This window comes from Saimiri boliviensis, chromosome 2 (genome assembly GCF_048565385.1).
Source record: "Saimiri boliviensis isolate mSaiBol1 chromosome 2, mSaiBol1.pri, whole genome shotgun sequence".
Classification (NCBI taxonomy): Eukaryota; Metazoa; Chordata; class Mammalia; order Primates; family Cebidae; genus Saimiri; species Saimiri boliviensis.
The window spans coordinates 6,344,530-6,631,784 of record NC_133450.1 but is presented as its reverse complement, the minus strand read 5'-3'; the positions used below and the strand labels follow the sequence as shown (position 1 = coordinate 6,631,784).

At 45.3% G+C, this 287,255-nt stretch overlaps 6 protein-coding genes across 53 annotated transcripts in view; 1 reads left to right on the top strand and 5 right to left on the bottom strand.

Moving 5' to 3' along the window:
* MYO9A (myosin IXA) overlaps positions 1-58,360 on the bottom strand; it is a 291,275-nt gene extending 232,915 nt beyond the window's left edge. For 5 of the 9 annotated variants that reach the window (XM_074392724.1, XM_074392723.1, XM_074392725.1 and 2 more), the window contains exon 1: positions 57,933-58,359. The gene's annotated coding sequence lies outside the window, so the exon portion shown is untranslated. Of the gene's footprint in view, positions 1-7,347; positions 7,437-57,932 lie in introns of all 9 variants that reach the window. The other 4 variants (XM_074392721.1, XM_074392727.1, XM_074392726.1 and 1 more) reach the window with 2 other exon arrangements.
* A 205-nt stretch (positions 58,361-58,565) lies between these two features.
* SENP8 (SUMO peptidase family member, NEDD8 specific) lies at positions 58,566-98,865 on the top strand. Of its 5 annotated transcripts, none has more exons than XM_039468784.2 (3): positions 58,566-58,712; positions 76,733-76,789; positions 85,083-98,865. In XM_039468784.2, the coding sequence occupies exon 3, from the start codon at positions 85,119-85,121 to the stop codon at positions 85,755-85,757; it is 639 nt and encodes a 212-aa protein (XP_039324718.1). In that variant the 5' UTR covers positions 58,566-58,712; positions 76,733-76,789; positions 85,083-85,118; the 3' UTR covers positions 85,758-98,865. The 5 variants fall into 5 exon arrangements, with proteins under 5 accessions (XP_039324718.1, XP_074248821.1, XP_010338581.1 ...); XM_074392720.1 differs by lacking the exon at positions 76,733-76,789 and adding an exon at positions 59,423-59,505; XM_010340279.2 differs by lacking the exon at positions 76,733-76,789.
* An 11,528-nt stretch (positions 98,866-110,393) lies between these two features.
* On the bottom strand, positions 110,394-153,356 carry GRAMD2A (GRAM domain containing 2A). Of its 9 annotated transcripts, none has more exons than XM_074392711.1 (12): positions 153,264-153,356; positions 120,115-120,204; positions 119,213-119,270; positions 118,763-118,838; positions 118,020-118,123; positions 117,291-117,389; positions 116,959-117,030; positions 115,669-115,782; positions 114,000-114,144; positions 113,655-113,865; positions 112,719-112,823; positions 110,394-112,455 (listed from the first exon to the last, which is right to left on the bottom strand). In XM_074392711.1, the coding sequence occupies exons 1-12, from the start codon at positions 153,302-153,304 to the stop codon at positions 112,452-112,454; spliced, it is 1,119 nt and encodes a 372-aa protein (XP_074248812.1). In that variant the 5' UTR covers positions 153,305-153,356; the 3' UTR covers positions 110,394-112,451. The 9 variants fall into 9 exon arrangements, with proteins under 9 accessions (XP_074248812.1, XP_074248818.1, XP_039324714.1 ...); XM_074392717.1 differs by having other exon boundaries at positions 113,655-113,754; XM_039468780.2 differs by having other exon boundaries at positions 115,726-115,782.
* A 1,241-nt stretch (positions 153,357-154,597) lies between these two features.
* On the bottom strand, positions 154,598-186,965 carry PKM (pyruvate kinase M1/2). 6 transcript variants are annotated; one of them, XM_074392709.1, is made up of 11 exons: positions 186,941-186,965; positions 174,886-175,052; positions 173,388-173,479; positions 166,109-166,240; positions 165,411-165,597; positions 164,473-164,743; positions 163,017-163,167; positions 162,634-162,786; positions 158,541-158,707; positions 156,012-156,193; positions 154,598-155,313 (listed from the first exon to the last, which is right to left on the bottom strand). In XM_074392709.1, the coding sequence occupies exons 2-11, from the start codon at positions 175,037-175,039 to the stop codon at positions 155,207-155,209; spliced, it is 1,596 nt and encodes a 531-aa protein (XP_074248810.1). In that variant the 5' UTR covers positions 175,040-175,052; positions 186,941-186,965; the 3' UTR covers positions 154,598-155,206. The 6 variants fall into 6 exon arrangements, with proteins under 6 accessions (XP_074248810.1, XP_003929716.1, XP_003929715.1 ...); XM_003929667.4 differs by lacking the exon at positions 186,941-186,965 and adding an exon at positions 186,734-186,819; XM_003929666.4 differs by lacking the exons at positions 158,541-158,707; positions 186,941-186,965 and adding exons at positions 157,961-158,127; positions 186,734-186,819.
* Positions 186,966-197,186: 10,221 nt separating this feature from the next.
* Positions 197,187-231,752, bottom strand: PARP6 (poly(ADP-ribose) polymerase family member 6). Of its 16 annotated transcripts, none has more exons than XM_039468897.2 (24): positions 231,737-231,752; positions 230,147-230,409; positions 226,432-226,628; positions 225,710-225,787; positions 224,856-224,950; positions 224,313-224,373; positions 223,980-224,070; positions 223,460-223,526; positions 219,849-219,998; positions 218,565-218,775; positions 217,784-217,837; positions 215,727-215,822; positions 215,032-215,124; positions 213,997-214,122; positions 212,315-212,380; positions 211,044-211,111; positions 208,835-208,883; positions 208,479-208,591; positions 207,455-207,527; positions 206,787-206,856; positions 198,902-198,981; positions 198,147-198,210; positions 197,891-197,975; positions 197,187-197,549 (listed from the first exon to the last, which is right to left on the bottom strand). In XM_039468897.2, exons 3-24 carry the CDS (start codon positions 226,432-226,434, stop codon positions 197,447-197,449), a joined length of 1,896 nt encoding a protein of 631 aa, XP_039324831.1. In that variant the 5' UTR covers positions 226,435-226,628; positions 230,147-230,409; positions 231,737-231,752; the 3' UTR covers positions 197,187-197,446. The 16 variants fall into 16 exon arrangements, 14 of the variants coding, with proteins under 14 accessions (XP_039324831.1, XP_039324829.1, XP_039324830.1 ...); XM_039468895.2 differs by lacking the exon at positions 231,737-231,752 and adding an exon at positions 231,614-231,727; XM_039468896.2 differs by lacking the exon at positions 231,737-231,752 and adding an exon at positions 231,614-231,727 and having other exon boundaries at positions 230,147-230,406.
* Positions 231,753-246,255: 14,503 nt separating this feature from the next.
* CELF6 (CUGBP Elav-like family member 6) lies at positions 246,256-286,818 on the bottom strand. 8 transcript variants are annotated; one of them, XM_074392700.1, is made up of 14 exons: positions 283,269-286,818; positions 282,232-282,839; positions 278,466-278,548; positions 267,162-267,210; positions 251,642-251,770; positions 251,454-251,533; positions 251,146-251,289; positions 250,894-251,026; positions 250,653-250,802; positions 250,370-250,432; positions 250,043-250,123; positions 249,813-249,956; positions 248,755-248,910; positions 246,256-247,857 (listed from the first exon to the last, which is right to left on the bottom strand). In XM_074392700.1, the coding sequence occupies exons 2-13, from the start codon at positions 282,491-282,493 to the stop codon at positions 248,783-248,785; spliced, it is 1,446 nt and encodes a 481-aa protein (XP_074248801.1). In that variant the 5' UTR covers positions 282,494-282,839; positions 283,269-286,818; the 3' UTR covers positions 246,256-247,857; positions 248,755-248,782. The 8 variants fall into 8 exon arrangements, with proteins under 8 accessions (XP_074248801.1, XP_039325322.1, XP_074248802.1 ...); XM_039469388.2 differs by having other exon boundaries at positions 282,232-286,818; XM_074392701.1 differs by lacking the exon at positions 283,269-286,818 and having other exon boundaries at positions 250,043-250,120; positions 282,232-282,623.
* Between the last annotated feature and the right edge of the window lie 437 nt (positions 286,819-287,255).

The window sequence follows — 287,255 nt, the reverse complement described above, 5'->3', positions numbered from 1 at the left end:
TGAGATGACTTCATATGTTTGAGAAATTAGCTTTAGAAGTATACCTTTGGTGGAACTTTGTCTTTCATACAAACACTTACTCAGAACCTACTGTTTACTACATTTTTAAGACAACCACAGTATCATATATTTGTAAAAATTGAAAATTTTTTATATTAAATGATCAATTGATGTTCAAATTTCCTCAGTTACCTCATCAATGTTTTTCTTACAGATATTCTTGTTGGAGATTCTTCTCTGCAATAAAAGTGAAGATGTACTCTGAGCTACCAGGTTCCTAGTTTGTAGAGCTATGTTTGCTTTCATATAAGCTATAGCCTCTGGCAGCAGTCAGCAACAAATCTCATTACAGCCAGGGAGGCTAAGACGTGTACCACTCCAGGGGATGCACTAAGTCAAGGGGTCCCCAGTCTCTGGGCCGCAGACTAGTCCAGGACCTGTCAGGAATTGGGCTGCACAGCAGAATATGAGCATCAGGTGAATGAGCATTACTGCCTGAGCTCTGCCTCCTGTCAGATCAGCAGCAGCACTAGATTGTCATAGAAGCGTGAGCACTATTGTGAACTGCACATGCAAGGGATCTAAGTTGCATGCCCCTTATGAGACTTGATGATATGAGGTGGAACAGTTTTAATGCCAAAACCATCCCCTACCACCCTATCCATGGAAAAATTGTCATCTATGAAACCAGTCCCTGGTGCCAAAAAGGATGAAGACCACTGTACTGAGCAACTACAATCTGATCCCTCAAGTTGTATAACATGGGAGCCCTGGAAGTAAACTCAAAAACATCTTTTTCAACAGAGGAGTCCTATCTTGGTCCATTGTTTCCAACAATAAGCCCAACTCAGACAAAACCTCACCTGCTCCTTTCTGAAACATAGAAATGTTTATCTTTAGGCACCAGTTTTGTCAATTTGGTTTTATCTTTTTGTTGTTTTATCAATCACTGCTGTGTGTTTTTTAAAAAAGGAGGTTTGTCTCAAAATACCACTCAGGAATGCACCTTGATCATAACCCAGTCTTTGCTAAACAGCTTGAAAAATCTTTATTTGCAAATCAGAGACATGAGCTTTCATTCAAATCATCTGGGGAACTTTTTAAAAATGCACATTACCAGGCTCAACAATAGTTAAGAGTTGAAGAAATGTATGTAATTCTATTATTGCTGGTCCAGAAAATAGTATTTGAGAATCACTGTATTCCCAAGTATTTGGGAACTCACTTTCTACTACTCCCTTACCACTCTTCCTGCATAGCAAGCTACTTGACAATGCTCTGGAAAAGTCATGAAATTCCATGGAGTTGGTAATCCAAAGGTCTTTCCTCATTCTTCATCTTATACCACACTGTGGCATAACTAAAGAAGCCAATTTCTAGTTCTTGAAAGTGTCCTCACATAGTTATTTTTCTTGTAGTCTTCCTAATAGTCTTGCTCTTTTTCTGATTGACTCTTAAAGAGTTCCTTTTCCATTAACTCATTTTGTTCTATTGTTGTTTTGTTTTGTTTTTGTTTTATAGAGCCAGGGTCTGTCTCTGTCATGCAGGCTGGAATGCAGGGACACAATCACGGCTCACTGCAGCCTCAATCTTCTAGGCTCAAGTGAGGCTCCTGCCTCAGTCTCCTAAGAGGCCAGGACTATAAATGCATGTCACTGATGGCAGCAGTGGCCCATCTACAGTGGCCACTGCCACACCACCAGCTGCAGTGGCAGAGGCGCAACCAGGACTGCATGCTCCATGGAGGCAGCAGAAGCCAGGAACAGGTGGGAGCCCTGCCACCTTATGAGTTGGCAGGGCAGGAGTATCGTACTCCCTGGGCACAGCTGTGGCCACCCGCCCAGGTGGGCTGCAGACCTGGGCATCCCTGTGCTCTTGGGGGCCGGGAGCAGGCAGGAGCCCCCACCATAGGTGCAGCTGTAGCCACCGAAGCTGCAGGTGCAGACCCAGCATATCTGCATTCTCAGGGGCCCAGGAAGCACCCCCCACCACCATCCACTGCAGGCTCAGAGGTGTCTGCTCCTACTGCCTGGCTTCTCCTCACTCCCAGCACTCACTCCAATGTCAGAGTAAGACTGGGTTCAAGCCCAGGTACTGTCACAGTCTGGCCAGGTGTGGCACACCCCAGGTAGTACTGGCACACCAGCTCCCTGCCACCTCCGCCCCCTCCAGACTTTGGGCGCCTACAAACACTAGAGGGAGGCCAAAGTTGTACTGAGGGCAGCTCAGTGCTGACCTGCACATGACCCTGTCACAAACAACCTGGGCACCATGAACAGCAGCAGGAGGCAGACAGGCTCCTGGGCAGCAGGGAGCAGGTCCTTGGTGAAGCCCCACTTTCAAGCCAGGGACTGAAGCCTGGGGGCCACGCTGCTGATGACCGGAGTGGCAACTTGTGGTGCTTTCTACAGGCCAGCCCATGGCTGTCCATGGACCAATCAGTACATACTTCCTCCCCGCTGAGACCTATAAAAGCCCCAAACTCAGCCAGAGCCAGACTTGGGGAGACAACCACCTGCCAGCTGTAGAGAAAAGCTGCCCACCCCAAGGTCTCCTCTCTGCCAAGAGCTAAGAAGATGATGGGACAACCAGCTGCAGAGAGAAGCTACCCACCCAGGGTCTCCTCTGCTGAGAGCTAAAGATAATTGACAACCAGCTGCAGAGAGGAGCTATCCACTCCATGATCTCCTCACTGCTGAGAGCTGAACATTCATCAGTACAACCTGGCTGCGGAGAGGAGTTACCTACTGCAAGTATCCTCTGAGCTGTTCTACCATTTAATAAAGCTTCTCATTGCCTTGCTCACCTTCCACTTGTCTGTGTACTTGATTCTTCCCGGGTATAAAACAACAACTTGAGATCTACCAAGTGGCAGGGCTAAAAGAGCTATAACACAAACAGGGCTGAAATACGTCCCTTGCTTACTGCCTCGTAGGCAACAGAAGGAGAGAAGAGAGAAGGAGAAAAGAGCTGAGGCCCTTTGTGAAGCCCAGATCTAGGAGCTCCCCAGCCCAGGGCTGTGACACCTTCTTTGGGGCTCTGCGGTTCCTGGCATCTCCAAGCTTCCGAGCACCACTGTATTCCCCAGTGCCAACCATGGAAGCTGTTTGTGGTACACCTGGTCCAGCCACAGCCTTGCAGGATGCCAGCACCTATGCTGGCACCTGGAGCTGCCTGCCCACTGCAGCCAGCATGCCTGGTTGTGCTGAGTGGCCAGATCCCTCACTCACTCACACAGCCCTTGCTACTCCACGTCTGGTTCACCTTTGGTAGGTGTGGGATCCAGGCTAGTAGTACCAGCCAAGCACAGACTGCCACACCAAGTGAGCATAACAAGCCCAGCAGGCCAGAAAAAAACTCGGGCAGAGACACCACTGACCACAGAGGTTTCCAGCAGGAAAAGCATCATCCCAAGAATCCCATGCCACCACCATGCCCAGCTTTTTTTTTTTTTTTTTTGGCTTTGTGGACCAGCCTGGACAACTCAGCAAGATGGAATGTTGTCCAGGCTGGTGCTCTAAGGTAGCCACTAAAAAAGATTTTTTAGGCCAGGCATAGTGGCTTATGCCTGTAACCCCAACACTTTGGGAGGCTGAAGCAGGTGGATCACTTGAGGTCAGGAGTTCAAAACTAGCCTGGCCAACATGACAAAACCCTGTCCCTACTAAAAGCACAAAAAAAAATAGTCAGGCATAGTGGTGTGTGTGCACCTGTAATCCCAGCTACTTGGCAGGCTGAGGCAGGAGAATCACCTAAACTCAGGAGGCGGAAGTTGAAGTGAGCCAAGATCGCACTACTGCACTCTAGCCTGGGCAACAGAATGAGACTCTGTCTCAAAAAAAAAAAATATATATATATATATATATATATATATTTTAGGTATAATTTTCCATGTTGCACATGTACACCATGGAATACTATGCAGACATAAAAAACAATGAGATAATGCCCTTTGTAGCAACATGGATGGAGCTGAAGGCCATTATCCTAAGTAAACTAATGCAAGAACAGAAAACCAAACACTGCACTTATAAGTGGAAGCTAAAAACTGAGTACACATGGACACAAAGAGGGGATTAATAGACACCAGAGCCTTCTTGAGGGTAAAGGGCGGGAGGAGGGTGAGCATCAAAAAACTTCCTAGTGGGTACAGTGCTTATTACCTGGGTAACAAAATAATCTGTACACTAAACCCCTGCAACACACAATGTATATAAAGAACCAACCTGTACAAGTACTCTTGAAACTAAAAGTTAAAAATAAATAAGTATAATTTTCCAACTAGAAGAGTGAAAAAATAAAATGATGAGTTCAAAAGAAAGCAAGAAAAGAGAAGGGGGAAAAGTCAGAATAGGTGGAACAAATAGAAAACAAACAGTAAGTTTCAAAGCTAAATATAAGTTATTATATTACATGTAAATATTCCAGTTAAAAGACAAAGATATTCAGACCAAATTTTTTCATTCACTTATCTGTTGTTTTCAGTAGATACACATCTACAACACGAGGACAACGAATCTGAAAGTTTTTCTTTAAAGGAGAAGCAATACCACGCAAACACTAGCCAAAAGAAAGCTGGTCAAATCAAAATAACATCAAGCAAAACAGGAAAAGAAAATTGAATTAAATATCTCTTAAGGGTTTTTTTTAGCCCTTCCATACTATTATTTTAGGCTTAGGCCTGAGACAAATGTCTCTAGGTATCACTGGTTTCCTAAAAAGAAGTAGGAAACAGAAAAAGAATACAAGAAGTTAAGGAGGTAGCCAAAGAGTGGCAAGTAAGTAGCCAGCAGGTGTTGATCAAATCTGCTATAAAGAAAGCAGGAGTATTGTGAGTGAAATATTTATTAGTTAGGGGGCTTGGGTACACAACTATATGATTATAACAGCAGGTAAAAACTGAAGAAAAGGGCAGGCTAACTGGTAAGCCAAAGTTCCTTGGTAAGCAAGACTAAATGAGACTAAGGTCAAAGGTGGACAGATGTCTCTCAAAAAGGAAAAAAAAAAAAAAAGACACTTTTCTACTGAAAGAATCAAAACAAAACAAAAAAAAAGATGGACAGAGAAACAGAATTTGAGATAAGATGTTACAAGAGTGCATGTCAGCTAATCATTACTAGACAGAATACAGAAGCCCAAGTTTCACCTACAGCAGATCAATGTCAAGTAAAAGCAAAATTGGGTGCTGAAAGAAAACACATTCTGTAGTATTTCAGTAGAAGAAAATATAAAGAGGGAAATAAATTATCAGGCTGGGCACAGTGGTGCATGCCTATAGTCATAGCTATTTGAGAGACTATGGTGGGAGGATCACTTGAGTACAGGAGTTCAAGACCAGCCTGGGCAAAATAGCAAGATCCCATCTCTTAATAACTAAAATTTTAATAATTGGCAGGCCACACACAAAAGAATGAAACTGCATCCTCATCTCTAACCTTATACAAAAATCAACTAAAGATGGACGAAGGACTCAAATCTAAGACGTGAATAAAAATTCTACAAGATAATGTCAGAAAAACCCTTCCAGACTTCATGACCAAGAACCCAAAAGCAAACGCAACAAAAACAAAGATAAATAGATGGGACTTACTAAACTTAATTTAAAAAGCCTCTGCACAGAAAAAGAAACAATCAGCAAACAGATAAGCTACAAAGTGGAAGAAAATCTTCACAATATATACATCCAACAAAGGACTAATATCCAGAATCTACAAGGAACTCAAAACAAATTAGCAAGAAAAAAAAAATCCCATCAAAAAAGTAGGCTAAGGACATGAATAGACAATTGTATATCAAAAGAAAATATACAAAAGGTCAACAAACATGAAAAAATGCTCAACATCATTAATGATGACAGAAATCCAAATGTGATACCACCTTACTACTGCAAGAATGGCCATAATAAAAAAAAAATCAAAAAATAATAGATGTTGGTGGAGATGTAGTGAAAAGAGAACACACTTTTACACTGCTGGTGGGAATCTAAAATAGTACAACCACTATGAAAAACAGCATGAAGACTGCTTAAAGAACTGAAAGTAGGCCAGGTATGGTGGCTCACACTTATAATCACAGCACTTTGGAAGGCCAAGGCAAGTGGATCACCTGAAGTCAGGAGTTCGAGACCAGCCTGGCAAACATGGCGAAACCCGATCCCTAATAAAAATACAAAAATTAGCTGGGCACAGTGGCACGTGCCTATACCCCCAACTACTCAGGAGGCTGAGGAACAAGAATCACTTGAACCTGGGAGCTAGAGGCTGCAGTGAGCCCAAATCATACCACTGCACTCCAAGCAAGGCAACATGGTATTGCCCAGTCACCACTACTGAGTACCCAGAGAAAAAGAAGTCATTTATACAAAAAAAGATACTTGCACATACATGTTTATAGCAGCACAATTCACAACTGCAAAAATATAGAACCAGCCCAAATGTCCATTAGTCAATGAGTGGATAAAGAAATTGTGGTAAATATATTCCATGGAATACTACTTAGCCATAAAAAGAAACAAAATAATGGTATTGGCAGTAACCTGGAGGGAACGGGAGACCATTATTCTAAGTTAAGTAACTCAGAAATGGAAAACCAAACATCGTATGTTCTAACTCCTAAGTAGGAGCTAAGCTATGAGGATTCAAAAGCATAAGAATTACACAATGGACTTTAGGGACTTGGGGGAAAGGGTGGGAGGCACATGAGGAATAAAAGACTACAAATTGGGTATAGTGTATACTGCTCAGGCGATGGGTACACCAAAAACTCAGAATCACCACTAAGAACTTACTCAGCCAGGCACAGTGGCTCCTGCCTGTAATCCCAGTACTGTGGGAGACGGAGGCAAGTGGATCACTTGAGGACAGGAGTTCAAGACCAGCCTGACCAACATGTCGGAACCCCATCTCTACTAAAAATACAAAAATGGCTAGGCACAGTGGCTCACACATGTAATCCCAGGACTTTGGGAGGCCAAAGCAAGAGGATTACCTGAGGCCAGGAGATAGAGACCAGCCTGGCCAACATGGCGAAACCCCATCTCTACTAAAAGTACAAAAATTAGCCAAGCATGGTTGGGGTAATCTCAGCTATTCGGGAGGCTGAGGCAGGAGAATCACTTGAACCTGGGAGGAAGAGGTTGCAGTGAGCAGAGATCATGCCACTAAACTCCAGCCTTGACAACAGAATGAGACTCAAAAATTAAAATTAAAAATTAAAAAACGTAACCAAACATCACCTGTTCCCCAAAAACCTCTGAAAATAAAAAAATAAAACAAAAAGTGAATTACTGTATGACACACATACATGTTTATATATATCAGCTTAGCTTGACCAGTAAGTACTCAGTACCTTCTTCTGGTGAAATTACTGTTTTACTTTGAAAAACTATTTCTCCTCCTTGTCATCATCGAACACGGTCTGAGTGGACTGATTTCATTCTGCAGATGGGAGAAGAGAGACATTTGCTGTGACCCAGGCCCAGTCAATCAATTTATTTCATTACCTTTAGCCACAGTAGCTGATTAGTAGAATTCTGTACTGGAATTCTTGCTGCAACTATTGGGAAAGAAGTTTTTTCCCCCCACCAGAACTGCTAAGCTAGAAAGATCTAAACCTACAGCTGATGGCAGCCATCTTCCCCGAATGCATAAAAGAAGCTTCTGCAATAAAAGAAAATGAAACTAACTACACACAGCAAAATATTAACATATTTGGGCCACTGAATCCAGCTGTGCCTCAAATAAGCTCGACCACTGAATTTCCTTGTTAAGTGTGCCAATCAATTCCCTTTTATTCCCTGAGCCATTCTAAGGCAGGTTTCTGTTCTCTACAATCAAAAGAACCCATTATTATGGGTAGTATTTCAGTGCAATACCCTTTGAGAATACAGGCATCCCCTGTTATCCAAATTCCTGATTTCCAAAAATCTCACAACCTAAACTCAAGAACCAAATACAGTTGAGTAAACTTGCAGAATTTCCTTCATTATCTTGCTATTTGCTATCCAAACTTGAGGAAACAAATAAGGTAGTACCCCACATTCAAATTCACTAACCAAACTAAAGAATTAAGAAAACATGAATAGTGGGAGATATTTGTAAAGTCAACCATGCAGAAATACGGAAAAGAATTTATAACATAAAATTTTAAAATCTAGAAAATCGCACATAAAGGTATACACATATTTTTTAATGGGTTAAAACATTGGGCTTTTGGGAAATCTTCATATTATCCATCTATAGTTACGATCAAAAATAAGTTTGATATATATCACCTGATTTGAGTTAAACAGCAATTCGTAGACAAAAGTAAACTATTACTTTTCAAATCAGAAAATTAAGGCCTAAAGAGAAAAAAGGAAACCTATGAAAATGTATGATAAAGATGACATTTCAAGTCAGCAGAGAAAAAAGATTACTCAATAAATGATGTGGGGATAGCTGACCATGAGAATAAAACAATACATGTAAAGAACTAAGCACATTACTGCCAGTTATATAGCAGTCAAATGATGCTGTATCTTGGCCGGGCGCGGTGGCTCAAGCCTGTAATCCCAGCACTTTGGGAGGCCCAGGCGGGTGGATCACGAGGTTAAGAGATCGAGACCGTCCTGGTCAACATGGTGAAACTCCGTCTCTACTAAAAACACAAAAAATTAGCTGGGCATGGTGGCACATGCCTGTAATCCCAGCTACTCAGGAGGCTGAGGCAGGAGAACTGCCTGAACCCAGGAGGCGGAGGTTGTGGTGAGCCGAGATCGCGCCATTGCACTCCAGCCTGGGTAACAAGAGCGAAACTCCGTCTCAAAAAAAAAACAAAACAAAACAATGCTGTATCTTTTATACAGACAATTTTTAATATTCTTTTTATTCTCTATCTCAATGTAGACATTTTAAAAGTATATGCCAACAGAGGGAAACAATGTGGTGAGAAAGTTGCTGTGGTTCAGCAGGGTGTGGTTCAGAATAGGCCAGTTTTTGATGTTACTGACTGGACTGAGTTAGAAGGGAGTAATTACAGGGGAAAACTGTGGTGAAGAAAGAAAACAGGGAATACAGAGTTTCCTTTAAACTAGAAGTTCAGTTAAAGAGGTGAAAAAGAAGTACCTAAAGATTTTTTTTTTTTTTTTTTTTTTTTTTTTGAGACGGAGTTTCGCTCTTGTTACCCAGGCTGGAGTGCAATGGCGCGATCTCGGCTCACCGCAACCTCCGCCTCCTGGGTTCAGGCAATTCTCCTGCCTCAGCCTCCTAAGTAGCTGGGATTACAGGCACGTGCCACCATGCCCAGCTAATTTTTTGTGTTTTTAGTAGAGACGGGGTTTCACCATGTTGACCAGGATGGTCTCGATCTCTTGACCTCGTGATCCACCCACCTCGGCCTCCCAAAGTGCTGGGATTACAGGCTTGAGCCACCGCGCCCGGCCGTACCTAAAGATTTTTAATGCAGTGTTCTGTGCAGTGTTCTTCTGCAGTGTGCTAATGAAATTTACTTTTCAAAATATATACATTAATGTTGTTTTTGCTTTTTTATCAAATTCCCAAGGTTATTTTCTTATTTTAAAAAAAGGGTCATTTCGCTTGCTTTATCATAGGGATCTACTGATGATTGCTAGTATGAAAGATCATGAACTGTCAGACAGGCACAGTGACTCATGCCTGGAATCCCAGCACTGTGGGAAGCCACGGTGGGTGAGTGGATTGGTTGAGATCAGGAGTTTGAAACCAGCCAGGCCAACATGGTGAAACCTCATCTCTACTAAAAAAAAGGGTACAAAAATTAGCTAGGCATGATGGCACACGCCTACAGTCGCAGCTACTCAGGAGACTGAAGCACGAGAATCGCTTGAACCTGAAAGGCAGAGGTTGCAGTGAGCCAACATCCAGTCACTGCACTCCGCCCTGGGTAACAGAGCAAGTCTGAAAAAAAAAAAAAGAAGATCATACATTGTCATTCAGTAGCAAGAAAAGAAGAACTAAATCAAGCCAATGTATTATACATTTAAAAAGTAAAAAAAAATTTTTTTTGAACTTTAATATTGAAAAGAATAACTCAAAGCAAAGGCCTGTATATACAGAAAACACTGTAATATCTGTAATATCAAAGGCAAGCTCCATTTCAGAAAACAATACTTATTTGCTTACAGCTATAAAAATTATGGAGAACAGCTATGAAACATTTTGAATTTATTTTAGATAAATAACTACGGAGAAGTTGTGTTTATAACCTAATATTCGTTTCTTCATTCTTTAGTGCTTACAATTAGAACGTTCCACAAATAAATATAGTAACTACCATACAAATGCATAACCATATATATAAACATATATGTAACTTATTTAGGTATGTAAACATTTAGATATGTAAATTTTGCAAACTATGTATTTAGAAGTGAATTTTCTTTTTAAAAGCCCCCAAATACACTTTTTACAAACCCATTTCCTCCTCTTCCTAGGCACACAACTACACTTTATTTCCCAATCTTCCCTAGGGTTACATGTGGACATATGACCAAGTCCTAGGCAAATGGTATACGGGGCAGAGCCTATGTACATCCTCTCCAGGCTGAACCAATAAAAACCTCTCAAAGGATCTGCCTTTCCTAGTCTGCTGGAAGAATAGAGCTGACCTGGGATAAAGCTCTAAGGCCCTAAGGAACACAGAGCCACTAGAGGGAAGAAGTCTAGGGCCCAAATGACCACATAGAGAAGAGTACCTACTAGCATCACCCCACCTCCAACCACCGAACCTGGACTGTGATATAAATGAGAAAAAATAAACTTTACTTGTATAGAGCTGCTGAAATTTGGATGCTGTTTAGGCATAGTAGTTGGACTACCCTGACTAATGGACTACTGTAAAAAATTTCCAAACTCTCTTCTGTAAAGAATCCTGTCAGGAAATTCCTTTCATATTCAATCCATCTATAAGCACTATAGGTCTGCCTTTAAAATATATCCTGAACCTGACTACTTTATCTTTCCCAACTCTACCACCTACTTCAAGCCCTATCATTCTCTCACCTGAATTAGTGAAAAAGGGTGGTATCCTTCCCTCCATCATTGCTCTACTATAGTCTATTTTTCCACACAGCTGGCAGAGTCACCCTTTTTAAAGGAAAATTAAATCATACCACTCTACTTCAATGGCTCTCCTTAACACAAATAAAACTGAAAGATCTTGCTGTGGTCTAAAAGGGCCTACATCATTTCACCCCCTCAAATTTCATCTTTCTCTCACTCCACTCCACTGAAGACTCAGTAGTCTTTTTTTTTCTGTTTTTAAGTTTATTCCTAATTCAGAATCTTTACATTTCCTTCCTGGTCCCTCTACTTGGACCTTCTTTCATATCACTGACGTCTCTGTTCAAATTTCAAATCCTTGGATGGGTGCAGTCGCTCACGCCTGTAATCCCAGCACTTTGGGAGGTCAAGACAGGCGGATCACAAGGTCAGGAGTTCAAGACCAGCCTGACCAAAATGTTGAAACCTCATCTCTATTAAAAATCCAAAAAAATTAGCCGGGCAGGGTGGCGCACGCCTGTAGTCCCAGCTACTCGGGAGGCTGAAGTAGAATTGCCCAAACCCAGGAGGCAGAGGTTGCAGTGAACTGAGATCACACCACTGCACTCCAGCCTGGGCGACAGAGTGAGATTTCATCTCAAAAAAAAACAGAAAGAAGGAAAAATGTCAAATCCTCAGAGAGGGTTTTCCTTCGCATACTATCTAAACTAATCCCCTATCCCCCATCTTCCATTACTCTATTCCCCTTGTCCTGAAATATTTTTATCAGAGAACTTGATGCACTACCTAAAATTGTATTTTTATTTGGATTTTTTTTTTTTGGTTCATTGTCTTAACTTCATTAAAAGGCAAGTCGCTTCATGCTTCCCATCATCATGGGTATCCACAACTCAAAAATTTATTTGTTGAATAAATAAATTCACATACACATTAATCTATTTTAGCAATTATTTTTCTTGCTTAGTCATTTTATTAAAACTCACTACATAGCTTTTTTCCCCTTTTCTTTTCTCATCTATTTTCATGCATTATGTATATACACTGCTTTATTTGACTTCCTTTAAGAGCTCTTTTCAACATAATTTGATAATGCCTAACTTTAAAAATGAGCAAGTTATCAAAGTCCTTTCCTAAGGGGGTAATCAGTCAATGAAGCCGATTCAATAAGCATGCCTAGCAATATGGATGGAAGAAGAGTGGCCATTTCGTGCAGCTATCTTTAACCTCAAGAATACTGCTAAATGATAGAGTTTCCATCACCCTAGTAATGAAGCAAGAAATAAGAAAATGAGGCCTGGCACAATGGCTTATACCTGTAACCCCAACACTTTGGGAGGCCGAGGCGGGTGAATCACCAGAAGTCAAGAGTTCAAGATCAGCCTGGCCAACATGGCGAAACCCTGTCTCTATTAAAAATACAAAAATTATTAGGCATGGGGGCAGGTGCCTATAGTCCCAGCTACTCTGGAGGCTGAGGCAGAAGAATTACTTGAACCCGGGAGGCAGAGGTTGCTGTTAGCTGAGATTGCGCCACTGCATAGAGCGAAAACTTTGTCTCAAACAAACAAAAAAAAGAAAATTAAAAAAAAAATTAAACCTTGAATAATGGATAGGCAGTTATATTCACATATTAATATCCACATAGTAAAACATGACTCAACAAAAAAGAATGAACTACTGATATCACAACAGCTAAAACACTATGTTAAACGAAAGAAGTCAGACACAAAAAGCACATAGGTATGATTACCCCATGAACAGACAAAACCAACCCACAATGACAGAAATCAAAACTTACAGGTGGAGGAAAGACGGAAGAGGCAAGATGGCCAAATAGAACCCTCCAGCAATTACCCCCAACCCCCAAAAGGAACACCAACTTGCTCAACTATCCACACAAGAAAGTGCCTTCATAAGAATAAAAAATCATGCAAGTAATCACAGAATCTGATTTTAACATCGTATTAAGGACAGAGCCACTGATAAGGTTAGGAAAGACAGTCTTGAACTGCCAACACCACCCCTGTCCTATCCTCTAGCGGCAGCCATGTTGTGCAGAGAGAAAATCTGTGTACTTGTAGGAGAGATAATACAGAGATTGTGGAACCTTGCATTGAAACTCAGTGCTACCCTGTCACAGTGGAAAGCAACACAGGGCAGAATTCAGCCAGGGCCTAGGGAGGGAGCATTTAGACCAGCTCTAACCAGAGGGGAATTCTCCATCCCAGTAGTTGAAACCTGACTTCTGACTAGCTCTATCACAGCAAGCTAAAGTACCCTGGGGTCATAAAAAAACTCAGAAGGCAGTCTAGGCCACTAGGACTTCAATTCCTGGGCAAGTCTTGGTGTTGTGTACGCTTGGAACCAGTGGACCTGAGGTGTACATGACCCAGTAAGGCACCAGCTAGCGTGGCCAAAAGAGTGCTTCTATCACCCCTTCCCCAACACCAGGCAGCACAGCTCGCAGCTCCAGGAGAACCTCCTTCTGCTTAAGAAGAGGAAAGAGTCGGCTGGGCGTGGTGGCTCACACTTGTAATATCAGCACTTTGAGAGGCCAAGGAGGGGAGGAATCACGAGGTAAGGAGTTTGAGACCATCTTGGCCAACATGATGAAACCCTGTCTCTCCTAAAATCAAAAAAAAAAAAAAAAAAAAAATTAGCCGAGCATGGTGTTGCACACCTGCAGTCCCAGCTACTCGGGAGGCTAAGGCAGGAGAATCCCCTGAACCCGCGAGGTGGAGGTTGCAGTGAGCCAAGGTCGCGCCATTGCACTCCAGCCTGGCAACAGAGCAAGACTCCGTCTCAAAAAGAAAAAAAGAAGAGAGAAAAGTCACACTGTTTTACAACTTGGATACAAGCTCAGCCACAGTACAGTAAACCACTAAGCAGAGTCCTGACGCCCCCATTCCAGGCCCTACATCCCAGATGACATTCCTAGACACACCCTGAACCAGAAAGGAACCAGCTGCCATAAAAGGAAAGACCCAGTCCTAGCAGGATTTATCACCTGCTGCCTAAAGAGTCCTTGGGCCTTGAATAAACTTCAGTAGCCAGGAGTGGCCAGGCAGTACTTGCCATGGGCCTTGGGTGAGACCCAGCAGCATGCTAGTTCCAGATGTAACCCAATGCATTCCCAGCTGTGGAGTCACCGTGAGAGACTCATTTCGCTTAAGGAAAAGAGAGAGAAGAACAAAAAGGACTTTGTCTTGCAACTTGGGTATCAACTCAGCTACAGTAAAACAAAGTACCAAGCGGACTCTTAAAGTCCGTGATTTCAGGCCTTAGCTCATGGACAGACCCATCCAAGGCCAGAAGGGAACCCATTGCTCTAAAGAGAGACCCAAGGCTGGCAGGATTCACCACAAGCTGACTAAAGGGCCTTTGGACCTTGAAAAAAACATCAGTGGTAACCAGGCAGTACTCACCATGGGCCTGGGGTGGTGGTAGCCACAGAGAGAGACTCCTTCTACCTGAAGAAAGAAGGAAGACTAAAAAGGACTCTGTCCTACAACTTAGGCACCAGCTCAGCTACAGGAAAATAAAGCATCAAGGAGATTCCTCAAGTTTCCAACTCTAGGCCCTAGCTCCCAGACAGCATTTCCAGCCTCACAATAGGGCCAGAAGGGTACCTACCTTCCTGAAGAGATACACAAGAGCCTGTCTGGATTCACTACCTGCTGACTAAAGCACCCTAGGGCACTGAATAAAAACATCAGCAGTAGCCAAGCAATGGCTTTGGGCAAAACCTCCTACTGTGCTGACTTCAGGTCTGACCCAGCACTGTCCCAGAGGTGGTGGTCACAGCGGTGCTTGGGTCACCCTTCCCCCAATTCCAGGAAGTTCAGCAAGGAGATACAGACTCCATTAGTTTGGGGGAAAGTAAGGAAAGAGAACAAGAGACTCTGCCTGGTAATCCAGGGAATTCTGCCAGAACTAACACAAGACCACCAAGGCGGTACCTCTACGAGTCTGAAAAAGCCACAGCATTACTGGGAATTGGGGGGTACCCTAACGCAGAGAGAGCTACAATAACCAAAGACAAACCATAATACTTAATTCACTTTGAATACTTGGAAAGCCTTCTAAAGAAGGATAGGTACAAACAAGCCCAGACTGCAAAGATTACAACAAATACCTAATTCTTCAATGCCCAGACACCAAGGGACATCCACAAGCATCAAGACCATCAGGAAAACATGACCTCACCAAACAAACTAAATAAGGTAGCAGTGAGCAGACCTAGACAGAGATATGTGAACTTTTAGACAGAGAATTCAAGATAGTTTTCAGGAAACTCAACAAAACTCAAGAAAACACAGAAGGAATTCAGAATCTTATCAGATAAACTTAACAAAGATTTAAATAATTTTTAGAAAGCAGGCAGAAATTAGGGAGCTGAAAAATTCAACTGACAAACTGAAGAATGCATCAGAGTCTCTGAACAGCATAACTGGTCAAGCAGAAGAAACAACTAGTGAGCTTGAAGACAGGCTACCTAAGATATACAGAGGAAGACAAAAGAAAAAAGAATAATATTAAGGGCAAATCTAAGAGTTATCAAGGCTGGGTGCTCGATGACAGCTGTAATCCCAGCACTTTGGGAGGCCAAAGTGGAAGGATCACTTGGGCCCAGGAATTCAAGATAGTCGGGGCAACACAGGGAGACCCCATCTCTACAAGATATTATTTTTTAATTAGCTGGATGTGGTGGCACAAGCTTGTAGTCCCAGCTACTCAGGAGGCTGAGATGGGAGGATCACTTGAACCCAAGAGGTCAGGGCTGCAGTGAGCATTGATTGTGAAACCACACTTCACCCTGGATGACAGACCAAGATCCCATCTTATAGAGCTATAGTAACCAAAACAGCATGGTACTAGCATAAAAAAAGAGGAATGAAACAGAATGGAGAATCCAGAAATGAATCCATACATCTACAAAAATGAATCCATTCATTTTTGACAAAGGTGCTAAGAAGGCACACTGGGGAAAAGACAGTTTCTTCAATAAATGATGCTTGGAAAACTGAATATCCATATGCAGAAGGGAGAAATTGGACCCTCTCTCTCACCATATATAAAAATCAAATTTAAATGGATTAAAGATCTAAATCTACAACCTGAAACTATCAAACTACTAAAAGAAAACAATGGAGCTCTCTCTAGGACATTAGTCTGGGCAAAGATTTCTTGAGTAGTACCCCAAACGCACAGGAAATCAAAGCAAAAATGGACAAAAAGGATCACATCAAGTTAAAAAGCTTCTGCACCGTAAAGGAAACAATCACTAAAGTGAAGAGACAACTCACAGAATGGGAGAAAATATTTACAAAATTTGCAAACTGTCTATCTGACAAGAGATTAATAAGAATATATAAGGAATTCTAATAACTCAGTAAGATAAAAATCTGATTTTAAAATGGGCAGAAGAATGGGAATAGACATTTCTCAAAAGATATACAAATGGCAAACAGGTATAGGAAAAGGTGCTCCACATCACTGATCATCAGACAAATGCAAATCAAAACTCCAATAAGATATGTTACCACACGTAAAATGGCTTTTATCCAAAAGACAGAACAAATGCCGGCAAGGATGTGGAGAAAAGGGAACCCTTGTACACTGTTGGTGAGAATGTAAATTAGTACAGCCACTATGAAGAACAATTTGGAGGTTCCTCAAAAAACTAAACAGAACTACCATATGATCAAGCGATCTCACTGCTAGGTATATACCCAAAAGAATGGAAATCAGTGTATCGAAGCATTTGGAATCAACTGTCCATCAAGAGATGAATGGATAAAGAAAATGTGATGCATATAACACAATGAAGTGGTAATCAGCCATAAAAAAGAATGAGATCCCATTATTTGCAACAACATGGATGAAACTGAAGGATATTAAGTAAAATAAGCCAGGCACAAAAAGACGAACTTTGCATTATCTCATTCATTTTTGGGAGCTAAAAATTAAAATAATTGAACTCATGAAAATAGAGAGTAGAATGATGGGTATCAGAGGTTGGGAAGAGTAGTAGAGGGGTGAGAGTGAGTGAGGACGGTTAATGGGTACAAAACTATAGTTAGAATGAATAAGACCCAGTATTTGATAGCACAACAGGGTAACTACAGTCAACAATAATTTATTTTACCTTTAAAAATAACTAAAATAAATATAATTGGAATGTTTATAACACAAAGAAATGATAAATGCTTGGGGTATCAGATACCCCATTTGCCATGTGATTATTACACACTGTATGCTTGTATCAAAATATCTCAAGTATCCCATAAATATATACAAATACTATGCACCCATAAAAAATAAGTTTTAAAAAAACATTGGTGGGACAGAGAAGAAGGGATTCACTGAACAAGAGGGAACTCTCTGGAGTTAATGGAAATATTACGTAACTTATTTTTGGTGGTGGTTACACCAGTATATACCATTTTCAAAACTCATACTGAACATTTATGATTTATGCATTTTACAGTATGTTAATTGTTTCTAAGTCAAAATGAATTTTAAAAAGACACCGCTGATCTCAAGAAGACCTAAATACACAGAAAAATATACTATATCCAATAAACTGACTGCAGTATCATTAAGAAGCCAACTCTCCCTCAAAAGGATCTACAGATTCAGTACAATTCCAAACAAAATTCTAGTAGGTTCTGGACAAATTAAAAAGCTGATTCTCAATGTATATTTGAAATCCAGTGGACCTAGGATAGCCAAGACAATCTTAAAGAATGACAAAGTTGGAGGGCTTATACTACCAAATATCAAGACTTAGTACAAAGCCACAAGAAAGTATAGCACTTGGTACAAGCAGAGACAGAGAATCCAGAACAGGCTCCTATACAATGATGTTCTAACTTAAAACAAAGATGCCACTGCAATTCAGTGTGCAAAAAGGAAAGCTTTTTATGTCAATGGTGCTAAATCAATTGTATTATCTAGAAAAATTAACTCATGGACAAAAATTACTTTATGATGGATCACAGACCATGAAAGGTAATAAAATTAACATTTCTAGAATAGATCATATAACAATAGGTACATACACCTAGAGTGAGATCATGAACAAAAAACGAACACACTAGGTACTAATCATAAAAAAATGATAAATTGGGCCCGGCATGGTGGCTCACACCTGTAATCCCAACACTTTGGGAGGATGAGGCAGGCGGATCACAAGGTCAGGAGTTCGAGACCAACCTGGCCAATATGGTAAAATCCTGACTCTACAAAAATTAGCTAGGCATGCTGGCAGGCACCTGTAGTCCTAGCAATTCAGGAGGCTGCGGCAGGAGAATCACTTGAAACCAGGAGGCGGAGGCTGAAGTGAGCCAAGACTGCACCACTGCACTCCAGCCTCAGGAACAGAATGAGACTCCGTCTCAAAAAAAAAAAAAAATAATATATATATATATATATATATATATATAAACTTGCCTTTATTAAAATTAAGAACTTCTAGTCAACAAAAAAAAATCATTAAGAGAGTAAAAAGGCACAGAAAATACCTGCAAAATACATATCCAACAAAAGATTTATATCTAAATTTTTGTAAAAACAGCTTAAAAAATGAGGAAACAACTGCCCAATCTTTTTAATGAGCAAAAGACATACACAGGTTATTATGAGAATATATAAAAGGACAATATGGACATGAAAAACAAATTCAACATCTGTGGTAGATCGCTGTTCAAAAATATTCATTTCTTATCCTTACGTGCATTGAAGACATATACTTCTCCAACCATGAATTTGGGCTACACCACAACTTAGTTTAGGAGTGGAAGGTCAGCAGACATGACATAAAAAGGTCTCAAAATACGCTTCAACAACCAGATATGCCTTCTTGCACTTGTGTTACCACCATGAAAAGAACATGCCTCATTTGGCCTACTGATCCATGTAGGAAGATGAGATACACAGAGCAGAGTCAGCTGACCCATAAATCCATAACCAACAAGAAATAAATACTTGTATACCATTGGAGATTTTCAGGTTAAGCAGTAATAGTTGACTAATACAGTAACATCAGTCACCAAAAAAATGCAAACAAAATCTCAATAGGATATTACCAAACCTACATAAAAATGGCTTATGGCCACTGAAAGATATGTACAATAATGTTCAAGTTCATCCTAAACACCAAAAAAAAAGCAAAATGTACATCAACAATAGAACTGATAAACTGAATACACTATAGTAATAAAAAAGGAACTGCTGATACATACAATGTGAATCTCACAGACATGCTGTTTATTGAAAAAAGCCAGATAAAAGAGAACGTACTAAATTATCCCAATTATATTAAGTTCACAGACAACATATGAAAAAAGTGAGATAAAAGAGTACATACTAAATTATCCCACTTTTATGAAGTTCACAAACATACAACATAAATCTATGGATATAGACATGAGAAGCATGGTTTCCTTAGAGGAGAGGAAGTTATACACGCAAGGGACAAAAGGAAGGCCTTAACAAATTTTTATAAATATTCTGTATCTTAATTTGGGTGGTGGGTAAATGGTATACACATATGTAAAAATTTATAACTGTGAATAATGAAGATTTGTGCACTTTACATTTCAATTTTTTAAAAGAGAGCATAAGAAACTAGTTATCGGTGGTAAAAAGAAATTTGAGGGAAAAAAGAAATAAGAGATTGGTTATTTGACGATAAGTTGGTGGTATTCCATATAATAAATGTATTATACTACAATCATTACTATATATTACATATTACAGTATAAAATAATACTAATATATAATATATAGTAATTAACATTAATATTTATATAATTATATAATAAAATCACATATAATTAACTATATTAATTAAACAAATATTTGATTTGATATACTTAAATGTTATTGTTATATAAATTAAGACTGTCTCAAATTATATTTTACCATACTCACTAAATACCTGAGAAAAGTACAAATATTAGCATCTAGTTTAAATATTATTTCCAATATTTACTTTTAAAATACTACAATTTTTTTTTTTTTTTTTTTTTTTTTGAGACGGAGTTTCGCTCTTGTTACCCAGGCTGGAGTGCAATGGCGCGATCTCGGCTCACCGCAACCTCCGCCTCCTGGGTTCAAGCAATTCTCCCGCCTCAGCCTCCTGAGTAGCTGGGATTACAGCCATGCGCCACCATGCCCAGCTAATTTTTTGTATTTTTAGTAGAGACGGGGTTTCACCATGTTGACCAGGATGGTCTCGATCTCTCGACCTCGTGATCCACCCGCCTCGGCCTCCCAAAGTGCTGGGATTACAGGCTTGAGCCACCGTGCCCGGCCTAAAATACTACAATATTTTAACAGTTTCAAAATAAACTAACCTTTTGCCCTTCTACTGGGTTGCCCCGTGGAGACTACACTATAATCAAAACATGAATCTTAAATAACTTAAAATCTCTCCCTCCACAGGACATATTTCCATTGTTTGCAAAATGACATTTTATTTTCTTGATACAATAGTGTAATATAAAATACTTAGAAAGTTTCTGTGCTTTTATCCATTTAACAAACACAATTCCTGAAGCTTCAAATGTTTACTCATTCTATTAAAAATCTTTTAATAGAATCACAATCCCCACTATCAACAGAATCAATACAAGATCTCTAGATAAAAAAGAGATTCACGGGAATTAAATAATTTGTGGTAAACCACTTATTGGGTTATGGAAGCAGACAGGAGAATACAGAAATATAGTGATAGAAGGTAGAAACATATAGCCGGGCGCAGTGGCTCAAGCCTGTAATCCCAGCACTTTGGGAGGCTGAGGCGGGTGGATCACAAGGTCGAGAGATCGAGACCATCCTGGTCAACATGGTGAAACCCGGTCTCTACTAAAAATATAAAAAATTAGCTGGGCATGGTGGCACGTGCCTGTAATACCAGCTACTCAGGAGGCTGAGGCAGGAGAAATGCCTGACCCAGAAGGCGGAGGTTGCGGTGAGCCGAGATCGCGCCATTGCACTCCAGCCTGGGTAACAAGAGCGAAACTCCGTCTCAAAAAAAAAAAAAAAAAAAAAAAAAAAAAAAAAAGAAGGTAGAAACATATATTGCATATACCCAACAATAAATATGGGAGCAAAGCAAAATTAAACAGTGACTCTTTTTTCTTAAATTTGCATATTCACAAATTTTATCCCTTCATTTTCTTTCAGAATACTCTTCAGCTGAGTATCTCTTTTGACTTTCAATAAGAATGGGGGTAGGCCCTGCGAGGTAGCTCATGCCTGTAATCCCAGCACTTTGGGAAGCCAAAGGGGACCAATCACTTGAGAGCAGGAGTACAAGACCAGCCTGGCCAACGTGGTCAAACCCTGTCCCTACTAAAAGTACAAAAAAAATTAGCCAGATACGGCCGGGCACGGTGGCTCAAGCCTGTAATCCCAGCACTTTGGGAGGCCGAGGTGGGTGGATCACGAGGTCAAGAGATGGAGACCATCCTGGTCAACATGGTGAAACCCCGTCTCTACTAAAAATACAAAAAATTAGCTGTGCATGGTGGCGTGTGCCTGTAATCCCAGCTACTCAGGAGGCTGAGGCAGGAGAATTGCCTGAACCCAGGAGGCGGAGGTTGCGGTGAGCCGAGATCACGCCATTGCACTCCAGCCTGGGTAACAAGAGTGAAACTCCGTCTCAAAAAAAAAAAAAAAAAAAAAAATTAGCCAGATATGATGGCACATAACTGTAGTCCCAGCTACATGCGAGGCTGAGGGGGAGAATCACTTGAACCTGGAAGGTGGAGGTTGCAGTGATCAGAGATTGTACCACTATACTCCAGTCTGGCAACAGATTAAGACTCTATCTCAAAAAAAAAAAAAAAAAAAAAAAAAAAAGGCCGGGCGTGGTGGCTCAGGCCTGTAATCCAAGCACTTTTGAGGTCAGGGCGGGCGGAGGATCACTTGAGGTCAGGAGTTCAAGCCAGCCTGATCAACATGGTGAAACCCCATCTTAAAAAAAAAAAAAAAAAAAAAAAAATGAGGGGTTGGAGTCAATCTATGGGTTAATCCACATATGAGTACCACATTTTGGAGGCGTTGTTGACAAAACAGATATACACAATGACACATCAAAATACTGAGACTTGCCGGGCCCGGTGGCTCACGCCTGTAATCCCAGCACTTTGAGAGGCCAAGGCGAGTGGATCACGAGGTCAAGAGATCGAGACCATCCTGGTCAACATGGTGAAACCCCGTCTCTACTAAAAATACAAAAAATTAGCTGGGCATGGTGGCGCGTGCCTGTAATCCCAGCTACTCAGGAGGCTGAGGCAGGAGAATTGCCTGAACCCAGGAGGCGGAGGTTGCGGTGAGCCGAGATCGCGCCATTGCACTCCAGCCTGGGTAACAAGAGTGAAACTCCGTCTCAAAAAAAAAAAAAAAATACTGAGACTTAGGCAGGAGAACTGCTTGAACCCAGTAGGTGGAGGCTGCAGTGAGCCAAGACCGCACCACTGCACTCCAGCTGGGCGACAAAATAAGACTCCGTCTCAAAAAAAAAAACCCCACATTGATCAATGGAACAGAATAGAGAACCCAGAAACAAAGCTGCATGCACCTATAACCAACTGATCTTCAATAAAGCTGATAATAATAAACAATGGAGAGGTGACACCCTATTCAATAAATGCTGCTGGAAATACTGGCTACCCATATGCAGAAGAATAAAACTGGACCCCTACCTCTCACCATATACAAAAATTAACTCAGGATGAATTAAATACTTAAATGTAAGACCTCAAACTATAAAAATCCTAGGAGAAAACTAGAAAAAACTCATCTGAACAATGGCCTAGGCAAAGAATTTATAACTAAGACCTAAAAAACTAACAAAACCAAAAATTGACAATCAGGGCTTAAACTAAAGAACTTCTGCACGGCAAAAACAAAAATAAACTATCAACAGAGTAAACAGAGAAGCTACAAAATGGGAGAAAACATTTGCAAACTATGCATCTGACAAAAGACTAGCATCCAGGATCTACAAGGAACTTAAACAAATCAACAAGAAAAAACAAACCACCTCATTAAAAGGTGGGCAAAGGACATAACCAGCACTTCTCAAAAGAAGACATATAAACAGCCAACAAACATATGACAAAAATGCTCAGCATCACTAATCATCAGGGAAATGCAAATTAAAACCACAGAGATACCATCTCACACCAGTCAGAATGGCTATTATTAAAAAGTCAAAAAATAACAGATGTTGGCAAGGATGTGGAGAAAACGGAATGCTTACACATTTTGTAGAAATATAAATTAGGGCTGGGCGCAGTGGCTCATGCCTGTAATCCCAGCACTTTGGGAGGCCGAGGCGGGTGGATCACGAGGTCAAGAGATCGAGACCATCCTGGTCAACATGGTAAATAAAACCCCGTCTCTACTAAAAATACAAAAATTAGCTGGGCATGGTGGCACACGCCTGTAGTCCCAGCTACTAGGGAGGCTGAGGCAGGAGAATTGCTTGAACCCAGGAGGCGGAGGTTGTGGTGAGCCGAGATCGCGCCATTGCACTCCAGCCTGGGTAACAAGAGCGAAACCCTGTCTCAAAAAAAAAAAAAAAAAAGAAATATAAATTAGGGCCAGGCATGGGTGGCTCATGCCTGTAGCCCCAGTACTTTGGGAGGCCAAGGCAGGCGGATCACTTGAGGTCAGGAATTCAAGACCAGCCTGGCCAACATGGTGAAACCCCATCTCTACTAAAAATACAAAAATTAGCCAGGCATGGTAGCACACGCCTGTAATCCCAGCTACTCAAGAGGCTGAAGCAGGAGAATCGCTTGAGCCCAGGAGGCAGAGGCTGCAGTGAGCCATGATTCTACCACTGCACTCCAGCCTGGGCGACAGAGTAAGTCTCCATCTCAAAAATAAATAAATAAATAAATAAATATAAATAAATTAGTTCAACCCCTACGGTAAACAGTGTGGAGGTTTCTCAAAGAACTAAAAATAAAACTACCATTTGGCCCAGCAATCCCACTAATCTGCACCCACCCCCACCTCCGCCAACCCAAAAAAAAAAACTATTCTACTAAAAGGATACCTGCTTAGCCAGGCATGGCAGTATATGCCTATAGTCCCAGTTATTTGGGAGGCTGAGGAGGGAGGATCACTTGAGCTCAGGAGGTAGAGGTTGCAGTAAGCCAAAATTGTGCCATTGCACTCCAGCCTGAGGTGACAGAGTGAGACCCCATGTCAAAAAAAGAAAAAAAAAGTATATATAATATACATAAAAGAGAAAAAAGATACCTACACTATTGTGTTAATCACAGCACTATTCACAATAGCAAAGTTATAGAATCAATAATCATCAATCTAAGTGCCCATCAATGGCAGATTGAGTAAAGAAAATGTGATACATATACACCATAGAATGTTACAGTACCATAAAAAATAACGAAATCATGTCCTTTGCAGCAATATGAATGCAACTGGAGGCCATTATCCTAAGTGAATTAATGCAGAAAAAAAATGAAATACCAAATATTCTCACTTATAAGTGGGAGCTACACAGTCAGTATACATGGACATCAGGATGAAAACAACACTGGGGACTAAAAGGGTGGGGAAAAGGGAAGAGGGAAAAGGCTGAAAACTACCTATGTTCACTATTTGGGTTATGGGTTCAACAGAAACCCAAACTCCAGCGTTATACAATACACCCTTGTAAGGAATCTGCACATATACCCCCTGAATCTAAAATTTAAAAAAAGAAAAGATACGTGCACTCATATGTTTAATATAGTACTAGTCACAAATAGCACTGTTCACAAATCATGGACTCAACTTAAGTGTCTATCAATGGACATTATTATTCTCTTACCTCCCTTTAAGTAGACATATTTCCCTTTAAGGCCTGTCATGGTTAGTAATCAATTCTTACTGAGTCATCCTCTAATAATATGATTTAGGACAGTATGGAGGTATTAACAAACCATATGTTCCCACAAGCTGAAACTTAGCCATTATTTACCACCTTTCAAGTGTGACCATCCATTAAATTAACACAATCACCTCTAAATATCATTAAGACTAAGATCAGCAACTTAACATTTGCCTGAGATACTTAAAAATCATTCACTTGGTTCTTGTAACAAAAATGAATCAGAAGGGGTAATTATTTCAACCAACTACCACAATTGTCAGGGTCCACAGAACATCAAAAAATTACAACAAAACAATACATCTTGCAACAGCCATTATATCTAGGCATACACCTGCTCTTTGTTCCACAGAGCCAACATAAAACTTTTATTCACATCTCAAGGGAATTTAACTTATATTCCATGAATAGGCCGGGCACAGTGGCTCACACTTTTAATCCCAGCACTTTGGGAGGCCAAGGTGGGTGGCTCACCTGAGGTTAGAAGTTCGAGAACAGCCTAACCAACATAGAGAAATCCTGTCTCTATTAAAAATACAAAATCAGCCGGGCATGGTAGTGCATGCCTATATTTCCAGTTACTCAGGAGGCAGAGGCAGGAGAAATGTTTGAACCCAGGAGATGGAGGTTGCGGTGAGCCAAGATTACGCCATTGCATTCCAGCCTGGGCAATAAGAGTGAAACTCCACCTCTAAATAAATAAACAAATAAATAAATAAATTCCATGAACAACCTCCTAAGAACTGAAAGAAATTTAGATTCAAAAGAGCCACACTTAATCGATTGAAACAAATACATACCTATAGCTGAGATTAGCTGTTTAACAATGGTTAAACATGGCAATGATTTTATAGCAAAAGTCCCTGGGGAGTTATAAAAACAAAAATTAGCACTGATACAGTAATCTGATATAGTAGTCTAAGTAATTTGGACACCTCAGACAGAACTCAGGTATCTACTAACAGAAAGGAAACAACAGGAAAGGCCATCAATGATATGTAGTATGTAAATATGGTATCATAGCCTAACAAAATTAAAAGACTCCACAAATTTTTGAAAAACAATGGTTAACAGAAGTAGCTGTGTGACCTAGGACAAGTTACTTAACTTCAAATATTATTCATTGGGATTTAATCATGGTCTACTGCTGGGGTCCATAAACTTTTTCTATAGAGGGTCAGACTGTAAATATTTTAGGCTCTGCCGGTCATATGGTCTCTGTCCCAACTACTCAACTCTTCCTTGGTAGTATGAAAGAAGCTATAAACAAAAATTTATCCTCACATCACCTGCCTTTTACACATAAAAATTGAAGTCTAGAAAAAAACTGATGGAAATTTAGATTTGACTAGGGATTACTTTGAAATAATAATGATAAATTAACCATGCTCTCAGTGGAAATGGGAAGAAAAGCAAAGCTTAAGTCATCTCAGAATCCATCAAATTTGTTCATGTTATTAAAAACTTAGTAAAATACCACCTTTTCAACCTGTTCTAACCAAGAAACTAATAAAATGAAATACTGAAAGTTCTTCCAGTTAGAATATAAAAGGTCACAAGGGAGGGATCACTCTATAATATAAAAAAGAAAAAGCTAAATTATAAAATCCAAATTTTAAAACTCATCAGAGAGCTGAGAATACAAAGAAGTCTCAAAAAAACAATTCCAGAAAGCGAAAAGGCCTTTCTAGGTTAACAGACAAGTGACTACTTTCAACTCTGAGGTCATGGTGAACAGAGGGATGAACAATCCTATAGACTGAGACAATGGGCCCAATTCCAAAGAAGCCCCACAAGTAAAGTTAATCACAACAACCTAAAAATTCTTCCCCATGGAGCTTTAACAGTTTATACATCATGTACACTAACATGGGGGTAGACTAGGAGGGCAAAGTGAGATGATCTGCCAAGCAGAAAGTCAAGCGCAGTGCTATAAAACAGAGAGATCTCTGAAATTTAGCTATACTTAAATCTCAAGATCTGTTGTAGAGTGAAGACTGAATTCTCCCTTAAGACACTTAAAACCAAACATTAACTACAGCTGTAGCTCAGCCCAGACATAATTCAATTCCGTATCAGAATTAATATTTTAGACCCTAGTCTTTTTGATCCGAGGAATCAGCATGTCTTTTCTCAGGAAGAAGCAGTTAGAAATTTCATTTTCACTGCTTTTTTTTTTTTTTTTTTTTTTTTTCTTGAGACGGACTTTTGCTCTTGTTGCCCAGCTCACTGCAACCTTCACCTCCCAGGTTCAAGCAATTCTCTTCCCTCAGCCTACCAAGTAGCCAGGATTACAAGGGTGCACCACCACACCCAGCTACTTTTGTATGTTTTTAGTAGAGAAAGGGTTTCACCATGTTGGTCAGGTTGGTCTCAAACTCCTGACCTCAAGTGATCCACCTGCCTCAGCTTCCCAAAGTGCTGGGAGTACAGGCATGAGCCACCAAGCCCGGCCTTCACTGTTCTTTTTACATTTAATATTCATATATAATTTAAAAATTACAGGATAGTCAAAGAGACATGAAAATGTGATTTACAGGCAAGAGAAAAAGGTCAAAACTAACTTGCACATGATGCAGACTGAAATGAGCAAACACATTAAAATAAATCTTACAAAAATAATATTATTATAATATGTAAAATCTTGGAAACAGCCAAATGGAAATTGTCAAACTAAAAAATATGACATTTGAAAAGTTCACTAACTAGACTTCATAACAGATGAGACACAGAAAAGATCCATTAATTCAGACAGATCAATACAAACTACCCAAATCAAAACAAAGAAGGCCAGGCACAGTGCTTCACGTCTGTAATCACAGCACTTTAGGAGGCTAAGACAGGAGGATTGCTTGAGCCCAGGAGTTCAAGACCAGCCTGGGCAAAACAGCAAGACTTCACCTCTACAAAAAAATTTAATAGTAAAAATAATAAAATAAGAAATACTAAAGTAATTTCTTCAGACTGAAGGAAAATAATCTCAGATGGAAGTCTAGATCTGCAAAAAGGAATGAAGAGTACCAGAAAATACTGGGAACAAAACAGCTATATCTACTCTTACCGCTTTTATTCAACACTGTACCAGAGGTAACATCAAGTGCTATAAAGCAACAAAAAGAACTGAAGGCATGAAGACTGGAGGAAGAATTAAAACTATCTTTATGAGCCAGGCATGGTGGTTCACATCTGTAATCCCAGCACTTTAGGAGGCTAAGATGGGCGGATTACTTGAGATCAGAAGTTTGAGACCTGCCTAGCTGACAAACCCTATCTCTACTAAATCCCATCTCTACTAAAAATACCAAAAATAAGCCAGGCATGGTGGCATGTGCCTGTAACACCCGCTCCTAGGGAGGCTGAGGCAGAAGAATCACTTGAACCTCGGAGGCAGAGGTTGCAGTGAGCTGAGATCACACCACTGCACCCTAGCCTGGGCAACAGAGCGAGACTCTATCTCAAAAAAAAAAAAAAAAAAAAAAAAAACTTTATTATTCTCAGATAATGAGACTTTATAAACAGATGATCCAAAGGAATACACAAACCAGTAAAACTAATAATTGAATCTGGTAAGTTCAAAAGGTATAAGAACAATCAACACAAATCAAGTATATTTCTAAACACTCAATGAACCAATGGAAAATGACATTTTAAAAATAATACCATTTATAATAGAATCAAAAAACAAATACTTAGCAACAAAATTAACAAGAAGATGTGACAGACCTCTAATGCGAAAACTATGAAACTTTGCTAAAAGAAATGGAAGATCTCGGCTGGGCGCGGTGGCTCAAGCCTGTAATCCCAGCACTTTGGGAGGCCGAGGCGGGTGGATCACAAAGTCAAGAGATCGAGACCATCTTGGTCAACATGGTGAAACCCCGTCTCTACTAAAAATACAAAAAAAATAGCTGGGCATGGTGGTGCGTGCCTGTAATCCCAGCTACTCAGGAGGCTGAGGCAGGAGAATTGCCTGAACCCAGGAGGCGGAGGTTGCGGTGAGCCGAGATCGCGCCATTGCACTCCAGCCTGGGTAACAAGAGCGAAACTCCGTCTCAAAAAAAAAAAAAAAAAAGAAATGGAAGATCTCAATAAAGGTAGATATATCATGTTCAAGAGGAGGAAGATTCAGTATTACTAGGATGTGAATTTATAAACTCATCTATAAATTCAACACAATCCCAATCAAAACCCCAGCAAAGTTACTTTATGAATATTGACAAACTTGTATTATTTATATGAAAAAGTAAAAGACCCAGAATAGCCAACACAATATTGAAGGAGAAAAAGGTCAGACACTGCAAGATTTCAAATTAACTATAAAACTACAGTAAATCAAGACTGGCAAAACAATACACAAATAGATAAATGAAACAGAAAAGAGAGTCCAGAAATAGGCTGACAAAAATACAGTCAACTGACCTTTGACAATGAAATAAAGGCAAGTCAAAAGAAAAAGGATATTCTTTTCAACAAATGGTGCTGGAAAAACTACACAGCTACATGCAAAGAAAAAAAAAATTTAAACACCAAACTTAACATCTTTCACCAAAATTTAACTCACAATGGATCGCATAGCTGAGTGTATAGCACAAAACTATTAAACTCCTACAAGACAGCAATGGGGGAAAATCTTGGTAAACTTAGGCTTGGTGCTGATAGTATAGGAGAAAATCTTGGTAATCTTAGCCTTGGCAACGATGTTTCAAATACAGCACAAACTATAAGTGACTGATAAGTTGGACTTCATTAAAAACTTCCACTCTGCAAAAGGCACTATTAAGAGAATGAAAAGACAAGACACAGACTGACAGAAAATCTTTGCAAAACACATATATGATAAAGGACTAGAATTCAAAATATACCTTAAAGACGCTGGGTGCCGTGGTTCACGCCTATAATCCCAGCACTCTGGGAAGCGGAGGTCAGGAGTTCAAGACTAGCCTGGCCAACATGGTGAAACCCCATCTCTACTAAAAATACAAAAATTAGCCGGGTGTGGTGGTGCATGCCTGTAATTCCAGCTACTTGGGAGGCTGAGGCAGGAGAATCACTTGAACTGGGATGGTGAGGAGAAAGAAGTTGCAGTGAGCCAAGATCACGCCACTGCACTGCCACTTGGATAACAGAGTGAGACTCTGTCTCAATGGGAAAAAAAAAAAAAAATACACAGACACACACACACCCCTCTCCCTTAAATAACTCTTAGAACTCACTAATAAGGAAATGAATAATCCAATTAAAATGGACTAAGTGGGGAAAAAAAAAAATCTAAACAGACCTCCCACCAAAGAAGATATACAGGCCAGGAGTGGTGGTCATGCCTGTAATCCCAGCACTTTGGGAGGTTGAGGTAGGTGGATCACCTGAGGTCAGGAGTTAGAGACCAGCCTGACCAACATGGTAAAACCCTGACTCTACTAAAAATATAAAAATTAGCTGGGAGTGGTGTCATGCGCCTGTAATCCCAGCTACTCAGGAGACGGAGGCAGGAGAATCGCTTGAACCTGAAGGCAGAGGTTGCAGTGAGCCAAGATTATTCCACTACACTCCAGCCTGGGCAAGACAACAAATAAGTATATGTAGATACTCAGCACTACTGTGAAGAAAATAAAAGGAAAAGATGAGGGATGTGGGGTGTGTCCTAATCCATCCCTCATGTGGGGTGTGTCTTGATCTCTCTTAAGAGGATCTACATTAATGTTTTAAATTGGCTATTTTTAGGTATTATATACTACATTTAAAATGTAGGCTTCAGAATTTAAAGAGGAATTTCAAAGTTTTATAAACTTTTAACAATAAACAGCCTTGCCATTAACTAACATTAGAGACAGATTTTTACCTATAAATATTTCTGCACCTGTAAGGAATTTTAAATCACTCAATAGTGATTGATCAGACAAGAACAAGTACCATCTACTGATTCTAGTTTGTCTGTAATGCCATCCCTACAAAGAGCATATTTCCACTGGACCCTCCTTTCGTTAGCTGATTACTTGGCTCTAAAACATACACAAACTCCATGGTATAGATGCTGACACCTTAATTCACATTTCTAATAATAATAAAGTTGTAATATAGCATCCAACAGCATCCATTATATCAGAATATGCAAGAAAACTGATCTGAGATGTACTACTATGATATAAATCAACTAATGGAACAATCCATAAACCATGCTTTTTTTTTGGGGGGGGTAAATGTGGGTATTTTAATTTTCCTTAATAAGGACAAATATGGCCGGGCGCGGTGGCTCAAGCCTGTAATCCCAGCACTTTGGGAGGCCAAGGCGGGTGGATCACAAGGTCAAGAGATCGAGACCATCCTGGTCAACATGGTAAAACCCCGTCTCTACTAAAAATACAAAAAAGTAGCTGGGCATGGTGGCGCGTGCCTGTAATCCCAGCTACTCAGGAGGCTGAGGCAGGAGAATTGCCTGAACCCAGGAGGCGGAGGTTGTGGTTAGCTGAGATCACGTCATTGCACTCCAGGCTGGGTAACGAGCGAAACTCCGTCTCAAAAAAAAAAAAAAAAAGGACAAATACAATCATGAGAAGTTTCTTTGGGAGTTTTGTCATCTGCCATTTACAGAGAGAAAGAAGTTATGCAGCATTTAGCCTAGGAATTAAGTGTCCACCAACCTACAAAGACTCTCCACAGCTCAAGGAGATAATAAGGGCCAGAAAGCCTTAATACCAGTGACCCCAAAAATGCAAAGACCCTCCTAGGAAGCTACTTCAAAAATGTAAAAAGCGAGATCTAAATTGTGAGATTATACTTTTTCAAGTTTTTTTACTTTTAAGTTCAAGGGTACGTGTGCAGGTTTCTTATACAGGTTAACTCACATCACAGGGGTTTGTTTCACAGATTATTTCATCACCCAGGTATTAAGCTTAGTACCCATTAGTTATTTTTTCTGATTCTCTTCCATCCTCCCACCCTTCACCTTCCAACAGGCCTCAGTGTTTTAGCGTCCCTCTATGTGCCCATGTATTCTCATCACTTAGCTTCCACTTATGAGAACATGTGGTACTTGGTTTTCTGTTCCCACATTAGTTTACTATGAATAATGGCCTCCAGCTTCATCCATCCATATTCCTACAAAGAAAATGATCTTGTTCTTTTTGATGGCTGCATGGTATTCCATGGTGTATATATACACCACATTTTGTTTACCCAGTCTACCACTGATGGGCATTTAGGTTGATTCTACATCCTTGCTATCAGAAATAATGCTCTAGTGAGCATGTGCACATGTCTTTATGGTAGAAGGATTTATATTCCCTTGGGTATACACCCAATAATGAGATTGCTGGGTTGAATGGTAGTTCTCTTTTTAGGTCATTGAGGAATCACCACACTGCTCTCTACAATAGTTGGACTAATTTATACTCCCACCAACTCTGTATAAGTGTTCCTTTTTCTCTGCAACGTCTCCAGTATCTGTTATTTTTTGACTTTTTAATAATAGTCATTCTGACTGGTGTGAGATGGTATTTCATTGTGATCTGATTTACATTTCTCTAATTATCAGTGGTGTTGAGTGTTTTTCCATATGCTTGTTGGTCACTGTATATCTTCATTTAAAAAGTGTTGTATTCATGTCCTTTACTCACTTAACAGGTTTTGTTCTTGGAAATTTAAGTTCTTTATAGGTATTAGATATTAGATCTTTGTCAGATGCATAGTTTGCAACACTTTTCTTCCATTCTGCAGACTGTGTTTACTTTGTTAATAGTTTATTTCGCTGGGCAGAAGCTCTTTAATTAGATCCCATTTGTCAATTTTTGCTTTTGTTGTAATCACTTTTGGGGTCTTTGTCATAAAATCTTTGCTCATTCCTGAGTCCAGAATGGTATGCCTAGGTTGTCTTCCATATTTTTTATAGTTTTAGGTCTTAGAGACTTTAAACCATCTTAAGTTTTGTATATGGTGAAAGGAAGGCGTCCAGTTTCAATCTTCTGCATACAGCTAGCCAGTTACCTCAGCACCATTTATTGAGTAGGGAGTCCTTTGCCTATTGTTTGTTTTTGTCAGCTTTGTTAAAGATCAGATGGTTGTGGGTGTGCAGCCTTATTTCTGAGCTCTCTATTCCATTGGTCTATGTGTCTGTCTGTTTTTGCCCCAGTACCATGCAGTTTTGTTTCCTGTAGCCCCTCATAGTACAGTTTGAAGTCTGGTAGATGCCTCCATCTTTGTTTTTGCTTAGGAGTGCCTTGACTATTTGTGCTCTTTTTTAGTTCCATATCAATTTTTTAACATTTTTTTCTAGATCTATGAAGAATGTCATTGGTAGTTTGACAGGAATATCATTGAATCTATAAACTGTTTTGTGCAGTATGGCCGTTTTAATGATACTGATTCTTCCCATGAATGTGGAATGTTTTTCTATTTGTGTCATCTTTGATTTCTTTGAGCAGAGTTTTCTAGTTCTCCTTGTAGGTATCTTTCTCCTCCCTGGTTAGCTGTCTTTCTAGGTATTTTAATCTTTTTGTGACAATTGTGAATGAGATTTGTGTTCCTAATTTGGTTCTTTGCTTGACTATTGTTGGTGTACTGGAATGCTAGTGATTTCTGTACGTTGATTTTATATCCTGAGACTTTGCTGATGTTTCAGCTTAAGGAGCCCAAGATTATGAAGTTTTCTAAATATAGAATCATGCCATCTGCCAAGGACATAGACAGGGATAGTTTGACTTTCTTTCTTCCTATTTAAATATCCTTTATTTCTTTACCTTGCCTGATTCCTCTGGCCAGGGCTTCCAATACCATGTTGAATTAGGTGGTGATAGAGGACATACCTGTCTTGTGCCAGATTAAGACAAATGCTTCTAGTCTTGGCCCATCCAGTATGATGCTGGATATGGGTTTGTCTTAGTATTTTGAGGTATGTTCCTTAAGTACCTAGTTTATCAAGAGATTGTAAACATGAAAGGTTAAATTTTATCAAAAGCTTTTTCTGTATCTATTCATATAATCATGGTTTTATTTTATTTATTTATTTTTGAGACGGAGACTTGTTCTGTTGCCAGGCTGGAGAGCAGTGGCACAATCTCAGTTCACTGCAACCTCTGCATACCAGGTTCAAGCAATTCTGCCTCAGCCTCTCAAGTAGCTGGGACTACAGGCGCACACCCCCATGCCCAGCTAATTTTTATATATATATATATATTTTTTTTTTTTTTTTGAGACGGAGTTTTCGCTCTTGTTACCCAGGCTGGAGTGCAATGGCGCAATCTCGGCTCACCGCAACCTCCGCCTCCTGGGTTCAGGCAATTCTCCTGCCTCAGCCTCCTGAGTAAGCTGGGATTACAGGCACGTGCCACCATGACTAGCTAATTTTTTGTATTTTTAGTAGAGACGGGGTTTCACCATGTTGACCAGGATGGTCTCGATCTCTCGACCTCGTGATCCACCCGCCTCGGCCTCCCTAAGTGCTGGGATTACAAGCTTGAGCCACCGCGCCCAGCCTAATTTTTGTATTTTTAATAGAGACTGGGCTTCACCATGTTGGCCAGGATGTTCTCCATCTCTTGACCTCGTGATCCGCCCAAAGCACTTGGCCTCCCAAAGTGCTGGGATTATAGGTGTGAGCCACTGCGCCTGGCCCATGTAATTTTTTAGTTGTTTATGTGATGAATCACATTTACTGATTTGCATACTTTGAACCAACCGTGTATCCCAGTGACAAAAGTCTGCTTGATCATGGCAGATAAGTTTTTTGATGTGCTGCTGGATTTGGTTTGCCAGCATTCTGTTGAGGATTTTTGCATCTATGTTCATCAGGCAGGCCAGCCTAAAATTTTCTTTTTTTGTTGTGTCTCTGTTAGGTTTTGATATCAGGATAATGTTGGCCTCACAGAAAGAGTTAGGGAGGAGTCCCTCCTCTTCTTTGTACATCTGGTAGAATCTGACTACAAATCATCTGGTCCTGGGTTTTTCTGCTTGATTACTGATTCAGTTTCAGAACTCATTATTGATCTGTTCGGAGATCCAATTTCTTTTTGGTTGTCTCAAGAGGGTGTATGTACCTAGGAATTTTTACATTTCTTCTAGATTTTCTAGTTTGTATGCAGAGAGGTGTTCATAACAGTCAATGATTATTCATATTTCTGTGGAGTCAGTAGTAATATCCTCTTTGTTGTTGCTAATTGTGTTTATCTGGATCTTTTCTTTTCTTATTAGTCTAGTGAATAATTTTTTTTTTTTTTTGAAAAACCAAATCCTAAATTCACTGATCTTTTGAATGGTTTTTCATGTCTTTTTTTTTTTTTGAGACGGAGTTTCGTTCTTGTTACCCAGGCTGCAGTGCAATGGCGCGATCTCGGCTCACTGCAACCTCCGCCTCCTGGGTTCAGGCAATTCTCCTGCCTCAGCCTCCTGGGTAGCTTGGATTACAGGCACGCGCCACCATGCCCAGCTAATTTTTTGTATTTTTAGTAGAGATGGGGTTTCACCATGTTGACCAGGATGGTCTCGATCTCTCGACCTCGTGATCCACCCGCCTCGGCCTCCCAAAGTGCTGGGATTACAGGCGTGAGCCACTGTGCCCGGCCTGGTTTTTCATGTCTTAATCTCCTTCCATTCAACTTTGACTTTGGTCATTTCTTGTATTCTGCAAGTTTGGGGATTGGTTTGTTCTTGGTTTTCTAGTTACTCTTTATGTGATGTTAGGTTGTTAAATTGAGATCTTTTTAACTTTTTGATGTGAACACTTAGTGCTATAAATTTTCCTCTTTGCACTGCATTAGCCGTGTTCCTGAGATTCTGGTATACTGTATCTTTGGTCTCATTAGTTTCAAAGAACTTGGTTTCTGCCCTAATTTCATGATTTACCCAAAAGTCATTCAGAGGAAGGTGGTTTAATTTCCATGTAATTGTATAGTTTTGAGCAATTTTCTTAGACTTGATTTCTAATTTTATTGTGCTGTGGTCCAAGAGAGTGGCTGTTATGATTTCAGTTCTTTTGCATCTGCAGAGGATTGTTTTATGTCCCATTGTGTGGTCAGTTTTACAGTATGCGCCATGCGGTGATGAAAAGAATGTATGTTCTGTTGTTTTGAGGTACAGAGTTCTGCAGATGTCTATCAGGTCCATCTGATCCAGTGCAGAGTTCAGATCCTGAATATCTGTTAATTTTCTGCCTTGATGATCTTTCTAATATCGTCTGTGGGGTCTTAAACTCTCCTACTACTATGATATAGGAGTCTACGTCCCTTTGAAAGTCTCTAAGAACTTACTTTATGAATCTGGGTGCTCCTGTGTTGGGTGCATATATATTTAGGATAGTTAATTCCAAATTCATCCATGTCTCCCTGCAAAGGACATGAACCCATCGTTTTTTATGGCTGCATAGTATTCCATGGTATACCCAATATACTAGAAACTGGGAGGCAGAGGTTGCAGTGAGCCGAGATCGGGCCATTGCACTCCAGCCTGGGCAGTAAGAGTGAAACTCCTTCTCAAAAAAAAAAAAAAAGAAAGAAAGAAAGAAAGAAATTTAGAATTTCATAACAAATGTTAACTTTGATATGATACGGTGATATTCACTAGAAACTACTGATGTAAACAAAGTTGTCTGTCCTGATCAATATGCCCAGATTGCTTTACTTTAATACACAAGTGTTTCATCCTGTCAGCCTAACAACCTACAAGTGTCCCTGTTTTCATTTATTACTTCTATAACATATAACCTTAGAAACCAAATACTTATTTGAATTGTCTGAAATAAAACTAAACAGCCTCTAAATAAAAGCCTTGGGGGGGGGGCTCTAATATAAATATAGAAATGTTACACATATTTTCATAAAATTTCAATTAACCATTTAAAGACTTTGGAAATTTTTACAATGTTATCTGAAAATAAACATGGGTTTTATAGTCACACAGTGAGGGGTTCAGATCCTATTACTATACTTACTAGCTGTGTAAACTTGGAAAGATAATAAACCACCTTCCCTAACTGTTTATATTCTTTTAAAAAAAAAATCACCATCACCTAATTAATGGTTGCTGTGAGATTAAGTGTGACACTGTTTTTTAAGTAAACAATTAAATTTTGTTTAATTAAACAATGATTGAGTGCTGGGCACAGTGGCTCACACCTGTAATCCTAGCACTTTGGGAGGCCAAGGTGGAAAAAAAAATCACTTGAGTCCATGAGTTCAAGAACAGCTTCAGAAAAAAAAAAAAAAGGCAACATCTCATCTCTACAAAAAAAATTTAAAAATCTACTCAGGCGTGGTAGCTCATATTATAGTCCTAGCTACTTGGGAGGCTGAGGCAGGAGGATCACTTGACCCCTGGAGTTCAAGGCTGCGGTGAGCTTTGACTGCACCACTGCACCAAAGTCTGCATGACAGAGTAAGATCTATCTCAAAAATTTTTAAAAAGTGAACTTTCATACCTGTTTTAAGCACTGATACATAAAGTCAATATGGCAAATTTACTGAATTTTACAGTCAAACAAAATTTTCCAATTCTTTTTCAACATGTTTATTTCTTGAGTATCTATATAGAGTGTTAACTTTCTGTACCAAACAGCTTTTAAACACTTTATTCTTTTCTTGTCCTCTGTTACTGAGACATTTCCACATGGCTTAAGCAGTAGAAATCCTTAAGACTACAGTCACAAAAAAAAAAAGACTACAGTCACATATGGGAAAGAATAAGCAAGCCTAACTCCTCACACTCCTACATCATAAATAAGCTTCCAGAAATCAATGTCTCTGTCTGCTATTTACTAGTAATATAACTTTACCCGAGCTATTCTCTCTCTGGGCCTTAATTCTTCATACTCAAAAAAAAAAAAAAAAAAAAATGGAGATATCTATCTCCAATAACATGGCCAATTACATAGAACACAACTACCACTAAAATTATTAAAACTAAATACATTAGAAAATATACATTCTTAAAAGTCTCAAAGAGCTAATGTTAAAGAATTACAAGCCCAAAACATAAGAGAGAGTAGGAATTCATAAAGATAAACAGAACACTGAAGCCAGGTTAGCTCCTGACAGAAGGCAAACTCAGGCTTTGGTTTTCATAGTCTCATAATGATAGAAGCCAAGCTCATGACCACCCCCTTAGTGGTGAGTCTGATAAGAGACCCCTATACCATATGGCTGGAACCAGTAAAATGAACGAAAGAAAACCTGTCCCATTCTAACCTAATCCCCTAAGAACTTCAAAGAAAGCTGCTTTGGTACTGAGCAAAAAAGAAAGATGGGAGAAAGGAGAGTTACTGACAGTTATTAGCAGGAATCAGCAATATCTGCGTCTCTGGCCTTTTTCTGTAAAGGGCCAGAGACACAGATATTTTAGGCCTTAGCTGACTGTGGTGCCTGCTGTAGGCCCAGTAACTCCAGAGGCTGAGGCAGAAAGATCCATTAAGCCCCGCAGTTTAAGAATGCAGTAAGCTATGATTGTGCCACTGCAAGACCACTGCCCGACATCCTGGGAAACAGAGGGAGACTCTGTCTCTAAAAAATAAATATTTCAGGCTTTGAAGGCAATATGATCTCTGTTTTAACAACCAGTTCTGCTGTTGTAGCATGAAAACAGCCAGAGACAATACATAAACCAACGAGCACGGATGTATTCAATAAAGACTTACAGGCACTGAAGTTTGAATTTCATATAATTTCCATGTCACAAATTATTTTTTCCAACCATTTAAAAATGTAAAAAAAAAAAAAAAAAAAAAAAAAAAAACACAAAACACAAAACACTACTAGCTTGCAGCCCAAACAAAATAGGTGACACAAGCTACAGTTTCTCTTGACTTGTAACAAGGCACACACCACTTCAGCCACCACCTTACACACACACACACACACACACACACACGCACACAGATTTGAGGCTCTAATTCCCATTACCCAGGTGAAGCAAAAAACATCAGGCCATAAACATTTAGAAGATACATGTGCAAATCCCACAAATAATGTCCCAAGAAAAATTAACAAGCAGGAAAAAAACGAAGCACCACAAATGAAAGCAAGCAAGCAAAGAATAGAAACACACACACAAATTTCAGATATTAGAAAAGATCATATAGAGAATATAAAATAACTGTTTTCTAATGTTTAAAAGAACAAACAGGCCTGAAAGGGCCATATATATGAGAAGGGAAATAATCATTAAAAAATGACTTCACAAGCTGGGTGTGGTGGCTCATGCCTTTCACACTTTGGGAGGCTGAGGTGGGCTGATCAGTTGAGTCCCGGAGTTCAAGACCAGCCTGGGCAACAGAGTGAGACCCTGTCTCCACAAAAAATAAAATAAAGTAAAAAAATAGATGAGTGTGGTGGCTTGCACCCACAGTCCCAACTACTCAAGAGGCTGAGAGAGGAGGATCACTTGAGCCCAAGGGAAAGAGCCTGGAGTGAGCCGAGATCACACCACTGCCCTCCAGCCTGGGCAACAGAGAAAAAATGACTTAGCAAATGTAAAGAACTAAAAAGAATTTCTAAAATTGTAAAACACAAAGAACTGAAATTAAAAATCAAATCAGGCTTGGCACAGTAGTTCACACCTGTAATCCCAGCACTTTGGGAGGCCAAGGCGGGGGATCACTTGAGGTCAGGAGTTCGAGACCAGCATGGCCAACTTGGTGAAACGCTGTCTCTACTAAAAATACAAAAAATCAGCTGGGCATGATGGTAGGCGCCTGTAATCCCAGCTACCTGGGAGGCTGAGGCATAAAAATCACTTGAAAACAAGAGGTGGAGGTTGCAGTGAGCCAAGATCATGCCACTGCACTCCAGCCTGGGCAATAGAGCGAGAGACTCCATCTCAATAAAATAAATAAATAAATAAAAAAAAATAAAATAAAATCATTGAAAAGTAGTGAACTTAATACATACATCTGAAGAAACTATCCACAGTGAAAAAAGAAAAATACATATTTAAAAAAAAAGAAATAGAAAAAAAGGTTAAGAAAACATGTAAAAAAGTCAGGCACTTTCCTACAGTGGCTTGCACCTATAATTCCAGGAACTTGGGAGGCTAAGGTGGGAAGATCACTTCAATCCAGGAGTTCGAGGCTTCAGTGAGCTATGATCATATCCCTGCACTCCAGCTGGAAAACAAAGCAAGAGCCTGTCAGAAGAAAGAAAAAGGAGGAAGGAGGAAGAAGAACAGGAGGAGGAGAAAGAAAAAATATATAAGAAAGAGTGGCTGGGCTCACGCCTGTAATCCTAGCACTTTGGGAGGCCAAGGCAGGCAGATCACAAGGTTAAGCGACTGATACCATCTTGGCTAACGCGGTAAAACCCACCTCTACCAAATATACAAAAAATCAGCTGGGTTTGGTGGCACATGCCTGCAGTCCCAGCTACTCAGGTGGCTGAGGCAAGAGAATCGCTTCAACCTGGGAGGCAGAGGTTGCAGTGAGCCGAGATCATGCCACTGCACTCCAGCCTGGGCAACAGAGTGAGACTCTAGTCAAAAAAGAAAAAAGAAAAGAAAGAAAGAGTAAGAAAATCTAATATACAAGGACATACTTCATTTTATTGCACTTTGCTTTACTGTACTTCACAGACACAGCATTTTTTTTTTTAAACAAATTTAAAGTTTGTAGCAACCCTGGTCAAGCAAGTCGACAGGTGCCATCTTTCAACGGTATGTGCTCACTTCCTGTCTCTGTGTCAGATTTTGGCCATTCTTGCAATATTTCAATCTTGTTTTTACTTTTTTATGTATTTATTTATTTTTAGAGACAGCATCTCACTCTCACCCAGGCCGGAGTGCAGTAGTATGATCATCATAGCATACTGCCACCTCATACCCATGGGTTCAAGCAATCCTCCTGCCTCAGCCTCCCGAGTACCTAAGACTGCAAATGCATACCACCCTGCCCAGCTTATTTTTCAAGTTTTTGTACAGATGAGGTCTCATCACGTTGCCGAGGCTAGTCTCAAACTCCTGGCCTTAAAGCAAACCTCTCACCTCAGCCTTCTAAAGCACCAGCATTACAGGTGTAAGCCGTCACATTTAGCTTCAAACTTTTTCATTATTATATCTGTTATGGTGATATGTGATCAGTGATACTCGACATAACTATTATAATTGTTCTGAGGCACCAAAAACCATGTCCATATAAGACAGGGAATTTAATCAATAAATGTTGTGTAGGCCGGGCGCGGTGGCTCAAGCCTGTAATCCCAGCACTTTGGGAGGCCGAGACGGGTGGATCACGAGGTCAAGAGATCGAGACCATCCTGGTCAACATGGTGAAACCCCGCCTCTACTAAAAATACTAAAAATTAACTGGGCATGGTGGCGCGTGCCTGTAATCCCAGCTACTCAGGAGGCTGAGGCAGGAGAATTGCCTGAACCCAGGAGGCGGAAGTTGCGGTGAGCCAAGATCGCGCCATTGCACTCCAGCCTGGGTAACAAGAGCGAAACTCTGTCTCAAAAAAAAAAAAAAAAGAAAGTAGAAGGAAATAACAGAAGTGATCAAGTGTGTGTGGTGGCACACACCTATGGCCCCAGCCGGTTAGGAGACTGAGACAGGAGGATTACTTGAGCCCAGGAGTTTGAGACCAGACTGGGTGATAAAACAAGATCCTCCATCTCAAAAACCTGCTATGATGATACATTGGTTAGAAAATAAATGACAGGCCGGGCGCGGTGGCTCAAGCCTGTAATCCCAGCACTTTGGGAGGCCGAGGCGGGTGGATCACGAGGTCGAGAGATCAAGACCAACCTGGTCAACATGGTGAAACCCCGTCTCTACTAAAAATACAAAAAATTAGCTGGGCATGGTGGTGCGTGCCTATAATCCCAGCTACTCAGGAGGCTGAGGCAAGAGAATTGCCTGAACCCAGGAGGCGGAGGTTGCGGTGAGCCAAGATCGCGCCATTGCACTCCAGCCTGGGTGACAAGAGCGAAACTCCGTCTCAAAAAAAAAAAGAAAATAAATGACAAAAACACAGTGATAAGTAGAGAGAAAACCAAATAGTAAGGGCCATCAAAGCCAGAACTTGTATTAAAAAAAAAAACCAACAACTCCCGCTCAGTGGAGGCAGCTATTATTCTGATCTTTGTGACAGTTTTTTGCTTTGCTTCATAATTTTAAGTCCTACTTATACATAAACAACATAGTTTTTAGGTTTTGGGGTACATGTGTAGAACATGCAAGATTGTTGCCTAGGTACACACATGGCATTGTGGTTTTCTGCCTTCCGTCCCCTCGCCTGTATCTGTCATTTCTCCCCATGCCATCTCCTCCCACCTCCCCAGGAATGTCATTTTCATCCCCATCTTCTTCATCCTGTTTTCTCACTCCTTTATAGGTAACCATTTTTGTAAGTCTTTGATTAATAAATTGGCAAACCTCTGGCAAAAATAATTAAGGATAAAAAAAAAAAAGCAGCCAGACACAGTAGCTCACACCTGTTATTCCAATACTGGGAGGCTGAGGCAGAAGTATCACTTGAGCCCAGAAGTTCGAGATCTACCCTGGAATCACAGCCAAGACCTCATCTCCACAAAGAGTTTCAATAAGGGCAAGGGGATGGTGAAGTTGGAGGGAAGCACTTCTGGTTTGTTTGCCTGGGCAATTACAACACTAACATTCACTCGGTAATTTCCTTTAAACTGCACGTTTTATGCATTCTCATGTATATAGATGGTCCATAATGTATGATGGTTCAACTTACAACCTTCAGACTTTAGAACAGTGCAAAATCTATATGCATTCAGTAGAATACTTCAAATTTTGAATTTTTATCTTTTCCCAGGCTAGCAATATGCAGTACAATACTTTCTCATAATGCTGGGCAGCAGCAGAAAGCAGCAGCGCTTGCAAACAACTTATCCTCAGTAGTACATACTGTGTTGCCAGATGATTCTGTCCAAAACATGTAGGCTAACATGTTTTGAGCATATTTAAGGAAGGCTAGGCTAAACTATTACATTCAGTAGGTTAGGTGTATCAAATGCATTTTCAACTTAGTATTTCCTTCTCTTTTTTTTTTTTTTTTGAGACGGAGTTTTGCTCTTGTTGCCCAGGCTAGAGTGCAATGGCATGATTTGGCTCGCCGCAACCTCCACCTCCCAGGTTCAAGGGATTCTCCTGCCTCAGCCTCCACTACAGGCATGCGCCACTATGCCCAGCTATTTTTTTCTTCTTTTAGTAGAGACAGTGTTTCCCCATGTTGGTCAGGCTGGTCTCGAACTCCCAACCTCAGGTGATCCGCCCACCTTGACCTCCCTAAGTGCTGGAATTACAGGCGTGAGCCAAAGCGCCAGGCCAACTTGCGGTATTTTCAACAACTGTTTTCAACTTACGATGGGTTTATCAGGATGCAACCCCATTATAAGTCAGGGAGCATCAGTATATGAACGAAAAGGAAAAATAACAACCGCATATGACTACTATGGTAATTTAATATATGCCAATATAACCCTGGTCGCTAGAGTGCATTTTTTTAAAAAGCTACCATAATTATAAAATGTTTTGTATCCTCCACAGTGCCTACGCATAAGGAAGTTGGTCATGATAGGTGCTCAAATATTTTGATCAATAAATGAAACACATTCCATTCTGATTAAATGGAGTAAAAGACAAGTTAGATCTGAATGATACCCTAAACCAATCCCCATTCTACAAGCCCAGAGACTGAATTCTTTACATCCCAGTAGGCAATCTTCCCCGTCTTCAGCATTTTCCTGATCTCTTTCTCTTTTCATTCATAGCATACCTCTGTTCTGCCCTACTAAACTGTAAGAAGCTGTGCATTAAATGCTTAGAATCCTATATATAATCTGAAATTTAAGACCAAAAAAAGGAGAAAGAAGAGAGGTTAAAGTTAAGGGGAAATGGTACACAAGACGTACACAAGAAGGGAATTTGAGACAAAAACCAGTGAAGACAGAATGTAAGTATCCTTAAATGAAAACATCCGAGATAGCGGCTTTTTAATTCTAATGATTCAAGGAGCCAGGAAACAGTGAAATAAAGCAGACAAATCATCTACTGTCCCTTCAGACCCAGGTACCATACCAAAATGTATCTACTGTTTTTCTCCTAAAATCATCTCAGCAACAAAATAAAACAAATATACCTCTGAAAGCTACAAGACCCTTCTGGAAAAAAAATCAGCTCCTTCTCGTTACTTGGGAAAGAAACTTTTTCTTTTTTCTTTTTCCCTTTTTCTCTTTTAAAAGACAGGGTCTTGCTCTATTGCCCAGGTTGCTGGACTACTACCATGGCATGATCATTATGGCTCACTGTGACCTTGAACTCCTGGGCTCGAGTGATCCTCCCATGTCAGCCTCCCCAATAGCTAGGACCACAGGCACACACTACAATGCTTGGCCAGTTTTTATGTTTGTTTTGGTAGAGACAGGGTCTTATTATGTTGCCCAAGCAGATTTCAAACTGCTAGCCTCAAGCAATCTTACTGCCTTGACCTCCCGAAATGGTGGGAACGCTTTATTTTTTAATCAATTTATTCACTATGTATTACCTATATATAATTCAAAAGATTAAACGCAAATACCCTTCAGAACCAAACTCACTCAATAAAACTACAGTACATTCATATAATAAGATATTGTGTCTCCATAAAAAAGAATGAGAAACATCTTATATACCAATATGAAGTCCTCTCCAGAATATAAGTGGAAAAAAAAAAGTACAGAACAGTATATGCAGTATGCTACCTTTGATATATGAAATGAGAATACATATATTTTATTTTTGAGAGAAAAATATTAGATTTATTAATCAAAGACTTACAAAAATGGTTACCTATAAAGGAGTGAGAAAACAGGATGAAGAAGATGGGGATGAAAATGACATTCCTGGGGAGGTGGGAGGAGATGGCATGGGGAGAAATGACAGATACAGGCGAGGGGACGGAAGGCAGAAAACCACACTGCCACGTGTGTACCTAGGCAACAATCTTGCATGTTCTACACATGTACCCCAAAACCTAAAATGAAATAAAAATAAATAAATAAAAGAAAATGACATTCCTGGCTAGGCACAATGCCTCATGCCTGTAATCTCAGCACTTTGGGAAGCCGAGGAAGGAGGACTGTTTCAGGCCAGGAGTTCAGGCAACACAGAGAGACCCCATCCCTACTAAAATAAAATGCAATATAAAAAAAATAATTATCAAGGCACGGGGGCAGGTACCTATAGTATCAGCTACTCAGAAGGCTAAGGCAGGAGGATGGCTTGAACCCAAGAGTTCAAAGCTACAATGTATAATCATGCCACTGCACTCCAGTCTGGGTGACAGAGCAAGATCCAATCTCTAAAAACAAAGAAAATACGATTCTTAAGTATAACTTTCTCTTTCTGAATTATGTAAGTGCTTTACATATTCAAAGAATAAAATCAAGTTTATTTTTATTATTATTTTTTTGAAACAGGGTTTCACTCTGTCACCCTCGTTGGAGTGCAGTGCGCAATCACAGCTCACCGAGCCTCAACCTCCCAGGCTCAAGCAAACCTCCCATCTCAGACTCAAAAAGTGTTTGGATTGCCGGGTGTGGTGGCTCATGCCTGTAATACCAGCACTTTGGGAGGCTGAGGCGGGTGGATCAAGAGGTCAAGAGAGGGCCGGGCGCGGTGGCTCAAGCCTGTAATCCCAGCACTTTGAGAGGCCGAGGCGGGTGGATCACGAGGTCGAAAGATCGAGACCATCCTGGTCAACATAGTGAAACCCCGTCTCTACTAAAAATACAATAAAACTAGCTGGGCATGGTGGCGCATGCCTGTAATCCCAGCTACTTAGGAGGCTGAGGCAGGCGAATTGCCTGAGACCAGGAGGCGGAGGTTGCGGTGAGCCGAGATCGCGCCATTGCACTCCAGCCTGGGTAACAAGAGCGAAACTCCGTCTCAAAAAAAAAAAAAAAAAAAAAAAAAAAAAGAGGTCAAGAGAGTAAGATCATCCTGGCCAACATGGTGAAAAACCAAAGTATTTGGATTACAGGCGTGAGCCATAGCATCCAGCCAAATTAAGTCTAAAAACGGGAAAAGCAAAATCCTAAAATGAAATAAGTATATCAAATTGGTAACCATCAAACTGAGAAAATCATGATTTCAAATGACTTCTGAACACAGTACTGCTTACAGTGGGTACCTTCTTAGTAGGATACAGTCTAAGGACAAATAGAAATTCAAAGAAATTTTGAGTCTCATTGAGCAGTTTCATATTTTTGAAACTATTTTATAAATACTTAGAAAAAACAAATACAGCAATGTTAATAAAAACTATGATTTTCAATGTAAAAGAGATTAAAACAAAAATAATTTCACAAACCAACAGGAAGAGGAGGAAGAGGAATAGGGAGAAAAGGAAGAAATCCATAATGTTAAATGTGAATCAGAATTATCAAGATGATATCATCCTTTTTACTCTCTCCTGTCAGAGCCTCAATGATAGCACAATAACAAGCAGCATACTTAGCATCTAAATACTGGTTTCTAAATACAATCCTCGGCAGGGTGTGGTGACTCAAGTCTGTAATCCCAGCACTTTGGGAGGCTGAGGCAGGCGGATCACCTGAGGTCAGGAGCCTGAGACCAGCCTGGTCAACACAGTGAAACCCTGTCTCTATTAAAAATACAAAAAAAAAGCGCCGGGCGTGGTGGCTCAAGCCTGTAATCCCAGCACTTTGGGAGGCCGAGGCGGGTGGATCACGAGGTCAAGAGATCGAGACCATCCTGGTCAACATGGTGAAACCCCATCTCTACTAAAAGTGCAAAAAATTAGCTGGGCATGGTGGCACGTGCCTGTAATCCCAGCTACTCAGGAGGCTGAGGCAGGAGAATTGCCTGAGCCCAGGAGGTGGAGGTTGCGGTGAGCCGAGATCGCACCATTGCACTCCAGCCTGGGTAACAAGGGCGAAACTCCGTCTCGAAAAAAAAAATAAAATAAATAAATAAATAAAAAATAAAAATACAAAAATTAGCCAAGCAAGGTGGTGTGCACCTGTAATCCCAGCTACTCCAGAAGGTGAGGCAGGAGAATCGTTTGAACCCAGGAGGCAGAGGTTGCAGTGAGCCAAGATTGTGCCACTGCACTCCAGTCTGGGCGACAGAGCAAGACTCCATCCCAAAAAAGAAAAAATTAAAAATTAAATAAATATACAAATAAATACAATCCTCCACTGCAAAAAGACCAAGTTTCTTGAAGAAATTGCTGATTCCGAGTCTAAAGCAGGAAAAGTCCATGATGAGCCAAGATATCTTGTACCCAAAAGCAAGAAATCACTCAAAGACTAATGGGTTCAGGATCAGAAGCCTGTCTGAATGCATTCCACTGTCCTTATTTGAGACAATTTGAGCATTTTTAAAAAGTCTACAAATGACTTTCATACAACAAAAATTCATGAGCCCATTAAAAAACTGATTTGCGCCAGGAGCAGTGGCTCACACCTGTAATCCCAGCACTTTGGAAAGCTAAGGCAGGCGGATTATGAGGTCAGGAGTTCGAGACCAGCCTGACCAATATGGTGAAACCCTGTCTCCACTAAAAATACAAAAATTAGACGGGTGTGGTGGCACACACCTGTAATCCCAGCTACTCAGGGGCTGAGGTAGAAGAATCACTTGAACCCGGGAGATGGAGGTTGCAGTGAGCTGCAATAGTGCCACTGCATTCCAGCCTGGGCGACAAAGTGAGACTCCATCTCAAAAAAACAACAAATTCATACCGTACATGACTATTACACAAATCCTCACTCCAAAAATTAAGAAAAAATTAAGCATTTACTGTTCTCTTTTAATAGGAACTGTTGTTCACTCACAGTTGATAAAGGTTACAAAGGTCTTGTTAACTGAAGAATGATAGCTAATAAATGAAAAAGAATTACAGAATTAGAAAAATCACCATTTTGCAATCCTTAAATACCTAAGGATCAACCAGGATGCTAAAATTATTACAGAAGGAATACTGAGGAATGGAATACTTATATGGTACCAAAGTATCAGACCCACAGATTATTGTACATAACAGAAGGAAAAATTTACTTTTAAAATGGAGACATAAGCAAACCCAACTTAAACCTATCAAACTTATATCACTGATAAGACAGCTGACATTACACGACTCCTATAATATACAACATGACATACAACATGAAGTATTCTTGCCAAAACTTTTTAACATGAATCTATTCAATCCTTTACAATATAACTTCCAGTTTACAGGATATACAAGGACCAGAAGAACAAGTTAAAAAATCAAAGAAACAATCAGAAAACTCTAGAAAACAGGCCATTCTACAAGATGATTGGTCTCTTCCAAGAAATTTTAATGTCATAGTGAGAAGAAACTTCCTAGATTAGGAGACTAAAAAGAGACAATCAAATGAAATGCAAAAAAAAAGTAACTGAGCTCTCTTTTGAAAAAAGCCATTTTTCAGGACAATAGGAAAAATTCGAATATAAACAATATTAAAAGTTATTTGGGTATTATTTTTCTTAGGTATTGGTAACGGCATATGGTGAAATGAAAAATATCTATTTCTCAGGAAATCTATACCAAGTATTTTGCAGTAAACTTGTCACAATGCACACAACTTTTTTTCTTGAGATGTGGTTTCGCTCGTCATACAGGCTGGAGTGCAATGGTACAATCTCAGCTCACTGCAACCTTTGCCTCCCAGGCAAAAATTATTCTCCTGCCTCAGTCTCCTGAGTAGCTGGAATTACAGATGCCCACCATCATACCCAGTAAATTTTTGCATTTTTAGTAAAGACGGGGTTTTCAACATCTTGGCCAGGCTGGTCTTGAATTCCTGACCTTAGGTAATCCACCTGCCTTGGCTTCCCAAAGTGCTGGGGTTACAGGTGTGAGTCAGCACCCAGCCACAACTTACTTTCAAAAGGTTCTGCAAAAATCACATAGGGAACAATAAAGCAAATACGGATGGCATAGCATTATCTTTTCAATCTAGTTGACAGACATATTAGTTTTCTCTTCCAACTTTTACACTTCTTTAAGATTTTAATCATAAAAGAGTAGGGGCTGGGTGCAGTGGCTCATGCCTGTAATACCAGCACTTTGGGAGGCCAAGGCGGGTGGATCACAAGGTCAGGAGACGGAGACCATTCTGGCCAAGGTAGTGAAACCCCGTCTCTACTAAAATACAAAAAACTAGCTGGGCGTGATGGTGCATGCCTGTATGTAGTCCCAGCGACTCAGGAGGCTGAGGCAGGGGAATCGCTTGAACCTGGGAGGTAGAGGCTGTAGTGAGCCGAGATTGTGCCACTGCACTCCAGCCTGGCAACAGAACAAGACTCAGTCTCAAAAAAAAAAAAAAAAAAGAGTACGGAAGGGAAGGAACAAAACTCAAAGAAAACAGAGTGGCAAAAGCAAATAAGGCAAAAATATTGGTTGGGTACAGTGGCTCATGCCTGTAATCCCAGTATTTTGGGAAGCCAAGGCAAGCAGATCACTTGAGGTCAGGAGTTTGAGACCAACCTGGCCAATATGGTGAAACCCTGTCACTATTAAAAACATAAAAATTAGCTGAGTGTGGTGTCACATACCTGTCATCCCAGCTACTCAGGAGGCTGAGGCACAAGAATCAAGAATCACTTGATCCCAGGAGGCAGAGGCTGCAGTAAGCCAAGATTGCACCACTGCACTCTAGCCTGGGTGACAGAGTGAGACTCTCACAGGGGGGAAAAAAAAAAGCAAATAAGGCAAAAAAAAAAAAAAAAATACAATCTAAAAATCATTTATAAACATGTCCACACAGTCTACCTGAAGAACTTTCTCCCTTACATTAAAAAAAAAAAAATCTAGCCAGGCAGCGTAGTGGCACACACCTGTAGTCCCAGCTACTCTTGAGGTTGAAGTGGGAGGACTGCTTGAGCCCAGGAGTTTGAGTACAGCCTGGGCAATACAGTGAGACACTGTCTCAAGAAAAAAACAAAAAGAAAATTCTAGAGATTACTCAGCCCACTATCATCTGATCAATAAAGGTAAACAGATTTCAAACAAATACTTACACACTACAAACAGCAATAGTACTAAAATCTGTCAATTATTTAAGGAATGTTTGTCATTGGCAAACAGAACACATTTTGTTATGATAACTCACACTGAATCAAATACATTCTAAAATCCATTACACTTAATATGCTAAGACATGAAGAGAAGCACTTCTTTGCAATATTTTTTAAAAATTTTTAACATTCCCCAATGTCACAAGAAATATTTTAACTGAAAAATATCACACTTTAAAGACAGCGAGTAGACTGTCCTAATATCTGCTTCTTTTAGCAACAAGCTTTGATTAGTCATTTATTCTACATGCCACACAGTAAAATTCTTAAAATTCTTGATTTCATATTTAAACATAACAAGAAATAGCCTGGGCACAATGGTTCACACCTTCAATCCCACCACTTTGGGAAGCTGAGGCACGCAGATCACTTGAGGTCAGGAGTTCGAGACCAACTTGGTCAATATGGTGAAACCCTGCCTCTACTAAAAATACAAAAATTAGTTGGCCTGGTCACATGCACCTGTAGGCCCAGCTACTAGGGAGGCTGAGACACCAGAATCACTTGAACCCAGAAGGCAGAGATTGCAGGAAGCCAAGATTGTGCCACTGTACTCCAGCCTGGGTGACAGAGCGAGACTATCTCAAAAAAATAAATAAAACAAGAAAGACATATTCAAGAGGGAAAAGAAAGACTTACTGAGTACCTACTATGTGCTTCCTGCTTTACATAAAATGTTTTAACTCCAATGATAGTCTTATGAAGCAAATATTATCCCCAATTTATTTTTAAGTCAGGGTGTCACACTGTTGCCCAGCCTACAGTAGAGTGGCATGATCACAGATCACTGCAGCCTTAACCTCCCAGGCTCAAGTGATCCTCCCACCTCAGGCTCCCAAGTAGCTGGGACTATAGGGGCATGCCACCACAATCAGCTATTTTAATAATTTTTAAATCATTTTTGTAGAGACAAGGTCTCCGATGTTGCCCAGGCTGGTCTCAAACTCCTGGGCTCAAGTGATCCTCCCACCTCCACCTTCCAATTATCCCGTTTGAGAGATGAATGTTCTGAAGCTCACAAATGTTAACTGACTTGCCCATAAATGACATCTCAAAAGTTATGAGGCTAGAACTTGAATCCGGGTCTGTTAGAAATCTAGGTTTGAGAATCCATACAGTATTCTCTCCACTTAATGAATTTAAGATTCACAGATATAAATGCCTATCTAAGGAAAAGGAATATTTAAAGGAATACAGTTATATACTCAAAGAGCTACATAATCTTACAGGTTAAGAAAAATCAAAACCAAGAAGTAGTATGCTCCAAAATTATTGCTAATCGAAAAAAAAAAAAAAAACCCACAATTTTTAGCAAACCAGCTGTCTATGACAGGACAGCTAGTCCATTCCTAACTGTACATGTAAAATTATACCTCAGTTGCCCGCTGGATGACCCCACTGCCAAAATATGCCAGCAACATAATTCACATTAAAACCCAGAGGCCTAACACTACTTGGAAAGTGCTTTACATGTTTACTGTACCTATCTATCCCAAACATACTTACCACTTATAATTCATAGGCTATTTTCAGCAAATATACTTTGTTCTATCATATTATTTTCTGCCACTCCAAAATTATATTAAATGTATAAACAAGAACACCTACCTAAATATAACATCTCACAAATAAACTTTAGTGGTAGTATGTTATTTTGAACTTGTCTATTGTATGAAACCCTGCCATAATTATTTCTGTAACATAAATTCGGTATGTTCTTTCTAAAGAATCAAAATTCTGGCCAGGCGCGGTGGCTCAAGCCTGTAATCCCAGCACTTTGGGAGGCCAAGGCGGATGGATCACGAGGTCAAGAGATCGAGACCATCCTGGTCAACATGGTGAAACCCCGTCTCTACTAAAAATACAAAAAAATTAGCTGGGCATGGTGGCATGTGCCTGTGATCCCAACTACTCAGGAAGCTGAGGCAGAATAATTGCCTGAACCCAGGAGGCGGAGGTTGCAGTGAGCCAAGATCGCACCATTGCACTCCAGCCTGGGTAACAAGCGAAACTCCGCCTCAACAAAAAAAAAAAAAAAAAAAAAAAGAATCAAAATTCTAATACCTATACCCTTCGTATGTCTAAAGATAGACAAAAAATAGGTATGGAAATCTATATGTTAAAGGGTTTCCCATGTAATTAAATCCTCTATGAGCTGAATCAGTGACTAGAAAGCATGAAGTAGCTTGTAAAGTTCTAGTGATATTCTGTATCATGATGTAGGTATTGGTTACACTGGTATGTTCAATTAGTGAAAATTCACTGAGCTATATATTTATGAGCTATATATTCTTTGTATATTTTATAATTTATAAAGTCTTATATTTTTAGGCTGGGCACAGTGGCTCACGCCTATAATCCTAGCACTTTCAAAACCTGAGGCGGGAGGATCGCTCAAGTCCACGAGTTAAAGACCAGCCTGGGCAACACAGTGAGACCTTGTCTATTTTTTTTAATTTTTTAAACGCTCAATCTAAAAACTTGTCTTACTGAAGAGCACTGATACCATACCTCTTATCAAAGTAGTTAAACCCTAGTGAAGAAAACAAGACAAGTCATTCAGCAATTTCTTTTCTTTTTTCTTTTTTTTTTTTTTTTTTTTGAGACGGAGTTTCGTTCTTGTTACCCAGGTTGGAGTGCAATGGCGCGATCTCGGCTCACCGCAACCTCCACCTCCTGGGTTCAGGCAATTCTCCTGCCTCAGCCTCCTGAGTAACTGGGATTACAGGCACGTGCCACCATGCCCAGCTAATTTTTTGTATTTTTGGTAGAGACGGTGCTTCACCATGTTGACCAGGATGGTCTCAATCTCTTGACCTCGTGATCCACCCGCCTTGGCCTCCCAAAGTGCTGGATTACAGGCTTGAGCCACTGTGCCCGGCCTCAGCAATTTCATTAGAGAGCTATGATAGAAGTAATTACTATGTGCTACAGGAACACACAATAGTGGTGCCTAACTTAATCTGAAAGGGGTAAAGGAAAGCTTCCTGAAGAATATACGCCTTAACTGAATCCTAAAGGTCAGACAGAAATTAGCTAAGCAAAGAAAGGGGAAAGTGGAAATTTGGAAAATAGAATATCAAATGTAAAGACAACAGAGAGCATGTTACCTGAGAGAAAGCCTAAAGTCATTAAGAGTGGATTAAAGAATGTAAGGAAGAGAGTAAGGGAAGAAAAACTAGAGAATTAGGAGTTAGATCATGAATGATCTCATATACATGCCATGCTACAGTTTAAACTCTATCCTGAAAGCAATGAGACATCACTGAAGATTTTTCAATAGGAAAGGACATGATTTGATTTTTATCTGTACCATACATGTCAATTCTGGTGTGGACCATGCTCACAACCCCATTCTGCAGTAAATTAGCCTGCACACTGCCCCATACTTTCCAACATTACAATCTTCCCCATACCAATATATATATACAAACACACAGTCAACATTAAACAGCCAAGTGTGGTGGCATACCCTAAGTACACAGAGACACAGACTTGCTAGCAATCAATGAGAAAAAAGCCAAGCCAAAGTAATTGTTTCTTGGTAATTCAAACCACAAAATCCTAGGGAAAAGGAAGAGGTTATCAACAGGAGCTGAAGTTAAAATGATCACAGCCAGGAGGCAAGATGTTGGCATGGGGGTCACACAGTAGTTATAAGGAGCAGAAATTAGGAATAAACAGAAGCTAAGACATAGGAGAGAAAAAAACTGGAGGAGAAAGAAAGGGTATCTAGGACAAGTTAACAATGGAGCACTGGAGTGAAGTCTGTTCTGCTTTCAGCTTTATTAGGTTCTTGTTCTTGAGAGTAAGTTGTTTAACTTTTCCTGGGTTCCCCTGTGTGTGGTTCCTTTCAATACGCACTTCATTACTTAAGGTAATTTGACTCTTTTCCCTGCAATTGAAAGAGCCTAACTAAAAGAGCATTTCAGAACATTTACTCCAACAGCGGTGAAGAGAATGAACTGGAGGGCATGGCAAGAGGCAGAAGACAGAAGGCAAGAAGACCACTCAGCATTACAGAAGCCCAACAAACAGATATTTTGAGTTAAAACAAGGTAGAAGCAACAAAATGTAATAAGGAATGACCTGAAACTCATGAGGGAAAATGTCCAAGACATAGTGACAAACTGGATGTTGGCAGTGAAGTACAGAGTGAAGTGGAGGGCAATTCCCAGGTTCCTGAAGGTTTCATGAGGAAAGAGTGGTGTCATTAAGACAGGAAATCGGGAAGAAAAAATTTTGTTGCAGTTTCTGTCTCAGCTGTCTCCCCACTGTTTTGTGGGAAAAAGAGGCAGGAAAAGTTGTGTTTCCTAAATGTTTGGATTGAAGTGTTTGTGAAATGTGAATCAAAGTGGTGATGTCCATTAGGTGGTGCTTTTACAGGGGTCTAGAGCAAAGGCAAGCACTCTAGACAGCAGTTCCAGATTTAGGAATCAATACATTAAGTCAATATCATGGTTTTTAAAATGTCTGAAAAGTCTTTGACTAATATTTATTTCAAACTAGTAATATAACTAAAAATCATTCCAACTAAAAACCTTAATATTCTTGGAAAAACATATTTTCAAACCTCCTACACTTCTCTGCAGTTATTAAAGATTCAACAAACTTCCATGTAGTATAATCCAAATGATTAGGAAAGATAGGGTTAACACAGTTAGCTTCTATTAAGGTACTTTTTAAAAACACTGGCCAGGCACAGTGGCTCAAGTCTGCAACCCTAGCACTTTGGGAGGCTGAGGTGGATGGATCACCTGAGGTCGGGAGTTCAAGACCAGCCTGACAAAGATGGAGATACCCCATCTCTACTAAAATCACAAAATTAGCCAGGCATAGGGGCACACGCCTGTAATCTCAGCTACTCAGGAGGCTGAGGCAGGAGAATTGCTTGAACCTGGGAGGCGGAGGTTGTGGTGAACCCAAAATCGTGCCATTGCACTCCAGCCTGGGCAATAAGACTCCTTCTCAGAAAAAAACAAAAAAGAAAAAAGAAAGAAATCTAAGTTTACCCAATTTCCACCAGAAACTATATACTACTAAAATAACTAAGGGAAAATAACTGTTAAAAATTCATATATTAGATGGTGAATCTCACTGTTAATGCTTAAACTAGAAAAAGATTTTAAGGGACTTGGCCGGGCGCGGTGGCTCAAGCCTGTAATCCCAGCACTTTGGGAGGCCGGGGCGGGTGGATCACGAGGTCGAGAGATCGAGACTATCCTGGTCAACAAGGTGAAACCCCATCTCTACTAAAAATACAAAAAGTTAGCTGGGCATGGTGGCACGTGCCTGTAATCCCAGCTACTTAGGAGGCTGAGGCAGGAGAATTGCCTGAGCCCAGGAGGCGGAGGTTGCGGTGAGCCGAGATTGCGCCATTGCACTCCAGCCTGGGTAACGAGAGCGAAACTCCGTCTCAAAAAAAAAAAAAAAAAAAAAAAAAAAAAGATTTTAAGGGACTTAATCATCTAATTTAAACATTCAACTCTACCTGTAATTTAAATGTTAGGTTTCTATCCTAAAACCTTTTCTCTTCCCATCTGTATGATTTTGCCTCCAAAATCTATTAGTATCAACCCAGAACCTGATACTGAGCTTCAGCCACAAATCCCACTGTCTAATGACCATCTACGTCTGACAGAACTATAGCCACCCAAACTGAACATGTCACAAATTAACCCCTGTATCCCACCTCGACAAAATAAAAATAAAATCCCACTCCTTCATGGGATTCCCCCCCTCAGTGAAGGCACAAGCCAGAAACCTAGATTTTATCCTCTATGCAACTTCTCTGTAACCCCAAATATAATAAAATCACCAAATCAACTCCCAATACCTCACCATTTGCCTGGATTACCCTAATATTCCCGCCTTTAGCCTTATTCTACTCTTCAATTCACCCTCATCACTGCAGCCAGAATGACTGGTTTAAAATTCAAATCTGACTATTCCAATCCCCTGCTTTAAAATCCTTCAATAATTTATTTGAAATATGTTATAATCATCATCACAGCTAATCACAGTGTAAGCTCAGAGGTTCAACGAGGTATTTAGTTACATCATTTTTGTAGGTTCAACATAAAAGAATCATCAGGAATTTTGTTCAAATCACAAAATTATTTAAACATACATAACCGCAGAAACATTTAAAAGAAAAGCATGCAGCATTGCTGGTAAAAGCAAAACACCAAAAATAACCTCCAATCCACAAAAAGAGAATACTATCCAGCCACTAACTGAAGCAATTCCATACGCGTTGTTAGTGAATGATCTCTAGGACGTACTATTAAGTGAAAAAACAGGCTATGTATAGAGTGTAAAGTATGCAACCATTGTGTATAGTGTCTTAAAAATATAAATGTATAGGTTTCTACATTCTGGAAATATCATAGAAAGGATACACATGAAGCTGGAAATAGCGGTTGCCTCTAAAGAGGGAAAATGGGTGCCCAGAGAATGAAGGAGGAACAGAAACTTTTTACCACATTACTCTTTTGAAACTTTTGACTTTTACGTCTAGTTACTATCTGTAATTTTAATGTGATTTTCTGTCACACAATAAAAAAATTTTAAGTATGACTACAAAGACCTCTTTACATTTCATCCTTATGCCTATATTAAAATCACGTACTGATCTTTTGATGCAACATTACAATTTCCTTCTTGACAGCTCAGGAGCTCAACTTCAAACATTTTATTCAACATTTTACTATTATTGAGAAGGCTGTTGTTGGTAATGACCTCAGTGAACACTGCATGATTTCTGTACTTGCTTCCTGGAGAAACAAGACAGCAACACCAGGCAGCAGAAGTTTTTTATTAAACTGACATCGAAGTATTCAGGGATTAAGGAAAGCTACAAATCTTGTTTTTCTAGCAAATCCAAAAACAACGAATCCAAAAACGACCCCCAGTATCCTTCAAAAAAAAAAGAAAGGAAGAAAAAACAGTTCCAGTATCTGTAGCAGTCGACAAGGAGGGAAAGTAATACAACAAGAAGACAGTTATATTCCCTTGTGTAACGTGATTTAATCCTTACAGAGGCCCCTAAACCGTCGGAGCTGGACAACCTCACACGTTCTACCTAACAGACAGGACGAGGCGCAGGCTCTGTGACCTTATAATGGCACGCACACAACCAGCCCCGTGCTTCTATAACTCTTTACTCTGCCTCTCCCACTTTTTCAGCCCGAACCCTCCCAACATGGGTCTCGGTCGGTCCCCTAAAGCCAGACTGGCGGGAATACAGTAGGTTAAGCAAATATTCCCTCAGGATTTCATGGCAAAGCCCTTTCGACCAAAGAGAGAAATCGCGACTTCGGAGAAAGAGAACAACGTTTGCTTGAGGAGAGGTCTGTGAGAGAGGGGACAGTCGGGGGAGGGAGAGAGGCCGGAGTCTGCGACGGTACCTCGAGGGGCTGACATCGCATCTGCTGGGCGTAAGAGCACCATGACAGCGGCTATCGGAAAGCCGCGATGGCTAGGGTTAGCGCTCGCCGGCCTGGCGATGAGCGCGCTGGGAGGGGGTCCACTCCTGGGAGGGCGAGGGGCAGCTGGAGGACGCCACGGGCTAGGGGGCGGTCGCGACGCTAAGGAACTGGGGTCGGGTCAGCCCAAGGGAGGGTGTCACGGAGTCTTGGAGCTCCAGGGAGAGTCCCAAGGGACTCTGACGGGCTCTTTCTAATGGGGTCTGCCGGACGGGGGGGGACCAAGAAACGAATCTCCGGGGAGGCTCGAGGATCGGAATGGTGCCCGGCCAATGGAAGATACGGGGGGTGGGGTCTACTGGGGATCCGGGGTCCCGATCGGGTGTTTGGGAGGCTCGGCGCAGACCCGCTCGCGGGGCGTCCCCGCTGGGGCGGGGCGGGGCGGCCGGACCAGAGCCAAGAGCAAGGCTGAGACGTGGGCCGGGACGCGCCGGAGGGCCGCCGGGCGCTGGGGCGGGTCTTACCTCGGGCTCCGCCGCGGTGTCCACCGCAGCCCCCTCCTCTTCGGCGGAAGCTGCCTCCCACCTTCGACCCCAGGGTCGGGCCGGAGATGGCAGCAGAGGCCGAGGCCACCGAGGGTCGGACGGTTCCGGGAGGGTGGGCCCAACCGCCTCAGGGTCCGGGCGAGCGGGCGCTGCGCATCCCCCGCCCTGTCAGAGAGACTCCGCCCGGCCTGGGCAGGCACATCCCCCGCCGCACCCCGCCCAGACAGCACGCGTTGGACCGCCGCCTCGACCGCTGCGGCCGCCTCTGCCGGTGCAGCTACTGCCTCCGCCGCCGCCTCTCGTGGTCCTGGCTGTCCCGTACGCGCTCAACAGCCACAGACAACCGCCGCCGCGTCCCTTGTCCGCTTCGGGCGGCGCGTCCCAGACCCCGCGCACGCGGCCCCGCCCCGCGCGACTCCTCGGCTGCAGGCGAGCAGGCGCGCGCGCACTTACCTCCCACGCCCCCTACTGCCAGCCCGGAGCGGCCCCGCCCGGTCCCACCCCCGCACGTGACGCCGTCGAAGAGTACAGCCTGCGCTTGCGCGGGCACGCCCCATTTCCTACGCCCCGGGCGGCCCCGCCCAAATTTTTTCTTCCTCACCTTACGGCAGAGCGGGAAACAGCCTTAGAATCTCCCTCTACTGGAGAGGGATGTCGCAAGGTTGGGGAAGAAAACTCTGGGTTTGCGACCGTAGCTGTCGCTTTCCGGCTAATACCGAGGTGCCTGAAGGCTGGTTGGGGTGGTGAGGCCCGAGGCAGGTAAGAAGCCGCCTCCCCACTTCGGTTTGTCTCAGTTTGTCCCGACAGTGGATCGCTTTCCTGCCCACTCAGACTCCGGCGTGTCTGTGCCCCCTCCCGATTCTGTACATGGATTCTCAGCGCCGTCGGTTACAGCCCCCGCCCCTTTTCAAACACTCACGCCCTCTGCGCTGACCGCCCCCCCCCCGTTGTCCCCGCCCCGACCTCCGTTTCCAAGTCTTCGTTTCCATGTATTCCTCAGACTTTTTCACTGAGTGGTTTCTATGCCTTGGGTTCCAGAATGTCCGAAGCGAATAAAATAAGCCTCAGGTTTTTGAAGTGCTGTCATGTAGGAGACCGTAAGAGAATCTGCAGTGGTAGTACAATAAACTGGTAATAGAGGAAAACGCACGGGATGCTCTCTGCGCTCAGAAGAGGGGTCCCTGATTGGGTAGTAGGAGAACATGAGGAAGACCTTTTCAGGGTGACTTTTGGGTCATTTTTAGAGGACTGTGTTAAAAGACTATTAATCAGTACCTGGTCAAAGAAATAGGTAAAAGAGAGAGTAATGGGTGCAAAAGGATGTGACAGTGGTGGTCTGAAAGGGTCAAAAGAGAAGGAGAATAAACCTGATGGAAACCATATTGGTGTAGACTTCCCATTAAAAAAGCGTCGTTACACAGTGAGAGAAAGGAGCGAGAATATGGCCCTCAGAAAAGTTTTCTGTATAGGTAGAAGACTCAGAACCTAGAAATGGGACTATTCGACGGTGCGGGAATTTGTAAGATCAAGAGCACGCGTGGAACGCAACGTTGTAAGTGCATTTGAATCACCTGGGAAACTTTTTGTTAAAACCAATGCTGTTGCCCCACTCTAAACCAGTTAAATTCTGAGTCGTGCCAGGTGTCAGTACTGTTTTAAAGATCCACGGGTGACTCGAATGCTAAAGATTGAGACCCGCTAAACTAGAGAGAAGGAAGTTGAGGGAGTTAGCTCTGTAACATTAAGATGGAGGTGATTTAGCTACAGAGATGCTTGGAAATTGAATGAGAAACCTGAGCGGCGTTATGTTTTGAATTAACTGGTCTGGGAAATGGGAGAAGGAGCCACTCTTGTCTTTCCCTTCAGCACTGTTTATTCCTCAGTGTTTATCAGATCCAGCTTAGTTACTTGTCTCTTTCCCTTTCATCCAGAATTGGTCAGCTGTTGTCTCCAGCCTTACAACTCGAAGGCCATTCCCACTTTTGTCCCCAAAATGATCAGAGCTAAGCCAGTTTGAGATGCAAAGACCAACATTCAGAGCTAAACCGATGTATGAGATGCAAAGACTAACCTCCACTCCCCTAGAGATTACTACATACAGTTCCTTGCCAATTTAGGACCTTTTTCTGTTATTAATCATTTAAGTTAGGAATGACATGTAAAGTTATTTAAAATACAGCTCTATTAGGATCGAAAATTACCGTATTAGGGAAAATAGGCCTTTTAAACAAAGAATTCACTTGGCAGGGAGAGAAGCTGTATAAGGTAAAGACCAAGGCAGTGTATAGGTGTTGTCTGTTAACAAGAGTTAATCCAAAAACCTGTATCTGCCCCCAGGTAAGGGCGAGTTATTGTTGTGTAGTATGACTAGAGCATAGTATGGAAAGTAGAGGTGGGGCAGAGATGGAGAAGATAAAGTGGGTGTGAACAGATTATGAGGAGTCTTGAATTCCATGCTGAAGAGTTTAAATTATAGAATGCTGTAAGCAATTAAGTTCGAAAAAGGTTCTTAACCTCTTTACCCAGTGGACCTCTTTGGCAGTCTGGCTTATAGACTCAGTCTCAGAAAAATATTCTTTTTTTTTTTTTTTTTCCTGAGACGGAGTTTCCCTCTTGTTACCCAGGCTGGAGTGCAATGGCACGATCTCGGCTCACCGCAACCTCCGCCTCCTGGGTTCAGGCAATTCTCCTGCCTCAGCCTCCTGAGTAGCTGGGATTATAGGCACGCGCCACCATGCCCAGCTAATTTTTTGTATGTTTAGTAGAGACGGGGTTTCACCATGTTGACCAGGTTGGTCTCGATCTCTCGACCTTGTGATCCACCCGCCTCGGCCTCCCAAAGTGCTGGGATTACAGGCTTGAGCCACCGCGCCCGGCCTTTTTATTTTTTATTTTTTTTATTTTTTAGAAAAATATTCTTAAATGTGTAAAATAAAATACATAGTAATATAAAGGAAGCGTATTTTTTAAGTTTTTAAAATATTAAAAGAAATGTGCGATATATATGTACTTTATGCATTAAATAAAATATAGTAGCAGGTCTAATTATATAATTTCTAAGCAGTGATGACTATAAATTATGTTTTGAAATGCCTGCAGCAACTTTAATGTGATGTGAAAATAACAGATTTCCATTGATAACAAAGACATAGGGAGTGCTAATAATGTAGTTTATGGTCCACACTTATTGAAGAAAATGCTAAATTTCAACTACTGATTATTGAAAACAAAAATGCAATTTTTTTCCCAGTCTAAGCTCACAGAACCCTGATATTCTAGCCACATCCTGGTCTATAGATTCTACGTTTAAAAATATCTCAGTGTAATGATTTTAAGCAGGAGCATGACATCAAATCTGTGTTTCAGAAAGATGATGAAGCAGTGTTCACTTCCCAACCTCTCTGCTGGGATGGGGAGTTGGCTGTTTGCTTTTGTTCCTTCTCTATGTCTGGGGCAGCAACCGGTACTATGCCACTGTTGCTAATAACCAGGGCCTGCAGAGGGACTGATCTTGTGGAAGTATATGTCTGTAGGAGCAATTCCAGAAAATAAATCAGGAAAGATAGATTGAGGCGATTTTTGTAGAAATCATTGAATGCCAGGCCGTAATTTGTAGTTTATTTGGTAGACAATAGAGGGTTGTTAAAATTTTTGGAGTAGAATAATGTGATTAGAGTTCTGTTTGAAAATCTGGAATAATGTGTAGGTTAGATTATCAGAAGAGAAGATAGAAATGAAGACACTAGACCAATAAGTTAATTTTTAAAAAACGGACTCTTGGGCCAGGTACAGTGGTTCAATCCTGTAATCCCAGCACTTGGGGAGGCTAAAGCAGGGACATCAGTTGAGTCCAGGAGTTCAAGACCAGCCTGGGCAACAAAGTGAGACCCTGTCTCTACCAAAAAAAATAAAAAATTAGCCAGACGTAGTGGTGCATGCTAGCTTCACGGGAGACTGAAGCAGGAGAAGTACATGAGCCCAGGAGGTTGAGGGTGCAGTGTCCATGCCACTGCACTCCAGCCTGAGTGACAGGCAAGAGCCTGTGTCAAAAAAAAAATTTTTTAAGTGATCTCTAGAGAGTCTGCTAAATTGCTTTATTTCTGCAATGTGTTGACCGGTCTAGAGTAATACTGTATACATTGGACTAAATTGCATACTTTTCAACAGGAATATATACCCCAGTATGGGAGTCAGTTGACATTTTATGTGATCAAGAGTCTAGCCCAGCCTTTTGTATTATAAGTGATATTGTTAGTACTTCTAATAAAGCGGTGGCCTTACCACATGTGTAAGTTCACAGATCTTCCAAGGCTTTCCTCAGTCAAATTCCATCTATACCTGTGAGTCCTACATTTCTCACTTTTAAAAGTCAGAGGTCCTTTCTCTTTGCCAATCCCTTAAACTTCTTGGATAGGAAAGAAGTTTAGTTTAAACACATTAGCAAAGAATGGAAAATCCTCAAGGCCCACACAACCCATCTCCTTTGAAACTGATCAGTACCAGACTATAAAAATTTACTACTCAAATCCAGCTAGTATCCAAATTATATACTCTTTTTTTTTTTTTTTTTTTTTTTTTTTGAGATGGAGTTTCGCTCTTGTTACCCAGGCTGGAGTGCAATGGCGCGATCTCGGCTCACCGCAACCTCCGCCTCCTGGGCTCAGGCAATTCTCCTGCCTCAGCCTCCTGAGTAGCTGGGATTACAGGCACGTGCCACCATGCCCAGCTAATTTTTTGTATCTTTAGTAGAGACGGGGTTTCACCATGTTGACCAGGATGGTCTCGATCTCTCGACCTCGTGATCCACCCGCCTCAGCCTCCCAAAGTGCTGGGATTACAGGCTTGAGCCACCGCGCCCGGCTCCAAATTATATACTCTTTAAACATACTCTAGAAAACTGAATTTGGGGCCGGGTGCTGTGGCTCACACCTGTAATCCTAGCACTTTGGGAGGCCGAGGTGGGTGGATCACCTGAGGTCTGGAGTTCAAGACCAGTCTGGCCATCATGGTGAAACCCCATCTTAAAAAAATAAAAATAAAAAAATTGAATTTCGGGTTCAGTTATTACTGATCCTAGTGAGTCCTGTAAAATTAACTTCCAGAACCAGGTTCTCAGAGAGGCCACCATTACCACCTTCCGTATTAGGGCAAACAGCCCTTTTAAACAAATAATTCATTGGTAGGCAGAGAAGCTGTATGAAAGACCAAGACAGTATATGGCTAGCCTATATTGACTTTCTGTCCATCAAATAATTGGAGGCCACTGGGACGGTGACATGGGAAATCAAGTATATGCAGAACTTGAGGTTCACCTAATCTGACAAGTTTTGGGGGAGAGAAGGAGTGAGTCTATTTGAAAGCAGAAATAATACTTTTATGAGGCTTAAGAATTTTTATTACTGAAAAACAGAAAATTTCTGAAAGTTCCTTTCTCTGGCTTCCAATTAAATGGCTTCCATAACCACCTTATAAAAGCACTAAATCATTGTCTTGATCCCAAAAACTTTGTCCCAACTGTAGTTACTATTTTGAGCATCTGCATTACTGTTTGAAAACCTTAGGCTTGCTTTCTCTCATGGCCAATGAATAAAACTCTCAAATTGGTGTGATTCATTACTTCATTCATTCATTAGATATTTACTAAACCCCTACTATGTGCCAGGCACATTTCTGAAACCCGCTAATTAGCAATTTGTAATGACAATTTATCTCTTAACTATCTATGAAAAAAATAACTTGCCAGGATTTGAAATCCTCAGGAAAAATGAGATTAAAAGATCATCACTTTTTTATGTTCTTTCAAATAGTGTGTTTGCATATAGCTGCCGTATGTTGACTACAGTGATTATCTGTGAAACAAGGTAAATTACGGCTTTAGCTTGACCACTCCTTATCAGACTTTGGTACCACATGTACTAAAATAAAGTTCTGTCCACACCTTTATAAAATATTATCTTACTCAGACGTGATGGCCTTTCCACACCTGGCCCTCACTCCTAGTCATTTCAAAGTTTACAATTATGTAAAGTCATTTCTCAGAAAATTTCAAGCAAAACAAAGTCACTACAAGAAAAACTTGGTATACACCAGGTGTATATTGAGGCCAAAAACCATGACACAATTACAAATGGAACTCTTGAGGTAGAAATCGTAAACTAGGAATAAAATTGTTTTCTTTTCTTTTCTTCTTTTTTTTTTTTTTTTTTTGAGACAGACTTTGGTTCTGACACCCAGGATGGAGTACAGTGGTGCAATCTCAGCTCACTGCAACCTCTATCTCCCGGGTTCCAGCGATTCTCCTGCCTCAGCCTGCTGAGTAGCTGGGATTACAGGCACGAGCCACCAGGCCCAGCTAAGTTTTGTATTTTTAGTAGAGACAGGGTTTCACCATGTTGGTCAGGCTGATCTCTAGAACTCATGACCTCATGATCTTCCCACCTCGGCCTTCCAAAGTGCTGGGATTACAGGCATGATGCCCAGCCAGAATAAAATTATCTTTATGGTCAGTGACATCTTGGTCATTGATAGCTGTGCCTAGTTACAGAGCAGTAAGTGGAGAGCCTTGGTGTTAGAAGAAATCCTAAAAAGTCACCTGTTTTATCTCCTTGGCCTAAGACAGGTTAAAGTGGTATTTACAGCAATAGAGTTATCAAGCATTATCACACCAGGTGGATTTTAGACTCTGAGAGCTGAATTCATCTGTGAAATATTGATGTTACAGGAATGTTGTTTATATTATAATTCATTTATAAAATTGAGAGTATTGGCCGGGCTCGGTGGCTCAAGCCTGTAATCCCAGCACTTTGGGAGGCCGAGGCGGGTGGATCACGAGGTCAAGAGATCGAGACCATCCTGGTCAACATGGTGAAACCCCGTCTCTACTAAAAATGCAAAAAAATTAGCTGGGCATGGTGGCATGTGCCTGTAATCCCAGCTACTCAGGAGGCTGAGGCAGGAGAATTGCCTGAACCCAGGAGGCGGAGGTTGCACTGAGCCGAGATTGCGCCGTTGCACTCCAGCCTGGGTAACAAGAGCGAAACTCCGTCTCAAAAAAAAAAAAAAAAAAAAAAAAATTGAGAGTATTTCTTAAATTTATAGCAGTGTTGTGTTTTCCTGAGTTTTTCAAGATACGGTTCACTTCTGTGTTTTGCTCACTCAGGAAAACTATTTATTAAAACTCTAGTTTGTCAGGCACTGAAGATAGAAAGATGAGTAAAATCTAATCTCTGTACTCAAGAGGGTTATATAATAAATCTTGATGGTCATTCTTATGTGCCACGTTGTACAGATCTCCAGATGGCTTAGGCTTAGTATCAAAAAGAAATGTTTAATTTGGGGGAAATTGAAACCCCAAAAAAAGCCATGAACTTCCTTCCTGAAAATATTGCTGCCATTAAAAGCACATTTGGTCTTGGATGTGATTCTTTTTGTGAAAGTGCAAGTTGAATCAGGCATTAGAAGTTGGATATAATCTTCTAATGTTACTAAACATCAAATCAGTTTTAAATATCTGTACTTGAACATTTATGGAAAGGAGATTAGACTTACCTGGTTTATCCAGAGAACAGAAGACAGACTCAGAAATTGAAAAAAAAAAAAAATGGAAATATTTTATGTCATTGTAAGAGTGGGAACTGGTATATCTTTTCTTCCTCTTCAATATGGAAATCACTGTATTTGCTAATTATGTGTTCATAATTAAAAGAGAAGGGGAAAAAGTAAAGCAGGCAATATCAAAAGGTAGAAGGAAAAAGGTAAAGTATTAATCCTCTTTCTTAAAATGATATTTACACTTCTGATGGATATCGTTCTTGATTATTTTTGTGTATATTTTTGTCATATACAGATGTTTATATCAAAGCATGAACATTTTTCTATGTCAATAAATTTATATTGACAATGTTATATTTAATGGCTGAAAATTATTCCATCATATGGAAACCCTGTTATTTAATTTCCCAGTCCTTTTTAGAATTCCACGTTGTTTGCAGTTTTTCTGTTACAGATACTCCCTTGATGACTATCTTGTTGAATTTTTGCATATATCATTAATGTTTCCGTTAAGATAAATTGCTGAAAGTATGATACCTACATATGTACATTTTTTAAGAATTCAAATATAATGGCAAATTACCCTTGAAAAAGCTTGCACATGTGACACTTCTGTCAAAATGAGGCATCATTTACTCATTTCCCATAATCTCAGCAATGCTGGTTATTACTAGTTTTCTTCATCTTTGCTAACTTGAGAGGTAAAAAATGAAATTTTATTTTAACATGTATTTATTTGATTACTACTGTGATGTCCAGTGTCTTCTCATGTGTTTATTGACCAGCAATATAAGTGTATTAACTAATATTTTCTGACAACATTTTTTTTTTTTTTTTAGACGGAGTTTCGCTCTTGTTACCCAGGCTGGAGTGCAATGGCGCGATCGCGGCTCACCGCAACCTCCGCCTCCTGGGCTCAGGCAATTCTCCTGCCTCGGCCTCCTGAGTAGCTGGGATTACAGGCACGTGCCACCACGCCCAGCTAGTTTTTTGTATTTTTAGTAGAGACGGGGTTTCACCATGTTGACCAGGATGGTCTCGATCTCTCCCACCCGCCTCAGCCTCCCAAAGTGCTGGGATTACAGGCTTGAGCCACCGCGCCCGGCTTCTGACAACGTTTTTGTTTAACTTTTTAACATTTAAAAATTTGTATTCTCGCCGGGCGCGGTGGCTCAAGCCTGTAATCCCAGCACTTTGGGAGGCCGAGGCGGGTGGATCACAAGGTCGAGAGATCGAGACCAACCTGGTCAACATGGTGAAACCCCATCTCTACTAAAAATACAAAAAATTAGCTGGGCATGGTGGCGCGTGCCTGTAATCCCAGCTACTCAGGAGGCTGAGGCAGGAGAATTGCCTGAACCCAGGAGGCGGAGGTTGCGGTGAGCCAAGATTGCGCCATTGCACTCCAGCCTGGGTAACAAGAGCGAAACTCCGTCTCAAAAAAAAAAAAAAAAAAAAAAAATTTTGTATTCTCTCTAAAATATAATTTGGTATAAGGTATGAGATAAAACTCTTTACTTTTTTTTTTTTTTTTTTTTTTTTTGAGATGGAGTCTCACTCTGTCACCCAGGCTAGAGTGCATTGGCGCGACCTCAGCTCACTGCAACCTCTGCTTCCTGAATTCAAGAAATTCTCCTGCCTCAGCCTCCCAAATAGCTAGGACTCCTGGGACTACAGGCCCATGCCATCACACCCAGCTAATTTTTTGTATTTGTAGTAGAGACAGGATTTCACCATGTTAACCAGGATGGTCTCAATCTGCTGACCTCATGATCTGCCCACCTCTGCCTCCCAAAGTACTGGGATTACAGGTGTGAGCTTCCACACCCAGCCAACTCTTTACTTTTTTAATCAAATAATTAACAAAAGTGTGCCAATGCCACTTATTAAAAACTCCAGCAAGCATATCCCATACTTTAATACACAGATAATAAAGTACTGACAGATATTCCTCCAAAAAAAAGAGCATTTCATGATCAAGTAAGTTTGGGAAAGGATAATACCAAAATAGTTAAACTTTTTTATAGCCAAACTTTCATTAGCTTCTAGTGTGTTTGTGTGCATTAGGAGTTAGTATTTCCTAATTTAATTAACCATGTAATCTTTTTCTCTTTCTTTTTTTTTCCTTTTGAAATGGAATCTCACTCTGTCACCCAGGCTGAAGTGCAGTGGCATGATCTCAGCTCACTGCAACCTCTGCTTCCCGTGTTCTTTTGCCTTGGCCTCCTGAGTAACTGGGATTACGGGAGCACAGCACCACTCTCAACTTGTTTTTGTATTTTTAGTAGAGACAGGGTTTCGCCATATTGGTCAGGCTGGTCTGGAATTCCTGACCTCAGGTTATCTGCCTGGCTGAGCCCGCCAAAGTGCCAGGATCACAGGTGTGAGTTATTTTTTTAACCATGTAATCTGACTTCATAGGTACTTCAGGAAGTACCTGTGAAAGCCTATGGAACTGAGCTGTCTAGTATAGTAGCATAAGCCACATATGGCTATTTAAATTTTGGTTAATTAAAATTACTAAATTTTTTAAGTCACACTGACCATATTTCAAGAACTCAATAGCCACATAGAGCTAGTGGCTACTGTATTGAACATTTTGCAGATAAAGAAAATTTCCAAGCCAGACATGGTGGCTCACACCTGTAATCCCAGCATTTTGGGAGGCCTAGGCAGGTGGATCACAACATCAGGAGTTCAAGAACAGCCTGGCCAAGATGGTGAAACCCTGTCTCTACTAAAAAACTACAAAGATTATGCCTGGCGCGGTGGCTCAAGCCTGTAATCCCAGCACTTTGGGAGGCCGAGGCGGGTGGATCACGAGGTCAAGAGATCGAGACCACCCTGGTCAACATAGTGAAACCCCGTCTCTACTAAAAATACAAAAAATTAGCTGGGCATGGTGGCGCGTGCCTGTAATCCCAGCTACTCAGGAGGCCGAGACACGAGAATTGCCTGAGCCCAGGAGGCGGAGGTTGCGGTGAGCCGAGATCGCGCCATTGCACTCCAGCCTGGGTAACAAGAGCGAAACTCTGTCTCAAAAAAAAAGAAAAAAAAAAAAAAAAACTACAAAGATTAGCCGGGCGCTGTGGCAGGTGCCTGTAATCCCAGCCTCTTGGGAGGCTAAGGCAGGAGAATCACTTGAACCCAGGCAGCAGAGGTTGCATTGAGTCAAGATCGCGCCACTACACTCCAGCCTGGGTGACAGAGTAAGACTCTGTCTCAAAAAAGAAAGATTTCCGTCATAAGAAGCTCTATTGGACAGCATGCTATAGGAACATAATGTTCAGTGGAACACACTGAAAACGCTGGAATAATCCAAAATTTCTCCTGTCGATTTGTCAGGCAGACATGTTTACTACTATACTACAAGAAAGACTCTCTTTGATTAGTAATGACTCCACCATATTTAAAACTTCTAATCTGGGCCGGGCGCGGTGGCTCAAGCCTGTAATCCCAGCACTTTGGGAGGCCGAGGCGGGTGGATCACGAGGTCGAGAGATCGAGACCATCCTGGTCAACATGGTGAAACCCCGTCTCCACTAAAAATACAAAACATTAGCTGGGCATGGTGGCGTGTGCCTGTAATCCCAGCTACTCAGGAGGCTGAGGCAGGAGAATTGCCTGAACCCAGGAGGCGGAGGTTGCGGTGAGCTGAGATCGCGCCATTGCACTCCAGCCTGGGTAACAATAGCAAAACTCCGTCTGGAAAAAAAAAAAAAAAAAAAAAAAAAAAAACTTCTAATCTACATATGAATTTTTTTAATTGTTCTGTTGATTTATCTGTTTCTGCTCCAATACCACACAGCTAGTTTGTTTTTTTTTGTTTGGTTGGTTTTTTTTTTTTTTGAGACAGAGTTTCCCTCTTGTTACCCAGGCTGGAGTGCAATGGCGCGATCTCGGCTCACCGCAACCTCCGCCTCCCGGGTTCAGGCAATTCTCCTGCCTCAGCCTCCTGAGTAGCTGGGATTACAGGCACGCACCACCATGCCCAGCTAATTTTTTGTATTTTTAGTAGAGATGGGGTTTCATCGTGTTGACCAGGATGGTCTCGAACTCTTGACCTTGTGATCCGCCCGCCTCGGCCTCCCAAAGTGCTGGGATTACAGGCGTGAGCCACCGCGCCCGGCCACACAGCTAGTTTTAAGTCAGGCTCCTGCACCTTTCTCCCTGAGAGCAGAAATGAAGAATTCTTGCATGGAGTAAGAAATTAGATTAGAAGTGATAGTAAAGGCCCTTTCACTTCCCAGACTCTGTAAATGTAAACATTTCTCTGCAGAACTTGATTTATATTATGTTCAACTGTATACTCAATTATTTATTCATTTATTCTGCAGTTATTTACTGAGTACCTGCCTGGCAAGCACCATTTTAGGCCCTACGGTTAAAATGGCAAACAAGGCAGACAAGGCCCCTTGTCCTATTTTCATAGAGCTTAACATTCTTGTTTTGGAGAGGGAAAGAGAAGCAGCAGGGGGAGGAAAAAAGAATATGAACCAATAAACAAATAAAAAATGGTCACATAGTCATCCGCGTTATTCAAGGAACTGAAATTAAAGTGATAGTAACTGGTCGCCTTTTTATTTTGGCCGCTCTGAGACATCTGTGACTTAGTGGCATTTAAACTAAGATCTGGCCAACAGACGGAGCTTACTACTAGAAGGTCCAGACGCAGCTAGTTCCCCACCCTTGAGGGAAAAAGCTTGGTGTGTTTGAGAAATGAAAGTCTTTGTGGCTGGGGCTTAGTAGGCAAGCAGGGAAATAATAGAAGATAAGGTTGGAGAAATAGCTGGAGCCACATTTTCAGGTAGAGTTTTGTAAACTAGGGTAGGGAATTTTCGTTTTTTTCTGAGTATGATAGTGAGCTACCAGAGAGTGCTAAGCAGGGCACAGACCTGACCTAATTTAAATTTTTAAACAATTACTTTGATGGTTATGTGGAGAATTTATAGGCAGGGTCAGTAGTGGAAATAGGAGACCTGTTAGGCTAGGTCAAGAAAGAAATTGATAGGCCCTGCGCGGTGGCTCACGCCTATAATCCCAGCACTTTGGGAGGCCGAGGTGGGTGGATCACAAGGTCAAGAGATCGAGACCATCCTGGTCAACAGAGTGAAACCCTGTTTCTACTAAAAATACAAAACAATTAGCCGGGCATGGTGGCGAACCCCTGTAGTCCCAGCTACTCAGGAGGTTGAGGCAGAAGAATTGCTTGAATTCAGGAGGCAGAGGTTGCGCTGAGCCAAGATCGCGCCATTGCATTCCAGCCTGGATAAAAAGAGTGAATCTTTGTCTCAAAAAAAAAAAAAAAAAAAAATTGTCTGCCAGGCATGGTGGCTCACGTCTGTAATCCTAGCACTTCGGGAGGCCGAGGTGGGTGAATCACCTGAGGTCAGGAGTTCAAGACCAACCTGGCCATCAGGGTGAAACCCCATCTTTAAAAAAAAAAAAAAAAAAAAGGCCGGGCGCGGTGGCTCAAGCCTGTAATCCCAGCACTTTGGGAGGCTGAGGCGGGTGGATCACGAGGTCAAGAGATCGAGACCATCCTGGTCAACATGGTGAAACGCCGTCTCTACTAAAAATACAAAAAAATTAGCTGGGCATGGTGGCATGTGCCTGTAATCCCAGCTACTCAGGAGGCTGAGGCAGGAGAATTGCCTGAACCCAGGAGGCAGAGGTTGTGGTGAGCCGAGATCGCACCATTGCACTCCAGCCTGGGTAACAAGAGTGAAACTCCGTCTCAAAGAAAAAAAGAAAGAAAGAAATTGATTTGACTAAGGTGATAGTAGTGAAGATGGAAAGCATTGGGCAGATTTAGAACATTTGGGCTATAGAATCAACAGCACTTGTTGTCAATTGAATGTGAAGTGTGAATACAGTAGAAAACTCTGGGATGAGACTGGGCAACATAGTGAGACCCTGTCTACAAAAAAAAAATTTTTTTTTTTAATTAGCCAGGCATGGTGGTATGCACCTATATAGTCCTAGCTACTTGGGAGGCCAAGGTGAGAGGATTGCATGAGCCCGTCAGTTAAGGGCTGTATCAAGCTATGTTTGCACCACTGGATTCCATCCTGGGCAACAGAATGAGACCTTGTCTCAAAAAAAAAAAAAAAAAAAACTCTTGGATGATGTATTCCATTATAGAGTAACCAGGTTCAATTTTCAGTCTGATTATGGTAGGCAAAATTGGGACACATAAGACACCAATAAATATATTTTGACCTAATGAATAAATTTACTTTAATAAATGTTTCTCGGCCGGGCACGGTGGCTCAAGCCTGTAATCCCAGCACTTTGGGAGGCCGAGGTGGGTGGATCACAAGGTCAAGAGATCAAGACCATCCTGGTCAACATGGTGAAACCCCGTCTCTACTAAAAATACAAAACATTAGCTGGGCATGGTGGCATGTGCCTGTAATCCCAGCTACTCAGGAGGCTGAGGCAGGAGAATTGCCTGAACCCAGGAGGCGGAGGTTGTGGTGAGCCGAGATCGCGCCATTGCACTCCAGCCTGGGTAACAAGAGCAAAACTCTGTCTCTAAAAATAAATAAATAAAAATAAATAAATAAATAAAAAATAAATGTTTCTCTCCTGTACACATTTAAGCTGCTAAAGCATAAGCGCATGCTCATTCCTTTAACATTAGGGAATCTGGTTCCTAAGCATTTGAGGTTTATGTCACAAACACATCAGCTATGAATAGTAGTAAGTAGACCATTCCACTGAAGTATTTCAAGCCAACAGAGTAGACTGAATGAAACAGAAAAATTTGCCTGCCACAGTTGCAAAAGTTCTGTAAGAATCTCATATTTTATTTTTAAATTTCATGCGGATTTTGCATTTTATGTCCATGTTTATGTTAAAATATTTTGTTACTGATTTAAATGTTTTAAGTCAATGATTAAGTTGTTTAGCTCTTTCCCCTAAAATTGGTCAAATTGAAGCTCTAGGATGCCTTGTGATTAACCTGTGTTTATTTCTTGGACTTTGTTTGTTGCTATCTGCTGGCACATGGGCATGTGTCCATTTAGAGACGCATAGCTGCATCTCCGAGCTTTTGTAATTTGGTATAAATTGAAATAGTAGTGAAAGGGAGTGAGGAGGGCAATTGCATTTAGAAACAACTGACTTTTATAATCTGCACTTACTTTGTAATGTTTTAAAAAACATACCTGAATGAGGCTGTTTCTCTCTCTCTTTGTATTTTTAAGGAACTCTTAGTAAATAAATAGAAAAAAATGAGTAAAGGTCACAATTCTGGAATAGTATATTTTCAGTAAAACAGATTTGTCAGGAGTACTACTTACTTCAATAGCCAACAGGCGTGTTTTCCCAGAAGTTTTGAGAATTGCTGTATACCATATAAAATCCTTAATTTAAGACTCTAATATATATTTTAATCCCATAAAAGATAAACTTGTACATCGATAAAATAGATAATTATTGTTAATATCCTGTAAATTAGTATTTTTAAGCATTTCCATTCATTAAAAAAATCCAGATTGAGTCCAGGTGAGGTAGCTCATGCCTATAATCCCAGCACTTTGGGAGGCCTAGACAGAGGATCACTGGAGCCCAGGAGTTGGAGACCAGCCTGGGCAGCATAATGAGGCCTCAGCTGTACAATTTTTTTTTTTTTTTTTTGAGACGGAGCTTCACTCTTGTTGCCAGCTGGAGTGAAATGGTGCTATCTTGACTCAGCGTAGCCTCTGCCTCCTGGGTTCAAGCGATTCTCCTGCCTCAGCCTGTTAAGTAGCTGGGATTATAGGCATGGGCCACCACTCCTGGCTAATTTTGTATTTTTTTTTTTTTTTTTTTTTGGTAGATATGGGGTTTCACCATGTTGGTCAGGCTGCTCTCAAACTCCTGACCCCAGGTCATCCACCTGCTTCAGCCTCCCAAAGTGCTGGGATTACAGGCATGAGCAGCTGTGCCTGGCCTCTTTTTTTTTTTTTTTCCTAATTAGCCAGGCATGGTGGCAGGCACCTGTAGTTCCAGCTACTCAGGAGGCTAAGGCAGGAGAATCACCTGAGCCCAGGAGGTCCAGGCTGCAGTGAATCATGATTATACCACTGTACTCCATCCTGGGTGACAGACAATGAGACCTTGCCTCAAAAAAATCCAGATTGAAACAGCAGTAATACCATCAGTTAAAAGTTAGTTAATCTAATTACAGGCTCACACCTGTAATCCCAGTACTTTGGGAGGCCAAGGCAGATGGATCACCTGAGGTCAGGAGTTAAGACCATCCTGGCCAACACGGTGAAACCCGTCTCTACTAAAAAATACAAAAAAAAATTAACTAAGTATGGTGGCAGGTGCCTGTAATTCCAGCTACTCAGGAGGCTAAAGTAGGAAAATTACTTGAACTTGGCAGCAGAGGTTACAGTGAGCTGAGATCATGCCATTGCACTCCAGTCTGGGCAAAAAGAGCAAAACTCCGTCTCAAAAGAAAAAAAAAGAGTGGACCAGGCACGGTGGCTTACGCTTGTAATCCCAGCACTTTGGGAGGCCAAGGTAGGCAGATTGCCTGAGCTCAGGAGACCAGCCTGGGCAACACAGTTAAATCCCATCTCTACTTAAAATACAAAAAATCAAGTGTGGCAGCGTGTGCCTGTAGTTCCAGCTACTCGGAATGCTGAGGCAGAATTGCAAAAACCCAGGAGGTGAAGGTTGCAATGAGCCGAGATCGCGCCACTGCCCTCTAGCCTGGGTAACAGAGCGAGACTCTGTCTCAAAAAAAAAAAAAAAGAAAAGAAAAAAAGAAGTTAGTTAATCTACCTGGAAATTGCCTTTAAGATAGTTTAATAAATATCCCCAGTACTTTATTAGAACTTTAAAAGCTCTTAAAAATAATCCAACCTGGAAATTTACAGTAGATTATGGAACAGTGATCTAGAACAGGGATTGGCAAACTTTTTCTCTAAAAGGCCAAATAGTAAATATTTTTGGCTTTGCAGACTACTCTGTTCTTAGAGCACAAGGTAGCCATAAACAGCATGTGAACAAATGAACATGACTTTGTCCAATAAAACTTTATTTACAGAAACAGGCAGTGGGCCACATTTGGCCTGCAAGCTGTAATTTACAGACCTTTGGACTAGAAAACTAGAATTTTTTAGGATTTTTATAAACAGGATGACAATTTAAAAATTGTCAGAGATGACAGCTTAGAATAATAGAATGTAAGGGCCGGGCGTTGTGGCTCAAGCCTGTAATCCCAGCACTTTGGGAGGCCGAGGCGAGCGGATCACGAGGTCAAGAGATCAAGACCATCCTGGTCAACATAGTGAAACCCCGTCTCTACTAAAAATACAAAAATTAGCTGGGCATGGTGGCGCATGCCTGTGATCCCAGCTACTCAGGAGGCTGAGGCAGGAGAATTGCCTGAACCCAGGAGGCAGAGGTGGCAGTGAGCCGAGATCGCGCCATTGCACTCCAGCCTGGGTAACAAGAGCGAAACTCCGTCTCAAAAAAAAAAAAAAAAGAGAGAATAATAGAATGTAGAGCTAATGAAAACTTTTAGAAATCAGAATGACTTGGAAATATCTTAAAAATACAGATGCCCAGATCCTACCCCAGGTGTATGCTCTTTAAAATCCCCACAGATAGGCAGGCATGGTGGTGCATGCCTGTTGTCCCAACTACTCAGGAGGCTCAGGCAGGAGGATGGCTTGAGCCAAAGAGTTCAAGGATGCAATGAGCTATAATCACACCACTGCACTCCAGTCTGGGCGACAGAGCAAGACCTCATCTCTTTTTTTTTTTTTTTTTTTTTTTGAGACGGAGTTTCGCTCTTGTTACCCAGGCTGGAGTGCAATGGCGCGATCTCGGCTCACTGCAACCTCCGCCTCCTGGGTTCAGGCGATTCTCCTGCCTCAGCCTCCTGAGTAGCTCGGATTACAGGCACGTGCCACCATGCCCAGCTAATTTTTTGTATTTTTAGTAGAGACGGGGTTTCACCATGTTGACCAGGATGGTCTCTATCTCTCGACCTCGTGATCCACCCGCCTCGGCCTCCCAAAGTGCTGGGACTACAGGCTTGAGCCACCGCGCCCGGCCAAGACCTCATCTCTTAAAATAATTTTTTTTTAGTCCAATAGATGATTCCAATGTGCTTCCCTGACTAGAACCACTGTTTATCTGGTCCATACCCCTCAGTTTACAGATGATGAAGCTGAAACCCAGAGGTTAAGTGACTTTTCTAGAGTCAAACAACTGGTTAATTGTAGCTCTGAACTGAATCCCAGGTCTGACTCCCAAACTAATGCTTTTTCTACTGAACCGTCAGCTTCTTCCTTTGTATCAGCAGGCCATCAGAATGGTCCATATTGAATTGTGAATTTTCCTTTTAAGTTGGTTTTTATTACTTTTTATTTAATCACCTTGCTTTTTATAACAAATATTCAAGTAATATGCATTTTTTTTTTTTTTTTGAGACGGAGTTTCGCTCTTGTTACCCAGGCTGGAGTGCAATGGCGCGATCTCGGCTCACCGCAACCTCCGCCTCCTGGGTTCAGGCAATTCTCCTGCCTCAGCCTCCTGAGTAGCTGGGATTACAGGCACATGCCACCATGCCCAGCTAATTTTTTGTTTTAATAGAGATGGGGTTTCACCATGTTGACCAGGATGGTCTCCATCTCTTGACCTCGTGATCCACCTGCCTCGGCCTCCCAAAGTGCTGGGATTACAGGCTTGAGCCACCGTGCCCAGCCAAGTAATATGCATTTTAAGGATTTTAAGATTAATATGAGGAAGCAATCTCCTATTAAAATTAAACCTTAGTTAAGGAAGTGTACTATGCTTATAAATTCAATATTAGCTTCACATAGTTACAGAAGTTGGAAGATATAATAAACTAACCCCTGTAATCACAGGGTTTGTGTATACTGGCAACACATTAACATCATTGCTTCCCTCAGATTGAGAGGACGTTTTTCCCTGGAGTTAGCATTTACTCTCCTTATGCCAAAGATAAAGCACAAGAGCAGAGTCATGCCATGGCTAGTTCCATCTTTGATGACTTTGTGGCTTTATATAAAGAGACAAGTGCTTTATTTCAAGAAATCTTTGGGGTCCATTATTGCCACCCCAGTTTAGAGAACAGGGCAAGAAACTAACTTGTTTTGAGAGCCTACTGTATATCAGACAACGTGCTGAGTCTTTTTACTCATGTTTTTAATTCATGTAACAACCTGTGACCATGTTATTATTACCTCATTTTATAGGTGAGGAAGATGAGGCCCAGAAGGAGGATGAATGACTTGCCCAGGGTTACTTAAATAGTAAGTGACAAAGTCAGAGCCTAGACCTAAGACTTCCTAGCCCCAAATCATAGGACTATAATATGTTTGGTAAGATTTTACAAATGGAACTCTGAGGAGGTCATTGTCTCCCCAGTTCACTCACCTTCCTGGCTGTTCTCCTAGTCTTGTTTACCATCCACCAAGACTAAGTACACAGATCCTTTAACTCTGAACACGATAGTAGCAACAAAGGAAACCAGGCAAAGCACAAAACCATAAGAATAAGGATGTTACAGAGAATATAAAAATCTTAAGTGGACTTTTTTCTTTTTTCCCCTAACCTATATTTTCTGACTCCTTTACAAATGCTTCATTCATGTAGCAAACATTTATTACACTTCAGATATGCCATGTGCAGTGCTCATTACATAGAAAAAAAATTCCTAAATAATTATAGATGGCTCTTGGTTTTTTGCTAGGTCCCCTTCCATCTCCTTTTCTCCCACCCCATTAATAATGTTATCATCCTCCTATTCACCCCAACTGAAACCCTCAGACCATTTCTTAATTTTTTCCCCCCAAGGAGTCTTGCTCTGTCCCCCAGGCTGGAGGGCAGTGTTGCAATCTCGGCTCCCTGCAACCTCCGCCACCTGTCCTCATAATGATTTTTTATCCACCCTCCTCTGATGACTTATTGAGCCTTATTGATTCTCTGTCTACAATATCAATTCCTCCGCATTTCTCCTGCTTTACCTCATTACCTCCTACCTTTACTGCAATAAAAATTGCAAGTTGGGCTGGACGCAGTGGCTCATGCCTGTAATTGCAGCACTTTGAGATGCTGAAGCAGGTGGATCACCTGAGGTCAGGAGTTTGAGACCAGCCTGGCCAATATAGAGAAACCTTGTCTGTACTAAAAATTGAAAAATCAGCCAGGCTGGCAGGTACCGGTAATCCCAGCTACTCAGGAGGCTGAGACAGAAGAATAGCTTGAACCCGGGAGGCAGAGGTTGCAGTGAGCTGAGATCATGCCATTACACTCCAGCCTGGGCAACAGAGTGAGACTCCACCTCAAAAGAAAAAATCTAATTGATCTCTGCTTTCAATTTTTTCTCTTACCAATTAGTTCTATATATTAAGGCTGAATTGTTTTCTTATCAAAGCATTGATCTGGCCATTAATGGCTCCCCACTTCCTCAGTATAAATTTCAGACTCTCTCACCCCTTAGCTTCTAAGAATCCTCTAATCCTTGCCTGCACCCCTACTACTCCCACTTCATTCTAGCCACACAAGACTATTCAGGATTAGCTCCACATTTGAAAACACTTCCCTTGCTTCTCTGTCTTCTCCATGCATCCAACTCTACCTGCCCTTCAAAAGTGCACTTTTATGCCACTTTCCTCAAAGGCGTGCCTGATCTGAACACTCATTCCTTTTCACTCTGTTAGCCAGGAATGATTATTCTCTCTTGTGAATTCCCATATATTCTGTTTGTGCCTCTTGCGGATTTCTTATATCATTGACTACAAGCCACCATATGCATCTTTGTATCTCCCACAGCACCTAATATTAGGTGCTCAGTAGGTATTTATTGACTGCAAGAATTGTATATGCAGCATGTGTTCCTTATAACAAAATAGGCTTAAGCTCAGTAAGGGTAGAAACTATCTCATTCGCACTCTGTAAGACTAGCCCCTGGCACAAAGGAGAACACTCAGTGAACATTTGTTAAATGAAATATATCACAGTTATCAGTCAGTGGGATATAAATTTCCTGATGCCATAATAGATATCTAAAAATACTTAATTTTTTGTTTATTTGTTTTTGGGTTTTTTTTTTTAAGAGGGCATCTTACTCTGTCACCCAGGCTGGAGTGCAGTGGTGCTATCTAGGCTCACTGCAACCTCTGCCTCCCGAATTCAAGCATTTCTTGTGCCTCAGTCTCCTAGCAGCTGGGACCACAGGCACCACCACCATGCTCGCTAATTTTTTATATTTAGTAGAGACGGGGCTTCACCATGTTGCCTGGGCTGGTCTCAAATTCCTGAACTCAGGCAGTCTCCTGCCTTGGCCTTATGTCCTATTTTTAAATTCTACTTATGTATGTTTCTTTATTTTATATCGACAGATACCACATGATAAAGATCATGTATTCATATTCTCACTTTAAGCTGGGCATAGTGGCTCACACCAGTAATCCCAGCATTTTGTGGGGCAGAGGCAGTAGGATCACTTGAGCTCAGGAGCCTGGGCAACAGAGTGAGACTCTGTCTCTACAAAAATTTAAAATTTAGCCAGGCATGGTGGTACGCACCTGCAGTCCTAGCTACACTGGAGGCAGAAGCAGGAAACGGGCTTGAACCTAGGAGTTTGAGGCTGCACTGAGCTATGATTGTGCCACTGTGCTCCAGCCTGAGCAATAGACCCAAGACCCTGTCTTTAAGATAAAAATAAAAAATATTGCCCTTTGGCCCAAAGCACCATCTTCCAGTAATTCTCCAAAATGACTAACACAAAGGGAAAGAAGAGAGGCATCCAATATATGTTCTCTAGGCCTTGTAGAAAACATGGAGTTGTCCTTTGGCCACGTACATGTGAACATATAAGAAATGTGAGGCCAGGCGCGGTGGCTCAATCCTGTAATCCCAGCACTTTGGGAGGCCGAGGCGGGTGGATCACGAAGTCAAGAGATGGAGACCATCCTGATCAACATGGTGAAACCCCATCTCTACTAAAAATACAAAAAATTAGCTGGGCATGGTGGCGCGTGCCTGTAATCCCAGCTACTCAGGAGGCTGAGGCAGGAGAATTGCCTAAACCCAGGAGGCGGAGGTTGCGGTGAGCCGAGATCGCGCCATTGCACTCCAGCCTGGGTAACAAGAGCGAAACTCCGTCTCAAAAAAAAAGAAATGTGGTATTGTAGACTTCAAGGGAGTGGGTAGTGTTCAAAAAGGAATACCCCACAGTGTTACCATGGCAAAACTGGAAGAGTTTACAGTGATACCCAGCATACTGTTGGCATTGTTGTAAACAAACAAGGCAAGATTCTTGCCAAGAGAATTATTGTGCTTATCTAGTGCATTCAGCACTCTAAGAACAGAGATTGCTTCCTGAAATGCATGAAGGAAAATGATAACAAAAAGAAGGAAGCCCAAGAGAAAGGTGCCTGGGTTCACCTGAAGCGCCAGCCCACTCCACCCAGAGAAGCACACTTTGTGAGAACCAATGGGAAGGAGCCTGGGCTACTGAATTCATGACATAGTAGGCGTTTTTTAAAAAAAAAAAAAAAACCTCTAGACCAGGCATCCCCAAACTTTTTACACAGGGGGCCAGTTCACTGTCCCTCAGACCGTTGGAGGGCCGCCACATACTGTGCTCCTCTCACTGACCACCAACGAAAGAGGTGCCCCTTCCTGAAGTGCGGAGGGGGGCCGGATAAATGGCCTCGGGGCTGCATGCGGCTCATGGGCCGTAGTTTGGGGACACCTGCTCTAGACTATAAAAAATATATATTCTCACTCTACAGAAAAGGAAAGTGAGAGTTAAGGAAATTTAGTAATTTATTTATGATCATACGGCCAGTGAGTAACAGAACTGAGTCTAAAATTCAAGTATTCAAATCTGAAGTTTAGAGTTACTTTTCTTGGCCAAGGGTGTGTTTGGTTAAAGGCTAGTTGAGTTCTATTTACATTAGAATTTTTGGAGTTAAACTCCCAGCCTATGGACACTCCCTTCAAGGTGAGAGATGACTGACTGTTGAGGCAGTCTTCCTGTAAGCTTCTTTCCCTAGTTGGGTTGGCATTGAAGAGTGGTATGATTTCAGCAGGCAGTGCAGAGAGTAGGTCTCCGGGTATTTGCCAAGCTGTATGACCTGGCACTCAGAACTATGCAGTGTTTATTGAAGACATGGGAGAGAGATGCTCTAGCCAGGGAGCAGTCTTTCCGCCTTCATAATCATAAACTCTTACATCATGTCACATCCACAAGCTGATTACCTAGCCTCTGCCAAATTGCTTTCACTTGATTATCTATGCCCATTTGCCATCAGGCTAGATATTAAATATTACAGGAAACAATCCTATCTAACTTGCATCTGCTGTAAGGATATTGTGAGGCACTATTTGTTACGATGCACCATGTGTTTTATGAAAATCTCTTGGGAAAAAACTATCAGACCATAATACAAAGAATTATTTTACCTCTCCTGAGCAATTGCTTTGCTTTTATCTTATGGACATTGTGAATGTTTAACTTAACTCTCTGGTTAGCTGCCAAAAAGCTTAGGGCCAAATTTGTGGCCCACCCATAGCAAATGTGCTCTGTGCCTCATTAACTTCATTCTTGGCTCCAGTTTAAGTCTCTCCTCTAGTTACTCTTTTTTCTTAAGAAAATCCTAATTCATGCCATCTTATTATAAGTTTTTTTTTCTTATAAGCAGCCTTATGTTGTTTCTGAAGTAGTCAGATTACGACATACTATTTCGACGTAAAACTGTTGGATACCTCTTCATTTACTTCAGCTTTCTTTCTTGAGGGGTGTATTGATTTTTCATATAAGTTTTTGCAGTGTCTCATTACGTGAAAATGGTTATATCATGAAATTATTGCTTAATAGTGTAGTCAAGTGGTAAAATAACTGGTCTAATGGCCAGAATTGATTAAATTGCCAAGCTGTATGACCTGGCTCTCACAACTATGCAGTGTTTATTGAAGACATGGGAAAGAGCTGTTGTACCCAGGTAACACTCATTCCACCTTTATAATTATAAACTCTTACATCAAGTCACATCAACAAGCTGATTACCTAGCCTCTGCCAAATTGCTTTCACTTGATTGATCTATGACATGATCATAGATCAATCTAGTCTAGGTCTAGATGTCATAACTCTAGTCTTGTCTTTTAACAGCATTATTACTGTTTTCTTACAATATGCTTTGTTTCGCACTCTCAATCTGCATGCGACAGCTTATTGCTGTGTGATTTTCAAAAATAGTGCCATGCTGCCGGTCAGTGCATAACAGTTAACTCTCTGTTAACTCTCTTATGCTCAAATATTCTGCACCCATCAGAGTTGTCTCACTTTGGGTGGTTACAAGCATGTTAATCTCATTACACAACTTGTCTCTTAAGTTAGTCATTCTGTTATTTAGATAAGATAATGTGAATGGGTATTTGTTTTCAAACCTCATTTCCTTTGATTGGTTTCAAGCTCTATCTTGATTTTCTGATTATTTTACTAATATCTAATTGATAAATATTATTTGTACAACTTTGTAAACTCTTTTAGTACTTTCAAGTAAAATTACTTGGCCTTCTCTATAACTCTCTGGTATGTAAAGTGGATATATGCCTTTTTTAGAGATGAGATAAAATGTTTTAATCATTTTGTATGCCACCTGTAAAAAAAGGCATATACTTGTTTATAGAAACAAGGACAAAGTCATTTAAATGATGGCTCAAGATGATACCACCAAATCAGTGGTAAAACTAGGGCTAGACCCAGGTTTCCAGAATCTTATCCCATGCTACCTTTTAAAAGAAGTCAAAAGAAGTCCTAGCTTATATTGTAAACGTTACATCATCTTGCTCATACCCCTTGAGGCTAAAGCTCTGAAACAGGCAAACCCAAGTTATATCACTCATGCTCCTGGCAGGGCAGAATCAGGAATGAATTTCTTTTGTAGTAGTCTCATGATTTTCTATTTTTAAAATTACAGTTCCTTTTAACTAAAACCCTAATCAGTATCGCATTTCATTATGGAAGGAGGAAGCAATATTTTGTCTTATCTTTTGAAAATTAATGTTGAAATGGAAACTATTTCCCTTGGTAATTAGTAATTTTTTCTTTTAGATTCTTTGAATTCATCTTTAATATAAAAATAATTTGTGCTCACTGTAATCTCCACCTCCCGGGAAAAATAATAATAATAATAATTTGTTATCATTATGCATATTCATTAAAGAGCCAAATAATATAGTTAATGCTGTGGTGTTTGGTACAACAATAGCTTTAATTTTAACCAATCTCTGTACTTCGAGAGGATATTTAAAATTCATGCTTACTGTGTACATGGCAGATTTCCTGTTTTCATTCTAACTGTTTACATGTAGCACATAAGCTAGAATTTCTTTTTTTTGAGACGGAGTTTCGCTCGTTACCCAGGCTGGAGTGCAATGGCGCGATCTCGGCTCACCGCAACCTCCGCCTCCTGGGTTCAGGTAATTCTCCTGCCTCAGCCTCCTGAGTAGCTGGGATTACAGGCACACGCCACCATGCCCAGCTGATTTTTTGTATTTTTAGTAGAGACGGGGTTTCACCATGTCGACCAGGATGGTCTCGAACTCTCGACCTCGTGATCCACCCGCCTTGGCCTCCCAAAGTGCTGGGATTACAGGTTTGAGCCACCGCGCCCGGCCGCTAGAATTTCTTACAGTTACAGTTGACCCTTAAACAACTGTAACTGTAAGAAATTACAGGGGCTAGGAGTGCCGACCCCCTATGCAGTCAAAAATCTAGGTATAACTTTTTTTCTTTTTTTTTTTTTTTTTTTGAGACGGAGTTTCGCTCTTGTTACCCAGGCTGGAGTGCAATGGCGCGATCTCAGCTCACTGCAACCTCCGCCTCCTGGGCTCAGGCAATTCTCCTGCCTCAGCCTCCTAAGTAGCTGGGATTACAGGCACGCGCCACCACGCCCAGCTAGTTTTTGTATTTTTAGTAGAGACGGGGTTTCACTATGTTGACCAGGGTACAGGGGCTAGGAGTGCCGACCCCCTATGCAGTCAAAAATCTAGGTATAACTTTTTTTCTTTTTTTTTTTTTTTTTTTTGAGACGGAGTTTCGCTCTTGTTACCCAGGCTGGAGTGCAATGGCGCGATCTCAGCTCACTGCAACCTCCGCCTCCTGGGCTCAGGCAATTCTCCTGCCTCAGCCTCCTAAGTAGCTGGGATTACAGGCACGCGCCACCACGCCCAGCTAGTTTTTGTATTTTTAGTAGAGACGGGGTTTCACTATGTTGACCAGGATGGTCTCGATCTCTCGACCTCGTGATCCACCCGCCTCGGCCTCCCAAAGTGCTGGGATTACAGGCTTGAGCCACCGCGCCCGGCCATAACTTTTTTTCTTAAAGACGGGATTTCACCATGTTGGTCAGGCTGGTCTTGAACTCCCGGCCTGAGGTGATCCACCCGCCTTGGCCTCCAAAGTGCTTGGATTACAGGCATGAGCCACTACGCCCGGCCTAACTTTTTTTTTTTTTTTTTTTTTGAGACGGAGTTTAGCTCTTGTTACCCAGGCTGGAGTGCAATGGCGCGATCTTGGCTCACCGCAACCTCCGCCTCCTGGGTTCAGGCATTTCTCCTGCCTCAGCCTCCTGGGTAGCTGGGATTACAGGCATGCGCCACCATGCCCAGCTAAATTTTTTTTTTTGTATTTTTAGTAGAGACAAGGTTTCACTATGTTGACCAGTATGGTCTCAATCTCCTGACCTCGTGATCCACCCACCTCGGCCTCCCAAAGTGCTGCGATTACAGGCTTGAGCCACCACACCTGGCCTTTTTTTTTTTTTTTTTTTAAATGGAATCTTGCTCTGTCACCCAGGCTGGGGTATAGTAGCACAATCTCAGCTCACTACAACCTCCACCTCCCAGGTTTAAGCATTCTCCGACCTCAGCCTCTCGAGTAGCTGAGATTACAGGCATGCCCCACCACACCTGGTTAATTTTTGTATTTTTAGTAGAGATGGGGTTTCACCATGTTGGCCAGGCTGGTCTCAAACTCTTGACCTCAACTGATCCACCCATCTTGGCCTCCCAAGTGCTGGGATTTCCGGCATGGACCACCACATCCAGCCTAGATGTAAGTTCTGACTCCCTAAAAACTTAACTATTAGTAGCTTACTGTTGACCAGAAGGCTTACCAATAACGTAGTCAATAAACGCATGTTTCGTGAAAGGTATTATATACTGCATTCTTACAATAAAGTAAGCTACGGAAAAATCTTATTAAGAAAATCATAAAGAAAAGAAAATATATTGACTATTCATTAAGTGGAAATGGATCATCATAAAGGTCTACATCCTCCTCATCTTCATGTTGAGTAGGCTGAAGAGGAGAATGAAGAGGAGCAATTGGTCTTGCTGTCTCAGGGGTGGCAGAGACGGAAGAAAATCCATGTTTAAGTAGATCTGCATAAATCAAACCCACATTGTGTCCAAGGGTCCAGTATATTTTTCTTTACCACAACCATATAAAAGTAATTACTATTTTCCAGCCCCATTTTACAGCCAGGTATTATATTAGACAGTAATATTGTCTTCTGCCTCTCCTTCAGCTTCTGGAATTTCTGAGCAGCCCTGGTCAGTACAAGATGGACCCCGTAGTCTTGAGTTACATGGACAGTCTACTGCGGCAATCAGATGTCTCACTATTGGATCCGCCAAACTGGCTCAATGACCATATTATTGGATTTGCCTTTGAGTACTTTGCCAACAGTCAGTTTCATAACTGCTCTGATCATGTCAGTTTCATTAGTCCTGAAGTCACTCAGTTCATCAAGTGCACTAGCAATCCAGCAGAGATCGCCATGTTTCTTGAACCACTGGACCTCCCCCACAAGAGAGTTGTATTTTTAGCCATCAATGATAACTCCAACCAGGCAGCTGGAGGAACCCACTGGAGTTTATTGGTCTACCTCCAAGATAAAAATAGCTTTTTTCATTATGATTCCCATAGCAGGAGCAACTCAATTCATGCAAAGCAGGTGGCAGAGAAACTGGAGGCTTTCTTAGGCAGAACAGGAAACAAACTGGCCTTTGTGGAAGAGAAAGCCCCTGCCCAACAAAATAGCTATGACTGTGGGATGTATGTGATATGTAACACTGAGGCCTTGTGTCAGAACTTCTTTAGGCAACAGACAGAATCACTGCTGCAGCTACTCACCCCTGCTTACATCACGAAGAAGAGGGGAGAATGGAAAGATCTCATTGCCACACTTGCTAAAAAGTAGCTATTGAAGTATATTTGTGACTTTTGAAGACTCCTGTTTCTGCCCTTCCCCATTTGTTGGATGGCTGCAATCTCAGTGCCTGAGGGAAGATGCCTGGTAGAGGAAAGTTTAGTACTCTTTTTCCTGAAAGAATATTATCCTGTGTTATCCCCATGGAAAGTTTCACTTTAACCCTGACTTGAGAGCAATATGTTCTGTGAAAATATATTGAAATTGTACACCAAAACCTTACAACCAACTTATTTGAACATTTATTACACATGAGGTTCAAGTAAGACTTTTCTTATTGGTATAAAATTAATATCCTTTGGTCTCCCTTATCCACATTGGCTTATTCTGGAGGAAAAGCAGTGATCTGTAAAACAAATCGAGAATATATTAAATCTAGAAGAATGCAATGAAGAAAACTATAAAACAGAACCAAAAACTTGTTGCACAGCCTACATAATTAAGAGATCAACTGGCTGGAAGCAGGTCAAGGCCTAACTTCATTCAAGACCTAAATATTATGAAACTCAGCTATTCAGTTTTATGTGATAATCTTGTCCATTCACCATGCACAGACTTTCCAGCTATCTGCATAACGTTTGCAAATATTTGATAAAGATGATGTTAGCCCATCTTCCTCCATCCGATTCCTGGAATGCTTGAAGAAAGGGGAAATCTTGAGTAACTTCATTAAAATTAATGTCTGTGGTGGACCTCCCAGTTTGCTCATGATTGGGTAGACTTGCTACTCTGGATTAATAACTGCTTTTCTCTGCCATGTCTATTAGCCATGCACATAATTCTTTCTTATATCCAAAGTTCTTTGGTTCTAAAACTCATATAACTCAAGGTTACCTCTTATTTCAGGTAAATGTCCTTGCTTTCTGATAGCTATGAGTTTTGCTCTCTATCCTTAATCCTGACAGAATTGTTTTTAGTTGTGTCATGGTAATTTCAGGATGATTTTTGCATCTGAAACTTACAGACTTAGAGTTGGTTTGTTTTTTAAATATAAAGGAAAAAAAATGACCTTTCTCAACCCTTTTACTTAATTTAAAATGCAGACAACGTAATTTTTAAAATGTGGAACAAGAGAAAAGGAAATGCTATCTCTCCAAAAGCACTAATGTGTTTCAGATGTTTCAAATAGTAAACAACCAGATGATATGTTGGGTATACACATAATTCTGTTCCTAATGAGAATTAGGTTGCAAGGCATATTAGACTTGAAAACCAAAGATTAGCTTTAGCCATGAAACTTATTTCAGCTACCTCTCCAGCCTAACCCTGCCCCCAGCCCTCATGGCCCAAAATAACCTCACCCACTGTGACCACAGAGAAAGTAACTTGGTTCCTTTTAGCCAAGAAGGGAAAACAGAGTAAGTATAAATACGTACAGGTTACATAGCAGGCCTGAGTGAGCAGGAGTTGAAACTAAAAGTCAAAGAGAAAGCTATCAAAAAAAGTTTTCATTTCTAGTCGGTACATTTTGGATAAAAACCAGTCCTAATGGAAGATGGGGCTAGGAAAAAGATTAGGAATTGGCAGTCATCCATAGAGGTGAAATACAGAGGGAGGGACAGCAAGAGAAGTGACAAAGGTCGCTGATAGGCCACAAGTGTAGATAAAGATAAGAAAACAATGTTATTTCAGTGACTGTTGACTTAGGCAGCTAATCAATAGACTATTAAAGTCAAATCTTCTCTGGGAAAAGTTATCTTCCTGACAATGCAAAGTATGTTTATTTAAATATCAGTATCTCCAGTTTGAGAGTTAAAGCATGTGAGAGCAATCTTTCCTAACTCCCTCAGATTCATCTCATAAATAAATTATTTTTTTAACTAAACTAGTCTTTTAAAAATATATAGAAAAATATATATATACACATGTATGGACATATATACATATATGTATGTCTATACATATATATAAAATCTAGGGTCACCTTTTCCAAATACATTAGTCAGATTGGACTGAGCCACAGATTAGTGTCCTCTTACAAAATTTTGAGTATGTCATTTGTAAATGTTAGCATTATAAATGACAGGAGAATGTAAGAATTGTATTTCACTGATGCTGTGGTACCCCATAAGTTACACGCCTGCTTGACCACAGACCATTCATGTTACATGACACAAAATAGGAAAAAAATATTTTGCTGGTATTGCATTCCCTTCTTAAAGTGTCTATTCTGCAAAAAGGATCTATTCTGCAAAATTAATCAAAATATTCTAAAGGAAAGCAGGTTTTTCAAAGCCAGATTAAGCAATTATCAAACTGAACTAAACTGCTTTCAGATATCTTGTTGTATTGCCCAGTAAGTATACTTACACTTGTCCAACCCGTGTCTTTCAATATGGAATTCAGAAACGTTACTATATGTAAACCCAGCTATAATGGTTGTAAAAAATATAACTATCAGTGGGTTTCCTATCTAATAGTGTTTAAAACAAATATTTCAACGATTTGACCAGGTGTATGTTGAAGTTCACAAGCACTGGTCCCAACTAGATTAGATAAAGTGGATTATATTTCTGATATGTACCTTATGATTTTGACTGTACTGTAATTCTGTATCTATATTGACCATATGTTTTAGTAATACAGTCCATTGAAATGACAAAGTAGAATTTCTCAGTTACATGGGGCAGGCCAGACGTGGTGGCTCACACCTGTAATCCTAGGACTTTGGGAGGCCAAGGCGGGTGGATCACCTGAGGTCAGGAGTTCAAGACCAACCTGGCCAACATGGCAAAACCCCATCTCTACTAAAAATATATAAATTGGCCTGGCATAGCGAGTCACAGTGGCTAACACCTGTAATCCCAGCACTTTGAGAGGCCAAAGTGGGCAGATCACCCGAGGTCAGGAGTTCAAGACCAGCCCAGCCTGGCCAACATGGCGAAGCCTGGTCTCTACTAAAAATACAAAAGTTAGCCAGGTGTGGTTGCGGGTGCCCATAATCCCACCTACTCAGGAGGCTGAGGCAGGAGAATTGCTTGAACCCAGGAGGCAGAAGTTGCAGCGAGCTGAGATCGAACCACTGCACTCCAGCCTGGGCAACAGAGTGAGTCTCTATCTCAAAAAAAGAAAGTACTTAACAGAAGTGTATATTCTATATTGTTAGAGCGTGAATGTCAAATCCAGACTGTCAGTGAGATTCAGTAGTCTCATCTACAAAATGAAGACAGTAGTTTGTTTAGGTACATACTATAAGGTTAAATATCGTATGTAAAGTACACAGTAGGCACTAAAACTTTATTTTCCTTCTGTCCTACTACTCAGTTCCATTTTAAGACTAATCAGTTTGAAAACCTAGTTTTATATTGCTATACAGCTAAACAGCTATGTAAAAAATGGCTGGTAATTACTGTTATGTACAAAAGAGAAACTTATTCAAGGATGGTAAATAGCAACAACTAACCTTTCTATCACTCTGTGCTTTATGCAGGGTGCTTTATGCACACATTATGCAAGTGCCTTGCATATTGTATTTATATGCATCATTATATATGTATCACCATATATATAAAGTAGCTTGTACATTTTTGAGGTTTTACAAAAATACATAATCTCATTAATTCTTACGTTCTCATGTTTTAACAGGTACTGTTATTCCCAATTTATAAATAAAAAACTCAGAAGCGCAGTCACATGGCCTCTATCTCATCTCACACTTTTTCCACCTATTCCTTTCTCCCTATCCTAGAAAATGGGAAGAACTCCACACTTGAACATTTTATTTATTTTTTTTTTTTATTGCATTTTAGGTTTTGGGGTACCTGTGAGAACATGCAAGATTGTTGCATAGGTACACACATGGCAGTGTGATTTGCTGCCTTCCTCCCCATCACCTATATCTGGCATTACTCCCCATGCTGTCTCTTCCGAACTCCCCACCTCCTGCTGTCCCTCCCCTATTTCCCCCCAACAGACCTCATTATGTGATGCTCCCCTCCCTGTGTCCATGTGTTCTTATTGTTCAACACCCACCTATGAGTGAGAACATGTGGTGTTTGATTTTCTGTTCTTGTGTCAGTTTGCTGAGAATGATGGTTTCCAGGTTCATCCATGTCCCTGCAAAGGACATGAACTCGTCGTTTTTTATGGCTGCATAGTATTCCATGGTGTATATGTGCCATATTTTCCGTGTCTAGTCTATCATCAATGGGCATTTGGGTTGGTTCCAGGTCTTTGTTATCATAAACAGTGCTGCAATGAACATTCGTGTGCATGTGACCTTATAGTAGAACAATTTATAATCCTTTGGATATGTACCCAGTAATGGGATTGCTGGGTCTAATGGAATTTCTATGTCTAGGTCCTTGAGGAATCGCCACACTGTCTTCCACAATGGCTGAACTAATTTACACTCCCACCAACAGTGTAAAAGTGTTCCTATTTCTCCACATCCTCTCCAGTATCTGTTGTCTCCACATTTTTTAATGATCGCCATTCTAACTGGTGTGAGATGGTATCTCAATGTAGTTTTGATTTGCATTTCTCTAATGACCCACAGTGATGATGAGCATTTTTTCATATGTTTGTTGGCCTCATGTATGTCTTCTTTTGTAAAGTGTCTGTTCATATCCTTCGCCCACTTTTGAATGGGCTTGGTTTTGTTTTGTTTTTTGTTTTGTTTTTCGTAAATCTGTTTTAGTTCTTTTTAGATTCTGGTTATCAGCCCTTTGTCACATGGGTAGATTGCAAAAATTTTTTCCCATTCTGTTGGTTGCCGATTCACTCTAATGACTGTTTCTTTTGCCGTGCAGAAGCTATGGAGTTTTATTAGGTCCCATTTGTCTATTTTGGCTTTTGTTGCCAGTGCTTTTGGTGTTTTGGTCATGAAGTCCATGCCTATGCCTATGTCCTGAATGGTTTTGCCTAGATTTTCTTATAGGGTTTTTATGATGTTAGGTCTTATGTTTAAGTCTTTAATCCATCTGGAGTTAATTTTAGCGTAAGGTGTAAGGAAGGTGTCCAGTTTCTGCTTTCTGCACATGGCTAGCCAGTTTTCCCATCACCATTTATTAAACAGGGAATCCTTTCCCCATTGCTTGTTTTTGTCAGGTTTGTCAAAGATCAGATGGTTGTAGATGTGTGGTATTGCCTCCAAGGCCTCTGTTCTGTTCCATTGGTCTCTATCTCTGTTTTGGTACCAGTACTATGCTGTTTTGATTACTGGAGCCTTGTAGTATAGTTTGAAGTCCAGTAGCGTGATGCCTCCTGCTTTGTTCTTTTTGCTTAGAATTGACTTGGCTATGCGGGTTCTCTTTTGGTTCCATATGAAGTTTAAGGGGGTTTTTTCCAGTTCTGTGAAGGTCAATGGTAGCTTGATAGGGATAGCATTGAATCTGTAAATTACTTTGGGCAGTATGGCCATTTTCACGATATTGATTCTTCCTAACAATGAGCATGTAATCATTCTCTATCTGTTTGTGTCCTCACTTATTTCGTTGAGCAGTGGCTTGCAGTTCTCCTTGAAGAGGTCCTTTACATTCCTTGCTAGTTGTATTCCTAGGTATTTTATTCTCTTTGTAGCAATTGTGAATGACAGTTTGTTCTTGATTTGGCTCTCTTTAAGTCTGTTATTGGTGTATAGGAATGCTTGTGATTTTTGCACATTGATTTGTATCCTGAGACTTTGCTGAAGTTGCTTATCAGTTTCAGGAGATTTTGGGATGTGACGATGGGGTCTTGTAAATATACAATCATGTCGTCTGCAAATAGGGACAATTTGACCTCCTCCTTTCCTAATTGAATAACCTTTATTTCTTTTTCTTGCCTGATTGCTCTGGCTAGAACTTCCAATACTATATTGAGTAGGAGTGGTGAGAGAGGGCATCCTTGTCTAGTGCCAGATTTCAAAGGGAATGCTTCCAGTTTTTGCCCATTCAGTATGATATTGGCTGTTGGTTTGTTGTAAATAGCTTTTATTATTTTGAGATACATTCCATCAGTACCTAGTTTATTGAGGGATTTTAGCATAAAGGGCTGTTGAATTTTGTCAAAGGCCTTCTCTGCATCAGTTAAGATAATCATGTGGTTTTTGTCTTTGGTTCTGTTTATGTGGTGAATTACATCTATAGATTTGCATATGTTCAGCCAGCCTTGCATCTCCTGGATGAAGCCTACTTGATCATGGTGGATAAGCTTTTTGATGTACTGTTGCAATCGGTTTGCCAGTATTTCATTGAAGATTTTTGCATCTATGTTCATCGTGGATATTGGCCTGAAGTTTTCTTTTCTTGCTGAGTCTCTGCCAGGTTTTGGTATCAGGATGGTGTTGGTCTCATAAAATGATTTGGGAAGGATTCCCTCTTTTTGGATTGTTTGGAATAGTTTCAAAAGGAATGGTACCAGCTCCTCTTCGTATGTCTGCTAGAATTCGGCTGTGAACCCATCTGGACTTGGGCTTTCTTTGGGTGGTAGGCTCTTAATTGCTGCCTCAACTTCTGCCCTTGTTATTGGTCCATTCAGGGTTTCACCTTCTTCCTCGTTTAGGCTTGGGAGGATGCAAGTGTCCAGGAATTTATCCATTTCTTCCAGTTTACCAGTTTATGTGCATAGAGTTGTTTGTAATAATCTCTGATGATGGTTTGTATTTCTGTGGGATCTGTGGTGATATCCTTTTTATCATTTTTTATTGCATCTATTTGATTATTCTCTCTTTTCTTTTTTATTAATCTGGCTAGTGGTCTGTCTATTTTGTTGATCTTTTTGAAAAAACAGCTCCTGCATATTGGTTTTTTGAAGGGTTTTTTGTGTCTCTATCTCCTTCAGTTCTGCTCTGATCTTAGTTATTTCTTGTCTTCTGCTAGGTTTTGAGTTTTTTTGATGTTGCTTCTCTAGCTCTTTCAATTTTGACGATAGGCTGTCGATTTTAGATCTCTCCGTGCTTCTCACGTGGGCATTTATTTCTATATATTTTCCTCTAGACTTTGCTTTAAATGTGTCCCAGAGATTCTGGTATGTTGTGCCTTCGTTCTCGTTGGTTTTGAAAAACATCTTTATTTCTGCCTTCATTTCATTGTTTATCCAGTCAACATTCAAGAGCCAGTTGTTCAGTTTCCCTGAAGCTGTGCAGTTTTGAGTTCGTTTCTGAATTCTGAGTTCTAACTTGATTGCACTGTGGTCTGAGAGACTGTTATGATTTCCATTCTTTTGCATTTGCTGAGGAGTGATTTCCAATTAATTGGTCAGTTTTAGAGTAGGTGTGATGTGGTGCTGAGAAGAATGTATATTCTGTGGATTTGGAGTGGAGAGTTCTGTACATGTCTATTAGGTTTGCTTGGTCCAGGTCTGAGTTGAAGTCCTGGATATCCTTGTTAATTTTCTGTCTCATTGGTCTGTCTAATATTGACAATGGGGTGTTAAAGTCTCCCACTGTTACTGTGTGGGTGTCTAAGTCTCTTTGTAAGTCATTAAGAACTTGCTTTATGTATCTGGGTGCTCCTATATTGGATGCATATATATTTAGGATCCTTAGCCCTTTTTGTTGCATTGATCCTTTTACCACTATGTAATGTCCTTCTTTGTCTCGTTCGCTCTTTGTTGTTTTAAAATCTATTTTATCAGAGACGAGAATTGCAACTCCTCCTTTTTTTTTTTTTTTTTCTTTTTGTACTCGCCATTTGCTTGGCAAATCTTCCTCCATCCCTTTATTTTGAGCCTTTGTGTATCCTTGCATGTGAGATGGGTTTCCTGGATACAGCACACCAATGGGTTTTGGCTTTTTATCCAATTTGCCAGTCTGTGTCTTTTGATTGGGGCATTTAGCCCATTTACATTTAGGGTTAATATTGTTATGTGTGAATTTGATCCTGCCATTTTGATGCTAGCTGGCTGTTTTGCCCGTTAGTTGATACAGTTTCTTCATTGTGTCGATGCTCTTTACCATTTGGTATGTTTTTGGAGTGGTTGATACTGGTGGTTCCTTTCTATGTTTAGCGCCTCTTTCAGAGCTCTTGTAAAACAGGCCTGGTGGTGATGAAATCTCTGAGTACTTGCTTGTTCGTAAAGGATTTTATTTCTCCTTCACTTATGAAGCTTAGTTTGACTGGATATGAAATCCTGGGTTGAAAGTTCTTTTCTTTAAGGATGTTGAATATTGGCCCCCACTCTCTTCTGGCTTGTAGGGTTTCTGCTGAGAGATCTGCTGTGAGTCTGATGGGCTTCCCTTTGTGGGTAACCAGACCTTTCCCTCTGGCTGCCCTTAGCATTTTCTCCTTCATTTCAACCCTGGTGAATCTGACTATTATGTGCCTTGGGGTTGCTCTTCTTGAGATACATCTTTGTGGTGTTCTCTGTATGTCCTCGACTTGAAGATTGGCCTGTCTTGCTAGGTTGGGGAAGTTTTCCTAGATAATATCCTGAAGAGTATTTTCCAGTTTGGATTCATTCTCTTTGTCACATTCAGGTACACCTATCAAACATAGATTAGGTCTTTTCACATAGTCCCATATTTCTTCGAGACCTTGTTCATTCCTTTTTACCCTTTTTTCTCTAATCTTGCCTTCTCATTTTATTTCATTGAGTCTATCTTTGACCTCTGATATCCTTTCTTCTGCATGGTCAATTCAGCTGTTGTGTATGCTTCACGAAGTTCTCGTGTTGTTTTTCAGCTCCATCAGTTCACTTATATTCCTCTCTAAGCTGTTTATTCTCATTAGCATTTTTGTCAAATCTTTTTTGAAGGTTCTTAGTTTCTTTGCATTAGGTTAGAAAATGGTCTTTTAGCTCAGAGAAGTTTGTTTTTGTTGTTTTTTTGTTGTTGTTGTTGTTTTTAAGTAGAGACAGGGTTTCACCATATTGGTCAGACTGGTCACGAACTCCTGACCTCAGGTGCTCCACCCGCCTCAGCCTCCCAAAGTGCTGGGATTATAGGCATGAGCCACCGCGCCCAGCCACTCAGAGAAGTTTCTGATTATCCACCTTCTGAAGCCTGTTTTTGTCAATTCATCACACTCATTCTCCATCCAGCCTTCTTCCCTTGCTGGTGAGGAGTTATGATCCCTTGTAGGAGGAGAGGTGTTCTGATTTTGGGTGTTTTCATCCTTTTTGTGCTAGTTTCTTCCCATCTTTGTGTATTTATCCACCTGTTGTCTTTGTAGTTGTTGACTTTCAGATTGGGTTTCTGAGTGGACATCCAGTTTGTTGATGATGAAGTTATTTCTTTCTGTTTCTTAGTTTTCCATATAACAGTCAGGCCCCTCTCCTGTAGGACTGCTAGAGGTCCACTCCAGACCCTGCTTGCCTGGGGCTCACCTGCAGCTGCTGCAGAACATTAAGGGTTGCTGCCAGTTTCTTCTTCTGCTATCTTTGTCCCAGAAGGATGCCCACCAGATGTCAGTCTGAGCTCTCCTTTATGAGGTGACTCTTTGAATATACGGGGGTCAGGGAGCTGCTTGAGGAGACAGTCTGTCCTTTATAGGAGCTCAAGTGCTGAGCTGTGAGCTCCGTTGTTCATTCAGAGTTGTTAGGCAGGTATATTTAAGTCTGCTGCAGCAGAACTCATAAATGCCTTTTTTCCCCCCCAGGTGCTCTGTCCTGGGGACTTAGGGCTTTATTTATAAGTTTCTGCCATGCTGCTATCTTTTTTCAGGGCTGCCCTGCCCAGCGAGGAGGCAATCTTGTCACAGTCGGCCTGCAGAGGCTTTGCCGAGCTGCTGCGGGCTCCGCCCAGCTGCCGTGTGAACTTCCCTGCAGTTAGAACTGCCTCAGCAATGGTGGCCCACCTCTCTAATGGTGGACTCTCTCTGTAATGCCGGGCTGCCTTGGCAATGACGGGCTACCTCCATAGTGGTGGACTGCCTCAGTAATGGCAGACACCCCTCCCCTGCAGAGCTGGCCTATCCCAGGTTCAGCTGTGCTTGCTGTGAAACTCGCAATCCAGAGCATTTCAGATTGCTGGTTTTTTGTGGTGATAGGACCAGCCAAGCCTGATCACCTGGCTCCCTGCCTCAGACCCTTTTTTTTAATTTCAGTTGAATGGGCGACTCTGTCTCCCAGGTGTTCCAGTCGCCTGTTGAAAAGGCATCGGGATCTGTGTGATTTCCCGTGGGGCAACCCACTGTGCCAGCTGAAACAGCCACACTGAGATTCGTGGTGCTTTTTTGCCCAAGAATCTTCTGGCCTGGCTCCCTGTTTCAGTCCCCTGTTTTATCAGTTGAGTGGGTGACTCTGTCTCCTAGGAGGTCCAGTCGCCAGCTAAAATGGCACCCGGACCTGTGTTGGCAACCCATGGGGCTCCTCCACCTAGGAATCTCCTGGTTTGTGGGCAGTAAAAATCTGTCTGGAAATGCAGCGTCCACTCACCCTCCCTGCTTTCACTGGGAGCTGGCTGAAATCCTGAGCTGCTCCTAATTGGCCATCTTGGATCCATCTCCCACACTTGAACATTTTAAATGTAATCTAGCCCCAATTTCTAAGTTTCATATATTCAACTGGTGTGTTACAGAAACTAATAGTGAGAAATTGTCATCTCAATTAACTGCTAGGCAGCAGGACCTATATAATAACTGCAAAGGGCTAATATCCAGAATCTAGAAGAACTTAAATTTTAAAAAATAAAAATAAAAAATAACTCTGATCTCAGCTCACTGCAACGTCTGCCTCCTGGGTTCAAGCAATTCTCCCAGGTTCAAGTGATTCTCCTACCTCATTCTCCCAAGTAGCTGGGATTACAGGTGCATGCTACCACACCCAGCTAATTTTTATATTTTTAGTAGAAGGGGGAGTTTCACCATGTTGGCTAGGCTTTCAAACTCATAATCTCAGGTGATCTTCCTGCCTTGGCCTTCGGTAGTGCTGGAATTACAGGTGTGAGCCACCACACCCAGCCTATATTGTATTGTATTTTTATTTTATTTTATTTTGAGACAGAGTCTCACTCTGTCACCAGGCTAGAGTGCAGTGGTGCAATCACAGCTCACGGCAGTCTCTGCCTCTTGGATTCAAACAGTTCTGTGTCAGCCTCCCAAGTAGTGGGACTACAAGCACATACCACCATGCCCAGCTAATTTTTTGTATTTTAGTAGAGATGAGGTTTCATCATTTTGCCCAGGCTGATCTTGAGCTCTTGAGCTCAGGCAGTCTGTCCGTCTCAGCCTTCCAAAGTGCTAGGATTACAGATGTGAGCCGCAACATCCAGCCTCCCCCATCTTTAAAAATAAATAGAAGTGTGACCCCATGTCTCCCTCTAGATATTGACCTTTTGCTTTTCTTCACAGCCAGCTATGAAGTATCTGTAGTCAATCACAATTCCTCACTTCCATCCCACTTTTCTACCCAGTTTAATCTAGATTCTGCCCCCACTACTTCACAAAGCATTCTCAATAAGATCACTAGTAGTTTCTATTTTATTAGGCCTCTTAACATTAAACCCTCCTTCTCAAACCACTGTTTCTGGCTTTCCTCTTCTCTAAAATCACTTGTCTTTTGGCCAGGATCTGTCACCCAGGCTGGCACTCTCATATCTCACTGCAGCCTCGAATTCCTAGGCTCAAACGATCCTCCCAACTCAGCCTCCTGAGAAGCGGAGACTACATGTGCATGCCACCACACCCAGCTTGATCACTCTCTTAGTTGCCAGTTCTTTACTTGCTGTAGCTTCTCAGGGTTTTGTCCCATAAGCCCTCTTCTCTTCAGCCTGTACATACTTGCTAGTCTCTCCCATTCACTACCAGAGTCAATGACTGATTGAGGCACTTCACACATACACTTCTCTACTAAACTTCAACCTGTAATCCATTGACCTGCATGCTAGACATCTTCACTTAGATATTTCTTAGGCTCCTCAGACCCAACAAACCCCCAAACTCCTCTTGCCTCATCAAACTTGCTCCATCAGTGTTCCCCACCTTGGAAAATAGCACCACTGTGCAAGCCAGCTCCAGCCAGAAATCTAGGAGTCATCCTTGGCTTTCCTCTCACTTCAGATACATCAGCCTCCTAGTCCTGTTATCTTAAGGATCCTTTAAATCCATGTATTTCTATTGCCAGTGCTACCACTCTAGTCCAGACAACCATGACCTCTCATCTGGGTTGCTAGACTAACTTCTAAAGGAGTCTTCAGTGTTCGCTTACACTCTTCACCCCTACTCCATTTTATATTCTGCCATTATCTTTAAGAAAGCTCCGTATAACCTGGTCCTTCCCCACTTTCCCTGCCTCTTTGCAATCCATACCACTCTTGCCTTAGCTTTCTGTCCTCCAGCCCTGCAGGCCTTCTTTTAGTTCCACAAACACGCACATTCTTTTCTCCCCTTCCAGCCTCCCCACTTGCTGTTCCCTCCTGTGCTCTTTCCCATAGTCCTCAACAGGGAAACTTCTATGTCATCTCTTCTCAAAGAAGTCATCCCAAGTACACCTGACTAGTTTGCTTGCCTTGTTAATTCCTCAGAATCATGAATCTTTTCAGTGTCCCCTAATCACATGTAATTTTTGGTGTTGTGTTCCTCTTTCCTACTAACCTACAAGAGCCATGGAGGCCAGGGACCATGTCTGACTCATTCACTATTGAATCCCTGCAGTTTAATCTAGTGCCTGGCACATAAACATTATTTGTTGAATGGATAAATGAGAACATAGAAGCCGTTTATCAAAGAAAAAAAACAGTCCATCATCCTCCCTGGCGTAGCAGCAGAAGACAACATGCAACATTCGTCAGTAGAACTGTTCATGCTTGCTTAAGAGCAAGCTCAGGGGTTGATGAACTTAAGCAACCTGACAGAAAATAGGGAACTCCCTAAACTTGAACATCTAACTGTGGACATCCCGCCAGTTTATCTGCTGACTTCATAGAGAGTTTCACATTTTACATAGTTGTAATCCATGTCTGAGCACTATCTTCTGCTTTGTACAGATTTCCACCCTTAATCACTGCTTACTTGTGTTTAAAGGTAATGTGGTTACATTATATTAATAGATTGTTCTTTTCTTTTCTTTTTTTTTTTGAGACAGAGTTTCGCTCTTGTTACCCAGGCTGGAGTGCAATGGCATGATCTTGGCTCACCGCAACCTCCGCCTCCTGGGTTCAAGCAATTCTCCTGCCTCAGCATCCCGAGTAGCAGGGACTACAGCGCCACCATGCCCAGCTAATTTTTGTATTTTTAGTAGAGACGGGGTTTCATCTTTTTTTTTTTTTTTTTTTTTTTTTTTTTTTTTCTTGAGACGGAGTTTCGCTCTTGTTACCCAGGCTGGAGTGCAATGGCGCGATCTCGGCTCACCGCAACCTCCGCCTCCTGGGTTCAGGCAATTCTCCTGCCTCAGCCTCCTGAGTAGCTGGGATTATAAGCACGCGCCACCATGCCCAGCTAATTTTTTGTATTTTTTTAGTAGAGACGGGGTTTTACCATGTTGACCGGGATGGTCTCGATCTCTTGACCTCGTGATCCACCCGCCTCAGCCTCCCAGAGTGCTGGAATTACAGGCGTGAGCCACCGCGCCCGGCCTAGATTGTTATTTTCTTAGCCATTTCCCCACTGCTGGGCTTTTTTGTTTGTTCTGGTTTGAGATTTTCATGAATAGCAGGGCTACAAACATTCTTCATAAGTAACTTATTTCACATGTTCTCCTTGAATGCAAAGTGGCATTAACATGTCAAAACAAGGCCGGGCGCGGTGGCTCAAGCCTGTAATCCCAGCACTTTAGGAGGCCGAGGCGGGTGGATCACGAGGTCAAGAGATCGAGACCATCCTGGTCAAGATGGTGAAACCCAGTCTCTACTAAAAATACAAAAAATTAGCTGGGCATGGTGGCACGTGCCTGTAATCCCAGCTACTCAGGAGGCTGAGGCAGGAGAATTGCCTGAACCCAGGAGGCGGAGGTTGCGGTGAGCCGAGATCGCGCCGTTGCACTCCAGCCTGGGTAACAAGAGCGAAACTCCGTCTTAAAAAAAAAAAAAATGTCAAAACATATGAACAGTTTATATCCTATCATATAGATAGCCAGAGAATTGTCTAAAAAGAAAGAATCAATATATAGTACCATCAAAATTCTATGATACAAACCTATCTCTAGTTCCATATGGCCCTACCAACATGGAGGGTGGGTTGTTTTCTTTTTTAGGAGAGAGGGTCTTGATGTGTCACCCAGGCTGGAATGTAGTGATATAATCATAACTTACTGCAGCCTTGAACTCTGGGGCTCAAGCAATCCTCTAACCTCAGCCTCCCAAGTAACTTGGAGTACAGGGACATACCACCACACCCAACTGATTTTTTATTCTTTTAGAGACAAGGTCTTGCAATGTTGCCCAGGCTGGTCTTGAGCTCCTGGCCTCAAGTGATCCTCCTGCTTCCCAGAGTGTTGTGATTACAGGCATGGCCAACATTTGGTTTTGCATTTGCTACATTTATTTATTGAAGCTTAACAGAAAACTAATATTTAGCTATTTCTGTGTGTCAGAAACTTTAAGGATTTGACATGAAGTTTCCCATTTAATCACCATAAACCTGTAAGGACTATTAGTATCCCTCTTTTAGAGATGTGGAAACTAAGGCTTAGAGTTGTCCAAGTAAATCGAAGGAGTTTAAATGTAGATGTACTGATTCCAGAACCTGTATTCTTAACTACTATGCTGTACTGTCTCTCCTGGTTGTTAGTGGCAGTGTTTTTTCTGTTTTATTTGACAGGAAAAATTGTTAATAAACTCTGTAATCTTTCTGATTTCCAGGAGTGTGGTATAATTTATTGCTAGAGAGCTTGTTTCGTTGAGGTAAACATCTAGATGGAGCTTTTTGATTAAGAAAGGTCAACCCCCAGGGTTTATCCTGTGTAGGCCAGAACAATACAAGAGAGATCACTTACTTCAAATAATACAATGAAATAAATGTGGATTTTCATCAAATGCCCTAGAGAAAGAGAATGAGGCCTAGGAAAGGAAGAAGTAGGGAAAGGTTAATGAAGAGAAGTGAGATGAGAAGCATTCCAGAAAAATGGCAGGAGACAGGGGCCTACTGGAAAACATGGCCGTGGAGAAGTTCCCTACTATGTAGAGAATGGCTGTTCAATTTCTGTAAGCAATCATCTAGGTATTGAATTTGAAGTTTTCTGCTTTGTGACATAGCTTTCCGTTAACTAAACCTTTCATGCAATTTGGATGCACTCAACCATGTTGGTGGTGGATCGTTTGGAGGTATGAAAGGTGAGGAATGGACATGATGAGGCAAAAAGGAAATAGTCAAAGGGACAGGGGACAAGCAGGCTGCGTCACATCTGCAGGAGGCACAAAAGGAACCTTGGAAACTCTTGGAGAAACTGAGGTCTCAGGACTTCCCCACAGTGGTTAGAAATGGGTCTCAGGCCATTGTGTATTGAAAGAATGACCCCTAAACACTAAATTATTTGGAGTTGTCCCAGTTGGAAATTTCTGGGTTACACTGAAGTGACAAAGAGCTTTTCTTGAATCACAGTAAAATAAATTTGATGTATTAGCATTTGTCACAGCCTTTGCCTTGATGTATGGCATGAAATAATTAGCTTCCAGGAAACCAAACTCTTCTGGTTTTCCTCCTTCCTCATCAGGCATCCTTAGTTTCCTTTTGCTAGTTCTTCCTTTTCTTCCTGATCTTTTATTAACAGTGTGCCACAGGGTTCAGTCGTCCATTCTTTCTTCTGTCTACAGACTCGGTCCCTTGATCTCATCCAGGCGCATGCTTTTTTTTTTTTTGAGATGGAGTTTCACTCTTGTTACCCAGGCTGGAGTGCCATGGCGCGATCTCGGCTCACCGCAACCTCCGCCTCCTGGGTTCAGGCAATTCTCCTGCCTCAGCCTCCTGAGTAGCTGGGATTACAGGCACGCGCCACCATGCCCAGCTAATTTTTTGTATTTTTTTTTTAGTAGATACGGGGTTTCACCATGTTGACCGGGATGGTGTCGATCTCTTGACCTCCTGATCCACCCACCTCGGCCTCCCAAAGTGCTGGGATTACAGGCTTGAGCCACCGTGCCCGGCCAGGCGCATGCTTTTAAACACCATCCGTATGTTGACAGCTCCCAAATCTATTTACTTATTTATTTATTTGAGATGGAGTTTTGCACTTGTTGCCCAGGCTAGAGTGCAGTGGCGCGATCTCAGCTCACCACAACCTCCACCTCCTGGGTTCAAGCAATTCTTCTGCCTCAGCCTCCTGAGTAGCTGTAATTACAGGCATGCGCCACCACTCCCAGCTAATTTTGTATTTTTAGTAGAAATGGGGTTTCTCCATCTTGTTCAGGCCGGTCTCGGACTCCCGACCTCAGGTAATCTGCCCACCTCGACCTCCTTTGCAAAGTGCTGGAACTACAGGCATGAACCACCACACCCAGCCTTTTCTTTTTTTTTTTTTTTTTTTTTTTTTGAGATGGAGTCTTGCTCTGTCACCATGCTGGAGTGCAGTGGCATGATCTCAGCTCACCACAACCTCCGCCTTCTGGGTTCAAGCAATTCTTCTGCCTCGGCCTCCTGAATAGCTGGGACTACAGGCATACGCCACCATGCCTAGCTAATTTTTGTATTTTTAGTAGAGACGGGGTTTCACAAAGTTAGCCAGGATGAACTTGATCTCTTGACCTCGTGATCCACCTGCCTCAGCCTCCCAAAGTGCTGGGATTACAGGCGTGAGCCAACCCACCCAGCCAACAGTTCCCAAATTTATATCTCCCAGACTTCTTTCCTGAACCCCCAGACTCAGATAGCCTATGGCCCACTTGACATCCCACTTGGATGTCTAAAACTCAGCTCAAACTGAGTATGTCCAGTACTGCATTTCTGATCCTCCTTCCAAAAGCTTTACCACTCATGGCTTTCTCCTCCTCCATTCTTTCAAGCCAAAAAACATGAAGTCATCCTTATGACTCCTTTTCTGTTATACCCCATATCCATTGTAACAGGCAGTCCTGTCATTTCTATGTTCAGAATATATCCAGAATCTGCCTGTTCCCACCATCTCTACTTATACCGCCCTAGTCAGAGTCATCGTCTTCCCTGACTTTAAGAGAGGATTTCTTCTAACTTATCTCCCTGTTCCCACCTTTCCCTCCCTAGCAGTCAAGTTTGATCCTTTTGAAATCTGAATAACAAAAGATTATTATTCACTCGTCTGCTCGCCATTTCACTGGGAGTCAAAACCACAGTTCTTACAATGATCTTAGCTGATCTCCCAGTCTTCCCCCTTTGACTTCATCTAGTTCTGGCCCTTCTTGTTCTCTGTCTTCCAGCTACACCTGCATCCTTGCTGTTCCTGAACAAGCCAGGCACCCTCCCTTCCACCTTCGACTTTTTGCATTGGCTATTCACTCTACCTGGAATGTTCCACAAAGCTTATTCTCTCATTTCTTTTTCTTTTTTCTTTTTTTTTGGGGGGGGTGGCAGGGACAGGGTCTCACTCTATCACCCAGACTGGAGTGCAGTGGCACAATCTTGGCTCACCGCAACCTCCACCTCCTAGACTCGAGCAATTCTCCTGCCTCAGCCTCCTGAGTAGCTGGGATTACAGGTTTGCACCACTACTGCCCAGCTAATTTTTTTATTTTTAGTAGAGAGAGGGTTTCACCCTGTTGGCCAGGGTGGTTTCAAACTCCTGACTTCAAACAATCCACCCACCTGGGCCTCCCCAAGTGCTGGGATTACAGATGTGTGCCAGCCCTATTGTCTCATTTCTTATAAGTCTATTTAATATCGGCTTCTCTGTTGGACCTTCCTTGATAATCGTCATCTAATTGTGATGTCTATAAGCATTTCCAGTCCTTCTTTTCTTGTTTTGCATTTGTTCTTTCTTCATCACTTATCACCTTCCAACATACATATAATTTATCTCAGTTGCTTACTGTCTGTCTCTGTCCCCTCATCACTAGAATATACAGACTCCACAAAGGCAAAGACCGGTATTTGCTTTGTTCACTAATATATTCCATGCTCTTAGCACAGTGCCTAGCCCACTGTAGTCACTCAATAATAATTATTTTGTTTAAAAATAATCTGGGCTGGGCATAGTGGCTCATGCCTGTAATCTCAACACTTTGGGAGGCCAAGGTGGGCGGATCACTTGAGGTCAGGAGTCCGGGACCACCCTGACCAACATGGTAAAACCCCATCTCTACTAAAAATACAAAAATTAGCCAGGCATGATGGTAGGCATTTGGAACCTCAGCGACTTGGGAGGCTGACGTAGGAGAATCACTTGAACCCAGGAGGTGGAAGTTGCAGTGAGCCGAAATTGCACTACTACACTCTACCCTGAGTGACAGAGCAAGACTCCATCTCAAAAACAAAACAAAACAAAACAAACCATCACCCCTACCAACGGAATGAAAACAGGAATCTAAAGGCATTTTCCTTTAGGCCAGGAATCCGCAAAATTTTCCTTAAAGGGCCAGATATGGTCAGATGGTCTGTGTCATAACTACTCAGCCCTGCCATTGGAGCTTTAGAGCAGCCAGAGGCAGTACGTAAACAAATGGGCATGGCTGAGTTCCATTAAAACTGTATTTGCAAAAAGTTGGCCAGGCCGCACAGCAGTCTGTACTTAGCTGATTCCTGCTTTAAACAAAGACACATCTTGGCAAACCAGCTCTCTTCATTGATAGGCCGGGCTGTATTCATCCCCTCTCCCAATTGCCAAAAACAAAATTGTAGAGGGGTGAATGCAAACCTAGCAAAATTATAGATCACTAGCTTCTCTGCCCGCATGCACATTAGGGGCATTCCTTACTCAACGTGGCCCTTGGCTAAGTTGTGATTTGGGGGGGTGAGGTAGAGAGAGAAATCCTGCTATCAGCCACATTCCTGCTAATGAGTCTTGAGCACATTATCTGTAGCTCTGGAATATTCTCTAGAGATTTCTAATAGGCAGGATGATCTGCTTCTGAAGCCTCTTTTCTCTATGCCATTAATTCTTTGGCACTGATGATGAATTTCCTGTGGCAAGGAAACCATTTTTTACTTCTATCAGCTATTCTGAAAGTCAGTCGACTGACGCAGTTATGAAAATACCTGCCAGTATTATAAGGTCCAGGCCCTAATTTCCTGCCATCTAAAGCAATGATGTTCAATTAAGGGTAGTTTGCTCTGGAGACTGGTTGTCATAACCAGGGGTGGGGGCTGCTACTGGCATCAAGTAAGCAGAGGCCAAGGATGTGGCTCAGAATCTTACAATATGCAGGATAATGCCCTATAACAAAGAATTAGCCAATCTAAAATATCAGTAGTGCTGAGGTTGAGAAACGGTGTTCTAGATGCTTCTACTGAACTTTTAATCCACCTTGTACTCTACTGAGAAACCAATATCGCTAAACCATCACATTTCTCCTTCATTCCTAAACTCCAGTAGCTCCTCCCCACCTGGGAGACTAAATCTGTCCTTTTCATCCTGGCATTTAGCTCCTGGGGGATTTTGCCCACGTACACATTCAGTCTCTGCTCCTTTCAAGTTTTTATCTGTACCATCCTCCGCACTACCATCCTTTAACCGATGTTACCCCGCAAACACACATTTTGGGAAGATCCTCCCCACCTCTCTCCACAAATCCAAATCTTACTCATTCTTTGAAGCCCACACATGCCACATGCCCCTGTACCATTGAGTCTGCCTGTACCACTGCCTTTTGCACTTACACGGGCTCACCCATCTTCCACTGTTACATTGCTATTCTCTACCTCACCTCCTCAGTTACTCCCTGAAGGGGTCCTTATTGTATTTCTGGCCTATTAATCTCAGTTTCCACAGTGTAAAGTGTGAAAATTGTATTGGTGTAATGAGACTCTCTTATATTGAGAGTCAAATGAGATAATGGGTATAAAAAGCACCCTATATAGGGCCTGGTACACAATTAAGTGCTCAGAAAATTATAGTGTCATAGTATCTATAGAAGTACACATTCAGGAGCCCATAAAACATGCTTAATAAACCATTTAAATGTAGTTATATGCTGGAGAGAGCCTGCCATGCAGACTAGTCTGGTATTTGGAACTAACAGCAAAGAAAAACTTCCATAGAAATCCTACACCGATTAACACGCCTTCATGCTAGACTGAATCCAGGAGCAGGGGTGTCACGTTTTCCCAGAGTGTTGCCCAACCCAACCTTTCCGCATTTAGCAGGTTAATGAACAGCTTGTAAATAGCTCTTTGCCCACTCTGGCCCAGTTTAGAAGGCCACCAATAGAGTATCAGTATGCCGCAATGTCTGCTTTGCGGGGGACCCTGCTGCATTCTCCCTAAGTGCTTCTGCTTTCAGCCGCTGGAGAGTCTGATGGCCTAGAGAAGCTGCACAGTGGGATGAGGCCGAGGCGAGGGCCTGGCCTTTCCCAGGCGGAAGAGAGCCTTGTCTCAGATCCTGAGAGAGAAGTGAGTGGAGGCATGGCATTCCGAGCAGCCCAGGTTTGGCTTTGGGCCAGGCACTGAGTGGCAAACAAGAAGGAACACATTCCGGGAAGGCAAGGAGCCCTGCCAGCACGAAGGCGGCGGCAAATGCAGGGCCTTGCTGGGCGCCAGGTGCTCCTTGGCTCTGTGGAGCTCAGGCACGCAGGGTGATGAACTCAGGTTTCTCTGGATTATCATTTCAGAGGCTTAATGCCTCTCGCCCTCTCACTGTCAGTGGACAAAGCATATGGAACTGTTAAACGTTGAAACTCTTTGCTCTGGGGTCCTGCGCTCTCTAAATAAAGGTAGGAGGGGAACGAGTGTTGTTGCCATCATGAAATCATACTTAACAGGAGCCAGATTTCGGTAATTCTGTGCCCAAAAGGAAATGCTACTCCAAACAAGGGCAGGTTGGAGAAGAACTTGGGATTTCTATGCCCGAGAAGCTGTGCTCTCCACCCTGCAGCCCAGAAACAGAAACACACACACTTGTTCTTCACGCCTGCCTTCCTACTGGCCAGAGCTGGGGGCAGTCTGGAGAGACGCTGTCCTTTCAGCATCAGTGCTGGCCCTTCCCCAGGTGATGAGAGAGGAGGGAGAGGAGGACCAAAGCCGACTGAGCTGTTCTTTTCGGGGGAAATGGCCACACCAGCCTTACCAAAGAATCCCTTCTTCCGTTAGGTAGGTAGGTGAGCTGGACTGGAAGGGCCCTGGGCCTGTTCTCTGAGGCATCCTGCTGCCTCTGGGTCTTTTTGCTGGACTTTGCTGCCACCTAGTGGCTCAGCTGTCATTTTTTCCTTCTCAGAGAGAGACAACCAGCCTTGGATTGAGTTTGAGGATCTGGCCTTTTTCTGTCTAGTCCTGAGGCAACCTAGATAGAGATCCTTCTCTGAGAACTTTCTTTGCTCTAGGACTCCCTGGTTTTGTGGCCCAGCAGCTCGGAGAGAAGAGCACCATGGGCTTCCAGGCCTCACCCAGTCTGGCAGTCATGTTGAGGGGCCATGGCTGGCTGGCTGGGCACCCGGGAGTGGGAGTGGGGATAGTTTCTTATTCCCAGGACTTCTCAGTGTATGAAGTTGTCCCTGAGTCCCCCTCATTTCTGAATGCCTTTTCCACTAACAATCCTGCCCCTACCATGACCCTTCCTTTCTGCTAAGGCCCATGTTGCAAAACTGAGGCTCTGGCATAATGTATATTTCCCTTGTTTCCCCAAATTTAAGATAGTTATTTCTCCCTGATAAAGTTAGCTCATTGCCATGATAAATATATGATTATTTGCCTTCTCTGTGATGCTGCTGCTACGAATCAGTTACTGGGAATAGTGAGGAGTGGACGCACTTTAAAGAATTTTACTGGATTGGTTTCTCTATGCCCCTGAAAAGCCTATGGATTATTAGCTGTATTTTTCTGTGTATTATATCCAGGTGTTTATTTCCTCTAGGAAAAGAAAGCATTTGGTTTCAACAACCACTGATCTGCCCTGCCAAACTTTCCAATCTGAGCTCTAATACCCAGGGAATTCATAAAATCAAAACTCTTCTGCCTACCCCACCAACCTCTTTTAACTTTAAAAAATTATGGTAAAATGACATAAAATTTACCATCTTACCCATATTTAGTGTACAGTTCTGTAGTGTTAAGTACATTACACTATTGTGCAACCAATCTCCAGAAATCTTCATCTTGCAAAACTGCAACTCTATACCCATTAAACAGTAATTGTCCATTTTCTCCTTCCCTTGGCCCCTGGCATCCCCCTTTCTGCTTTCTGTCTCTATGAATTTGACTGCTCCACATACCACCTATAAGCAGAATCATACATTATTTGTCTTTGTTTTTTAAGAGATGGGGTAGCTGTGTTGCCCAGGCCAGTCTCAAACTCCTGGCCTCAAGTGATCCTCCCTCCTGCGTAGCTGGAATTACAGGCATGGGCCACTGCACCCTGCCCAGTATTTTGTGGGGGTTTTGTTTTTATTTTTGTTTTTCTCTTTACAAGCCTGGATTCAGAATTTTTTTTTTTTTTTTTTGGACTGGCCTATTTCACTTAGCTTAATGTCCACAAGGTTCATCAATGTTACAGCATGTGTCAGATGTTTTTTCCTTCTCAAGGCTGAATAATATTTCATTGTATACATATTTATGTATCCATGGATGGATGAATATATATATATTTCATTGTATGTACATATATAGAATATATAAACATACGTATATGTTTATTCATCCATGGATGGACACTTGAGTTGCTACTTTTTGGTTATTGTGTATAATGCTGCTATGAATGTGTGTGTTCAAGTATTTCTTCAAGTTAGGCCCCGGAGGTCAAGGCTGCAGTGAGCTGTGATCAGACCACTGTACTTCAGTCTGGGTGACAGAGTGAGACCCTGTCTTTAAAAAAGAAAGAAAAATTTCAAGATTATTCTCTCAGTCCTTTTGGCTATATATTCAGAAGTGGAATTGCTGGATCATATGGTAATTCTGTTTTTAATATTTTGAGTAGCTGCTGTCTTGTTTTTCACCACTTCACAATTCTTCACATCTTCACCAACACAGCTCACATCATTCCCAGAGTTACTAATTTCCCATATCTTCACCAACACTTGTTTCTGTTTCTTTTCTGTTCTTTGAGAGTAGCCATTCTAATGAGTGGAAAGTGGTGTGGTTTTGACTGGCGTTTCCCTAACGATTAGTGATGTTGAAGCTCTTTTCATTGGTTATTGGCCATCTGTGTATCTTTAGGGAAATATCTATTCAAATCCTTTTTTTTTTTTTTTTTTTTTTTTTTTTTTTTGAGATGGAGTCTCTGTTGCCCAGGCTGGAGTGCAGTGGTGTGATCTCGGCTCACCGCAACCTCTGCCTCCCCAGTTCAAGCCATTCTCCTGCCTCAACCTCCCAAGTAGCTGGGATTACAGGCACCCACCACAATGCCCAGCTAAGTTTTATATTTTTAGGAGAGACAGGGTTTCACTATGTTAGGCTGGTCTCAAACTCCTGACCTTGTGATCTGCCCGCGCTTTTGGCCTCCCAAAGTGCTGGGATTACAGGCATGAGCCACTGTTCCTGGTCTTTTTTTTTTTTAAGACATTCTTGCTCTGTTACCCAGGCTGGAGGGCAGTGGTGTGATCTTTGCTCACTGCAACCTCTGCCTCCTGGGTTGAAGCTATCCTCCCACCTCAACCTCCTGAGTAGCTGGGACTGTAGATGTACACCACCGTGCCTGGCTAATTTGTTTTTTTAAGTAGAGTTTCTGTTTCACCATGTTGGCCAAGCTGGTCTTGAACTTCTGGGCGCAAAGAGATCCACCTGCCTCAACCTCCCGAAGTGTTGGAATTATAGGCATGAGCCACTAGGCCCAGCCTTTTGCCCATTTTTCAGTCAGGTTTTGTTGTTGTACCGAACTCCGTAACCTCTTTTCATGTTACTCTCTCACTTAGTATCCTAGGATACTAACATGCAGATAGCCTCTCTCCTCCTCAGAGACAAACATGCCCTTTCCTACCTTTTGCAGTTGCTGACCCCCTTCCAGGAATGTGCTGTTCCCAGCTCCTCTCATGACTGACTTCTCATCCTTCAAGCACCCGCTTGTCACTTTGGAGAACTTTCTTGACCATATCATCTAAAGCCATCTCGTTTACCACTGTTTATATCTCACTTCATCATGTCCCTGTTTCTTCTTGAAAAATCACTATCTGCTTTTATCTTCTTTGTTTCCATATTTACTTGGAATCTACCTGCACATGGAGTGTCAGTTAAGTTCCCTAGGATGCAGACATGCCTGCCATGTTCATGGCCATATCGCCAGTGCCCAGCTTAGCACCTGGCATATAGTCTTGGCTCAGTATTTACTGAATGAACAAATCACTACTAGAGGGGGCATCGCAGGGAAAAAGAAGAAAGGTGATGTGGCCCAAACTGGAATTTTACCTCTTTACCTAGGCTCTGGGTCATAGAAAAGGCCACCCAAGCTTTCTGGCTCTGAACTCCACATATTAATTCCTGGATCAGAAGCATAGTCCTGTTTGCGCCAGGGACATTGCTCTGGAGTTGCTCAGAGGAAATGGGTAAGTATTCTTGGTGTCCACCCAACCGAGGCAGAAGGCTCGGGGGGTTTGCTGTGGCCACCCTCACTCTTCCCCATACGCCTGAGGTACAAGTCAGCTCGGCTAAAGTCCTTTGAGATTTGCAGAGTACTTGGGATTATGGGAATGGCTTGGGTTCCATCAGTCTCCTGGGGGCTGAGTGTGTCAGTCAGAGTACCTGTCGTGAGCAGTCAGAGGATGAACATGAACTTTCCATACCATAATACACTAGAAAAATCAAGTTTATTTTAAAATATTTTTAAAGGCTAAGGCCATAGCAAAAATAACCCAAGAGTGGCTGAACCAAATTCAGGGAATTAAAGGAGCATCAGCCAATGCAAGCAGGTCTGTATACACATCGTTTGTAAATGTGCACAGCAGAAGGCACGGCAGCCCGAGAGGGCCATCTGGAGGGACAGGCACGCCCACACCACTCAAAGCTCTGGGCCCCAAGTGCACCTCCAAAGTCACCTACCCTGCAGCATGGCCCTTGCCCTTTCTGAGCCTGGGTATAGCTGGAGACCAAGTTCACCTGCATCGTGGCACATCCACCTATAATTGGCACCTCTCAGGCCTCTGACAACCCAGCAAGGCTCAGAGAATGGATTTGTTCTCCCTGCCTTTCAGCAAGAACCAGAGAGAAGTACTGAGGCAAGAAAGGTTATTTCACTAAAGACTGATGAACGGGTGAAAAGGGCTGGTTCCAAATAAAAAGGATGGCCGTTCGTGGAACAGTGAGTTTCCCCTGAGACATACGGATTTGGTGCAAGCAACACAAAAGGCCAGGCTCTTAAGTTTCATCCTAAAAACTGGGAGGGGGAGAGCATGAAGAGACTACTTACTGGGAGTCCCTCCAATCCTCATTTGGGTTTGTCATCAACGGGACAATCGTCTGCTCCACAATAAATAGTTTCCACCTGGATTTTGTTCCCTGATTAACCTCTCAGTGTCTGAAGAGGGGAAAACAGTGGCTGTTTCTGACACCAACCACCCCATCACCGGCAACTTTCCCTGATACTTCTGGCCTTTTAAGACTCTTTCAGAACCCCCAAAGCCACTATCTTAGCAGATGGGAGTCCCAGGGAGATCAGGCCAGAGTTGTAGGGCACAGAGAAACTTTTTAGAATAGAGAAGGCCCTGAAAGAGGAGGAAGACTCCCCAAGGCAGAACCACCACCGCATCCAACCTCCTCATCCCGTACCTTTCCTGTCCCCGGAGGTATAAGACAGACCCCCTGGCCTGGCTCCTGCACTGTACCAGGCCCACAGTGGATACTTCTACCTTAATGGAGACTAGGCCCCATGGAGTGGAGGACCCTCCTCCATGGCCTGCAACCCAGTGACTACAGGGGTGACACAAGTGACCTCTTCCCCAACACCAACCTGAGATCCGAGCAGGCAGGGAGTAGACAGCAAGACCTCAGATCCAAGCCTCCACCCTCCCCATTCCCTATTTCCAGGGCCTGGGAACACATAAGAGCAAGAACCACTACCAGGTCTGTGACTACAGTGATCTGTGTCACCAGAAAGTGACAGCTGAGGACATGGAAGTCAGGTACCTCTGTTCTTCACAGCCCCTGCCACCATTCCTGCCACGGGCAGCATCTCCCCGTCGTGCAGCCAGCCACCTCATGAGGGGCCAGCACAGAGCCCTGGCCTAGAGCATGGAAATTCATCTCTGGCTGGAAGCATCTCTGGCCCTCCCCTCTTCATCCACGGCTTCTCAGCAGGCCCCTGCCCAAGCCTGACAGATGCCTGGCTGCCTGCAGAGAAGCCCCGTGGGAGCGCAGAGTGTTGGGGGACACCACAGCCCACACAGGTGGTTTGTGTTCTGGCCTCTGACCCCGCCACAGGAGTGAGCTGTGTGACAGAGCCACATTCCATGTATGAAAGCACGGCCTCTGGCCTCTGTCCCTTGAGGTTGCCTCCAGTGTTTTGCCTGTGTGCCAGAACTGTTTCCAAGGAGCCAGCTAATTTTTTTTTTTCTCTCTCATTTTAAGTGGTTGCTGAAGCTTTGTGTACAGAATTCCTCAGCTGGTTCCAAAAAATCTGGCTTTTTGTTTGAGTCCAAAAATCAAAGAAGCCAGTTACTTTGTAAACAGGTACTTCAGATCTCAGAGGGAGGAGAAGAGCTGGGAGGAGGAAGGGGGATCTGGAACGTTTTCCTTCATACGCAGTCTTAGCACGGCAGCAGCATAAACCACAGGGATCATTGGTAGAGACTTAGCACCCAGCACATTCTTTCTTCTTGGAGAAGGAATGGGGACAAAGGCCGAGTGGCTGTTACCTGCGCACAAGAAAGATGCCCAGATCAAGGAAAGGGCCCACAAGGCAGATGGACATGGGCAGAAGGGCCAGTGACAACTTTCTTTCCCCCAAGAGTGGGCCAGCATGGGACCTGTGTACCCTGCACGCTGCTCAACCTCGCTTAGGGTCAGAGGCCAGCTCAAAACAGGACCAAGTCCAGCCAGGCAGCCCGGTCTGAGGTTCTTGGCCCCTGTCCTCATCCCTCAGTCTCCCCAAAGGCATTAGGAAGAGAAAAGGCCTCACCTGTGCCCAGGGACGGGGCTGTTCCAACTCAAGGAGCATAACTGCTGCTCTAGCTGTGAAATACGGAACGCCAGGTAAGATGAGGACACAGCCAGGATGCAGATCCTGGGGAAAGGAGCAATACAGAGGTCAGTATTCCCTCCGCAGAAAGAGCTGCAGTTGGAACAATTAAAGAACCTTTGTCCTGTGGCCAGCTAAGGCCTCAGCATCTTTCTTCCCAGGGCCCACATGGGGACTTGAGACTCGTCCCCATGAAGGTGACCTCACAGCCCAGTTGGAGCTCTGGGCCCTTAAGCTGAGCCCTGGAGGGCGCTCTGGCCAGCCAGCCAGAGCAGCCACCTACCCTTCCTCTCACCAGTCCTTTCTGTGCCTCCACAGGGAGGCCATGATGATGATGCCCTAGACAGTGGGCCCACTCCCCCAGCAGGTGCCAGTGTTGATGGTAAAAACCTAGCCAAGGGACCAGAGGAGGCTGATGAGCTAAGGTGAGGGAAAGCAGGGGCTGGCTGTCCATGTCAGTTCCCACCATGCTCACTACTCTACTGGTCCTTAGAGGTGCAGCCAAGACAGAGGTTCCAGAAGCTGCCCTAGTGGTGGGCTGGGGAGAGGCCATGCCTTTCCCCTCTCTCTCCAATTTTGCTGGCCCTCCTTCTCCCAAATCCTATGCAGCTTTTCCTCTTCTCAACATCTCCATATCCTGCCCCTCTCCACCAGTCTTAACCCTAAATTATAGGGTTTCAATAATATAAACTGGAGATCCTTTCTCTTGCTACAGAAGGGCGTGCCACATGGCCTACAGATACTACCCAAGAGCTTGAATTTGACTCAGAACCTTCCCCTGGTTCTGAACAGTGAACTCCCCACACTCCAAGGCCCTTGTTCCCAACACCTAGACACATGGGTGGGTCTGTCCCCCTCCCCAGTGTTGTCACCTACAGCACAAAGAAGACCTTCAGGAGCCGGTAATCCCAGAGCCTCAGCTCCCCAGTGCTCCTAGTCTCCTCCTCCAGCTCATCATCCTCACAGACAGCATTCTCTGCAATGGGAGAGCAGTTCGGCATCTTCTTAGGGCAGGCAGGACCCCAGCCTGGCATGGGCCATGCCCACCTCCTGCCATTTTCAGAGGCTACTTGGGCTCTTGACTTTTCTATATTGATTTGGAGAAAGAAAAAAATCAGCTCTCAGAAGCCCTGCTGGCTGTGGTGAGCCCTTTTTACGGAACTGGGAAGACAAAAGCTGGCCTTTGTAAGTAGTTGCCAAGGGCAAGCCCTCTGAACTTACCAGGCCCTGGAGGCATCCTGGAGGGGAAAAAACTGTCTGTGGAGTCCACAGGTGCTGGAGGAGTATGAGGCATGTTGTCCGGGAGAGACAGGGACCTGGAGGAAGGGCATACCTTTCTCCACTTCATCTCAGGGATGAGGACTTCCTGCAGAAAGACAGGAGAAGCTGTCTTACCCTGGCCCTTGAAATCTCACTTGCCCTAAGAAGCCCACACCAGGTTTATCAGAGCTTTTTCCAGATACTACCAAATACAGATGCCTAGCCAGGGATGGAAGCAGGTGCAAGGGGGGAGGGCAGTTGCCATAGCAATCATTTGCCTCTTCTCTCTGCTCCCTTGCTGTGACTAGCTGTTCTGCCAGGAAACGATGTCTTCGACCACTGCTAGTATAGAACTACAGTGGGATCTTAGATGTGATCCATCCCAGGTACATGCTCAGATCTGAGGCCAAGAAAGCTCGGTGCAACATGTCTTAGGTAGGGTAAGTTCTGGCTCCTCCCATTCCAAGCCCTAATCTCAGCAGGAGAACTTAGGGTGCCCATCCACAAAAATGGGAACATCACCTTCTATCCGGCAGATGGTAGCATGCATATCACATGCTTGGCTAAACACTATAGTTACTGAAGGAGCCTCCCAACACCCTAGGGTCATTTCTACCCCATCCCTGCCCTAGAAACTCAGCTCTGCCTACCCAGGGCCCCAGCTGCCGCAGGACACTTCTGGAACCTTGGCAAATCTAAAATAAGTCTGTCTGGGTTCTAGAGGGATAGTATTTGGAGTTCTTTCCTAGGGACATCTTTTATTTGACAGGTCTCCCTCTGTTGCCCAGGCTGGAATACAGTGTTGTGACCTTGGCTCACTGCAGCCTCAACCTCCCAGGCTCAAGTGATCCTCCCATCTCAGCCTCCTGGGTAGCCTGGGACTACAAGTACATGCCACCACACCTGCCAATTTTTGCATTTTTATTGGGACAGGATCTCACTGTGTTGCCCAGGCTGGTCTTGAACTCCTGGGCTCAAGCCATCCTCCTGCTTTGGCCTCCCAAAGTGCTCGGATTACAGGCATGAGCCAGCACACTCGGATCCCAGGGACATCTTTACCCCCTTGAAGGCCCTCTTGACTCAGCCAAAGGAAAGAGGATGGGATACTGGCCCTGCATCCGTACAGGTGTGCAACCCCACCTGGCCAGTGTTTCGGGACTTGGACTTCTGTTTTACTCAGAAAGTCAGCCTGTTGGCTGGGCACAGTGGCTCATACCTGTAATCTCAGCACTTTGGGAGGCAGAGGCTAGTGGATCAATTGAGGCCAGGAGTTCAAGACAGCCTGGCCAACATGGTAAAACCCCGTCTCTACTAAAAGTATAAAAATTAGCTGGGTGTGATGGCAAGTGCTTGTAGTCCCAGCTACGTGGGAGGCTGAGGCAGGAGAATCACTTGAACCCAAGAGGTAGAGGTTGCCGTGACCTGAGATGGTGGCACTGTACTGCAGCATAGGCAACAGAGCAAGACTCTGTCTCAAAAACCAAAAAAAGAAAACCTATCTGCTGAGGCCCTGGTGGCTCTGCTTATAGTGTGACAGGTTTAGGAAATGCCCTGGCCCAGCATGGACACTGGCTCTTGAGCCTGGTACCCCAGTTCTGCATTGTGGGCCCCTCCTGGGAGGCCAAGAAACCTCAGAGCTCCAGGCACTGTCAGGCCAGCAGTCTTTGGTCCCAGCTTCAGCTCTCACCAGAGACTCGGGTTCCTCTGGAAATTCTCTTACGCTTAGACTCTTCTTGCTGGAAGGCTGAGGAAGAAAGGGAACAGCAGTCACTTGTCCATCTGGAACAGGCAAGGTCAGGCACAGGGAAGCATCTGCCCTCTCTAAGACAGCTTTACCTCCAAATAAGCCACTTTGTGCCGCATGAAGTCCAGCTCCCAGAGTCTGTAGGGGACCCCCTATCTAATGCTAGAGCAGAGGGGCAAACTCCAAGCAACTTGGTCTCCCCAGTGCTAACCCACCATTCCCCTCTTCCTCACCATAGGCCAGAGAGAGCCGTAGGGCATGTTGGGAAGCAGCTACACGCTCTTGTCCATGCATTAAGGAAGCACAAATGAAGGCCTGGACACATAGATGGTCCCTGACCTACGATGGTTCAACTTAATGATTTTTCAACTTTACAATAGTACAAAAGTGATACGCTTTCTGTAGAAACTATTTCAAATACGTTGTTTTTTGTTTTTTTTGTGATGGTCTTGCTGTTGTCACCCAGGCTGGAGTGCAGTGGTGCAATCTTGGGTCACTGCAACCCCCACCTCCTGGGTTCAAGCAATTCTCTTGCCTCAGCCTCCCAATTAGCCGGGATTACAGGCACCTGCCACAACATCTGGCTAATTTTTGTATTTTTAGTAAAGACAGGGTTTCACTGTGTTGGCCAGGCTGGTCTCAAACTCCTGACCTCAGGTGATCCACCCACCTCGGCCTTCCAAAATGCTGGGATCATACAACCATTCTGTTTTTCACATTCAGTACAGGATTCAATACGTTACATGAGGTGTTTCACACTTTATTTTAAAACAGGCTTTGTCTGAGATGATTTTGCCCAGCTCTAGGCTAATGAAAGCATTCTGAGCATGGTGGGGCTAAGCAACAATGTTCTGTAGGTGATATGTACCTCTATTAAATGCATTTTTGACTTAGGATATTTTCAGCTTTTGGTGGGTTCGTGGTACGTAAACCACAGACAAAGGGCGTCTGTATACAGGGATACATGGGGCCCACTGGCCTCCAAGATACGCTTGCAGGCATAGACACACAGTCCGAGTGCTGTCTCTAGTATGTTGAGCCTGAGCCTTTAACTCCCCTCTCCCTGCCCCATTCCCTGTGGTGGAGACATGAGGGACTTCCCCCAGCACCCTTGTCCCAAGACCTGCATCCAGGCCTGAGCAGCCTCCCTGGCCCTCCTGCTCCCAAGTTCCATACCTGCAGGTGGGTGCAGACTCTCCTCAGCAGCTCATATACACTGTCCCGGGACAGCAGTGACACAAAGATATACTGGGACATGGAAAGAAAACAGACAGGGGCGGGGTGAGATGCGACCCCTCGCTGTGCCAGCAGGCCCCCTCATGGATTGGACGCAGGCCCACAGGGGTATCAGGCCGTGAGAGCCGGCAGGAGCTCTGCCTAGGAACTTCCCTTCCAGCTTGTTGTAGGGCCTGAAATATGCACTGGAGCTGCAGGGTTGGGTGAAATAAAGACCTGGGAATGTGCCCGAGTCAGACTGTGGGCTGCCGGGGCTGGGAGTGGAGACTCACCTTCTGGCTGGTGTTGGTGGTGATGGCCAGGCCGTTGGGAAGGAGCCGTGCCAGCTTGTGTTTTTTGATCATTTGCACAGACACCACAGGAATGACCACCTGATAAGGAGAGGGATGCTTCTCACAGGACTCACCCCAAGGACATGGTCCCTTTGCTCCCTGAATAGGAACCCAGCTATGAGCCCAGCATGGCCACCAAGGCGAAGCCTGGCCCCATGTGGGGAAGTATCTGAACCTTCTACCTTCTCAGCCAGGCTGCCCTTCCAGTTGTCCCTGCCACCCGGCCCCAGCCTTGGCAGTATGTGTCACTCTGGACTGTCACATAGGTATGATCTCTGTTATCCAGGAGGCCAACTATGGTGGCTCTGGTCAATCTCAGACTCGTAATGGAGCTCCCTAGGCTACTACTTGGCCACAACTATGGCTCCCCCTAAATGTGGCATCCCGCTCTGATTCTCAAAGCATTTCTGAGATATCCAGAAGCAGAATGATTTGGCTGTGAACAGTTCAGGCCAGATGTGGGGTCCAGATTGGGGCCCCTGTTTTAGAAGGGATAGGACTACTTTACTAGACACTGATGGGATGCCTCGAAGCTGCTCATCCAACCAGCAAAGGGTTTCACCAAGCAACCAGCATGCAGAGGGACAGTCATGACCTGAGGCACAGCCGTAGGGCAGGAGGCTGGCTGTCCCCTCACAGGTCATGGCAGCCCTTACCACTCATTACTACCTTGATATCCTTGCCAAAGAGGCTGGCGTGAAAGCAGAGCCAGTTGGGGGAGATGTAGAGTCGGCCCTGAAGAAGGAGGTCCCTCTGGAGGGCACAGGAGCACACTGTGATGTCACAGGAGAGAAGATGGCCATAAGCAAGGTCAGCCCGGGAAGCCCCAGGGCCTAGGTCCTCACACTCAGGAGTCCAGAGTTTAGCCTCAGGAGCCATCTCCTCAGACGCCACATTCCAGGGCCCAAACCCTAAACAGTCCATTCCCCAGCATCAAAGGGTCCTTCTCCCGACCGCCCCTCCACCCCACCAGCCTGCGGGATGTTTCTTCCTTCACCCATGCGCCAGAGGGTCCAGGTAAGGCTCCTGCCCTGCTCTGAGCCTGTATTCTCATAACCTCAGGCAGAAGCCCTGGCCTTTCCCTGCTCTGTTCTGCCCTGTCCTGCCCGAGGGCCTTGATTGCGCAAATGCCCCTACAGGCTCAGTGAGAGGCCTGAGCAGGGAATAAGTCACTGGTAAGATCAGAACAGACACCAGATTCCAAAGCCCTGATGTTTCCTCAAGCAAACCTTCAAAAATGCAATGCTATGTCCCAAACCAGCCCAGTCTTCTCACACTTCTGGGGGAGTGGTCCATATCTAAAGGACAGCCAGCTCCCATTTCCAAATCATACCTTGGAGGCTCCAGAGCAGAGGACTCTTGCCCCAGGCACTCAGGGTGCCTAACCAGCTATACCAGGGAAGACAGCTTACCTTTGAGAACCACTTCCTCCAAGGGAACATCCTTAAACAGCCTGTGGTATTGCTGGTTGTATTTATTAAGTGATATCTGCAAACACACAAGGCTGTATCTGAGAAGTCCTAGGCAATCAGACCACCAAGCGGCCCTGCTCTGGCCAACAGGAAATAATGCCACAGCCTCCCGACCCATGCTAGGGACTTAGCATGAAGCAGCTAGTAAGCAGCCAGTGAGTGCAGAGGGCTGAGTGTCAAGCAAGCTCATCTCCTAGGGCTGCCTGGTCCTGACAGGCAGCTCGTACTAGTAGAGGGGGGACACACTACTCCCACCCAGGAAGGGATACCCACTCAGGTCTCCGGATTTCCTAATGACAGGCCTGGTGGCCAAGGAGCCCAAAGTCGTGAATTCTGACAGCCCTGGACCCTTTCCTGGGTGAACAGTGAGAAGTCAGCCTCCATACTTACCCCTTCTCGGCCACACTTCTTTAGCTCTTCACCCTTCAAGCCTTCTGGGCAGTGCAGACTGCAAAGGAGACATTCCATTTCGGGGACAAGGAACCCCAGTCCTGCCCATGCCTCCTCAGTGCCAATTCTGCCCTGGCCTTGAGCCAGAAGCTTGGGGCAGAGATCGGAGACTAGGACCCTTCTCTAGGGGACACAGTGAAATGACAAGTACAGCGAGCACATAGCTACACAGCTCATCCCCGGGGAAGGGCACCACCGGAGGCAGGGAGGGGTTCCCGAGAGCCCAACTTCCCTGATGTGGGTGAGAAGCATCCCCAGGAGGTGTGCCCAGTCTCCCAGAGACGCTGAGGAGTTGCCCCCCTCGGCGTCAAAGACCCTGTCCGATTTCTGTGGCTAAAGGGTAAGCCGGGGAGCAGGCAGTATGGGAATGGGGACTCATTTGGGGTGCAGATGAGGTAAAGGTGTCAGACTCACAGCTCCGGGGCCTGGCCATGGGCCATGATCCCAGCAGGACTGCCCTCTCTGCCGCCTCCTCCCTGTGGCCTGAGCTCTGCTGCTTGGAGGTTGGCACGGACTCACCTGACCTGACTGAGGCTACCACACTGGGAGAGGGGATGGCACTGAGAAAAAAAGGTAAACCTTTGCCCTGGCCGGATTGGCCCAGGCACAGGTGAGCAGGGACAAGGCTGGAAACCCGAGAAGCATGGACTCTGCTAGGTCCCAGTGCACTGGGACAGGCTTGAAGGGCGGGAGGAAGCAGCCCAGGGCAGCCTGTGCCTGACTTCACAGACCTGCACAGAGGCCCCAGCTCAGCCTTGAGGTCCTCTTACAAACAGGTCACATCCTGAGGGCTTCCCACCCCCTGGTCTGTATGTATCCCTGACAGGGAAAAGGGTCCTCACCTGCAGTCCAGGGGCTCCTGAACTCTGTCTGGTTTCTCTTTGCAGGACACAGGACTGTTCCGAGAAGTCTTCCCGTGCATTTGTTGGTTGCTAGGGAAAAACCGGCCCACATCATGAGGACACCTTTCCCAGCAGCCCCACCATGCCCAGGACCGCTGCCTCTGTCACCCACCCAAGACTGGCCCTTATATTCAGGGTGATATTGAAGACCTCACAGTTCAGAGGCAGCAGTGCAGGCAGAGTCTGGGACAGCTGACGGAGTGGAGTGGGGGGTCTCACACGGTGTCTTTCCCGAAAGCCAGAAGTTCTGCTTATGCCTAGGCTGGTAGGAAAATCAACCTGTCTACCTCATCTCCAGTGCCAGGCAGCTCGCAGGCCAGGCCGAGTGAGGCCTCTAGCTCTACCCTTCAGGAGGCACACTGCAAGGGAGGACGCTGAGAGTTGCTCATGCCGAAAACAAGTTTCCAGAGTACCCGGGCAGCATGGCTGAAAACTGTCCAGTTCCAGGAAAGGAGGCTGAGCACAGGAGGCCTTATCGAAGCTCTGGAGCTGATGCGCTGAAGGTGTGGGAGGTGGACGCGTGTCAGCCTACAGATGTGTGGCCAGGAGGGGAGGAGCCGTCTTATAGCAGGAAGTGGGCTTAGTCACTTCAGGCAGTCGGACAGCTCAGTGATAAGAGCCAAACAAACCATCTCAAAAATGTCCCTGAGAGAGGGCCTGGGAGGGAACAGATCCTGTCTCCCTGGGCAGGTGGGGCTCCCCAATGGCCTTTGAGTTCCTGCCTCCACTAAACACTCCAAAGAATCATTACCCTGTTCCTGCTCCTCCAGGCTTCAAATCAGTAAAGCCTGAGTCGTCAATCCAGCCCCAACCGCGTCGGCCCAGGAGCTGACTAAGAAAGAGACGGTGGCCGAAGAAGCAGGGCGATGCTGGGCCAAAGTGGTGGTCAGGAACAGGTAACAATGTCAAGTGTTGTGGTCCCACAGCAGATTAGGAGCTGGAGCCTGAAACCTACAAACCTTAATGCTCAGCCACACTCTGCTCCACAATTGAGGCGAGTCAAAGTTCTCTTCAAGAACAGGGCTATCACCTCTACCCAAGATCTGCCAGGACCCTCAGAGATTTATTTAGTCACACCTGCCCCCATAGCATTATACAGATTAGGAAACTCAGTCCTGACAGGGGACAGCCCGTCTCAAGTATTACACAGTGAAGAGCCAGGTGACCTCACCCACGAAATCAGCCCAGCCATGGCCATGTGGCCTGCTTACCTCTGTCCTCAATCTTAGAGGATTTTGCCACATATATCAACATGTACCGACCACAGTCTTGTGAAGTGACAGACTGCTAGACATTTGACCCTTTGACTCTCAAAGTTGATTTCTGGATTTATTTGGTTTCATCATGTCACACTGCACAGAGGTTTTTTCCCCCTTGATTTTTTCTTTCTTTTTTTTTTTTTTTTTTGAGACGGAGTTTCGCTCTTGTTAACCCAGGCTGGAGTGCAATGGCACGATCTCGGCTCACCGCAACCTCCGCCTCCTGGGTTCAGGCAATTCTCCTGCCTCAGCCTCCTGAGTAGCTGGGATTACAGGCACACGCCACCATGCCCAGCTAATTTTTTGTATTTTTAGTAGAGACGGGGTTTCACCATGTTGACCAGGCTGGTCTCGATCTCTTGACCTCGTGATCCACCCGCCTCGGCCTCCCAAAGTGCTGGGATTACAGGCTTGAGCCACCGCGCCCGGCTTTTTTTTTTTTTTTTGAGACGGAGTTTTGGTCTTGTTACCCAGGCTGGAGTGCAATGGCGCGATCTCAGCTCACCGCAACCCAACCTCCGCCTCCTGGGCTCAGGCAATTCTCCTGCCTCAGCCTCCTGAGTAGCTGGGATTACAGGCACGCATCACCATCCCCAGCTAATTTTTTGTATTTTTAGTAGAGACGGGGTTTCACCATGTTGACCGGGATGGTCTCGATCTCTTGACCTCGTGATCCACCCGCCTCGGCCTCCCAAAGTGCTGGGATTACAGGACTGAGCCACCGCGCCCGGCCCCCACCTTGATTTTTAAACCTCATGACAGAAAATATGTAAAGATATATATAAGATCAAAGTCACCTGTAAGATTCCCCAAGAATCACCCAAAGAAAAAATGTATGCATAAACATAACCTGTGTAAATGGTTATATAACCTATAATTTGCGTGCTTAACCCGATTTCATGAGGAATTTCCCATGTCACTCACTTTCCATTTCTGAGATAGATTCTCAGAAGTAAAATTAGTGGACTGAGAATAAACAGATGCTATTCCAGTTAACCCAGCTGTCAGCACGACATGAGGGTACCTATTTCCCCACATTCAGGCCCTTCTCCAGATATTGTCTCTTGCTCACCTTTGCAAATCCAATAGGTAAAAATGTTTTCATTTGTATTTCTGCTTAGTGGTAGGTTGAACACTTTTTTTCCAATTATTAACCACTGGAATTTCATCTGCGAACTGTCTATAAGAATTGTCTTATACACAATTTTTTTTTTTTTTTTTTGAAACAGGGTTTTACTTTGTCACCCAGGCTAGAGTACAGTGGTGCGATCTCGGCTCACTGCAGCCTCAACCTCCCGAGCTCAAATGATCTTCCCATCTCAGACTCCCAGGTAGCTAGGACTACAGGCATGCACCACCATGCCTGGCTAAGTTTTTAATTTTTTTGTAGTGGGGGGTGGGAGCATGGTATCTCACTGTGTTGCCCAGACTGGTCCTAAACTCCTGAGCTCAAGCAATCCTCCCACCTCAGCTTCCCAAAGTGCTGGGATTACAGGTGTGAGCCACCATGCCTAGCTTTTTTTTTTTTTTTTTTTTTGAAAGAGTCTTACTCTCTTGCGAAGGCTGGAGTGCAGTGGCCCCTCAGCCTCCCGAGTAGCTGGGATTACAGCGCCTGCCACCACATCCAGCTAATTTTTGTATTTTTTTTTAGTAGAGTTGGGATTTCACTATGTTGGCCAGGTTGGTCTTGAACTCCTGATCTCGGGTAATTCACCCGCCTTGGCCTCCCAAAGTGCTGGGATTACAGGCATGAGCCACCATGCCCACCCTGTAAATTCTTTATTAAGAATTTTTTTATTATTTATTTTTATTTTTTTCTTTCTAAAGAAGAATATTAAGAATATTAATCCAAGCCCAATCGACTTTCAAGTCTCTTTAAATTAAAAGGCAACTCCTGGCCAGGTGTGGTGGCTCATGCCTGTAATCCCAGCACTTTGGGAGGCTGAGGCAAGTGCATCACTTGAGGTCAGGAGTTTAAGACCAGCCCGGCCAACATGGTGAAACCCCGTCTCTACTAAAAATACAAAAATCAGCTGGGCATAGTGGTAAGTGCTTATAATCCCAGCTACTTAGGGGTCTGAGGCAGGAGAATCACTTGAACCTGGGCCAGATTGTACTTCTATCCAGCCTGGGAGACCAGGGAAACTGTCTTTAAAAAAAACAAAAACAAAACAACTCCTTTACATGGGGCCAAGGGAATGGTTGCAATCCACTCCTTTACATTTGCCCATTGGACCCAGTCCCTCCTCTCTCTCTGCTGATAATGCTATTGGCTCAGAAACCCTGCCTACTGCCAAAACAATCTTCAGTTCACTTTCCACTGAATAGTGGTGTCTTCTCCCCTGTAGTGTTTATTTTGATGAATGAAAATGAAGTGGGGGCAGTGAGTGCCACATGAAGTCTGGGGCAGAGTGGTGACTGAGCACTCACCAGCAGAACCAGTCAGGCAGGGGACACCCAGTGACCAGCTGGGCCTGGACCCAGAGGGCCAAGGAGGCTTCAAGAGCACAGGCCCAGCCTGGCGCCCAACCCTGCAGGCAGCTGCTGTCAGTTCTCCTCTGAGTTTTCCTCACGCTAGATGTTCGTGCCTGTGGGTCGTGAACCACCCCTCTTCCTCATCCGTCCCATCCCCACGCCCCCACTGTGGAGTTCCCCTCAGGGGTCCTGGAAGCCACAAAAAACTCTTAATTTCTGTCATGAGAGGTATGGAGCAGCGGAGTAGCAGTATTTTGACATTAGAGGGGATACAAAAGATTGGAAATCTTCAGATGAGGCTCCTTCCCCCAGCTGAGCCTGGTCTGGAGGCAGGAAAGCCCCTCCCTAGAGGGCACAGCAGGTGTCTGCCTGCTCTCCAGCCCCATGCAGCAAAAAATACTCCCTGAGCTTTTCACACCACGAGCCAGGTAGGGGGTCCCCCAGTCTGAGGAGCTGCCAGAGGGTAGGGAGGGCACCTAGCACAGGGAGATGTCAAGAATGGGGAGACACAGAGGGCAGGAGAGGAGGGGGCGGTGAGCGAGGAGCCCAGATACGCAGGAGGCTAGGTGCCTCATGGTGCAACTGACCCAGGCACTCTGCACACCTCCCCAGGCTCCAAATACCCACACCAGGTAGATGCTCCCAAGCCTACCTCTGTAACCTTGACACCTACGCCCTCCCGCGCTTCACACACTGCCATCTAGACGCATCCATGCAGGTGAGCTCAGCAGCAGCCCCCAAACCCACTTCCTCCTGAGCATCCAATGTCTGTGAAAGGCTCCAGCCTCTCCACAGTTACCCAGGCCAGAATACTCCACTCATTTCTTCTCCCAACCCCCAAAGCCAATCAAGCCCTCAGGTCCCTCCGAGATAACCCAGGAAACCATCTGTTTTCTCATTCCTGCGACACGATGCAAACCCAGATCACAGTCCTCTTCCCGGATGCTGGCAACAGCTTCCTGAGCGAACCTGCCTCCGGCCATGCGGGTCCACACTGCCCAGAGGGCCAGCTGGGGCCCGGGTCTGATCCCGTCACTCTCCTGCTGACGCTCCTTCTTCATTTCCCGTCACTTCTTCAGCTGGCTCCCCAGACCTTCCTACTGTCCAGCCTCATCCCCGACATTCCCTACGCTGCAGTGCAGCCCAGCACCTCCGCTTCCACACTGAAGCAGTCCTTCACCCCTGTGCACTTCACCTGCTTACCCTTCTCATGCTTATCTGCCTGGGGAGTTCCCAGTCATCTTTCAAGCCCCAGGTGAAATGTCACCACCTCTGTGAAGTCTTCCCTGGTTTCCCCCAGCACAGGGGCTCACTCCCCCTTCTGTGGTCCACTGTCCCTTCTTGCAGGCTGCTGCCCCGGCACTTACCACACCAGACTCTGCTTGTCTGTTTACACATCTGTGTCCCCCCAGTAGACTCTGAGCTCCAGCAGGGGTGCGTTCCGCACATCTCTGTATCCCCAGCATACAGCCAGCACCCAGTGTTTGCTGAATGAAGGAAGGAGACAGGGAAAGAGAGGTGACACCCCAAAAGGGAGACAGAAAGGAAAAAGCAAGGCTGTGAAAGTGAGGGGGCAGAGAGAATGACACACCCAGCAGGAAAGGAGGGCAGAGGCTGGACAGGAGCTGACAGGGTCCCCCACAGCAGGGGCCTTCCCTCCAGGAGGCCTGGTCCGGTTCCTCAAGGCACTCAGCCCACGGTGGTTGACTGATCAAAGGGGAACTCGGATGGGAGGTAGGAGATGCAAGAAAAGAATAAAGGGCCCAGGCAGGATGGGGTATTTGCGTAAAAGCACAGGCTGGGCCCCTCCTGCCACCACTGGGCTGCATGCCCCTGGGTGGGCCATACCCTGGCAACACTCCCCCACCTTCCCAGCCCCCTTCCCCATGCCCAGCCCTTCCTAACCACAGGGCAAACCTCCCTCCAGTACTCATCCAAGCCTCTGGCAGTGGCCAAGCCTGTGGCTGATGCCGAAGCACAAACAGCCAGGCCTGCGTGGTCACAGGCAGGGCCTTCCCCTCAGCTGGGGTGGGGTGGCCCCCTTGGGCATCCCCTCCTCCGTGGAGGTGACCGCACTCTCCCAAGTTGACTTCTTGTGGACCCTGTGGGTCCTGCCAACTCTTCTCAAGGCCAAGCCAAATGACAGCTCCACCCTCTTGTGCAGCCAGCCAGGACGCTCGGCCCCAGCAAGCTCCAAGCGGAGACCTGAAAACAAAACTCTTCTCTTCCAAACAAAAACACATCATGGCAGCAGGTCCCGACAGTACAAACTCAGAAACCACGGAAATAGCCATCCAAGGACAGGAAGCTTCGTGGACGTCTGTCCTGGGACTCAATAGGCTGGGGACCTCCGCTCTCCCCTCTAGTGGCTGCTCCAGATCCCCCCACCAAGGTCTCCCTACTCCACCTCACCTCTCACGCAGCTGACCTCCTACTTCAGGGAGAAAGGACGCTCTCCTTTTAACTCTAAAGTGTAGCCTGCTGGGTGCACATTAGAATCACCTGCAGTGCTTTTTTTTAAGAGATGGGGTCTTGTTCTGTTGCCTAGGCTGAAACACAGCGGTGCAATCATCTCAACTTCCTATGGCTCAAGTGAGCCTCCTGCATAAAGCCTCCCAAGTAGCTGAAACTACAGGGGTATGCCACCATGCCCAGCTATTTTCTTTTATTTATTTATTTATTTTTTTTTTTGAGACGGAGTTTCACTCTTGTTACCCAGGCTGGAGTGCAATGGTGCGATCTCGGCCCATCGCAATCTCCACCTCCTGGGTTCAGGCAATTCTTCTGCCTCAGCCTCCCGATTAGCTGGGACTACAGGTGCGCGCCACCATGCCCAGCTAATTTTTGTATTTTTTTTTAGTAGAGATGGGGTTTCACCTTGTTGATCAGGATGGTCTCAATCTCTTGACCTCGTGATCCACCCGCCTTGGCCTCCCAAAGTGCTGGGATTACAGGCGAGAGCCACCGCGCCCGGCCTTCTTTTTCTTTTTTTTAATAGAGATAAGGTCTTGCTATGTTGCCCAGGCTAGTCTGGAACTCCTGGCCTGAAGCCAACACGACAGAGTGCTTTGCTTCTTTTGGGACTTTACATGAATGGAGTCATACCATACATACACGTGTATGTGTCTGCTTTTATTCAGCAATGCGTTTGAAATATGGATAGACCACAATTTATTTGTTTTACTATTGATGGACATCTGGGCAGTTTCCAGTTTTTGCCTCTTATGAAACTGCTATGAACATTCTAGTACAAGTCTTGTGCACGCAAGTATTCACTTCTATGGGTAAACACTTAGGATCAGAAGTGCTAGGTCACAAGACAGGTGTGTGTTCAGCTTTTCTTTTTTCTTTTTGAGACACAGTCTCCCTCTGTCACCCAGGTTGGAGGGCAGTGGCATAATCTCGGCTCACTGAAGCCTCAGCCCCCTGAGTAGCTGGGACTACAGGCATGTGTCAACATGCCCGGCTAATTACTGTATTTTTAGTAGAGACGGGGTTTCACCATGTTGGACAGGCTGGTCTCAAACTCCTGACCTCAAGTGATCTGCCTAACTTGGTCTCCCAAAGTCCTGGGATTATAGGCATAAGCCACCACACCTGGCTGGCTTTAACTTTTAAAGGCTCCCAGGTGGTTGTAAACCCCCAGCCAACTAAAAAACCACAGGAAGAATCCTGCCCCCACCCCTCCCTTCTCTGTGGCTGCTCTCCAAGGCCAATCCACCTGCCTGGGCCCTGGATCTGGGGTCCTGACGCTCCTGAGCCTTCACCCTGGCCCTTTTGAGTTTCAGAAGCGTCCTTAGCAAGGCAGGGAACCCCACTGCCAATAAGATTTCCTTCATCTTTTGAGGCCTGGGAGCCCATTTCCTAGGTTGTACCACGGAAGTCAGAAGACAAGCTTTTCCAGGTGACAGAGGCTGGCTCTGAACCACGCTGTATCCTTCCTGAGAGACTCCCCATGTTCTCTCAGGGCCACAGTGCCCCCTCACAGTCAGAAACTGGGTGAGAAGACCATTCCGAATGGCACACTAGGATTCTATGGAGAGAGGCAGGCTCATAAGTTAATTTCCTTCTTTTGCAAAAATAATGTCTTGCACTTTCATGGAAGCTCCACCTCCCTTTTTATTTTCTCAGGTGACATTCTATATCTAGGACAACTGCTTTGTCCTTTCCACTGACTGGAGGGAAGAAAAATCTCATAATTGAGTCTCACTCATACTGACTGTCATGGGGTGAGGCTTAGTGAATTGGGGTCCCACTCAGCTACCCTGGCAGAGGGCTCCAGAAGGGCAGGAACTCAGCCTTGCCACGATCCTATCCTCCAGGAAGAGTTCTGAGAACACCCAGGCCAGGAACGGGCTTGCTCTCCCTTCACTGCCTCTAACAGCTCTGAGATGAAGCGGGGATGTTGAGGGCCAGAGGCCTGTCCTCCTAAGACCTACCAAGTGACCCTGGCCACAGCCGGTGGAAGCAGGGTGTGCTCCAGACCCAGGCAAAGCCATCGCAAGCTGACCAGCAGCCTCTTTAGAGTGGAAAGATGAGCTGGCTCATCAGATTCCCTTCCTGAGGAATCCTAACTGGGAAATCCAAGATGTGGAGGTGTGGAGGTGTGCAGCCAGGAGTGGACAGGCAAGAGAGCCGGGCAGGTGCGAGCTGCAGCTCTCCTCGAGCAGAACCTCTGGGTGTCCCTGGAGACTGGCTCTAGAGTGAGAGAAGACGGGGCGGGAGGTAGAGAGAAGCAGGGGGCCATGGGCCAGGCCTCCAGTATAGGAGAGCGTGGAGAGGGTCTGCTCCCTTGGGATGCCCATGAACTCCTTCTGAGTTTGTGTCACTACAAAATGGCAAAAAGAAAAAAAAATCCCCTCTCTGACCTGCAGATCTTCAGGGCTACTATGACTCAGTCTGGGGTGGAGCTGGGGACACTCACAGCCCTGCCCACTGAGCAGCGCACACCCCCCACTAGCACCACTGACTGCCATCACGTCCTTGAAGGATACCTAGAGAGGCATCTACCCACAGCAAGTGAAGATGGGGGCACCACTGGGCCTCCGAGGCACCCAGAAAGCTCCATACATGGCCTCCATGCCTGAATTTTTCCACTGGGACTACAGCCCAAGGAGCCAGCCACAGCAAGGCCCTCTCTATACCTGGGCCACACCCAGTGACGGCCTCCCACACTCATGGGCCCAGAGGCACAACCACAGCTCAGGCCCAGCCACACTCAGGGTCCCTCTCTCTCTCCTCGTCTCTCCACCAGAGGTTAGAGGACAGCAGTTGCTGCCCTCTCCTGCCCAGAGCTTAAAGGCCTGTAGAGTGAGAACAGTCGCCACGGAGACAGACAGGGACAAACAGCTGAAACGGGAAGCTTTCCTCCTGGGGCACATCCAGGATTTCCTGCAAAGCCCAGGCCAGATCACAGGGCCAGCCCAACAGAGTACCCTGCTGGCTGCTGGCCTCGGCCCATCGTACCCACTGCTGGAGCGGCATCTATTTGAGCTGGCACCCCTGGGTCTGCGCATAGACCACTTTTTCTTGGCAGGCCACTTGACGCTTGGCCATTTCCAGACAAGAAGCTGGTCATTCAGGTCTAAAAACAGACTTGCATTCATTAAGGAACAGAGCGCCCCTGTGCTCTTGGTGGCCGCCCTCCGGCTGGGCATGCTGAGTGGGTGGTAGGGGAGGCGCAGACAGGCTTAGCCGCTCAGACGCCCCCACTCAGGGCTGCCAGGGGCTGTGGCTACTCTGGGGACACGTCAGTTCTGTCCCCCCGTAGATACTGTCCAGATAGCCTATCCTAACCACCCTGGGACACCCACCTCAGCACCAATCTGGCTTTGTGGACCCATCAGGCTCTTCTCAGGACCACAGGCAAGTGTGAAGGGTCTTGGGGTCCTGAAAGAGCCTGGGGCTGGGGACGGAAGACAGGATGCAGGCCTGGACCTGCTTCACACTGCTAAGGGGTCTTTAGTAAGCCGCTCTTCCTTTCTGGGCCTCAGTGACTCCTCTGCAAAGGGCACGAAAGTCACAGCCCAAGAGAGACAACAAGTATTGTCTGAAGGAAAAAAGCAGAGGCCAGGAAGTGTATAAACTGCAGATGGCCGCTGGCCCTCTGTGGTCAGAAGAACCCCCATCCCAGGAGGGATCTCTATCAGGGGATCCTGACTCAACCACGGAGGGCAAGGAAAACATTTCTGAAGAAGCGCAGCATTGGAGTTCATCTCCGAGGGATGCTAGCCAGATGGAGAAGGAGGATGCTGGGTGGAGAGAATCACTGTAGAGGGGTTGGCATGTACAAAGGCCCCAAGGCCAGAAGTTTGCAGCACGTGTGGGGAAGCTAAATAGAGCCTTTGGGTCTGGAGGGCAGAGGCGAGCAGTGAAGCGGTGAGCAACGAAGCTGGAGGGGTTGGCAGGGCCAGACCACACAGGGCCCCTGGGCCTCCATAATGGTTTTGGTCATTATCTTAAAAGCAATGGGGAACCAAGGAAGAGATTTAAACAGGGAAGTATACGATCAACTTTGTGTGTTAATAATCTGCTTCAAGACCAGGCAACCGGGCACAGTGGCTCATGGCGATAATCCCAACACTTTGGGAGGCCGAGGCGGGTGGATCATGAGGTCAGGAGTTCAAGACCAGCCTGGCCAACGTGGCAAAACCCCGTCTCTACTAAAAATACAAAAATTAGCCGCCTGTAGTCCCAGCTACTTGGGGGGCTGAAGAGTATTGCTTAAACCAGGGAGGCAGAGGTTGTGGTGAGCCGAGATCATGCCACTGCACTCCAGCCTGGGGGACACAGCAGGACTCTGTCTCTAAATAAATAAATTGCTTCAAAGTAATCCCCTGGAAGTGGGGCAGGGGAGCAGAGGGTGAATATTGATGAAGCAGGAATGACTTAGGTTGATGGTTATTTTAACTGGGCGATGGATACATGGGGACGCACTGTACAACTCTCACATCCTTTGTGTGTGTTCACAGTTTTCCATGGAGAGAGATCAGGTGCATGGCTGTAGCCCAGCAGCGGAATGATGTCTTGGACTGGGTAGTAGTGGTGATGGAGGGCCAGAGATGGCTTCGGAATATATATTTCCAAACAGAATCTATCTGACTTGGTGAGGAATTGGATGAGAGGTAGAAAGAAGAAGGTGTCAAGTATGACTAGATTTCTGGCTTAAGCGAGTAGGACAGTGGGCTCTCATGCTGAGAATAAACAGGGTAAAAATAGACGAGAAGAAAAGCCTAGTTGGAAGAAGCAGTCACGAGTTCAGCCTTGAACACGGGTGAGAGACATTTAAGTGGAGATGTCAAGCTATATATGAGTAAGAGGCTCAGAAGAAGGGTTTAGGCAGGAGGGATACATTTGTGAGTTACTGGCCCATAAGTGAGAAGAGGTAGTAAGGCTGCACCAGGGAAAGTGGGCACACAGAGAACAGAAACTATCAACAAGAATGCCAAGAGGTAAGGGGAAAGAAAAGTCTTTTCAACAAATCATGCTGGGACAACTGAATATGCACTTGGAAAAGAAAAACAATGGACCTTTAGCTCATACTGTATACAAAAATTACCCAAAATTTGGCCGGGTGCGGTAGCTCACGCCTATAATCCCAGCACTTTGGGAGGCCGAGGAGGGTGGATCACTTGAGGTCAGGAGTTTGAGATCAGCTTGGCCAACATGGTGAAACCCCGTCTCTACTAAAAATGCCAAAATTAGCCGGGCATGATGGCACATGCCTGTAGCCCCAACTACTTGGGAGACTGAGGCAAGAGAATTGTTTGAACCTGGGAGGCAGAGGTTGCAGTGAGCTGAGATCACACCACTGCACTCCAGCCTGGGTGACAGTGTGAGACTCTGTCTCAAAAAAAAAAAAAAAAAAAAATTAGCCAAAATTTGTCAGAGCTAAAACTATAAAACTCTTAAAAGAGCCGGGTGCGGTGGCTCAAGCCTGTAATCCCAGCACTTTGGGAGGCCGAGGAGGGTGGATCACAAGGTCAAGAGATCGAGACCATCCTGGTCAACATGGTGAAACCCCGTCTCTACTAAAAACAAAAAATTCGCTGGGCATGGTGGTGCGTGCCTGTAATCCCAGCTACTCAGGAGGCTGAGGCAGGAGAATTGCCTGAACCCAGGAGGCGGAGGTTGCGGTGAGCCGAGATTGTGCCATTGCACTCCAGCCTGGGTAACAAGAGCGAAACTCCGTCTCAAAAAAAAAAAAAGAAAACAAAGGTGTAAATCTTTATGACCTATCAGGCAATGATCTCTTAGATATGACACCAAAAGCATAAGAAACAGAAGGAAAAAAACAAATAAATTGGATCTCATCAAAATTAGAAATGTTTATGCTGCTAATATTATCAAGAAAGTGAAAAGACAGTCCACAGAATGGGAGAGAATATTTGCAAATCATCTGTCTAATATGGGACTAGTATCCTGAATATATAAAGAACACTTATAACCTTGAGGACATTATGTTAAGTGAGATAACACAGTCACGAAAACACAAACATGTATGAATCCACTTAAATGAGGTATCTAGAACAGCTGAATTCACAGAAACGAGGTAGAATAGTGGTTTCAGAGCCTGGGGGCAGAGGGGAAAATGAGTTGTTCTTTGGGTATAGAGTTTCAGTTTTGCAAGATGAAAAGTTCTGAAGATTGCACAACAATGTGAATATAGTTAACACTACTGAACTGTGCACTCTGTTGCCCAGGCTGGAGTACAGTGGCACAATCATGGCTTACTGCAGCCTCAACCTTCCTGGGCTTAGGTGATCATAAAAACACAGGCAACCAAGCCCAGCTAATTTTTGTATTCTTTATAGAGACAGGGTTTCTCGATGTTGCCCAGGCTGGTCTCAAACTTTTGGCCTGAAGGGATTCTTCTGCCTCAGCCTCCCAAAGTGTTGGGATTACAGATATGAGCCACTGTGCCCAGCTGGTAGGGTTTTTTTTTTTTTTTTTTTTCTTAACCACTATTTAAAATTATTCTAAAAGGACTCTTGGCCGGGCGTGGCAGCTCATGCCTGTAATTCCAGCACTTTGAGAGTCCGAGGCAGGTGAATCACAAGGTCAGGAGTTTGAGACCAGCCTGGCCAATATGATGAAACCCTGTCTCTACTAAAAATACAAAAATTAGCCAGGCATGGTGGTGCATACCTGTAGTTCAGCTACTCCAGGGTCTGAGGCAGGACAATCGCTTGAACCCAGGAGGCGGAGGTTGCCGTGAGCTGGGATCATGCCACTGCACTCCAGCCTGTGCATACTAGGAAAAAAAAAAAAAAAAGAACTCCTACAACTCAACAATAAAAAGACAAATAATCCAATTAAAAATTAAGGTTCAACATGAAAGAACCTTAAAAATATGATGCTAAGAAGCCAGTCACGGAAGACCACATATTGCATGGTTCCATGTATAGGAAATGTCGAAAATACGAAATCCACACAGACGGAAAATAGATTAGTAGTTGCCTGGGATGAGAGGAAGGAGGAAATGAGGAGTGACTTCTAATGGTTTACATAGAGTTTCTCTTTGAGATGACAGTTGTACAACTTTGTGAATATACTAAACACCAGTAACTTGTACACGTTAAAAAAGTGAATTCTGTGCTGTGTCAACATTTCGATGAAGACAAAGAGGTGGGGAGGGCAAAGGAGAGAAGAAATGGAGAAGTGTGGGATCTGCAGAACCACAATCTTAAAGATTGTGTGGAGAAGAAAGAGAGGAAGTCCGCAAAGAGATTCTGAGAGTGGCCCAAGAAACAGAGGGTGGGCGCAGTGGCTCACACCCGTAACCCCAGCACGTCCAGAGGCCTGGGTTGGCGGATCCCTGGAGCCCAGGAGTTTGAGACCAGCCCACACAACATGGGAAGACCTTGTCTCTACAAAAGATACAAATAAATAAATAAATAGCTGGGTGTGGTGGTGAACACCTATAGTCCCAGCTACTCAGGAGACAGGTGGGAGGATCCCCTGAGCCAGGGAGTTCAAGGCTGTAGTGAGCTGTGATTGTGCCCTGCACTCCAGCCTGGGCGACAGAGTGAGACCACGTCTCTATTAAAAAACAAAACAAAACAAACAAAAAAAAGCCGGGCACAGTGGCTCACACCTGTAATCCCAGCACTTTGGGAGGCCAAGGTGGGTGGATCACCTGAGATTGGGAGTTCAAGACCAACCTGGCCAACACGGTGAAACCCTGCCTCCACTAAAAAACAGTAAGTAGAAAACCAGGTGTAAGGCTGTCATGGCAGCCAAAGGAGTGTTTCAAAAGACTGAGGGGAAAGCAGTGCTGAAGTCTGAAGACAGGCCAAGTAAGAGCAGGACTCAAAGGCAGTCCCTGAATTTACCACTGCAGATGGGTAACTTTAGTTAGGACAACTTTGGTGTAGAGTGGGGTCTACTCCTCCTCCTCTTCTCCTAGGCGGGTGACTGCATCCCGGGGATGAACGGTGAAGACAGGCCTCTGTCTACCAGCGAGGATGCTGCAAGGATGCAGCTGAGGACAGCTGGAAACCGAGTCCAAGCCCAGCTCAGCGCCACATCCCCTGGGAACCTGCCCTCCGCCCTCCCTCGCAGGAAAAGACCGCGGAGATGCTGAGAATGGGTAGACAGGATCGCATCTTTCTCTCCTGGTTCCCCAGGGGGTTGTTTGCAGTCGGGGAGGGGATGCCCTCACCACAGTCTCATTGCCGGGTTCCCCAGTTCCCCAAGCAACCTTCACCTGCAGCCCCTCCACCCCTCGGCTAGCACAGGCAGGAACCACAAGTCTATTTTCTGCGCCTGCCTTGGAAAGAGCTGGAAAGCTGGCGAGGCAGCCGCACCCAGCATTCCAGCGCCACACTTAGAGGCTCCGAAGCGGCGCCCGAGGCGCCCGCCCCGATCCCGCCCGGCCATTCTAGCGCCACACTTAGTGGCTCCGAAGCGGCGCCCGCACTGATCCCGCGCGGCTGGCCCCGACTGACCCTTTGAAGGGCGCTGTGGTCAATGCCAGAGTTTGCACAGGCCGGGGAGCTGTCAGGGTGCAGCAGCCACGCCCCCACCTGCAGAGCCCCTCGGAAAGGGAGCGTGTGCACCCTCCGAGCCCCCTCCTGGTGCGGTGCCTGCACCGCGCGTGATAGCTGGCCCAGCTGACGACGCCCGCCTGGGGGCTGGCTGCGCGCCCTGCCCAGGCTCCTGCCAACGCGGCTAGGCCAGGCCGGGCTCCAGCCGAGCGCTCAGATTCCTGACCAATGACCTCGTCTTGAGGAGTTTGCTGGGTCCTGAGACCTCCTCCTCCAGGGAGAACTCCAGATTGTCTAACTGCTGGAGCCCTCCTAGGAATGCCTGCTCTCACCACTGTTACTCAGCCTTGCCCTGGAGCTTCCAGCCACCGCACACAGGCGAGAAAATAAATTAAAAGTTCATTTACACGTTAAAAGGAGACTATTATTTGAAGATGGTCAGATAAACTAAACACATAATCAACGACAAATCATAAGAAAGTGGAGCAAATATTTTTATATTTGGGCAGTGAAGTGGGCAGAGCTGTGACAGGGAAGACACATGATTAACTCATGGAATTAATTACTATTCTAACGGTTACAAGATCAACAGATCAACATAAAAATCAATTGTTCCCAACACACTTTGGGAGGCCGAGGAGGGTGGATCACGAGGTCAAGAGATCGAGACCATCCTGGTCAACATGGTGAAACCCCGTCTCTACTAAAAATACAAAAAATTAGCTGGGCATGGTGGCATGTGCCTGTAATCCCAGCTACTCAGGAGGCTGAGGCAGGAGAATTGCCTGAACCCAGGAGGCGGAGGTTGCGGTGAGCCGAGATCGCGCCATTGCACTCCAGCCTGGGTAACAAGAGCGAAACTCCGTCTCAAAAAAAAAAAAAAAAAAGAAAGAAAGAAAGAAAGAAAGAAAAAAGAAATCAATCGTTTTCCTGTAGATTTACAATATGGTTATAAAGTATATGTGGGAAAACAACTATATTCATATGACAACAAAAAATATAAAGTGCCTAAGGATAAACTTTTAAAACGTAGAAAATGTATGAAAAGAAAGCCATAAACATTTTTTTTTTTTTTTTTTTTTTTTTTTTGAGACGGAGTTTCACTCTTGTTACCCAGGCTGGAGTGCAATGGCGCGATCTCGGCTCACCGCAACCTCCGCCTCCTGGGTTCAGGCAATTCTCCTGCCTCAGCCTCCTGAGTAGCTGGGATTACAGGCACGCGCCACCATGCCCAGCTAATTTTTTGTATTTTTAGTAGAGACGGGGTTTCACCTTGTTGACCAAGATGGTCTCGATCTCTTGACCTTGTGATCCACCCGCCTCGGCCTCCCAAAGTGCTGGGATTACAGGCTTGAGCCACCGCGCCCGGCCCTGTTTTTGTTTTTTTGAGATGGAGTCTTGCTCTGTCATCCAGGCTGGAGTGCAGTGACACGATCTCGGCTCACTGCAACCTCTGCCTCCTGGGTTCAAGTGATTCTTCTGCCTCAACCTCCAGAGTAGATGGGACTACAGGCATGTGCCACCATGCCTGGGTAATTTTTGCATTTTTAGTGGAGTCGGAGTTTCACCTTGTTGACCAAGATGGTCTCGATCTCTTGACCTTGTGATCCACCCGCCTCGGCCTCCCAAAGTGCTGGGATTACAGGCTTGAGCCACCGCGCCCAGCCCTGTTTTTGTTTTTTTGAGATGGAGTCTTGCTCTGTCATCCAGGCTGGAGTGCAGTGACACGATCTCGGCTCACTGCAACCTCTGCCTCCTGGGTTCAAGCGATTCTTCTGCCTCAACCTCCAGAGTAGATGGGATTACAGGCATGTGCCACCATGCCTGGGTAATTTTTGCATTTTTAGTAGAGTCGGGGTTTCAGCATGTTCACCAGGCTGATCTCGAACTCCCAACCTCAGGTGATCCACCTCCCTTGGCCTCCCAAAGTGCTGGGGTTACAGGTGTGATCAAACACACCTGGCCTGAGTCAAAGTTTTAAAGGAGCAAATTTACCCCAAATTAATTTGTAAATGTTCCAACAGGATGTACGTGCATATTCACACATGTGAAAGAGAGCAAGAAATTTTTGAAAAAGAAAGTGATGCAAAAGCTTTGCCTTACCAGATGTCAGAACAAGTAACAAAGGTAGAATAATTAAGTAGTGAGGTATTAACTGGCCAAGGAAAGATTACTAAATCAATGGAACATAAAATAGTCCAGAAAATGACCGATGGGTATATGAGAATGTAGTATATCATGAAGAACGTGTTTCATACAAGTAAGGAAAGAATGAGTTGTCCAATAATAGTATTGGGGCACTGGCTACCTCCCACCATTCACAAAAAGATAATCCAGGGAGATAAAACACCTAAATATTTTCTAAATCTACAAGTAGCCGGAATAAAAGAGAATATTTTTAAACATCAGGAAAAGTTTTTCTAAGCAAGATATAAAACCCAGAACACATAAAAGACTTAATTGCCTAAAGATTTAAAACTTCCGTATATCAAAATTTAAATGGACGAAGGATTGATATTCTTCATATGTAGGGAGCTCATCCATGTCAATAAGAAAAGGTAAACAACCTAATAGAAAAGTGAGCAGAGAATATAAACAAGCAATTTACAAAACAATCTATCTTACCTATGTTACCAGTAAACACTAAAATTACAGTGCTCAGTATTACCAAGGATATGAAAAATAGTCATTATTCCCTATTATAAGACAAAAGATTGAGTTAACCTTTCTAATACACGTCAAATGCCTTAAGAAATACAAACTGTTTAACCCAACAACTCTTTTTTTTTTTGAGATGGAGTTTTGCTTGTTACCCAGGCTGGAGTGCAATGGCACAATCTCGGCTCACCGCAACCTCCGCCTCCTAGGTTCAGGCAATTCTCCTGCCTCAGCCTCCTGAGTAGCTGGGATTACAGGCACGCACCACCATGCCCAGCTAATTTTTTGTATTTTTAGTAGAGACGGGGTTTCATCATGTTGACCAGGATGGTCTCGATCTCTTGACCTTGTGATCCACCTGCCTCGGCCTCCCAAAGTGCTGGGATTACAGGCTTGAGCCACCGCGCCCGGCCAACCCAACAACTCTTCTTAAGAAATCTGATGTAAGGAAATAAATGGACAAAAATGTATATTCATATAATTAACAATTATGGGAAATTCATATGATTATTCATATGATTAACAATTAAGGGAAAAAAAGTAGAAATACCAAAATGGTATTTTATCAATATAATGGATTCCTATGAAATTGATACAAAGAGTAGGTTACAACTCCTATATAGGCTAATATGGAAAAAAAGTCCAACATGTATTGTTTAAGTGAAAAGTAGGCACAGGCTGAGCACAGTGGCTCACGTCTGTAATCCCAGCACTTTGGGAGGCCAAGGCAGATGGATCACCTGAGCTCAGGAGTTTGAGACTAACCTGGCCAACATGGTGAAACCCCATCTCTACTAAAAATACTGAAAAAAAAAAAATTACCCGAGGGTGATGGGCACTTGCAATCCCAGCTACTGGGGAGGCTGAAGCAGAAGAATCGCTTGAACCCCGGAGGTAGAGGTAGAGTGAGCCGAGATCGCACCACTGTACTCCACCCTGGGCAATAAGAGCAAAACTCTGTCTAAAAAAAAAGGCCCGTGGCCGGGCGCGGTGGCTCAAGCCTGTAATCCCAGCACTTTGGGAGGCCGAGGCGGGTGGATCACGAGGTCGAGAGATCGAGACCATCCTGGTCAACATGGTGAAACCCCGTCTCTACTAAAAATACAAAACATTAGCTGGGCATGGTGGCACGTGCCTGTAATCCCAGCTACTCAGGAGGCTGAGGCAGGAGAATTGCCTGAACCCAGGAGGCAGAGGTTGCGGTGAGCCGAGATTGCGCCATTGCACTCCAGCCTGGGTAACAAGGGCAAAACTCTGTCTCAAAAAAAAAAAAAAAAAAAAAAAAAGGCCCAGTACTTTGGGAGGCTAAGGTGGGCACCTCTAGTTGGGAGTTTGAGACCAACCTGACCAACAAGGAGAAACGCTGTCTCTACTAAAAATACAAAATTAGCCAGTCATGGTAGCACATGCCTGTAATCCCAGCTAATTGGGAGGCTGAGGCAGGAGAATCACTTTAACCTGGGAGACGAAGGTTGCAGTGAGCAGAGATTGTGCCATTGCACTCCAGCCTGGGCAGCAAGAGCAAAACTTCGTCTCAAAAAAAAAAAAAGAAAAGTAGGTTCAGATCAGTATGATATAATCTGTCACATAAAAAACTATACTTAAGGGTATACATCAAACAATTGTGAATATATCCAGGAGGAAAATAAAGGGATGAAGTTCACTCTTTATATACTTTGTTTTGTTTGAACTTATCCTAACAAGCGTAATTTTTTTTTTTTTTTTTTGAGACAGAGTCTTGCTCTGTCACTCAGGCTGGAGTTCAGTGGCACAATCTCAGCTCACTGCAACCTCTGCCTCCTGGGTTCAAGCAATTCTCCCACCTCAGCCTCCCGAGTAGCTGGGATTACAGGCGTCTGCCATCGTGCCCAGCTAATTTTTTGTATTTTAGTAGAGACAAGGTTTCACTGTGTTGCCCAGGCTGGTCTCAAACTCCTGACCTCATGATCCACCTGCCTCAGCCTCCCAAAGTGCTGGGATTACAGGCGTCAGCCACTGCGCCTGGCCAACTTTTTAGATTTTAAAGACTTAAAGTTAATACTATCTAATGTTGATCAACATATTGGTGAATGAACAGTCTCACATACCTGTATGATAGTACAATATGGAAAAGGTACATAAATTTTATATCTAGAAACCTGTCACACACGTAAATTCCATTTCTAACAATTTATTACTAGGAAATAATTGAGCACAAATTACAATGTATAAGGATGCTCATTAAAGTGTAGTTAGAAGAGAAATAAGGAAATACTATAAATCTCCATCAATAAGGCACAAACTGGCCAGGTGCGGTGGCTCAAGCCTGTAATCCCAGCACTTTGGGAGGCCGAGGCGGGTGGATCACGAGGTCAAGAGATAAAGACCATCCTGGGCCCGGCGTGGTGGCTCAAGCCTGTAATCCCAGCACTTTGGGAGGCCGAGGCAGGTGGATCACGAGGTCGAGAGATCAAGACCATCCTGGTCAACATGGTGAAACCCCGTCTCTACTAAAAATACAAAAAACTAGCTGGGCATGGTGGTGCGTGCCTGTAATCCCAGCTACTCAGGAGGCTGAGGCAGGAGAATTGCCTGAGCCCAGGAGGCGGAGGTTGCAGTGAGCCGAGATTGCACCATTACACTCCAGCCTGGGTAACAAGCGTGAAACTCCGTCTCAAAAAAAAAAAAAAAAAAAAAAAGACCATCCTGGACAACATGGTGAAACCCCCTCTCTACTAAAAATACAAAAATATTAGCTGGGCATGGTGGCACGTGCCTGTAATCCCAGCTCCTCAGGAGGCTGAGGCAGGAGAATTGCCTGAACTCAGGAGGCGGAGGTTGCAGTGAGCCGAGATCGCGCCATTGCACTCCAGCCTGGGTAACAAGAGTGAAACTCTGTCTCAAAAAAAAAAAAAAAAGAAAAAAAAGAAAAAGAAAAAAAAAGGCACAAACTATGTTTTATTTGTAGAACAGAAGGCTATGTAACCATTAAAAATATTTATCACTGGGCACGGTGGCTCACACCTGTAATCCCAGCACTTTGGGAGGCCGAGGAGGGCGGATCACAAGGTCAAGAAATCGAGACTATCCTGGCCAACATGGTGAAACCCTGTCTCTACTAAAAATACAAAAATTAGCTGGGTGTGCTGGCACATGCCTGTAGTACCAGCTACCTGGAAGGCTGAGGCAGGAGCATTGCTTGAACCCAGGAAGCTGAGGTTGCAGTGAGACAAGATAGTGCCACTGCACTCCAGCCTGGCGCCTAGCAACAGAGCAAGACTCTGTCTCAAAAAAAAAAAAAAAAAAATTATCAATATTTGTTAAAACTTATTAAAAAGTCTATATTAAAATGGAAGACAGCATTATATAACACTGGAAAGGCATTCTGTGGAACAGTGTGCCTAAGAAAACATATGTGGAAAGATGCTCACAATTCTAACATTTTCCTCCACGAATTGGGATTTTACATGTTTTTTGTTTTCTTCTTTATACTTTTCTGCATTTTTGATATACTTTGCCTGAATTTTTTTTTTTTTTAGATGGAGTCTTGCTCTGTCACCCAGGTTGGAGTGCAGTGGCACGATCTTGGCTAACTGCAACCTCTGACCCCCGGCTTCAAGCAATTCTCCTGCTTCAGCCTCCCAAGTAGCTGGGATTATAGGTGCTTGCCACCTCAGCTGGCTAAGTGTTTGTATTTTTAGTAGAGATGGGGTTTCACCATGTTGGCCAGGCTGGTCTTGAACTCCTGACCTCAGGTGATCCACCCGCCTCAGCCTCCCAAAGTGCTGGGATTACAGGCATAATCCACCATGCCCAGCCACTTTGCCTGAATTTTATAATCAGAATAAACAAACTATTTTCATTTAGTAAAAGAATTTTTAAAAAGGAAGAGAAGAAGAAGGCAGGAAAAACAATTGTTCAAAAGGTACTGCGATATTACTAACGAATAGACGCCTCAAAATTCCTAAAATCTCATGCTTCACTATGTGGAAACTTTCAGAACCAACAGAAAAAGAAAGCTTGGTTTTAAAAATGAACTTTGCCAAATCTACATGTGATAAAAATCACACAATACTAAATACAGGTCCACACACAACAGACCCAATTGATTGTATGTAAAACTAGTGAAATCTGACTAAAGTGGATGGATTATATCAATGTCAATTTTCTGGTTGTGATACTGTTTCTATTGCTATTCAGTTGTTTCTATTACAATTCATTTCCCCCAGTGGTAAAACTGGGTGAAGAATACAATGAGATCTCTCTGTAGCATTTTACAAAATTGAATTTGAATTTACAATTATCTCAAAACCAAAAAGTTCATTTTCAAAAGTGAACTTTGTGTCTTGAAAAGGAAAAGAGAGGTAGCTTTTCTTAGAGCTGTAGCTGAATCATCACTAAGAAGCCTCATTTCAGGTTCCCAAAGTTAGAGGCACTGCAGGGAAAGTACATTTTAGTGAGCGCCTACTGTGTGCTAGGCAATTACACAGCCAGAGCAGGCTAGATGTGAGTCTCTTTTATACATGGATAATGGGAGGCTCAGAGGCAGTAGTAAGTAACTCAGTAGTAACTTGTGGAGCAAGAATGTGAACCCAGGTCTGCCTGAAAGCTCAGGCTGTCCTATCGCATCACATTGACTACATGGCTGGGAATGGCTTAAAAGAGAAAACCAAACCAAACCTTTATTCAATGTTATCCATATCAAGAAACTCCATGTAAAGAAATAAACATTCGAGTGGGTAAAAAAAAAAAAAAAAGGTGCATTGGCTGGGCGCAGTGGCTCACACCTGTAATCCCAACACTTTGGGAGTCCAAGGCAGGCGGATCACCTGAGGTTGGGAGTTCGAGACCAGCCTGGCCAACATGGAGAAACCTCATCTCTAGTAAAAAACACAAAATTAGCAAGGCGTGGCGGCGGATGCCTGTAATCCCAGCTACTCAGGAGACTGAGACAGGAGAATCGCTTGAACCCAGGAGGCGAAGGTTGTAGTGAGCCGAGATCACACCATTGCACTCCAGCCTGGGCAACAAGAGTGAAACCCCATGTTTAAAAAAAAAAAAAAAAAAAAAAAGGTGCATTGTAACTAGGCAACAGGAATTTCAAAATGTGTGCCTGTACATGAATATCATCTATTAGATCTGTCCCTGCAGCCCTGACTATGAGAAAGTTCTTCCCAGTATCTGGATGAACCTCCTTCTAGCTAATGATCCTTCACCAAAGAACAAACCTTTGTCCCTCCTGTTTCTTCCTTGATAAAACTGGATCTCTACTGCTGATGTGACCAGGGCAAAGTCTGCACCACAACTCTGTCTTCTCTTGCGTCTTCTTATATTGCAAGATTCATTAACTTTTCTAGTTTCTGTTTTCACATGGGGCCAATTGGTTATTTCCCATACTCCCAGATCTTCCATCATTAAGGACACAGGTTGACAATCTAATGTAAATTACACGCCTCTGGGTTCCAGGCAAGAGTTGGAGGGTGAATCTGTGAATTCCTGAAACTATGGGCAAAATTGTTGGGTCTGAACAAAGGGGTATGTTTCTGGGAAAAGAACATTTCACTTTTATTAGATTCTCAATGTAGCCTATGACCCCCAAATGATAGAAGCTACTCCTTTAATTTAAGCAGCTTCTTGGGGAAATGGCTGATTCCAGATCTGAGGAAATGCATAAAGGAGCTAAAACGTCTAAAATCATACCAGAAACTAAGGAAACCATCAAAGCGTAGAGTCATGGCTCAAGAACTCAGGAACCAACTTAAAGATGGGACAATCCGAGAATCAATAACAATGGACTAAAACATATCAAATATGTTAAAACCCATGAGATTATAGCAAAACCAAAATGACTCATTGTCACCTTTGGTGGATACTAGGGCCCCATACCATGATTTTGAAAACTAGGAAATAAGAGTCAAGTATTAGAGAGATCCAAGATGGCTGATCACTAGCAGCTCGGGATTGTAGCTCCCAGTGAAAGCGCAGAGAACGAGAGGACGCCACACTTTCACATGAATTCTTGTTGCTCACGCACCAGGAGATTCCCAGCGGAGGAGCCCCACGGGTCGCCAGCGTGACTCTTGTGACCGGCGAGGCGGTTTTGCCGGCGCCTCGGAGCGTCGGATCTTGGTGCAGAGTCAGAAAAGCACCATCAATCTTAACGCCGCTGATTTAGTCGGCGCAGTGGGTTGCTCAGATTTCGGCGCTGAGAATCAATAAGTTGGACGTCCACTCAGAAACCCAATTACAAAGACGGTAATTATAAAGACCACAGATGGATAAATCTACAACGAAGGGAAGAAAACGGTCAAAAAAGGCTGAGAATGCCCAAGATCAGAAATGCCTCTACCTTAACAGGGGATCCCAGTTCCTCATCAGCAAGGGAACAAGGCTTGATGGAGAACGAGTGTGTTCCAATTACAGAAGCAGACTTCAAAAGGTGGATAATAAGAAACTTCTGTGAATTAAAAGAACTTGTTCTAATCCAATCCAAAGAAACTAAGAACTTTGAAGAAAGATTTGACGAAATGTTAACAAGAATACACAATTTAGAGAGGAATATAAGTGAATTGATGGAGCTGAAAAACACAATACGAGAACTTCATGAAGTATGCACAAGTTTTAACAGCCGAATTGATCAAGCAGAAGAAAGGATATCAGAGGTCGAAGACCAACTCAGTGAAATAAAACAAGAAGACAAGATTAGAGAAAAAAGGATAAAAAGGAACGAGCAAAGTCTCCAAGAAATATGGGACTATGTGAAAAGACCTAATCTATGCTTGATAGGTGTACCTGAGTGTGACGAAGAGAATGAATCCAAGCTGGAAAATACGCTTCAGGACATTATTCAGGAAAATTTTCCCGACCTAGTAAGGCAGGATAATATTCAACTCCAGGTAATACAGAGAACACCACAGAGATATTCCTCAAGAAGAGCAACTCCAAGGCACATAATCGTCAGATTCACCAGGGTTGAAATGAAGGAGAAAACACTAAGGGCAGCCAGAGAGAAAGGTCAGGTTACCCACAAAGGGAAGCCTATCAGACTTACAGCAGATCTCTCAGCAGAAACCCTATAAGCCAGAAGAGAGTGGGGACCAATATTCAACATCCTTAAAGAAAAGAACTTTCAACCAAGAATTTCACATCCAGCCAAACTAAGCTTCATAAGTGAAGGAAAAATAAAGTTTTTTGTGAACAAGCAAGCACTCAGAGATTTCATCACCACCAGGCCTGCTTTACAAGAGCTTCTGAAAGAACCACTACACATAGAAAGGAACAAACAGTATCAGCCTTTCTAAAAAAATACCAAAAAGAGCATCAATATAATGAAGAATTTACATCAACTAATGGGCAAAATAGCCAGCTAATATTAAATGGCAGTATTAAACTCACATATATTATTATTAATTCTAAATTTAAATTGACTAAATCCCCCAATCCAAAGACAGGCAATTTGAATGAAAAACTAAAACCAATCAGTATGCAGCATCTGGACCCATCTCACATTCAAGGATACACAAAGACTCAAAACAAGGGATGGAGAAGGATTTACCAACCAAACAGAGAGCTAAAATAAATAAATAAAAAGCAGAAGTTACAATTAAGCAACAAAGATCAAAAGAAGCAAAGAAGGACATTATATAATGATAAAACGATCAATGCAACAACAAGAAGAGCTAAAGATCCTAAATATATACACACCCAATACAGGAATACCCAGACATACAAGACTAATAAAGACACTTAGACTCCCACACAATAATAGTGGGAGACTTCAACATTAATATTAGACAGATCAATGAGACAGAAAATTAACAGTGATATCCAGGACTTGAACTAGATCTGGAACAAGTAAACGTAATTAACATTTATAGAACTCTCCACTTGGCCGGGCGCGGTGGCTCAAGCCTGTAATCCCAGCACTTTGGGAGGCCGAGGCGGGTGGATCACAAGGTCAAGAGATCGAGACCATCCTGGTCAACACGCTGAAACCCCGTCTCTACTAAAAATACAAAAAATTAGCTGGGCATGGTGGCGCGTGCCTGTAATCCCAGCTACTCAGGAGGCTGAGGCAGGAGAATTGCCTGAACCCAGGAGGCGGAGGTTGCGGTGAGCCGAGATCGCGCCATTGCACTCCAGCCTGGGTAACAAGAGCGAAACTCCGTCTCAAAAAAAAAAGAACTCTCCACTTTAAATATACAAAATATACACTCTTATCAGTACCACATCATATCAACTTAGAAGTTTAAACGAAATGTTGGTTGGCTCCTTGTTTGTTATTCTCTTCTCTCATTTTCTTTTATATCTCCATTATTAAGGACAATTATAGGCATACCCATATTTAGATTGCATTCTAGCCCGGGCAATAAAGCAATACCCCCATTCTCTCTCCCTCTTCCTCTTTTTCTTCCTCTTCTTTATTCGAAAAAAAAAAAAAAAAAGAGTCAAGTATTTATTCTGCCTTTCTAGTACTGGCTGTACCTCAGGATAAGCAAATAGTTCAAGAGGAAACACACATTTTTTTTTTTTTTTGAGATGGAGTTTCGCTCTTGTTACCCAGGCTGGAGTGCAATGGCGCGATCTCGGCTCACCGCAACCTCCACCTCCTGGGTTCAGGCAATTCTCCTGCCTCAGCCTCCTGAGTAGCTGGGATTACAGGCACGCGCCACCACGCCCAGCTAGTTTTTTGTATTTTTAGTAGAGACGGGGTTTCACCATGTTGACCAGGATGGTCTCGATCTCTCGACCTCGTGATCCACCCGCCTCAGCCTCCCAAAGTGCTGGGATTACAGGCTTGAGCCACCGCGCCCGGCCTTTTTTTTTTTTTTTTTTTTTTTAAGACACAGTTTCGCTCTTTTCACCCAGGCTGGAGTGCAAGGGCATGATCTTGGCTCACTGCAACCTCTGCCTCCTGGGTTCCAGCGGTTCTCCTGCCTCAGCCCCCCGAGTAGCTGGTATTACAGGTGCCTGCCACCAGGCCCAGCTAATTTTTGTATTTTTTTAGGAGAGACAAGGTTTCACCATGTTGGCCAGGCTGCTCTTGAACTCCTGACCTCAGGTGATCTGCCTGTCTTGGCCTTCCAAAGGGCTGGGATTACAGGCATGAGCCACTATGCTCAGCCAGGAACACATCTTTTTATAGAAAGAGTCTCCCAATAAATGATAAACCAGTAGGATTAGACTAATACCATTTTTCAGTCCCTAATGAAATCATGGGTCTACATGAAATAATCATCGATGGCTGCTAACATTCTTCAAAGAGAAATAACTGATATTATACCCTTCTTGAAGCACACAAAACCATCTGAATCTGAACAAGACTAGATCCAACTCCCAATGTATAGGAAAAACATAAATCAAAGGAATGGTTTAAACAATATCAACAAACCAGAAAATGTTATAGAAAACATAGCCTGGTTTTTTCAACAAATAATTTGCTAGGAAAAAAGAAAAGGAAGAAAAGAGCAGGCCGGGCGCGGTGGCTCACGCCTGTAATCCCAGCACTTTGGGAGGCCGAGGCGGGTGGATCACAAGGTCAAGAGATCAAGACCATCCTGGCCTATATGGTGAAACCCTATCTCTACTAAAAATACCAAAAATTAGCTGGGTGTGATGCTGGGCGCCTGTAGTCCCAGCTACTCGGGAGACTGAGGCAGGAGAATCGCTTGAACCTGGGAGGCAGAGGTTGCAGTGAGCCAAGATTGTACCAGTGCACTGCAGCCTGGTGATATGGCGAGACTCTGTCTTAGGAGAAAAAACAAAAAAAAGGAAGCCATAGAGTAAAAGAGATTACAGAGATAAAGATATTTGATTCAAAATGTCAACTCTTTTTTAGTCAAAGTATAAACCTCAAAGACATTTATGAGACAATGGCAGAAACACAAATCCTGACTAGCTATCTGATTAAGGAGTTACTGTCCTATTTTAGGTGTAATAATAATATTGTAGAAATATTTTTAATGGCTCTTTTATAGATATACACTGAAATACTTTTGGATAAAATAATATAATAGCTACAATTTGCTTCACAATAATCCAAGGGACAGGGAGAAGGGAGGAAGATATGAAACACACTTTACCCATGGCTTGGTTGTTGCTAAAACTAGGAGATGGGCACACACCGCTTATTACACTGTTCTCTCACCTTTTGTAATTTTGTTTGAAATTTTCCAAATAAAAAGTTGGCAATTAAGAATAGAAACATGTTTCAACTTGTTTGATAATGAAGGAAGCCCAGTAGGAATATCAATTCTGAAGTATCATCACTGGGTTATTTTAAAATAAAATTTCTAAGTAATCCTTCAAAAAAATTCAAAACTTATCTTTAAATAGCATTTTGCGTGGCCCGAGTGATTACTGGCAGGTTTTGAGTAATCTAGTTAATTCTAACACAGATTAAAAATATCTAAACTGTTTTTCTACAGAAGAGAGAAAAAAAAGTCCTAATACACAGTCACAGTCTTTTGGTCAGGCATGCCACCCACGCAGCTGTGCAGCGGGTAAGGCAATGAAATGAAATACCAGGAGGAGCTCAACAATTGGCTACTATACCATTGAGGTGCCATGTATAGATGTTAGGAGGAAAAGCAGTTCATGTTTGATTTACACTAATTCTGCATGTGCTCTTTACTTCAGGTTAAAAAGAAACCGAGCCAGCCAAAAACTGTTTAAAAATTAACAATGTAATTTCAAGCATCACTGAGGAAACACTAATTTAGGATAAGTCTCTAAAGATTGGTTCAGTCGCCACAGGTTATTAAAACACACCCACCACAGGTTATGAAAACATGCCTCCAGTCCTAAATGATGACTGAGCATTTCTTTTTTTTTTTTTTTGAGACGGAGTTTCACTCTTGCTACCCAGGCTGGAGTGCAATGGCGCGATCTCGGCTCACCGCAACCTCCGCCTCCTGGGTTTAGGCAATTCTCCTGCCTCAGCCTCCTGAGTAGCTGGGACTACAGGCGCACGCCACCATGCCCAGCTAACTTTTTGTATTTTTAGTAGAGACGGGGTTTCACCATGTTGACCAGGATGGTCTCGATCTCTTGACCTCGTGATCCACCTGCCTCGGCCTCCCAAAGTGCTGGAATTACAGGCGTGAGCCACCACGCCCGGCGACTGAGCATTTCCTTTTTTTTTTTTTTTTTGAGACAGAGTTTCACTCTTGCTACCCAGGTTGGAGTGCAATGGCGCAATCTCGGCTCACCGCAACCTCCGCCTCCTGGGTTTAGGCAATTCTCCTGCCTCAGCCTCCTGAGTAGCTGGGATTACAGGCACGTGCCACCATGCCCAGCTAATTTTTTGTATTTTTAGTAGAGACGGGGTTTCACCATGTTGACCAGGATGGTCTCGATCTCTCGACCTCGTGATCCACCCGCCTCGGCCTCCCAAAGTGCTGGGATTACAGGCTTGAGCCACTGCGCCCAGCCGAGCATTTCTAAACTAATAAAAACATGTAGTCATGGGAAAGAGGGCGAGGAATCAGATTTTCCTCCAGTGGCTTATATCCCTGAGAACAATACCTGCCTTTTGGAATCTGTGCACTTTTTTTTTTTTTTTAAGTTGCAGTCTCGCTCTGTTACCAGGCTGGAGTGCAGTGGCGTGATCTCGGCTCACTGCAACTTCCTCCTCCCAGGGTTCAAGCAGTTTTCCTGCCTCCGTCTCCCAAGTAGCTGGGACTACAGGCACATGCCACCACACCTGGCTAATTTCTGTATTTTTAGTAGAGACGGGGTTTCGCCATGTTGGCCAGGATGGTCTCCATCTCTTGACCTCATGATCCGATTGCCTCGGATTCCCAAAGTGCTGGAATTACAGGCCTGAGCCACTGCACCCACCCAGGCCCTGTTACTTAATTACACAGGAACTCCATTCCCAGGGGTTTCTGCCCTCCCACTCCTTCCTTTCCTACATTAGCAAACAGCTGGGGAATTAAGCTTCAAAGCTTGGTGGCAGACTGATACCCTGAAGTCCAGGTGACTAGCAGTACAATGGCCAAGGCCGACCTCATGTCAAACTCGCACTTGCATCAGAGATGGCTGTAGAATTGCGGGAAATCATTTTCACTTTCCTGGACGGAAGATAAATTATTTTCTGGTGTTCAGACTCACTCTAGACACCAGAGTGTAATCCCACACCGTTCTCGACTTCATAGGCTTTCCGTGGGTAGCCACAGCAAAGGAGAAATTATTAAAAGAAAGGAAACGTCTTCTGAAACTGGGAAGAAAATTGGGGGAAAATTTTGGGGGGAAAATTACAGTTTTATTCTTTCTCCTAAGCTTGTGATTTTAGTATTCCAAGACCTTATGCTTGAATTACTGAAGAAGGCATGTTTATGCAGAAGACAGGGAAATGTAAAGAGCAGGAATATACAAAAATGAAGGCGCGGTGGCTCACGCCTGTAATTCCAGCACTTTGGGAGGCTGCGGCGGGCGGATCACGAGGTCAGGAGATTGAGACTATCCTGGCCAACATGGTGAAACCCCATCTCTACCAAAAATACAAAAAACTAGCTGGGCATGGTGGCGCGTGCCTGTAATCCCAGCTACTCAGGAGGCTGAGGCAGGAGAATTGCCTGAACCCAGGAGGCAGATGTTGCGGTGAGCCGAGATCGCGCCATTGCACTCCAGCCTGGGTAACAAGAGCGAAACTCCGTCTCAAAAAAAAAAAAAAAAATTAGCTGGGCATGATGGCACATGCTTGTAGCCCCAGCTACTCAGGAGGCTGAGGCAGGAGAATCACTTGAACCTGGGCGGCGGAGGTTGCAGTGAGCCAAGATCACGCCACTGGACTCCATCCGGCAACAGAGTGAGACTTCATCTCAAACAAAAAACAAACAACAAACAAACAAAAAAAACCTAAGAAATAATGCTGCTTTAGCTGGGAATAATGAAGACACCTGATTCCAAATTCATATTTTATTTTTATTAAATTTTTTTTGAGACACAGTCTCGCTCTGAACCCAGGCTGCAATGCAGTTGCGTGATCTCAGCTCAGTTCAGCCTCCACCTTCCCGGTTCCACTGTAGGTTCAAGCAATGTTCCTGCTTCAGTCTCCCAAGCAGCTGGGACTACAGGAACGTGCCACCACACCTGGCAAATTTTTGGATTTTTAGTAGATGGTGAGCCACTGTGCCTGGTTCAAATTGATATTTTCAATGCCTATTTGCAATCAGCAAAAAGCCAGGTTTGCTGCATGATGCTTGCTACAAGGATTTGGCTTCTCTGGCTCAAATTTTTTCGCTCCACCGAAAGATAAGGAAGGCACAGGCCCATTTGTCCAATCACGTTTGCTGAAAATACTGCAGCCTGAGTGTAGATAAACTTCCCCTGACGTTGCCAGAAGTCTCTAGTTAGCAGAATCACTAGATAGATGACTGTATGCAGACGGCCTCTAGGGAGCCTACAGTCCAATCTCCTTACCTTACAGTAAAATAGGCCCAGGAAGCAGAAGGGCCTTGTCCCAGCTACAGCAAAATAGGAATAGCCTGAGGCTCAGAACTTACTTCTGATTCCCAGATTGAGGCTCTTCCCTCCAGCTGATAAACATGATATGTGGCAGGCAAGGACCAGAGTGGCCCAAGCAGGTTAGGAGAGGGGTGGAGCCACCCAGGAGCTGCTGAGAGTGGTGGTGGCTCCACTCTCAGCAGCTCATGGGAGAACTTCAGAGAGGCCAGCTGGTAGCAACCCACCTTGGATACTGCCGACCTCAACCTCAGGGGGTCGAGGTTGCACCCTAGGTGAATGAATTAGCATACAAGTCTCTGGTCTGTGTCAAAGCTTTGGAGACTTGCCTACATTTACAAATTTGAAAGCAGCCACCAACATCACAGCACAGATGGAATCTGAGCTGCCCTGCCCAGGCTATTCAGAAAATCCTACCCAGGGGAAGTTGGGAAAGAGAACTTCTATTTGGCCCCAGCTGAAACTCTTCTGGAAGCTCAGTGGGGCCTCTGTCAGCTTTGCCCTCTGGACCTGCCCATTTGCCCCAGAGGTGCCCACTGAGGCTATCTCAATGCCTGTCAAACTAAAACTTAAACCTAAGAGTGTCTGCAACATGGACTCCAGCCAGCCTGATCAGAAGTCTATGGAGGGGGCCAGGCACAGTGGCTCACGCCTGTATTCCCTGTAATCCCAGCACTTGGGGAGGCTGAGGTGGGTGGATCACCTGAAGTCAGGAGTTTGAGACCAGCCTGGCCATCATGGTGAAACCACATCTCTACTAAAAATACAAAAATTAGCCAGGCGTGGCGGTGGGCACCTATAATCCCAGCTACTCTGGAGGCTGAGGCAGCAGGATCGCTTGAATCCGGGAGGCAGATGTTGTAGTGAGCCAAGATTGCACAACTGCACTCCAGCCTGGGTGACAGAGTAAAACTCTGTCTCAAAAAAAGAAAAAGAAAGAAAGAAGAAAAGGAAAGAAAAAGAACAGAAAGAAGGAAAGAAAACGAAAGAAAAAGAAAAGAAAAGAAAGAAAGAAGGAGGGGCATACTGACGCCTCAGTGAAGAATGGGATGGACACCCTCACTCTATTCCACCTCTCCCGGCAAAGCCCTAAGTCTTTGCTCAGAAAGGAGCCAGACTTTAGAGCAGGCTACAGGTGGACATGGGGCGAAGACAGCACAGGTTGCCAGGGCACCCTCTCTTGTTCCATAGGAGCCTGGCCCCTGCAAGGAGAGGCATCTTTCAACAATCAAGCATAGTGTGTGTGTCGGGGGGGGGGGGGGGGGGGGGGGGAGGGGAGGGGTGGAGGTTTCGGCAAGCAGAGCAAAAAGGCACAAATGACAGAGGGGTAGAGCCCCACCAGTCCCTCTGAGGACAAGGCAGAGGGAGCCCCACTGGGGTCCACACCCCTGTGTGTCCCAGGCTGATTTGGGGACAAGGCTCCCACAGTCAACCTACCTACCCCAGTGCTAGCTGGCCAGGGATGCCAGGCTGTACCCGACCTTCGGTTGTGCGGCTTGGAACCTGGACCCGGGCAGAAATTGACAAGTTCCCCAAAACAATGTCATCCCCAGGACCCCAAGACCTCAAGGAGCAGAAGCCACAATTCTGGATGTCGCGTGCAGCGCCATCTCCTGTCTGCCCTGCCTCCTCATCCCTTCCTCCCAGGGCGACCTTGGACCAGATCTCGGGACCGGGAGACCCGCCCAGCTCTCCCGACCGGGATGGGCCTGGCGCCCGGGTGAGGCCGCGTTGTGCTGGGACAGCTCCGAGCTGCCTCCCCGCAGACCCGGGCCGCTACAAGCGGCGGATTCGGCGGCAAGAGGAAAGAGTCCGACCCTCCAGGGGCTGCAGGGAGGGCCAGCCTTTGGGTCGGGGGCAATCAGGACTGGGAGTCGATATCGCGGGGAACGAATGATGAATGAATAAATGAAAGAATGAACACAGTGGCGGGGCGGAGACGCGCCGCGCGAGGCGTCCCGAGGAGGGTGCCCTCCCCGGCCCCGACGCCGCCGGGACCGTCCCTCGATCCCCCAGGTCGCAGCAGACTCAGCCGGGACACCAGATCCGGGCGCGAACACCTCACGGGCTCCCGGAGGCGCCTGGGCGCGCGCGGCGCAGCTCTGGCCCGAAGCCCGCATTCCGGCGGCCGGGAAGTGCCTGCCCCGTGGGCAGAACGCTCCGAGTTGCCGTGGCCCCAGGAGCCGCCCTGCCCCGCGCGGCAGCGGCCCCTCGCGGCTGCCTCCGGGGCCCCGAACCCGGCTCCCGGGCCGCCATCCCTTACCTGCCCGCCTCGGCGGCCTCGCTCCGGCTCAGAGCGGTCATCGCGGCGCCAGCACCCCGCGCCCCCGACCGCGCGCCGGGACCCAGCGCCCGCCGGACGCCGCCCGCCCCGTCGAGAGCCCGCCCCGCTCGCCCATTGGCGGCTCGCGCGGGCCGGGCCCAGCCCATTGGCCGTTCCTCCCCCTTCTGCCCGAGCTGCCCTCTTTCCCCACCTTCCCCAGGTGGGGCGCCCAGCTCTACGCAGATTGCAGCGCCCGGTCCCCCGAACTGGAAGGTCCCGGAGGCGCAGGGCCTGGCGCGGCACCTCCTGACCCTCACGTCGAGGGTGTTGTGTCCCGCTAGACGCTTCTGTCCTCCTAGTTTTGGAACTTGGGTCCCTCTGCAGGAAACGATTCCGGCCCCTCTCCAACCCAGTCCTTCCCAACCTCGAGCTGCAGGGTTACGTTTCCATTTCACCGTTAGTGGGGAATACCAAAGGGGATATTGAACACCACGGTCTGACAGGCAGGTCACCACCGGGAGCCCGGGAGCCAGGATGCTTCCATGCACTTTTGCCAGAGTTTTTAACATTGCAGTGTCTCCAAGGAAATACACACTTTTGGAGGAGTCTGTGGAGGGACTGAAGGTGGACGCAAATCAAAGGCAGGGAAGCAGAGGCACAGCTCAGGGTGTCACAATGAGCTGGGCTGGACTGAGCAGTGATAATGGGCCCAAAGGTCCTATTCCCCAGCTTGCCTGACCTGCAGGCCCTTTCCTCTTCCACCCCCACCAGGTCACTTGGTCCTTGGGAGCGTGGTTAGGAGAGGGGAAAGGCGCAGGCCAGATTTGGTCCCATTTCCAACTCTCCCCCAACCCCTTCGCGCTGCGGTATCATGGTGGGAGGGCACCAGCAAACAGGAGGGGTCCCAAGGCGAGCCCAGGTCCACAACTGAGGACCCGGGAGCAGAGCCGTCTCGGGCGTCTAGAGTAGACCCCTCCCGATAAGGGATCGCTATTGCAGGGAGACCAAAGTGGAGGGAGAACCACCGCCAGGGCCGCTTCACGATTTGGGTTTATCTACCAGAGTGGGAGGGAGGAGCCCTTGTCCCTGCTCTTTCCCATCTCTGGTTCACATAAGCCACTAACGTCTCCCCACAGCACTGAAGGGGGCAACCTAGAACCCTAAGATAGCCAGCTGCTGGTTTCCCAGCGCCATGTGTACCCGACGGCAGGCAGGATGGCAGACGACAGCACCTAGCTCCCACTGTGGGGCACGGGGCTGCAGCCATTTCCAGCCTGTTTGGAGGGCAGGGTTCAACCATCTCCCCCTCCCCAGCAGAAAAGAGAGGAAACAGGTGCTTCAGCTGTTGTTTATTGACATACAGGTAGGCTCTATAGCAACAGGCCTGGAGGTGCTGCGTCAGTGGGGGGAAATGGAAGGTGGAGTGTTTGCCGCAGGACAGCTGAGTGGAGGGTGGGGACAGGTGTGAACTGGGGAGGCCCACGGGTTGGGGAAGCAATAAGGGCCAGGGCCAGAGTTGGCTTAAATGGAACAACTGCTCTGTGCGCCAAGGCCCCTAACTCTCACTGGCTGTCTCCTGACCCCAGACCAGGGTTGGGAGTCCTCTGGGCATCCATTTTCTAAAGGAACTGAACAGAGTACACACAGGAAAGGAAGCTGTCACCCTCTTGCCATCTGGCTCCTGGGGCCTCCAGTCCGGCATTCCTCCTTCTTCCCTTGACTAGGTGGGGCCACATGATGGGCAGCCAGGCTCTGGGCTGTCCCACCAGAGCAGGCGGTCAACACAGCCATGTTTCGGCGAGGCGTTTTAACTTCTTCTCTGGTGTCCCAGCCCATCAGTGCCACGTTACAGCCCAGAGTGAGCTCTACAAGCATTGCTGGCCTAATGGATGGGTTGGGGGAAGCGGGTGGGACAGGGGCTGCAGGAGGGGCTCTGGGGTCTATCACGGCACAGGAACAACGCGCATGGTGTTGGTGAAGCCGGAGCCAGGGCGCCACCCGGTCAGCACAATGACCACATCTCCCTTCTTGAAGAAGCCTCGGGCCTTGCCTGGAGGAAGAGAAGGGAGGTTGGTGGGTAAAGGCCAAGCCAGGCAGGGTCTGCACCTGGGCAGCTGCCCCAAACCAGAGCACCGGACTAGGCTGGCTGACCACTACTTCCTCAAACCACAAGGTGGCGCCAAACCCACAGCCCAGGCAAACAAGAGGGAGGCCCTGAAATTTCCTTATCACTCAGATGGTAGGGTTGGCAAGGACCTTTGGACATCATTCACTTTATCCTCAAGAGGGTGCAAAGCCTAGCCCAAGGTCAGAGCTAGCTGTTTCCTGTCATCCGATGATACCCTACCTTACATGGGGCCAATGGCCACATCAGAACCTAATCTGTATGCCACCCACAGTGCAGGAGCTCTAGCCAATTTTATTTAAAACCAAAAATTCTCAGTAATGAGCAAACGCCAAAGAATGGACAATTTTGCTTTGAGCCCTAGACTAGAAAAGAAGAGGGACTGAACTGCTCAGCCCTGCAACTCAAAGGACCCTTTTCCTTCCTGGGCTCAGCCTAGGGCTTCAGGGAATGAGATTCAGAAAACATTCCCAATGAGGGAGAGGAGCAGTCAGCTGGGCCTCTTGCCCCTCCAAGGTCTGCACGTTCTCCTTTCGATTCCCCAAATTTCAGGGTCCCAGAGAAGCCAATGCTCAAGCAGCCCCAAACCCCCCCGGGCTCTAGCCCCTGCTCCAACCACATACCGACATTCATGGCCAAGTTCACCCGGAGATCCACGTCCTCAGCCCAGGCCTCCTGGACGGGGTCCTTGCACAGCACAGGGAAGATGCCACGGTACAGGTGAGCCTGACGAGCTGTCTGGGGATTCCGTGTCACAGCAATGATGGGGGCACGTGGGCGGTATCTGGCCACCTGGTGAGCAGACCTGAGATGGGAAGGAGGACAGACGGAAGAGCCCATTACACAGGGCCCCAGGAAGCACCTCAGGAGTTGTTCATACAGTTCAGCCGCATCCAGCTCACTGTGCCTGCCTGAGGGCTCTGGCCACTTCAGTATCTGCTCCCTAGAGCCCCTCCCAAGGCTTGGGCAGCCCCTCATCCTATATCCTCTACAGCATGCTAAGCTACCATTTGGCCTCTACCCCTATTCCACAGGCCAGGGGCCCAGGATCATCTTGACCCGGGCAAGGTCAGCCTCACCCACTTACCCCACAGCCCAGGGTTGGCAGAACCCCTCCTACACCCTGAACTCTGACACAGAGAGGCAGCCCTGGCCCAATGTCACATCACTCATTCTTCTCGCTTCCAGTAACAACTACAGGCCGAGCAGCACGTGCGTAGCACCTGACTCCTGACATCTGCAAAGAGCAGGAGCAGAGCTGACCCCGCCCCCTCTAAGGAATCCATATCAAGCTTCTCTACTTAGGTGCTTTCTCCCTGCCCTGCATGGCCCTTAGCTCCTGAAACAGCCCTAGCAACTGGGCTGTAAGGGCCCAGAGTCCAATCTGAGTAAGTGAGGCTTAGAAATCTAGGTGCTATTCAGCAGGCAAGAACAGGAAATGGGAATGTTGGTGCAGGAGCAGCTGTGCCTGCCAAACCTCCTCTGGAAGGCAGGGGACCCTTCTGAAGCCCCTCTGCCAGGCACTTTCTTGAACACTGACTGCACACTTGTAGCTGCAGATGTGTCTCAGGAGATGGGGAGGGGCATCTAAAGGGAAGTTATGAGGACACTCAAGGGGTGTCAGGGAACCTTAAGCCACATCACAGCAGAGAAGTCCCTGCATGTCACGCTTGGCCTCTATGCAAGGCCTTCAGAGGGAAGCAACTGCTGAGGCCAGGACCAGCTAAGTGAAACCCCAGAAGACTAGGGCTTAAAATAGCCACACAGCAAGAACGAGACCTTTTAAGAAAGGTCAACCCTACTGGTTGGAGCTGTTCGGCCAAGACTGAGAGGCTGGAGCCCTCTGCTGAGATCATCTGCACAGTGCTTGTGTCCTGGTTCTCTGGGCTGCCCACGCCCGTCTGCTGCTCCTCAGTGCGTGGGCACTGCCTGTTTGCTCCTCTCTCTTCCAGGAAACCCTCGCTGCCCCGTGGGCAGTGACAAGGAGCACACTCCCTGACCAGGAGAGTGAAGGACGTTAACTCAATGTCCTGGGCAAGGAAGGGCTCCCAAGCTGGAGGCCCAGCACAGAGCACCCAGTCCTCAGCCTGGCTGCCTGACCCTACAGAATGTCAGCCAAGATAGCACAGCAACCTCACCCGAGCTGGAACCCAACTGTGTGCCAAATGGACACACAGTAAGCAGCATTTAAATTCATCTTCCCAACTGAATTTTTAAAGAGAACATAGTAACTGGAACAAGCAAAAGTGGTTATCTTTTACTATTTTAGAGGACTAGATTGTCAATATCAAATAACCATGTGTAGTCAGCCTGTGCACTATTACATAATAAATCTCCAGTATAAACTTGTTTTTGATCCAAATGTTCTGACACTCCTCGTGAGTGCTCAGTGAGTCCGCTGGGCCCAGGGAAGGGGCTCTGCTCACTCCTGCCCTGCGGGTCCAGGCGGCAGGCAGAGGGGTCTTACCTTGGCGCAGCGCCACCCGAGCACTGTTCAATGCACTGCTCCCAGGACCCCCAAGGAGAGGTGCCACTGAGCAGGGCCTCCCGGGGAGCTGCTGCCGCCTCCTACCTGCCAGACTTGGTGAGGACGATTATGGCCCCACTGCAGCACTTGAAGGAAGCCTCCACGGCACCCACGGCGGTGGCTTCTGTGGGGTCGCTGGTAATGGGGGCCAGGCGGCGGAGTTCCTCAAATAATTGCAAGTGGTAGATGGCGGCCTCTGCCTCACGGGCAATCTAGGGGAGCAACATTCGTCCAGAGGGACGAGAGAGGGACGAGAGGGGGACAGAGCTTTGTCAGAGCTTTGTCACAAAAGGAGAGGGAAGGGAAGAGTCACCCGGACAGCTGATGAGGAACATGTTCCTGGGGACAAAGGCCAAGAGGAGCCCAATCACTGGAGATTCTGAGCTGAGCCAAGATCAAGACTCTACAGGAACCAGTCCTTCACCAGGTGCCTGTGACATCTGCTGTGCCTACTGAGCCACAGGACCCTTTGGTCCTGCCCTGCCATGACCTCCCTGGCTGTGTTCCTGCAGACGAGAAGAGGCTCTGTGCCCAGATGCCAGGCTGGGCCTGGCTGTCTTCTCCGAGAGCAGCTGGAGCAAGAGGCTGGTTATCCTAACAGTGTTACCTGCCCTTAGGGCCCTACCTGCCAGACTCCGTCAGAACTATCAAAGCTGCCGCTAAACACTTATAAGAAGCCTCCACGCTGCCCATGCCCATGGCTTCCATGAGGTCTGTGGAGTGACTTGAGGCTCGCACAAGTTCTTCAAACAGCTTGCGGTGGAACATGGCTGCCTCAGCCTCACGAGCTATCTGTAAGGTTTAGAGGAAGACGGGGCAAGGAAGAGGGAAGGAGGAGGAAAAAAAACGAGACACAACACATGGGAAGACAGAATGGGGAATTAATCAGAGAGGAAGGTAACCTTAGGTTAACTGGCTAAATCTGTCCTTCGGGCAGATGCAGAGGTAGGGTGATGAAAGTCCAACTGCTTCAGGGGTGCTGCCACTTCCCTTCCAATACAGGGGAAACTGGCTCTTCCATTCTGGAAGGATTTTTTGATTGGGGTGGAGGGAGACAATCTGGCAGTAGGTTCTAGCACCCTGGCATGGAAACATGCCCAGGCTGGGCCCACGCCACTCCCTGGCAGAGGACTTGACCACGCTGCCTCATGATACAGCTTACAGGAAGGAACAGGCCCTCCCTCCTCACATGGCTGTCTGGTTAGGCAAAGACTCCCGCCCAGCCTCCATGCGCGCATGGAGTGAACACTCACTTGGCTTCAGGCACAGGGATGCACTGAGCCTTTCCAATGGCCTGCCATGGAAACGGATTGAGCAGCGCTGGAAAGCTGGGATCAAAGCCAAAGCTAGGCGGCTCAACTGAGGTCTAAGCAGGAGAATGGAAAACTTGGGCTAACTTGTGAGAGGCACACTGAACAGCCATGTGAAGAGACAGACGCCTATAGAAGCATGCAGATATGTTTAATAAGACACTTGATTAAAATCTAATGATTAAAACAGTCATGAGAAAGCCACTGTGTTATTTATAGACCACTTGCTCAGATAAGACCAAAAATCAAAAAGACAATGTAAGCTTTAGAGGATTACAATGTAATTCACCAGCCTCTTAGTAAACGATGGGTGAGGGAGGAATCGGTAATACCCCCTCATGAATTTCATAGTAGAAGCAGGTGTGCAGCAGGAATTTACTAGGTTAAAGGCATTCATTCTGGAAGAATGGAATGCATGCAGCCCAGAGGACAGGGGACATGAACAGGAAACAGAGCCATACCTGGTACTGCTTAGTTATGGGTCATTAACTGCATCAGTGAGACACAGGAGAAAGCAGTGAACAGTTAAGGGGAGGAACTGTTGGCCAGTGTTAACCAGTGACACACAAAGGAGAGGTCTAGCCACCTGGAGGGGCAGCTACAGCCTGGCCCAGACCTGTAACTTTTCTTCTGAGCAGTGCCATGCAATCCAAGCCTTGCAGCTCTAAGGTATCTGTCTGTTCATAGGAAACGCCAGCGTATGGAGGAAAGGACATGAATTCAGAACCTGAGCCTGGATCTTCGTCTCCGACCCCACGGACAGGCTCCAAATGGAGACCTGTTCTCATCTCCTGCTAGACAGAGCGTGATGTTGCAGGAGGGAAGAAGGGCTTTGGAGTCAGCAGGCCAGGATTCAAACCTGGGCTTTATTGGCCATATAACCCTCGTCTACAAATGGAGGTGATGGGAGTTAGGAAGATTATATCCATGTACACAGAGACTTATCAGACATTTAATAATAACAGCAGTGAATATTTAATGCTAAGGCTATAAACGTATCTAATCCATTTTAAAGACGAGGTCTTGAGAATTACACGACTTGCTCAAAGACACATTAAAGTCCCCACATTCTATGCAGTGATTTCATGGTTCAGTAAATCTAAGTCAAGATCAGTCCCTGTCCCACCTTTGAGGCCATGAAGTCACATAATTTAAGAGAATTAGAGAGAGGGGATGTGTGGAGACCCCCAGAAAGGCAGCCACTTTAGTGGTGACTGGTTCAAGGTGCACCGTCTCCTGGGAAACCTTCTACCATGGGGCAATTGTGAGACTGCACCAAGAGTATCTAAGTCAGAACAGCAATCACATCACACAAACAGTGAGGCGTCAGCCAGGGCCAGGCTACGTTAAGTAGCCCTGGGAGAGAGACGGCTCTCTACCAACTGTTTTATGTTTTTTAGTTTGGGTTCTTTTTTGAGGCAGGGTGTCACTTTGTCACCTAGGCTGGTACCATCTTGGCCTACTGCAGCCTCAACCTCCTGGGTTCAAGTGATCCTCCTTCCCCAGCACCACCCAAGTAGCTGGGACTACAGGCGTGCACCACCACATCCAGCTAGCTAACTTTTGAATTTTTAGTAGTGACAGGGTTTTGCCATCTTGCCCAGGCTGGTCCCCTGAGCTCAGGGAATCTGTCTACCTTGGCCTGCTAAAGTACTGACATTACAGGTATTAAGCCACCACCCTTGGCCTCTACCAATTTCAATATGGGGAAACCCACTAAGCATGCTGACAACCCAGAAATAATCCTCAGTCTATGAATTCAGTTTGCCACTGAAGGAGCATTTAATAGAAATTACATGTCTTCTCTGGAAGCTGTTTAAGCCCAGTAACAGGACACATGGTGAAAAAGGAAAGGAAGATGCCCAGACCAGGTGGGTGTATTTTTTTGAGGGAGGGGTGGTATTTTAAACTTGGGGGCTTGTAGGGGCTGGTCTTTCACTGGTGAGAAAGGGAATAGAAAGGCTGAAGAAAAACCATGTCCGGATAAAGTGTAAGTTCAGAGCCTGACCTAAGACTACTGGGAGAAAGTTAATTTCTAGTACTCGTTATACCAGATCTATGTAATCCTGATCAGGAATCCCCGAGTTAGCGCTGCAGTAAGTTCCAGAGCTGGAACAGACAGAGGAGAAGGAGTGAGCCTCCGATCCTGAGCAGCGGCCAGGCGGTCGACAAGACAAGCTGGAAGAGCCTGAAGAACAAGCTCTCATAGGAGAAAGGGAAACAGCCTCTACAACTCCTCCAGACGCTCAGTCCAGGGCCACCAGGGTCAGCCGCCCTCCCTCCTCTCTGTCACCCTGCTAGCAGTCACTCAACCCAGCTTTTTGGTCTGGAGTAAGAGCAGCAGCTGCACCCTAACGACACAGCAAAGCAAATCTCCCTCAGAGGCACCATGCAAGGACAGCGCAGGCAGCTCAGTGCAGGCAACAGCCTCCAGAGCAGGTCCACAGAGGGCCCTCGGGGAGCACCTGTCTGTGGGATGGGGGTGAATTGAAAGCAAGAGGGCAGCTGGGAGCAGGAGCCCCTGGCCCTTTTCAGAATAGGGAAAAGGTACTCAGAACCTCTGACTCTGAGGAAGAGGTTCAAGACCTCCTTTCACTACGGAAGTATCCCAGGACTTAAGCCATGGAAAGATTCACAACCTTGAAGTCAGAAGTGAAATGAACTGTGTGGTGTCCGATGAAGGACGATGCCTCCAGAGCAGAAGAAAATGGAGGGGTAGCCGGGCACGGTGGCTCAAGCCTGTAATCCCAGCACTTTGGGAGGCCGAGGCGGGTGGATCACGAGGTCAAGAGATCGAGACCATCCTGGTCAACAAGGTGAAACCCCGTCTCTACTACAAATACAAAAAATTAGCTGGGCATGGTGGCGCGTGCCTGTAATCCCAGCTACTCAGGAGGCTGAGGCAGGAGAATTGCCTGAACCCAGGAGGCAGAGGTTGCGGTGAGCCGAGATCGCGCCATTGCACTCCAGCCTGGGTAACAAGAGCGAAACTCTGTCTCAAAAAAAAAAAAAAATTAGCTGGGCGTGGTGGCACATGCCTGTAATTCCAGCTACTCAGGAGGCTGAGGCAGGAGAATTGCTTGAACCCAGGAGGCGGAGGTTGCGGTGAGCCGAGATCGCGCCATTGCACTCCAGCCTGGGTAACAAGAGTGAAACTCTGTCTCAAAAAAAAAAAAAGAAAAAGAAAATGGAGGGGTAGAGGTGTGGGCAGGAATGCGGAACAGGAAAAATAAAAAATAAAAAAGCCACTTCTACCTCCACCCCCACCCTCTTGCTGCTGTGACTTGGAGGATAATGAAAGATTGTGCATAAAAGGATGCAGAAGCCTCAAAAGCTCTGCACCAGAGCTTGCCTCCATCCCAGGCCCAGCCTGAAACCCGGGGGATGGGGCAGGCCCTGAGAACTCACCAGGTGCTGCATGCGAACGGCCTCCAGAGGATAGTCCCCTTTGGCTGTCTCTCCAGACAGCATGATACAGTCAGCTCCATCCAGGACTGCATTGGCCACATCACTGCCCTCAGCCCGGGTAGGGCGGGGCTTCTTGATCATGCTCTCCAGCATCTGGGAGGGGACAGAGCATTAATGAGACGTATGACAGCGAGTTGATCCTCTGGATAGTGAGTAGGTGAACAGAGAATGGCTTTCTGTAGGTGCATGGGGGAGGGGGATATCTGTGTGTTACATGAGATAGTTCCATGGGAAGAGATCAGACAGCCTCCAGAGCTTTCCCATTCAAAACTGGGAGTGTGCACAGGAGAGACCCAGAAAGGGGGGGGGGGGCGGGCACATGCCTGAGTGGCACAGATGACAGGCTTCCCAGCTCGGTTGCACCGCCCAATCATCATCTTCTGAGCAAGGAAGACCTTCTCTGCAGGAATTTCAATGCCTAGATCACCACGAGCCACCATGATCCCATCACTGGCCTCCAGGATTTCATCAAACCTGATGGACAAAGTGAGGTAGAAAGAGGTTATATAGAACAGGGACCACAAGTATGGCGGTGGACAGGACGTTTCCCTGGTATTCCCTAACTTAGATGTCCTTGTTCCAGGACAGACATCTATGATATCATCATGGGTGCACACAGATGCCAGGGCACTCCAGCTACCTTAGTCCCCCAGAGTGGGCCAACAATTCTGTCTGCTGGGCTACTTGACTGATGGAACAAAAGGGCTCTGAGAGGGCAAGGTCTCCTCTGAATCCATGGGCTTATTCCCAGGGTCTCCTCTCCAAACCCCAAGCATCTAAGGTGTCTCTCTAGAACCTCCATTCTCCAATCAGCACTTCAAGACAAGGAACCCGAGGCCTGCTGTTTCCACCACAAAGATCCATGGCCTCACCTAGCCCACTCCAACGGGCTAAAGGCAAGAGGGAATGTGGCTTTGCCTGGCCTAAGGCCAAGTTCAGCTAGCCCACTGCTTCTCAGGATGGCAAAGGGGAAGGCCCCAAATTGCCTGCTACAGAGGATATCTACACAAAGCTAAGACAGTAAAGCCACTACAGTGGGTACATAGGGTTGCTCCCCTACCCTCCCCAAGCACACTCCCCAAGAGTAGGTCTAGCATCTTAGCAGTGATGAGTTACATTCCAGCAGGAAGCCAAAGAGGAACGGATGTCACCCAGCTGGCCACGTTCACTGGGCTCTACCTCATGAGCACTGGGAAGAGGGGTAAGATAAGTTGGGGCAACGTGAACCTGGAGAAGAACCATACATCTTTCTGTGGGAGTAGAATGGACCATACCAGAGTTAGCCTGATCACTGAGCCAACAGCTGCTTTCTAAGTGAAGACCAGGCCATAAGCTTCAGCATGGACGCCAGGCCCTGAACTGCAACATGGCCCCCCAGGGAGGGTCAAAAAGAGCCCCTTCCTAAGTGTCTGCTGTCACCTTTCCCCATGGTCCCCCCCGTTCCAGAAAACACTGGTAGTGTTTCTGATCAGGAACAGAGCATCATGACTCCTGATCCTGCGAGCAGTGACCCTATTCTCTCAAACGCTGGTCCCCAGGCTCAGGAAACAATGTCAAGCTGGCAGCATCTCAATCACCTGGGAAGCTTTTTTTTTTTTTTTTTTTTAAAAACCAATGCCTTCTACTCTGCTAAGATATTCTGATTCGGTGGGTTTGGAACAGGATTGGGAGTCTACATTCTGATGGGTAGGGGGCCGGGGCTGGGAATCAAGACATTGGGATGCACCATGTCCTTCAGAGAGCTGTCCTGGGACTGGAGCAGGGACAATGGAGACTTGCCTCCGAACCCCCTCATGATTCTCGATTTTGCTGATGATCTTGATGTTCTTTCCCTTCTCTCCCAGGACCTTCCTCACTTCATGGACATCAGCTGCCTTGCGGATGAATGACGCAAACACCATATCGACATCCTGCTCAACCCCAAACTTCAGGTCCTGGATGTCCTTCTCTGACACAGCAGGCAAGTCCACAGCAGCCCCAGGAAGGTTCACACCTTTCTTGCTGCCCAAGGAGCCACCATTTTCCACCTCTGTCACCAGGAAGTCAGCACCTGTGTGAGAAGAGCACTGAGGGCACTGCCCAACAGGAAGCAGGTGCCTTCCTCCAAGTACAGGGAGCTGGGAAGTGGCAATCGTGGGTGCTGGAGCCGTTTACCAGAGTTGAAACCCCACTCCACTAACTGTGTAATCCTAGGCAAGCCACTTAACCTCTCTGTACCTCAGTTTCCTCGACTATAAATCAGGATAATTGATAGTTTTGACTTTGGGAGGCCAAGGCAGGTGGATCACCTGAGGTCAGGAGCTAGAGACAAGCCTGGCCAACATGGCGAAGCCCCCTCTCTCCTAAAAATACAAATAAATTAGCCAGGCAAGGTGCCTCTAATCCCAGCTACTAGGGAGGCTGAGGTAGGAGAATTGCTAGAACCCCAGGGGCAGAGATTGCAGTGAGCCAAGACTGGGCCACTGCACTCCAGCCTGGGCAACAGCGAGAGTCTGTCTCAAAAAAAAAAAATTTCCTATGTTCTCCAAAACCAGAAGAATGTGACTATGCTGGATTAAAGTCTGTCTTTGAGGATAAATGAGTTATAAAAGGGATTTCTCAGAACACAGAGACTCAACCTCACTGCCAGCCAACCAAGCTTCCCATCTTCCTTGTGTCAAAGAACTTTAGAGACAGGAGATGGTTTTAGACAACTGGAGCCCAACTCCCATCCGTACCTTTCTGCTTCACCTGGAGAGAAATAAGCCCATCATCCACATAGATCTTGCTGCCCACTTCCACCACCTTGCAGATATTCTTGTAGTCCAGCCACAGGATGTTCTCGTCACACTTCTCCATGTAGGCGTTGTCCAGCGTGATTTTGAGAGTGGCTCCCTTCTTCAGCTCCACCTCTGCAGTGCCGCTCTAGGGACGAGAGAGTAAGCAAGAGTCCAAACTGGAGATGCCAGCAGCAGCATCACCCCGGCAAGAATGGAAAAGCTCTTTCCTCCAAGGAACAATGCTCAAGTCTCCATTAAAAGTAATATAGTTTTTGTGCTTATTCTCTAACTCAATATACTTTAAGGAAATAACCCAAGGAAAAAAGATAATGTTTCAGTTATGCTACTTAATGATGAAGAAAAAGATACAAAGGGATGGTTCCCCAACTTAGAAAGCCTAAAGTTGAGGGCTTTTGTTTTTGTTGTTAAGTTTAGATTTTTAGGGTAAAAATAAAGAAGGTTTCTTTGAGGTACCATTTCCTAGCAAAGTAGATGAAATTAACATTGTTTACAGTGATGAATAAATCCTCATTTGCAGACCTCAACTCCTCTGCAGTTCTCCATGGTGCTGGGATGAAACACAACATCGCAGCACTTCAGAGGACACGTCTCTGGGGCCTACTCAGCCTCCCTGTCACTCTCCCCAGAATACTCACGCCCTTGATGAGGCCAGTTCGGATCTCAGGTCCTTTAGTGTCCAGAGCCACAGCAACGGGCCGGTAGAGGATGGGGTCAGAAGCAAAGCTCTCCGTGGCTGCGCGCACATTCTTGATGGTCTCCGCGTGGTACTGGGGTAAAGGAAGGAAGATGACAAGCCTGCTCCCACATTAGGATCCAGCTCCAACTCCCCTGCCCAGGAGCCAAAGCTGATCGCTCAGGAAAGGCCTGCGGATGTCTCAGAGGTCCACCTGCATCCTCAGCATGATCAGCGCACTGAGAACTCCTCTACCTGATTAACCCAACCTCCTCAGCTTCCACAAGCTTCTACTACAGCACTACTTCAGCCTAAGGGCAAATCTTTGAAACTTTGGTGGCAAATTTCAGAATATCACCACCAAAACCCATTAGGGTATGGGTGCAAACACATCTCATCGTAAAGGCAGCCGTGTCCCTAGGGCTGTTCTTTTTTTCCCTAAGACTCATCAAATACCCTCAGCAAATAAAGCTGATAAACACGGCAAAAAGCCTAGGACTTGTGTTTGGATAAGGCTGGTTTGGCAATCAATGTCACATTTTGATAGATGTGGTAATGCTGAGAGCATTTCCTCTATTGATTCCAACTACAATCCAAACTTTGAAGTTATTGACTTAAGCTAACAGTGGCCCAAGCTAAACAATTCATTGCTAAGGTCACACAGACCTGGTTTTCTCAATCACTTTCTAGATTCTGATTACAGAGGAGGAAAGGTGGTCATATGCCTTTCTCCAAATGAACTACTCTTTATTATTCCTTGCTTGCAACAAATACTGGCTTCAATCTCTTTTCTTTTTTTTTTTTTTTTTTGAGACGGAGTTTCACTCTTGTTACCCAGGCTGGAGTGCAATGGCGCGATCTCGGCTCACCGCAACCTCCGCCTCCTGGGTTCAGGCAATTCTCCTGCCTCAGCCTCCTGAGTAGCTGGGATTACAGGCACGCGCCACCATGCCCAGCTAGTATTTTTAGTAGAGACGGGGTTTCACCATGTTGACCAGGTTGGTCTCGATCTCTCGACCTTGTGATCCACCCGCCTGGGCCTCCCAAAGTGCTGGGATTACAGGCTTGAGCCATCGCGCCCGGCAATCTCTTTTCTTAAGCTGTTCTTCCTTTCCATTTGCCATTTTGTTTGTTAAAGCGCAATGGCTCATGCCTGTAAACCAAACATTTTGGGAGGCTAAGGTGGGAGGATAGCTTGGACCCATGAGTTTGAGATGAGCCTGGGCAACATGGCGAAACCCCATCTCTACTAAAAATACAAAAATTAGCTGGGCGTGGTGTTGCATGCCTGTAGTCCCAGCTACTTGGAAAGCTAAGGCAGGAGAATCGCTTAAACCCAGGAGGTGAAGGTTATAGTGAGCTGAGACTGCACCATTGCACTTCAGCCTGAGCAACAGTGAGACTGTCTCCAAAAAAAAAAAAAAAAAAAAAAAGAATAGAATAGAAATAGCTGTTTTAAAGGATTAGGTGGTGCCTTTCCTTCAGAGTTGATGTGAGGAGTAAAAGAATATTATGAAGTATTTAGGACAGAGTCAAGTACACGGTTATTATTTAATAACGGTTACCTATTATCATCTTATAATGATAAGACTCAGGTGTACCGAATCTTCCACTACAGCTGTGGCTTTATTGGGATGTTATCATGTGGTAAAGAGTTCCATCTATCAATGCTATCCTGCAGAAGATCTTAAATTTAGGTTGTTTAAAAGTCAACATTAACTCTACTTAATCCCATTGTAGAATTTTGTGCTCCTAGAATAAAATCCACTTGGTCATGGATTCCTTTCCATCGCTACTGGATTTGGATTATTAAATTTTGTTTTCTGCAGCTGAGATGGGTCTAGCACACTAACTGTTAGTACTAAACTGCCTGGTTTTGGTGCTGTCCTTGACCAATCTCAGTAACAGGGTATGTTGGTTTCAAAGGACACAGTGGAAAAATTTCTGTATTTCTCTAGGCTTTGGAACAGGGTAAAAAACCATTTAACTGAACTTTGAAGTGGAGACAATTCAGCCACTAAGATCATTTGGACTTAGTGTTCTGAGGTGAGCCAGATCTTAGTCACTTTTTTAACTATTTTTTTTTTTTTTTTTGGGAGACGGAGTCTCACTGTCACACATGAGTGCTGGAGTGCAGTGACATGATCTTGGCTCACTGCAGCCTCCACCTCCCAGGTTGAAGTGATTCTCCTGCCTCAGCCTCCCAAGTAGCTGCGACTGTAGGCATGTGCCACCATGCCCTGCCAATGTTTGTATTTTTTGTAGAGATGGGGCTTGATCATGTTGGCCAGGCTAGTCTCAAACTCCTGACCTAAAGTGATCCGCCCACCTTGGCCTCCCAAAGTGCTGGGATTATGGGCATGAGCCACCATACCCAGCCCACTTTTTCAACTTCTTATGGCCATTGGTCTATTCTATCTTTTGAGTATTTATCTTTTCTTGGAAAAATAGCCAGTGCCATCTCTCTTTATAGCAATTAGTTATAAGTTTTTCTTGACTTTTAAAATGTCTAATGTGTAGGAAAATGCTCTATTTTCTATTCATACTCTTACTTACACATCTTTGAATTCTTGACCTGGCTTCCCAAAACTTTCTATTTCACTATTTTTCCCCACAAAGAATCGGCTCTTAGCTTAATTTGTCAAATTTATTTTCATTTCACTGAGCTATAATCTTACAAAATTAATTTTTCTTCACCCTTTTTAGGGATTCCTCCCCTTGTGTTCTGAGTTAAATATTTATTTCATTTACCTTGAGATCTTTGCTTTCTAAAGTAAGCACACTTCAGTTTTCTGGACTTTGTCCTTAATTTCCATTAAAAAATTATATCAAGGAATGTGTCTGTATTTACTTCATGAAACTTGAGGGTTTTTTTGGTGACCTAATATATTTTTGTAACCATGAGAGTTTCATGCCCACATGCATTTTTGGTCCTGGGGATCTAAAATCATGTATTGTAAACCTAACAATTATTAGGTATATTATTCAAATCCACATCATATATTATAATCTCTTAGAGCATCTCTGGGAGGCTTACTGAGTCTTCCACTACAGCTGTGGCTTTGTTGGGATGTTATCATGTGGTAAAGAGTTCCATCCATTAATGGTATCTTGCGGAAGGCTCTATATTTAGGTTGTTTAAAAGTCATTATTTTTGCCAGGCGCGGTGGCTCAAGCCTGTAATCCCAGCACTTTGGGAGGCCGAGGCGGGTGGATCACGAGGTCAAGAGATCGAGACCATCCTGGTCAACATGGTGAAACCCTGTCTCTACTAAAAATACAAAAAATTAGCTGGGCATGGTGGCGCGTGCCTGTAATCCCAGCTACTCAGGAGGCTGAGACAGGAGAATTGCCTGAACCCAGGAGGCGGAGGTTGCGGTGAGCCGAGATCGCGCCATTGCACTCCAGCCTGGGTAACAAGAGCGAAACTCCGTCTCCAAAAAAAAAAAAAAAAAAAAAAAAAAGTCATTATTTTTGGGCCAGGTACAGTGGCTTACGACTGTAATACAAGCATTTTGGGAGGCCAAGGCTGGCAGATCATTTGAGGTCAGGAGTTCAAGATCAGCCTGGCCGGCCGGGCGCATTGGCTCAAGCCTATAATCCCGGCACTTTGGGAGGCCAAGGCGGGTGGATCACGAGGTCAAGAAATCGAGACCATCCTGGTCAACATGGTGAAACTCCGTCTCTACTAAAAATACAAAAAATTAGCTGGGCATGGTGGTGTGTGCCTGTAATCCCCGCTACTCAGGAGGCTCAGGCAGGAGAATTGCCTGAACCCAGGAGGCAGAGGTTGCGGTGAGCTGAGATCGCGTGTGCCATTGCACTTCAGCCTGGGTAACAGAGCGAAACTCCGTCTTAAAAAAAAAAAGAAAAAAAAAAAAAAGCCGGGCGCGGTGGCTCAAGCCTGTAATCCCAGCACTTTGGGAGGCCGAGGCGGGTGGATCACGAGGTCAAGAGATCGAGACCATCCTGGTCAACATGGTGAAACCCCGTCTCTACTAAAAATACAAAAATTAGCTGGGCATGGTGGCGTGTGCCTATAATCCCAGCTACTCAGGAGGCTGAGGCAGGAGAATTGCCTGAACCCAGGAGGCGGAGGTTGCGGTGAGCCGAGATGGCGCCATTGCACTCCAGCCTGGGCAACGAGAGCGAAACTCCGTCTCAAAAAAAAAAAAAAAAAAAGATCAGCCTGGCCAACAAGATGAAACCCTGTCTCTACTAAAATACAAAAATTAGCCAGGCATGGTAGCAGGTGCCTGTAATCTCAGCTATTCGGGAGGCTGAGGTAGGAAAATCTCAAACCCAGGAGGCAAAGGTTGCAGTGAGCCAAGATCGTGCCACTGCACTCCAGTCTAAGTGACAGAGTGAGACTCCCTCTCAAAATGAATAAATAAATAAAAAGTAAATATTTCTGGCCAACATGGCATAAGGAACCACATGTTCAGCAAGAATGCATCTTGTCCATGTGAACTGCCAAAAGTGAAGGCTGAAGACTGGCTGCCAAAGCTGTCAAGAGGCTGGGCACAGCGGCTCACCTGAGGTGAGGAGGTTCGAGACTAGACTGGCCAACATGGCGAAACCCTGTCTCTACTAAAAATATAAAAAACGTAGCCAGGCATGGTGGCACAGGTCTGTAATTCCAGCTACTTGGGAGGCTAAGGCATGAGAATCGCTTAAACCTGGGAGGCAGAGGTTGTGGTAAGCTGAATCATGCCAATGCACTCCAGTCTGGACAGCAGAGCAAGACTCTGTCTCAAAAAAAAGCCGTTAAAAAATCAGATGCAGACATTTGATGTCCCTCTGTGGAAGACACTAATCTCAATGTTCTGCTCAGAAGAACATTTAAAATCATCAGGAACTGGAAAAGTACGTCCCAGCCCCTAGTCAAAGATGCATATGAAACAAGAACCCTGACGTATGGTCAGACTAAAACTGTTTACATTACATTATATAAGTTAGAATAATTTCAGATCAGTTTCCAAGCCCTGAGCCCAGGGACAACCTCATCTTGGTCTAAAACTTCAAAATAAACCCACACGAGGGACTTCTTTAAAAGATAAAAATTTTAAAATCTTAATTATAATCTGGGAATAGGAGTGAAAGCAGAGACAAACTCCAAAAGCCTTTTGAAGTTTAAAAAACCAAAATCGGAGCCAGCTCTCATCCAGCAGGTGCAGCAGATTTCATTCACCCTTGCCATTTCAGAGCTGTGTGGTGTTATTTTACTGGATGGAAGGAACCATAAAGCCTATTTAAAGGTCAACTTCTTAAAAATCTATTTCTGCTCCCTCTGCATGCAGGAGCCCACGGGAGACTACAGCAGCAGGGATCAATAGTGAACAGCCGTTGTCTTTAGCTCTCTCTCTCTTTAAGCTAAACTAACACTTGTAGTAATTCTCAGAGACTCTTGCTAAGGACGCCTTGCTTTTGGAAAACTACAGAATTTCCAAAAGTTACAGGGACGTGTCTTAACCTGCGTGATATGTCTGCTGGACTTGGTCAGGTCCCCATGACATTTAGGGACCAGCCACTAGCAAGGCCATAAGCTGTTTATGAACATGGGTTAGGGAATCTATGATGAGGAGTCTCATGTTTCCCAAAAGGAGTAATTCACCTCGTGGATTGCATTTCCCGAAGGCTTTATTTTTAGTCTAAACTTAATACCAACTTCCAAATGCCAGAGGGCAACCACTGTAAGACACTTGACCTTACAGGGTGACATTTTCTTTACTCTCAGCAGGAAATACAGAAGCCAAGACAGCGTCTCACTTTGCCTCCTCTGTGATTCCTCTTATCGGTGCCATTATGAAATCCCATGATCTATGGGAAATCTATGATTATGTCTAAAGGTTTTAAAAGGCACAGTCCCAGGCTGGATGTGGTAGCTCATTCCTGTAATCCCAGCATTTCGGAAAATCACTTGAGCCCAAGAGTTTGAGACTGGCCTAGGCAATATAGTGAGATCTCATCTCTACACAAAAAAAATATTTTTAATTAGCCAGGTGTGGTGGTGCATGCCTGTATTCCCAGATACTCAGGAGGCCGAGTCAAGAGGATCACTTGAACCTTGGAAGGTCAAGGATGCAGTGAGCCATGATCACACCACTGTAGTCCAGCCTGGGTGACAGAGCTTTATTTTGTCTTATAAAATAAAAAAATAAATAAGACATGGTCCCTCAGGGAACCTCAAACTCTTCAAAACGAGTTTATTCTAAATCTAGGAACAGAGGCAGGAATGGAGCCATCCCCACAGCTGTGATCTTGCTCCTGGGCAAGGCCTCTGTCCATAGATAAAGCCAGCTAATAAAGGGCCCAGCACAAATATAATCCTACTAGGCTCCTGAGGAAGAGTGCTAACTAGTGTTATCTTAATGTACCAGCACCCCTGGGAAGGCACAGGCTGGGAATACAGTGCTCAGGAAGTAGGGTATTCTACACCAGATAGTGTTTATGCATTAGGCTCAGTCCTTAAAAACTTGCAGTAGTGGAAACCCTTCTCATGGACCTGCCTTGTTATCTTGGTTCTACGCTAAGCCAGAATCCATCTACTAGACGGTTCACCATGGCAATACAAGCTATAGTAGAAACCCTGGGACAGAAGAGTCAAGAGCTGTGGCCAGGACACCTAAGGCTTAGAGGGTTTTCCAGTAAAACCCTTCCATGCCTTCCTTTGTGAAAGCTAAGAGTAGCAGAGGTGTGTAGGAGATGTATGGCCAGTGACAAAGGGGGTCTTTTTTTTTTCCTTGAGACGGAGTTTCGCTCTCGTTACCCAGGCTGGAGTGCAATGGCACGATCTCGGCTCACCGCAACCTCCATCTCCTGGATTCAAGCAATTCTCCTGCCTCAGCCTCCTGAGTAGCTGGGATTACAGGCACGCGCCACCATGCCCAGCTAATTTTTTGTGTTTTTAGTAGAGACGGGGTTTCATCATGTTGACCAGGATGGTCTCGATCTCTTGACCTTGTGATCCACCCGCCTCGGCCTCCCAAAGTGCTGGGATTACAGGCTTGAGCCATGGCGCCCGGCCTAAGGGGGTCTTCTTTGCTAAAGGAGACTCAGCCAGTTGCTTCGTCAGGAGAAGAAAGAAGGAGAGTAGGGATGGGCTAGTAAAGACAAACTTCACATTGGCTGTGAAACCCAGACTCATCCTTGCCTAGTCCACTGTGGCTAAATGAATACTGCACGCCCTCCCTGTTTCCTACAGGACATCACAGTGGCCACAGGGTCCAGCCACGGCTCACCTCATGAGTTCCGTGAGAGAAGTTCAGACGAGCCACATTCATTCCAGACTTAATCATCTCCTTCAATGTCTCCACCGATCGGGAAGCTGGGCCTATTTGGAAAAGTTTTAAAGCCACAAGTATTAATTATTCAAAGAAGGAAAAACATCAAGTTTGCTTAAGTTTAAAGAATTTTTTTTTCCCTGAAAACTTTTCCTCTTCCAAATAGCTCAAAAGTCTTTAAAAAGTGCACAGAAGGCTACTACTGTGCCCGCTTACTTTCTTGATTTATTGGGACACTTCGACCATTTCCTTCAAATTCTGCAGACTGCCATCCTATCAAGAAAGCCTACTAAGACTTGGCCAGCCTTCTCTGCTGTCTCTGAAATCCAGCCAGATGTCCAACCACAGAATCTTGGTTGCACAGAACATGTTAAATAAAAGATCTTTTCTAGGTCTCTGAGTTGCTCCTACAAAGATCTGCTAAGGAAGACACTGTCTAAATTTTGTCTATAGCATAAAACCTAAAACATATGGATTCTTTTTGCAACAAATTATTTTTTATCATAAAACTGATAGTTTATAATTTGGGTTACAAAGTTTGAATACAATACAGTTTGGATAATTAAATCAGGTTAATTAACATATCCAACACTTTAAATACTTACCATTTTTGTGGTGAGAACATTTGAAATTTACTCTCAGCAAGTTTTTTTTTCCTTTTTCTTTCTTTCTTTCTTTTTTTTTTTTTGAGACAGAGTCTAGTTCTTATTGCCCAGGCTGGAGTGCAATGTTGCAGTCTCAGCGCACTGCAACCTCCACCTCCCAGGTTCAGGTGATTCTCCTGCCTCAGCCTCCCAAGTAGCCAGGATTATAGGCACCCGCCACCACGCCTGGCTAATTTTTTTTGTATTTTTAGTAGAAACAGGCTTTCATCATGTTGGCCAGGCTGGTCTGAACTCCTCACCTCAGGTGATCCGCCCACCTCAGCTTCCCAAAGTGCTGGGATTACAGGTGTGAGCCACCACACCCAGACAATTTTTTTTTTCTTAAGACAGGATCTTGCTCTGTTGCCCAGACTGGAGTGCGGTGGTAGGATCATGCCTCACTGTAACTTCAACTCTCCTGGACTCAAGTGATCTTTGTTTTACCCTCCCATGTAGCCAGGACTATAGGTGCATGCCACCATGCCCAGCTAATTTGTTTTTTTGTGTTTTGTTTTACTTTTTTGTACTCAGGCTGGTCTCAAATTTCTGACCTCAATCTTTCCAGCTTGGCCTCCCAAAGTGCTAGGAGCCATCACCCCTGGCCATCTCAGCAATTTTGAAATGTCTAATACTCTATTAACTATATTCGCCATCCTGTGCACATACTAATTCGTTATTGCAACTTCCTATGACCTGGGTTCTCTCATTAGAATCTGTGTAGCATCCCATGTAGCACCTAGGTTTGTTAGGACGTTTAGTTTTCTCAGGAGAGAAGGGGTCACTTTTTGGGGGAAAGCAGCACACCCACTCACCAATGGTACAGATGATGCCAGTGTTCCGGGCTGTGATGGGTGGTGAGTCAATGTCCAGGCGGCACATGTGCTCCAGGAATGTGTCGGCCATGGCTGCATGCAGCTGCTGGGTCTGAATGAAGGCAGTCCCGGCTTCACTATGGGGCTTCGACATGGCTGCTGAGGTCCTGGGTCCAAGGACATTGAAAGAGAGTGGTAAGACTGAGAAGGGGTTAATGTACCACTTGGCACAAGAGGCTGTCTCCTGCTTACACATTAACTCAATAAGCACGCTGTGTGCACAAGCCACAGGAAGCCAGACATGCTGTGCTTATGTGGTTGCTCCTCATGATGGACAAAGGGTTCACAAGATCGTGAACAATGGAAAGGCCCTTACTGACAAGTTAAACCCTCCCACCCACTGCACATAGTCCCCAAGCACCCACAGTAAGCAGGTCTAACACTGGGCTGACATCTACCTAGACAGCTTTCCCACCAACCCTATCTAAAATATCATTTAACATGCACTGAAGGGAGTTACCAATCAAGGAAGTTGTAACCAATCTTCCAGTGATAAAATGACTCCTAGCATAGCACCTTGATAAGCCTAGTTCTCTGTACATCAAGCTGTCACAAAGCTACAAATCTCTGCTTTGTCATGGGGCACCAACACTGCCTCTTTACAATCCTCGCTCAAACCCACAGTTATTTTCCTGAATGCAAAAGCTTCCATCCCAGGAGTCTAAACCTAAAACCACATCTACTTTTGGCCAGGAGGATCTTAGGATATGCAAAGCAATTTGCACACAAGCAAGGATAACATAAGGGCACTGGTATAGTTCTAAAATTATCACAACTACATTCACAGGATAGTTATAAACAGAGAAATTAAAGCTGCTGGTCAAATCTTTTCCCCAAATGATTTTTGATGCACATCCTGATTTCCTTTCTAAGCCTGACAAGTATACCACCACTCTGTAACACAGACTACCGGTTCCAGGTAATTAACTAGCCCAGGTCACAACCCCAACAATGGCCCCGACCTTTGCCTTCTTCATTAATGACTTACAACTAAACTCACTCAGCCTGTTAGCTGATTAGAAACAAAGACTCCAGAGAAGCTTCCAGGCAGTGTTTGAAGAACTACCAGGTAAGGATGTGAACCAGAAGCTTGCTACATTTCTTATCAGAAAGCTGTTTCCTTGAGTTCTCAGACCAAGGGCTACTCTTTCTAAAACCCTTGAGCCTAAATGCTTCAGCCAAGCAAGGTTCAGGAACAAGCCCCTTTAGCCCTCCCCCACCTCCTCCTAAATCTCAAAGTTCCAAATCAAGGCATCCCACACATAGGACCCTAACTCCTTTAGCCTGTTCCATCCCTGACTTTGCGGGCTCTCTGGGTGGCTCCAGCAGAGTATGAATCTAAACCCATCTCTACTGCCTCCAAAGAAGGCCGGTTAAGGTCCAAGGAGCTCTGAGGGCAGCAGTGAACAGTCCGTCAGTTATGGAAAACTGATGGCCACAAGTCCTCAACCACAGATTCTGAAACTTTTAAAATGGGGAAATATGATACCGGCCAACTATTCAACATGGCAAATGCACTCTTCATTTTGATGTGTATTTCCTAAGCTCCTAACATCTACTATGTACCAAAATGAAAAAGTCAGTCCTCTCTTCCAGGACTATATGGTTTTCTATCTCCTAGCACCTAGTATGTGGAAGCGTTTGTTAAAGACCTTTCAGTCTCTCTGAATGCCCCTTTTGTCAGAATCAAAGTGATGCCTCTGCTCCCCCTTCCCTAAATGAGGAACTTCTGAATTACCGACAGAAAAGCCTGGGCAGCCCCGGTCCCATCTTTCCCTACACTCATGGTTGAGCGAGGGCTCGCATACCTTCAGAGCTCCCAGCTGGGCTTAGGGTAGTCTGGCTGTTAAGGAAACATTACTGACAGATGGCACATCAGGCCAACTGGAACCAATGGGCCTACAATCTGGGACTGTATTGTGGACGAAATAAGATCTGAGAAAGTGGGTTGGAGCAACCAATTCCACTCTTTTTAAAAACCATCAGCTGGCTCTTCTTAGACCTGAGATATCAGGGTCTTCCTGTAAAGAACTGAGTGGGGCCACTGAATATCAGGTCATACCTTTGGTTCTCTGGGCTTGGGCTTCCGGTGACATAATGCTCTCCTTTTGGCTCAGGGTGGCTCCTTGGCCTCACTTGCAAAGACCGCTCAGAGCTGAATAAGGTTTGCCCTGGGGAGCTGTACAAGGATTAAGGTAAAAGCTGAGTGTAACTAAAGCTCTTTGGGGTAATGGAAAAATTACCTTAATAGCCAGGTATCCAGGTGGCAGCTGCGCGAGAGATTCAGCTGTTATGTCTTTTTAAACCTGTGATTTACTAACATTCCACTATTTCATGCCAGAACCTGGTCCCTCCCGTTTTGGGAGGAGGGAAAGGATGCCAAATTAAACATACCTAAAAGACCTGGGAGGATATACACTGAAATTTTAATAAGATGTCATCTCGGTGGTAGGATTACAGAAAAAAAAAAAAAATCCTCTTTATTACCAAATTGACTGGTATAAAAATAAAAATACTTTTACAGTAAAAAATTATGTGTACCTCTTTTGGAAATATCTACATGCATCCTACAAAATTGCTGGGAGGAAGTAAATGAAATATGAAGATACCAAGTCCATTAATCAACTGCTGCTCTAGGCACTTCGAGAATAACCTGCTTTTAAAAGATGGCAAAGCCGGGCGCGGTGGCTCAAGCCTGTAATCCCAGCACTTTGGGAGGCCGAGACGGGTGGATCACGAGGTCAAGAGATCAAGACCATCCTGGTCAACATGGTGAAACTCTGTCTCTACTAAAAATACAAAAAATTGGCTGGGCATGGTGGCACGTGCCTGTAATCCCAGCTACTCAGGAGGCTGAGGCAGGAGAATTGCCTGAACCCAGGGGGCGGAGGTTGCAGTGAGCCGAGATCGCGCCATTGCACTCCAGCCTGGGTAACGAGAGCGAAACTCCGTTTCAAAAAAAAAAAAAGATGGCAAAGAAAAGATACATGTCTCAAGTTCTATACACTGGGTTGTAATTTAAAAAAGAAAAAGAAAGAAAAATCCATGTCTTAGGCCCTAGGCCCTAGATCACAAATGTATTGCAGGACAGTTTCAATGGCTTAAGAAGATCAACATTAATACATTCAGAATCTCAAAGCAAAAAAATAAAAATAAAAATTCATAGGACAATTCCATGCCTCAAACCTGTTAAGTTTCATGCCCAAATCCAAAAAACCTTTTTCCCCTCTTTAGTCTGCTCTCAAGCTTTACAGTAAAAGCTTTGTGACAATGTTCTGGTACAGAAGAGCTGCCTCCAGGACCAGGAGATGCCATTAGCGGATAAAATTATATTGTCCTCAAACACAAATCCTATTTCAAAGATCTCAAATTAAATCTGATGTGCATAAGCTCTAATTTTCTGCTAATAAGTACAAAAATGACAAAAGAAAATTTCCTTGGCATTTAGTGGATTTATACACTAGCAATCAAAAAAAAGCTTACTTGTCATCAAGTTCATCCAGACTCCAGATCTCATGTATCCTTAACACTCCAGAGACCTCGTATCTCATGCCCAGGTCTCTCCTCAGGCTCTGACCTGAAGCCTTCCTCGAGGGAGGGCCAGAGCTCTCCTGCCTTCTCTAAGATCCTCCACAAGCCTCTTCTCCCCAGCACAAGTTGCCCATCCCACTGGACTCTCCCCTGGCTCCAGGAAAGCAGCCCAGCCTTTCCTTCTGGGAAAGGCTCCTCTCCCTCATGCCAGCTGCCTGGACAGTGCCTGCCAGGACATGTGGCCCCACCCATGCCAGTCTGACTCACTACTGCATCCTCCTCCTAGGGAGGCACAGACATGCAGAGCCAACCTCCAGCCAGCAGTGGAAGCGTGGTGTATCCAATGATAGCAGCACACACCATGCCCAGGTGCCGGAGCCTTATTCTTGAGCCCGAGCCCCTGTAGTAAGATCTTCCTCAGAGCCATGTCTCCTCTGTGAGAAAGGAGACACCATCTTTAAGAGGCCTTATTCTGAACTGACAGGTGGGTACAGGCATAATCACGGCTCAGCTCCAGAAGCCCTCTTCTCTCTGTGCTTTCTCATCTCAAACAGCTCCTGGCTCTTTATGTTAGTTTCCTTTGTGTCAGACACAATTTTTTGGCCATTCTTCAGAAACCAGGAGACAAAAATCATAAAAAATACCCAATGCTCCCCACTCAACCTTTTGTTTTGAGACAGGGTCTCGCTCTGTCACCCAGGCTGGAGTGCAATGGTATGATTATATTATAGCTCACTGCAGCCTCAAAGGATTCTCCAGCCTCAGCATCCCAAGTAGCTGAGACTACAGGCACGCACCACACCCAGATCCCATGCTCCACTTCTTAGAGCCAGGACTGTTGTTGGGTTGCGCTGGGAAAAATTCACGCTTCACTTCACCAATTCTGTCTTTCACAAAGGTCCAAATCATTCTGCCCTAATAAACCAGCCTGGCCCGTGAGTCTGCATCTGCCTAAGGCCATTTTTCTTTGTACCAATTAAGCTCTGATACCAACCTCATCACACAGATCAACTGTAAAATGATGGCACCTGATGCTCACTTTCTCTCTCCAACATTGCCAGCTGGTACCCAAGACTGTGTTCCTTGCTGGGATGTCAGTTTGCTAGCTATGCCTCCAATCCATCGTGAAGGCCTTTCAGTCCTCAACTCTTCAGAACGCCAGCATCCGTTATTAAGTTTTCGTCATGATATGCTGGCATTCAGGTCAGCCTGCTCTCTAGCTCTCTTCCTCAACAATGGAAATGGAATTTCTAAGATTTGCCCTAATCAAACTATGCCAGCAACGTGATCAAAATGGGTGATGGTCTGGAGTAGGCACTGTTCATCTTGATACACAGTTAAGCATATGACAACAGTGTATTTGCATATAGGTGCCGGATACAGAGGATAAGATCTCTTTTACCTAAGAGACCTGGGTCTGAAGTCCACACTTTAACCCCAGCAGGCCCCATAGCTGAAAACTGGTGTTACCAGGCTACACAGAACAAAGTGAGCCCACTTGTAGGTTTAAGAAAAATTCCCTTGCTTAAAAAGAAAAAAAAAATCTCGCTCTTTTATTTCTTCAGGGCTAGAAGTAAGTGACTTATCGACAAGAACCTAAGGTCTTATTTCAAACTAGAATGTGGAGTAGGGAAGAGCAACTGATGCTAAATGGGCCTACTTCCCCAGAAGACCACTCCATTTCAGGCGAAGAAGCCCTAAATCAGAGAACTCTCAACGTCCTCAGACGCCAAGGATTTCCTGGTTCCAACCCAGCTGCTCGATGCAGAGAACTGGTTTCAGCCTGAAGAAGGTGGTTTGGGTGAAGCGATAGTTATTTTAATCCTTACTAGGATTAAAAGTAGGGCAGTGTTTCTGGGTATGATACCCACACTCCAAAAGCAGCAAGGCATCTGGGACCTTGATTTAGAGCCCTCTTTTTTTTTTTTTTTTTTTGGAGATGGAGTTTTGCTCTCGTTACCCAGGCTGGAGTGCAATGGCGCGATCTCGGCTCACCGCAACCTCCGCCTCCTGGGTTCAGGCAATTCTCCTGCCTCAGCCTCCTGAGTAGCTGGGATTACAGGCACGCGCCACCATGCCCAGCTAATTTTTTAAAATATTTTTAGTAGAGACAGGGTTTCACCATGTTGACCAGGCTGGTCTCGATCTCTTGACCTCGTGATCCACCCGCCTCGGCCTCCCAAAGTGCTGGGATTATAGGCTTGAGCCACCGCGCCCGGCTAGAGCCCTCTTAAGTCAGGTGTAACTAAGGTGGGTAATGGCCTCAGCAAAACGAAGCACTGGCTCAGCATTTACTGGAAGGGCTGCCCTGCATTCTAGTTGGAGGGATCAAGGAGGAAAGGCAGTGCCAACACTCCAGGAGCACTAAACTAGTTAGTATGACTGGTCTTCCCACAGCAGCCTTCATAGGCTTGCTTCTATTTTGTTATGAATTAAAGAAAAAAAAAGTTTACAACATCTGCATCTCTACCGCCCAGAACTGACCATTAACACTGAACCACGGCCAGCTGTGGTGGCTCACCCCTGTAATCCCAACAGTACAGAAGGCTGAGCTGAGCAGATCACTTAAGGCTAGGAGTTCAAGACCAGCCTGGCTAACATGGCGAAACGCTGTCACTACCAAACATACAAAAAATTAGCCAGGCGTGCACCTGTAATCCCAGCTACTTGGGTGGCTGAGGCACAAAAATTGCTTGAATCCAGGAAGCAGAAGTTGCAGTGAATGGAGATCACGTCACTGCACTCCAGCATGGGCAACAGAGTGAAACTCTGTTTCAGGAAAAAAAAGAAAACACACACACACACACACACACACACAGGCTCACTTATTTTCTTTCTAAAAATAAAAGCAAGAATTATAATTTTATACAGTTCGTTTTTTCTCACCCCCAAGCTCCTCCAACCCTTTCCACCTCCATCAAGAACCTTTTATTTCTATTTTATTTACTTAAATAGAGACGGGGACCTTGCTATGTTGTCCAGGTCTCAACCTCCTGGCCTCAAGCAATCCTCCTGCATCAGCCTTCCAAAGTGCTGGGATTACAGGCGTGAGGCCCCATCATGGATTTTGACACCCAAACCCTGTCATAAACTCTGTCTCCTTCCAGTTCATTTAAGTCTATATACAGTGTATCTATAACTCTACTGAACCCTAGAATATTGTGGCTTTCTTAATGACCTAAGTGGTATACTGTACATATCACTAACTTTTCACTCAGCAGCACATTCAAGATCCATCAAGTTGGTATACAGATGTAACTAATTCATCTGAACTGTTATACTAGTCCACTGTACAACAGACCATTTTATTTATGGAATCCCTTACTTGTGGCCACTCTCCCTCCCCTTTAAACTAGTTTTCCTCTAGTAATCAATACTTTACTCTCCTAGTACATGTCTCCCTGTACTGTGTGAGTTCCTATATATCCAGAAATTAAAGTCTTAGGTCATGGGGCTTATTTATTTATTTATTTATTTATTTATTTGAGGCGGAGTTTCGCTCGTTACCCAGGCTGGAGTGCAATGGCACGATCTCGGCTCACGGCAACCTCCGCCTCCTGGGTTCACGCGATTCTCCTGCCTCAGCCTCCTGAGGAGCTGGGATTACAGGCACACACCACCATGCCCAGCTAATTTTTAGTATTTTTAGTAGAGATGGGGTTTCACCATGTTGACCAGGATGGTCTCGATCTCTTGACCTCATGATCCACCCGCCTCGGCCTCCCAAAGTGCTGGGATTACAGGCTTGAGCCACCGCACCCGGCCATTTATTTTTATTCTTACTAAATATTGCTGAATTGCTCTCCAAAGTGGCTATATCAATTTACTATCAACCAATCGATGCTGAGTTGCTGCCTTCCACACCTTTTCCCACACTTGGTACTGCCAGACTTATTAAATGTTTGCCCATCTGATGGGCAATATTTGTAGTTCTGCTCATCTAATGTTAATAACCAGAGATAGCCAGATAGTTTCAATGTTTACAACATCTCTATATTTCCCTGCTTCTTAACTCAGCTGAATCTCCTCTGAAGTGGCATGCCCTGACTGACTCCACTGAATGGGAAGGTTCTTTTTTGTTCATTGCTAAAGGAGACGTCCGTTGTTTAGTGTTGAAGAAAGATTATCTGCAAGTAAACTGAAGATGTTTGGAAGGGACAGGACTCCCATCGGAGAGTCTTTACTGTAGAGTTCAGCCAGTAGCTATGCTGGTCCACAGTGGGAAATGCTAGGACCGGCAACCCCCCTGCCCTTGTACAGCTGATCTCGCCATTTCTCCCATTGCAGCCACAGTCTGCTCGAAAGGCTGCTTGCTGGCATCAGGAAAGAGGCTTAAGGCTCCTCATGAGCTTTGTCTATGGACAGAAGCGGGGGAGGTGAGTCTCAGAGGCTGCTGAAGGTAAGGCAACCAGCTAGCTCTCCCTCCTACGTGCAAACCAGCACAAACCACTGCAGGGGCGGGGCTTCACCGCACTGCTTGGTGGGGCCCTGGAGGCCCCACTCTTGAGCTCCTGGTCACACCAGGAGCCGGAAGGGCCTAGCAAAGGCTGCTTTATCACCATCCACCCACTCACCTTCCCCCAACAGCCTCTTTAACAAAGCCCCAAGTATTCAGATTACTCAATTATCCAGGCTGCCCCTTGGTGAAAAATGCAACTTCCCTGAAAGTATGGTAGTATCAAAAATGGGTCTTCATACACCTGGTTGTTTAGCTCTGTTCCCATCTGTATCAGTTGCAATAAAACTTTGTTCACAGGGACAACGCATTCTTGTGGTACATCAGTTAGTTGGGATTTGACTGTGGACTTTTGGAGTGATTCAGAATGAAGGGTAATGTCAAATGAGTCATTTTCCTCTACTCTGGTCTCAGTCTTAGCTCTTGGCCAAGTTAACACATCCTGAGTTGCCTTCATAAAAGCTGAAGCAAAATAAAACCCAAGAAAGTGAGTTTGTAATGTAAGTGCTGCCTTTTTTTCTACCTTCCTGCTCACAGCCATTTCCTCATTTCTTCCATTGCTTCAATATTAAGAAATAAAATGCTTTTTCCTGTGACCCCACATCAGTGTCACAACATTCAAGGCGCAGAAGCAACTCCCATAAGGTGCTGTTTGGAGTCACAGCTACCAAATTTGCTAAGTCACTGGGGGTACAGTTCTTAAAGAGCTACTGATGCTCTTTGCTAAATATGAATACATTATTTCTAATGCAATCCAAGTGGCTGTGCTAGACAGGAGACCAACATCCATACATTTCATCTCAAGTCAGTAACTGAGAAATGAGTTCAAGGACCTTCTGTAAGCCGTCATTAATGATGTCCCAGGAGAGGCTGCCAGGCCCTACAAGAGGCCCAGGAATGAAGCTGCACAGACTGCATTATCGGGGCACCAGGCTCTGCCACTCTGCACCAAAGCCAATCATTTTTCACTTAGTTGAGATATTTTTAATTAGGGGAAACGTATGCTTCATTATTTGACTCACTGAATGGGGAAAAGGGAGTTTTTAAGCCTGCAAGAACCACAGTGTAGTTTCCCACTCACCCAGTGAAGATAATTCTCTCAAAAGCAGAATAATCGAAAGGTTGAGTCATCTTCCCCACAGAGCCCCACTCCCCCACAGATCTGGTGATGGGTTACATTTCCCCTCCCCACACAACAGCCCACTCCTGCCCCACAGCACCTGAGGCCACCAAAGGGCAAATTATTTGCTAACAATGCTGCAGCAGAGGTAGTCCTGACCTCCATCTCCTTGGTGGCCTACGGAGTGGCCACACCCTCAAGACCACCAACTGGCTCGAATCCTAACCTAACCAGAAGGGAGAGCAAGTCAAGGGCTGGAATGTTCCCGTTAAGTAGTATTCCACTTACACTTACAGGGAAACACCAAAGGCTTACGTCAGCCCCTCCCTGACTGCCTTTGTCTAGAGGTCCCAATCTCAAATGACCAAAGAGCATCTGCTCCAAGAGAGCTGGAAAGTTACATGATCAGTTACTTTGTTAACACTAAACCAGATCCCTGAGGGGACTGGTTTCCAGGAGACACTTGGTATTTAAAGCCTTATTCCCCAAGATTAACTGTAGGCGTTTGGGGACAGCAGGAAGATAATGAATCCAGAATTTCATACGGTGGATTAAGTAATTGTGCTCAAAATTAATACACTCACTCACAGGTTTTTCTTCTGGGTATCTCGCTAGAGATTAGACGCTGAACTGAGTGTGCAATGTATACCCACATAGGCATGAATCTTTTCAACAATCATGAGGAAAATGTTGCTCTCAGTTTTCCCCCCGGGAAACTAAGGTTTCACGCTGAATTCCTTCAATGAGCTGTCTCAGGAAATTAATGAGTCAAACCTTACTCTAAAGCCTTTTTGAAAATGTCCCAATGTCTCTGTCCACGTGGACCTTCACTGTTGGTCTCACTTTACCCGTACCAGCAAAGGTCCATGCCTTGGGTCTGAAGTACGCAGATTAAGAAGCCAAGGGGCCGGGCGCGGTGGCTCAAGCCTGTAATCCCAGCACTCTGGGAGGCCGAGACGGGTGGATCACGAGGTCAAGAGATCGAGACCATCCTGCTCAACATGGTAAAACCCCGTCTCTACTAAAAATACAAAAAATTAGCTGGGCATGGTGGCACGTGCCTGTAATCCCAGCTACTCAGGAGGCTGAGGCAGGAGAATTGTTTGAACCCAGGAGGCGGAGGTTGCGGTGAGCTGAGATCGCGCCATTGCACTCCAGCCTGGGTAACAAGAGCGAAACTCCGTCTCAAAAAAAAAAAAAAAAAAAAAAAAGAAGCCAAGGGATGCCTTTCCATGACTGGGTCTTTAAATGACCTTCAGACTGGAAGGTGCTATCCTGCATCTTCTAATCCAGTGTGCTTAGCACGTGGTGAGACCTTGCGAGGCTTCCTGTCCCTCTCCCTCCCCCAACAGGAAGCTCGTACCCCCGTCTCAGCATTACAAGGAATAAATTTTATGTTCGTTCCGCAACTAGATTGTGAGTTCCGCGGGCTTTCATCTAGTCATCCTGGTCAACTCCAACCACCCAACAGCCCTTGACCCACACCATTTGCGTTGAATGAACGAGACAGATTTCCTGCCCCCCTCTGTAACCAGACCCCCACCCCACCCCCCGGCCTCCGCGTTCCACAGACAGGGCGCATTTGTTAAGAAACATGCAGCAGAGGCGCGGACCGGGCTAGCGCCGGGCGGCCCCAGCGAAACCTGAAGCGGTTTCCCAGACCCGTTACGCGGCCCAAAGCCATCGCCCGGTGGGCCCAGGGCGCGCTACGTGCAGCCCGGCCGCGGCGGGATGGAGAGCAGTCCTCGCGGCCATCCAGCAAGGGCGCGGCAAGCTCGCGGGCCCCGAGCCATTCCCCAGGACCTCGCAGGCGGCCCATCTAATCCCGGCCGCGCGGGACGCGCCGCGCCACGGGGGAGCCGCCCAGCCTCCGGGCAGCCGGGCAGGCCAAGGTTACGTAAGCCTCCAGCTACCCCCGGGCCGCCGCATCCCGCCCGCCCGCCCGCTCCGGACTCGGGGCCTCAGCACCCCCGAGCCTGCGGGATGGAAAAGGGGCGCGGGACCGCGCACGGGGACCAGGGGAAGTGGGCGGGCACAACCAGAGCGGAGAGGGAGGGGACGCGCCGGGAGAGGAGGGGGATGCGGGGGAGCGGACGTGACCAGCGAGCAGGGGGAGGGGCGGCGAGAGGGGACTGGGGCGCGGGAAGGGCGGTTGCGCATGAATGGAGGATGGTTGCGGGAGGGCAACCACAGCAGAGTTTCAACAAGTTACACGGAAAGCATCGGAATGGGGGGACAAGGGCAGGTGGAAGAGGAGCGGGTGGACGGACCGGTCTTAAGCGAGAAGGGGAGGGCAACCAGCACCGAGCAGGGATGCGGAGGAAGTGGAGGCAAGGGTGGGCTCGATCACGAGGCAGAGAGAAGGCGGGCGAGAATGGAGGCGGACTGAGGAGGGGGGCAGGAGAAAGAGGATGGCACCAGAATGAGGGGAGAAGGCTGGGGCGGGAAAGAAGCCGGGGAACCCGCCTGATCTGGAAGGAACGGCGCTGGGGACTTCCGATGCGCAGGCCCCAGGCGTGAGGACGGTTCTCCTCTCCCCAAGCTCGACCGCGTCCCAGACGCCCGGGATCCTGCGCCGCCCCGCCCGCGTGCGCCGGGCCGCCAGGCGGCCGGGATTCCCCACTAGCCGGGCGCACAGGCTCCAGGTGCGGACGGATGGTGCAGCCTGTCGCACCGCTCACCTCGGGTGCCGACCGACTCGGGCTACGCTGCAAACGCGAGGAGGTCTGCAAGCCCGGGATGCGCAGCTGCTGTGCGGGGAGCCGAGCCTCAGCCTCAAGGTTATCCTTCTGCGAGCCGCCGCAATCCCTCCGCCGCCCCGCCCCCTGCCCAATCCCGGCTCCCCGCGACCCGGGCCCCGCCCCCAGCGTCCTCGCGGGCGCAGTCACCTTCAGGAGGAAGCGCGGCGGCGGCGGAACTCACGGGCAGGTTGCCCTTTCGTTGGGAGCGGGGACTACATTCTTCGGCGGAAGGACACGGATGCAGAGTCACAACCCCGATCGGAACCCCTATCGGAACCCCTATCGGCCAATGGGGACGCGGCGGGGCAGCGGGACCCGCCCCCGGAGCGACGTCCCTCCCAGACCCCCGGGCGCCGGGCCACCTGTTGCAGCCAACGTGGGCTGCCAGGTGGGGTCTCTTTTCTTGGCTCTCGGCCCAGGCCACCCCAGCTGTCCCGGCCTAGCCAGGCAGGGCCCAGATTTATGGGTTCATGGGTAGCATTCTCCTGGCCCCGCCCTGCCACTCTCCACCCCTCTGGGTGTCTGCCCGGCGCACCCTTGGGGACTGAGCTGAACGGGAAGTTGGGAGGAGCTGCAGACTAGTGCGTGGTTGGAGGTCCCGGCCGCCGTCTGAGGGGCTCGGGCACAGGAGCGCGAGTAGGGAAAACTAGGGACTGTGGAGTGGGCCTGGAGCGGGAGCACGAGGCCCTTTTGCTCCTAGGACCATTCATTGCCTTAGGACTGCGGAACAAGGAAGGACAGGTTGGGGCCCTGTTAGTAATTTAGTTAGGGTCTGGAATCCTGCAGAGCGAGCGCCTGAGAGTAGAAAGCAAATAGAAGGTATTGATATTAGCGCAGAGCTGGGCATCTAGAAATACCAAGTCAGAGCATTAGAACCGATAACCTATGCAGGAGTCAGCATTTCTGTTTTCACCCTAGTCGTGAATTTAAGTCAATGTTGTTGGAACTTTCCCTACATTTTTCTACAAGGCATTTTCCGATTTCCCACTTGTTAGCCAGCAACCAGTGATGCCAGCAGTTGTCAATTAAACAGCTGTTAACTCTTGCCTTCATTCACAGATACAATGTTGTGGCATTCAAAATATGAAGTCTATTATCTTAGGTTGTTTTTTTCTTTTCCTGGCAAAAGAGACTAAATGGGTGTGACTTGCTCGGGCATACCCTCTGCCTACGGCTGAATCACAGGCCTTCATTCGCTTCCTGTTAGCTCAGATAAGCTGGAAGGAGACAGTGACAGCCTAACAGTGAATTTGTTGTTTTGTTTTGTTTTGTTTTGTTTTGTTTTGTTTTGTTTTTTTGAGACAGAGTGTCGCTCTTGTTACCCAGGCTGGAGTGCAATGGCACGATCTCGGCTCACCGCAACCTCCGCCTCCTGGGTTCAAGCAATTCTCCTGCCTCAGCCTCCTGAGTAGCTGGGACTACAGGCACGCGCCACCATGCCCAGCTAATTTTTTTGTATTTTTAGTAGAGACGGGGTTTCACCACGTTGTCCAGGATGGTCTCGATCTCTCGACCTCGTGATCCACCCGCCTCGGCCTCCCAAAGTGCTGGGATTACAGGCTTGAGCCACCGCGCCCGGCCGTGAATTTGTTTTAAGTGAGATAAAAATCTTTCAGTTTCTTCTGTAAGCCTTTCCTGGTCCCTTTGGTTGTAGGTGGGAAGTAAACTACCTACTTGATTATTAAGGTGGTGAAAGAACATGAAGTTGTTGAGAAGAAAAAAAGAAAAAAAAGACATGCCCCCCTAAGGAGAGTTAGATTCCTCCCTATAAAAGGCCCTCTCTGGCCCCTGAGCCGAAGACAAACTAAGAATAATGGTGGACAACACTGGGATGGCAAGGATCTGGCCAATGCTGGACTGCGTTGTATTTTAAAGTTCTAAATTGTCCAGGCGTGGTGGCACATGTCTGTAATCCCAGCTACTCAGGAGGCTGAGGCACCAGAATCGCTTGAATCTGAGAGGTGGAGGTGGCAGTGAGCAGAGATAGCGCCACTGCACTCCAGCCTCGGTGTCAGAGCCAGACTTTGTCTTAAAAACAAAAATGTTGCCGGGCGCGGGGGCTCAAGCCTGTAATCCCAGCACTTTGGGAGGCCCAGGCGGGTGGATCACGAGGTCGAGAGATCGAGACCATCCTGGTCAACATGGTAAAACCCCGTCTCTACTAAAAATACAAAAAATTAGCTGGGCATGGTGGCATGTGCCTGTAATCCCAGCTACTCAGGAGGCTGAGGCAGGAGAATTGCTTGAACCCAGGAGGCGGAGGTTGCGGTGAGCCGAGATCGCACCATTGCACTCCAGCCTGGGTGACAAGAGTGAAACTCCGTCTCAAAAAAAAAAAAAAAAAAAGGTTCTAAATCTAGATATGTTCCCAAGACTGAAATGCACATGTATTAAACTGGAGAACTGATGGCAAACTGTTACTCCTCAGTTGCAGATTTTGATCTGACAGTTATGAAATACTGCCCATGAGACTCTCACAGAGACAAATCCAGCGAATCCTTGCTCACATTAAATTCTTAGTAAAAATTTGTCACGCTGAATTTAAGGTAATTTTCTTTTTGCAGATAAGTAGGGCAGTATAGTAGATCAAGCTTGGTTCTATCATACCTTAGTTCCAGTTTATGACCAAATATTGTAATTTAATGTGTAGAAGTCCAGTTCCTCAAAAGTAAATAGAGGACAATTCCTGCTTCACTTGGTGAGGTTCTATAATGATGATGTATGTATGTGAATGAGTCCAACATTGCCCAGTAGGCATCCTCTTTCTTTGGGAATTGACTAGTCCTGAAGGGCTGTCCTTATGTAATACACACACACACACACACACACACACACACACACACACAGAGAGAGAGAGAGAAAGAGAGAGAGAAAGAGAGAGAGAGAGAGAGGTTTTCATCCATTTCCTTGCTTATAACTTCCACAGTTGTTGTTAGTCTTTTATTTATAATGCTGGGGGGCATGTTAGGCTCAGAAGCAGGCCTCAGAGAGCAGAATGTCTGTCTCCGTCTCTGACCTCTGTCTTCCTTTCACCTGTTCTTTTCCCCAAGGCAGAAATCCTCCCCCAACTTTGTGTCTTGGAGCCAGCTATAAATAAATTCTTTGTCATACCTTTTCTGATTGTGGGTCATAAGACCGCCATTTCAGGAGTCCTGCCCTGTACCTTGGAGGAAAGAATGCTGCACAGAGGCCAAGACAAATCTTGAGAGGCCTTGCTGGGTTCCCTCACCTAGTCTAGCCTATCAGTATGAGATCATACCCTTTGGTTCAAGCACATTTCTACCTGGTCATCCATCATGCCTGTCCAAGGAAGTCTCCGTAAAAGGCCTACCAGTACAGAATCTGGAGGCTTTCAGCTAGGAGGTTCGTGAAGGGTGGCGCTCCCAGGGAGGGCATGAAAGCTCCATGCCCCTCCCCTGTACCTGGCCCTGTGCATCTCTTCATCTGTATTCATTATAATACCCTTTATAACAAACCAGTAAATGTGTTTCCCCGAGTTTTGTGAGCCTCTGTAGCAAATTAATTGAACCCAAAAAGGGAATCATGGGAATCCCAAACTGAAGTTGGTTGGACTTGAACTGGTGTCCAAAACAGGAGCAGTCTTGGGGACTGGGACCTCCACCTGTGGGATCTGATAGTATCTCCAGGTGCAGTGCCAGAAATGAATTGGAGGACACCCAGATGATGCCCGAAGCAGAACTGATTGCCTGCTTGGTGTGAGGGGAAGTCCCCCACATTTGGTCACAGAAGTCTGTATTGATTGTTGTAGTGGTGGTGTGAGAACAGAGGAAAAATACAGTTTGAGTTGGTTTTTCCACAAACACCTTCTGACCAGAGCCAGAATGTCTTCCTGAATTTAAGCTTGCCCTTCTCTGGGCCCTCACTCCTTTGACCCAGTAACAGGTCAAAGGAAACTTGGGTTGCTAAAGGAGAACACAGGTTCCTCCCACTAGAGTCAGCCCTTCCACTGTGCTGTGGGACCTGGCCAAGATGGGAGGCGAAACTGCTAGGTTCACTGGATTTGGGTGTGAATAAAGGTGGAAATTGGTGTGTTTTCTGTTTGGAGGCTTGACCATAGAATCTGTAGTTTAATGGTTTAATGCTAAAATCATTTGGAGTCCCTGGAGAAGGGGTGGTAGGTGTGTCAGCAAACCATAATGAACCAAATCCTGGAGCCTAAAGACAAGCTTTGGCCCTGATGAAGACGGTGAGATTACAGGCTTTACATCAATTATGTGACATCTTAACCTCTGTCTGAAATGGCAGTGTTCTCTCAGGACAATACAATTTCCAGGAAAGCCTGGAATGCCAGGCCCTGAATGCCAGATTTGAAGCGGAAATATAGTACTTATCACTTTGGACTTACACAAGGTCTCATTTTGTCACCCAGGCTACTGTGCAGTGGCATGATCTTGGCTCACTGCAGCCTCAGTGTCCCGAGTTCAAGCAATTCTTCAACCTTAGCCTCCTGAGCACCTGGGACTATAGGCATGCACTACCACATCTGGCTAATTTAAAAATTTTATATAGAGGCTGGCTGTGGTGGCTCACGCCTGTGATCCCAGCACTTTGGGAGGCTGAGGCGGGCAGATCACATGAGGTCAGGAGTTTGAGACCAGCCTGGCCAACATGGTGGAACCCCATCTCTACTAACAATACAAAAAAAAAAATAGGCATGGTGGCAAAATACAAAATTACAAAAATTAGCTGGGCATAGCGATAGGTGCAGGTAATCTCAGCTACTTGGGAGGCTGAGGCAGGAGAATTGCTTGAACCCAAGATGCAGAGGTTGCAGTGAGTTGACATAGTGCCACTGCACTCCAGCCAGGGTGACAAGAGAGAGACTCTGTCTCTAAATAAATAAAATTTATTTATTTATTTAGAGATGTAGAGATGAGGGTCTCACTGTTGCCCAGACTGGTCTCAAACTCCTGGGCTCAAGTGATCCACCTGCCTCAGCCTCCCAAAGTGCTGGGATTACAGGTGTAGGTCACTGCACCTAGTCCAGGTGAACTTTATGTTTTTATTTATTTATTTATTTTTGAGACAGAGTCTCACTCTGTTGCCTAGGCTGGAGTACAATGGTGTGATCTTGGCTCACTGCAATCTCTGGCTCCTGGGTTCAAGCAATTCTCCTACCTCATCCTCCTGAGTACCTAGGATTACCTGCACCTGCCACCATGCCCAGCTAATTTTTTTTATTTTTAGTACAGACAGGGTTTTGCCATGTTGATCAGGCTGGTCTTGAACTCCTGACCTCAGGTGATCCACCTGCCTTGGCCTCCCAAAGAGCTGGGATTACAGGCATGAGCCACTGCACCCAGCCTGAACTTTTATTCTATGCCTTCCTTAAACTCCTACAATTTCTTCAGGCCTACAAGAGTGGCGTATCAGTTTCCCCAAACAAATCTTGGAAAATAAAGTTAGCCTTTTGGAGTTAGAGATAAAGAGAGAACAGGCTGTCTGTGTGGAAAGGGCATGCTTCATGGAGACATTCAAGTTAGGCATGGAAAAGAGATGGGTATGAGAAGGCCATGGTGTCAGGGGCAGCCATGGGGAGGGACAGTAAATACTGAATGTTTTCTGAATGCAACAGTGAATCTAGATTTCTCCAGGCTCCTGCAGCCTCATCAGGGCTTAGAATGGAAGGGAGAAGCTTAAGCAGTTCTTGGTCACTCTGATGGAAGTACAGTCTTAGCCAAGGTGACCCTGTCAACCAATGTGACCTCCAGCAATCTTTCTCTAGCCCAGAAATGCTGGGCTCACTGGACAAAGCCTTAGAGTGAGCTAATCCTATCCACCAAGCAACTCCCTTGGAGGCCCTGTCCTCTTTTATTCCCTTAAGTGTAGCCAGAGCTCAGGCCCCCTAAGATGCAAGTGACACTATAAGCAGACTCTATCCCCCAAAAGTAATCTGCCTGGGTATACTTTGGCTCTTTCCATCCCAAGGAGAGGCAGAGACTGGAGCATCCTGACACACAGCACATAGGGATGAGATGTGGCATCAATCAAGATTTGGAAGATCACGAAGGCATCAGTGAACCCCTGATCAAGTGGGCCCCTACCCAGGGGTCCCCAGCTTCAGTTCCACCAGTCTGTTTTTTCCCTGACACATTTCCACTCTCCACCTGTGTGTCTGCCCTTGCTCAGCGGCCGCCAGCTAATCTGACCCACTTATCCCAGGAAGGACAGCTAGGAGAGAGGGGACTCTGGGTCCTCTCTTAAGCAACATAATATTTAAAGAGTAGCATCTCTGGCTCACTGTGAGAGGAGGAGACGTCCGATGTATTTGTGGCAAGTCCTGTACTCCAAAGGGGCCAATGAACCTTCAAATGAGCTGCAGCCTACCTTATTCCTACTCCTCCTGGGAGAGGAGGGCTCTAAGAGCAACCGCACGACCCACAGAGCTTCCTCACCACCACTCCCGAACCGATCACAGAAGCGGTGGCGTCCCTCAAACTTCCATCTCAGAATCCATCCTGTGAGAAGCTGGTAAGAAACCCTGTAATGACTCAGCGCCAGACTCTTCTCCCCTCTCCCCACGAGCCAGAATGAAAGGCAAAATCGAGCAGGCTCCTCCCCAGTGCATGGCCACATCCTCACCACAAACTGAGTCATGGTCACACCCTGCCTGATGGAAAATTACCAGGAGGAGGGTAACAGAAGGTTAAACTCCAGGGGTTTGTATTTTCTCAACCTAAAAGTCAGATAAATGCTTAAGGTGATTAATACCCCGTTTACTCTGATGTGATTATTACATTGCATGCCGGTATCAAAATATCTCAAGTAACCCATAAATATATACACCTACTATGTACCCGCAAAAATAAAAAATAAATATAGCCATCTACTCTGTACCTGGAACTAATGAATAAAATAGTACTTTTCCTGACCCTAGTCCTAACCAAGCATGTCCAGGTCTATGAAATGAGATTGCTTGAGCCCAGGACTATGTGAAAGGTGGGAGGCCACTGTCAGCCTGTATGTGTGGTACTTGTAATAGGCTTGGCCCTGTGAAGGATAATGCCGTGTTGCCCACACCTGAGTTTCACAGGCTCCAGCTTCCCCACCTGCAAAAGAACCAGGCCTGAGGCAGGGGAAAGGGGCAACTTTCCCTCAATTTTTGCTCCAGGCTGTGAGAAGATTCCTCTCCAGAAACTCAGGGTCCCCACCCAAGTTTCCCTACAATGAAGGCATTCTTGTGTTTGTGGGGTTTTATTTTTACCTCATATATGTTAAGATATTACCATCTGTGATTTCCAAACTTCTTAGATCCAAAAAGTCCTATTGCTTTTCTTGGCATATGAAATGATGTATTTAATTTCATTGCAATTTTATTGACATAAAAAGATAATTATTATACAGATGCTATTTTTTTTTTAAGTGACACCCATGAGGCTAGCTCAGCTATTTGGGTTTTTCTGGTAACATATACCATCTGTTTGTTCCTTCTCATTCCATCATTTGCTAGTACTGCTAAACTGGATTCCAGTGATACAGGGATACTATGAGAAATGCTTACAACTGAGAAAAATCTATTAACAATCTTTGAAATTGAACAGGAAAGTTGTTATACTATTTCAGTAGCCACACACCAAAGTTCAGTTGCTGGGACATCAGTGACAACAGCTGAGAACATCTGGGAAACTAACAGAGTGGTTAAAAGAACTCAGGTTCTGGAGTTGGGCAGATCTGGTTAAAAACAGCACTGGCTGGGCAAGGTAGCTCATGCCTGTAATCCCGGCACTTTTGGGAGGACTGCTTGAGGCTAGCAGTTCGAGACCAGTCTGGGCAACGTAGCAAGAGCCCATCTCTACAAAAAAAAAATTTTTTTTTAGACAGTTGTTCTGTCATCAGGCTGGAGTTCAGTGGCGTCATCTCTGCTCACTGCAACCTCTGCCTCCTGGGTTCAAGCGATCCACCTGCCTCAGCCTCCTGACTAGCTGGGACTACAGGCACATGCCACCACACCTGGCTAGTTTTTTTTTAAATTTTAGTAGAGATGGGGTTTCACCATGTTGGCCAGGGTGGTCTCAAACTCCTGACCTCCGGTGGTTCACCCACCTCGGCCTCCCAAAGTGCTGGGATTACAGGTGTAAGCCACTGTTCCCAGCTACAAAATTTTTTAAAAAAAATTAGCCAGGCATGATGGCACATGCCTTTAGTCATAGCTACTTGGGAGGCTGAGGCAGGAGGATCACTTGAACACAGGAATTCAAAGTTACAGTGAGCTATGATCGTGCCACTGCACGCCAGCCTGAGTGACAGTGAGACCAAGCCTCAAAAAAAAAAAAAAAAACCAAAAACAAAACTTAGCATTGCCACTAACCAGCTGTGGGACATTATATACATTATTTAAGATCTCTAAAGAAAACTTATCTTCCAGCTTTTTTGTCAGGATTAAATGAAAAAATATTTGTTAAGTGTGAAGACTTTACAACATAGAACCAGAACAGCAGTCTGGAGTCAGGTTGCCTGTCGCTAGCTGTGGAATATGACAAATTACTTATGCTCTGTGTCTCTGCTTTCTCATCTACAAAACAGGAATAATTGTGACTCCTTCATAGGCTTGTTCTGAGAAGTACGAGTCAATACAGGTAGAAAACTTGTAATACTGGCCAGGCGTGGTGGCTCACACCTGTAATCCCAGCACTTTGGGAGGCCGAAGTGGGTGAATCACCTGAGGTCAGGAGTTTGAGACCAGCCTGGCCAACATAGTGAAACCCCATCTCTACTAAAATAAAAAAAAAAAAGTGCCAGGTGTGGTGGCGCACACCTGTAATCCCAGCTACTCGGGAGGCTGAGGCAGGAGAATCCTTAAACCCTGGAGGCAGATGTTGTAGTGAGCCAAAATGGCACAACTGCACTCCAGCCTGGGCAACAGAGTGATATTCCAGCTCAAGAAAAAAAGAAAGAAAGGAAAACTTATACTACCGAGCACACAGTAAGTCATCCAAAGTGTTAGCAAATTATTAAAGTGCTTAGCAAATGCCAGCACCTTCTTGGTAAAAACTAAAGATAATGTCAGCTATCTCTTAATACTATAGAGATGGGCACAGAGTCCTCTCAGGAGGCAGGTATTTCCGTTAGAATGGGCTCAGTGATGAATGAGGTCATTTACTTGGTGAATTTCCTAAACCTGAAATCAGACTGGGAGAAAAGGACTTAGAGGACTTGTAAATTAGAATGTACTAGTGTTGATCAAGAATGAGCGAACTTCTAAGAAACAGCTTCTAGAGGGATAGACCTTAAGACTGGTACTTGCATGTTAAAGCAGGTCAGGAACTAGAAAATAGGATAAAGTACCCAGGCAACAAGGTACCTCTAAAGTACAGTGAAGGTAATGAAACACAACAGGTAGTCCAGGGCGGGCTCTGTAAATCAAGAAGCTGTAACAGAATAAAAAAACCTATCCTTCAAATGCCAGGCTTATTTAATGCTTTTTGTATTCTCTGTGCTAATTTAGTATTTCATAAAGTATGTAATCCCAGCTCTTTGAGAGGCCGACACAGGCAGATGGCTTGAGCCCAGGAGTTTGAGATCAGCCTGGGCAACATAGTGAAACTCCATCTCTCCAAAAAATATGGAAATTATCCATGCATGGTGGCACCCTGCTGTGGTCTCAGCTGCTTGGGAGGCTGAGGTGGGAGACTCACCTGAGCCTGCAAGGTCAAGGCAATAGAGTAAGACCCTGTCACAACACAAACAAACATACAAAAAAAAAACCCCATAAAATATTTTGAAATGTCCAACTGACTCAGCTATGCTTATAACTAAAGATTTGGGATACATGGAGCACAGCCTGAAAGGCCAGCAAAAGGCTGAAATGAGAATTTCAACAGGGAGAAGAAAAATTCACTAAAACAATTAGGTCTCCTAGAAAGAGCTGCCTTCCTTTATCGCCTTGCTAAGCTTGTGGGATTTGGGTTTTGTTTCATTAAGTGATGCTGCATTCCCTTAGGATGTCTTTATAGATTTCAACTTAGAAACAAACCCCTTCCTGCTCGTGCCAGTTCTCCCATAACCTCACTTACCCTGAAGAAACAGGTGGAAGGAGGAAGAGAATAGGGGCCCAGCTGTTGAGATACAAAGCAAGGGAGACTGGGCAGGTTTTGTGCAGAAAGTAACACGCCCTAAAGGGAGTAAATCTTAGCTGCTCTGGCCTCAATAGCCCTTTTAAATTTTGACTAACAGTCATTAGTGATATTCTATATCTTCGGTTTGTTTCATCTGCACAACTGGTATAAAAAGCTGACAGATCTGTAGTAAACTACAATAAATGGACTCAACTTTAATATCATGCAACATAAACAGTCCCAATCCACAGGATATTCCAGTCTCCCCACCCTGGGGCAGGTGCTGCTCCAAGGCTAGTCAGACCACAGTGATCATATCCAGTCCACAGCACCTTCCATTTTATTGTTTTATTTACAAACAGGGTGAAGTCAAAGGGAAGGTCAGGGGTTGGAGTTATTCTGGGCCATCCAAATGTGGAGTAGTTCTTGGGTCAAGCTCCACCACGAAGGCCACCTCTTTTATCTCCTTTTCCTGCCCCTTGATTCCTCAGGGCAGCTTGAGCTGCTGTACCTGAACACTTTTATGAGGGCAGATGGATCTTGGGGTAACAGGGGTGGTACGAGGGCTGGGGCCCCCTCAGTTTGTGTAAACCTGAGTTCCGATCACACGCATGATTTCCTTCTGTATCTTGGGGTCCTGAGTATTAATGTTGGCATCGCCCACCTGACCATCCTCGTATCTGCCAAACATAGGGCAAGTGTGAGCATAAGGGGGAGAACAATACCAGAATAACGTCAATCAGTGGTACTGTTTCAAGGTATGGCCATCCCACCCCAGAAGTCAAAGCCCTTTCTCACTACTTTTCATAGTGGAAGAGATTCAGCTTATCTGGTTTCTTCTATATAGATCCCAACAATCTATACCCATTCCCATCCTCCAACGATAAAGCCCCAGTGCCAGCTCCACTCAGGTAGCCAAGGACATGTCTCAAATAACAAATAGACTATTCCCAGTAGCCACACACCATTACACCCCCACCCTCACTCCTCAGATAATCCCCAGAGTCCCTCTCAGACTTACACAAAGAAGAACCTTGTGCAGACATGGTCGGATACAGGGCACACCCAGATGTTCCCATGCTTCTGGAGGTCCTTAGATGTAATCACTGGGAGAAAGAGGGCCAGAAATCATATATTTAATGCTTAAGGCACAGAGTCCAGGCAAAAGAAGGAAACCAGGCCACTTCAACATCACTCTTGGCCAGATTATGTGCCAAAGTTACATCAGAGATAAAGGTTAGAGACACAGAAAAACAGGACACGGGCAAGCTACCTACCTTCACAAAGTGCTATACAGTTTAGATTCCGACTCTGCAGGAACCTGGACTGAATGGATCGGGTCTGGAAGAGAAGGAGGCAAAGGAGACCAGAGCCAGGTAGATAGGTACAGCTTTCTCTTGATGCTGGTTAGCTGATGATTGGGGGTGGGGATCAGAGATATCCTAGGTTCCCAGTAACCACCCCCAAAATTTTGCTTTCCCGTAATCAGTATGGATAGGGCCAAAGCTTCCGTCTTTACATTTTCATCTAAACTTGGCCTCTGCTTTTGTTTGTGTTTTCTGAGTCAGAGTCTTGTTCTGTTACCCAGGCTGGAGTGCAGTGGCGTGATTTCAGCTCACTGCAACCTCCACCTCATGGGTTCAAGCAATTCTCCTGCTTTAGCCTCCCAAGTAACTGGGGTTACAGGCACACGCCACCACGCCTGGCTAATTTTTGTGTTTAGTAGAGGGGGTTTCACTATGTTGGCCAGGCTGGTCTTGATCTGCTGAGCTCATGATCCACCCACCATGGCCTCCCAAAGTGCTGGGATTATAGGTATGAGCCACTGTGCCTGGCCAGCCTCTGCTTTTATACTCATGACTTAGGCTACACGTGACTCTGGAAGTGTGTTCACTTTAGAACATACCCGATTCCTTTAAATAATCTTCAAGTCACTCCCCAACCCATCCTCACCCCACTGTTTCCCTGTCCAGCTCTGGAGCCTAAATTAGCCCCAAGGAAAGGTTCTGCCTCATTAGAAAAGTTCCAATACCTGGGGGATGGTATTCATCCTGTTATATCTCTGGACCAGCTCATCCTTCGAGGGCATCCTGTGCTGTCCTTTTCCCATTCCTGTCACAGAACAATACACCCAGTTCATTTATCAAAAGTTTATTAAAGTGCCTACTATGTCCCAGCACTGAGCTAGATGCTCAGCAAAATAGTAGAGTATAAAACAAACAAGATATTTTCCCCCACAGAATTTAGTCTGGTGGAAATTACAGGTAAGAACAAGTAATTACAACACAGTACAGTAAGGGGTTGTGATGCAGATTATAGAGCATGATGTGAGCCCAGAGGAGGGAAACTAGCCTAGCCTAAGAGTTTAAAGAAGTCGGCTGGGCGCGGTGGCTCAAGCCTGTAATCCCAGCACATTGGGAGGCCGAGGCGGGTGGATCACGAGGTCAAGAGATCGAGACCATCCTGGTCAACATAGTGAAACCCTGTCTCTACTAAAAATACAAAAAATTGGCTGGGCATGGTGGCACGTGCCTGTAGTCCTAGCTACTCAGGAGGCTGAGGCAGGAGAATTGCCTGAACCCAGGAGGCGGAGGTTGCGGTGAGCCGAGATCGCGCCATTGCACTCCAGCCTGGGTAACAAGAGTGAAACTCCGTCTCAAAAAAAAAAAAAAAAAAAGAAGTCATGGGTGACAGCTAGACTGAGAACTACAGGATTAGGAAGAGTTAATTAAATCAACAGGGGGAAATGTCTGGGCAGAAGTAGTAGGATACAGAAGGCCTGGAGGAAAGATAAGGTAGGGAGTGTTAGTTGCAGCGAGAATAGTCAATTGCAGAGGAGTGGCGAAAAGTGATATAGAAGAAGCAAGCTAGGATCAGATCAAGCAGGCTTTGCAGGCCTGTTAAGGCAACTAAAGTTTATCCTCAGAACATTAGGGAACCACTGCAGGGTTCTAAGATGGGAGTAGCACATGAAATCAGCCAGGAGTGAGGCGCCCAGGAGAGTGGGACATCAATACTTTGGTGTCAAGTGTCTGGATGAGTGAAATGAATGGAAAGGAAGCAAGCAGAGCAAGTCAGATTTGCTCTAGTCTCAAAGTTACATTAAAAATCTGAACAAGCGCCGGGCACGGTGGCTCAAGCCTGTAATCCCAGCACTTTGGGAGGCCGAGGCGGGTGGATCACGAGGTCGAGAGATCGAGACCATCCTGGTCAACATGGTGAAACCCCATCTCTACTAAAAATACAAAAAATTAGCTGGGCATGGTGGTGCGTGCCTGTAATCCCAGCTACTCAGGAGGCTGAGGCAGGAGAATTGCCTGAACCCAGGAGGTGGAGGTTGCAGTGAGCCAAGATCGCGCCATTGCACTCCAGCCTGGGTAACAAGAGCGAAACTCCGTCTCAAAAAAAAAAAAAAAAAAAAAATCTGACCAGTCATTCAAGAGAAAAGGACTCAGCAGCAGTCAAGTGATGAATAGTTTTGCACAGGAAATCATAATGGCAACTACCTTGAAGGATCCTACTTCAAAAAATCCTCCCAAGGTTGAGAAAGAAGTGCCCATTCCTTCTAGTTTCCACATTATCTAAATTACATAAACTCTCTACCATCCTTACCCATTTATAACATGTATGGATTCAACTTGGAATTTTCTTTTTTTCTTTATTTTTTTTTTTGAGATGGAGTTTTGCTCTTGTTACCCAGGCTGGAGTGCAATGGCGTGATCTTGGCTCACTGCAACCTCCGCCTCCTGGGTTCAAGCAATTCTCATGCCTCAGCCTCCTGAGGAGCTGGGATTACAGGCACGCACCACCATGCCCAGCTAATTTTTTTTTTTTTTTTTTTTTCAGTAGAGACGGGGTTTCACCATGTTGATCAGGATGGTCTCGATCTCTTGACCTCGTGATCCACCCGCCTCGGCCTCCCAAAGTGCTGGGATTACAGGCTTGAGCCACAGCGCCCGGCCTTGGAATTTTCTTATTTAGATATGAAAATGTGCTTGTGTGCTCCTACTCCTCACTCTTTCTGGTTTGAGAATAAAACGTTAGTCTCTGTACTCAGCTTTATCACAGGCTCAATCTTATCACAGTTAGGGATAAAATTGTGTACGCATGTGCACACACATGCCTGTGTATATGTCCAACACGGAGAGAGGTGAAGATGGAGATGACACGATCATTATAGGTCATAAGCACTCTCACCATTCTACCTTGGAACTTTCTATTATTATTATTATTATTATTAACTCCACTCTCATCAGTTCTTGGTTTTCTGATAGCCATGGTATAGAAATAGAGTGACAGCTGTTGAACTGACATTCTTCACTGCTCAGGCTATCAATTCATCATCCACTTATACTCAGGTCTCATGACAGATTTAGGTAGGGCCTGAACAAAACTCAGAGTACCAAGAGGCTCAAGGATTGAATTGCCAATTTCTTCCTTTTACAGGACAGATACTCATAACCCCTCTGTTTTCACCTTCCCCATTAGCCTTAACTATGTTCAGCTCTCCATCCAAACATCATGACCTTCTCTCAAATTGGGTATGTCAGTGACAAGAAGTAAAATTCCCATTCAGGTTATACTCCAGAGGAGGCAGATAAGAAGATAATAAAAAACAATCTGATTTCTCTGACAGGTCTCAGAGATGACCCTTACGATATAAACCAAATCTTGTCCCACCCCAATCCTGCTGCACACTGTCCTTTCCATACTTATTCAATGATTGGCTTTCCATTTCCTGAGCCCAGACCCTGAGATCACGGTGGCTAGAATAATTCCTAGATGACTTGTGTCCAGAGTATGCACTTATCAGAAGTCCCTAAACAAGACTAAACAAACAGATGGAGTATATCACCTCCTTTTTCAATGTCCCCTATTTCAACCTGAACTTTATGGCCGAGTCACTGGAGCCTCTATTAGATACATGAGCGCTATTTATACCAACCCCAACTCCCACAGGGCACCCAATGCCATTAAGCTAAAGATAGTCTGAGGAAGAAAAAACAGAAAACCAGAAAAGAATAGGGTAGAAAACATACAAGACGGTCAAATGCTGGAGTAACTACAGTAAGTGGAACATTTGCACACATTTCCCCCGACATTCTGTTGTACATACATGGTTTTCTGATAGCCGCGGTATAGAAATAGAGTGACAGCTGTTACTGTCACACATCTATAAGGCTCTCAGAGACCTGTCATTGAAGCAAGGTCTACTCTGTCTGTCTAATATAGTGTATTAGTCCGTTTTCACACTGCTGATAAAGACATACCTGAGACTCGGTAACTTATACAGGAAAAAGGGTTTAATAGATTTACAGTTCCACATGGCTGGGGAATCATGGTGGAGGGCAAGGAGGAGCAAGTTACATCTTAAATGGATGGTGGCAGGCAAAGAGAGAGCTATTGCAGCGAAAATCCACCTCATAGAACTATCAGATCTCATGAGACTTATTCACTATCACTAGAATAGCACGGAAAAAACCTGCCCCCCATGATTCAATTACCTCCCGCTGGGTCCTCACATAACACATGGGACTTGAAGATGAGATCTGGGTGGAGACACAGCCAAACCATATCATAGAGTGATAACAATGGCCTAGGAATTAGGAGACCTGGATTGCAGCTCTATCTTTGCTATTCATAGCTGTGTGATTATGAGAAAATCATTTAACTTTTCTGTATATCACTTTTCTTATTTATAAAATAATAAGGGATTCAACTAGATGATCTGTAACTCCAAGAATTTTATTTTGCCTGGGCCCTCCCATGGCAAAATAAAATTCTACTGTATTTTGTAACTATCATCAATTACCTTTTGAGAGAGGAAGACAAAAGGTGTCTATAATATCTTTATGTAATCAGTTAAGTCATGAAGAAAGACAAAACGTCAACAGAGATTTCTGGCTTCATTTGATAACTAAAGGTATTCAGTCACTTAGTAGTAAACAAAGGCCGGGGGAGAAAAGAGAAGGGAGGAAATAAGGAGAAAACAAGAAGAATCCTGGTGGGCACCAAGAACCATGAGAATCTCACTACTCAGAAAGTCAAAAGAACTTCATCAGAGGGATGCTTAGGCTGAGACAAAGACAAAAAGTGAAGAATTTAGACAAAGAAACCAAGCAGACTACTCCAACCCTAATCCCACTTTGGACGCCAGGCACACAGAATAAGATTCACTCACATATTCAATAAATATGTGTTGGGCACTTGCCCTGTGTGTGGTTTTTTTTTTTTTTTTTTTTTTTTTTGAGACGGAGTTTCGCTCTTGTTACCCAGGCTGGAGTGCAATGGCGTGATCTCGGCTCACCGCAACCTCCGCCTCCTGGGTTCAGGCAATTCTCCTGCCTCAGCCTCCTGAGTAGCTGGGATTACAGGCACACGCCACCATGCCCAGCTAATTTTTGTATTTTTAGTAGAGCCGGGGTTTCACCATGTTGACCAGGATGGTCTCGATCTCTCGACCTCATGATCCACCCGCCTCGGCCTCCCAAAGTGCTGGGATTACAAGCTTGAGCCACTGCGCCCGGCCTTCTGTGTGTATTAATCATAATCTTTGTTTCATGATACATTATTTTTTAATAAGACAATGAATACCTAGAGACCCAACCGAAGAACTAAATTCAACATCTAAAACATTACCAGTTACTTACGTCTAACTATCTGCCTCCCTTTGGAGGTAATCATTATCCTGAAATTTGAGTTATTATTTTTTTTCCCTTTAGTTTTCTCTCTCTCTCTCTGTCTCTCACACATACACACACACAGAGTGCATATATATGCCTAAACAATGTTTAACTTTGCTTCTGAACAATATAAAAAAGGTATCACAATCTCATTCTGTCTTCTGGGACTTGCCTCTTCTTACTGAACATACTACTAAGGTTTTTTCCATGCTGCAGCACTTCACTAATGTCTGTTCATTTTCATTGCTGAGTAATAATCCATTGTGAGACTACACTAAAATGCACTTATCCATTATCATGATGATGAGCATTTGAGACGATTCCAAGATTTGCTGTTGCACACAGTATTGCTTTGAACATTCCTGTATAATCTTTGGATGCACAAAATGCTGGGTCACAGGGATAAAACTGCCCAGATTTATGAAACACTGAATTGTCTTCCAAAATGAATGTACCAATCTATATCGCCATAGGCAGTAAAGGAGATCTTGCTCATCTACAACCGTTGGTACAATCAGAGGAATTAGATTTCTTAATTTTGTCAATTCACATAGGTAATAAACGGTAAGTCATTTTGGTCTTAATTTTACTTTCCTATAAATGAAGGTTGAGCAACTTTTCATATTTTTTGGATATTTCTTCAGTGAAAGCCTGTTCATGCTGTTTGCCTGTTTTTGTTTTGGGTTGACCTTTTCTCACTGATTTGTAAGCATTTAAACAATACATTTTTATTACTAATCTTTTGTGGTTACATGTGCTGCAAATGTCTTCTGTCAGTTTGTAGCCTGTCTTTTCGTAGCCTGTCTTTTCATTTCCTTTAGGCCGTCTTCTGATGAATGTAAGTTTTAAATTTTTTTTCTTTTTTGAGACAGGACCTCATTCTACTGCCCAGGCTGGAATGCAGTGGCATGATCATGGCTCAAGATAGCCTCAACCTCCTGGGCTCAAGTGATCTTCCTGCCTCAGCCTCCTAACTAGCTAGGACTTATAGGCATATGCCGCCAGGCAATTATTTTTATTTTTTTGCAGAGACGGTATTGCCATGTTGCCCAGGCTGGTCTTGAACTCCTGAGCTCAAGCAATCCTCTCACCTCAGCCTCCCAAAGTCTTGAGATTACAGGTATGAGCCACTGTCCCCAGCCAGAAGTTTTTAATTATAACATAGTCAAATTTACCAATCTTTTATGATTTGTAATTCCATTTTTTCTATTCTCTGGAAGACTCTGGATAAAACTAAAATAATTTGTTCCTTGAAAGTTTAATCTGTAAAACTGTCTGGGCTTGGTGAAGTTTTTTGTATGTGAACATTTTGAAACAATTTTTTTGTTTTTTGAGACAGAGTTTCGCTCTTGGTACCCAGGCTGGAGTGCAATGGCGCGATCTCGGCTCACCGCAACCTCCGCCTCCCGGGTTCAGGCAATTCTCCTGGCTCAACCTCCTGAGTAGCTGGGATTACAGGCATGCGCCACCATGCCCAGCTAATTTTTTGTATTTTTAGTAGAGATGGGGTTTCACCATGTTGACCAGGATGGTCTCGATCTCTTGACCTTGTGATACACCTGCCTCGGCCTCCCAAAGTGCTGGGATTACGGGCTTGAGCCACTGCGCCCGGCCGAAACAATTTTTATTTCTTTTACAGTATTATGGCTATACAGTATTTCTTGTCAGATTTGTTATCTTTTTTCTAGGAATGTATCCATTTTATCAAAGTTTTCAAATTATTAGCATAATGTAGAGAATTCTTATTACCTTTTTATGTTTTTTTTTTTTTAGACAGAATCTTGCTTTGTTGTCTAGGCTGGAATACACTGGCTCAATCTTGGCTGACTGCAGCCTCTGCCTCCCAGGTGCAAGAAATTCTCCTGCCTCAGCCTCCTGAGTAGCTGGAATTACAGGCACATGCCACCATGCCTGACTAATTTTTGTATTTTTAGTAGACAGGATTTTACCATGTTGGCCAGGCTGGTCTGGAACTCCTGACCTGAAGTGATCTGCCTATGTCAGTCTCCCAAAGAACTGGGATTACAGGCGTGAGCCACTGCATCCGGCCTTATTACCTTTTTAAATTCTGCTGTTATCTATAGTTGTACTGCTTTTTTTGGTCATTGTATTATTTGTGTCCTTTTTCTTAATCTAACCAGGGTTTATGTCTTCTTTTAGTTCTTTGAAATCATCTTTGGACTTTTTTGATACTATCTATGTACCTATTTTTATTTCACAGGTATTAGTTCTTACCTGTATTATCTCCTTCTATTTTGTTTGGCTTATTCTGTTGTTAGAGATGTTTTTAGGCCTTTGATTCTTATTTCTTGTTTTGTTTTAGAGGGAGTCTCCCTCTGTCAACCAGGCTGGAGTGCAGTGGCACGATCTCAGCTCAATATAACCTCCACCTCCCGGGTCAAAGCAAGTCTCCTGCCTCAGCCTCTCAATGGCACTACGTTTTCTGATCTTTGTAACACTTACAAAATACTATAAGATATCAAGTAATAATCTATAAAGAATATACATAGCACAATCCCCTTCATGTGGTAAACATGCAACTACATGGTGGCTATACCTTGTACAGAGACTACATCAAACAAGCACAAAAGCAGACTGTAAAGGAACTAAGACATAAACCAGGAAGACTGAGAGAACTCTAAATCAGATTCCTTTTCTAAGCTGGACTGATCCCCTGATTAGAATCTGGACCTCATCTTCAGAATAAAATGCTTTATCTTGCATTCAATGGACTAATATAATAATGTATGATTGTACACAGTTTAAATTTTAAGAGATGGTTGACAGAGAGAAGGACCATGCCTCTAGAAATATAAGCCAATGGGAAGGACTCAAGCCTTGAGGCCCTCAGATGTATTCACATGTAAACTTACATACACATGTATATACAAACACAATCTATAATTGCCAACACCAAAAATGTGTTCTACGAAAAGCCTTGTTATATCCATGTTATTCCTCAACCCATTCCCAGGGCCAAGCCCTGCTATGAATAAAAACATCATTTTTAATTAATAAAACAATTTGTAACAATAACTGGCTTCGCCTTGTAAAGAATATAAATTTCTAATGAGAAAATGTAGAGAGAGAGAGAGAAAATATGTATCCATGATCAGGAAGAGAGCTGACACAGACCAAGTATCCATAATGAGGGAAGAACAGACAGCACAAATCATGTGTTCACAAACGGAGGCAATGTAAATAGAGTCAAGGTGGCCAGAGAATATTTCTTACCTGAGTATCCAAAGGAAATACTGGAGATGGGGCTCAGGTAGATGCCTTTGCCATAGGCTGCTCCATGCAGCTTGCAGGGAAACACCAGGATGAGCAATATGAGCCTGGGCCCTCCCATGGCTATTCATTAGGCAGCCGCAAGGCTTATCCAGCCCTCTGTCCCTCCAGGTACCTTCTCATTCATTCAAATAACCCTAAGCACCTAATCTTGAACAGCCAACTGGCTGAAAAGTGGATGCAGGTTAACCTGCTTGCCTATGAAATACTACGTACTGACACATTGGGGAGTGGGAAATGGTAGAATCACTAAGTCAGTCCCTCAGCATTCATTTTTCTGTCCCAAGGCAGGATGAATGAATAGCCACATAAATTGAAAAGCTCTAATAGATTAATTCATCACAGTGGCTACAATCAGCAATTCCACATTCCTACTTACAGGTACATTTCCATTCCCCAAACAACCAAAAAAAATGCAGCCTGAGGTCAAATACACAACAGCCACATTCTCTATTCATACAGTTCCAACTTCCTCTCTAGGGAAGCCCACAAGACAGGTGAGGCTTGAGGATGCTGAGGCAAAAACAGCTGAGTACTCTAGAGGAGCCTTCCACAAAACTGAGTAGGGAAAGGGGCAGTTGGAAATAAAGGAGAAAGGGGCACAGCCTCACCTGTAGTTTGGTGTAGGATGCATTGACCAGCCCATTGCGCAGGATTGAATGCCAGTTCTCAATATGGGACCCACTGTAAGGCAGGGTAGAATACATGTCTCCTTACGATATGAGGTTCCCAGGAACACTCCCAAGACTGCCATTCCCACCCTTTTCACCCACACAGGACATGAAGATAGACAAGTACGCCTAGTAATGAACATGCACATGGATATGGTCACAGGCACACAAGATGTATGTGTGTGGTTAAACCCTACACCTCTATTTCCAGTCCCCTCCTCTCTTCTGTGCTTCAGCTACTCCCATCCTAAATCCTCAACTGCTGGTTCAGTATTTTCATTTGCCTATTCTCCTGACATTCCAAATTCAATAAATTAATCTGAAAATCAACAAATTTATCACTGACCCCAAATATGGCTTCCAGTTCTGACTTCACGTTCTATTTTAAGAAAAGGGTACCACCACTCCCTATTAGTTCCCTTTAATAACTCCCTTTCTTCCTTCAACATATCAATATTATTTAAAAAAAAAAAAAAAAAAAGGCCAGGCGTGGTGGCTCATGCCTGTAATCCAAGCACTTTGGAGGCCAACGCCGGCAGATCACCTGAGATCGGGAGTTCAAGACCAGCCTGACCAACGTGGTGAAACCTCGTCTTTAAAAACAAAAAAACAAAAAAAAACACCTCCCTTTCTTTCTCTTTCTCTCCTCTCACAATTAGGCATAAATTGTGGATTTTTCCTTCAAAGTAGCTTTCAGATCTGTTCTCTCCAATCTATTTCTTCAGCCACATCTTTTCATGTGTAAAGTCATTTTCCCTCAACTACATCAGAAGTAGTTTGAGAATAAAGACCACGTAATATGTACCTTTTCATCGTCTATAGCACCGACCACAATAGCATTTACTAAATATCTGCTGACTGGTTGATGGACACATGTAACACAAACTCATATATCTCAGGGGCATCCTTCTCGATCATCCCCGCCCCCGCACCACCCCCACTGCCCAGCCCCCAGCCTCCTCACTGGAAGGCAAAGGTGCTGCCATAGAGCTTCTTGGCGGTCCGGAACCGAGCCTCCTTGGCAGGAGGGCTGCTCAGCAGGAGGAACTGGTGTGAGGTGTGCATGAACTTCAGCTGCTGCCCAGGGTGGGGGTGGGATCAGGAAAACAAGAGCAGAAATCGAGATCAGGGAGGGAAAGGTTGTGGATGGGGAAAAAATCAGGCTTGCATTAACCCCACACAAGGGAAATATGCTAAGGCCTAAAGTTGATGGATAAAGCCAAGGAGGCAGATCTAGAACCAATATGGTCAGCTAGCTTACAGCCCCTCCCTGTCCCTCACCAGATATTTAAAGCATTTAGAGGAAGAATGGTCACTTACCCTGCTGAGAGGTAGTTTGACAATGTGTGACCTGTTGCTAGAGATGATCCTGGGAAGAAACAGAGAAAAAAAAAATGAAAAGGACAGAATAATTATGTAGTTAAGCTATCCTGAACAAGCAGGCTTCCTCTGCCTCGGGAGAATAAGCAAGGATTCCTGGGCTCTCTGAATTGTGTGAAATGTCCAGGTCACTATCTGAATATTCCCTGTGGGTGATAATGCTTGTGAATAAAAACGTAAAAGGGAAGCTACTGACCAGACACAAACTAGTTATTGGGTAGTCATACAATCGATGAAAAAAAGGGGTGGGAGGAGGGCTGCTACAAGTAGGGAGTGAAATGGAAAGAACAAAAGAAAGGGCACAAGAGGTCACCTACGAAAAAAGAAAGAACAGAAAAGAGAGGTCTGAATTAGAACGGTAACAATTTATACCTGGGATTTACTCAGATTCAGACCTGGGCTCAGGAGCCATCCTTCCTGAGCTCAAGAGAAAACCTGAAAGCTCTCAGAAATGGAGAGAAAGTTACTGTCTAGGCTGGAAAAAGAAACAGAAAGAACTAGAATGAGGAGTCAAGGACAGACTAAGCTCTATATAGGCTGAACGCAGAGGATACAAGAGAACAAAGACATAAAACACTGAGGGCACAGCAAGAGAGCACTATCTCCCATGTGGATACAGTTTGTTGTTGTCTTTGTTTTTTGTGCCTCATCTATGTACTTATGACGCCACCCAAAATGGTCCATACCTAATTATTCCTCAGACTAACAGAGAGAAAGCTGTTGTACTGAGGAAGTACTGAAGGCTGACTAGGAGGGAGGCAAAGTAGAAAGGGAAAGCTATGCCAGGAAAACAATAGAAATCGAGATCAGGAAGGGATGGCAGCAGGGAACAGTCAAAATCTTGGCTAGAAGAGCACAGCAACAGTGCCTCAAGGCTCTGGACATTCTGTATCATCAAGGAGGCCCACAGACAGGGCAAGGGGATAGTAGGGAGAAACAGACCTCCCTGGATGCATAGCAAACTTATTAACAGTGTTAATTCCCACATTCAAAAGACATAAAAACCTATTGGTATCGATTATAGTTAGTAACAATGCTTAATATTCTAGAAAATCACTGTGAGATGAGTGTTCTCACCAAGAAAAATACATATGAGATAATGCATATACTTATTAGCTCTACTGAACCATTCTACCATGTATACGTATTTCAAAACATGTTGTACACAATATATACTTCTATTTGTCAATTTAAAAAATAAATTATGTAAGGGCCGGGCGCAGTGGCTCAAGCCTGTAATCCCAGCACTTTGGGAGGCCGAGGCGGGTGGATCACGAGGTCGAGAGATCAAGATCATACTGGTCAACATGGTGAAACCCCGTCTCTACTAAAAATACAAAAAATTAGCTGGGCATGGTAGCATGTGCCTGTAATCCCAGCTACTCAGGAGGCTGAGGCAGGAGAACTGCCTGAACCCAGGAGGCAGAGGTTGCAGTGAGCCGAGATCGGGCCATTGCACTCCAGCCTGGGTAACAAGAGCGAAACCCTGTCTCAAAAAATAAATAAATAAATAAATTATGAAAACAAACCGAAAAGGAAAACGAACAACAAAACCTATTGGGAAACATGGAACACCTGAAGAGAACATGAAAACCACGTTGACTGCACATCGTGGCTCACGCCTGTAATCCCAGAACTTTGGGAGGCCAATCGGGAGGATCACTTGAGCCCAAGGGTTCAAGACTGGCCTGGGCAACATAGGGAGACTCCGTTTCTATAAAAAGAAATAAAAAAATTAGCTGGGTGTGGTGGTGCATGCCTGTGGTCCCAGCTACTGGGGAGGCTGAGGTAGATCACTTGGGCACTAGTGGGCAAAGCTACAGTGAACCAGGATCGTATCACTGCACTCTAGCCTGGGCGACAGAGTGAGACCCTGTCTCAAAAAAAAAAGAAACAAACTAAGATTTAAAAAAAATATATATATATATATATATTTTTTTTTAAGAAAAATCATGTCAGAATTTGTGGGATTTTTGTAGGATGTGAGTTATTTTCAAGGCAGGGTATATCAATAAACTCCAAGAAAGAGCGCCACTACTGCCTATAACCTTGGAAAGGATATTGAAACCACCACTAAAAGGTACAGGTTCCATGTGCAGTAACTCCCTCTCTCCCCATAACCCAAGAAGGATGAGCATTCTATCCATACCACTGCAGGAGAGGATGGGCCAGGGGATCCAACTTGTCCATCTGTTTCTTGATTTCCAAATACGAGCCCTGTAAGACAATGGCCATAAGGTTATCTCCCCAGAGAGGTGGGAGCCCTCTGGCGTTCTGCTTTTTACAGAGTGACTATTAGGGTCCAGGGCAAGGTAGATACCAAAGACCACATAGAGGAAAAAGGAGACAGGGTTCCCACCCTCAAGTAGCCCCAGTCAGGCTGGGAAGACTCATAAATAGATGCTTACAAAACAACATCCAGGTGGGTCTCCCTCATTTTATGCAATTCCTACAATCCTAAAAAGTTGATTGTAAATCAAAAAATAAATAAAATCAATGTCCCAGGAAGACTAGACTAAAGAATCCTATGGCAAAATCTTTAAATAAAGCTAAGTTTACGTGTAAATCTCAGCTGTGACATACAAGATTTGCTGAGAAGAGGCCCACCTGTAAATGAGTACAAATGAATGTCTATCCATGCAGATACTGTAGATGAGGAGTGGGGAAGTCTGGTGAGGGACAGCCCTTTTTTCTTTTGCGGAGACTGAGTCTCACTCTGTCACCAGGCTGGAATGCAGTGCTGCAATCTCAGCTCACTGCAACCTCTGCCTCCTGGGTCCAAGTGACTCTCTTGCCTCAGCCTCCCAAGTAGCTGGGACTACAGGCGCACACCATGACGCCCAGCTAATTTTTATCTTTTTCGTAAAGACAGGGTTTCAGGGTTTCACCATGTTGGCCAAGATGGTCTGGATCTCTTGACCTCGTGATCCACCCGCCTCAGCCTCCCAAAGTGCTGGGATTACAGGCGTGAGCCACCGCGCCTGGCCTGGTGAGGAACAGCGTTCACCAAAGGATGATCACTGCTCCATGTGGCTGCCCCACCCTTAGAAGGACAGAACATGTAGGCCTGTGTCTAGTTCCTTACCTCCAAGTCCCTCCGTCCTCCTTGCCCCACCTAACCCTGGGCAGAGGTCTTTCCTTCACTTCTCTAACTCCCTAAGAATTATGGCAAAACATTAAACATGAACAACTTGTAAAGGAATTAGCGGCAAAGGTAAAGACTGAGACACTAAGACTAGAGAATAGAGTAGTAACAGAGCTAACAAAACATAGAACAATTGGGAAGGTTAAAGAGGAAAGACTAAAAAAAGATACAGTGAGTAGCTTCTCTAAATCTTCATCCCACTCCCACAAATTACAAACAGAATAGGACACTTGAGCTGGGCAGGCAGAGGAGAGGGGACAGAGAGAAGACAATACCTGGGTCATCTCCCGAATGGACATCACACTATCCAGAGCTTTCTGAAGCCGCTCATAATTCTTCTTCTGTGGAGAATCAACGGGAAGAGAAAAACCAGATAAAGAAAAGTGGAGGAAAGTAAGATCTGAGGAACAGGAGGGCTAGATGTACAAAAAAAGTCTAGGTCCAAGGAAACAATAGTATGTCATGGAAAGAACATAATGTCAGACAGTTCTGAGGTCACATGCTAGTTCTCTTTTACTAGCTGGGAGTAATACGGTAAGTTACTTGGCCTTTCAAACCTTTAGCATCCCTTTAAGCAAATGAAGATGACAATTCCTATCACCCCCATAGAGATGCTCTGAGGATTAAATAACATATATAAAGAACATGGTACAGTAATAAGTGATGTACTATGCTGGGTACTTGTTATGGTTAATTTTCTGTGTCAACTTGACTGTGCCATGAGATACCCAGACATTTGGTCAACCATTATTTCTTGGTGTATCTGTGAGGGTGTTTCTGGCTGAGATTAACATTTGAATCAGCAGACTGAGTAAAGCAAACTGTCCTCCCTAATGTGGAAGGGACTTACCCAATCAATTGATGACCTGAATAGAACAAATAGGCTGACTCCTCTGCCACCCCCCACCCCCACACTGAGTTTGTAAGTACTCCTCTTGCCTGGTTGCTTGCGTTGGATTATCAGTCTTTGGATTTGAACTAAAAAATATATATATATATTTGGCTCTTCTTAGATGCTGAGCCTGCAGGCTTTCAGACTAGAACTTACACTACTGGCTCTGATTTTTTGGTTTTGTTTGTTTTTGAGGCAGTTTTGCTCTGTTGCCCAGGCTGGAGTGCAGTGGTGTGATCTCAGCTCACCGCAACCTCTGTTTCCCGGGTTCAAGCAATTTTCATACTTCAGGCCCCCACAAGTGCCCACCACCAGGCCTGGCTAATTTTTTCTATTTTTAGTCAAGACGGGGATTCACCATATTGGCCAGGCAGGTCTTGAACTCCTGACTCCACTCAAGTGATCCCTGCCCACCTTGGCCTCCCAAAGTGCTGGGATTACAGGTGGAAGCTACTGCGCCCAGCCCACTCTCTAATTTTTAAGCCTTGGGACTGGGACTAGAACTATACCACTGGCTCTGCTGGGTCTGAAGCTTACTAACTGTAGATGTTGGAACTTCTCAGCCTCCATAATCATGTGAGGCACTTCCTTACAATAAACCTCTTTCTCCCTCTCTCTCTCTCTATATATATATATCTCCTATTGGTTCTGTTTCTCTGAAAAACCCTAATATAGTACTTTACATATATTACCTCTCATTTGTATAATGATCTGCAAAATAAATATTATCCCCCCCCCCTTTTTTTTTTAACAAGCTAAGGAGATTGAAGTTTAGAAAGGTTAAGTGATTTGCCTAATGCCCTTCAACTGGGGAGCAGCAGAACCTCAACTGGAATCCAGCTCTGTCTCCAAAAGCCCTTCTTCCCTATCATAATGTAACTAATATTAATTCCTCTCCTCTTTCTGGGACAAACTCAGCTTTTTATTTACTGAACAGCTAAATCACAGAGTTTAAGAGTTCTGTCCCTTATTCCAAGCCTTGTATATACCAGAATGACAGCCCATAGTCTCCCACAATGTTTTACCATTTTTGTTCCTTAGCCTTGACTTTCTCAAGTAACATACCTTAGGGTTAAAGGCCAGAGTCTTGGGATCAGTGGGGTCCACCACAGAGGGATAAGGCTCAAAGATGATGCTCTTTCTAGGGGACTCCAAAGCCGCCCTACACATGGCCACTAGCAGATCCACCACCTTAGAGGAAAGGAAAAAAACGGGGCAGAAACTAAATGATTTCCCAGTACTGGGAGTCACACAGTATCCAGCATTTCTCTCTGATCTTCTTTTAAAAGGCACATATGTTTAACTCTTTTAAAACAGAAAAACACAGCTCATAAAAATTCAAAAATACCCCAGTAATTAAAGAAAAGAAAAAAGACCATCCTCCTGCCCTCAAACTAATCTCATTCCTCATAGATATGTACTAGTGAGTTTGATGTATATCCTTCCAGATATTTTTCCTATGGAAATATTGTCTTTTCTCTCGCTTTCTCTTTTTTTTTTTTAACTTCTTTTTTTTTTAGACTAGTCAAGTGCAGTAGTGAGAAGGTAGAAAAGAGCAGAACAAAGAGTTCAATTTGTAACTGACTGTGAACAATCGAGATAACTCACTACCTTCAGACCAGCCAGCTTTCTCTCTTTTTTGAAGAGACAGGGGATGACTCTGTCACCCAGGCTGGAGTGCAGTGGTGTGATCACGGCCCACTGCAGCCTCGACCTCTTGAGCTCAAGACATCCTCTCATCACAGCCTCCCAAAGTGCTGGGATTACAGATGTGAGCTACTGTGCTCGGCCCATTATTTTCTCATATGGACAATTTTACTATATATATTGTTGATTTGCTTTTTTATATAACTGTATGTTACAATTGTCTATCCATAAGTAAGAGCTACACAATATTTTCACCCTAAGGACATCTCATAATTTCTTTAACTGGAGCCCCTACAGATGGGATTGTATCCATTTTTCATTTTACAAACAATACTACAGTGGATATCCTTAAATACAAAAGCATTTTTGGAAGTTAAACTCCAAGAATGAAATTGCTGGGTTCCTGTGTCTTTCTTGATCCCAATTCTCTAGCTGCTTTTCCCTCTCCCATACCTCTGCTCCAGTGGCCACCTCCTCTGCAGCTCCGGACATGACGCCCAGTGTGTAGAAGGAGAAGACACACAGTTCACGAGTACAGACAGCTGGCTGAAAGGATATATTAAACAGATGGTGATGGGATGGGGTGTGCAATAAGGTGTAGGCAGAGAGGGACAGTCCTGACCTTGGACAACTCTAAAACAGGGTAGGAATTTGGGGCTCTCTATATCAGGAGAAAACTACGGATAAAGTCTTAAATGAAATGCCTTACTGATAAGTTTGGGAGTTAACACCGTCTCCTCTATGAAGCCTTCCCTGATCGTCCTATGTAGTCAGTAGCTCTCTCTCCTGACTTTTAACACTGTTAATATCTCTTCTATACACTTAATATACATTTTGATTTAAAGTTAAGTGTCTCCCATCAGGACTTGGAGTCCTTGAACACGGCATCATATCCAATCATCTTGGTCAATATCTGATTCCCATTTTTAAATGTTAGGTGGACTCTACCCTAAATAAATATTCTCATATCCTCGCCTCTCTAAACAGTACTGCTGAGATTCGTTTTCTGAGAAAAATCAACAATTTCTAGAGTCTCAGGGAGTACGGACGAAATTTTACCTTGAACACAGACCCAGGAAGAAGGGAATAAAGGAGAGGAGTAAAGGAGACCTGGCTAAGGAAGAGGATCATGGAGTAGGGACCTATACCTTCAGCATAGATCCATTTTGGAAAACATGCTGCTCATCACACACCACACAGTACTCATTCAATGTTGGAATCCTCTGCTCTGCATACTTCATGATCTGGGAAGAGAACAGATTCTAAGTCTTTGGAAGTACAGGCACACATAGATACGAGAAATAATTTCAGCATTTTTTTTCCAGCTACGTACCCTCTACCCTCCCAGCCCCATGACTAAGGTAGAATATATTCTCAGGCTGTGCACTTAAACTGACAGCCTGACTGCAGAGATTAAGACTGTATGGTATAATAAAAATAAGACCATGATGTTTGATTGAGAAGACCTGGGTTAACATACTACCTCTAATACTTAATAGGATACATAACTTTTAGCAGGTCAGTTAACCTGAGCCGTAGTTTCTTCGTTTATATAGCAGAGCATTATTCACCTCATCAGGGTATTGCAAGTGAAATGATTTCCATGGTAAGTATTTTATTTTATTTTTTCATTTTTATTTTTTTAAAGACGGGGTTTCACCATGTTGGTCAGGCTGGTCTTGAACTCCCGATCTCAGGTGATCCGCCCGCCTTGGCCTCCAAAGTGCTTGGATTACAGGCGTGAGCCACCATGCCCAGCCCATGTAAGTATCTTAAAAAAATAAAATGGGTGCTAATGAAACTATTAAAAGTACTTGTAATTATAGGCCGTCCCTCTGAGATAGGAGAGCATTCAGTCCACGATTAGATGGCTGAACGTCCTGAGAAGCCATTGCAACCACCCAGACCAATTAGCCAGTCCATTGGTCAAAACCACAGACAACTCTGTGCTGGGAAGACGGCAAAATCCAGAGCTAATGCAGCAATATCCTAAAGTGGTTTTTTTTTTTTTGGACACCATATAGCTTTTGTGCATAAATCAAGTTGTTCCCATTTTATATGATTTTAGGCTGGTAATGGGGCATACAAGGGCTTTATTCATTTAATGCAGACTTACTGAGTGCCATTATGTACCCATCTCTGTGAAAGGTCTTCTCGATTATGCAATAAAATAAAAGACTGTTTTCTCAGATGTTAAACTTCAATAGATGTGGCATGTTTATAAATTAATAACAATTCAGGGCAGCCCATAGTATGTGGCACACAGGTGCCATATGAAACAAACAAAAAAAAATTGTAACAAGACGAAACAAAAGAAATTAAAAAAAAAAAAGAAAGAAATTGTAGTTCAGTGAAGGGAGACATCACTTCTAGTTAATGCATTGGAGTAATGGCTATTTTATGGAAAAGGTGCCATCTGACTCTTGATGGTAACAGGCAGACATAAGAAATGACATGAACAAAAGTAACAGAGATGCAAAAGTGAAAGCATGCCCAGGGAATAAAGATATTTTAAAACGCAAATGACCAGCTGGGCACGGTGGCTCACACCTGCAATCCCAGCACTTTGGGATGCTGAGGCGGGTAGATCACGAGATCAGGAGATCAAGACCATCCTGGCCAACACGGTAAAAACTGATCTCTACTAAAAATACAAAAATTAGCCAGGCAGCGGGCACCTGTAGTCCCAGCTACTCGGGAGGCTGAGGGAGGAGAACTGCCTGAACCCAGGTGGCAGAGGCTACAGTGAGCCGAGATCACATCACTGCACTCCAGCCTGGGCAACAGAAACAGGCTATATCTCAAAAAACAAAAAACAAACACACACAAAAAAAAAGACCAGAAGTAGCTGAGCAGCAATAGAGGTCTGTGAGGAATATTAACGATCACCTGAGCAAGGGCTATTGAGAATCATAAGGAAATTAGTGTCAATCTCACTCTCATCTCATGTCATATGAGTCTTGCCAGCCACACACTTAAAATCTGCAGTGCCTCACTGCCACTTGATCATAAAGTGGTCTCTAAGTGTTGTCTTTCTAGTAATGCTGTCACTTTCTTGAAGATGGGAGCTATGACTTCTTTCCTTCTACCATTAGTTCTGAAGCAAAGCAATTCAGGAAGTATTTGACGATCTGGGAGGTGTTAGGAGACCAAATGGGTCAGACAACAGGGAAGGGCTTTGGAGTGACGCTTTTGACTTAATTACCTGAACGAGGAATCCATACTCTAGAGTGGGAATGTTCTTGCAGTGACCACTGACCTGGTAAGAGTAAAAAGACAGGCTCCATGAACCTCCTATGAAGCCAATGCCTAGACAGACCTGACTTTTGCTCCTAAAGCAGCTAAATCCCAGCTCAGAATCCCAAAGCTAGAAAGGAGACTTTTAGACATTTTTGCCAAAGTTTCTGGAAAAAGGCTCATCTGTCCTTAACCGTCCTTCAAAGTAGATGTAATAGGTTAGTAAAGTTAGTACATCTCTGGGAGATTCCCATCTGCTTCATGGGCTATCAGAGAAGCTTGACAGACAGTTTAAAGTTTTCTACTGTTAAAAAACATGTTCTCACTGGGTGTGGTAGCTCATGCCTGTTACCTCACATGAAGGCAGGTGGATCACCTGAGCTCAGGAGTTCAAGGATACCCTGGCCAACATGGCAAAACCCTGTCTCTACAAAAATATGAAAAATCAGCCAGTCGTGGCATGTCCCTGTAGTCCTAGTTACTCGAGAGGCTGAGGTAGGAGGATCATTTGAGCCTGGGAGGCAGAGACTGCAGTGTGCAGAGATCGCCACTGCCCTCCAGCCTGGATGACAGAGTGAGACCCTGTCTCAAAAAAAAAGTGTTCCATTCTAATCACTCATGGTACATACCTAGGTTTGATTTATGATGCCTAGACAACCATACCCCCACCCCATTTTGAGAAACTATACTCCCACATTTCCACTCCCACCCTCCTGATAGCCAAGTCAAACACTCCCCAGCCCATGTACCAAAGGAGAGGTCCGTGCTGGGGGAGGGAGGCCCACGTGCTGAGGGCACAGGAGACCTGCCTGGGGGCTGGGAGGGTAGCCAAACACCTCCACTTTGGGGTTCTTCATGGTACAGGAGATAGAACGGTTCATGAGGCGCCCAACCCGAAGCTCTGGTACACCTAGTTTGCCTTTCAGCATGGAGTCCTGTATGATAGGGAAACTGGGAGACCTGGAGAGTGAGAGCAAAGAGAAGTGATAAAACTGGGGATTTACCAAGAGCCCTAGAAGGGGACTAGAGATAAGTGAGCCCTAAGCCAAAAGTTCTAAACCAAAGAAAGACAAACTCATATAGGAGGAAAGTTCCATCGTATCTGCTGACACAAGCAGATCACACATCTGCATTAAAATTTTTATGTCATCATCTGTGGGTTCTTCAAATAGGTTATAGGATTTACTTACAGATATATATATACACACGCAAAGTGTTAAACACTGTAGTTGCATCCCAAAGGGCCTAATACTGACTAATACTGACTATCTGACTCTCAACAGTGATTCCTAGGAAGCTACAAATCTGAGTTTGGATCTGCCTCTGGGAATATCAGAAGACACCACAGGGGGAAAATGTAGACCTGGGCTCAAAGAATGGAGCAGTATTTATTTCCAGAACCTAGCAAGGAATTACTGTTTCTTCTCTGACACATTCTTCTTAGGATGGGGAAATGGATCAGGGCAAAAGAAAAGAAAGATGGAAAATTCAGCAAACGTTTCTCCAAATACATATCACAAGCTAGGTATTCTGTTTTATGTAAAGGATTAGGTACTGGCTGGGAGCAGTGCCTCACATTTGTAATCCCAGCACTATGGGAGGCTGAGACGGGCAGATCACAGGCTCAGGAGTTCGAGAACAGCCTGACCAACATGGTGAAACCCCGTCTCTACTAAAAATACAAAAATTAGATGGGCATGGTGGCAGGCACCTGTAATCCCAGCTACCTTGGAGGCTGAGGCAGGAGAATCGCTTGAACCTGGAAGTGCAGGTTGCAGTGACCTAAGACGGCACCACTGCACTCCAGCCTGGGTGACAGAGCAAGACAACATCTCAAAAAAAAAAAAAAAAGGATTAGGTATTAACATCAGGAGGTAAGAAGTAGGGAGGTAAGGACACACATGGAACAGGACCATGTGAGTGGTATCAGCAGTTAAAGAGACAGAATTCAGGGAAGAGGGGATAGAAAAGGTAAGTCCAGGTAATCAAGAAGGTGGGGGTGGGGCTATCACAAGGCTTTAGGGAGCACTTACTTGGGGATGGGTGAAAAGATGCTGAGGCCAGCTCGGAACTTCTTGATAGTACCACTTGCCTTGAACCAACTGTGCCGCTTCTCCTGCTGGGTTTTCAAGAAATCGTTGCTCAGATGTTTCCATTGTTGGGATGTAAACATACCCAGGATCCTGAGGGATCAAAGAGAACAAGCTTAGGCAAGATGAGGCAGGGTCAAGAAATAAGGACTAAGAGAGGTAAATAATCTAAAATTCAGACCCAGGGACTGCAAAGCTAGTTGTAGTAGGGGAATGTGTATCTGAAGACCCCTTAAAATGACCTTAGTATATTAAAAAAAAAAACTGTCCCAGAGTACCCCTTTACCCTAGAGGGTACCTAGCCTAATGGACCAGAAAAATTCTGAGATGCTTTGCCTTTAGAGGGAGATTTCAAAGGCGAGCCTTCAAAGGCTGCAAACCTTGAAATCTATTGCCAGAATGACTAAACTGTTGACAGTTAAACAGAAGTAGTAGGATGGAGGTGAGTACCACTATGTTCCCTGTGAATCATGATGAAAGGGACTAGGGATACAAGGGGTACTGACATTGTTACGTGAAAAATTATATCCCCAAATTTATGGTTTCCAATTTGAGATGTGCCCTTAGCTAGATTTGTCAATCGTTTCACTTGTCCTCGATCAGTTCTCTCCAGCATTACTCTCAGATATTGTTCTAAATCCTTATTACCTGCTTTTAAGTTACTAACTTCATCTACAACCACTAACTTCTCTTCCTTCTTAAGCCATCAACTAATCCATTTATATTCCCACCCTACCTCAATCCCTCCATTTTCTGGAGGTAAAGTGACCGTTCTGCCTAAGATCAACCCCTCGATTTGTGCTCTAGATCTCAGCCCTGACATGCCTTTTTAGGGACCTTGCTGTGTCAATCATTCCCCTTTCCTGTCAGTTCCTTTCCCAAAGTCTCCAAAAATGTCAACTTTCTGCACCTCAGTCTAGTTAACCTCTCCTTGTTCCCTTCCCAACTCCACCCACATTTCTCAATCCACACTCAATGTTTCTATGTTACTTGCCAACCACTCACCTCTCACCTTTCTATATGCTGGTTCCTACCTTTACCACTAAAATTGTTCTCATTCTCATGCTAAATCCAATGGAAACTCCCAGGTTCTTCTCATACCTTCTCTGGCATCTGGACCTCCTTGCAAAACCTGCCCTCCTTTGTCTTCTGTGCCACTATTCTCTTCCTATTCTACTCTGACCTACCTGCAATGTTTCTTCTTCCTCTGCCTACCCTGCTGGTTTCTTTGAAATTCTGAGTGTTTAAGGGTATTTCGTCCTTGATCCGATCTTCTTTTCCCTCTAACATGCCCTCTTTTGGCAATCTCATATTCACCGGCTGTAATTTCTTCCCACAAACTGATGCCTAGCTTCAACCCTAACCTTTCCTGTAAGGAGCAAATTAACATTTCAGATTAAGCATCTCCACCTGCATATCTGAAAGTTACCTTTAAAAAAACATGTCAAAATGGAACTAATTATCTATCCTCATCCAACAAACCTGCTCCCTTCTCATATATCTATTTACATTGGTGGTATCACAATTTACCCAGACATCTAGGCTGGAAACCTAAAAGTTTTTTCCACTATTCTTTGGCCCTTATGACTATATTCAACATATCTAAATCAGTCTTCAAGTCTTATTGATTTTATACCTCACAAATCTTCCTAATCTGCCTTTCATCTCCATTCTCATCTACAATCACACTTTAGCTCAGGCCTTTAGCATCTCATGTCTCAACTTTTACAAAAGCACCCTACTACACCTGTTCTGGTCTCTTGTCTCATCCCTCCTACCCATTTTGTACAATGCTACCAGAATGTTTTTTTCTTTTTTTTTTTTTTTTTGAGACGGAGTTTCGCTCTTGTTACCCAGGCTGGAGTGCAATGGCGCCATCTCGGCTCACTGCAACCTCCGCCTCCTGGGTTCAGGCAATTCTCCTGCCTCAGCCTCCTGAGTAGCTGGGATTACAGGCACGCGCCACCATGCACAGCTGATTTTTTGTATTTTTAGTAGAGACGGGGTTTCACCATGTTGACCAGGATGGTCTCGATCTCTTGACCTCGTGATCCACCCGCCTTGGCCTCCCAAAGTGCTGGGATTACAGGCTTGAGCCACCGCGCCCGGCCCAGAATGTTTTTTTCTAAACATGAATCTGACCACGTTGTTTCGTCGCCTAAACCCTTCGATGTTCACACTGCCTACAGGATAAATGCCCAAGATCCTCTCTAACTTGAACCCTTCCCTATTCTCTGGCTTTGGCTCCTATAATCCCCCGCTTGCATTTTACCAGCAATATTTAACTATCTGGAGCTCCCTACACACATGTTGCTTTATATGACTAAGCCCCTGTAAATGTTATTCACCCTCAGAGTCTGTCTACACGGACAACTCTTATCCATCCTCGAAAATTATTAATCATTGGCTGGGTGCGGTGACTCACAACTGTAATCCCAGCACTTTGGGAGGCTGAGGTGGGTGAATCACTTGAGGCCAGGAGTTCGAGACCAGCCTGGCCAACATGGAGAAACGCTGTCTCTACTAAAAATATAAAAATTAGCAGGTGTGGTGGTGGGCGCCTGTAATTCCAGCTACTTAGGAGGCTGAGGCATGAGAATCACTTGAACCCAGGAGGCAGAGGCTGCAGAGAGCCAAGATTGTGCCACCGCACTCCAGCCTGGGTGACAGCAAGACTCTGTCTCAAAAAAAAAAAAAAAAAAACAAAAAAACAAAAAAACCACCAGGCGCAGTGGCTCAAGCCTGTAATCCCAGCGCTTTGGGAGGTGGAGGCGGGTGGATCACGAGGTCAAGAGATCAAGACCATCCTGGTCAACATGGTGAAACCCTGTCTCTACTAAAAATACAAAAATTAGCTGGGCATGGTGGCGCGTGCCGGTAGACCCAGCTACTCGGGAGGCTGAGGCAGAAGAATCACCTGAACCCAGGAGGCGGAGGTTGCGGTGAGCTGAGATTGCACCATTGCACTCCAGCCTGGGTAACAAGAGCAAAACTCCATCTCAAAAAAAAAAAAAGAAAAAGAAAAAGAAAATTATTAATCATCACCCTTTCACCAGACTGAATCACTCTTCTGTGTCCTTTCTAAACCTAACATGTTCACCTGTATCAGAACATGTATCCACTGAACTCTATTTGAAACTTCACTGAGAGTGGAAAATATGCTTCATTTCTCTTTGTATACCAAATACTCATCTTAATACTCAACACATCAATAAGCTAAAATTGTCTGAACTCCGAGAGACTTACTCTGAAGAAACCATGAGAAGAAATATAAATAGTATGACTCTGATTTCAGGGTAGTAAAAATGCTAAAGAGTGATAAGCCTCTTTTATCGCCAGAAAGTCTCAAGTTCTGACACCCAAGAACCACACACTCTCTCTCCACAACCTTAAATCTGGCTCCTTAAATTTATTTTAGCTTTGCCTGGGCATATTTCGGAAAGACATTTTTGGAAGGAGGCATTCCATCCAAGGCTCTGCCTGTCCATCCATGTATTTCCATCTCTCTTTCCTTCCTTCACATGTCTATGACCAGAAAAGACCAAAGTTCTTACTTTTTCAACTGAAGACCTAGCCCAAATCCTTCCTTATTTGATGGCTGGAAAACCTCAATTGATGGTTCTGCAAAGAGAAGAGAAGGCTCCTATGAAGTACATATCTCTATCTTCCTGCAGTCCAAAGTCACAGTTCAGTGGAATAACTTCTGTAGATTCTAAAGAGTGTAGCTGCAGGGTACTCTAAACAGTAATGGTGGAAGAAAAAAAACATCCGAGATTCTAGAAGCTGTCATATGAATCTGAAATATCCTCTGCAGGATGCTGAGAAGAGGAGGAGAAAGAAATTTTATCTTGGAACCAGAAAAAACAATGTCATTAGCCAAGAAGGCCTTTAGGGAATGGTTATCAGGTGACAGGGGATGAAGACACCAATTACAGGGGACTAAAAAGCCCCTACCCATGGCCTGCAGATTGAGCCCAAGGGCTTTGTTACTAATTTCTTTTTATCGCAGTTAACTTAGGACTTTGGATTACAGCACACTCAGAGCTCCCACTTTCCCAAAGCCATTGCCTTTACCTGGTCCATCTAGGTACTGGGAGAGAGAAAATCGCAGCCTCAACACAATAGGTTCTGTCCGGAGGACCTTCCAGGCTGTAGAGACTTCCTCCTAAAAGAAGAAGGGAAATAGTTTCCAGTTTAAGCAACATAGAGGAATGGACCTAAAATTTCCCCTATATGACACACACATGCATCATCACAGTACACACCACTGTCTGCTGATGGTCTAGGAAAGACAGAGATGAAGAATATGTGCTCCAAATACAGCACTCAGGAACAAGACTCCTGGCCTACATGACAAATTCCACAGTCCAGCTAGACATGTTGTTGGCAGGTACTAGCCCCACTTACATCGAGGAAGCTGATGTTGATGTGGAGGTCAATGTCCACGTCATCAATAGTTCCATATTCTCTACAGAGATACAGGTGACCACAGGTGAGACTCATTAAGGGAGAAAGAAGGGAATAGAAACTGAGGTGGAAGGAGAACTGAGACTTCGGACAGGGGAAAGGAAAGGGTGGACGAGAGTTTGTACCTAGGGTCTTAGCTACAGCCTTACATCACTTATATGATCAAGACCTTCTCCAGACCAAAAGCATTTCTTACCTGAAAGGTGATACTACTGGCCCAGAGGGGTCTAGGATAAGAGAGAATTCCTAAGAAAAATGGCCTTACTTCTCTACTATCGGCCAAGCTCATTTATCCTGAGCATTTTCTATCATTGAGTTCATAATTTATCCCACTATCACACCATAAAAAGAAAAACCTGCTCACAGTGTGCAGCCAGGGCTGGGTGTGGGGCACAAAAAAATAAAATAAAATAAACCTCTAGCCTTTTAACACTTCAGAAAGAAGCGACTTGTTCCCCAGCCATCCCTGAAGCAGAGTCCCACCTGATAGATACAGAGTTCTCACTGTAGATCTCCTTCACGGCTTCAATATCTGCATCAAGCTGTGGGTGTCGATACAGGTCAGCTGCACAGCTCCCCTGAGATAGCAGCAAAGATGATGGTGGAGAGAGATGGAAAAGGACAAGGGAAAGAGAGAGATGATAATAAAAAGAATATGAAGAGACCAGGAACAGGAGAAATCAGACAGCAGTATAGGGAAAGTGAAAGCCACTTGTGAGGAGGTTCTTACTGGTGACCCCAGCAAGGGATTTCATTAACAGAAGTCTTCATTCCATCATTACTTTAAAAAGGTTCAACAGACCAAATGTAGGCTTTTGCTTGAGGAGTTCACTTCCTTAAAGCCCCAGCTTTTCCTCTCAGACCTTGACCCGGATACCTTCTATGACAACTCAATACAAGTTGAAGAGTTACAGGTTTCCTAAGGTTGTTTCTATGTGAAGAGCATTCTGAGAGTCAGAGTATTTCTGCTCAGGACTGTGCCCTCAGTAGTCATGGCATTAAACAATCGCTGGCAAAGTAATCTTTTAAGATGTGGCCCTAATGAATGAAACTACTCCCACTGGCTAGTGTGGGAAGAGTCAGAAAATAATTACGTCTTAATTAGGAACATATGGGTAGTCCCCACATACAAAGGATGTAGTTTACTCTGGAACAGGTATGACTCCCAAGAAAGAGCAAGGACATGGGATCAGCTCTGACAAGACCATGCTCAGACCACACCAACATTATATCCTCATCTCATCTGTACTCCAGAACCTCTTTCACTCCTGATGTATCCAAAGAGAAGCACACATCTAGACCATCCAACATGGGGGTCTTGGGAGATGTAACCTCACCTGAACTCCATAGAGAAATTCCTCTGATTCATTATCTCCCTCCGAGTCGTCATCATTCCAGAACTGGCCTTTGATGTCCTAGTGACAAGAAATAAGGATATCATGCTTTGTTAGGTTCCCTCTTATCCCATGGAAGGGCGTGGGATGATATGATGGGAAACAGATTCCTATAAAGATCAGGAAAAGATAAAGTAACTGAAGCCCCAATCCCTTTACACCTTTCATCTCACCCTTTGGGAGAGTCTCAGTCTCTTCCTGATATGAGCATATCCATAGACTAGCTCTGACTTAGTGGGAGAGAGGAAAACATCTAGGGAATTTTGGCCTTCTGAAGTCTCAGCATGATGATTAAGAGGTTCTGGTAGCCGGCAGGAGAAACATACAGATGACTTCAATGTCAAGGTTGACTCCTAAGCACACCTGAGTTCCAGTACAAGCTGGCCTCTTCCAGGATCATCACCTAACACAGTTCCCACGCACACCTATGCTCTCCTGTCTCATTACTCTCCATCCTTTAAAGTACGTAACTCTCTCCGTCCTCCCCAAGAAAACCCAACTTCACAAACACACCAAATAATACCGCCCCTTCCCTTTCCTTTCACTTCAAATAGCCACTCTATCTTCCAAAAAGGTAGAAGGAAAATACCAACAAAGGGTGAGAGCTGCACTTTGTCTCCTGTGCCCTTTGAACAATCAGTTGGAGGTGGGCAGTTGGTTCTCACCATTGGGTCAGTGGGTCACACACACTTTCAGGTCAGTGCTAGGCAGCACCCCTCCATACCACCAGCCGAACCAAGGCCAACGAGATGGGCATTTAGGAGACGACAAAGGGAGACAAGGGAGGGCGTGATGTCGGAGGCAACTGGAGATCTGGTGCGGACGGCAGGCTCTGCTTTTGTGGTGGTAACAAGTCACCGTCCTGTGGAAAGTAGATAACAATGGGTTTCATCGCCGGGCGCGGTGGCTCAAGTCTGTAATCCCAGCACTTTGGGAGGCCGAGGCGGGTGGATCACGAGGTCAAGAGATCGAGACCATCCTGGTTAACATGGTGAAACCCCGTCTCTACTAAAAATACAAAAAATGAGCTGGGCATGGTGGCGTGTGCCTGTAATCCCAGCTACTCAGGAGGCTGGGGCAGGAGAGTTGCCTGAGCCCAGAAGGCGGAGGTTGCGGTGAGCTGAGATCACGCCATTGCACTCCAGCCTGGGTAACAAGAGCGAAACTCTGTCTCAAAAAATAAAAATAAAAATAAAAATAATGGGTTTCATCACCATTTAGTAGCTGGGTGGTTATGAATACACTTTTTTTTTTTTTTGAGATGGCGTTTCATTCTTGACCAGGCTGGAGTGCAATGGTGTGATCTCGGCTCGCTGCAACCTCCGCCTCCCGGGTTCAAGTGATTCTCCTGCCTCAGCCTCCAGAGTAGCTGGGATTACAGGCACCTGCCACCACACCCAACTAATTTTTGTATTTTTAGTAAAGATGGGGTTTCACCATGTTGGCCAGGCTGGACTCAAACTCCTGACCTCATGATCCACCCACCTCGACCTCCCCAAGTGCTAGGAATACGGTGTGAACCACCACACCCAGCCATGAATACACTTTTGTTACACATACAGAAACTTGCATATAAAAAGACATGCTTGCATGCATACACACACACACTTGCACATGCAGTTATTTACAGATAATGAACTATATATAAGATACTGCTATTCCATTGGAACTGGAGAGCTGAAATCAGAGCAAGACCCTGCTCTAGCTCATAACAACTCCTAAAGCCAAAAGTGATGGTGGCAGGATAAGATGCTTACGTTTACCTATCAGTTAATTCTTCAGAGTACCAACTCACACCAGAGTTAAGATTCAGAACTGGATTCTTTCTAGACTCTTTATCCTTAGTTATTTTTCTATACTGAGCCATTATCTCTCTTTAAACATCAGTAGTACTGGCTATTACATCGCAATCATAGCTAACTTAAAAAGTCCTCAATGGCCAGGCACAGTGGCTCATGCCTATAATCCCAGCACTTTGGGAGGCCAAGGCTGGTAGAATCACCTGAGGTCAGGTGACCAGCCTGGCCAACAGGGCGAAACCCCATCTCTCATTATTTTAAAAATACCAAAAAAATTAGCTGGTCATGGTGGTGGGCGCCTGCAATCCCAGCTACTTGGGAGGCTGAGGCAGGAGAATTGCTTGAACCCAGGAGGTGGAGATTGCAGTGAGCCGAGGCTGCACCATTGCACTCCAGCCTGGGCAGCAAGAGCAAAAACTCCACCTCAAAAATAAAAAGTCCTCAACAACACTTAACATCCTCTGGCAGCTATGATCTCAGTTGTCATTGCCAAAATAATGCCCTAGAGTCATCTTGGAACCTGCTTCCCAAATAAAAATGCAATAATTATCCCAAAAAATGCTTACGAAAACACTTAATCCAGAGCCCTTTCATATACAGTTCCCTGCTCGCTTCTAATCCTGCAGACTCCTAATCCTATACTAGCAACTTTTAGCCCCAATAAAACCTCCACATATGGCAGAAAAACAAAACAAAACAAAACAAAAACTTCATCTGCTAAATTATTAAGGCTTATAATGGCTGAAGACGGCAAAGCTACCCTAGCTAAAAAAGCTTTTTGTTGATCTAGAAGATTAGCAAGTCACTAGCTTTGCAGGTATCTCAGTTTAACCTACTTTAACTTCAAAACAGAGGTGTTCTTGGTCTCTAATACAGTTCTTTTTTTTTCCTGATGAAGTTTCACTGTCACCAAGGCTGGCATGCAATGGTGTGATCTCAGCTCACTACAATCTCCAACTCCCAGGTTCAAGCGACCCTCTGGTCTCAGCCTCCCAAGTAGCTGGGATTACAGGCGCCCGCCAACACACCCGGCTAATTTTTGTATTTTTAGTAGAGACGGAGTTTCGTTATGTTGGCAAGGCTGGTCTCAAACTCCTGACCTCAGGTGATCCGCCGCCTCAGCCTCCCAAAATTTTGGGATTACAGGTATGCGCCACCATGCCTGATCAGTCTCTAATACAGTTCTACTGAATGTCAGGTTTCCAGATCAGTGATTCTCTGATTGTGGCTGGTGAACCTGCAGCATCAGTATCATCTAAGAACTCGTTAGAAATGCAAATTCTCAGACTCCTCCAAAGACCTATTGAATTAGATATTCCAGAAATGGCTGGGTACTGTGGCTTACGCCTGTAATCCTAGCACTTTGGGAGGCCAAGGCAGGCGAATCACTTGAGGTCAGGAGCTGGAGACCAGCTTGGCCAACATGGTAAAACCCTGTCTCTACTAAAAATACAAAAATAAACTGGGCATGATGGCAAGTGCCTGTAATCCCAGCTAGTCAGGAGGCTGAGGCAGGAGAATCACTTGACCCCAGGTGGCGGAGGTTGCAGTGAGCTGAGACCATGCCATCGCACTCCAGCCTGGGAGACAACAGCGAAATTCCTTTTCAAAAAAAAAGAAATTCCAGAAATGGGACCCAGTAATCTGTGTTTTAACACACCCTCCAAGTTACTCTGACACATAAAATTTGAGAACCACTGTTCTACTTCTAGATCCTTGTGTGATGTAAGGACCTGTGGTCCATTCCTTAGATACCATCTTAAGTCTGATAACTGAGCCAGGATGGGGACAGAAGGCACAATGCCAGAGCAGAGTCAGCACAGGAGTCTTCTAGCTGATAGTGTTGCTCAGAAACATGCAAAAGGAAACTGTAACTGAAGTTCTCAGAAATGGAATGACCTGATCATTGAGATTTGCTTTTAAATACTATAGCAAACAGCAAAATATTGATTACTGATGAAGCTAAGTGACATGTATGAGGGTCTTTTGGTAATCCCTACCTCCCTACTTTTGTGTAAAGTTGAAAGTTTCCAAATAAGAAGTTTTTAAAAAAAATTAGAAGCTATTCAGAGTCAACTCTAAATGTTAACAGGAAGATTAATCAAGACTCCACAACTGCCTCATTGCTGTTCTTCAAACTCATCAAGCACATTGCCACCCTTTGTCCCTGCTGTGCCCCTTTCTTGGAATGCTTTCCACCCAGACATCCACATGGCTTGCTCCTTCACTCTTTCAGATCTCTGCTCAAAGGCCACCTTGACCATCCCATTTATTAAAATAGCAACACCCCAACACCCACATACTAGCACTCTCTAACCCCCTTCCCAGCTTTAGTTTTTTCCACTTACCACATTCTAACATATACAATGTTTATGAGAACGTAACCTCTGGTGGCAGAGGCTTTGACTGTTTTCAGTTTATATTCTCAGTCCCTTAACACGTTTCTTGAATGAGTGAATGAATGAATGAATCCTCTGCTGGATGCTTAAGTCACATGAAAGGTATATACAATAGCCTAAATGTTTCTACACATAGACAAAAATCACACAAAATTGATTTTAAAAAGCAAAACTTCATTCACCTTCAAGAGCAGCTGAGAACCAGAATGTGAAGATCCGGGGCGAGGTTTGCGAGATTTGCAAATCAACAGTCAAGTGCTGATCTGGGTGATCACAGAGGAGTAAAGAGGGAGGCACTAAATCTCCAGCCTGGGTTGTCTTGGGGTGAGTGACAGGATGATGGCAGCGTTAGGCCAGAAGTGCCAACTTTTCACGGTTTTTGTCGTTGCAGAAGTCAGAAAAATTTAGCCTCTTTCCAAGGGCTGTTGCTGCTTGGTTTCTGCTGCTATCACAAGGAGAAAAAGGTAGTTAAGAGGGAGCTGCTTCTTGTTCAAGGAAGAGACAGTTCAGAGACCACCAGCTTTTTCAAACCAGGCTACTTTAGTGAAAAAGACTTGGTCTCCCTACTCTCAATGCCCTTTCCTCTGGAGAGGTGCAAAGTGGATTTAAAAGGTGAAGCATTGGAAAAGGAAGCTGGTGCGTCCTGGAATTTACGGGATCATAAGCACTTTTTTAAAAATAAGCAGGAAAAGTGGCCTGATTCAAAGCTTTCATGTTATGCATAGAATACTTAGACCTACAGAGGTCGAGCAACTTAAGGTTAGGAGCACAGAAGGACCGGGGCGTAAAGACATTGGACAGGTCCTAATTACATCTAATCTTCACGTGATGTGGTTATAATTAATTAGGTTGTTAATGAATTAAGCAAGAAAGAGCCATCTGATTTATCTAAATGAGGTAAAGAATGGGACCTTTCAAAAGAAATTGGGCCAAAAATAGACTACATGATGCGTGTCCAGAGAAGGTGGTAAACTCAGCAGCTAATATAGAACACTATGAATTTCCATGGGAATAAGACAAAGGTAAATGAGCCTCAAGCCTGGATCACAAAGGTCTTTCTCCTAGGTCCATGGGCGCTTCCCTAGGTGTGACAACTTTCCATCTAGCCAAAGCAGCTTCAGAAGTCAACCTTTAGATTCTGGGTTGCGCTTCCGGCTTTGTGGTCCTGGAAGCGGAGGTTACTCCGCTCCATCCCATGTGCTCCCTTCTCAGGACTAGGCCACTAAACAAAGACTGCTGGGAAGAACCACGAAGGGGCGATTCCGGCAAGTCAGCGCTATCTCGGGCGTGCCGCAGGGAGAGAGGACAAGGCTGCCCCCGAAAATACTCTCCGGTCCCCGTGCTTCCAGGACAGGCCCCGAGGCCGCTCCCGGGGAAGCACTTACAGCTGTTCTCCGGGGTTTCCCTGGAGACCCCAAAGACACCCAACACCTGCCTCCCCAGGGAAGACGCTCTGTGCCCGATCTGTGCCGCCCGGCCGCTGCGCCCGAGCGAAGCCTGTCCGGCCTAGGAGGGCCCCTCAGAAGCTCCCGGTCCAAACCCCTCACTTCGTCCACCCCTGCGGAGGCGGGGCGGGCCCCGCACCCTTCCCGCGGCGCGGCCGCACCGCCCCGTGCCCGTGGAGGCGGCCCCACAGGCCGAGTACTCACGGCGACCCCGGGCCGCGCGCGGGCGCGGCCGCCGCCGACGGGACGAGCGGCCCGGGACGCCCCGCGGGGGCGGAGCGGGGGGCCAAGGGGCGGGGGCCGGGCCTGGCGGGCGAGGTCGCGCACCCCACGCCTCGTCGTTCCGTCACGGGCGCGCTCAGCCACTCTGCGCACACTCGCGCCGTGACACCATGGCACGTGGCCCGCTCCTGACCAACAGACTGGCGGCCTGCTGCTGGGCGCGCCTCTGCTGCCGACGCCAGCCCTGGGACGCCTGCGCGACGGTGGCTGGCCGGGAGCGGGTGCGGGGCCGGGGGTGGCGCCTGCGCCGTGGGTAGGGGAGGAGGTGGAGAAGGAAGAGGGACTCCGAGGGCTTGTGGAGAGCCTTCCAGGAGAGAATGCTTGCATTTGGCGCCCCGTGTGGTTGGGAGGAATGAGCAGGGGGGCGGGGGCAACACGGTTTGCTTGCAGGCTGGGAGGGAGTCCCCTTGCTGGAGGCTCCGGCCGACAGATGAGAGATCGAATGGGAAGTCCTGAGGCCCTGATGACTGCAGGTTTCTCTGGTTCGCTAATGGAAGTCAAACACCTCCAGCTTTTAAAAATCCTTACATTTGGCTGGGCGCGGTTGCTCACACCTCTAATTCCAGCACTTTGGGAGGTCGAGGCCTGCAGATGACCTGAAGTCAGGGGTTCGAGACCAGCCTGGCCAACATGGCGAAACCCCATCTCTACTAAAAATACAAAAGTTAGCCGGGCGTGGTGGCAGGTGCCTGTAATCACAGCTACTTGGGAGGCCGAGGCAGGAGAATCGCTTGAAGCCGGAGGCAGAGGTTGCAGTGAGCTGAGATGGCACCACTGAACGCCAGCCTGGAAGATAAAGACTCAGTCTCAAAGGAAAGAGGGGTGGGGGGGAGAGGGAGGGAGGGGAAAAAAGGAAGAAAAGAAAGAAGAGACTCAGTCTCAAACAAATAAATATGGAGAGAGACTCAGTCTCAAATAAATACATAAAATAAAATAAAATTCTTTTTTTTTTAATTTTTTTTTTCTTTTTAGTGGGAAGAAGGATGGAAAGGGAGGAGGGTTGGGGAGTAGTGGGGAGAAGAGATAGGGGTCAGAGGGACGTGAAAGGGAGGAGAGATGAAGAGGAGGAAGAAGAGATGAAGAAGGAGGAGGGATTGGAAGAAGGAGGAGAAGGAGGAAGGGCTGGGGAGAGAGTCAATAAAATTCTTATATTTAACTCATTTGCTCTCCTGGTAGCTGCAGCCTGATGGAAAGCACCCTGGCCTTCTAGTCAGTCTGGGTCTGAAGCTTGGGTTCGTTCAGCACTTATGAATAGTGCAGTCTTAAAGACTTTCACTTTTTGAGTCTGATTTCTCCTCTTTGAAGTGGACACAGTAATACATGTTTCATGGAGCCATTGTGGTGAGGATGAACTGAGATAGTATCAGGTTGAACTGTATGAAATTGCTATTTTTGTAGTTTATAAACAGTCAAATACCTTCAATTTCATCCGATTCCAACTAATCCATGTTAAAGTAAGCAGCAGAGTACCTGGGACTAGGAAGCAGTCGGTACATGGAAACTGTAATTGTGGTTATTAACCCTAGACACGAATGGACCTCCATTCTTATCAGTCTTGGGGCTTCCGCATGCCGCTCTTTTCCATCAGCACTAATGGGAAAAGGCTTATCCTGGACCTGCTCTGCTTCCTCACTCCCTCTTTGTAGCTGGACACAGCACACACAAAGGTGGCTTTGGCCTTGAGTGATAGAAACGTGTCATGTCTATCCCTCCTAAGCTGTCCTCAGAAGTTTCCCAGTGAACTTTTTGTTGTTGCTGCTGTTGATTTACATTCGCACATTCTCAGCCTCTCCTTTCTAACTCCTTTCCCTTTTGATGTCCACCCCTGCTCACTTTGCCACTCAGCCTGGGCCACAACACTGTGTCAGTATTAGTTTGTTACGCCTATTGCTTATAGTAACTGAAAAGCGTGAGGGATCAACATAGCCTCGGTTTCAATATAGCCTTGGTTTCAGAGTGCAGAAGTTCAGAGTAGTAAGGGAAGGAGTTGGGCCTGCTCTCTAAAACAACTCACCATCAAGGGGCCCATAACAGCTTTTGAGAGCCATGTGTGTCTGGGAGTGTTTAAACGTGAGCACTGTGCCCACGTTGAGTGACAAGTCGAACTCTGATATTCAATCCCCTTTCGGATTCCCCCTTCCCAGCGTATCACCAGCTCTTGTATTCATCATGAATCTCAACCACCTCAGAGTTTATCAGTATCTTCCAGGCTTCACCTCTTTTCCTACCCAGTCCAGATCTTTGGTCAGTCATTTCAATCACATTTTTGTTAATATGTTTGCACTTACTCTGTAAAAATCACACTCCTGGATCATGCCAGCTATCTACCTTCTCTAGTCTCCCATCCTAAACCAGGATAAAAGAAATCACCCAAACCGGCACACTTGAACTTGTGAGTGGACAGCGTTTTAGGTTAGTCTAGCCCATGAACCGTATTCTGTGGGAATTATAGTTTCCACACCCACATTGTGTATCCACAGTCCCCAGGGCCATGTTTGTCTTGTGTGACCCCTAGCACTCTAGCTGCAGTTTATTGAACTGAAAGTGGATTCCTGATCTAAGCTGTGTGAAGCAGATGTTCTCGCCTAAAAAACTGGGATTAGAGCTGAGAGATTATGGTTCTAACTGGACCGGTTTCGTAAGCAAAAGAGACATAGACTCAGGAGCTATGGCACATCCACCTACTATGATGAAGGAGAAAAGGAAAAAGACCATCTGGGGACTCAGAATGAAGCATGGAGAGGCAGAGACCAGAAGTGGTGAGACTGCTGTCTGCTTCCTGTCAGCTTCCCAGGCCCCTCTGCCTGCCTTCTCCTTCCTTCCTCCTTCCCTCCCTCCCTTCGTTCCTTCCTGTCTTTTCTTGTCTTTTGAGACAGGGTCTTACTCTATCAATCAGGCTGGAGTGCAGTGCTGTGATCATTGCCTACTGCAGCCTCCAAGGCTCAAGCATGTGCTAACTTAGCTGGCTAACTAAAAAAATTATTTTGTGTGGAGATAGGGTCTCCCTATGTTGCCCAGGCTGATCTCGAACTCCTGGGCTCAAGCAGTCCTCCATCTTGGTCTCCCGAAGTGCTGGTATTACAGGTGTGAGCCACCACGCCTGGCCCTGGCACTTCCTGAGGCCTTTTGATCTTGGGGGACTAGGAGTCACTTTTCATCTAAAATAAATGGCTTAAGCTAACTTAATGTGCACTTTGTACAGTGCTCCTACAAATTCACTGTCTCCTCAGCAGAACCCTCAATGTACACAGTAACCCTTCCAAATGTCAGCCTCTCCCACCATCCCCAATTCTGCTTCACAGAAAAAAAAAAAAAGACTATGGGTACCAGCTACGTGGGTGGCTGAGGCAGGAGGATTTCTGGAGCCCAGTAGTTCAAGCCCACGGTGAGCTATGGTTATGCCACTGCACTCCAGCCTCAGCAATGGAGCGAGACTTCCCATCTCTTTAGTAAAAAAAGGCCGTGGGGGAACTGCCTCAATTTTCTGATCCCTTCAAACATTGGAATCTCTCCCATCCTTTCTATTTCAGAAGTGGAGAGGTCTCTCTTCAAATACAAAGTTAATCCTTTCACCATGCTCTGTATTTCATTCCTTTTTGCCTCTTCAGGAAATTTACTCCTTCACTTACCTCTCTCTTTCATTTATATGCAACTTTTTCCTCTCCCCTACTCTTTGATCTTGGTATATAAACTTGATCAACTGGCCCAACCTTAAAATGAAACTCTAATTTGAATCCCATATGCCACGCTACTGATTTTTCTTACCTTCAACCAAGCTTCTAGGAGTAGTCTATACTCTCCCTGTCCACTGCCTTGTCTTCAACTGTTCCTTCAATCTGGTGTCATCTGACCTCTCCCCAAAATTTCTACAGAAAATTCTTTCACGAAAGTGACAGATGACTTACAAATGGACAAATCCATTGGAAATGTTCAGGCTTAATTTATGACACACAATGTCAATGACACACAGTGTCACTTGGCATTGTCAATCATCCTGCCCCTACAATTGACTGCACAGTGTCATCTGGCACTGTTCATCATTCTGACCCTGCAACCCTTTCCTCTGTTGGCTCTTATGGGTTATACTCATCCCGTTTCTTCCTACACCTTTTATGGCTCCTTCACAGTATCCTTATCATACTCCCTTTCCATCATTCCCTACTTAAGTACGGAAGCCGTTCAGCCCACACCCATTTCTCCTCCTTTTGCTCTTCCCGGTGGCCTCCATGGCCACTTGAAGGAGATCTTGGTAATTTGGGGTTGCCCAGAAACGGAATCTTCTTCTTATGTTACAAGTCTTGGAAGTAAGCAGAGCCCATCTTTCATGGCAGATACTGAAAAGGTTGGATCTGTACTTTCCCAAGCTCTTGAGCTAAGACAGAGGCATGTGACATAGGCCTGGCCAAGCATCATCCAGAAATGTAGATTCTGGAGTAAGTGATTCAGAGAAATAGTGGCAACGGTGACAGGAGGGCAGGGTCAGCTTTACCCCATGCCCAGGGACTCTCGTGGTGTGGGTACTGGTGGCGGTGACATCCCTTGTCCAATAATGATGACAGCAGCAGTGGTTTTGAGGGGCTGGTTCTGGCATCTGAATTTGGCCTGTGCTCTGGTGGACTGGCCTCTCATTGTTCCTGTCTGTTTTCCAAGCTTGGGTCTCCTGCCTGGCAATCCTGTGACCCACCTAGTGCCCTAAACAAATGGCTCTTTTTAAATCCGCCTGCGTGACACACAGTTACAGACTGGAACTCCCAAATCTGTATTCCCATCCTGTACTTCCTGAGTTTCAGGTTGCCTTTGGACAAGTTGTCTTTGGGACAACTCCACTTGGCTATTACATAGGCAAACATCTTCTCACTGTGTTTCTTTCATGTTCCTAGCTTAGTAAATCTCACCTGTGGCTTATTCAGCCTGAACCCTGAGAAGAAAGCATCTTAAACTTCTCCCATCCTTATTTAAAAAGAACCAATTTCACCTTATAAACATCCTAAATTTTACATCTTAATCCTTCCCCCTCCCCCTCCCCCTCCCCCTCCCCCTCCCCCTCCCCCTCCCCCTCCCCTTCTCACTCCCCTTCCCCCTCCCCTTCTCCCTCCCCCTCCCCCTCCCCTTCTTCCTTCTTCCTTCTTCTTTCTTCTTTCTTCTTTTTTTTTTTCTTTTCAGACTCTGGCCTTCTGCCCTCTAGCTGCCTAAAAGCACTGAGACTCAGAAGGCAGAACAGGCCACAAGCCTGGGTCTGGCTTTTCCCAAGGGATTTTTTTTTTTTTTTTAGATGGAGTCTTGCTCTGTCACCCAGGCTGGAGTGCAACGGCGTGTTCTCAGCTCACTGCAACTTCTCCCAGGTTCAAGCAATTCTCCTGCCTCAGCCTCCTGAGTACCTGGGATTACAGGCACCTGCCACCACCCCAGCTAATTTTTGTATTTTTAGTAGAGACGGGGTTTCACCATGTTGGTCAGGCTGGTCTCGAACTCCTGACTTCGTGATCCTCCCACCTCGGCCTCCCAAAGTTCTGGGATTACAGGCATGAGCCTCAGCGCCTGGCCTTCCTAAGGGATATATTAGATACTCAGCAGAAAATGCAAGAGACTAAAAAGAAAGTCTGTGGAATAAGCCTCAGCCTCCTGGGGAGTAGTAAATAGGGTCTCACTATGTGGCCCAGTCTGGTCTCAAACTCCTGGCCTAAAGTTATCCTCCCACCTCGACCTCCCAAAGTGCTAAGATTACAAGTGTGAGCAAATAAATACATCTTAAATCGATCCCTCCTTTATATTCCTATTTCTTCCTACCAGAATTACTGCATTTGCCTCCTCATAGACTCCTTATCCAGTATCTACTCCTCCAATCTGTTCTCCACTTAGCTGCTTAAGGGATCTCTCTAAAACTCAAATTTGGTCATGTCACTCTTCTATTGAAACCCTTCCATGGGCCAGACCCAGTGGCTCATGCCTGTAACCCCAGCACTTTGGGAGGCCAAGGCAGGTGGATCACTTGAGGTCAGGAATTAAATCTGGTGTCATCTGACCTCTCCCCAAAATTTCTACTGAAAATATTTTCAACAATACTTTTCACCACAGCCTGGCCAACATGGCAAAACCCCGTCTCTACTAAAAATAGGAAAATTAACCGCGCATGGTGGTTGTAAGGCCGGTTGCCTCATCGGGAGGTTGGACACGCCCCCCTCTGCACCCAGCACCAGGCTCTGCACTCGGCACCAGACTCTGCACTCAGCACCTAGCTCTGCCGCAGGGCTACCCTGGAAGGCTCCAGCTGATGCAAGCAAGGCTCCTGGCCCATTCTCCCGCAGGAAAAACCCGCCCCATCTCAATCCTGCCCCCCTGGAGTCAATCAGAGCACCCAGCTGTTGCTCGTTCCTTCTACCTATAAAAACCCTATGCCCCAGGAAGTTGGGGTGACTTCCCTGGCCCCTTTCCCCGGGACCATGGAACCTCGCCTGGGAGCTGAATAAATTGGATTTTCATCTTATACTGGCCTCAGTTTCCTCGTTTTAAACTCGGCAATAACCCTTACAGTGGTTGGCTCCTGTAATCCCAGCTCTTCGGGAGACTGAGGCAGGAGAACTGCTTGAACCCAGGAGGCAGAGGTTGCAGTGAGCTGAGATCGCACCATTGCACTCCAGCCAGGACAACCGAGTGAGACGCTGTCTCAAAAAATAAAATAAAATAAAAATAAAACCCTTCAATGTCTCCTTACTACTCTCAGGATAAATATACCCTTTCTACAGATATGACCGTATTTGATTCACCACCCCTCACATGCATCCTACACTTCAGCCTGGCCAGATTATACATTGCTATAGGCCATGCAGGACATACTTTTATATTTCGTAAGTATTAGTACTTAGTGGGGCTGACATTCACAATACCACCTCCTGCCCGCTTCCGCCCCACAGAGATGGATGCATGACCCATCAGGCCAGGCGAAGGACTCCATCATCCTGACCAAAGTAATTAGTTCAGGTGTGGGTCTGTGACCTGAGTAAAGTCAGTCATAATCTTCTGCTCAAAGCTCTCTTGCTTTTGAGGTCAATGTGCTAAGAGGATATGAGATTGAAACTGCTGGCACCCAGCTCTCCCTGCCACAGGACAGAGAATGCAGCCAAGGCATAAAAGGAAGCAGAGCTCTGAGAAATGGAATAAGAGCGATCTGATGACATTGTTTGAGCCCCTGAGGTCAGCCTTGCCTGAGGTCAGTAATAGCACCACACTTCTCAGTTCTCCTCTTGCTTAAGCTGTTTTATCTTGGTTCCTCTACGTTGCTATTAAATCAGTCCTAATACAGAAATGGAATGAAGAATTGAACTGATGGCACTGAAGTGAAGTTGAGGCAGTGGAGATCTCCACCTGGCTGGGAAACTGGGAATCCCTGCTATTTGGTGTCAAACCAGCTGTTTACGTGATCATCTGTTTTATCTTGAGATTCAAGTCATGTATCCATCAAAGGGAGATTTCAGAGATGCACTGGAAAAAAAAAAAGGTCATTTGGATGTCGGAGTACAATTGACCTCTTGAGGTTTTCAATAAGGTCCTCCAGTTTGACTTTCCTCCATGCTGACAGAATCAAAACACTATACGGTTTTGTTCAGAGTTGCCTTTTCTGCTGTTTTTTTTTTTGTTTTTTTTTTTTGTTGTTTTTTTTTTTTTTTTTTGAGGTGGAGTCTTACTCTACTGCCCGGGCTGGAGTGCAGTGGCACAATCTCGGCTCTCTGCAACCTCTGCCTCCTGGGTTCAAGAGATTTTCCTGCCTCACCCTCCTGAGTAGCTGGGATTACAGGTGTGCACCACCATACTGGGCTAATTTTTATATTTTTAGTAGAGAGGGGGTTTCACCATGTTGGTCAGGCTGGTCTCGAACTCCTGACCTCGTGATCTGCCTGCCTCAGCCTCCCAAAGTGCTGGGATTACAGGCGTGAGCCACTGCGCCAGGCCACCTTTTCTGCTTTTGACCAGCAATCCAGACTGCTAAAGGTTAAATAATCATGCATGTTGTAGACTATAAAGGCCAAATCCTTTTCCCCAAGCTAAAGTGGGTAAGAACAAAGGCCTAGAGGTAGGAAATTTAGTAGAAAATATTGGAGTAAGTTTAGGGTCTGGAAAGTTCCAGGAAAAAAAAAGTGGGGGGAGAATCCTGATCCTCCAACCTGAATGCTTCCCTCCCCTCCCAAAATAAGTAAGATGTATTTGACTTGGAATCCAGACAGTGCTGGGGGTTCTGGTGCCTGGAGACTTTGGCTGTGAATCCCGTGGGAGAGAATGGGATGTACTGGGCACGAACTTCATGCATCTTCTTGGGTTACCTAAGCCACCTCCTTCTTTCTCTCTCTTGGTTGGCACCCAGCCTGTGCTAAGCAGCCCTTCTACTTCCACGTCTCTAGTAGAAATGCCACACAGCAGGCCACGGGAGCTGACTTCCCAGCAGCCACCAGGGAGCAAATGATGCAACTGAGAGGTGCAGGGGAGTTAGCTTCTTGTGGGGCGGCACCTTGGCCAACAGAAAACAGGGGAAGAGAGGGGAAAAAAAGCATTAATTCCCTCTCGAATCTCCCCTTGGTGAACTGCTCCAAGATGCCATTTCTCCTTGAAAACACCATGTGCTTGGCAAACAAGTCTGCCAGGTGACCTGCTCTCTCCTCATGGCTCACACGAAGGAGCAGCCGGCATAGTCCCGTATCGTCTCCCACTGCCTTCGTCTCTTTTCCCTTTCACCATCCTGGACTTCCAGCTCCCCGCAAAATGTCAGCACTTACCTCAGAATCTGCTGTCTAGAGTACTTGGGTTAAGATATGGAGACTAAAGCAAAGCCCCCATCCCTATATTAAGTCCCAACAGTTGGGTGACAAAGGTTCCGAGGACACAGCTGAGTTTTCCTACTCAAATGCAGGGAATCCAGCCCAGATTGCTCGCTTCCTCTCGGGAGTCCAGTGTCAGGTCACCGGGTCAGGCCGTCTCCGGAGGCTGAGGCTTATTCCAGGAGGCTTTCTTTTTACTCTCTTGCATTTTATGCTGAGCACCTGAAATATCCCTTGGGAAAAGCCAGAGCCAGACTTGTGGACTGTTCTGGCTTCTGAGTTTTATGCTTTTAGGCAACTGGAGGGCAGGAGGCCAGAGTCTGGAAGTTCAAAGTCCCCTCGACAGATGGCCAGTCAAAGGCTTTGGTCAGCCCAGGTTTCTAGAGGGCAGAGGTTGCTGTCATAGCTGTGTCTGGAGTTGGGGCTACAGAGAAAAAGGGGGGCCCTCTGCCCCTTCTTAGTTTGCACTTGGCACAGACTTGGCCACCTCTTTGCAGATCCCAGCCGGCTCAGGCTGCAGGCTGGAAGGGCAGCTGCATGGCCCACGTTGGCTCTTAACTCCCCGATCTCATGGGGTTTCTTCCAAATAATACGGGGCTGTGTAACATAATTGTGCAAATATACTGGCCATAGAATGAGACCCAGAGGCCAGAAACAGCCTCTGAATCCCAGCTGGGCTTGGCTATGTCAAGATGGAGGCAAGTGCAATCAGGACAGTGGTTGCTGAAGGATTACAGCCCAAGCTGGAAAGGATCAAGTGAGATTCTGTGATCTCATCATAGCACCCTCTTTTGGAAGGTATTCCAAAATACCTCAGGTGCTCCACTGAGGCTGGGGTGAGCCCCCAGGTCTGGTCAGAGCACACAGCAAAATCAGAGCTGCTTCAAGGTCAGAGGTTACTAAGAGGTCCTAGCTCAGACCAGAGGTCTTTTCTCCCTGCATCCAAGACACCCAGGTTGCATCCAGCAAGAGAAATTCATTCTAGGGGCTCTGGTGGAGGCTGAAGACTCTGCCCAAGTTCTAGAGGTTCTCAGAGGGCCCCCCAAATTCTGTGTCAACTGATAGACTCCCCTGAGGAGTCTTTTGATAATGTGGCCTCAGGGTAATAATGGGCCATAGTCAGAGCCAAAGGAGTATAGCCAGCTGCAGGTTCCTGGCCCGAGAGGGCTTGACTGGTTGCTTCCATCCTGTCCTACGCATCTCCTTGGGGCTGAGGCCTAGCAGTCAGTACTGCTCAGGGATTTTGACCGTCTGGTCAAGACCAAGGTCACTAGTGCATGAGCCAGCCAAGTGTTGACTGGGTAATCTCTCTTTGTGGGTAGTGAGCAGATTAAGGTTGACTTACCACCATATACAGGCCATTATGGAAGCCACGAAGCTGAGGGGTGGGAATGGCCAGTGTGACCTGTTGCTAAGACATAGAAATCACATGAGCTAGATTGAGACTCATGGAGCAGGACATTATCAATGGATTCCTGATGATGGTTACCAGCTCACAGAAAGCCCACGAATCAGAGAATCCTCCCAACTGACAAACAAAGATCTGGGAATGCTTAACCTCTAAGGCAGTCTTTAAACCCAAAACTGGCTGGGCTCGGTGGCTCACACCTGTAATCTCAGCACTTCGGGAGGCCGAGGCTGGTGGATCACTTGAGGCCAGGAGTTCAAGACCAGCCTGACCAACATGGTGAAACCCCATCTCTACTAAAAATACAAAAACTAGCCAGGTGTGGTTGTGGGCACCTGTAATCCCAGCTACTCAGGAGGCTGAGGCATGAGAATCGCTTGAACGTAGGAGGCAGAGGTTGTAGTGAGCTGAGATTGCACTACTGCACTCCAGTCTGGGCAACAAAGCAAGACTCTGTCTCAATAAATAAAGTCAAAATCACATCAAAAGGGAAGTGGGATGCTTCAGTTCCAAAGGTCCATCCTCTCAGGGATGTCCATAAAGAACAATGGACAAAGGAGATATTTCCCAGTGGAAAGGACCAAAAACAATAGGTTTTGTTGACCAAGAAATTCACTCCACTGTCCAGAGGATGTTTTATATGCTGTAGATTAGTGGCCATTGTATTCTCTTCTCCCCTATTCCAAATGGAAGGTTTAAAAAAAAACTACTACAGCCAAGTGCAGTGACAAGCACCTGTAGTCCCAGCTAGTCAGGAGGTTGAGGTGGGAGGATCACTTGAGCCTAGGAGTTCAAATCTAGCCTGGGCAACAGAGCAAGAACCCATCTTTTTTATTTTATTTTTATTTATTTATTTATTTATTTATTTATTTATTTATTTGAGACAGAGTTTTGCTCTTGTTACCCAGGCTGGAGTGCAATGGTGCGATCTCAGCTCACTGCAACCTCCGCCTCCTGGGTTCAGGCAATTCTCCTGCCTCAGCCTCCTGAGTAGCTGGGATTATAGGCACGCTCCACCATGCCCAGCTAATTTTTTGTATTTTTAGTAGAGACGGGGTTTCACCATATTGACCAGGTTGGTCTCGATCTCTTGATCTCGTGATCCACCTGCCTCGGCCTCCCAAAGTGCTGGGATTGCAGGCTTGAGCCACCATGCCCGGCCTTTAATTTTTTTTTTTTTTAATAGAAAAAAAGGTGGAGTTTCACCATGATGGCCAGGCTGGTCTTGAACTCCTGACGTCAGGTGATCCACCCACCTCGGCCTCCCAAAGTGCTAGGATTACAGGTGTGAGCCACAGCGCCCGGCTAAGAACCCATCTTGATTTAAAAATTATTCAGTGGTGGGTATTTGTAGTCCCAGCTTCTTAGGAGGCTGAGGGAGGAGAATTGCTTGAGGCCAGAAGTTCAAGTACAGCCTTGACAACATTAGCAAGACCCATTTCTCTCTCTCTCTCTCTCTCTCTCTCTCTCTCTCTCTCTCTCTCTCTCTCTCTTAATATAGAGAATTTGTTTGGGCCAAGGTTGAGGACTGTAGTCCTGGCCATACTTCAGGTTGTTTTGGAGAGTGCTCTGGGGAACAAAGGAGAGGCTCAACTTTTTAAAGAAAAAGACACAAATCAGGGGAGGGGAACAATTACAAAAGTTGCTCATCAGGCATTCTCACTGAACTTTTTAATTTTTTTCCTTGAGACAGGGTCTTACACTGTCACCCAGGCTGGAGTGCAGCGGTGCAATCATGGCTCACTGCAGCCTCAGCTTCCCAGGCTCAGGTGATTCTCCCACCTCAGCCTTTCAAATAACTGGCACTACAGGCATGTGCCACTACGAGCAAGACCCATTCTTTAAAACAAATTGTTATTATCTTTCCCTCCATTATTTCATATTGGTTATAAGGCAAGTATGGGGTAGTTAGGTTTATCTTTTACCCATAGACTGTAAAATCTTAAGAAGTCATATCCAGACCTGAGCAGGAATTGCTCATCACCAAGGAACCCTGGACTGAGGACTCAGTAAAGCAACTGGATGCGATTCTGTTTTTGTTGTTGTTGTTGTTTGTTTTTGAGATTGCGTTTTCTCTTGTTGCCCAAGGTGGAGTGCAATGGCACGATCTCGGCTCACCTCAACCTCCACCTCCCGGGTTCAAGCAATTCTCCTGCCTCAGCCTCCTGAGCAGCTGGGATTACAGGCATGTGCCACCACATCCAGCTAATTTTGTAGTTTTAGTAGAGAAGGGGTTTCTCATGTTGGTCAGTCTGGTCCCAACTCCCAACCTCAGGTGATTCGCTTGCCTCAACCTCACAAAGTGCTGGGATTACAGGTGTGAGCACTGTACCCAGCCCTGTGATTCTGGTTTTGTTTTTTTTTTTTTTTTTTTTTTTTTTGAGATGGAGTTTCACTCTTGTTACCCAGGCTGGAGTGCAATGGCGCGATCTCGGCTCACCGCAACCTCCGCCTCCTGGTTTCAGGCAGTTCTCCTGCCTCAGCCTCCTGAGTAGCTGGGATTACAGGCACACGCCACCATGTCCAGCTAATTTTTTTTGTATTTTTAGTAGAGACGGGGTTTCACCATGTTGACTAGGATGGTCTCGATCTCTTGACCGCGTGATCCACCCGCCTCGGCCTCCCAAAGTGCTGGGATTACAGGCTTGAGCCACCGTGCCCGGCCCTGTGATTCTGTTTTATCTCCCATTGGGAAATCGGTGGATGTGGTTTTTGTTGGGTCTAGGATTATCGCGTTGTCAGGCAGGCACATTTTTGAAATTGTGTTTGTCAGGAAAAGTATAAGTGAATGCAATAAAGGGTGGGATATAGTGGAAGCATATCATTTATCTGCCCACCATCCCTTCCTTGGGGACCCATTTCTCCCCCTCCACACAGTCCTGATGAAGTTGTCAATTATGGTGGCCTACTCTTCCATCCTAGTGGTGGGCATGTGTCCAAAGCTGGCCGAAGTCCTCCCAAAGGGATTTTAGAACTAGAACTAATGAGGCCAACATACAAAGGAAGCAGAGCCAAGAGATGGAGACATCATCCTTTGAACCCCTAGATCCAGCCATGCTTCAGGGCAGATACAGCCTTTGATTTATCCGTTATGTAAACCAATTAGTTTCCAACTGGCCTAAACATGTTTGAGCTGGGTTTCTGACACTTGCAACTGAAAAGGTCTGGACTAATACATGCACACAGAGAGACACAAACACCACATTGTTCAAACTCATCAGACATTATATAAGTCTTCCATGATCTTAACAGAGGTCAGCAAACTTTTTGTCTAAAGGACAAGATAGATATTTTAGGCTGTGTGGGCCACATATGGTCACTGCTTCAGTTTCTTGTTTTGTTTTGGCAACCCTTCAAAAATGTTTTTTAAAAAAAATCTTAGTTTTGTAGTTTATACAAAAATAGGCCACAAGCCAGATGTGGCCCACAAGCCATAGTTTGCCAACTCCTGATCTAGACCACATCAACCCTTGAAGTTTTGGAGTCACATAGTCTGCCAGTCCCTGGCCCATACTCTGAAGTATGAAGCAAGATATTCTAAATGCCATTTTGGTTCAAGTGTCTTGACATGACTCAGTCAAGGTAAGGTTCAGGGTAGAGTTAGGAACGGGAAAAGGCTCTTGTCTTGTGCCCGTTATCTGCCATGCAACAGACACTGAATAAATGGTAATCATTATTATTTCTTGCTAATAAAGATAATTTTCTAAAATGATGCAGCTGTCTAAATGGCTTTGTCTAAATGTCCCAGTTCCTCCTTTTTTTTTTTTTTTTTTTTTTTTAAGACGGTGTTTCACCATGTTAGTCAGGCTGGTCTTGAACTCCCAGGTGATCCGTCTGCCTTGACCTCCAAAGTGCTTGGATTACAGGCGTGAGCCACCATGCCCAACCCGTTCTTCTTTAAAGACTTTTCGCTGTCTTAATCTCCTTCAGAAAGTATTTCACAGACCTCCTCCACCAGTAAAGTCTGAATTAGGTGCTCTTCTTTTTCCGAGCACAGACCTTCTATGGCCCTCCATTATAATTGCATTCTTTGTCTCTCTTTCCCCTTAACTCTGGGTCCTTGGAACATGCCTGATCCCCAACATGTAGCACAATGCTTAGCAGCTAGCCTGAGGGGACTCTGTGCCTCCATGTGAATATCAGTTTGAGGGTGCAGGTACTGTGTGTCTCTATTTGTCTCCAGGGTGGTCCCTCTAGGAGTCAGCATTGTGTTGGTGTACACATACCCTTTGGTTCTTCTCTCAGTTGGAAAATACTTGTGGATGTCCACCACACCTTACCCGGTAATATTATTGCCAGATCTGTGTTTCATTCCCATTCCCTCCAAAAATGAGTCAAAGACAGAGGAACAGGTGGGAACAAGTTTTCTTAGAAACTGTTATGAAGGAGGAGCCCTCCAACCCCACCCCCACATCTTTTGCTATCTGATGTGTTATCAGATCAGAGGCCTTCAGCCTCAGCAACATCTGGGGATTAGAGTGACCCCACCCAGCATAGCTGGGGCCTCAGACTAAGCTGATTCATGTCTGTGGGGTGGAGGGGAAATCCTCCTGGGAGAAATATGTGCAAGGCCCTGCAGGCCCAGGAAAGGCTGACCAAGGCAAGGTGAGTCATGGTGTTCTAAGCTGAATCTTTTGCCCATCTCACAGAAGCAGGCAGAAAGCACCACCATTGATCAGCTTTATATGGCACCCACTGTATACAACAGACAGACAAAGACAGACAGAGCACACACCACTTCTAAGCTCAACACTGCTCACCAACTAGAAGCACCTCGGTTAAGCACATGTGAGACACTCTTGCATAGGAAAGATGTACTTTTTAAAGGAATGAAGAAGTATTTTGGCAAAACATCTACTTCCCTCCCAGGTCCGGGGTAAAGAGGGACCTCTAATTCTGAAGCTTCTACATATTGAAAAATTTCCCCTTCTCAATGGCAGTATATACAGTAGCAAACCTTCTAAGTCTGTTGTCACAGCCCTCTACAGATATCCTGAATCTACTTTACAGGTGGGCAAACTTAGACTAAGAGACAGAAGGTAGCCTGAAGCAAGGGGACACTAGGGCTGGTTCAAGGGGAGGGGAAACAGGAGGTGTCTCAGCTCAGCCAAAGGCAGGGCCTCTGTTACCTGGATTGGCAAGGGAAAGCCTCAGGTGGCCAGAACTCCCTCTTTCTTCCTGCCTGGGGAAGCAGCGGTTCCACAGAGAAGGCAGTCCCACTCTTGCTGGCTAGGGGGACTCCTGGGATGGCAAAGACCAGGGCAGGTCTGAGCTCCGCCTGGGGCCTCTTCCGGGATGCACTCTGAGTTTGGGGATTGTGGATTGCAGGTTCACTGCGTCCATAACTTTCTCATTACCTGCATGTGAGCCTAGACCGCAAATTCTTAATTACTTTTAAAAGGGCAGGGTGGGGGAGTGGCTTAAGAGGGAATGAGACACAGAGTAATCTTTCCACAGCCTCCCTCTGCCTAGGCTGGGGCTGTCAAAGGTCTCCTTCACCCTGTCTCCTAGGGATATTTAAAGGCAGCTTTTATGAGACTCTGTACTGTCTTTTTTTTGTCGTTTCTTTTTTTTTCCTTTGTTTTAATTTATATAGATATATATATATTCTTAAAAAAGCAATAGTCCTTTGGTCCCTAAACTCTAAGGAATGATATGATTTTGAAAGAAGTAAATCTGGGCTTCCCCAGTGGCGAAGCCCTTGGCATCCGCAACGCCCTCTGCTGGTTCCCCTGGACAGTCACTCCTCAGCCAGCCCTAGCTGCTCTGCCAGCCTGAGCTCTATGCTGCAGGCACAGAACAACCCACTTGACAAAAACAATCCTTAGCGTGGCCTTAGCCCCAGGCACCAGCCTTGGGTCCGATCCACCTCCGTCCGCAGCTGCGCCTTCAGGAAGAGCTGCTCAAGCGTTTCTGTGCTTTTCCTCTCCTTTCTTCTCACTCTTCTGTTTCTGTTGTTGAGTATTCATGGATAAGAAGGGCGGGGGGTGGGGGGGGGAAGGCAAAAATCACTTTGGAGGGCAAGACCAGAAGAGCAGCTTGCCCCCATCAGTGACATCTCAGGTGAGTGGCTGGACCCCTCTTCCCAAGGAGCGGGGCCGGAGCAGAGCCCAGTCAGCAGGCTGGTCCACTGAAACCAGACCCTGAATCCGGAGCAGGAGACCCCAACCCCACATCCCCTCCAGAAAGCTCCTGGGGTAGCTCAAAGTGAGGCAGGCCATATGGGCCTTCGGAGACAGAAAATCTCTAAAAGTTGCAGGTAGCATCCTACGGACCCACGAACTTGCTAAAAAGGTAGAAGAACCTGGCTCATCTCTCCCCTCATCACCGGCCATGCCCTGCAGATTCTACCTCTGAAGAATGTTTGCTTCTCTTTCTCCATCTCCATGTTCACTGCCATTAAAACAGCCCTTACTTCTAGTTCTTTCTCTGCTTAAACTCCTCAACAGTTCTTTCTCATCTTCAGGATAAAGTCCAAACTCACAGCCTTTCAGACTCTTGAAAACTGGCCCAAATCTACTTTTCCAGTCTCATTTTCCAGCCTCCTGGACCCTCCCCACAGACAGGCTCTCTAGTCCCATCGGCTATCTCTGGAGTAGAACTGCTTCCCCAGGCAGAAAGACGCTGATGGTCTCTCCTAGTCTGCAGAGCAGGAATGTTGTCTAATTGATCTCAGTCCTTGGATTGAAGGAAAAGCACAAAGTCTCCATCTGAGGATTCCTCCTAGCTCCTGCCTCTTCTTTCTATCTCAGAGGTGGGTGCCTCCAAGATCCCAAAAGGAGGAGCATGAAGGCTGGGAGGGTGTCATCACTCAGGCGTCATATGCCTGGGGTCCATCAGAGACTCACCTCTCTGTGGCTGGCCGGTGAGAGCCGGTCAGTAAGGCCGGTTGGCATCCTTGGGTCGCTTTAGCTGCACCTTGAGCCTCTTCATGCCAATTTGAAAGCCATTCATCGCCTGAATAGCAGTCTGGGCACTAGCTGGATTGTCAAAACTAACAAACCCTGGAGGGTGTGGGCAAAAAGGTTAGCCGGGAACTCTGCCTGGCAGGGCCTCCTTTCTCTCTACCAGCCTCCTCCTCTTCCAGCCCGCTGAGGACAGTTCCATCAAACATACCCCCCCACTGTGTGTGTACACACATGGATATCAATTCATAGGCAGATGGCCTGAGATTCCTAAAGGGGTGATTCTTAGGAGGATGGGAGGCAACTCTGAGTGTGTGTGCAGGGTCAGGGTGTTGACTGGAATGTTTTGTGTCTTTCCTGGCATGGATTGGCTGTCTCCCTCCAAGCTCCCATTCTGGTCCTCAGAACCACAATTGGAGTTGGAGGGGATCTCTGGTCTCAAAACCAGACTCCTCCTGCCCTGGCCAGACACCAAAGCCCTGACCTAGCTGGCCACATTCCTGGTGGACACCTGATCGTCCAGGTAAACCTGAAATAAGATTTGTTCTTTTTTTTTTTTTTTTTTTTGAGATGGAGTCTTTTTCTGTTGCCCAGGCTGGACTGCAGTGGTGCTATCTCGGCTCACTGCAAACTCTCCCTCCTGGTTTCAAGGAATTCTCCTGTCTAAGTCTCATGAGTACCTGGGATTACAGGCACCCATCACCATGCCCAGCTAATTTTTGTATTTTTAGTAGAGACAGGGTTTCGTCATGTTGGCCAGGCTAGTCTCAAACTCCTGACCTCAAGTGATTCGCCCTCCTCCGTCTCCCAAAGTGCTGAGATTACAGGCATGAGCCACTGCGCCGGACCAAGCTTAGCCCCATCACTGGTTTGTGACCCCATTTTGTGTCATACATTGAACCTCAGGAAATCACTGCCTTATGGAAGGACAATTGTAGGATCTGTAGAGAATCCTTAATAGTTGGAGGTGGGAGAGGCCTAGGGGTAGGTTCTCAGCTCACCAAAACATTTGCTCTGGTTGGTGGCTCGATCCACAAAGACTTTGGCAGAGACAACAGCTCCAAAGGGCAGGAATGTCTGGATGAGTTCCGCATCACCAAACTCCTGAGGCAGGTGATAGATGAAGAGGTTACAGCCTTCCGGGCCTGCAGGAACGGTAGCAGGCTGGTTCAGGGGAGGGACCCTGAGTCCAGCCCCCCAAGGCTCTGCTCTCCAGCCTCCAGTCCCTCACCTTCTCTCTGCTGCTGGGGCAGGGCTGAAGGCTGCTGGGCAAAAGCTGTGCTCACCGGGGCATAGGCCGACGGATAGGCTGCTGGAAAGAGAAGGGGAAGTGGGCAGTGATCCCCAGGAGCCGTTCCCTGAGCAGGGCCCCATATGCATGGACGTTTTTGACCAATTCAACCCAGTTCACCATAACCCTCACCCCAAGAGAGGTCGTTCTGGGGGTAGGGGGATGGAGGATCAACTCCTTGGAACAGAGTCTAAATCCCCCACAAATCTCCCTATTTCTTTTTGGGTCCCTTCAACCTCCCCCAGGCCGCGTAGCGCCAAGTGAAACCTGCGTAGTGGTGCATCCCAGCGTAGGCCTGCTGCAGGGGGTCAGCCACGCCGGGGCTCTGGGCTGGGGAGAGAGGGGCGCACGGCCCATGGTGAAGGCAGGCGGGCGAGCAGAGTGGGTGAGAAGCTCAGGGAGTGTGGGAGTAGAAGGCGGCTGTGAAAGGCAGCAGGGAAGGGGAGGGATCTCTTCCCAGGAAAGCCGGGTCCAACCCCCCAAAGCCCCCCCATCCCGGCTCCCCACTCCATTTTGGGGGGAATTGGGGCGGAGCGGCGAAGGGGCCCACCTGGGTAAGGGGACAGTCCGTTATTGTAGAGCGTGTCGGAGCCCGGCTGCCCGTTGGTCTGGGGGGTCAGAGGGCCGAATCCATTGATCCCGATGGGCGCCGGTAGACCTGGGAGGGTGCCAGGACCGCTGCCGGGCGGAGAGTTGGCTGCTGATGGCGGAAGAGGTCGGAGAATCAGGCAACCGCCCCGCCCCGCCCCGCCGGCCCCTCCCAGGCGCGCCCCAGCCCCTGGGCGCCATACCTGCTGCGGGCAACAGAGGCGCAGCCACCAGGCTGAAGGCTGCCACGTGCTGCATCTGGGCCGCCACTGCCGCCACTGGGCCTAGGCCTGGGCCCTGTGCCGCCGCCAGCAGGGCCGCCTGGTGCTGCAGGATCTTTGCAAGGAAAGACGGGCAGGAGTGGAGGGCCAAGGGGCGGGCAACTGACCCGGCTCCCAGTCCCAGGCCTGGCCCACCCACCTGCGCGCCCTCGCACGCGGGTGCCCGGTACCTACCGCCGTGGTGTAGGCACTGCAGGCCCCCAGAGGCAGTGGCGCCGGGTGGAAGGCACCCAGCTGGCCGGCCATCTGCTGCATCCGCCGCAGCGCGCGCTCCCGGTCGGTGTCCGCCAGCTTGACCACGAGGCTGGAGGAGGCGCCCTAAGCAGGGCAGGGGAGGCCGTGGTGACCGGTTCTGACCCTGGCCCCGGCCCTGGTGGCTCTTCCCCATCAGCTCCTTTCCCGGGGCACCGAGCGCACGTGGGGAGAGGAAGCCAGTCCCCACCCCAATGGGCTCACCCTCAGCCCGGGGAACCCGCCCTCACCGCCATGGTCCGGCTGCCGTGCAGACCCTGGATGGCCGCCTGAGCTTCCCCTTGACTCCCGAACTTCACAAAGGCACAGCCTGGGGCAGGACAGAGGGAGCGGGTGGCTCAGGCCACAGGGGCCAAAGAGTCATGTGGCCCAGAGTGAGGAAGGGTCACCAGGAAATCCCGTGGCCAGCTCAGGTCACCTTTACTGGTGCCATCAGGACTCCGCAGGACCGTGCACTCCTCGATGTGGCCGAAGGGCTGGAACAGGCGTCTGACGTCCTCCTCATCCTGCTGCTTGCCCAGCATCCCCACAAACAGCTTTCGGTCCTCTGGGGACAAAGCCAGGAATGACCTGGGGACCCCAAATCTTCCTAGACCCCTGAGAGTAGCCTGAGAAACAGGATGGCAGCTCACCAGTCTCACTCTGGGAAGCAGAGGGAGTGAGAAAGCCCTGGGCTTTCGGGGTTGGTTTTCACTGAGGGGCAGGATCTGGGGGAGGGATCTGAAGAAGGGAACTCAGTTCAGCTTTTCCTCAGGAAAACCTGGGTTCTGGGGAAACCCAGAGAGGCTCAGGGCTACTCTTGCCGAGAGTGATGCAGTCTTGATATCTTTGGCTGGGTAGAGCCCTACATGCATCGTTTTACATGTTTGACCTTTTTGTTCTCAGAGTTTGGAAAACGCTGTTTTGGACCAGAAATCTGCAGTATTAAGGAAGGGGAAAAGCCTTTCTATTCAGACTGGATCCAGAGAAGAGAAGTACATCCTTGATGACTAGCCTGGTAGCGCGGGCTAGAATCCATGCCCCTTCCTGCTCAAATCAAGGAGGGTTCTGGATTTAGAAACAGTACAGAAAACAGTCCTCTCATCCTACTGCCTCATCCGCAGTCACCGAGCACCGGCATGATGAATCCTTACCCTCCACCACCCTGTCCCGTTGGCAAGCTTCTAGTGCCCTCTGTGTGTCCTTCCTTCTGATTCCCCTGTCCTCTTACCCTGATGCCGCCCCAAATGTTCACCCTATGAGAGAACAAGTTCTGTCTGTAGATATGGATTGCCACCAGAGAACCAGTCTGATCCCTCCCTGTGTCCACCCTTTCTATGGGTGAAAGAAGGTCTTCCTTCCTAGGGGAGTGGCAGAGATGCAGGAAAGGGACTACAAGCTGGGCCTGTGTCCCTCGAAGAAAGCTGGAGAGCTGGGGCTGGAAACTAGCGTTTTGTTGCACATCCAGCAAGTTAGGTCTCAAGAACACTCTCTGGGAGCCTGGGGCAAAGGGGTCCAGCCTGCTATTAAAGTCTGGCTCTTCTCTGCACCAAGGTAAATATCTGAATTTGGAATGGAGTTTGACAATGTAGGGGACAATACAAGTTGGGAGAGAAAGAGTGGGTAGAAAACCAGCTTCTGTCTTCATCTTCAAGATCTTGGAGAGCAGGAAAACCCATCCTAAATGGTTCTACTCCTTGATCAGCTTGGCTAGGCAGATGGAGGACACCGTCCTTGGATTCTGAGTGCAGGGGAAATAAGGTTAGTCATCGACTGAAGCCTTGGTGATAGTGAAGGAAGAACAGATCATTCAGAATTGACTGAAGTTAGCAGGGGAGAAACCTCCAATAAGACTATGTGTGTGTCCATATATCACCTGGGTGGTGTGGGGTTTGGCCTAGGCTGCCTTGGGGATCCTGAGGTGTCTGTCTGTCGATGCTATGTCTGTGTGGAGGGCAGGGGCTGCAGTTCATAAAGGGCAGGTAGAATGTGTTTTGGCAAAATTCTGCCCTCTGTCCAGAGAGGTACTACCTGACTGTCCTTGGGGAGGGGATGGATAATGAACTTGTGGCTGGAATTCTGATGGAGGAAAGAAGGTCTCGTCATTGACCTTCTGTGGTGAGAGTACAAGCCAGTGAGTGTGCTTTGCTTCTCGAGGTGTCAGCCACAGAATAGTGCCCTTGGAACAGATCACTGGTTTCCCAACCTTCTGAAAAATCAGTGGAATATATTATCCTAACAAAAATATTAGGATGAAGCTCAAAATGTAAGAGAAAAGCAGAACTGCTGTGACTGAAGCCAGAAAAGGAGGAGGTGGAGTTTGTCTTGCTTGATCCTCCCCTGATAACCCCTAGAAGGGCTCCAAGGAAAGCCCTTTGAAATTACTGACCTAGAAGATAGAGAACAGAGTTCCAGGACGTGTATGGGGGGGGATCTGAGATCATCCTGTCCAGGAGCCTGAGAAGTAAGGAAAGGTCTTTCATGAGGCTCTTGACCAAACTGATGGCTTTGCCTTGACATCAGAGAATGGGCCCCATTTGGCCAGAGACTCAAACTCCAAAAGACCATGTCATTGGTCTAAGTTATGACACTAAAGTATGAGCATTTGGCTGCAGAAAGCCTGGGAGAGGCTGGAGAAGAGTCTAGGGCCTCCACAGTCCCAAGGGGGCTTTGCAATGCCCTCATTTGTAGTGCAGCTGTATCATTGGGTAGGGTCTGAAAAATGGTGATGGCATCCAGGTAAAATGTCATACAACATGGACTAGAATCCAAGTAGCCCTGTGTAGGAAGAAAGACATCACAGGCTGAGATGGAGCCCAGAAAACAGAAAAGAGGTTCGTACTGACAGTGGTGATCTGATCCTTCATCTGCTCTGCCTCTTGCTGCTTTTTCAGTTCGAGTTCATGTCATTGCCCATGAAATTTCTGGATCCTCTTTTCCAGTGAGAATCTCACAAGTTAAGAAATTTTGATAGCGTGAGGTGGCTCACACCCACAATCCCAGCACTTTAGGTGGGTTGATCACTTGAGGTCAGGAGTTTAAGACCAGCCTAGCCAATATGGTGAAACCCCGTCTCTACTTAAAATATAAAAATAGCCGGGTGTGGTAGTGCATGCCTGCAATCCCAGCTACTCAGGAGACTGAGGTGGCAAAATGGCTTGAACCCGGGAGGCAGAGGTTACAGTGAGCCGAGATCGTACCACTGCACTCCAGCCTGGGTGACAGGGTGAGACTACATCTTAAAAAAAATTTTTTTTGTTTCCCATTTCCCTGTCAGGGCACTGACCCTATGGATCTGGACTACTGGGATGTACAGAGTTTGAAATGTAAATGAGTATCTACCATGGGCTGGGCTCTAGGCTGCCTGTTTCCCTGGTATCGCCTTGAATCCTGGTGTCCTCTTTCCACTTTACAGGGACCTTGATTGTGTTTGACGGGAGGATGAGCTGGGTCACAGCGGCCATGAGCCTCAGGTGACCAGGAAATGGTGGGATAAGTTTCTTGAAAGACCTGCTCGAAGAGAAGTACATGACAGACCCCTAAGAGTAGCCCCCCAAATCCACAGACTTGAAGATTCTGATGGCTAATAAATGCCTCCAGAGAGAGATGATGGTGGGACATAGCCCAAATAAATCAATTTTCTCTAGGTCAAATTCTACCATTTTGGTAAAAAGCAGATGCTACAAAAGGCAAGTCAGAAATGTCTGAATAAAGGTATCCCATGAGTAGTGCGTAGGATCCTAGAAAGATGGAAATATCAAACATGGAGACTCAACCTTCCAGGAGTGGAAGGAATTAGAAGGCAGCAGCATCAGTATAGAGTTGAGACATATTGGAAAGCCATATGGTCAAATGGTATATCTGCATTTTCCTGTTGGCAACTAACGCTCCTTGATCTTCTATCAAATGCTTTTTTTTTTTTTTTTTTTTTTTTTTGAGACGGAGTCTTGTTCTGTCACCCAGGCTGGAATGCAATGGCACGATATCAGCTCACTGCAACCTCCTTCTCCCAGGTTCAAGCGATTCTCTTGCCTCAGTCTCCTGAGTAGCTGGTCTCAAACTCCTGACCTCGTGATCCGCCCGCCTTGGCCTCCCAAAGTGTTGGGATTACAGGCGTGAGCCACCACGCCCAGCCTCAAATTCTTTTTGAATCCAAAAAAAAGTGGCTTGGGCTCCCAGAGGCCCTTCTCCATGAAGCTGCCTTGTGCAGCTGGTCATACAGATCAGGGATTCAAATGCAGCAAACGATGGGGTTGACATTTTGGTAATCATAGCAGAATCAGTCCAGATGATCTTCTTCAGGAAGGGCACCAGGATGCCATTCAAGGAAGAAGCCTCTGCTTTAGTTGTTCCAAAGAAATTTCTGAGGTGTTCAAGTTTCTGGTTTCTAGGCCTTTCACACCAAATCAATTCCATGTTGGTGAAATGTCATGATTTCAGGGACAGTGTAGGAAAAGGTCCAGCCTTGGGGTACCAATGACCAAACCCATCCTAAAAATAACTGGTCCATTTTTCAGTTTAAATACCAAGCCAGAAAGTCCTGCTGGTGGCAGTAGTTGTATTATAGCAAAGCCACTCTCTCCTGATACACATAGTGATGACTGTAGCATAAGAAGCCATGGGGAAAGTGACTGAAGAAAGTAGCCAGGATGAGCAGAGTCTCCTGGCCAGATGTGACAGGCATCAGGAGGGACTTAAATTCCACACATAAAAAAACTGTTAGAACAAATAGCCCAATTCAGCAAAGTTGGGAGAAATAAAATCGACACACAAAACTCAGTTGCATTTCTACACACTAGCAATGCACAATCTGAAAATGAAATGAAGTGGAAGCAAAAGCCAGGCACAGTGGCTCAAGCCTATAATCCCTGTATTTTGGGAGGCTGAGGCAGGCAGATTATAAGGTCAGGAGTTCGAGACCAGCCTGGCCAACATGGTGAAACCCCACCTCTACTAAAAATCCAAAAATTAGCCAGGCATGGTGGTGTGTTCCTTTAGTCCCAGCTACTTGGGAGGCTGAGGCAGGAGAATCTCTTGAACCTAGGAGGTCTGGAGGTTGCAGTGAGCCGAGATCGCACCACTGCATTCCAGCCTGAGAGACAGAGCAAGACTGTTGGAAAAAAAAAAAAAAAAAAAAAAGGCCAGGCACATTGGCTCATGCCTGTAATCCCAGCACTTTAGGAGGCCAAGGCAGGAGGATCACTTGAGGTCGGGTGTTCAAGACCAGCCTGCCCAACATGGAGAAACCCCATCTCTACTAAAAATACAAAATTAGTTGGGTGTGGTGGCACATGCTTGTAATTCCAGCTACTCAGGAGGCTGAGGCAGGAGAAACGCTTGAACCCAGGAGGTGGAGGTTGTGGTGAGCTAAGATCATGCCATTGCACTCTCTAGCCCAGGCAACAAAAGCGAAACTCCATCTCAAAAAAAAAAAAAAAAAAAAAAAAAAAAAGAAGAGTGAGAGAGAGGAAAGCAAACAATTCTATTTGTAGTAGCATTGAAAAGAATAAAATACTTTGAGGCTGGGCGCAGTGGCTCATGCCCGTAAACCCAGCACTTTGGGAGGCAAAGGCGGGCAGATCACCTGAGGTCAGGAGTTTGAGACCCACTTGGCCAACATGGCAAAATCCAGTCTCTACTAAAAATACAAAAATTAGCCATGTGTGAGTGGTAAGTGCCTGTAATCCCAGCTACTTGGGGTACTGAGACAGGAGAATCGCTTGAACCAGGAGATGGAGGTTTGCAGTGAGCCAAGATTGAGCCACTGCACTCCAGCCTGAGTGATGGAGTAAGACTGTCTCAAAATACATAAATAAATAATGAAATAAAATAAAATATTTGGGAATAAACTTAACCCAGGAGGTGAAAGACTCGTACACTGAAAACTACAAAATGTTGCTAAAAAAATTAAGAAGACACAAATAAATGAAAAGAAAACCTGTGTTCATGGATTAGAAGACTTAATATTGCTAAGACGTCAATACTACTCAAAGTGGTCTACAGATTTAATGTACTCTCTGTAACCTCCCAATGGCATTTTTTTTGTAGAAGTAGAAAAATACATCCTAACATTCATATGGAATCTTGAGGGCCTCCAAATACCCAGCAATCTTAAAAAATAACTCCCTTTTTTCGAAACTTATTACAAAGCTACAGTAATCAAAACTATGGTACTGGTATAAAGATAAAGATATAGACCAGTGGAATAGAACAGAAATCCCAGAAATAAACCCTTGTATATATGGCCAGATGATTTTCAACGAGGGAGGCAAGATTATTCAATAAGGCAAGGACAGTCTTTTCAACAAATGAGGTTGGGAAAAATGGATATCTACATGAATGAAGTTAGATTCTTACCTTACACCATATACACAAGATTAACTGAAAATGAATGAGTCCTGAATGTAAGAGCTAAAACAATAGACACCTTAGAAAACTGAGGGGAAAAAGACTTCATGACTGGATTTGACATTGATTTCTTAGATATGACATCAAGAGCACACGCAACACAAAGTAAAAATAAATAAATTGGACTGACTACATCAAAATTAAAAACTTTCACAAGGATCCATTGCAGGGCAAAAAAAAAAAAAAAAAAAAAAAACTTCTGTGCATCACAGAACACAACCCACAGAATGACAAAGCAACCTATGGAATGGGAGAAAATATTTGCAAACAGTATATCTAGGTAAGAGATTAACATCCAGAATAGATAAAGAACTCCTACAACTAAATAGTAACAACAATAACAACAAAACACACCAAACCCTCTATTTAATAATGGGCAAAGGATTTGTATAGATGTTTCTGCAAAGAAGAAATACAAATGGGCAACAAGCATATGAAAAGATGCTCAGGGCCGGGCGCGGTGGCTCAAGCCTGTAATCCCAGCACTTTGGGAGGCCGAGGCGGGTGGATCACGAGGTCAAGAGATCGAGACCATCCTGGTCAACATGGTGAAACCCCGTCTCTACTAAAAATACTGAAAATTAGCTGGGCATGGTGGCATGTGCCTGTAATCCCAGCTATTCAGGAGGCTGAGGCGGGAGAATTGCCTGAACCCAGGAGGCGGAAGTTGCGGTGAGCCGAGATCGCGCCATTGCACTCCAGCCTGGGCAACAAGAGCAAAACTCCGTCTCAAAAAAAAAAAAGAAAAAGAAAAGATGCTCAAAATGACTAACTAACTGTTAAGGAAATGCAAATCAAAACTACAATGAGATATCACCCACCTCACACCGATTCAAAGAAACAGAAAATCACAGCGTTGGTGAGGATGTGGAGAAATTGGAACTCTTGCACACTGTTGGTGGGAATGTAAAATAGTGTCGCTGCTATGGAAAACAGTATGGCAGTTACTAAAAAAATTAAAAATAGAATTACCATATGACCTAGCAATACCTTTTCTGGGAATATATCCAAAAACATGGAAAGCAGGGTCTTTTCAAAAATTAATCTATAATTTTATTTCAATTGACCAATGATAATTGTATATATTTATGGGGTACAATGTGATGCTTTGATATATGTAGACACTGTGGAATGATTAAATAGAGCTAATTAACATATTCTTCACCTCGCCTGCTTATCACTTTTTTATGGTGAAAATGGTTGAACTCCATTAGGAATTTTGAAATGCATATTGCATTATGATTAACTAAAGTCTCCATGCGATGCAATAGATCACTAAAACTTCATCCTTCTGTTTAATTGCAACTTTGTATCCTTTTACTAACATCTCACCTTTCTCCATACTGTAACTCCCTGTCCCGCCCCTAACTTCTGCCAACCACCATCTTACTCTCTGCTTCTGTAAATTCCACTTTTTTAGATTCCACACATAAGTGAGATCATGCAATGTTTGTCTTTCTGTGCCTGGGAAAACAAGATCTTGAAGAAATATTTGCACATCCATATTCATAGCAACATTAGTGACAGTAGCCAAGAGGTGGAAGGTACCCAAATATCTAACAGATGAATGGATAAACAAAATGTGGTACATACATACAAAGAACTATTATTCTACCTTAAAAAGGAAGGAAATTCTAGCCGGGCGCGGTGGCTCAAGCCTGTAATCCCAGCACTTTGGGAGGCTGAGGCGGGTGGATCACAAGGTCGAGAGATCGAGACCATCCTGGTCAACATGGTGAAACCCCGTCTCTACTAAAAATACAAAAAACTAGCTGGGCGTGGTGGCGTGTGCCTGTAATCCCAGCTACTCAGGAGGCTGAGGCAGGAGAATTGCCTGAACCCAGGAGGCGGAGGTTGCGGTGAGCCGAGATCGCGCCAAACTCCGTCTCAAAAAAAAAAAAAAAAAAAAAAAAAAGGAAGGAAATTCTGACACATCCTACAACATGGATGAACCTTGAAGATATGCTAAGTGAAATAAGCCAGTCACAAAAGGACAAACACTGTATGATTCCACTTACATAAGGTATCTAGAGTAGTCAAACTCATAGAAATAAATAGAATGATGGTTGCCAGGCTGAGGGAAAGGAGGAAAGGGACAGTCATTTAATGGCTACAGAGTTTCTGTTTTAGCAAGATGAAAAAGTTCTGAGGATTCACAATGTGAATATACTTAGCTCTAGTAACTGCACACCTAAAAGTTTTATGACATCAGCTTTCGGTGATCTGCTCTGAGCCAAGCCTAAGGAAAGTGCCTCCCATTACCTTTGGGGGTAGAATGCATTTCAGAAAGTGACAAGTTAACATGAGGAAAGTGACAGATAGTACGATGAAAACTATCCAATCTTAGTTGGAAAATACTTTCTAGAATTAAATTCATCTAAGGATAAATAACAGATGTGACTATCAACTGGCTGTGATAGGACAGTTGTTGCTAAGGTCTATTTCCGATTTAGGCCAGAGAATGTGTCCCAGTACTATGAAATTCTGAAAATTCTACCTCAAAATTCAACTTTAACTCAAAGATTAGTTGTTAAACACTGAATAAAGTGGAATCCTAGAAAGAACTTGGAAAAGATGGCTCTGCTTTGAACTTGAGAAACTTGGCTCTGGATATATGTCTATACTCAAAATCCAGGCTAACATCTAACCAAACCCTCGCAAATACAGGCAGAAATTACATTAGCAATGATAGACTAGTGATAGGAGTGTTAATGGGATAACAAATAATTGGTTTTTGAATTGAACCAAATTGCAAGATCAAAAAACCACTGTTTCTGTATGGCTCATTTGCATTAGAACTGCAGAGGTAAGGCCGGGCGCGGTGGCTCAAGCCTGTAATCCCAGCACTTTGGGAGGCCGAGGCAGGTGGATCACAAGGTCAAGAGATCGAGACCAACCTTGGTCAACAAGGTGAAACCCCGTCTCTACTAAAAATACAAAAAATTAGCTGGGCATGGTGGTGCATGCCTGTAATCCCAGCTACTCAGGAGGCTGAGGCAGGAGAATTGCCTGAACCTAGGAGGCGGAGGTTGCGGTGAGCCGAGATCACGCCATTGCACTCCAGCCTGGGTAACGAGAACGAAACTCCGTCTCAAAAAAACAAAAAAAAAAAAAAAAAAAAAAAGAGATGCCTCAAAGTATATTTTTAAATCCTCAGAGAACGTTTTAAGCTTGAACGGTAAAAGAAATTGACTAGGCTGGGCGCGGTGGCTCATGTCTGTAATCCCAGCACTTTGAGAGGCCGAGATGATTGGATTACCTGTGGTCAGGAGTTTGAGACCAGCCTGACCAACACGGTGAAACCCCGTCTCCACTAAATACAAAAAAAATAAGCCAGGTGTGGTGGTGTGCACCTGTAATCCCAGCTACTTGGGAGGCTGAGGCAGGAGAATTGCTTGAACCCGAGGGGGAGAGGTTGCTCTCCAGCCTGGGCAACAGAGCAAGACTCCAACTCAAAACAAAACAAAAACAGCAACAACAAAAATACATGAATCTTGAATTTTTATCCAGACAAACATTTTAATGTTTGTGTTCAAATGCATATAAATACTGAGGGATAATTTGTATTTTTTTTTTGAGACAGAGTCTCACTTTGTTGTCCAGGCTGGAGTCCAATGGCATGACCTCGGCTCACTGGGATTACAGGCGTGTGCCACCACGTCTGGTTAATTGTTTTGTATTTTTAGTAGAGACGGGGTTTCCCCATGTTGGAACTCCTGACTTCAAGTGATCTGCCTGCCTCAGCCTCCCAAGGTATTGGGATTACAGACGTGAGCCAACACGCCCCTCCAATTCCTTCTTTTACTGTCTACCATTAAAGGAGGATTACACTGTGCACACATGAGCTTTTTTTCTTTTTCTTTTTGAGATGCAGTTGTGCTCTGTCGCCCAGGCTGGAGTGCAGTGGCACCATATCTGCTCAACGCAACTTCTGCCTCTGATGGGTTTAAGTGATTCTCCTGCCTCAGCCTCCTGAATAGCTGGGATTGCAGGTACCCACTGGCACGCCCAGCTAATTTTTGTATTTTTAGTAGAGATGGGGTTTCACCATGTTGGCAGACTGATACTGAACTCCTGATCACAAGTGATCTGTCCACCTTGGCCTCCCAAAGTGCTGGCATTACAGGCATGAGCCACCACACTCAGCCTAGCTTTTTAACAAAAATAGCTACCTTATCTTCTGTCACTTAAGTTTTGATGCAACAGTCTAGTAGTATTCTTATTTTTATTTTTTTCAGCTCTGTCAGAATTAAGTTTTAGGTATTCTTACTTTTAATCAATAAACATGAGGTTTGTGGTTGAAATAACCAACACAATATTGTATGTTGTATGATTTTTATTTATTTGTCTGTCTATTTATTTATTTATTATTTTTAGAGACAGTGTCTCACTCTGTTGCCCAGGCTAGAATGCAGTGGCACCATCATAGCTCACTGCAGCCTTGAACTCCTGGACTCAAGTGATCCCCCGCCTCAGCCTCCTGAGTAGCTGGGACTACAGGTACGTGTCACTACACATTTGTATTTTTATTTTTTGTAGAGACAGGGTCTCACTTTGTTGCCCTGGCTGGTCTCAAACTCTTGGCTTCAAATGATTCTTCCACCTTGACCTCCCAAAGAGTTGGGATGACAGGCAAGAACCACCATACCTGGCCCCTGTCGTATTAATTTTAATAGTCATTGGTCACACTTGTTAATTTGATGCCTAACGATACAATAATATCGCAATACACAAGGATCTTTCTGATGAAAGATGTCAAGGTCCTTGTCTGTCATGGCCATCCCCTGCAGCTTGGTGACACTTTTCTCAGAGTACCAGAGGTACATCTGGGCCTTTGTGGAATGTATTATAGCAGCGTTTTAATATATTCCAGTGAGTTTGCATAAATTCTGTAGCCAAATTCCACGCTGTTCCCATACTCCACACTCCAGGCTATATTTTACATCTTGTGGCAGTACACACTGAGCGGTACACTATTAAAGGAAAATGCATCTAACTTTCTAAAATGAAACTATCTCCTAACATACAAAGACACCCGTTTCTACATTAAATATACAGTGTCAAAAACTTTTCCCTCAGGGCTGGACATAGTGACTCACGTCTGTAATCCTAGCACTTTGGGAGGCGGAGGCGGGTGGATTGCCTGAGCTCAGGAGTTCAAGACCAGCGTGGACAACACGGTGAAACCCCATCTCTACTAAAATACAATAATAATAATAATAATAATAATAATAAGCCAGGTGTGGCAGTGTGCGCCTGTAATCCCAGCTACTTGGGAGGCTGAGGCAGGAGAACTGTTTGAACCTGGGAGGTAGAGGTTGCAGTCAGCCAAGATCATGCCACTGCACTCCAACCTGGGCAATAGAGCAAGTCTTTGTCTCAAAAAAAAAAAAAAAAAAAAAAAGAAAAAAGCGGTTGTGATAGATTTGGTAGGATCTCACAGTGCTGGTCTATTTTTAAAAATTGAATTAAAACATATATATGTATTTTTCGAGATGGAGTTTCGCTTTTGTTGCCCAGGCTGGAGTGCAATGGCATGATCATAGCTCACTGCAGCCTTAAACTCCTGGCTCAAGTGGTCCTCCTGCCTCAGCCTTCTAAGTAGCTGGGACTAAAGATGTATACCATCACATCCAGATAATTTTTGTGTATTTTTTGTAGAGAGGAGGTTTTCCCATGTTGCCCAGGCTGGTCTCAAACTTGTGAGCTCAAGTCATCCTCCCACCTTGGCCTCCTTAAAGGGATTACAGGCATGAGCCACCATGCCCAGCTGTAAATTATCTTATTAAATGATGGGAGTCTCACCCATTTAAGGTTACCTACCTGGGCTCCTGTAGATTTGGGCTGATGATCCCTACCTGATGGGAAGAAAAATCATGTAATAATCCCTTCCATAAGAAAGTGGAAGGTTTTGGAAAAATATGTTGGCCTTGATATCCCTTAGATTATGTTTTCATTGACATCAGTATTCTTATCAGGTATAGAAATCATTATTAACCAATGGTAAACTAAGGGATTTTATTTCAGGAATAATTCTAGAAGACACAGGCTCACGGGCTTAAATACATCTGGTCAGATGTGACCATTGACTCTGAAGGTTTATAGAATGTTTGAGGTCACAGAGATAAGACTGAAAAGGGACAAGCTGTTCCACATTGGTGCCAAATGCTACAATTTAAGAGTAAACCCCAATACCATTTTAAAAAGCATTTTAAAGAGCAAAAACCCGTACAATTGATTTTCTAAAGCATTAGGTTATGTTAAAAATTCAGCAGAGGGTTGAATCCACTTTAGAAGAGATACACTATAGCCTTGAAGAAAACACACTTTGATTAGTAATGATTATCTAACACAGATCTGTTAGTAGTAAAATACTTATAAATTGTAAAGGCCCAAAGGCCGGGTGCGGTGGTAATCCCAGCACTTTGGGAGGCCGAGGCGGGTGGATCACGAGGTCAAGAGATCGAGACCATCCCGGTCAACATGGTGAAACCCCGTCTCTACTAAAAATACAAAAAATTAGCTGGGCATGGTGGCGCGTGCCTGTAATCCCAGCTACTCAGGAGGCTGAGACAGGAGAATTGCCTGAACCCAGGAGGTGGAGGTTGCAATGAGCCGAGATCGCGCCATTGCACTCCAGGCTGGGTAACAAGAGGGAAACTCCGTCTCAAAAAAAAAAAAAAAAAAAAATTATAAAGGCCCAACTGTTCTGCAAGATGGTTCTACATATGCCTTCTCTCTCCTGAATATATAGTAGCGAGCGGGGAGGAATTGAGAGATCTAGTCATCCAAACCTGCAAGAAGGATTACTCATGGATGCATTTGGAGTATATGCTTCTTGAGAGCCACCACTTGTCCAGAAATATCTGTGTAACACAATTGCTAAATTATGAATTCTGCTGCCAGGCAGACCTCTTTTCAGCTAGATTTGCTTTTCCTGCTCTTTTGGACAGGTGTATAGGTGGAATGCCATATGTACAGAATTTGTCAATGATGTGACATCTGCAAGATTTATACAAAAAAAGTGGAAAGAAAATTCTGCAACTCAAGCCGATGTCACTGCTTAGAGCCCAGGCCACCAGAACACTTCGACCAGGCAAAAGCACTGCCAGCATGGAGGTCTCCTTTGTGCGGCTGCCCAAACACTGACAAGATGGAGTGGACTCCACACAGCAAGAGTGCCTTAGCACTGTGGACTTAGTTCCTGAACAAGACTCCAAGTTGCACCACGTTCTTTGGAGCTCTGGGGCCTGCTGACACGCTCTTCCCTCTGCCCAACATGTTTGCTCCCTCTCTCCTTTTTTCTCTGACTACTTCCTGTTCATCCTTGAGATCTCAGCTTAAATGTTACTCCTCTAGGAACCCACTTTGACCTCCCAGACTGGGTTAGGTGCCCCTTGTTTGTGTCCCCACAACTCCTCTGGACTTCCCCTTGAAAGCGGCAATCGCACTGAACTCTGTTCCCTTATTTGTCCCTATCCCTTCATAGCCTCCATGCTTCATGAGGCCAGGTACCAGGTCTGCTTTGCTCACATCTGTATTCCTGATGTGGAGTAAGTTGCTCAGATGTTGGTTGTGTGGCTGAACCTGTCTTCTTTGCTGCTCACTCACATACTCTTAGTTGGCTTCTCAGCTATGGGACCGGCTCATGGTTGTGGGCAGGGCTTTAGCAGAGGGCCAACAGTGGCCTTGATGCCTAAAATAGTTTCCCAAGAAGCAGAAACTCTTGCGTTACATGAACTTGAGGTTTTGTATGCAGTCTGGAACATTTCAAAAACTCAACTGAAAAGAATAAAAAGGAAAAGGAGGATGTGTGTGGACAGAGGCAGAAACCTGGAAATATCTCTCCAAGACAAGATGGAGTTGATAATGTCTTGAAAAGAAGTCAGGAATCAGAGACCAGAGGTCAGAGAATCTAAAAGTATAAAGGAAGTATTTCTTGGAGGAATAAACTCCACAATGGAACCACAAAGACACCAGAACTCCATGTGTGGATTCTCAGACTGGGCAAGGAGTCTGAGAGGGGTGCAGAATGAGTAGGAGTCACTACATGTTTATATCAATTGGGTTCCATTTTGTTCCTGAACTTGGGCAGCTTCTTTCACCTATCGAAGCCATGGCTGATCTTAGGTAAGACAGGAAGAGAGTGTTACCCAAGAGAAAGAGTCAGCAGACATCGGGGAGGGCTATAGGCTGACACCCTGGAATGATCTAAGATCCAAGGGTGAGAAAAATACCAAGAACTGATACCAGAAGCCAGCATTGCCTTTCCAGCATGAAAGCTGGCCAGAACCCAGATGGTGGGAAAAAAGCACAGGCTGTCTACCCGTCCTATGTGTTTCTGGATTTTTTTTTGAGACAGAGTCGCACTCTGTTGCCCAGGCTGGAGTGCGGTGGCATGATTTTGGCTCACTATAACCTCTGCCTCCCTGCCTTAGCCTTAGCCTCCTGACTAGTTGGGATTCTCCTGCCTAGCCTCCTGAGTAGCTGGGATTACAGGCACCCAACACCATGGCTGGCTAACTTTTGTATTTGTAGTAGAGAAGGGGTTTCAGCATGTTGGTCACACTGGTCTTGAACTCCTGGCCTCAAGTGATCCACCCACCTCAGCCTCCCAAAGTGCTAGCATTATAGGTATGAGCCACTGTGCCTAGTCTACCTCCTGTTCTTTTTTTTCTTTTCTTTTTTTTTGTGACGGAGTTTTGCTCTTGTTACCCAGACTGGAGTGCAATGGCACGATCTCGCCTCACCACAACCTCCACCTCCTGGGTTCAAGCAATTCTCCTGCCTCTGCCTCCCAAGTAGCTGGGACTACAGGCATGCGCCACCATGCCCAGCTAATTTTTGTATTTTTAGTAGAGATGGGGTTTCACCATGTTGACCAGGATGGTCTCGGTCTCTTGACCTTGTGATCCACCCGCCTCGGCCTCCCAAAGTGCTGGGATTATAGGCGTGAGCCACCGTGCCTGGCCCTACCTCCTGTTCTTAAGGAGCACAGATCTTTCTCTACCAGGAAACAATGCAGCTATCAGAGCTTTCCATGGTCCTCAGGATAGAGGACTTACTATGGCCCATAAAGTCTGTTGTACCAGCCTTATCTTTTACTATGAACAACTAGGCAATCACAATGAAGGAACAGCCTCAATCCGGAATGGGCTGTGTTCTCTGAAATCAGAAGGATCTAGAGAAGGAGAGTAATTCCCAGCTGATTCTTAAAAATGACAATAATAACAACAAAACCCTGGAAGTTCCATGTGGCAAAACAGGAATGATCTCTCTCCAAGGATAAAGTGGCAAGACCCCCCTTTGTCTATCACTGGCATCTGTTTAGGCCCTTCTTGCCTCTTCTGGGTGTGGCCTCCCCAGAACTCCAGCCCTGCTCAATCTGAACAGGGATGGTTGAGCTATTTCTGGGGCTTAGCAACTCTGAGCTCTGCCTGTCCCCTTCACCCAGGGAGGCTCTCATACTAAGCCATGGGACTGACTCCAGGTAAGGACCCACCCTCCCTTACATAAGTGACAGCCTGAGGTTGGTCAGACAGGGAAGTTACCTCCTCGGCCCTCACTGGCAGCTGGCTTCACTTGGATCGGACGATTCATCTGAAAGACATCGGACCAACACACCCATTCAGCGTGACTGCCTGGTCCTGGAGCCCCCAGCTTCTCCACCCCTGGACTCCTCAGGATCTGAGCCGGAGCCCCTTTGAACTCCACACTTCACCATTTCCACACGGGGATTACAGATTTTCTCCAAGATTCCTTCCTTAAACTCAGGAATTTAGAAGGTGCTGAAACTGGCAGGGATGGGTGACAGGAACTCAGTGGCAAGCACAAGGTGGAATGTAGTGGCTACGGAGATTTTTCTGCCTTGGTCTCTAGGCAGGATCTGTCTATATGAGGCCTGTCCCCTTGGCTCCCGGACTTACTTAAAGGCTTTGCACGAGAGGATTGGGCAGGAGGGTAGAATTGATACTGCAGATTTGTGTTTTACGTCTAAAATGGAGAATATCATGCAATGTGTCATTTAGATGAGAGTCTGGGAATCAGACTCAGTGCTACCTGCCCCCAACTCTGTCATTTAATGGTTGTATGACTTTAAGTAAGCCACCCTTTCTCAGGTTCAATTTTTCTTTTTCTACCACGTAGCTGAAATTACAGGCACATGCCACTATGCCAGGCTGATTTTTTATATTTTTAGTAGAGACAGGGTTTCTCCATGTTGGCCAGGTTGGTCTTGAACTCCTGACTTCAAGTGATTCACCAGCCTCGGCCTCCCAAAGTACTGGGCTTACAGGCGTGATCCACCGCGCCCGGCAAGATTCAATTTTTCTAATGGGAAAACATTCCCCAAGCTGCTATGTCACCAGAGTCTCCACACTCACCCTCTCCATCCCCTCCCTAGGGTCCCCTTCCCTGAGGATACTGGAATTTTCCATCCTTGGCCCTTTTTGTCTGGTTCTTCCTACTTTTCTTGGATAGTCTCGTCCACACCCACAGCCTCAGCTCCTCTCCAAACAGGGATGACTCAGAGCTCTGTGTCTCCAGCCTGCATTCTCTTCTGAGCTTCGGAGCCATGTTACCAGCTGCCTGCTGGACATCCCCACTAGAAAGTCCCACTGGTCCCTTCACAAAACACCCAAACCGGAGCTCATATTTTTTGCCCCAACCTGATCCCCCCAGTCACCCACGCTATAAACCTGGAAAGCAGCTTGACTTCTCCTTCCATCCCTTCCCCCCCGGCCACCAACTTCACCTTTTAAGGGGTTCCTGATGAAGTGTAGATAAAAATCACCCAGGAACCAGATGAGGCTCTTAAATTGGGGGATTGTATAATTTGAAAACGCTCCTAGGTGATTTCAATATATTCCCCCCACATTCCCATCCCCCAACCACCCTGAGTGAATTCATGATTGAATCCCCATCTCACCTTCCTCTCATGGGTGTTGTGGGGATCACATGAGGTAATGGGGACGCAAAAGGTCTTTGTAAACTGCCAAGAGCTGGGTGCGTGGGGTGTGAGGAATTATTGTTGGGGGGCAGGCAGCTGAATACCGGGAGGAAAAAACAGCGGCCTTCCCGTTCATGGAGGAAGGGGTACTGATGCCCATCTGGCCTGAGAAGGTGATGATCTGACCCCCTCCCCTCAGGAAATGCTCTGCTTCTGCACCAATCAGGGGCCACTCCATCCCTTACCAATATGCTCGTTGCCGAGACAACAGGCAGCTTCCTGTTGCCATAGCCACAAGTGCTACCCAGTAACCATGGTAACGCCCTGGCAGTCACAGTTGAGCAATTTCCTTTGGATCAAATTTGGGGGTGGGAGGGGTAGGAAGGGCTTACTAAAAAAAAAAAAAAAAAAAAAAGGAAAGGAAAACAGGCCAAGCCTGATCCAGTGCAACTCCCTCCCACCCACGGCTCTGACACACCCAGGCTGTGGGTGGGGGCCGAGACACCGACAGGACTCAGGTTGCAGTCTAGAGGGGATGACAGATCAATCCAAGCAGATCAGGGCGAGCTTGACAGGTCTGGACTGGCCTGGACGAGGGACCAGGAGGACAGGACCCGTCCCTGGGCATGGCCACCTGTGATTGTGGAGGAGAGACCAAGAGACAGAACAATGGAGAGCAGAGATGCAGGGAGAGATGAAGAAACACTAGCAGACAGAACTGATGTGAGAGAGAAAGAGACAGTCCTAGAAAGGGGCAAGGAAAGAGAGTTACTGGTGGAGATGAGAAACAAATGGGGAGATGAAGGGTCAGGAAGCAGGTAGAGAGGCAGGGAGGAGGCTGGGAGGGAAGAAGGTGAGAGGAGTAGAAGCCTGGGGTGGGGGACAGTGAGGGTGAGCAAGACCGTCATTATTTTATTAGTTCTTAGATAGATCCTGAGAATTTCTCTCTGGAGCCTAGAGTGACAAGCACATGTGACAGCAGTGGTTTCCATGGCAGCTGCCTCCCTGGCTGGGTTTCCTGGGAGATGGCGTTCTGGGGGACGCCCCTTTCTCTCCTCCCTTCACCCACTTCACCACCCTTCAACGGAGAGTGGGCATTGGGTGGTACACACACATCCCCCCTTGGACCTGACCTAGGCCTTCCACTGCTCAGACATGCTGCCAGCATTTCTGAACTCTGTGATGAGCCCCGAGCGACCCTTCATGGGAGACAGTGATGGTCTGGATGGGGATCCTCTCTTCATAGGCTCACAGAGAGGAAGAGGATGCCACCATTTCCTGAGAGCCCACTATGTGCCAGGCCCTTCTTGGGACACTTAATATGCATTGTCTTTAAATCCTTCCAACCTCTCTGCAAGGGAATACCAGTGTCCCCATATCATAGACGGGAAAGCTGAGGCTGAAGGAGGTGAAATCACTTGTCTAAGATCGCATGGTGGGTAAGTGGTTGAGCTGGGATTTTTCCCCAGGTCTGTCTGAGGCTGAAGCCCAGGTTTTTTGCATTGGAGTGCTGCTCAACTCCATTCTTTTTTTTTTTTTTTTTTTTTTTTTGAGGCGGAGTTTCACTCTTGTTACCCAGGCTGGAGTGCAATGGCGCGATCTCGGCTCACCGCAACCTCCGCCTCCTGGGTTCAGGCAATTCTCCTGCCTCAGCCTCCTGAGTAGCTGGGACTACAGGCACGCACCACCATGCCCAGCTAATTTTTTGTATTTTTAGTAGAGATGGGGTTTCACCATGTTGACCAGGATGGTCTCGATCTCTTGACCTCGTGATCCACCCGCCTCGGCCTCCCAAAGTGCTGGGATTACAGGCTTGAGCCACCGCGCCCAGCCTCAACTCCATTCTTAAGGTACGAACACAAATAGTGAGGCATAGAGGGACCAGGGCCTTGGGGAAGTGCAAGATCAAGAGCTGTGGAAGAGGCAGACTCCAGCTGGAGAGGATGACTCAGGGAAAGCTGCATAGAAGAGGCAATGTCTGACCTGAGCCTTGCAGAACTGGGGTCACTGGCCATGTAGAGATAATAGGAGAGGTAGGGGTGGGTGGCTGAGCACGCTGAATGGCTGGGGTACAGACAGGGAGCTGCAAGTCTAAAGAAGCAAAGTTTCTGGTGAGCACCTGGCATGGGAGTAGCCAGGGTATAGCAAATTGCTTCCTAGCAGAGAGATGTGGATTTCAATCCTGGCTCTACCACTGACAACTTCTCTAAAGTCTCTGAGCCTCAACATCCACATTAGTAAAGGGAGAATCATGATCTTATCTTGCAGTGTTTTGATGAAAATGACAATTGCTAGATCTTAGTAGGTACCCCAGATGTAACGAGTTTTCCTGTGGGGGGGAGGTTGTTAATGGAAAGATATGAAACTGAGAGGTAGGCAAAGGCCAGATTAGGGAAGGCTATGAAAACTGTATCAAGGAATTTTAACTTTGAATTTGTTATATTTCAAAGCGATGAAGATTCAAGGAAGGGAAATTTTTTTTTTTTTTTGAGACGGAGTTTCGCTGTTACCCAGGCTGGAGTGCAACGGCGCGATCTCGGCTCACCATAACCTCCGCCTCCTGGGTTCAAGCAATTCTCCTGCCTCAGCCTCCTGAGTAGCTGGGATTACAGGCACGTGCCACCATGCCCAGCTAATTTTTTGTATTTTTAGTAGAGACGGGGTTTCACCATGTTGACCAGGATGGTCTCGATCTTTTGACCTTGTGATCCACCCACCTCGGCCTCCCAAAGTGCTGGGATTACAGGCTTGAGCCACCGCGCCCGGCGGGAAATATTTTTTTAATTTTAATTTTAATTTTAATTTTTTTGATACTGAGTCTCACTCTATCGCCCAGGCTGGAGTGCAATGGTGCGATCTCAGCTCACTGCAACCTCTGCCTCCCGGATTCAAGCGATTCTCCTGCCTCAGCCTCCCAGTAGCTGGGATTACAGTCACCCACCCACCACACCCGGCTAATTTTTGTATCTTTAGTAGAGATGGGGTTTCACATGTTAGCCAGGCTGGTCTTGAACTCCTGACCTGTGGTCTCACTCTGCTGCTCAGTCTGGAGTGCAATGGCCCCATCATAGCTCACTGCAGACTCCAAATCTCGGGCTAAGCAATAATTCCACTTCAGCCTCCCGAGTAGCTAGAAATACAGGTACATGCCACCATGCCCGGCTAATTTTTAAATTTTTTGTGGAGACTAGGTCTCACTGTGTTGCCCAGGCTGGTCTCAAACTCCTGAGCTCAAGCGATCCTTGGGCCTCGTCCTTTTAAACTGCTGGGATTACAGGTGTGAGCTATGCCCAGCCAGGAAAGGATTTTAAATAGGGGAATCATCTAGTCAGTTTTGTCTTGTGAAGGATCCCATAGCTGTCACTTTGTGGAGAAAGAGTTGGAAAAGGAGTGATTACAGGAAAGAAGATCAGTGGCACAGGTAGGAGGTGAGTGTGACCTTGATAGAAGGAAATGAACAGATTTAACAGAATGCGTAGGAAGAATTAACTGGACTATAGTTCTATTGGATGTGTGGACCTGGGAAGAAGAGGGCATGTTGGCTGACTCTCAGGTTCACAGCATGGGAGTTGGGGAAGGTGGAAGTTTGAGAGTTTGGAGGTACAATGAACCCAAGAGGATAAGGACAGAGTTAGGGAGAACAGGGCTCTGAGCCTTCAGGACCCACAGAGCAGTGGTGATGGAGGACGCCTGGGATTTAGGTATGTTATGTGTGGCTGGAGGAGAAAGAGAGCTGCCCCTGTGAGTTTCCTGGGCAACTTATTATGCCTTGTTCCTGCCATAGCCAGAGAAGGGACATGGCAGTGGGATGAGGTAATCAGGAGTCCCATTTGAGGAGAAGAGGACATTTCTTCCTGGGCCAAAAATCTGTCCTGGGACTTCAGGTGAGCGCTTGCCCTGGCTGAGCACCTGTTCCTTAAGAATTTCCCAGGTGGTGTCCAGGCCTATGTCTGCTTCAGGGCCTGGCCCTGTAGGGGAAATCAAGGGATAGAATGTCAGAGAGAAAAACATATTCCAGGCAACGGAGGCAGGAAGGTCAGAGGCAGCACAGACGCGCACAGGGCCCTGGACCTTCTGTCCCAGTGAGCAGAAGGGAGAGCAAGACCCTATGTAACTCTCTGGCCTGACTTGTCTAAAATTCCTCCCTTTGGGCTTGGCATCGCCCTCTTCAGACTCTTCTGCTCTGATACCAACTATTTTCACTCAGCACTCACACCCTCAGCACTGCCCCATTCCATGGGAAGAGCTCATCAGAACCTTCTCGAGGAAGGGAGGCACGAGGAAGAGTGGGACAGAAAAAAAGCAAACTTCCTCATTTTTAGTACTTTGTTTTACCTCACCCCCTCCTCTAATTCAATCCACTGTCAGTCCATTGGTTCTAGAATCTATGAGGATACCCTAAATAGCTCTTAAGTCTAACTTCTCTCTTTTCCTGGCTTCTCTCCAGCTCCAGGCCAGCATCACCGTTCATCTGCATTCAAACTGTATTAAAAGGTCTTCCACTGCTGCTTCCTTTCCAACCCAGTCTTCATGCCATAGCCAAAGTAATTTTTTTTTTTTTTTTGAGACAGGATCTAGCTCTGTCACCCAGGCTGTAGTGCAGTTAGCTCGTTACAGCCTCAACCTCCAGGGCTCAAGCAATCCTCCCACCTCAGCCTCCCAAGTAGCTGGGATTACAGGTGCACACCACCACATCCGGCTAATTAAAAATTTTTTTGTAGAGACAGGGTCTCACTATGTTGCCTAGGTTGGTCTCAAACATCCTCCAGCCTCAGTCTCCCAACGTGCTGGGATTACAGGCATGAGCCACCATGCCTGGCCCAGAGCAATCCTTTGAAAATAATCTCTTACTCTTCTCTGCTTAAAATCCACCTCTATTCCTCCATTGCAAGCCTCCTGTTAAAGCCCAAGACTCTGAGACTGGCTGTCAAAAGTTGTGAGTCTTGCCTTCCATACTGTCCAACATGCGGGATTCTCTCTTCTTGTTTGGAGCCTTAGCCATCTTCCCTAGATATCTTCCCTGCCAGTGTTCACATTGTCTCCAGAATTTCTTGTCTTTTAGGTTTCTAGATCCTCAAATATGATAAAATAGGACCATGATTCAGCTTAGACAATCTCTCCTCTGCAAAGCATCTATTCCCTCCCTACTCTTTTTTATTATTTTCTTTTTTCCTTTATTTATTTATTTATTTTTGTTTTTGTATTTTTAGTAGAGACAGGCTTTCACCATGTTGGCCAGGCTGGTCTCAAACTCCTGACCTTAAGTGATCCGCCCACCTCAGCCTCTCAAAGTGCTGAGATTACAGGTGTGAGCCCCTGCGCCCAGCCTTTTCCTTTGTGGTTTCACTCTGGGACTCCCTCCCCAATTCTGGTCTCTCTTTTACATGCCCAGATGTAAGCCTGAGTGAAACGCAATGAGGCTCATTTTTTGGAAGCATCTTGACGGCAAGGACTCAGGCTAATTCACGAAGTGGTTGCTAGCACATACAGTGTCTTTGGGTAAATTATAAAAAGGTGCTCCTCAACCTTGGGGCTGAATGAGAAAAAATGTGCCCTTTCCTCTGGGCTGACAAAGCCCTGAAATAATGTGCATGACTTGGTCAATAGAGCATGGCTGGATGTTTGCCCCCATCTGCCCTCTCCACCCAAGCTGTTTGATGCAGGGCACGACTTGAAAAAGCAAATGTACCCCCCTACCCAGTAACATCTGCCTCCTTCACAGTGCTTGAAGGGATGGCTTCCCAAAGGAAGGGAAGTCAAGAATAGAGAGATAAACAAACAGGAAGGAAGGCACCATCTGCATCCCAGAAGTGGGACTGAGGCTAGACCTCACCCTCTTCAGGTGGATTCTGGAGCGTAAAAGTGAGGCTAAAAGGAGCAATTCTGGCTTCATTGAGAAGAGGCTGCAGGAGGTGGGAGCCAGGTGGGACAGATCAACTGAGGTTTGAAGGAGTTCTTGAGTAGGGAGGCAAGTTTTCATAGGGGACAGAAATGGGCAGGGGACAAATGGAGAGGAGCCAAGAGAAGGTCTCAGTCCATCAGATTCCATGAAATTCTTGGTGGGACGTGGTGGCTCATGCCTCTAATCCTAGCAATTTGAGAGGCCAAGGCAGGCAGGTCACTTGAGGTCTGGAGTTAAAAACCAGCCAGGTCAACATGGTGAAACTCTGTCTCTACTGAAAATACAAAATAATTAGCTGGGTGTGGTGATGGGCACCTGTAATCCCAGCTACTCAGGAGGCTGAGGCAGGAGAATCACTTAAACCCAAGAGGTGGAGGTGGCAGTGAGCTGAGATGGCACCACTGTACTCCAACCTGGGCGACAGAGTGAGACTCTGTATATAAAAAAAAAAATGGAATTCCCCCTGGGGTTTCAGACTTTTCTCTCTGGGCGCTGACCCAGCCTTTCTGGTCCCATGGTGACAGTCCTGCCTGACTCCAGCAGGAATTCAGATTGAAGTCTTGTCCCTGCTTCTCCAGCAGGTGGCAGCTATGCCCAGGACCCAGTGGCAGCAGAGAGCTGGGCACTCCGCCCTCCATGCTGGTGGGCCTGAGGCCAGGTGACTAAAGTTGCTGCTGTCCCTGGCAGGCCCAGAGGAAAGATTGATGGCACAGGCATTGCTGGGGCTGGCCAACACAGCCATTGATTTTCATTTAGGAGAATAATTAAATATTAATTTTCACTTTGTTAAGCTGGAGAGGGTGAATAAAGCCAATCCTGACAGTTTCAGAGGAAGCTGGGCCATGTTCGAGGCCTGCAGGTAGAGTAGCAAGAGGGGGAAGATGTCCCCAGTCACCATTCTCTCCAGAAACTACGACCCCTGTCTGCCACCTGGTTTGCTCAGGTGACAGTACAGTGGTTAAGTTCTAGGGATCTAGGGCCAGATTATTTGGGCCCAAAGTCCAGATCTTCCCATTATTAGCTATATGACCTTGGGCAAGTCACTTGATTCTTATGACTTAGTTTCCTCACCTGTAAAATGGGAATGCCAATAACAATACGTTATTTAGGCCGGGCACGGTGGCTCACACCTGTAATCCCAATAATTTGGGAAGCAACAGTGGGTGGATCACTTTAGGCCAGACATTCGAGACCAGCCTGGCCAAAATGGTGAAACCTCATCTCTACTAAAATTATAAATATTAGCCGGCATGGTGGCGCACGCCTATAATCCCAGCTACTTGGGAGGCTAAAGCAGGAGAATTACTTGAACCCTGGAGGCAGAGATTGCGGTAGCCGAGGCCACAGTGCTGGACTCCAGCCTGGGCAACATCACAAGACTCTGTCTAAAAAACAAAACAAAAAACAACAGCAGCAAAAAATCCTTTCTTTAAAGAGGGTTAAATGACTTATACCATGTAAAGTGGTAGGAAGACTGGAATCAATAAATGCTCATTACTATTAATTGCTTTTCTTCCCCAGAAATTCTCCCAGTACTCTAAGGACTTCACAGCCCTTATCTCAGGTACCCTTGGCCTCATGGAGCTCCCCAGTTACCCTGCACCTGGCAGAGCCCTGTGTCTTGTGGAGGAGAGATCTTTTTTCCTCCCAAAGTTTATCTTAATTTTTCTTTTTTTGGTGCCTCCCATTTCCTTTCAGGGTAAAGCCTGGCATTCAAAGTTTCCTCTTCAACTGCTACCCTCTGCAGATCTTCCCTCCAGCTTCCCTCCCTGCTCACAGGGGCCTCCCCCACAATCCCAGCTGCATTTCACACCCACCTGTTCCTTCTGTCTCTGCACCTTTACCATGCTGTTTCACATATGGAATGTTACAGCTTGTCTCATTGACTCTTGGTTCTAGCCGCAGAAGTCATTTGCTCCCATGGTTAGATGAATGATGAGTTCTACTCCCACTCCTACTAATGCTGTTGTTACTATTACTGTTACTATCACTACTACCACCAACTAACTCCTTTTGAGTGCTTATTTTCTGCCAAGAACAGGATTGAGTACTTTAGCTCACTTAATGACTTAGTTCATTTCACCACAACAACCCTCTGGGTTTAACTTTAAAGATGAGGAAACTTAGGCTTAACAGTAAAGATTTGCCCAAAGTCACAGAGCTAGTGAGTGGTGGGGCCTGGATCCACATCCAGGTCTCTCTGACTCTGGAGCTTGCAGACAGAGGCTCAGTGATGGTGACAAATTGGTGTTACTTGGCAGTGAGTCCCCAAAAATGAGGCTCAAGATGCTTCAGTTACTGTGATTGGTTCTAATGTCACCCCATTAACAACTTGATTAGCTCTTGGCAAAGCTTGCTTCATTGCTTGGCAGCTCTAATTCAGAGAATTGACTTCTTTGTACTGAGCTGAAATCAGTGTCTGCTTCTTACTATATTCACTGATCTGAATCCTTCCTTCTGGGGCCACTCATAGAAAACCAAACCCCTCTTCTAGAATCTGAAGGTAGTTACCCCAACCCCAACAGTAATACTTATTGGGATCTTACTCTGTGCCAGGCACTTGCTAAGACTCAAGTAATCCTCACCACAGCCAAGTGAGCTAGGTGTTAGTATAACCCACTCCTCATATCTAAAGAAACAGAAGCTCAGGAGTCCAAGTAACCTACCCAGAGACACAGAACTGATAAATGGCAGAGCTGACATTCAAATCCAGGTCTGTGAGACTCAAAAACCAGGTTTTTTTTTTTTTTTTTTTTTTTTTTAAACTGAGTGTCACTCTGTTGCCCAGGCTGGAGTGCAGTGGCATGATCTTGGCTCACTGCAACCTCCGTGTCCCAAGTTCAAATTATTCTCCTGCCTCAGCCTCCCAAGTAGCTGGGATTACAGGTGTGTGGCACCATGCCTGGCCAATTTTTCTATTTTTAGTAGAGATGGTGTTTGGCCATGTTGGCCAGGCTGGTCTCAAACTCTTGACCTCAGGTGATCCGCCCGCCTCGGCTTCCCAAAGTGCTAGGATTACAGGTGTGGGCCACCACAGTCAGCCTCAAAACCCAGTATTCTTAATTATTAGCTTATGATGCCTCCTTATGAAAGTCCCACTAAGCCCTATCTCCTCCAGTTAAATAGTCCTAATTCTTCCAAACCATTACTCCAAATATATTTTATATCTTTACTTGATCATAGCCTCTTTCTCATAGGCAAACGACCCCTTAAATCTGAGGCCTAGAACTGGACATAGTCCCAAGTTTGGCCTGTGAATGGCATTTAAATAATGCTGTATTTTAGACATACCACTCCTTGGACAAGAGAAAACAAGGCTGTATAGTATGACTTGCTCTTGGTAAACCCAAGCTAATTACTAACAATCCCCGCTTCATCCTACCACATGGTCAGTAGGTCCCACTTTGCCTTTTGTTGAGTGATTATCCACTAGCCAAGACCAGATCAGGTACCATTGGTGCCTGCAAGCCTAGCTGCCTATAGAATCATGTCTCCTCTAACTTTAGCCAAGTGTTTGCCCTGTGGAGGGAAGACAATCTTAGTGAGTCAAGGCACCAAAAAAAAAAAAAAAAAAAATCGTTACAGGAAGAGGACTAGAGAGAAGTGCCAGCAAGGACCTTAGGACTAGAGAAAATCGGATAGCAGCCCAGCAGAGCCTCTACCCCATGGATCTACATTCTTGCTCACACCAGTGACAAGTGACACCCAAAGCCATAATTTTTTAGCCAAGGAGAATAAATTCTACCTTAGCCCACAACACTGATGCTTCTCCTAAAAGATGGATGGAACACCTAGCTCAAGGATCTTGAGCCCTTTTTTTGAGCCAGAAGATTGGGTGTAACAAAGAACTTGTTACTCTTCAGGGTATAGGAAGCCCTCTCCTAGAAAGATGATTCTGCTTCTAGTTCTTGGGCCCAAGCCAGCCCCCACATGCTGCTTTGGCATGCACATAGGGCACTGTCCCCAGCCTGAGGTGGTTCCCACCCCCCAACCCGGAAGACTTACCCCTGGCAGGGTCTTCTGCTCGTGCAGTGCACTCTGGGCCTTGAGAGCAGAGTCCCGGGCGCAGTAGGTGAGGAAGGCACAGCCTGAGGAGGAAGAGGCTGGCTCAGGGAGTTTCCTGAAACCCCCATCTATTCTTCTTCAAAAGACCCTACTAAGATGACAAACGTAAGGCCACTCTCCTTTAAACAAGGACTCTGCTTTCTGAGAAGCCCTCTGCCTCCCGCCTCTGGAGGGAGGGGCTTCATGTGCCTGGGGACCTGTGTCCCAGGCTCTGGCACCCTTTCATTTGCTCCTGGCTTCCTACCCAGAGAACATATGTACCCATACCCAGTGACATGTGCATACAATCCCACATCTCCCCTCCCCACTCCAGCCACAGTCCTGTTGGGGTTAAACCTAAGTAGCTTTGTCATCTTTAACACAGACTTCCCCTTCCTTTTTGGATTCAGACTCATGGGGTCTCCCAGGGTCAGCCTCAATTCCTTCCCAACTCAGTTTCAGATGGGAAGAGGCAGAATAGTAAATGAAGGGTTGGGGCCAAACCCAGGACCCCACAGCTCCTTTCCATATCTCCTTCCCTGAAGTTTGAAGCTGGGGAATGGACTGATTTGAGACTTAGAAGATGGGACTGTTTAAGGGCTTCCCATAGGTAGGAGCTTCCAGGGACCCCCAATCCCGTTCAAGGATCTTGATCTGTCAACTTTCTTAGAGTTTTGAAGTAGAGCCTCTTAAAGAGTTATTGTGCCCCAAAATCTGGCTCCTCTAAAAGGGCCAGCAGATATGAGGCAGCAAAGAGGTCTAGGTTGAGCCAAAGGGTCAAGTCTAGCCCCTTTTTGTTCAGCCTCAGGACCTGTAGCCTGCTAGAAAGCACTGAAGCAGCTATCTCCTCCTTTCCAACAGCCACTGAGCATTCATTCACTCAGAAAATATTTATTGAACACTTACTTATTATGGTGGGACATTTTGATGAGCTTGGGGATAGAGCGGCAACAAGACAGCCACATTCCCTGCTCTTATGGGGATTAGACAAATCGTGAGGGGTCCCTAAATGAGTCCAAAGGGTTGAATAATGTCTCAAAGAAGGCACTGAGTCCTTGAGAACAAGAACACTGACTCCTTAACAGTCAGGTGATGAAAAGGACAGTGATTATTTCAGACAGAGGGAAAACCATATATGAAGACTGAATCAAGAATTTGGTTTGTTGGGGGAAGTGATAGAAGGCTAGTGTGGCTGGAGCTGGTGCATGGAGGCAGAGTGGCTAGTGAGGTACGCAGAAATCAAGTCGTATATAGCCTTGTGGGCCTCAGTCAGATTTTGAACTTTTTCCTAAGAGTAACAGAGAGCCACTTTAAAGGGTTTTAAGCAGATTTGTGACATGATAAGATCAGTGTTTTCAAAAGGAGCCTTCTGAGTGTAGGAGGGAGAAGGACTGAAGGAGAAGAAAGTGGATACGGTGAGCCATTAGGAACTTGGGGCAGATTTCCGCTTAGACCTCAGCAGATTAGAAAGGCAAATGGGAGCATTTTTTTTTTCTGGCTTCTTCACTGCCCCCACAAGATGGATTTTTTGTTGGCCACTGATTGAGTTAAAGAGAACTTGGAGAACTCCTGAGGAAAACTCTTATCATATCAAAAGGGAAACTGAAGCCCAGTGGCAGCGAAGGATTTGGAATGTCTTAACTCCCAAGCTGGGGTTGTTTTCAAAGCACTGTGGCTGCCTGCCTCAGTACTCAGCCATCAAAAGGAGAATGAGTCACTCTACCTTTTAGACGTCACTGCTGCTGGGGAGAGGATGAGGAAGATGTTGACTTGGAGACCCTTCACAATCATCTTGTAAGGCAACACTTGCCTTGGAGAGTTGTGGGTTGGTTTGGAAAAAAATCGCCAAACATCTGATTCCACTTACACCCCTGCTATGTCTTTTGCCACCAAACCATATCACCTGATGTCAAAACCAGGCAGGGTTTCCTGTCAAAGGCTCTGGGGCCCTGTTGCTGCCTAAAGAAGCCCCATGTGGACTAGTCAGGATAAAATGTGGAAGAATGAAGGGAAGAAAAGAGAGAAGCATGGTTTGAAAGACAGATGAATGCAAATAACAGGAAGAATGAGAGCTAAATGAGAAAGAGAATGAGGAAACAGTTCAGAGACTCTGACAGTGAGAAGAGTGAGATTTAAGGATATTCTATATACTTCCCTTATTGTACAGATGCCCTACAAAGATTAGCTTTGTACTTACATACTGAAATCAATGTCTAAAAATAAGAAAATGAGTTGCTATGGAGGGAAGGACAGACAGTCAGGTAGTGGGAGTGCATTAGGCGGAATCTAGATGGTGTGGTATTGTCCTTTCACAGACTCATTAACACAACCCCACCCCAAAGGGTGTAAGCTGTACTCTAGCCAGATGGTCCTAGCCCTTCTATTGGTGTTTTCTCAAAGTGCCTTCATTAGTGTGCCAAGTAACCCCCACAAGGCCTCCCATATGAAGAGGTGGCAGTCTGGTTCCAGCTCTCAGTCCTTAGGAATGTACCTTTAGCTGTTACCCAAGGCCCACCACTCCTCTCTTAGAATGATCATGGAGGATAGCTGGTGACTCTTCCCCAACAAAAACCTGAAAGCACAGCATAGTGGTGGTGGTTGGGGAGGAGAAAAGAATGTTTCTTCTCAAATCATCTCCCCTTCTCCTGCCCATGTATGACATGTGACTCTGGCTCTCTTACTCCAGCCCTGCCTGGATAGACTTTTCTGCGTGTAAACAAGCCTCCTCCCTCTCTCTACAGGAAGAAAGGGGTGTGGCAGAGGTGGTGCCTGTGTCTCTCTAGCAAGGGCAGGGAGAAGATCTCTTTCTGTCTCTTCAGCCTGACCCACCCTGAGAATGGGTCTGGACTGGAACCAGCCTGTGAGGGAGGGAAAGAAGGAGGCCATAAAGAGGAGCAGGGAGGAGTAACGAAGAGGCACAGGAGTGGAAGGATTAGAGAAGGAAAGAAGTGTGGCTTCAGCTGAGGGAAATCCAAGAGGAAGGGGGCACAGGGTGGCAGGAATTCCCAGCTGAGGTCAGGGTTCTGAACTGAAATCAGAAGAGGTAGAGAGCACTGAAATTCTGGCAAAGGGCAGGAGAGATTGGGGCTGTTGTTGAACATGAGTTGGGTATTTGGAGCTGAGAGCCTCCTGAGAGCTGAAATGGATTTTGTGAGTTAGACAGGCATGAGTTCTGAAGAAGGGAAGAGTTTGGGTCTGCAGTGTTTTAGGTTGGCAGTGTAAGAGTCAAAAGAAGGCTCTTTGGCGGGAGGTGGCTGGACTAGGAGGCCAGAAGGAGGGGTGGAAGTCCAAGATATGCGTGTGGGTGGTTAGGCCTGAGTAGGGCCACCAGATGAAGGGTTCAGAAATGTTTGGGTTCAGGGTTTGGAAATTGAGGGTATTCAAGATCTAGAAGGTGGAATAAGTTTTCAAATTCCAGAATTTTGGGTCTGTTGGCAGAGGTGGCGGAGAGGTCCAGCTAAAAGGCTGGGACTGCTGGGATGTGAGAGGTGGAGGGCGGGGATTTGGAGGTTAAAGTGCAGAACATGTTAGGCGACCACAGTCATAATCAGAGGGAGGATGTCAGAGAGAAAATTCTGTGATCTGGGAAGGGGGCTGGGCTGAGGTGGGGCTGATATTGGACCGGTGTTGGACTGGCTCTCGGCAAGGCTAAGGCTGGGGCTGGGCTGGGGCCGGGCCACACTCTAATCGGATTGGGGCTGGGCTGGGCTGGGCTGACCCCGCGCACCTTTGTGGAGGCCGGTGAGCCGGTCCTTCAGCACCGTCAGTTCGTAGATGCGGCCGAACTCCTCGAACAGCGGCTTGAGGTCCTGCTCGTCCAAGCCCCGCGGGATCTGCCCCACGAAGAGCTTGATGGCGTCGTGGTCCTTCATGGGCACGGCGGGACCGGGGTTTAGCCCGCTCATGCCGACGCCGCTGTCCGTGGTGCTGAAACCCAGGCGCGGGCCGGGGCCGGCTGGCTGCGCTGACCCTCCGGGCGCCGCGGCCATGTCCCCGCCCTGTCCGCCCTCCCGCCGGTCCCACCGGTCCCGCCTGTCCCGCCGTCCCCTCCCTGGACCAGTGGCGAGGGCCAGGGGGAGGGGGCGGGGCCCGGGCGGAGAGGGCGGGGGGGCTGCCCAGGGGGCGGGGTCCGGGTGGAGGGGCGTAGAGGGGGTGGGGCGGGCCGGAAAGGGGCGGGGCCGGGGCGGGGCGGGCCCAGGCCGAGGTGGCTGGACGCTGGGGTCTGGCTTGAGGTCCCCGTGCACCGCTCTCTGGGCTCCCGCCCGAGCTCTCCAGGAGCCGAGCCCCGGGCCCCAGCCCCCGTGCTTGGTGACGTCAGGAAGCTGGCCGCCGAGTCTACGCAAATGATTTGCATAATGAGGAAGCAGCGACCAATCAGAGTAGAAGTTGACTGGGCTCGCCGGGGGCGGGAGGGGCGGCTGGGCTCACGCGGTCCTGCTCGCCATGGCAACCGGACCCTCGAATGCCCTATGTGTGTCAACTGTGTGCGGGCGTGGTCGTGGATCGTGCGTGTGCGCCTTGGGCCGCATGAGGGGAATCAGCTTCGTCATGAGTGATGGTGTCTGCGGGAGTCGGAGCTAATCCCCACCGCACAAACAGGCACACTCAGGCACACACACTTCCAAACGTTGGAGCGTTTCCTGCGGGGGTGGATGGGGATTCCTCTTCTCCATTCCCACTATTAAGCCAGTCCCTCGGAGCCAGTCCCACCCCGCCCCATCGCACATCTCTGTCTTCCATGTCTTCAACCAATCACTTTCTTACCCCTGAGCCTCAAACACGTTCGTCTCCCTTGTAGCCTTAAAAAGAAAGAATAAAACAAACAAAAACCCCTTAAACACTCCTTGAACACGGATTCCTCTTCAGGAGAGTCAGAGAACTTAGCCGTATTTACTCAGAATCCGTTATGCACCAGCTGCCGGGTTCATCCCCGATGTGAGCTCAGGAGTGTTCGCCTCTTTTTCAGGAAAAGGAATTTGAGGTTCTGAGGGTCAAGGAGGTTAGGGCCAGGCCCACCTCAACATTTGCTGGGTCCAGAGCAAAAGAAGAAATGGAAATCGACATGCTATGTGTCTAAATATTTAAAAGATACAAATCAAGTTACAATTTATTAAATAAAATATGTTCACCTCTTATTTTCACACAGGTTCAGAATTACGAAAATGAAAGGCATATGTACAGCTACGCTTTTTATATGACAAAGTTGTCAAAATATCAGAGCTGATGGAATTTTACTATTCTTGCACACGTTTATTCTCTTGATAGATCAATGATGTTTGGACAAAGAAGTAATACAATGTCTGGACAAAGATACACAATTCATAATTTGCATATTTATTCCATAATACATTTTTCATGCCTCTTTCAGTAAAATTGCTAATTATTCTGTTTTAACAGAGATTCCTTCCTTCCTTCCTTTTTTTTTTTTTTTTTTTTTTTTTTTTTTTTTTATAGGTTCTCATTCTATTACCCAGGCTGGAGTGCAGTGGTGCAATCTAAGCTCACTACAGCCTCAACCTCCTGGGTTCAAGTGATCTTCCCACCCGAGCCTCCTGAGTAGCTGGGATGACAGGCGCATGCTACCATGCCTGGCTATTCTCTTTCTTTTCTTCCTTCCTTCCTTCCTTCCTTTCTTTCTTTCTCTTTCTTTCTTTTTCTTTTCTTTTTTGTAGAGACAGGGGTTTCACCATTCTGCCCAGGCTTGTCTAGAACTGAGCTCAAGTGATCTGCCCACCTGGGTACCCCAAAGTGCTGGGATTGCAGGATTGTGCCACTGCATCTGGCCTAATAAAGATTTTTAACATAACTTATGTCCATTGACCATTCTAAGAAGCTGCTCAAGAGCAACAGTAGTGACTGGAATAATCAAAAAGTTCTTAAAACAATACTCAATTCAGAAGCAAATCATGATTTTTAAAAATTATTTTTCTGGCTGGGCATGGTGGCGCACACCTGTAATCCCAGCACTTTGGAGGGCTGAGGCAGATGGATCACTTGAGGTCAGGAGTTTGAGACCAGCCTGGCCAACATGACAAAACCCTTGTCTAGTTCTCCTTTCAGTTCCATTAGTTTTTGCCTCACATATTCTGTAGCCCTGTCATTTGGGGCATAAACATTAAAAATTGTGATGCCTTCATGAATTGATACTTTTATTGTTATGTAATGTAACTGTTCTTAGAAAACTTTTTCATAGAGAGCTACTTTGATATTAACATAGCCATTTATGTTTTATTTTGATTAATCTTTGCAAAATATATCTTTTTCCATACTTTTATTTTCATGCTATCTATATAGTTGTATTTAAATGAGTTTATTTTAGACAGTACATAATTGGGTCATTTTTTACAAAGTCCACTCTATCAATCCTTGTCTTGGTTGACATATTTTGACCATTTACATTTAATGTAATTATTGGTATATTAGGGCTTAAGTCTGTCACTTAATTTTTTATTTTCTTTTTGTTGTCTCTGTTCTTCATTTTTCTTTATCTTTCTTCTTGTTTTTAGAGATGGGGTCTTGCTATGTTTCCCAGGATGATCCCAAACTCCTAGCCTCAAGCAATCCTCCCACCTTAGCCTCCTAAGTAGCTATGATGACAGGCATGAACCACTACACCTGATTCATTTCTGTTTTTGTGTTTCTGGCACTCCTGTGGATAAAGTGTTTCTTATTGTATACGTACATAGCTTATGACAGTCTATTAGTATTGACATTTTGCCAGTTAGAGCGAAGTGTAGAACCTTACCTACTATTAAGTCCCTTTATCCTCCCTTATTTATAATTATCTTAAGTACTTCCTCTATATATTCAAGAATGATTTTAGACAATGTTACCCAAACACCATTTAGAAAAACTTCAGAAGCAGTAAAGTCTATTACATTTACTCACATTTTCCTTCTTTCAATTGTTTTTTTCTTCCTTTCTGATTGTCCAAGATTCCTTCTTTTATCATTTCCTTTACATTTTAAGAACTTCCTTTCCTTTAGCCATTTTTTTTTTTTTTTTTTTGAGACAGAGTCTTGCTCTATGGCCCAGGCTGGAGTGCAGTGACATGATCTTGGCTCACTGCAACCGCTGCCACCCGGGTTCAAGCGATTCTCCTGCCTCAGCCTCCTGAGTAGCTGGGACTACAGGTGCATACCACCATGCACAGCTAATTTTTTTTTAAATATAGTTTTAGTAGAGACTGGGTTTCACCGTGTTAGCCAGGATATTCTCGATCTCCTGACCTCGTGACCCACCCACATCAGCCTCCCAAAGTGCTGGGATTACAAGTATGAGCCACCGTGCCTGGCCCCTTTAGTCATTCTTTTAGAGGAGTTATGTTGGTGACAGGTTCTGTAAGTGTTCCTTCATCTGAGAATGTCTTGATTTCCCCTTCATTTCTGAAGGATACTTTTGCTGGATATTGAATTTTGGTTTGACAGTACTTTTCTTTCAGTACTTGAAAAATGTGCCACTTCTTTCTGGTCTTTGTAGTATCTAATGAGAAATCCTCTGTTTTTCTCTTATACATAAGACATTGCCATTTCTTTCTCAATTCTATGTTTGTCTTTAGCTTTCAGAAGTTTGATTATTATGTGTCCTAATGTGGATTTCTTTGGCTTTATCCTGTTTGGGGCTCACTTTGTTTCTTTAATCTGTACATTTATGTCTTTTGCTAAATTTGAATACTTTTTAGCCATTATTTCTTCAATTATTTTTTAAGCTCATCTCCCCTCTCCTCTCTCTCCAAGACAGGAATGTTAGATCTTTTGTTATAATCCTACAGATCCCTGAGATTCTATCTATTTTAAGTTTGTTTTCTCTCTGTTGTTCAGATTGGGTAAGTTCTATTGCTCTACCTTCAAGTTAATGGATGCTTTTCTCCATGATCTCTATTCTGATATTAAATCCATCCATTGAGTTTCTCATTTTGGTTGTTGTATTTTTCAATTCTAAAATTTCCTTGTGGGCCAGGTGTGATGGCTCACACCTGTAATCCCAGCACTTTGGGAGGCTGAGGCAAGCAGATCACGTCAGGTCAGAAGTTTGAGACCAGCCTAGCCAGCATGGTGAAACCCTATCTCTATTAAAAATATAAAATTGGGCCGGGCACGGTGGCTCAAGCCTGTAATCCCAGCACTTCAGGAGGCCGAGGCAGGTGGATCACGAGGTCGAGAGACAGAGACCATCCTGGTCAACATGGTGAAACCCCGTCTCTACTAAAAATACAAAAAATTAGCTGGGCATGGTGGCACGTGCCTGTAATCCCAGCTACTCAGGAGGCTGAGGCAGGAGAATTGCCTGAACCCAGGAGGCGGAGGTTGCAGTGAGCCGAGATCGCGCCATTGCACTCCAGCCTGGGTAACAAGAGCGTAACTCTGTCTCAAAAAAAAAAAAAAAAAAAAAAATATATATATATATATATATATATATATATATATAAAATTAAGCTGGGCAGGGCAACAGGTGCCTGTAGTTCCAGCTATGTGGGAGACTGAGGCAGGAGAATCACTTGAACCGGGAGGCAGAGGTTGCAGTGAGCCAAGATCACACCACTGCACTCCAGCCTGGGCAACAGAGTGAGACTCCATCTGAAAAAAAAAAAAAAATTCCCATGTGGTCTTCATTTACATTTTCTATTTTTTTCTGAGACTTTCTATTTTTTCCTTTGTTTCAAGTGTGTTTGCAATTGCTTATGATGCATTTCATGATGGCTGCTTAAAATTTCTTGACAGATGACTCTAATATGTGTGTTATCTCAGTGTT

Coding starts and splice junctions, on each gene's coding strand:
- SENP8 (XM_010340279.2), top strand. CDS start 85,119: ATGGACCCCGTAGTCTTGAGTTACATGGACAGTCTACTGCGGCAATCA.
- GRAMD2A (XM_074392711.1), bottom strand. CDS start 153,304: ATGACCGCTCTGAGCCGGAGCGAGGCCGCCGAGGCGGGCAG. Junction 120,205..153,263: donor GAGGCCGCCGAGGCGGGCAG/GTAAGGGATGGC, acceptor GTTTTTCCCTAG/CAACCAACAAATGCACGGGA. Junction 112,824..113,654: donor CTGAAGGTCTTCTTTGTGCT/GTAGGTGACAAC, acceptor TCCTTTCCCCAG/GATCTGCATCCTGGCTGTGT.
- PKM (XM_074392709.1), bottom strand. CDS start 175,039: ATGTCGAAGCCCCATAGTGAAGCCGGGACTGCCTTCATTCAGACCCAG. Junction 164,744..165,410: donor TCTCCAGGTGAAGCAGAAAG/GTACGGATGGGA, acceptor CTTCTCACACAG/GTGCTGACTTCCTGGTGACA. Junction 155,314..156,011: donor GAACTTGGCCATGAATGTCG/GTATGTGGTTGG, acceptor CTCTTCCTCCAG/GCAAGGCCCGAGGCTTCTTC.
- PARP6 (XM_039468897.2), bottom strand. Junction 218,776..219,848: donor ATCTTTTCACCCATCCCCAA/GTAAGTGCTCCC, acceptor CTCACTCTCCAG/GTCTCCCAGTTTCCCTATCA. Junction 197,550..197,890: donor TGCACAAGGTTCTTCTTTGT/GTAAGTCTGAGA, acceptor TATGTTTGGCAG/ATACGAGGATGGTCAGGTGG.
- CELF6 (XM_039469388.2), bottom strand. CDS start 282,493: ATGGCCGCGGCGCCCGGAGGGTCAGCGCAGCCAGCCGGCCCCGGCCCG. Junction 251,534..251,641: donor TCCTGATGGCACCAGTAAAG/GTGACCTGAGCT, acceptor GTCCTGCCCCAG/GCTGTGCCTTTGTGAAGTTC. Junction 248,911..249,812: donor CAACCAGAGCAAATGTTTTG/GTGAGCTGAGAA, acceptor CACACCCTCCAG/GGTTTGTTAGTTTTGACAAT.